At 48.2% G+C, this 277,892-nt stretch overlaps 17 protein-coding genes and 2 pseudogenes across 42 annotated transcripts; 9 read left to right on the top strand and 10 right to left on the bottom strand.

Annotated features, from left to right (window-relative positions):
- Positions 1–16,089: 16,089 nt before the first annotated feature.
- On the bottom strand, positions 16,090–25,731 carry WFDC3 (WAP four-disulfide core domain 3). Its single transcript, XM_081149437.1, has 6 exons — positions 25,578–25,731; positions 24,972–25,100; positions 24,181–24,327; positions 18,204–18,335; positions 16,954–17,139; positions 16,090–16,321 (listed from the first exon to the last, which is right to left on the bottom strand). Exons 1-6 carry the CDS (start codon positions 25,654–25,656, stop codon positions 16,305–16,307), a joined length of 690 nt encoding a protein of 229 aa, XP_081005563.1. The 5' UTR covers positions 25,657–25,731; the 3' UTR covers positions 16,090–16,304.
- A 2,281-nt stretch (positions 25,732–28,012) lies between these two features.
- On the top strand, positions 28,013–44,740 carry DNTTIP1 (deoxynucleotidyltransferase terminal interacting protein 1). 3 transcript variants are annotated; one of them, XM_081148637.1, is made up of 13 exons: positions 28,013–28,184; positions 28,756–28,826; positions 29,769–29,865; positions 33,392–33,490; positions 36,510–36,578; positions 37,060–37,116; positions 37,372–37,430; positions 38,318–38,363; positions 40,703–40,761; positions 40,850–40,910; positions 42,404–42,475; positions 44,212–44,267; positions 44,378–44,740. In XM_081148637.1, the coding sequence occupies exons 1-13, from the start codon at positions 28,080–28,082 to the stop codon at positions 44,514–44,516; spliced, it is 990 nt and encodes a 329-aa protein (XP_081004763.1). In that variant the 5' UTR covers positions 28,013–28,079; the 3' UTR covers positions 44,517–44,740. The 3 variants fall into 3 exon arrangements, with proteins under 3 accessions (XP_081004763.1, XP_081004762.1, XP_081004764.1); XM_081148636.1 differs by having other exon boundaries at positions 37,036–37,116; XM_081148638.1 differs by lacking the exon at positions 28,756–28,826 and having other exon boundaries at positions 28,034–28,184; positions 37,036–37,116.
- LOC308562792 (large ribosomal subunit protein eL33 pseudogene) lies at positions 32,942–33,272 on the bottom strand (annotated as a pseudogene). The gene has a single exon. The product of its transcript is annotated as a large ribosomal subunit protein eL33 pseudogene (transcript).
- Positions 44,741–45,408: 668 nt separating the features above from the next.
- Positions 45,409–48,907, top strand: UBE2C (ubiquitin conjugating enzyme E2 C). Of its 3 annotated transcripts, none has more exons than XM_081148641.1 (6): positions 45,409–45,691; positions 46,201–46,228; positions 46,979–47,065; positions 47,873–48,077; positions 48,175–48,234; positions 48,664–48,907. In XM_081148641.1, exons 1-6 carry the CDS (start codon positions 45,591–45,593, stop codon positions 48,720–48,722), a joined length of 540 nt encoding a protein of 179 aa, XP_081004767.1. In that variant the 5' UTR covers positions 45,409–45,590; the 3' UTR covers positions 48,723–48,907. The 3 variants fall into 3 exon arrangements, with proteins under 3 accessions (XP_081004767.1, XP_081004765.1, XP_081004766.1); XM_081148640.1 differs by having other exon boundaries at positions 45,541–45,706; XM_081148639.1 differs by lacking the exon at positions 46,979–47,065 and having other exon boundaries at positions 45,510–45,691.
- Positions 48,908–54,854: 5,947 nt separating this feature from the next.
- TNNC2 (troponin C2, fast skeletal type) lies at positions 54,855–57,614 on the bottom strand. The gene is made up of 6 exons (XM_081150091.1): positions 57,436–57,614; positions 56,011–56,062; positions 55,738–55,881; positions 55,532–55,646; positions 55,268–55,404; positions 54,855–55,027 (listed from the first exon to the last, which is right to left on the bottom strand). The coding sequence occupies exons 1-6, from the start codon at positions 57,436–57,438 to the stop codon at positions 54,996–54,998; spliced, it is 483 nt and encodes a 160-aa protein (XP_081006217.1). The 5' UTR covers positions 57,439–57,614; the 3' UTR covers positions 54,855–54,995.
- Positions 57,615–61,564: 3,950 nt separating this feature from the next.
- SNX21 (sorting nexin family member 21) lies at positions 61,565–68,219 on the top strand. 3 transcript variants are annotated; one of them, XM_081150085.1, is made up of 3 exons: positions 61,565–62,202; positions 62,656–62,813; positions 66,114–68,219. In XM_081150085.1, exons 1-3 carry the CDS (start codon positions 61,941–61,943, stop codon positions 66,786–66,788), a joined length of 1,095 nt encoding a protein of 364 aa, XP_081006211.1. In that variant the 5' UTR covers positions 61,565–61,940; the 3' UTR covers positions 66,789–68,219. The 3 variants fall into 3 exon arrangements, with proteins under 3 accessions (XP_081006211.1, XP_081006212.1, XP_081006213.1); XM_081150086.1 differs by having other exon boundaries at positions 61,855–62,202; positions 62,656–62,768; XM_081150087.1 differs by lacking the exon at positions 61,565–62,202 and having other exon boundaries at positions 62,698–62,806.
- Positions 67,336–77,960, bottom strand: ACOT8 (acyl-CoA thioesterase 8; the record flags this gene model as incomplete). Of its 2 annotated transcripts, XM_081150089.1 has the most annotated exons (6): positions 77,730–77,960; positions 76,301–76,437; positions 71,859–72,084; positions 69,551–69,708; positions 68,881–69,075; positions 67,336–67,454 (listed from the first exon to the last, which is right to left on the bottom strand). In XM_081150089.1, exons 1-6 carry the CDS (start codon positions 77,846–77,848, stop codon positions 67,336–67,338), a joined length of 954 nt encoding a protein of 317 aa, XP_081006215.1. In that variant the 5' UTR covers positions 77,849–77,960. The 2 variants fall into 2 exon arrangements, with proteins under 2 accessions (XP_081006215.1, XP_081006214.1); XM_081150088.1 differs by lacking the exon at positions 67,336–67,454 and having other exon boundaries at positions 68,599–69,075.
- A 181-nt stretch (positions 77,961–78,141) lies between these two features.
- ZSWIM3 (zinc finger SWIM-type containing 3) lies at positions 78,142–96,128 on the top strand. Its single transcript, XM_081149633.1, has 2 exons — positions 78,142–78,499; positions 92,955–96,128. The coding sequence occupies exons 1-2, from the start codon at positions 78,345–78,347 to the stop codon at positions 94,885–94,887; spliced, it is 2,088 nt and encodes a 695-aa protein (XP_081005759.1). The 5' UTR covers positions 78,142–78,344; the 3' UTR covers positions 94,888–96,128.
- A 1,406-nt stretch (positions 96,129–97,534) lies between these two features.
- On the top strand, positions 97,535–99,116 carry ZSWIM1 (zinc finger SWIM-type containing 1; the record flags this gene model as incomplete). The annotated part of the gene is made up of 1 exon (XM_081149638.1): positions 97,535–99,116. The coding sequence occupies one exon, from the start codon at positions 97,535–97,537 to the stop codon at positions 98,903–98,905; it is 1,371 nt and encodes a 456-aa protein (XP_081005764.1). The 3' UTR covers positions 98,906–99,116.
- Positions 99,117–99,831: 715 nt separating this feature from the next.
- SPATA25 (spermatogenesis associated 25) lies at positions 99,832–101,416 on the bottom strand. Its single transcript, XM_081149640.1, has 2 exons — positions 101,299–101,416; positions 99,832–100,916 (listed from the first exon to the last, which is right to left on the bottom strand). Exons 1-2 carry the CDS (start codon positions 101,351–101,353, stop codon positions 100,285–100,287), a joined length of 687 nt encoding a protein of 228 aa, XP_081005766.1. The 5' UTR covers positions 101,354–101,416; the 3' UTR covers positions 99,832–100,284.
- Positions 101,417–102,796: 1,380 nt separating this feature from the next.
- On the bottom strand, positions 102,797–104,866 carry NEURL2 (neuralized E3 ubiquitin protein ligase 2). Its single transcript, XM_081149639.1, has 2 exons — positions 103,838–104,866; positions 102,797–103,030 (listed from the first exon to the last, which is right to left on the bottom strand). Exons 1-2 carry the CDS (start codon positions 104,577–104,579, stop codon positions 102,915–102,917), a joined length of 858 nt encoding a protein of 285 aa, XP_081005765.1. The 5' UTR covers positions 104,580–104,866; the 3' UTR covers positions 102,797–102,914.
- CTSA (cathepsin A) lies at positions 104,839–112,584 on the top strand. The gene is made up of 15 exons (XM_081149637.1): positions 104,839–105,008; positions 105,196–105,386; positions 105,554–105,665; positions 105,873–105,923; positions 106,014–106,100; positions 106,343–106,498; positions 106,818–106,909; positions 107,277–107,361; positions 107,895–107,986; positions 108,068–108,146; positions 108,230–108,369; positions 109,034–109,109; positions 109,777–109,866; positions 110,027–110,131; positions 110,405–112,584. The coding sequence occupies exons 2-15, from the start codon at positions 105,196–105,198 to the stop codon at positions 110,486–110,488; spliced, it is 1,440 nt and encodes a 479-aa protein (XP_081005763.1). The 5' UTR covers positions 104,839–105,008; the 3' UTR covers positions 110,489–112,584.
- Positions 110,708–120,965, bottom strand: PLTP (phospholipid transfer protein). 3 transcript variants are annotated; one of them, XM_081149635.1, is made up of 16 exons: positions 120,647–120,965; positions 119,962–120,071; positions 119,783–119,882; positions 119,001–119,129; positions 118,554–118,709; positions 117,527–117,590; positions 117,382–117,445; positions 116,601–116,692; positions 115,234–115,407; positions 115,083–115,142; positions 113,731–113,895; positions 113,566–113,633; positions 111,799–111,841; positions 111,632–111,695; positions 111,472–111,548; positions 110,708–111,027 (listed from the first exon to the last, which is right to left on the bottom strand). In XM_081149635.1, the coding sequence occupies exons 2-16, from the start codon at positions 120,059–120,061 to the stop codon at positions 110,896–110,898; spliced, it is 1,488 nt and encodes a 495-aa protein (XP_081005761.1). In that variant the 5' UTR covers positions 120,062–120,071; positions 120,647–120,965; the 3' UTR covers positions 110,708–110,895. The 3 variants fall into 3 exon arrangements, with proteins under 3 accessions (XP_081005761.1, XP_081005760.1, XP_081005762.1); XM_081149634.1 differs by having other exon boundaries at positions 120,657–120,816; XM_081149636.1 differs by lacking the exon at positions 120,647–120,965 and adding an exon at positions 120,164–120,400.
- A 1,792-nt stretch (positions 120,966–122,757) lies between these two features.
- Positions 122,758–123,008, bottom strand: LOC308562238 (large ribosomal subunit protein eL39 pseudogene; annotated as a pseudogene). Its single transcript has one exon. The product of its transcript is annotated as a large ribosomal subunit protein eL39 pseudogene (transcript).
- Positions 123,009–134,614: 11,606 nt separating this feature from the next.
- Positions 134,615–147,064, top strand: PCIF1 (phosphorylated CTD interacting factor 1). Of its 5 annotated transcripts, XM_081149500.1 has the most exons (18): positions 134,986–135,105; positions 136,814–136,982; positions 138,380–138,522; positions 138,614–138,738; positions 139,342–139,396; positions 139,892–140,029; positions 140,195–140,325; positions 140,462–140,616; positions 141,492–141,639; positions 141,733–141,816; positions 142,068–142,167; positions 143,230–143,392; positions 144,054–144,226; positions 144,368–144,454; positions 144,535–144,719; positions 145,395–145,488; positions 145,584–145,759; positions 145,846–147,058. In XM_081149500.1, exons 6-18 carry the CDS (start codon positions 139,940–139,942, stop codon positions 146,072–146,074), a joined length of 1,815 nt encoding a protein of 604 aa, XP_081005626.1. In that variant the 5' UTR covers positions 134,986–135,105; positions 136,814–136,982; positions 138,380–138,522; positions 138,614–138,738; positions 139,342–139,396; positions 139,892–139,939; the 3' UTR covers positions 146,075–147,058. The 5 variants fall into 5 exon arrangements, with proteins under 5 accessions (XP_081005624.1, XP_081005623.1, XP_081005622.1 ...); XM_081149498.1 differs by lacking the exon at positions 139,342–139,396 and having other exon boundaries at positions 134,615–135,248; XM_081149497.1 differs by lacking the exon at positions 139,342–139,396 and having other exon boundaries at positions 134,727–135,105; positions 136,814–137,094.
- Positions 146,952–167,129, bottom strand: ZNF335 (zinc finger protein 335). 5 transcript variants are annotated; one of them, XM_081149491.1, is made up of 28 exons: positions 166,749–166,830; positions 165,825–166,075; positions 164,237–164,477; positions 163,338–163,415; positions 162,783–163,088; positions 162,552–162,686; positions 161,518–161,664; positions 159,592–159,844; positions 159,331–159,508; positions 158,225–158,337; positions 156,984–157,002; positions 156,759–156,875; positions 156,597–156,673; positions 156,352–156,512; positions 155,339–155,571; positions 154,070–154,163; positions 153,850–153,944; positions 151,090–151,349; positions 150,040–150,151; positions 149,592–149,966; positions 148,724–148,866; positions 148,489–148,643; positions 148,246–148,349; positions 148,076–148,153; positions 147,796–147,879; positions 147,642–147,707; positions 147,476–147,557; positions 146,952–147,382 (listed from the first exon to the last, which is right to left on the bottom strand). In XM_081149491.1, the coding sequence occupies exons 2-28, from the start codon at positions 166,023–166,025 to the stop codon at positions 147,255–147,257; spliced, it is 4,035 nt and encodes a 1,344-aa protein (XP_081005617.1). In that variant the 5' UTR covers positions 166,026–166,075; positions 166,749–166,830; the 3' UTR covers positions 146,952–147,254. The 5 variants fall into 5 exon arrangements, with proteins under 5 accessions (XP_081005617.1, XP_081005618.1, XP_081005619.1 ...); XM_081149492.1 differs by having other exon boundaries at positions 162,552–162,680; XM_081149493.1 differs by lacking the exon at positions 156,984–157,002 and having other exon boundaries at positions 158,215–158,337; positions 166,749–167,129.
- Positions 167,130–189,315: 22,186 nt separating this feature from the next.
- Positions 189,316–196,519, top strand: MMP9 (matrix metallopeptidase 9). The gene is made up of 13 exons (XM_081149866.1): positions 189,316–189,594; positions 190,113–190,345; positions 190,477–190,625; positions 190,954–191,082; positions 191,172–191,345; positions 191,575–191,748; positions 192,116–192,292; positions 192,391–192,549; positions 193,285–193,633; positions 193,744–193,883; positions 194,212–194,362; positions 194,452–194,555; positions 196,209–196,519. The coding sequence occupies exons 1-13, from the start codon at positions 189,457–189,459 to the stop codon at positions 196,325–196,327; spliced, it is 2,196 nt and encodes a 731-aa protein (XP_081005992.1). The 5' UTR covers positions 189,316–189,456; the 3' UTR covers positions 196,328–196,519.
- Positions 196,520–199,792: 3,273 nt separating this feature from the next.
- On the top strand, positions 199,793–237,689 carry SLC12A5 (solute carrier family 12 member 5; the record flags this gene model as incomplete). 4 transcript variants are annotated; one of them, XM_081149792.1, is made up of 26 exons in its annotated part: positions 199,877–199,997; positions 213,734–213,828; positions 214,176–214,307; positions 214,640–214,786; positions 215,606–215,660; positions 216,129–216,259; positions 218,204–218,445; positions 219,183–219,394; positions 220,942–221,112; positions 221,414–221,512; positions 221,654–221,711; positions 223,562–223,736; positions 224,368–224,486; positions 224,813–224,911; positions 225,819–225,938; positions 226,262–226,366; positions 227,779–227,947; positions 229,743–229,938; positions 230,786–230,955; positions 231,320–231,451; positions 232,589–232,696; positions 233,747–233,869; positions 233,961–234,160; positions 234,502–234,516; positions 234,767–234,900; positions 235,074–237,683. In XM_081149792.1, 26 exons carry the CDS (start codon positions 199,877–199,879, stop codon positions 235,163–235,165), a joined length of 3,420 nt encoding a protein of 1,139 aa, XP_081005918.1. In that variant the 3' UTR covers positions 235,166–237,683. The 4 variants fall into 4 exon arrangements, with proteins under 4 accessions (XP_081005919.1, XP_081005918.1, XP_081005920.1 ...); XM_081149794.1 differs by lacking the exon at positions 199,877–199,997 and adding an exon at positions 207,517–207,797; XM_081149793.1 differs by lacking the exon at positions 234,502–234,516 and having other exon boundaries at positions 199,793–199,997; positions 233,961–234,166; positions 235,074–237,684.
- Positions 237,690–238,534: 845 nt separating this feature from the next.
- NCOA5 (nuclear receptor coactivator 5) lies at positions 238,535–268,306 on the bottom strand. Of its 4 annotated transcripts, none has more exons than XM_081149798.1 (8): positions 268,199–268,303; positions 256,951–257,017; positions 248,117–248,440; positions 246,165–246,301; positions 244,860–244,986; positions 242,607–242,806; positions 240,917–241,260; positions 238,535–240,479 (listed from the first exon to the last, which is right to left on the bottom strand). In XM_081149798.1, exons 2-8 carry the CDS (start codon positions 256,986–256,988, stop codon positions 240,432–240,434), a joined length of 1,218 nt encoding a protein of 405 aa, XP_081005924.1. In that variant the 5' UTR covers positions 256,989–257,017; positions 268,199–268,303; the 3' UTR covers positions 238,535–240,431. The 4 variants fall into 4 exon arrangements, with proteins under 4 accessions (XP_081005924.1, XP_081005922.1, XP_081005925.1 ...); XM_081149796.1 differs by having other exon boundaries at positions 240,940–241,260; XM_081149799.1 differs by lacking the exon at positions 256,951–257,017 and having other exon boundaries at positions 268,199–268,306.
- Positions 268,307–277,892: the final 9,586 nt, after the last annotated feature.

Below are 277,892 nucleotides of genomic sequence, written 5' to 3'. Positions count from 1 at the left end.
ACTTGGCTATTCTCGGTGCTTCTGGAAAAAGAAACCTCAACTTTAATCCAGTGACTGTGTTTTAGCTACCAAGAGACTGGTTATCTAGATGTTGGCTGCCAAGTCTTCTGAAAATAATACTATAATGTTCAGCATGACCACGATCTTCCCACTTCTAGGATACTCACCTTGACCATTTTGTCTCTGAATTTTTACAGACATCCCTTCCCTGCATCCCTTCTCTATCCATCTTCTTGACAAGGTCCAGTCCTTTACCTGTAAATTATCAGAGGCACTGTGAGATCCCATAATTAGACACACAAGCCTGGTTTCTGTTCAGTCTTAAGAATAAGAAAAACAGCCCAGCTGATGTGGCTCAGTGGTTGAGTGTTGACCCATGAACCAAGAGGTCACCGGTTCAATTCCTAGTCAGGGCACATGCCAGAGTTGCAGGCTCGATCCTCAATAGGGGATGTGCAGGAAGCAGCTGATCAATGTCTCTCTCTCATCGACATTTATCTCCCTATCCCTCTTCCTTCCTCTCCCTCTAAAATCAATAAAAAATAAATTTAAAAAGAGTAAGAAAAACAATTGTCTAAATTGATACAATTTTCTGCAAAAAATCTGATTACTTCAAGATCAGACTCTCATCCAGAGTTTACTCTGAACAGGTAAAGCCCAAATTCTGCTATACTTCAACTTTGGTGAAAACCCTAGAATTATAAATCATCCCTGAATCCCATTAGCTGCAGGAGACATACTGTGAACCCTGAAGTAATAGGGACTAGACTAATCTGACTGATCCACATAAATGGAAGTTCTGAGATTTTCCTGTTGTGAGTCATGAAACTGGTATCCCAGAAGTGGACAGTCTTTCAGGAACAAACTAACATATTCCCATGGTCTGTTTGCTCCCTCTTTCAGCCACCAACTCCCAGAAAAGCCAGAGAAGTAATACACACACACACACACACACACACCCCTATGGATATGAATGACTACAGTCAAGACTAAGAATCCTTTGAAGAAAGAGGGTTGTTGTATGTTGGGTGACAGCTTTTGAGTTGTGTTATTTTTCCCACCACAACAATCTGAGTCTGTCGACAACATTGCCAAAGCAGTAACAGCCACAAGATAACACCAGGGTGATTGAGAGAATATAATGGTGGCTCCAGAGCCCAGGTAGGGTAAGAAGTGCATAAAAACAGGCACAACTGGGCTAGTCAGACACAAAGTTTATTGTTTTCCTTCTTTTTATATACACTGAGATACAGATCACTAAACCTAAGAGAAAGAATTTTTATAGAAAACACATCCAAGGCAGAAATACATATATGTTCCCTGAGTAGGGGGCAAGCAAGGGGAATAGTGCTACTTAGAAAGTAGCAAATGGGTGTAAATAAGCCCAAATTGTATCACTGTGGAGTCTCTAACTGGAATTTTTCCACCACCTACTTTATTTATTTTTTTAAAGAATAGTTTATTGATTTTTAGAAAAACATCAATGTGAGAGCACATTGATCAGCTGCCTCCTGCATGATACTCCCACCTGGTATCAAGCCTGAAACTCAGGCATGTGCCCTTGACTGGAAATTGAACTGTCAACCTCCTGGTGCATGGGACGACACCCAGCCAACTGAGCCACACCAGGCAGGGCTCCACTACCCACTTTAAGTCAACCAAGAGAAGTGCAAGTGAAAAGATTTGGGCTTTGGCCCTTCTCTGCACTGCCTCCTCCCATCCCCATCCATCCACGGCATAACACTATAAGAGCAAAAACAGCATATATTCCTGTGGACAAATGATCACAAACAAAATTTACCATAAACATGTCAACAAAGAGAAACAATAAGCTAAATAACCAATATGAAATAACCCAGAACTTATTAAAGAGATAAATGAAATAGCCCTGGGCTGTGTTGCTGAATGGTTAGAGCTTTGGCAAAGCACCGAAAGATCGTGGGTTCAATTCCCGGTCAAGGGCACGTACCTGGGTTGCAAGTTCAAACCCCGGCTCTGGTTAGGGCTTGTGCAGGAGGCACCCAATCAATGTGTCTCTCTCACATCGATGTTTCTCTCTCCCCCTCACTCTCCTTCCCTCTCTCCCTCCCTTCCACTCTCTCTAAAAAAAAAAATCAATGGAGAAAATGTCCTCTGGTGGGGATTAACAAATTAAAAAAGAGAGAGATAAATGAAATAGGCATAATATTCTCAACTATCTTAGAGTGGATATTGGTCTGTAAAAAAGGGAACATATGTTAACAAAGAAGAACTAATAAAAAATAGTGTTTGGAAAATAGTATAGGTTACCAAAATGACACAGTAACTGAGGTAAATATAAAGGATATAGCCAAAGTATGAATTGGTGATGGTAGAAGATTAGGTTGAGGAGCCCTCAGAAATATCATAAAAGAATAAAAAACACCTAGTTCTGAAAGCCACTTAGGCTTGTAACCACAAGACCCAGAAGACTAAAGCAAAGAAACAGTTGTTAATGGGCTTGCAAGCACTGTGACTGTGCCCCCAGGGCTCAGTGCAGAGGTAAAAGGCAAAACTGCCTCTCCCCAATCTTTCCCTGATAGGGGCCCATCTGCATACTTTGAAAGCTACTGCTTAAACATCAGGCTTCCAATTTAGCAGACACCCAGGAGCTGGCTGTGGTCCTCCCCAGAGATCAGGGAAACCAGTAGGCACTTCCCCCACCATCTCCCTGTAGCCAATGTTATATGTCAATTATATTTCAATTTTTTAAAAATGATGATAGTTGTAAGAGCTCCCAAGGGAAAAGTTTTGATAGGGCCAGGGTCATGAAACACTGCACAAAATCTAGATGCCATTCAAAATACCACTGCGATGCAGGCCAAAATCTGATAGGCGAGGTAATGTAGAGAAAATCTTATTGTCAGCACAAATGCAATGAGAAATTTAATTTTACATAGTCTCAAAGTATATCAGCACAAAATATTTATTAATAACCAAGTAAAAAAGAGCAATTTTACAGTACTCAAACCTGGCAGACACCATCTTGATCAAGTGACTAAAATTACCATCAGTGATCATGGGACAAATTTATGAACCACCTAATATGATGTAATGACAAGGGCACAGAACCTGTAATATTCGGATCCAAATTCTTAACCCAGGTCTAATCATGAAGAAACATTGGAAAAATTCAGTATGAGGGAAATTGTACAAAATGCCTGACCTATATAGTCCCCTTTTCTTTTAACTGAATCCTGCCAGGAAATTCTGCATCCAGTGTATAAAATGGCAAGTTTCTACATCAACCAACCTATCTTACATAAAACAGTAGGTAAAATGGAAAGAGGGAATTTTATTTCATTCTACAACACAAGCAAGGAACAATAGGTAAGATATTTGTGCCACATCTTATAAGGCTGTGGCTAGTTTTAATAACATCCCTACTCCAAATACATTCTATATTCCTCATCTTTGGCCAGAACTTCTGTTTAACTAGTCTCTTTATACATTGGGTAACCTAAATGAACATTCCAGACAGAAGAAATATGAGCTCATGCTGGGACATCCTGGGTAGGTTTTAATCTTTCCATCTTTCATGCTTTTATGCTTTCTAACTTCCATGAAATGTTACCCATTAAGATGGCATGTAATACATGCTCTAGGGCATCTGAGTACCTCCAGTGAAGCAGCAACCATATCCCCCTTCCCGGTCAGGCTCACTCAGTTCAGATCCAATATAACCCCTCCTTTCTGCTTTCCCAAGAGAATTGCCATTGAGGCCATAAGTGTGGCTTAAGGAGTATGCAATAGCACAGGAAAAGGGGCACAACTGGGACTGAAATACACCTACAATAAAACTGCGTGGTCCAAAACAGAATCCTTCTCCTAAAGGGCTGCTATGAAGCACATGGATGCCTCAGGCATTTCTCAAGAACTTTCCATTATTAGTGTTCTACCAGGCAGAGCAAAAACACAACAACAAAAAAATAAAAGGAAAGTTAATGATCCTTATTATTTTCTGCCTCACATCTTTTTCATCTAAAGTTTTACGCTCTCTGCCTTCCACTGAAATAGAAAATCTTACTTTCTCTCCCTCAGAGACATGAGGTACAGAACATTTACTGCCATATTTATATATGACAATAGAGACACTTAATGCAAAGCACCAAGATGTCCAGCATCCTGGGAGATATTTATTCAACTCATCCTAGCCTAGGTCCTCTTTGATTCAGTTCTACTAACATCCATTCTTCTTGTTATTGGGCGCTGGGCTGGTTAGCAGGTTAGACAAAAATGTTGACTCTGTTGGAACCATGGAGCAAGGCACCTCTAGACTCCTTCCCACCTGGCCCAACCATGAGGAGTAAACAAACATCAGAAATAGAAATATTCATAGATAAATCAAATAGAATATCCAGAAATATATCTAAGTATATTTAAGAATATGATGAAGTTCAAATTTCGAATCAAAGGAAATTTCGATATATTTTTCAATAAATGATAATATAACTTGCTGTTTATTTTATATGATAGTCAAATTAGATACCACCCTGGCCAGTTTGGCTCAGTGGTTAGAGCGTCAGCCTGCGGACTGAAGAGGCCCAGGTTGGATTTTGGCCAAGGGCACATACATCGGTTGCAGGCTCGATCCCTGGCCTATGTCCGGGCACTTGCGGGAGGCAACCATTCAGTGTGTCTCTCTCACATCAATGTTTCTCTCTCTCTCCCCCTCCTCCCTTCCACTCTCTCTAGAAATCTAGAAATCTATGGAAGAAATATCCTTGGGTGAGAATTTTTTTAAAATAATAAATTAACAATTTATGCCACAGAAATAATTTTACATAAATATCCATGTACCACAATATTTACTATAGCATTATTTGTAATTATCTATCAAAAACAACCTAATTGACCATTAATACAAAAGAAATTAAGTTATGATACATTGATATAATCCATGCAGCTATTTTAAAAGCTCAGCAAGATCCATCTGCATAGTATGATTTCAATTATGACTTTGTTATTTTTAAACTAAGAGAGAACCTCTCTTAATGAAACCCACTTAATGAATTAATTGGCCTTCCATCTCCTTTATAAAATATACTGACTGAATTGTTCCCACCTTGGGAGACATGAGTAGTAGATGGCTAAAACATAATTTACCATCAAAAGGGTGATTCTAGCATTTAGAGATACAAAGAATACTGATGCCAAGAAATAGGTCTCTAAGTATATGCATTGGGGGTTGGGGGTTTGAAGATTGGGTGGAATGGTCAAGAGAAGTGACTTTACTTACTCTAATTCAATAAAGTGATGGGGCCCTGGCTAGGTGCCTCAGTTGGCTGAGCATTGTCCATGCACCGAAAGGTCACCAGTTCGATTCCCGTCCGGGGCACATCCCTGAGCTGTGTGCTCGATCCCCAGTAGGAGGCGTGCAGTGGGCAGCCAATCGATGGTTCTCTCTCATCGATGTTCCCCTCTCTCTCTCGTCCTGTCTCTTCCTCTCTCCCTCTCTAAAAAAAAAAAATCAATAAAAACATATTTTTTTTAAAAAGAAAGTGATGAAGATAGAAAACTTTGTTTTTTCTCTAATTTTTAAACGATTTTTTTCTAGAAGAGTTTAAGATAGAAAATTGTCAATGAGTGTTTGATAGAACTTACAAGTGTAATCATCTCATCAGTAAAATCAACATTTATTTCATTTTCATGCATGTTTATTAATGAACTCAGGCATTCTGCTGTATATTGAGTTAGTTTGAGTAATTTCATTTTTGGAGATTTTTAACGCTTTTACAAACTACTTCTTAGTAAATTTTTCGTCTCCTGTGTGTTTGAGTTCAACCCTTTCCACATTCCTAATATTGAAGATGTTTATTTCTTTTTTTATTTGTCAATTATAGTTGCTATTTAATATTATTTTATATTAGGTTCAGGTGTACAGCAAGCATAATGGTAGACATTTATATAATTTATGGAGTGATCCCTCCAATAAGTCTAGTACCCAACTGGCACCCTACGTGGTTGTCACAATGTTACTGACTATATTCCCTGTGCTGTACCTTACACCCCAGTAACTATTTTGTAACTACTCATCTGACTTAATCCCTTCACCTTTTTAACCCAGCCCGTCAACCCCCTCCCCCTGGTAACCATTCCTTTGCTCCCTGTATCTGTGAGTCTGTTTCTGTTTCAGAAGATGTTTATTTCTTCTGTTTTGCTTAGCAATTCTTGGCAAAGTTTTGTCTATTTTAATGGTATTTTCAGAGTACAAACTTTTTATTTTATTTAGCAATTTTAGTGTTTATATAATTTATTAATTTCAGCTACTATCTTCATCAATCTCTTCTGCCTGCTTCCTTTATATTTATTTTGCTAGTTTGGTTCCAGTTTCTTAGGTTCTATGTTAACTTACTTTCGAATTTTTACATTTATACAGGATGAGGCAAAAGTGGTTTTACCGTTGTGAGTACATGACACAGAGTTTATTCCTGTACTATTATTTTTTAATTAGTGTTATTTTCCATATGAACAACTGTAAACCTCCTTTTGCCCCACCCTGTATACTAAAGCACTCCTAATAAGCTATTTACAACTGTTCATTATGGAGGTGCTGATATTCTGAGCCATGAGTAGTCGTGATCCACAGATAGAGAGGAGAGAGTGGGAGGCTGAGCTTCAGCAGTGGCGCTCTGATAAACCGTGACCTTGCAGGCTACACGGCCAGACACCCAAGTATGGTGTGTCCTACTCACTCTGCTGACTCTGGACGCACCAGAACCCTGCCCCGACTTGGGCCCTGGGGAAGTGAAATCAGAGAGATGGGTTCAACTCCTCCCAAGAGAAGGAGCTCCACCCCTAAGATATAATTTCAGCCCAGCCCAGGACTCTCCTATCTGCTCCCTGCCACACCATGAAGCCAGAATCGACCCACTTGTTTATGTTGCTCCTCATCTTTTCCATGCCCCGCCACACACTTTCAGGTGCCCTTTTCCCTATGAAGATCAGAAAAGAATTGTGCGAAAGTGGACATCTTGGAGGTAAGGCGCAATAGGAAGGGCAACCCAGGAGGACAGTGTGGAAGAAGAGGCATTCTAGGCAGCTCAGGTGATGTTGCTGCCAATAAGAAGGAATCAAGTTCTCCTTTTATCTCAAACTGTATGGTTCTAGGGCAGCTGATTTCAGGACTTACATTGAGTTCCATCTATTATGAATTGGAGAAGCAGAAAGACAAAAGTAGAACTGACTTAAGTTTTTTCAAGGGATTTCAATGTAAGAGAAGTGGGGATTATGAACATTGGATTGATGTCAGAAGTGTACAGAAAATTCTTTTACTAGTGTGTGTGCGTGCGTGTGTGTGTGCGTGTGTGTGTATTAGATGAGTTTCTATTCTATTTAACACATATATACAGGACCATTGTGTTACACTCCATGGATAAGGTACAGAGCCCATCATTTGCATGCTTAGGATGCTCACATCCAATTTATTTAAATTAATTTGCTCGATTCAAATTATAATGGACATGTATGAAAGATTCAGGGTAAATGGGACAAATTCCCAGTTATGGATAAAGGGCTGTAGTTGAACTTCAAGAAGACTAATACTAACTCTTTCTTTGTCTCCAATATGGTCATCATTGCTCCTGCTCTAACCACCCATCTTCATGGTCTCAGTAAGGCCAGGTGAGTCTGAATGGGTTAGCCCAAAAGGGGGGGGGGGGACAGGAAGATCTTTTGCCAGGTGAAACCTTTTAAGCCTGTCCTTCAAGAGTAGGTGTAGAGGGTCAAAGCCCCTTTTGCATGTGTGCTCATAGAAATTGTGTGGAGGTGAAATTAAGGGCTCTGACCTGTGTCCTTGGGAGAGCAAATGAGATGTTCACTTCCAGTGACATGGGAAAGCATGTGGAGAGTCAGGAAATGGGATATATTTAATACGAAGAAGGGATGCTATGGCACATAAAGGAAGCCTTGGGTCTTTCTTACTTCCATACCCCAGGTAATAGAGCTACCTATTGTCTTCCAGCTGTTTATCTGGGTCATTGACCCAGGCGATAGTCTAGAATCACTGCCCCGTATCACATACCCAGTGCAACTTATTCTCGGGAAGCTCTGCCAGGGGTAACGGACCGGGTACTGGGTGTGCCCGGGCTGCCGAGCGCGTAGTCTGAATCCATGGGGAGAGTGCCGGCTCGGCAGCGGGAAAGAAATCTGACTGGGCATTTCCATGCACAGAATACTGCAACTACCCTCCTGTGTACGGCTCCTGTAAGTTAGTGTTTAATAGATTCTACTACAACACCTTGACGTTTTTGTGTGAGCCCTTCATCTTCTCTGGCTGTTCAGGCAACAGAAACAACTTTAAATTTAAATATATTTGTGAACAATATTGTCTTCCTCAAACGTAAGTCTCTCAAGTCCTCACCCCACCTCCAATGACACCAAATACTAGGAACCATGGGGGGTTTTTTTTGGGGGGGGGGTTGTTGTTTTGTTGTTTTGTTTGTTTGTTTCCAGGAAAAAGCAAGTGCAAGGCCAGAGGATTTTGAGCAAGGAGATAAATTATACCTGTGTTGGGGACAATTAGTGATAGACACAAATTTCAATGTCTTGGGTCATTTAGTCCAACAAAACTCTTTTGAAATTGTGAAGATTGAAGCCCAGAAAGGCTAATGATTTTCCAAATTCACTCAGAAGAAGGACATGGTTCCAGACCCACCCAGCACTTCACTGCCACCATTGTGGCCTCGGGTCTTTGAGATCCTGTCCAACGTCGTATTGTTGCACAGTTAAAAGAGAGGCTGGGGGGGTGGAGGAGAGCAGGGGAAGACAAGTAGCTTGGTTCAGTATGTAGAGTGAACGGTGAAAGCACAGCCTTTTGCTCAAGAGCAGAGACATCACTTTATTCATTTGTATATCATCAGAATTTAGCACTATATTTGCTCACTAATACCTTGTGGATAGACATATGGATCGGGAGGGACATTAGTATTAAAAACAGCTATAAAGTTCTGCTAAGATGTAAAGGACCTACTGAGTCTACCAATGGCCATATCAGTCACTACATTTATTTATTAACAGGGACTGGGGTGATGGAAGACCAAATGCTTAATATGACAGAAGGGAAAAACAAGGAAGAAGGAATCTTCTTTATGAAAAATTATGACAAAATTATTCTGAGGAAATAAACTGGACTATTTCTGAAAGGTTGTTTTTTTTTAAATTTAAAATTCTTGTCCATTTCTTTGCCCATATTTGCCTTTCATGCTGATTACATATATAAAATTTTAACTGAAAAATTCCTGTGTGTTGGCCCTGGTCTAAATTCATTTATCTCTCCCAACCTAGATTCTTCCAACATAAACTATGAAGGACCTCTCTATAAACACAAGCTTAAACATGTAATGAGTCAGTCTGTATAAAGGCAATCGTTATTGCTATCTCCTTGGCATGACCTGCCAAAATTTAATTTGTTTCTGTATTTTGTCACTGACCTCATTGGATTTCCATGTAAGCAGCAATAAAATAATCATCATTAAATTCTTTCATCTGCCCCAAATCAATGAACATTCAATCCCCAACAATGCTCCTAGTCTAGGGAAATGTCTCCAGTTCCCCAGGTGCCAATAACATAGAAATTGTGATTTCACATCTGGGAGCTACAAGTCTGGAATCAAGCTGAACCTCAAGTCAAAGTACAGAGGGTCATTCTCCTTTGCCCTGACGGCCTTATTCCTATTTCTCATCAAGGGCCCAGCCTCACAAATAAGTCCAGTGATGTGAGCAGCCTAGGCCAGTATTCTAGGGCCCATAGATAACAGAAGCCCAGGGTAAGGCCACATGTGAGCATTCTAGCTCAGTCCCAATAATGGCTATCGTGCTTCTGGACTATGAGCACAGCCTTGGAAAAATCTTGGGAACTGATAGAAAGCATAGGTTAGAGATGTCATCCTAGCCCCTCACCCAGAAATTACTCCTGTACAAATAAATAAAGGGCAAGTGAAACAAGAAGGTCACTTCTGGGTATTGAGTCCAAGTCTAGTGTCCCAGACCATTCGGAGTCCATATAAAACTGCTCTAGCCCTGACATCATAGATATAACCTACCTGGTGCTCATTAATGGATTCTGAAGACTTTCCTCTCTCTGACTATTATGAAACACAATGTTACATGCAGAAGTCTAAAGTGTAACTTCCTTGAGAAGTGTTTCAGAACTATATTCTAGTATTCCAAAGAATTACTGTAACATACTCTATGGAGATAAAGAATTGGAGATAATAACTACCCGAAATCCAATTCGCTTCAGGTTTTCAGTTTTCTTATGGGCGCTAGACCGATTGTCCAAGTTTCCTTCTCACTCAGTCCTAAATTTGCCTCTAAGAAAAAAAGAAAAAGCCCGGCCGGGCGTGGCTCAGCAGTTAGGCATCGACCTAGGATCCAGGTGATCAGGGTTCGATTCCCGGTCAGGGCACATGCCTGGGTTGCAGGCTAACTGATCAATGACTCTCTCATCATTGATGTTTCTATCTCTCTCCCTCTCCTTTCCTCTCTCTGAAATCAATAAAGATATATTTTAAAAAGAAAAAAAAGGTACACGTGTGCTGTCTGTGGTGCTGAAGGAAGATATACACTAGTGCACACAAATATCAATAAAAGGCACAGAGCCATATGACATTTGTGGGCCTTTCACAGAATTACACACCCGCCTACAAAAACTTCTACATAAGAGAAGTCACATAGGACATAATCCTATAAGAAACCCAAGTGGGTTCCACATTACATTCGCGTGATACATTTTGAGGGGCGGTCACTGATAAAAGGAGAACAAACATGAAAAGATAAAACAAGGTCTTAGGATACACTCCAAAGACAGAATGAAAATATTATGCTCCTGACTCTGGTTTCTTTCCTAAGTCGTATCTGATTGCTATAGAAACTGAAAGGGAAAATTTTCATTATATATGGCAGAAAAATTAGAAGTAGTTTACGAAGAGTTTAGTTTCTGCTTCCAAGACCCCCAAAGAGAAAAGATTTGGTGCGGCAGATGTTGGAATGCGGGACATGTTTGGCTGTCATTCAAGTGATGCTCAATGCATTTCGCCTTCACATCTGGGTGCAGAGAAGAACCTGAGAGAAGAGGTAGAGAAGAGGAAGTCCCACGACCATCACAAGGACTATGATCTCTTCCCCATCCAACCCTCCCCTTCCATCTCCTGTACGGGAATAAACAGATTAGGAGAACACCTCCAGTCCTTCCTAAGTCTGGCCTTCACTGGGTCTGACAGATCACTCTCTCCTTGTCATTTCCATACTCAGCAGCCTGACACCAGTCCTGTCCTGCCAGGGCGTCCTTGTCAGATTCATTCATGACCTGACTACATCCTAGCTTCTTTAATTCTACCTGCTGTTGCCAGAATAATCATCCTCAAGCACCATGTATAGTTTTCAGGCCCTTGACCCAGGCAGGACATGCAATGTTTGTGGTTAAAATCTTAATTTCACCCAATATTCAAGTCCCCCATGTCTGTCCCATATTATTACTGTTTCCCACCCTGTGCTTTTGTCTCAACTTCACTCATCTTTTTATGAGTATCCTAGGTTTGCGAGGGGAAAGTGACCTAAAAGATCATCTAATCCAGCTCTCACTTATTATGCATCCTGGACCTGAAGATCTGAAATGTGAGATGACTTGACATATGTCTCATAGTATCTCGTAGTTTCATTTATGTCTTAGTACCTTGACACTCAATTGGAAACTTGTTTCCATGAGTGATGCAATTTTTCTTTTTCATTCATTCAGCACATTCATTGAGCACCTACTATAAGCCAGATACCATATGATAAGGCATAGGATAAGGTAATGAGCAAAGAGGTTCATACCCTGTCCCCATGGCATTGACAATCTGGAGAGGAGGCAGGTAACCTAATAACCACTCAAGCATTTGCTGACAAACTGTGATACATGCTCCACAAGAAAGGCATGTCATTAGCAGGTGGTGAGGGGAACTTAGTCTATCCATGGATTCAGAAACACTTTCCAGAGGAAGTAATATTTGAGCTGACATCTGGAGCATAGTTAGGCACAGGGGGACAGGTATTCCCATCAGAGGAAACACTATGTGCAAACCTTGAGCTACAATAGAGCATTACATATTCAAAGAGTTGAATGTGCCCCATAGAGCTGGGGGCCCAGTGAGGATAGAAAGGTTAGCAAGGTCCCAGTCATGTTGGACTTTACATGTCAGGAAAAGAAGTTTGAATGTATTCCAACTGTAATGGATAAGATGGAGGGTTTCAAAAAGGAGAGAAATGTTTTTAAGAGACCATTTTGGAATTCTAGTTCTGATGATGGCAGGATAGTTTATATTCTACAGATAACAATGATCATATCTTGACAAAATGTAAAAAACAACTGTTTTAAGGCACTGGAGAGTGACCAAAATAAAGCAGAAACTGGACTGGTTTTAATCCTTGAAAGAAAAGAACCACATTGGGAAAGATCCATTTCACATGGTTTTTCACTAAGGACAATCCCAAATCCAACTGCATGTGGCAGATGAAGTTCAGGCAGAAAGCCACAGTCTCATGCCCTGAGCAATCAGGAGACAGCATTCAGGATGGACTGCCAAAGGCACTATATATTGAGTGGGAAATCCAGAGAGGAGAGAAATACAAAGGGAAATCTCCAGAATATTTTATAAACTTCCCTCAAATCCTTAACTGACTCCTCAGTCTCTTCTGTGCAGGTGAGATTCCAAGGATTCAAGGTGATTACGTAATACCAGGATGGCTGGAAAGCCAAACAGAGATTTCAACTGGTACCCATCAGAGGTGATGTCCAAGTCTGACCCCTGACATGTGAGAGGGACTTGATAAACACTTTTACGCAGCTTTAAATGGAAAGCCTGAAAGAACCATGACTTAGAAGTAAAGGCAATGTTTCAGGACTAATGCGTGTATCCTAAGGGAATATTCAAACAGGTCTGCCCTAGCGAAGCTGAAAGCCAAATCTTCACAAATTCAAGGTGATCCAGCAATAATTTAACTGCCTGCCAGAAGAAAATACAACACACTTCAGAAGAAGATGACAATCCAAAGCCCCTACAATGTTTCATCCTTATTCATTTTGCCCAGAGATAATAATCAGCAGAAGAGTCTAGATGCAAACCCAGGCCTCGCTCCAAAACCCAAGCTCTTGGCTTCCTGGTAGCCAAGGCAAAAATGAAACATCGGCTCCAGAAAGCGCCTCTCACAGGGCCTGGCAAATTCCATGATGCCTGATAAGTGATTTCCCTGCCCATTCTCGCATAGCTCATCATGAGAGAGAAACTTTTTCCTGAACTTGAGCTCCACAAAGAATTTGCTCTGTGGTTTTGTACAAGATACACTGATACAACATGACGGATAATGTCCCCAAGGTAAACATTACCAAAACAGCAGAAGCATTCCACATCACACGAAAATGGAGGGCATAATGTTAGATCCTAATTTATTAAGTGCAATTAAGTAGGCATCTGGAGTATAAATCCAGCTATGTAATGTTTTCTCAAAGTGGCTTGGAAAAGCTGGGAGGAACTTGGTATATAACTTGGCTTCTAGGAGAATGGTTTTCTCATTTCTCTTGCCTGGAAATGGTCTACTTTTAGACTTCTGCTGCTCTCTGGTGGCTCTGAGAATAAAAGCACCCAGCAAAGACTCTCCACTCAAAACTCCCGACCCATCCATCGGGGTGGAAGGGGAGGAGCAGCTGAGCTCCCCACACACCACTCCAAACAGGTGGACCTCTTGTCAGCCCTCGACCTCTGCCTCCAACAAAATCCCAAGTTCAAGTTCAGCCCTTCAGCACTCTCTCTCTTTCTCTCTCTCTCTTCCTCTCTCTCTCTCTCTCCTGTCATTGCTACCCATAGGCAGGTCTGCAGCAGCTCCAACATGGACAGGGGTAGGCTGCCCCAGGTAAGAAGGAATGATCTAGAAAGGATCCTTCTCCTGGTGCTCAGCCTGAGCTGCCCGGGGCTCACACCTCCCTCTCCAGTACCACCCCCCACCTCAGCAGAAAATCATCCTCCAGTATTTTAGGATCCCAAGGCTGTTGTTTTTCATTGAAAGCTCTTTACTGATATTTTTTTAACTATATGCATGTATTAGTTTGATTTTTTTTTTTTAACAAACAATAAAATGATAAGCAAAACGATGGTAGGGGAAATCTGCCAAAATGTTCTGCAGCCAATCACACTGACACAGCTTCCCAGTTCCCTGCAACACGAGCCTGGAACCATAGGCGTCCCTGGGATGGCCACTGCACGGCTCAGGCCAGCCACTCTTCTCAGATCAGGCGACACTGACATACGTCTACTCTACTCAAAGAGATGAATGTTCTAAACCCAGTAGAAACCAGAATTTCACACTTAAGTGTGAAAACAGAGCCAGAAAAGGGGGCACAAAAACGCATCGGTGATGGGAAATTTTTTTTAGATGTACCTCAACTTCTTCCATTAAAGCATTTTTGCAACATCCAAGGTAAGCATTGTACCTTTTCCTCTCCTGTTTATAAAAATCCTACCTACTTAGCAATTTCTGTCCAGATTTTAATTGCATATGCCCTTTGACCGAGTATGGCATATACAGTGCATTACCTACCGGCCCCCAGAGCATTCTCTCCTTCCTTGCTGATAGAACCTTGATTTTTATATCTAGGTGGGCCTCTCCCTCAGCCTCGGGGATGAAGCAGGATTCATTTGAGACAGTCACATTTTCCCATTTCCGTTTGCAAACCTTTGCTTTTCCTTCATCTCTTGCGACTACAGTTCTGGTCAATAAGATAAGAAGGGAAGTCGGGAGGGGAAGGCTTCTGGGTAAAATGGCCTCAGTCATTAAAAGAAAAGCACTATTTGAGATAACTTCGAGATATTTGACTATTTGAGGTAGGCTTTTTGCCACTGTCTCCTGTACACACTTTCTTCCTGCTGTGACAGCTAGAGCTGCAGCAACCATCCCCCACCTGCAAAAACAAAAGGCAACACGCTGATGGTGGGAAAAGAAGGAGTGTTGAGCTGCTAAGCCAGCCTCACCCCTTCTCTCCAGACTCCAATGTGAGAAAATTCAGTGTCTTCATCGGCTAAGCTACTGTGAGTTGGGTTTCTATTACAAATTCCTAACAGATAGACTTGAGAACTACATTCATTCTTTCGTTCAACAAATACTTATTGAGGGCCTTTTTTCTTTTTTTTTGCCAGGCTCTATTTAAAAAAACTAAAATTCTGCTACTAGGAATTTATTGAGATTTACCTGCAAAAGTTGGCCAAGATTTATAGATACAAGGATATTAATGTCCAACAAGGAATGACTTGTTAAATTAGCTATTTTCATGGAGTTCTATTAAAAGAATGTATGCAATGACATAAGATTTCCAAGATATGGAATATGATCCATTTTGTATACATAAAAATGTAATTTTTAAAAATTATTTTGGTTTTGGCCAGCCAGGCATAGCTCAGCGGTTGAGCATCGACCTAGGATCTAAGAGATTATGGTTCGATTCCCAGTCAGGGCACATGCCTGGGTTGTGGGCTTGATCCCCAGCGGGGGGGGGTGCAGGAGGCAGTCGATCAGTGAGGACTCTCTTATCACTGATGTTTCTCTCTCTCCCTCTCCCTTCCTCTCTGAAATCAATAAAGATATATATATTTTTAATTATCTTGGTTTCAAGAACGTAAAAACACCCCCTCCCTACAGTAACACTACCTGAAGGAGACAAACTGCCTATCTTGGAGCAAAGGCTGGCAGCCAAGGAAGGAGGTCCAAGGTGGAAACATGCAAGTGAGTATAATACTCTAGCCCCTCAGCCAACTTCCATCCCCAACCCACATTCTCTGATAAAAGAAAGGTCAGCAGAACCAAAAAGAGGCCTGACTGTCCTACTATTGAGGTTTAACAGTGACATCTATGGCAGATCACCCCAAGTTTTACCTTCTACCCATCTCTCCCCTAGCCACACCCAACCTGCACCCATTTTCAGTGTTCTCAGAAAGAATGGATTTCCTGTCCTTCCCAAATAAGTCTCATAATCTCACAGCCACGCTCAGACCCCATAGCTGTCTTTCCACATCTTAGTCCTCAATCAGCACAGACAAGAGGATCAGCACCAGCCTTTATTGGGGACAAGAAGCACCACATACCCACTGCCCAACCCCAGGGCTATTTCCTATGCTCAGGGCAGCAGCAGGGACAGAAGCAGAGCGGAGGGCAATGAGAGCCTCTGGGAGTATCACAAGCCCACGACATCACCCTCTCCTGGCTTCCAGGACAAGCCGCTTGGAGTCACCAGAGCAGCTCAGGACAAATCAGGACAGCTAGGGCACCGGGGTCTCTGCAAGAAGAAACGTCAAGTCACAACTGTGCCCTCCTAGCTCCAGGTCCCCAATGTGTTTCCCCTCCACCCTAGAGAAGCTTGGCATATATCGCTCTCAGAAGCCTTAACTGACTGACTCCCTGCTTCCTAGACAATCCAGTCCAAACTGGCATGAAGACTCTTATCATTCAGATGTCAACTTTATATCTCCTGTTATAACAATAGCATGTCTGTTCCTTTGCCCACTCTCACCCCCCACCTCCACCCCGGCTCCCCAAACATGTCATATACATCCCACCTCCTGTGCCTTTACTAACAATCACCAGTCCGCCTGTCCAGCATGTTCTCTGGGCTGTCCTCCCTTTGTCACATTCTGCCTCACCTTGAGGGTCCAGCTCAAATCCTACTTCTAGCAGAAAGGCCTTCCTAAGGAGCCCCACCCAACTCTGGAAGCCTATAAGCCCATACTGTCCATGCAAGGGTTCTGTGATATATGATCTGGAACGTATGATCTTTCTCTCCAACTAGACTCTCCAGGGCAGAAACAAACTTTTTCCTAGCCTTCTGAAGTCCCCTACCCAGCACCTAAGCCAGTGCTTCACATACGGCAGTTAGGTCCATTGTTTTTGAGGATGCTGGACTGCACTCACCTAATTCAGAGTCAGACCTGATGGTCCAGTTGGGATTCATGGCCAGTTGGGGAGGCAGAACTGGTGGGACACAGAAGCGGCCACAGCCTGACTTGCAGCACTTCGCCCCGGCTTGACAGTTCTCATCCACCATGCAGCTGACAATGCACAGGCCCACCAAAATGTTCGGACAATCGCCACCCTGCCCTGTGGGAAAACAGGAACAGGCAAAAGGGATACTTGGCTCCACTGACTGCAAGTTCCCGTCTGGAACTCAGGCATGGGGCCTCCCAGCGAATCCATCACTGAACCAAAGATCTGGCTGGGAAACCTTGAAACTGGATCTGAGAATCTCTAAGGCCCCAAGAGAGCACCTGGACCAACAGTTTTCAAATAGTGTCCCACAGGGAGCTCCTCAAAGGTACCTCAGGGTTTGACACCTCTGTGGGCATGGGGCTGGGGGGCATGCAGAAGAAGCGAGGCTCCCAGAAGGCTGCCCTCTCCCCGACACCTGGGCTTCACAGTGTCACTTCCTCGGGGAGGCTTCTCTGCCACCCTAGACAGATTTTGTGCTGCTCTGTGCTCTTTTCATCCAACTTCACTGTAACTCACTCATTTGTCCACCTTCCCTGATAGGCTACATGCTGCAGAAGGACAAGAGTCTGTCCCCAAGCCTTGGCATTGCCTGGGTACATAAATGAGCTCTAAAGACAATATCTGGGCCAGTGATTCTGAAGTGGAGTTCCACAGTGCCTGGCACAACAGGAACACTCAAAAATACGCATTTGTTTAAAAATATATTGAAGAAACAAAGAAATCAGGTCAGGAACGCTTTCACCTGTTGCATGTGTGGCTTCCAACTAAGAGCTCCTTTTGGAGGCAGGGAAGCTTTATGCTAAGAATCTTAGATCAGAAAATCATGATCTTGGGCAACTCCCTCATTTTATAGATGAAGAAATTGGCTCAAAAGAGGGGTTGGCTCACCCAAGGTCACAGAGCAAATCTACAGCAGAAGCCAGACCGGAAGCCATGCTGCCTTCCAACCTTGGGATTTTCCCTGCTACCCCCGACTCTCCCAGTTATTAATGCCAACAAGGACCCCTGGCCCTAGGAGGAGGGGTTGCTTTGGGTTGAGGGGCCCATGGGGACAGGAAGGATGAACACTCTTCCTCCCAGGAAGGGAAAGATGAGAAGGCCACAGATGACTCCCTCCCAAACTGACTGGGACTCAAGGAGCACTCAAGGATTCCTTCCCCAAAAAGTCAACATACCTCCCTTAATGTCTCCACGGCAGGTGTGGCCACAGCCAGTGCTGCAGCATTTATGCCCCTGGGGACAGGACTCGTCCCCATCACACAGTTCCTCACATGGAAGGGGGTCAGCTGGACATTCACCTTCAAACCCTGCCGTAGAATCAGAGCGTTGGGTCCCAGAGATGCTCCAACCCAATGTTTCCAGCTATTTTTACTGTGATTCTTGAGTACAAAATACATTTTTCATTTATTAATTTTTAAACAGAAGTATGTTTAAAATGTACAGACCTAGGTACATTCACATATATGCAACGCTGATACCATATATTCTATTTCTCCTTTTCTTAATGCAGGCCATAAACGACTAAGTTCATTTCGGGACTTGCAGTTTGAAAAACACTGTTAAGGTCTGACCCACTTTCTGGCTGTGGTAGACATCTATACTGGTGGCTCCCGATGAACCCCACCTTATATAGCCCCCTCCCAGATTGTCTCTGGGCTTGACCATGTAACTTGCTTTGACCAACAAGACATCAAGTGCAATTCATGCAGCAGAGGCTTTGCTAAGCAGTTGCATAGTGAGGCCTGTCCTCTTAAGAAGACTCTCCCTTGGGAACCAGCCACCATGCCATGAGCAGCTTGGGCGAGAATAGACTACGTAATGATGAGGTGCCCCATGAGAGAGAATCTGAATGAAGAGAGGATCCTGGGCATCCCAGCCACAGTCGAGTTCCCCACTGAGCCCCCAGCCACATGTGCCTGTTATGAGTGACCCCAGCTACGCCATGTGGTATAAGAACTGCCCAGCTAACCCACACTAAGTTTGTGGGTGGTTTGTATGAAGCAATAGATAACTGAAACTCTGGTTAACAGAACCGCAGGTTTGTTCTAAGATGCAATGAGCCCAGCCAGCTAAAATAATTTGCTCCCCCCATTCCCCTGTAACTAGGGGTCACCACAAACTGAGATGTAGCTGGCAAACTTTTGCACTTCTGATAATAAAGACTACACCTTTCAAGCTGCCCCTCACTCCCATCTTCTTTCAGTGCAAAGACAAACACAGGGAGGTACAACAGCCTTCTCTGGACCAGGAGGCAACTAGTATAAGGAGAAAGTCAAGGGTTGCAGAGAGGAAGAGAGAAATAGCCTTATCCTTGTTAGCATTATGGAGCTGCACCTACTTTAGGACTTTTTCTTATGCAAGAAAAATGAACCCCTATTGGGTAAATTTTCTGCTGCGTACAGACACATCCCTGATGTGCCCTGTCACCACCCCTATGAAGATAATGGAATTCAGAGAAGAGGCTTGCCCAGAACTACAGTGAGTCAGTGACAAACTGACTCACAGGACAAAACTCAGCCTCCTGGTTTGCTGGGGAGCACTCTTTCTGCTACATCACCCTTAAAGTATGCAGGAGCCGAGCCAGGTCCCCTGGAGCAGGCACGCCCAAAGAAGCCACATCCAACTAGCTCGCCATGACTCATTCAGCTCAGTGTTTATTTCAAGTTTTTTAAAAGGAAAAAAGTGACAAGTAATTAAAGGCTTTGCGGAAAACCAGCGCAGGATTGGCTCAGTGCCTCTGAGTGAGAGCATTTAAGTATGATTGCATGTGGCTGGCTCCGGGAGGTCCACCTTGATAGAAAAGGCAAGTGTTGGCCTCCCAAGAGAGCACACGAAGCTAAAAAATCAAGGTATAATCACCCCGTACTCTAAGGTTTTTCAGAACAGCTCCTATTTCAAATGCTCCGTGCCAGTGTCAGATGGCATCAAAACTATGTGTCCTGATTTTTACTCAGAAAATATGGTCACCTCTCTCATCATTGATGTTTCAGCTCTCTCTCCCTCTCCCTTCCTCTCTCTGAGATCAATAAAGATACATTAAAAAAAGAAAAATGATGGTCATTATAACAACCAGATGTACCTCTCCACACCTCCCCGCCTGCTTTACAAACACTAAAATCCATTTAACAAAGAACAAAGCCTTTTGTTCCACAGTTAAATCTCCCTGGTGGAAAAAAAGCAGCAACGTAAACTTCTCATGGAGTTACAGCATGTGGCCTAGAAAGTGGGTCCTAGAGTAGCATGCTTCCCAGAATTCAGCCTTCTGCTGAGCTTGGCCCTGAAGTGACCAACGCCAGGAGCTCTCTGCTGCTGGAAGAGAGTAGAGGTTTGGTCTCTATGCTGGTCCTGGGGATGAGGGCAATCACTGGCAGAAAAGTGAAATTCCAAGACGTCTCAAGCCAAGAAGGGCCCTCTGAGCTATGGAACCTACTCCTCTTCTCTTGAAAATAGACAGACATCCAGGAAAGGAGAGGGACTGAGATCAATGATGGCAGAATTGGGCCCCGAGCCCCCAGGTCTAGGGGTGCCCTTTAAACCACATCACTATGAGCCCCTACTCCACAAGGATCACCCCCAAACAAATCAACAAGCGCTGGGACTCACTCAGCCCAGTTCTGCCAAAAGAGAAGACCCAGAGATAGACAATTTAAGGGGTTAGGAAAACATAAGCAAACCAGTGTGTCAGGAGGCCCCAAGACCATCTCAATTTGGTGACTCACTAGGACAAACAGGACTTGGCACGCAGTTGTACTCATGGCTCTGATTTACTACAGCAAAGGATACAATGGCCAGCTCCTTCTCGCTCTCCAAGTTAAAACAACACTTTCTCTATACCTCTCTTCTCCTTCATAGCACTCGTTGCAACTTGCGGTTATTATTACTTATTGATTACTTCCTGTCGCTCACACCATGAGAACAAGGACCATGGCTGCCTTGGTCACCAGCAGATGTCCATGTGTTAGGTGGGGGAGACACTGGATACGGAGTGAGTAAATGAAGGAGTGAGTGAGTGAATGCAAGGTCAGACTTCAGGCAGCTGGGAGGGAACTCGAATAGAAAGGTGCTGGCACAACTACGACTGTCGAACATTATTTGACAGTTTTTGTATAAGCTTTTAAAATGCATTTTTTTCTAAACTGCATGATATAGACAGAATGTTTTTGTTCTCAAAAGAATTCATATGTTGGAACCTAATCCCCACTATGAGGGTATTTGGAAATGGGGCCTTTGGGAGGTGATTAGGTCATGACAACAGAGCCCTCATAAATATTTGTGCCCTTACTGCCCTGCCACCATGTGAGGTCACAGCAAAAAGACGGCAGTCTATGAACCAGAAAGCAAGCCTTCCCCAGACACTAAATCTGCCTGCACCTTGACCTTGGACTTCCCAGCTCCCAGAATTGTGAGAAATAAACTTCTGTTGTTTATAATCCCCCCAGTCTATGGTATTCTGGTATAGCAGCCCCAACAAGGACATTGCATTATCACTCTATGAGGTAAATGTCCTTATCTTCATTTTACAGATGACAAAAGCGAGGTTCAGAGAGATGAAAGGACTTGCCCAAGACCACACAGCAGGCAAGCAGAGGAGCCAGGAGTCAGACCCATGCTCAGACCAGAACTGCCTCATTGGAGAATCTGGCCGGTGCCCTAGGCAACCTGATTGTCCCACCACCCTACCAAACAGAGCAGCACAGGCTATGGTCAACCTCTGGCAATATCAGAGCTTAGGGAAAACAGAAGTTGTTCATAGCCCAGAAAGGAGAGCTTCCTGTGGAGTTGGGTGTAGCAACCAGTCCCGCTGAGTGAGTGCCCAGCCCTCCTCTAGGACAGGAACTATAGAAAAGTAGTTAACTACTAACACAATAGCCACTATCACCTCTCACCAGACTAGGCACCCCACTCAGCCAACAGGCTCTGGGAGATCACTATTCTAGCCTGCCTGGCTCAAAGCAGAGAGGAAGCCCCAACTGGGCTGGCCAGGGCCCAGAGCAGCTCACAAAGGTGCCTTGCCAGGGTGCCAGCCTCATCCCCGGCCCCAACAATGCAGCTATCGCTTCAAACACTGGGCAGATTGTACCAGGCCCTACATGCTGGTGATGAGTGACATGCCTGAGACAGATTCCCAGGCTCTGGTTCCAGAGCTGGGCCTCAAGAGTCCTGGCAAGGAGTACAACCCTCTATTCTCTCTTATGGGCAGGCTGCCCAAGAGAGCTGCCTAAGCCAGGCAGAGGCGACTGCACTGGGCGCAGGGAAGGGGCCTGCTACCTGGGGAGGTCTGGCTGGGAGGAAAGAGGTTGTCACATACTGTGGAGGGTCAGGGTCTCAAAGAAGAAATGATCAGGGGAAGAGAAAATGATCCTGCTTCTTGATAAAAGGGACTGATCAGAAACTCACCCTAAGAGGCAAAAGGAAGAGAGCTCATGTATAGTGAGGGCCAAACACTTTAGATACTTTGAATCATTACAACAACCTTCAAGGTTTATTCTTTTCATTTTACAGCGAAGGGAACCAAGGCTCAGAGAAGCAGAAGAGACTTGACCAGGGACCCACTAGCCAGTAACTGGTGAGCCTCAGGCTTGAACCCAGATCTCTGACAACCAAAATCTATGCTTTTTCATTGTAATATGATGTCACATGTATTCAGATGAGAGAATGGTTCCAATTCCTTTAAAAAACATAATGGAAGATATGAGGTCCCATTTGAGATAGCAAAGAAGATAATAAAATAATCTGGGCATTAACTTATCAAGAAATACTTTAAAACTAGGAAACACCTTGAAATGCACCAAATGCACTTGGAAAATGGGAAGACATAAAGATCCAACATTGTAAAAACATCAGTTCTCTCTAAGTTAATTTATACATCTAACACCTCACCAATAAAAGTAGCCTCAGTATTTGGGAGGGGAGGAAGGGGTGATGATAATAAAATATATTTGGAAGTACAAGCAAGCACAAGTAGCCATGACAATCTGAAACCAAGGGAAATGAGAAGGGGGTAGCCATGGGAGACACATTATCAATGTCTAGTGCTTTTGGAGGGCCTCTCAAGGGAATAGGAATGCGCCAAAGAATAGAGCAGACAGTTCTGTCACTTCTACCTCTGAATTCTCTCAGTTGTGTCACCTTTCTCCATCCCCACTGCCACCTGCCTGGTCTAACTGCACCCCATCCTCACCTGGCATCGCTCTGTCCCTCCCTGTCTCTAACCATACCAGCTCTCCTTCAGTTTCTCAAACGCGGCAAGCTCCTCCTCAGCTCCAACACTTCTGCAAGGAATGTTCATCACACCCTTGACCTAACTTCAACTCCAGGTCACAAGTTAAATGTCACTGCCTCAGACTGGCCTCCCTTGACCACCCAGTCTAAAGTGAGTGCCCTGTTATCCTCTCTCAGCACCCTTTAATTTTCCTCCGTGTCCTTGCCACGGTTTGAAATTACATATTTATTTGCATGCTTATCTGTTAAGCCCCTTTCTCCCGCACTAGTCTAGGAGCCCCACGAAGGCAGGGACTGGATCTGCTTTGTTCACCACAATTACCCAGAGCCCATCACTGGATCTGGCAAATAGTAAACACTCAGTAAACATTTGCTACAGAAATGACATGCAAATGGACAAGTAGGTCATGGAGACCCAGTTAGAGGAAGAAGAAATCTCTTTCAAACACCTCCTTACTAGAATCAGAATAAAATAGGTCCCGTTTCCAACAGGAGATGGCCATCCTATGTGTGGACAGAGGGGATGCGAAGTCTCAGAAGCAAGTAAGTGGGGAAATGAGTGCTGCCTTGTATAGGTAGAAGGATTCTTTTTGCTACCTCTCTACAGATTCTCCGGCTAAGATTTTCATAGATAATACTGCAACTGACAACAGGCCTGGAAATTACCTGGCAGCTTTCAAATCTGCCCCAAATACGGATACGCCAAGGTTTCCCTGTAGCAGCCTCCTCTGCCAGCCTAGGCCACGTCCCTCAGACCATCACGGCTTTGGTATCCTTCTTATATCTTTTCTTAGAAAAGATCTCCAAATATAGGAGGTACTTCATTGTTTTTCAGAGTAAAGGAAAACCTATAACAAGATGGCACGTGCATATCTGAGAAAGAAACCAGGAGGCGAAGCAGAGCATGGGGTACGTGGCGAAGTTTCTTACCCAGCTTCTGTTTAGGGATCGGGACGACACAGCTTCTGTTGCAGCCAAACCTGCAGCATTTCTTTACACCGGGACACATCTCATCAGTGACGCACCTTTTAAAACAGGATTGTTTCCGAACAACCCTGGGACAATCTCCTTTCCTCCCTGTAGCAGAAAGGGAGACAGCCACAAAAAGAGATAATGGTGCCTGGTGACACCCACAGGCAGAGCAGATCAGCAAATCAGAGGAAGGAAGCCCTGAGCTTCATTTAGGACTTTCCACCCTGGTGCTAAAGCACACGGTGACAAGGATAATAGCTCATATTTGCTGTATCATTTACTGAGTTTACTTTGTTCCAGAAACCTCTCATCTGAGCCTCACAACAATTCTACAAAGGTACAAACAATTATCCTCATTTTACAGATGAGGAAATTGAGCCTTAAAAAGTTAGCACTTAAAAAGAACTATTTTCGGTTTATTTAAGGCTTAAGAAGGTCTGCCTGGCTGTTTACTCCCTTCATCACGATCTTAAACAGGCTTCTCTTCACAACTTTGCCCTCCAGCCTTCATAAGAACCCCGAGTTCAAAGTAAAACAGGGAGAATCAGTCACATGTTCTTTCCTGATAGAAGACAAACAACTGGGGACACTGAGTATTAAAGGAGAAAAGGCCTCCAAAAGAAGAAAGAAGAGGTGCTCCAGGCAAGTTAGACATCAAGAGCCAATCTGGGAGGCGGGGCGCTCTCGGGTTGCCTAGCCCAGGGGCAAGGTCCGGAAGCTCACTGGGGTCTGCCCTCATACCAACGCACCCTTAGGCAGGCCTCGGCAGACCCTCCCGCAGCCAGTGCTGCAGCACTTCTGCCCCGCTGGGCACGATTCATCCCCCTGGCACAGATCTTTGCACGGGTTCTTGTCAGGAGGGCATTCTCCTTCTTTCACTGCAAGAGATATCAAGCGAGGTTGGGTTAACTAGCCAGGCCTCAAGAAATGGGGAATGGGAGCCAAATGTGCTTCAAGAACTTTCAGCCTCTCCAAACACTCCTCTCTAAATCTCTCTGCAACCATGTTCCCCTCCACCCACACAACACTACCACACACACACACACACACACACACACACACACACCCCACTACCAAAGGAACAGCCATTCTGCAGATAAAGGTTGGGGTGCTCCTGTTCTCATTTAAGAAACTCTAGGGGAAAGCCAGACTGGAAGTCCTATCTCCTTGTCCAGAGAGGGTGAAGAAAGCCAGGGAAACCCACCCTGGCTGTCCCAAAAACCTATGCATCCAGTCCCGTCCTACAGAGATGACCATCTCCAAGAGTGAGGCCCTTCGCTCTGGGAGGCGGCAGGGGACAACTTCTCTAGTCACTTTCTGTTACTGTTAGCCAGGGATCCCAAATGATAGCTCACCGTGCTCGCCTGCAGTCACCCAGAACATGAGGAACCCAAGAACAAGAAGTGCCTTCGGGAGGAAGAAGCAACTCAACATGATGACGATGCTGAGAGTTGAGATGAAAGCTCAGGTCAGGCCAGAGGTGTTCACCTTGCCCAGAGTATCAACGGAGAGAAAGGTAGGACTGGGAGACTGGCCCAAACCCAGCCCCCAAATCTTCCCTTTCGCAATAGTCCCCAAGGATGGCTTCTTCTGACAAGAAGAAAAATGATTGGTTGCTGGTGTGTGGGAAAATTCCTGGCACTACCAAAGGGCACATGTGACTGTGGTGATCAAACTCTAATGCACAATACACAATACACCTGGCCAATGACGACAAACCTGGGAAAATGGAGGGATGGCCACTGGATCAAGGATCAAAGAGAGCCCTAAAGGGCCTTGGAAGGACACAGTGACATGATTAAGAAAATAACCAAAGCTAATAAAATGTTCTGCGGCTCCTGTTTACCCTAGCAACCTAGAAAACAGATACTTATAAACTAAAAAAGCTACAGAAGAACTATATTTGAGTCTGTTCAGAACTAATACAAATGCACCAAAACCTACATCTTGGTACCTCTGGCTCACACAGGCCATCCTTGGACTGTCTGAAGGCTAATTGACAGAACCCCAAAGAATAGTTACTATGGTTCAAGTAGTCTAGACCATATATACTCTTTTTATTTATCTCTTCTTTCTTTTGATTTTTCTTTATCTGCTTATGACTTTGGTCAGCCATGATACCTAATAGTGTCCACTGGCATTGCTTAGCCCAGTGAGGTTAAAGGGCAAGGAACATTCAAGACTCAAAGTAAAAACCTCCTTAATAATGCCAAAGAGCCTGACTGGGCGTGGTTCAGCGGTTGAGCATCAGCCTAGGATCCAGGAGATTGTGGTTCCTATTCCCAGTCAGGGCACATGCCCGGGTTGCGGGCTCAGTCCTCAGTGGGGGGCGTGCAGGAGGCAGCCGATCAATGATGACTCTCTCATCATTGATGTTTCTCTCTCTCCATCTCCCTTCCTCTCTCTGAAATCAATCGTTTAAAAAAAAAAAAAATAGTGCCAAAGAGTTCATTGCCAGGAATTTGCCTTATTTTTTAAGGCTGATATTGGAACATAAAGATTGATGACCTATTATGTGCTTTATATACAATATTTTTTTTAATTCTCACAATAATCTTGCAGAAGTAAGAAAAGAGGCTCAGAGGGGCTGAGAAAAATTTCCCAAGGTCATAAAGCTAGTAAGTGGTGGCTGCTGGAATTTAATAATAGTAATGACAGAATTGTTTTTGAGGGTTTACTTGTATCACAGTTCTAAGCACTTTACATGAATTAACTCACTTAATCCTCACTGCAACCTTATGAGTTTGTTACTATTCCCGTTCTATGGATGGGGAAACAGGCGCCGAAAGAAACATGGGTCACACAGCCAGTATACGGTAAAACAAAATAGGCAGTCCAATTCCGGTTCTTAAGCACCATGTCATACTGGGTGTGAACTCAGGTCTTTCTAACTGCAAAATTGGCCGCTGTGGAGAGTGGTCTGTACACCAGAAGGTGGTGGGTTTGAGTCCCAGACAGGGTACATATATCTAGGTTGTGGGTTCAATCCCTGGTCAGGGTGCCTGCAGGAAGCAACCGACTTCTCTCTCTCTCTCTCTCTCTCTCTCTCTCTCTCTCTCTCTCTCTCTCTCTCTCTCTCTCTCTCAAAAGCAATTTTAAAAAACACACCTCACGTACTTCCTACTACCCTATGTTGTGACCTGGAAAAAGTAACTTTCTCTACCACCCATAAATCAATCCACTTCTATTCAGGGCAGTGTTACCTCTAAGGCAGAGGTAAGAGGCGCTCTGGGCAACTCCTGCTGTTCAGCCCCTGCATCCCCGGCCCAGCCCACAATCTCCAGCCGGGGCTGAGCAGCCCAGCTCCCTGGGGCTGGGGCGACCCACGGCCCAAGTCCCAGCCTTCATGCTGATGCCTTCAGACCCAAGAGGCAGCCCCTGGGGTCGAGGCCTGGGAAGACCCGGTGGGTGAGTGTTAGAGATGACATGGGCTCCCGTTGTCGGGTTTCGGGGTCCGCGTGATAGGCCCCTCCATTTCCGGGGGCTGAGTACCGGGCATATTAAAATCTACAGTTTTCAAAGACTGAACTGCAGGCACTGCTGTACGAAACGCTCCCCCACGTTGCCCAGCTTCAACCCCTGGGAACCTGCTCCCCTTCCTCCGCCCCGCACTCAGACGGAGAACGGTTCCTGACTGCACTCGCCAGTCCACACCCGCGGGAGGAGGCCGCACCCGCCCACCCAGACCCGGTCTCCAAGGCTCTCTGGGGCCGGAGGCGGCGGTTGGTTCCCATGGGAACGCCGCAGTTCGCCGCGTCGCGCTTTCGGGCAGGCGGCGGCGCGTTCCAATGACGTCACGGAGCCACTTTCCGGCCCATTGGTAGAGTCGGGCTGGAGTTGTGAGGGTCCGGGGCGCCATGGGGGCCACTGGCGACGCCGAGCAGCCGCGGGGACCCGGCGGGGCAGAGCGGGGCGGCCTGGAGCTGGGAGACGCGGGCGCAGCGGGGCAGCTGGTTCTCACGGTGAGAGTGCTCCCCGGGAGGCCGGGCGGGCCTGGGCTCGGGCCGGCAGGGCCTCGGGTTCCCGGGACCCTAGCCCGCGGGCGAGAGAACGCGGTGGCTGGAGCTGCCGAGGGGGTTGGCGTTTTTCGCTGTCCGACGACCTGGATTCAAATTCTGGTGCCAGCCTCCTCGCTAGGTGACGTGGGCCGGTCCTGTCAAGCCCCTGAGCTCCAGTTTCCTCTTCTGTAAAACGGAGATGATTAGGTTGTTATGGGCATGGGATATAAATGCGGGTAAAACGCCCAGCACATCATCTGCCGCCAGAGTAGGCTCTCGGTAAACACTGATTCCCTTCCTCCAGCCTTTCCTGAAAAGGTGGGGTCGAGACTTTTGAGGCAGGAAACTCTCCCTGAGGTTCTCTTCTCTGGCAGGGCCTTCCAATCATTGCCCTTTCCCCCCACCCCACCCCAAGGTGGGAGAAGTGATGAAAGCGCCTGAGAAGCAGGGCTGTCTAGGTTTAACTTCATACCCCCCTCCACCTTCACCCCAATGTCACAGACTTCAGTGACATCTGCTCCCTTGGTCCCCACAGAACCCTTGGAACATAATGATAAAGCACCGGCAGGTGCAGCGAAGGGGCCGCCGCTCACAGATGACAACCAGGTAAGGCAGGCTCTGGGTGGGACTTACCTCCCAGGCACTGTCTTGGAAGGCAGCTTTGGGGTCCTAGTTGTAGAGAGCTAAGAAGAGATTTTCAGGCAGTAGAAAAAGCACTGGACTAGAAAAGAGGACACTCAGATTCTGTGGCTGTGTGACCTTGAGTAAACCACTTCCCCTTCTGAACTCCTACAAAATGAGGGGAACAGGTAGATTAAACAATGCCTAAGATCACTAGCACTCACTGGCTCTTGTTTGAGGTCTCTAAAAGAGGCAGAGTAGCATGGAGGTTAAAAAAGTGTGTCTAATAGTATCCACAGGGTACTATTACCCTCTGTTAATAATAAATATTATTATTAAATAAATAATAAAAGAGAGCACAAGATGGGCCTTTGAAATGCCGATTATATATATATATATATATATATTTTTTTTTTTTTTTTTTAAATATATCTTTATTGATTTCAGAGAGAGGAAAGGAGAGGGAGAGAGAGATAGAAACATCAATGATGAGAGAGTCATTGATCGAGCCCACAACCTGGGCGTGTGCCCTGACCGGGAATCGAACCCTGATCGCCTGGATCCTAGGTCAACGCTCAATCGCTGAGCCACGCCTGGCCGGGCAAAACGCCGATTATATTTCTTTACCTGGATAGTGATTAAATGGATGTTCACTAACACTATTTGTTAATGTGTATAGACTTTTCTGTGTAAGTATTACACAGCATTTCATAACACTTTTAAAATAATACTCATTTCATAGAGTTATAAGATGAAATAAAGGCATGCATCTATGTAGTTTACAGAGAACCTGGGCACATAGCTAGTTTTCAGTAAAAGCTGTCTGTTATTGTCATTAAAGGATCCTATGTCAATAATTGGCTGGGCAGACTAAGAAACGATGTGTTTGGGACATGTACCCTAACTGTGTCTCTCTCCTGAATGCAGTTTCACAGATCCCGCCATCTCCATGGACCTCCTCCGGGCTGTGCTGCAGCCTAGCATCAATGAGGAGATCCAGACTGTGTTCAACAAATACATGAAGGTGAGAGGAACACAAAGATAAAACATTAACAGGGAGAAAGACTCATGAGCAGTCCTTGTCTGCATCACAGTCTCCCTGGCTCTCTCTAGTACACACAGATGTCTAAAGTTTTCTAATTCTTTTTTTTTTTTTTAAATATATCTTTATTAATTTCAGAGAGAGGAAAGGAGGAGGAGAGAGAGAGATAGAAACATCAATGATGAGAGAGTCACTGATCGGCTGCAGCCCGCAACCCAGGCATGTGCCCTGACCAGGAATCGAACCTCGATCGCCTGGATCCTAGGTTGATGCTCAACTGCTGAGCCACGCCCGGCCGGGCTAAAGTTTTCTAATTCTGAACCCGAGAAGTTTTTTCCCTCTTTATGGGTAATTTGAACACCTCTTTTGCCAAGCTGTTGTGAGGATGAAATGACTTAAGTGTAATGTGCTCAGAACTGTGCTTGGACCATAACTAGTGTTTTTATTATTTGTTTAATAATATCACCATTATTATTATTTAAAATTATTTTCTAGGACTATAAATAAACTTCTACATGGTTCTACCTGAATGTTTCTCGGATGCTTCAAACCCAGCATATTCAGAACTGAACTCTTTGTTTTTCTTCCTAAACCTCCCTCATCTTTTGTTTACTCATTCATTCAAGAAGTATTTACTGAGCATTTACCATAATGAAGGCACTATTCTAGGCACTGGGGATGTAGCAGTGAACAAAACGGACAATGTCCTTGCCCTCTTTTAGCAAATTTGTACTTTGTTATGGAATGCCAGAGAGAAGGGGAAGAGAGTGACTAGTGGGGAACAGGGGTGCTATTTCATAGATCGTCACTGGGAAAGCCGCCTGATAAAAGGACATTTAAGCAGAGATTTGAATAACCTGAGAAAAAAACAAGCTATACAGATACCTGGGAGAGAAACCATGCCAGCTAAGGCAACAAGGCCAGAGGCCCTGAGGCAGGACTGTACTTGGTATATTCAAAGCACCCAAGTGGCCAGTGTGACTGGAGTAGACTGAGCCAGAGGAGAGTAAGAGAGGTGATCAGAGATATAAGAGGGCCCAGCTCATGCAGAACCTTTGAAGGCATGGTAAGCACTTTGGAGGCTTTTTTGTTTTGTTTTTAATCCTCACCCGAGGATATTTTTTCCCATTGCTTCTCAGAGAGAGTGGAAGGGGGGGAGAGAGAAACATCAATGTGAGAGAGACACATCAATTGGTTGCCTCCTGCACACACCCCAACTGGGGCTGGGGATCGAACCTGCAACCGAGGTACGTGCCCTTGACCAGAATCGAACCAAAGACACTCTAACCACTGAGCCAAACTGGCTAGGGCACAACTTTGGGTGTTATTATGAGTAAAAAAAGACTCTTAGAGAGTTTTAAGCAGAGCATGTAATATGAATGTTTTTTTAAAGAGTTACTCTTACTATTGTATAGAGAATAGACTGCCTCCCTAGCCGGTTTGGTTCATTTGTGAGAGTGTTTCTGGGAGATAAATTCCTAGAAATGGAATTCATAGGTAAAAGGGAAAACACCTTTCTCTTGAGAAAATTTGTCTCCAAAAAGATTGTGCCGTTTTGCATTTCTACCACTAGTGTTTGAGAATGCCTGATTCATCACTGGATTTCATTCTCAGGCTCAGAGGTGTAGCTTATGCTCACCCCAATATATTCATTGCCCTGCCTAACTCATAGGCTGGTTCTAAAGTATCCCAAGTTGTTATAATTAGATTTCATTTAGCCATTAGTTGTCATAGAACACCAGTTTTAATTTAGTTTTGGTTTTAAAGTCAAACTCATCTGCTTATTCCATTTAATTTGGCCTGAAGAATTTTCCTCCTAAGCTCATGAGGTCTCTAATTCAGTGCTTTCACACTCTTTTCCTTGGTTGGATGTTAATATCAAAGGCATTTGACCTTGCTAAATATAAAATACAGTGCCCTGGCCCAGAAGCTCAGTTAGTTAGAGCATCGTCCCAATATACCAAGGTTGTGGGCTCAATCCCTGGTAAGGGCACATACAGGAATCAGCCATGAATGTATAAATAAGTGGAAAACAAATCAATGTTTCTCTCTCTCTCTCTAAAAATCAATAAATATATATATTTCTAATTTATATATATAATGAGAGTACAGTCCACATAGTTATCTCGCACAGTAGGAGCATTGGTTGTAGGTTCCAAAATTTTTCTTTCTGCCAGAGGGAACTAATACTTTTTTCTAGAGACATGACTTGAGCTCTCATTATGAATGTGTTCTCAGTGCCTTGGTCTGGGGCCTCACATCATCTAGTCCTCGGCGTTTTCAGGCTTTAGCTCTCCCTCTTACCCAGTGGTAGAACCTTTTGCCTTCTCTTTCCCCAGTCAGTTGGAGCTGCTGGTATCCTGGGGCCCTGGCCAGGTCTCACTTCTCCCATCCCACAGATGATCCTTTGAGATTGGGCAAAGTCAGATTGAACCAGGACTTTCTACATTCTGAATCTTTTTTGACCTGCCCTGGCCTGTTCACTTCAGGCACTGGTATTCCTTTTTTTTTCTACAGAAGTAATACATGTACACTATAAAAACTGAGAGAATGTAGATAAGAAAAAAACAATCATTCATGATATCACTACTGTTACTTAAATATATATTCTTACAGCTCTTTTTTCTCTGCTTTTTGCTATTTTACATAAATAGGCTCATATGATGCCAAACTATTTTATAACTTGCTTCCTTCACTTAGCAGTATATCATGAATACCTTTCACGTCAAAAATATATTTTCTTATATGTCCTTACTGTGATTTTTAATATTTGCATATTCATGGTATGGCTATGCCTTAATTTATTTAAGTTATACTTGGACATTTAGGTTATTCTTTGATTTTGCACTAGCCAAGAATAGTGGGTCCCTCTATGATTATGCTCCTTAAACTAGGATAGAGTGGGGAAATGCGCCTGGGATATGAGTCTAAATCTGTCTGATCTCAAAGCCATGCTCAGAATCATTTTTCCCTTCTGAATGAGGGTATGATAAAAGCTTCTCTTTTATTTATTTCTATTTAACCCATTTGACAAAAATACAAGAGAACAGATCCACTTTTATTTGCTTTTCAATAAGTTTAAATCCTTGAGCATTACACGGATTGTGTCCAACAGCCTTAGCAGGAAGGTTGCTTCAGAATTTAGCACAAACCCATGCCACTGTCCATGAGCATGAGTTCCTTTCCCCAGATGACTCTGGTTTTGTTCATTTTGCCATCAGGAGTCACTGTGTTGTTCTTTTGCCTTGTACACATAAGCACATCTCTTGCCTAGACAGTATTCAGTTTCATCTTGAGTATAAACCTTCAGTTTTAAGAAGAGCTGTGTGCACCCTCTGGTTCCAGAGACCCCGCTTTTAGCCAGCAAAAATGGCCTTGGACCATAGCCTTCCAGAAATATTTGTTGTTTTAGAAGTCTTGTCCCCAACCTTTTGGTGCACAGGACAACACCAACCAGAGCTAAAAGCTTCTCTTTTATATCCAATTTCCTCTTTGTACTTCTCCCTAGTTCTTCCAGAAGGCGGCACTGAATGTGCGAGACAACGTTGGGGAAGAAGTGGATGCAGAGCAGCTGATCCAGGAAGCCTGTCGGAGCTGCCTGGAGCAGGTGAGACCAAATAGGACAAGAGACATAGGCACAGGGCTTAGCCCTTGTGGCTGTGCTACGAAATGTGATCTCATCATCATTGGGGGATGCCAGAGAAGCCACTTACATCCAGATAGGGCTTGGAGGTGTTGCTGTTAGAAGGGGAGAGAAGGTACTGTGATAGATGTTTTCACATCATTTGTTTATTTACATCTCAGAAGAAACCCTGTACAGAAGACATGTTTTAATCCCTAATTTACAGATGAAGAAATTGTGGCTTAGAACAAGCAAGAGTTAGAATAGCTAAGGTCCATCTCACCTCTGCAAGTACTTGTGACTTGATCCTTCAAGGAATCATGGCCCCTTTGGGTATCTTGGCGACTATCACCCTTTCTGTCTCTCTGCCTCTCAGGGTGTGGTCAGGAGGCATGACATCAGGTCTATAAATGGCTGTGTCCCCAAGATAGTGGTGAGCCTGTTTGCATGTATCAGCTGTTGTTATTAATAGAAATTGTCAGCATCACCCAGACTCTGTGCTTGACTATGAAACCATTAGCTGTCAGAGATGGAAATTTCTTCATAAAGCCACAAGGGCTGAGTTGAGTTCAGATCTATAAGGGTAATTATCATAAGATTGGCTGGCTAGCTACTCAGGCACAGCCTCAGAAAAGAGCAAGACCAGGGCGTGGACCTCAGCTCTGAAAAGGCAAAACTCCATCCCGTCAGTGAGAGCTTACTCCACTTCTTGGTGGCATTTGTCACAGTAGATGATGTCATGGTTCTTAGAATGCTCCTCTCTCGGCTCCAGCCTTATTGGCCACACCCCCTCAGTTTCCTGGGCCAGTTCTTCTCCACCTGATCTCTGACCGTTAGTGCACTCCTGAGTTCAGCCCTCAGATCCCTTCTCTTCTGTGGCTCATTCTCGTTCTAGGTGATTTCATCTAGTCCTGGGCTTTGAAGCCTAAAAGTTTAACTGCTGATGATTCCCAAATGTATGTCTCAGCCCTGAGCTACTTCTACTCTTGCCTTTCTCAAATCCATTCTCACAGTGTCCAGACCCATCTTTTTAAAGATGAATCACATTGTCTCATTCTGCTCTTTAAAACATGTTAGTGACTTTATTTTGCAGGCAGAATAAAACCCTTATGCCTTACCATGACCCACAGAGCCCTACGTGGACTGGCTCCTCCCTCTTTAACTTCATCTCATCCCACCTGCTCCTATTGACTATATTCTCACCACACTGGACTCTTTCTGCTTCTCTAGCACACCAACTCAGGGCCTTTGCATTTGCTGTTCTCACTTCCTGACCTGCTCTACCCTTAACTCTTTACATAACTGGCTCCTTTTTTCCTTCAGATTTAGCTTATAATCACCTCATCAGAGAGGCCAACCCTGGCTACTCAATCTAAAGTAGCCCTCATCTCACTTCCTTCCCCAGTTACTCTCTATCACCTCACTTGTTTATTTCCACCATTTATTTCAACTTGCAATTATTAATACTTTATTTGTTGCCTCCCTCCCACCCACCTCTGCTAAAATCTTGTTTTATGAGAGTTGAGGCCTGATCTTGTTCGCTGCTGCATTCCTGGCCCTAGAATAGGACTCTTAATATTAGTACACTAAGTGTTTTTTGAATGAGTGAGTGAGTGAATGAACAAATGAGAACAAATAGCAAACAAACAAGCACAGTTCCTGCTTTCATAGAACTTACATCCTAGTTAGGCGGACAGGTATGAAATAACAAACATGCATTGGGACTCGTGCACTCTTCACTGAAAAGGGACAGCTTTTGGAGGAGAAGATCATGAAGTCATTTTCGGAAGTAGCATATTTGGTACATCCACACATAGACATGGGCAGACCGTTATACAAATCTGGAGCACAAAGGGGAGGCTACAGCTGAGGATTTAAAAAATTACAGAATAATCAGCTTATAGATGTTAATTGAAGCTGTGATCATAGATGAAAGCAGATAGAATATCTAATGAAAGAGGACAGTGAAAAGAACCAGGTCAGGGAGGATGGGCCAGCAAAGAAGGCTAAGAAAGTGGCTGGAGAAATAGGAGAAAAACCAGAGAAGTGTGGCCACAGGAGCCAGCAGAAAAGTGTTTCCAGAAGGAGGCGGTGCTCAGGGCCTCTCAGGTGCTGCTCTGAGATGTCACGAAAAGTGGCTCCTTGTCCTCCACATCTCAGCTCAGGCTCCCTTCTCAGCAAGGCCTTTCCTGACCACCTGCTTCAAAGAGCCCTCCCTCCCGGCTATTCTCTGTCGATTCTGCCCGTGGATTTTTCTCCAGAACATTTATTATTGTCTAAAGTCACATTGTTTACATGTTTATTCGTTTGCTTACTCACATCGCCTACAGATTATAAGTTTCACAAAGTAAAGGCCTTGCTCGTGTTACTCCTGCCACATCCCCAGCACTTACATGCTAGGCACACAGTGTTATTAAACAAAACCGCAGCTTCCTGAGGAGTCTGTAGTCTATCAATGCATTTCGTTAGAAACCACACACAGTATATATTTACATGGGAAAATGAAGACTCTACATTGAAGTGTTAACAGTACTCTGTGGATACTGAGTTGTCCGGTTTGATTTTCTTATTTACATTTTCTAATTTTTCAACAGTGATCATTATTTTTTGTGTGTGTTTTTTAATCCTCACCCATGGGTATTTTTTTCCATTGATTTTTAGAGTGTGGAGGGTGGGGGAGAGAGAAAAATCGACATGAGAGAGAGACATCAATTGGTTGCCTCCCATATGGTCCCCGACTGGGGCCAGGGATCATACCTGCAACTGAGGTTTGTGCCCTTGACTGGGAATCAAACCCGGGACCCTTCGATCTACAGACTGACACTCTACCCACTGAGCCAAACCAGCCAGGACCTCAAGTTGTTGTTTTTTAATGAGTATCTGCTCATGTGCATATCTTGACCGTGAAACACCTTGTCACCCAGTTGGAAGTATGTCTGTAAAAATGAAGGCAGAGAGACTTCCCACCAAAACAGTGACTGTTAACATGGTCTTTTCCTTTCAGGCTAAACTACTGTTCTCAGATGGAGAAAAAGTTATACCCAGATTGTCCCATGAGCTTCCAGGGATAAAGGTCAGAGTCACTGTCCTGGGTTGTTTTTTGTTTTGTTTTATAAATATGTTTTGACTTCAGAGAGAAGAAGGGAGAGGGAGAGAGAGAGAAACATCAATGGTGAGAGAAAATCATCAAGCAACTGCCTCCCTCACTCCCCCTACTGGGGATCGAGCCCGCAACCCTGGGCACGTGCCCTGACAGGGAATCAAATCCTGACCTCCTGGTTCATGGATTGACGCTCAACCACTGAGCACACCAGCTGGGCTGTCCTGGAGTTTTTGAGGGGGAGACTGATCAGACTGGGAGGCAGGTGAACTCTGTGGGCCCCAGGGCATTCCATGTACTACCCATTTGTAGGACCAGGTCCAAATAGCATCATGCTAGGAGGGTTTCTGAGGCCTGGCTCAGGGAAGGGCTGGAGGGTGTGGTCCAGGGGCCCTGTCCTCTGCAATCTCAGGGAACCTGCGGCCCCCAGGCATTGGCCTTTCCTTTTCTGCAGCGTGGTCGGCAGATAGAAGAGGAAGGTGCCCATCGAGGAAGTCCCATTCCCAAAAAGGTAAGCCATTTCCACGTTTTCTGGCTGGGAAAGGGCTTGTAGCTCCAGGGAGGGTGGTGGGCTTCCTCAGTGCACCTGAGGCCTCTCTAGCATAGAGGCCGGAACCCTGGAAACACTCACTCTCTCTTCACTCTCAAGCACCATTTGGTCTCTTTGGAAAAACAGTCTCCACCAGTAACCCTGGACTGGTCAATGGGGTGGGGTGGGGCGGGGCTTCCACAGGGTCAGGCCTCTGACAGTTGTTCTTTGTGGCAGAGGAAGGGACGGCCTCCTGGACACATCCAGTCAAATGACCGGGCAGCCACCGGCATGGTGTGAGTAGGGACCAATAGAGCCGGAGGGAGGAACGGGGGGGAGTGGGCCTGGAGGAAGAGAGACCAGAGTTCTGCTTCTGTAGAAATCAGATCTGTTTGTTTAAGTCACCGTGGAGGAGGGTTACCCAGGTTTGATGGGTAGGAAAAGAAAGCAGTGAGGAGGTGGTTTTATCCTACTTTTGCACCAGAACAGTTCAGCCCAGCTTGATTAAGCGCCAGGCTTTCTTTGTTGTTAGTATATATTGAATATTTATAATGTGCCATAACTAGTCTAAACACCTTACATATATACCATTTAGTCTTTACAGCCACCCTCTAATGAAGGTACAGTTAATTTTGAGATAAGGAAACAGACTCAGAGATTACTTGCCCAAGGTCATACAGCTAATAAGGAGCAAAACTACTCCATTCCCTCTAGCATGGTCATTTTCTAAGATTTTTAAAGCAACAGAATTTTTTTTTCAAACCAAACTTTACATGGAAGCCCAATACATAAAGCAGATGAAGCCTTGCTGGTCTGGTTTAAAGCAATGAGGATGGCTTGGAGCCCTGACTAGGAGATGGGACAGTAGTCATCATCATACCTAGATTTGTGTCCTACCTGAGCAAGTTCATTCCTCACTAACAACAGCAGTTGCTGCTGATACCTCTTGACAGATGAGAACAACTCAGAGAGGTTCTTGGACTGGCTATCAGAGGTAGTCCTAGGATGGCTTCTAGTCCAGTCCTTCGCTCCCTTTGAGCCTCCTCCAGTGTGTTACCAGGAAGAGGCACACCTGGGGCTAAAATGAGAGTATGGGGACTCCCTCCCACCAGCAGCAGCAAGCTTTCTGCCAGTCCTATACCTGAACTTGGAGAATTCACCTTTCTTTTTTCCTTCCAATCAGGTGGAAACCTAAATCCTGTGAACCAATTCGCCGAGAAGGCCCCAAGGTATGATTATGTGAGCGTGGCCATGACCTCTGTCCCGGGGAGACTCGATCAAGGCTCTGAGGCCCACCATGAGGGAAAGAGGCTGCGGGTGCTAAAGGATGTGTGCATGCCATTCCAGAGTCATCTTGCCCCTTCCCCTTCCCCCAACACTGGCCTCCCAGAAGGCTCCCAAGCAGGGGTTGGCATTAGGGATAAAACAAAGAGAAGACTTGAGTCTGCTGAAGGCTTCTTCCTGTAAAAGCTAGTGGTCACCCTAACCAGTGTGGCTCAGTTGGTTGGGCGTCATCCCATGTACCGAGAGGTTGCTGGTTTGATTCCTGGTCAGGGCACATGCCTGGGTTGCCAGCTTGATCCTCAGTAGGGGGCATGCAGGAGGCAGCCCATGAATGTTTCTCCTCCCTTCCTCTCTAAATATCAATAAACTATTAAAAAAAAAAAAAAACAACTAGTGGTCACTAATACTTATGCAGTACTTACATGGATTCTCTCAATCTTTATAACAACCTTAAGAAATAGATTCTGTTACCCTTCTATAGTTGGGGAGCTTCCTTTCCTGCCAACTTCCTGTGGGCAGAAATTATATTTTATTAATCTTATATGCTTAATACACTAGAGTATATACTAAGGCTTAGGAACTTGCTCATAGTCACATACTAGTATGTGGTAGAACCAAGTCTCAAACACAAGATCCGTTGACCACCAGAGTTTGTGCTCTTAACCATTAGCCTCTGTTGCCTCCAGAACAGTTTTTTGCAAGGTCTTTCAGTAGTAGAATCCTTTCTTTGAGTAAAATCGTATATGGAAGCCCAGTAAGGTAGATAAAAGTTCCATTGTGCCAGTTGAGGCTGTGTCCAGTATAAGTGGTCCACCTCTTGTCATACTGGCCCTCTGCTTTCACACAGTGACCACACCCTCCTTCTAAAACTCTACTCCTTTAAAGTGGATGGTCCTGCATTCTCCTGAGTCTTTCTGGTCACTCTGTTCCTCTCCAAACATCTCTTCTCTTTTTTGTGAGTTCTTCAGTGATCCATATAAATGGGTCTTCCCCAGAATTCTCTCCTTGGTCCACTGCTCCATCTAGTTTCTCTCTGGATGATCTAAATCATTCACTCTTATGGTTTCAGGGACCAATGTGTGCTAAAGTTGCCATACCTCTTGGTTTGTACCACACTCCCTGTCTAGTTTAAAACTTGTATATCCCTGCCTGAACTTTCTGTAACATTTGAAACTCAGATATCCAGAATGGAAAACAGAATCTTTCCTCAGGTCTTCTTTTAAGGTCTCTACTTTAGCTGTCTTTGCCTTTTTCCTACCTCTCCTTGCATCCAGTTAAGTCCTGGATGCTTCCACCTCCTAAATATATCACATTGCTATTCCCTCCTCTTCATCCTTACTGCTATCCTAGCTCAAGCCCTCATCTTATTTCAAAACAATTATGTTACAACAACCTATAAATTGCACCCTCTGCCTATAGTCTGCCACTTCAAATCCATTACCCACATTGCAGAAGAGTGAGCTACCTTTAAAGCAAATCTGGCCTGGCCAGGTGTAGCTCAGCAGTTGAGCATCGATCTACAATCCTGGAGATCGAGGTTCGATTCCTGGTCAGGGCACATGACTAGGTTGCCAGCTCAGTCCCCAGTGAGGGGTGTGCAGGAGGCAGCCGATCAGTGACTCCCATCATTGATATTTCTATCTCTCTCTCTCTCTCCCTCCCTCTCTCTGAAATCAATAAAGATATATTTAAAAAATAAAGTAAATCTTACTCCCCTGTGTAGAGGCCCTCAGTGACTCCCCATAGCCTCCAGAATGAGCAAAATACACTAGGTCCTCCAGCCTCTCTCTGCTTCTCTCTCCAGCCTCATTAATTGCCACACCCTAATTTGTGCTCTATCTCAGCAATACAGAATTGCTGCAGTCTCTCCAGCATGCCAAAGCAGCTTTCACCTGCCTTTGTTCATGCTGCCCCTTCTTCCTCCCCTCTACCCTATCTTGCACTCACCCCTTCAGAATCAACTTGGGAATTATCCCTTTAAGGAAGCCTTCTTGTTAACCCTCCCCTTTGGCACCCCTCACTCTCTGCACCCGCCTGTATCATTGTCCATCTTGTGATGGTATAATTATTTGTATGCATAAGTCTATGGCCCCCTGAAGAACAGAGACTATCTTCCTCATCTCTTTATCCCCAGTGTCTAGCACAGGGCCTAGCATATTGTAAATATTCAGTTTCTTAAATTACCTGTTTTGAATAATGGACAGGAGTGGGGAGGGGGAGGAGTGTTTCTTTACTGCTCATCAGATAAACCTCACTTTCACTAGCTTGCCTCTTTTTTGCATAGTGGGACCCAGCTCGGCTGAATGAATCCACCACCTTTGTGTTAGGATCTCGAGCTAACAAGTAAGTCAAGAGCTTTGGCACTGAGGGAAGGGTCCACCCCTAGGACTACAATTGCTGTAATCCTTACCACTTGTCTGTTACTTTTCAGAGCCCTGGGGATGGGGGGCACCAGAGGGAGAATCTACATCAAGCACCCACACCTCTTTAAGGTAGGTGAGTGCTGGGGGTTAGGCAGGCCATTGCAGGAGAATATATGACATTGAGAACTCTACATGGCACAGAGAAGCTTGGGATAAACCCTGATCTGGGAGTTAGGACATCGGGGTTCTAGTTGCCCTTCTCTTTGCCCTTGACCTTTACCTTTTGTAATTTACACACCACCTCTGTGCCTCAATAATAATAGCTACTTATCTTGTGTGTTTATAGTGTACCAAACATGGTTTTAGGTGCTACACTTACATTATCTCATAGAACTGTCCTTTAAGATAGGTATGATTGAGAAAGGCTAAGTGACTTGCTCATAGTTACTCAGCTAGTAATTAGTGAGTCAGGATTCAAATTCGGATCTGTCCTCAGCAAACCCTGAGCTCTTAACCACTACCTTATTCAGTTGTCTGTAAAGAAATTGGAGCAAGGCAGTAGTTCTGACCCCAAAGAGGGGACTCCTCTCCTGAGAGCAGCTGTGCTTGATCTCCACTGTTTGAGAAAACAATGGATGGGTGGGAGTCATGAATTCATTCACCTTCTTAAATGAATTTGTATTTTATCAGTCACAAAAGCACCTAAACATATTAAGAAAAAAAACTGTGCATGTATATGCAAGATAGGTTTTTTTAGGGGTGTTGCACCTATTCATAAGACTTGGTGCCCTTTGCCAGAACTGCATATTCCCTCTGAGGTCCCAGAATCATAGACTCTGTATGCTATATTCTGTGCACATTCAAGTTCTTCGAAGGGCAGACCTGCTTCCTCTACTTTTTCAGGTTTATATTTGGGGATTCCCAACACCTAGACAATTTGCCTACTGGCTACTTCTTTATATTTTCCTCTCTTAGTGTCTTCACTCCTACTGTTCCCTTTACCTGGATAACCTTCCTCCCCAGCTGTTATCTCTGCCTGACTATTCTTTAAGATCCACATCCTCCAAGACCTTGTTTGCATCATCCCCCAAGTGGATATGCTCTTGGACCTGCTTTGAATTCCTGTGACACAATGGTTAAGAGTATGGTTTCAGTCCTGATTCTGTTACTTAGTAGCTGTGTGACCTTGGGCAAGGGGCTCCACATTTCTGATCCTTTTTGTCATCTATAAAATGGGAATGATACAGACCAACTCCTAGGGTTGGTAGAATTAAGAGAGTGCAGCCTGGTCTGCGTGACTCAATGGTTGAGTGTCAAACCATGAGCCAAGAAGAGGTCACTGGTTCAATTCCTGGTTAGGGCACCTGCCAGGATTTTGGGCTCGATCCCCAGTAGGGGGCATGCAAGAGGCAGCCGATAGATGTTCCTCCCATCGATGTTTCTCTCTATCCCTCTCCCTTCCTCTTGCTCCAAAATCAATGAAAACATTTTAAAAAGAGAGTGCAGTAAAGCACCCAACACGATGCCTGGCATGTAGCAAAGGCTCAATAAACATTAATTATTATTACCCAATTCTTAGACCCACCAAGCTAATGTCTCCCCTGTGACTTCATCCCTCACAGTACGCAGCTGATCCCCAGGACAAGCACTGGCTGGCCGAGCAACATCACATGCGAGCAACAGGGGGGAAGATGGTAAGCAGTGTTCCCTCGTGCTGCTGCCAAAGCCCCAGCCATCCCAGGAGCCAGGGCTCTGGCTATTGGTGGCAGCTTACCTCTAAATCTGAGAGACTCTCAAAGCCTGATGGATGTAGAAGGGGAGGCTTCTAAGGGCAGAGAGGGTCCATTCTTCAAGCTGAACAGCAGGCTGTAATCCCTGGATTCCCTTTTCTGTCCATAGGTCTCCCACACAGCACCCCACCACCACCTCCCCACCTCATCCCTTATATTTAGATTTTATTTGCTGCGCAAAAGAACAGCAGATACAAGACACACTTACTACTTATCCCTCATGCCCATTGACAGATTTCACTCATCGATCACTACACTCTGCACCAGACACCGTTTTCTCAACACAGTGCTCCTAGCAGCACCCCTTGTCAATATGGGTAAAACTTGTTTGCCACACCTGGCAGTCCCTTACAGAATCCCCTTAAGTTTTCAGCTCACATCAAGCCACAACCTTAGGAGAATCATTGTTGCATGAGTTCTAAAAACCACCATGGAGAGCGCTTTATCTATCACATGCAGTGTTCCCCACCCAAGGACTCACTTAGTCCCTCTGCTGGGGCTGCTCCTGTTAGAATCTAATGGCCTTGTAAACCAGTATACCATTTCCTTTCTGGCACTGGAAGCTATCTTTTATTTCGTACTCTATTTATACCTATACCCTGTTTTAAAAAAGATTCCAGGGAGCTTACCATTGTTACACAAATTGCAACATGATAGGCCAGCGTGGCTCAGCAGTTGAGCATTGGCCTATGATCCAGAAGATTGCAGTTTGATTCCCGGTCAGGGCACATGCCCGGGTTGCAGGCTCGATCCCCAGTGGGGGGCGTGCAGGAGGCAGCCAATCAATGACTTTCTCATCATTGATGTTTCTATCTCTCTCTCCCTCTTCTCTCTGAAATCAATAAAGATTTTTTTTTTTAAATTAAACATAACAATAAGAAATAGCAGGGAGAAACACAGGACCTGAATTAGGCCATGAGCAAGACTAGTTTTTTAAAAAAAATTTTTTTAATTGCTAACCTGGGAGACCAGTGCACTTCTGGGTTTTCAGAAATTCAGCTCTAGCCCCCTCTCAAGAACACCCGATCTGTTACTAAGTTCACAGCACTGTTAAGATGAAGACAGTCAATCAAGGGACACACAATTAATTATTCCCGACCCTAAGACTAGAAAGACATGTCTCCTACAGAAGACTCTCATGTGATGAACATCCTTTGTATGGAAAGCTCACAAGAGGGCTGGCTCTCACCCACTACAGCCCATGGCATAGTGCCAGCAGCTTTACAGGCCCCAGGACAATATAGCCCAGTTACTAAACAGTTTTCCCTTCTGCCACAAAGTTCAAAACCAAATAATCTTGGTTTCTAGGGTTAATATAGCTTCCTCCAATTTCCTGTTTCCATGTATATTTTGTTAGCTCTTTTGCCATTTTGTTATTAAGCACCTCAGGGCCCTTTTTTAAAAGAGGACCCTGGTTATAAATAGTTACCAGTCTCTACCCTCCCCCCCCCCCATCGACAAAGTTTCTGTTTGATTGAGTGAAAGTTTCTCTCAAGGAACTGTTCCCCAGACAGTCTCTCCCTATTTACTCACCCCTACTAAATTATAAACTGTCCCCTCCCTTACAGCCCTCACATTAAGCAAAGTGTGTTGAGTTATGAACCAGAATTGATGATTACTCTCCTTTGCTCCTGCCCCAGGCCTACCTCCTCATTGAGGAGGACATCCGGGACCTTGCTGCCAGCGATGATTATAGGTAAATCCAGTAGATCTGTACCCTACCCTCCCCCTCTGCCTTATAGTAGCCCCAGGATGAACCTGGGCCAACATCCTGTCTTCAACATTTTTCCTTAATGTCTCTGCCAGAGGATGCCTGGACCTGAAGTTAGATGAGCTGAAATCCTTTGTCCTACCCTCCTGGATAGTTGAGAAGATGCGAAAGTACATGGAGACGCAACGGACAGAGAATGAGCATCGAGCTGTTGAAGCACCTGCACAGACCTGAAGCCAGGTGGCCTGGCTACACTTGGCAGCCTTCCTTCAAGACCCTCTTTCCCCCATGGCTGAGGCCACTGCTGAGACTGCTCCCAGATGGATGATAGCGGCATTAAGCTGTGCCTGGGCTAGTTTGTAGTGACTCACTACAGAGCACCCCCAGATTGGCATGTAGTTCTATATTTGTAAAGTTGTTAGGATAAGAAACAGTTTGTAATAAACACAGATGGTGGGCCTGCTGTGTGTTCTGCCTTGTGGAGGCTGACAAAACATCAAGGGCTCTAGAAGTGGGTGGAGGATAAGAGGACCAGGTACCCCGCTTCATCCCAGGTTAGACCCAAGAAGGTCCTGCTGCCCCATGCACACACATCATGCTTTATGAGATGAAGCTGGGAACACCTCTCTCACCTGTGTCCCACTATTTCTCCACCTAGCTAAGGTATGGAAGTAGCAGAATGTAATGGGTGGCTTGGTGGGTTGGTGATAGACCAGAAGGAAAATGCAGAGTGGCTTTTATTATCTCTGTTTTATAGGTTAAAACACTAAATTATGTAGAGAGGCAGCAGATGAACCTGTTGTCTAATAGTGCACTGCTAGTCTGCCATCAACCTCAAGTATTTCCCCTCGCGATGGGCCCAGGACCTGATAGGGGGAGAGGCAGGGATTTCCGCACTCAGCGCCGGGCAAGATTGGAGACCCAGCCTTTCCCTGGGTGTTGAGGCGCATAGCCAGGCGTTAGACCTAAGGGGCGTATCACACGTGTACTTTTTCTTAGCCCTTTAATGTTCGCCCTTTTCCAAAGGCCACCAATCCACTGCAGACTCGTTTTAATGGCAGCCTCTCCAGCCAATCGCCCCTCAGAATCAGGATTCCCGCCGCTCCGTAATGGTGGCCGGTGGGTGAGTCGAGCAGTTGCGCCGTGACAGCCCTCTGCAGCGCCCCATTGGCTGGATCAAACCCAAGCGAGCCACTGATTGGCCAGCGTTGCCGGGGGGTTACAATTCAAATACCGGCGGGCGGGCCCGCAGCCCTGCAGTTACAGTCTTGTTCTCCGAGCTCCTGTGTCCCTGCCAGCGCTGCCCGGATGGCCTCTCAGAACCGCGACCCAGCCGCCACCAGCGTCGCCACAGCTCGTAAAGGAGCCGAACCCAGCGGGGGCGCCGCCCGGGGGCCCGTGGGCAAGAGGTGAGTGGTGCGGAGGTAAGGCCAGGCCTGGCACGCCCTGGGCTGTGGGGCCGACAGCGAAGATTTCCGGGGCCCCCTCGCTCTGGAACGGCTGATATATGGGAGATGGGGGACACTCTAGGAGCTCGGGCTGCTCTTAGAGACCCTTCTGAAGGAGGACGGAAGGTGTGGGGATGCTGCCAGGATCCTCCGTAGGTGAGCCGAGATGAAGATGCGCTGGGGAGTCTCGGTGGCTTTGTGGGGACGCCAGAGGGGAGACATTTTGAGGCCTGGAGTAGTGGGGGTTAAGAACACGCTAGAACCGTGCTGAAAGAGCCTGAAAGGAGGGAGAGTGAGGACCCAGTAGGACCCTCCTGTGGAAATGGGAGTGTGCCCCAAGCTGAGTCTCGCCTCAGGGTAGGGGGAATCCATGACAGCTCCTTCAGAGAGATAAGTGTGGGAGGAGATGGGACCATGGGGAGTCCTGGTCCGTCCAGACTCCCAGGTGACTCCAAATGCTCACTTTGCAGGTTACAGCAGGAGCTGATGACCCTCATGGTGAGTGACTACCTGCCCAGATCCTTAGCCGGTTGGTCTGCCCTCCCACTTTGCACTCACTCATCAGTAGCCTCCTTTCCCACATCAGGCTCTTTGCTAGACACAGAGCAAAGGGGTAAAAAGATGAGTCCAGTTTGCTCTCTTCTGGGAAGAAGTTCATATACCCCACCTACACCTTTTCTTCCAGCAGTCTCTACTCCTAATCCCATCTCCCCACAATGAAGTTTTCTCTAAAATATAGTTCCCAGAAGCCATACAAAGCCTTCCCCTGTCCTGCCTGGCCCTATTTCCCTGCCCTAAACTTTAGCCACGCCCAACTCTCCATCCTTCTTAGTATTTCATCCTAGATGACCTTTTCTACATTACTCCTGAATATTCAACTCAAATCCTTCAGTGTCCATGTTGTATATCTCCCTAGTCTGTGAACAGTCTGGGCCTTGTATAGAACCAGCACTCAATAGCACGTTGAATTGAATTCCTAGCAACCAACAAGATTGTGGGTACAGAGAAGCCTTCTGTTTACCTGCATAATCCCTCTGTCCTTAGCCTGGCTTTGAACCTTTATAATCCCAATACTCCTCCTCAGAGGGGCATGTTCAACCCCGAGAATCTAACCACTTTCTCAAAAAAGTCTTTCAATTTGGCCTGATTGCCTTATTTTGGATCAGACTGTGATGGGATTAAGGGGGAGGGGTTCACCCTTTGTTCCCAGGAGTGTTCTAGACAGCCCAGCAAATGTTTCCTCCCCAGATGTCTGGCGACAAAGGAATTTCTGCCTTCCCTGAATCAGACAACCTTTTCAAATGGGTGGGGACCATCCATGGAGCAGCTGGCACTGTAAGTGTAGGGTTGGGGTAGGTGAGTGTGACTTTGCTGGATCTGGGGAGAGGCGGGAGGTGAAATAATTCAAATGCCAGATCTGCTTCCAGCCTTTAGGTGGGCAGGATACTTCCCTGTGCTCTGAGCCTGTGGCCCTGGTCTTCCCTTCTGTACACTAAGGAGATGGGCTTAAAGCAAGGCTGTCCATCTTAGATTCCTCGGGGGGCCAGACAGCAAGGAAAAGAGTGGAGGACAGTGAGGATTTTGGCCAATGAGATGACATGATTCTCAGGGTGGCAGCTTTGCATTGCTGCATATCTGGTTTAAGAGAAGTCAGAACTCCAGATCGGTGCCCCATCTCCCAATTTTTACATGTTAGCAACTAATATTCTAATTGGACTAAAAAGCATAGCTGTAGTAACCCTCAGAGTGCCAATTTACAACCCTTACCAGGAGTGGGGAACCCTTTTTCTGCCAATGGCCATTTGGATAGTTATAACATCATTCGCAGGCCATACAAAATTAGCCTGCTATATTTGGTCAAACAGTTAACTCACCCCTAATGTGATAGCTGGAACTGCTTCTCTTTGGTGAGGCCTTGGCCATTTACGGCCCATGTGCCGGATGTTCCCCACCCCTGCCTTAAACCAAAGGATCCCTGATGTCTCCACCAGGTATGAGAGAAAACATCAGAACCAGTGTGACTTTGTCTTCTGTCAAGTCCTAGAAAAACTCAATAGTTCTAGCAAGGTCCTTATGTGCGGCTTGGGCTGGGATATGCGGTTCAGGGTGGCAAACTTACTCCCCACCTCTCTCCGATGTCAGGTATATGAAGACCTGAGGTATAAGCTCTCCCTAGAGTTCCCCAGTGGCTACCCGTACAACGCACCCACGGTGAAATTCCTCACGCCCTGCTACCACCCCAACGTAGACACCCAGGGTAACATCTGCCTGGACATCCTAAAGGACAAGTGGTCTGCCCTATATGATGTCAGGACCATCCTGCTCTCCATCCAGAGCCTGCTAGGAGGTGACTTCTGAGACTAGCCCCACCCTCTTTCCACAACCTGGGGACGCCCCCAGGCAGCCTCTTTTACCCCCTTGACTGATGTTCTCTTCACCCACAGAACCCAACATCGATAGCCCATTGAACACACATGCTGCGGAGCTCTGGAAAAACCCCACAGGTGGGTCCTTCTGCCACCCGCACTGGGTGATCCCTCCCCAACCTTCAAAGGCTCCCTCAAACAAAAGGGTCTCGGTGATTTGGGAATGTGTCCTAAGAGGGAAGCCTGGCCTACCTCTGCCTTGGTGTTTCTGGTTTGCCTTTTTGGTATAAAATCAGAAAATTAACCCTTTCCACATTAATGTGGGTTGAAGGGCTTTTTAAGTAGAAGGCAAAGCTTTGTGCAAATGACTTGCTCACTAAGGCCCCCAAGTCCCCTCCCCAGTGACACGGGAAGCAGAGCCTATCCAGGAGACCTCACTGGGTGGGCAGCAGAGGGAGAATCTTGTTCTGGGAACTCCCTCCAAACTCCACCCACCTTTGCATCCCTGCTTCCCTCTTGCCCGTGTCCTGTCCCCATCATTCTCCGAGACTGCCTGTTCTCTTCTAGCCTTCAAGAAGTACCTACAAGAAACCTACGCAAAGCAGGTCTCCAGCCAAGAGCCCTGACCCGGGCTGTCCAGCCTCTCTCCTTGTGCTGTCTTTTTATTTTTTCCTTAGATGGTCTGTCCTTGCCTTGATTTCTGTATAGGACTCTGTATCTTCGGCTGTGGTGTCATATTTGTTTTGTTTCTGTTTTTTAAATTAAGTCTGGTTGAGCCCCTGTGATGAATATATTAAATAAATACATTTTGGGTTTCGTTTTTGTTTTTCGTTGCTCCCTAGAGTAGGAAGTGCTGGATTGGGACAGAATCAGGCTCCTAAGATCTGGGCTCACGCCCCTGCTCCTCTCTCCCAGAGAGAAACACTTGTCCTTCAGGATGTCCAAGCTGTAGGGCATAGCAGTGGGATGACAGGATTTGCTCCCTTATGACCTTGGTTATTTTATGACTCTACATCTGTTTCCTTGTCTATAAAATGGGTGTCACAAAATGCCTATTTCTTTGGAGCTGTGACCTGCACCAAGAATGTTAGTGACTATTGGGGGCTCCCCCAGCTGTGTTGCAGATGAGGCTGAACCAGACCATAGGCTGGGGAGTGGAGTGCAAAAGACCAGCCACCTACCTCCTGATGGTAGATGCTCTGGCCCTGAGAAAGGATAGAAAGGCTCAGGTCATCCCACTCAGGCCGAGTATCGGAAGAGACAGCTCTTGATTCACCCCTTGCTCTCTGTCCCCCGCAGATGTCCCCACACTCCAAGGGGGTACATTCACCTCCAGCTGCTGCACCTAGTAGCCCAGCCCCTAGGGCCATCTTTCCGTTGGCCTGCCATAGGCCCTGGGAAGAAACCCCTGTGCTGATCAGCTGGGTCCCGGCAAAGGGAAGAGCAAGCTGAGGTGATGGGCCTGCCCAGGTCTTGCAGGAAAGTCTCCAAGGTGAACAAGCAGCACCCAGGTGCGCTCCAACTTTGCCCAGGTCTCAGCCTCTTCACCCAAATGGGTCAGCTCTGCCTGCAGCTGGTTGTGCAGGCCTGGGGGGAGGGGGAGAAGCAAGAGCACAGCAGGGGCCCCAGCAGGAAGGTTCTCAGCAACCCCTTTTCTTATTCCTGCTATCCCAGCCCTCTTTCCTGCCCTGTAACTCCACCAAGTAGCCACATGTGAGAACTGGAGTTGTCAGGTCTGGTGGAACTTGGCTGTCCTGTTTCCTTATCTCTAATATTGTGCTCTTAGCTCTCTCTTTGGAGCTTGGAATTGTGCTTCCCAATCTAAAGTGCTCATAAATCCACCTGGATCTTGTTCAAATACAAATTTTGACTTAGTTGGTCTGGGGTGGGGCCTGAGCTTCTGCATTTCCCATCAGTTCCCAGATGCTGTCATTGCTGTGGTCTAGCTTGAGGTATAGAGCAGTGTCCTCCAGGTGTCCTAGCAGCACAATTATCACTTGGAATTTGTTAGAAATGCAAATTCTTGACCCCAACAAGCTCTCCTGGTGATTATAATGCTCTCGAACTTGCAAATCACTGGGTTAGACGATATCTGGGAAGAGAGCTCAGAACCAGGCACTAAGTTGGTCCTTAATAAATGCTGGCCAAGGCAGATGTGTTTTTCACCCAAGGACATGCGTAGAGAGAGGAAGGGGGAGAGAGAAACCAATCGGTTGCCTTTTGTTTTAAGTAACCTAAGAATGACCAACTTGTTCTTTTTTGTTGTTGTTGTTAATCCTCACCCAAGGATATTTTTTCCATTGATTTTTTTTTTAGAGAGTGGAAGGGAGGGGGAGAGACAGAAACATGAATGTGAAGGACACATCAATTGGTTCCTCCCACACTGGGCTGGCGATCTGGCCTGCAACCCAGGTATGTGTCCTTCACCGGAATTGAACCTGCGACCCTTCAGTCTGCACTCCTCACTGAGCCAGTCTGGCTAGGGCCGAGCGGTTGCCTTTTCTATGTGCCCCAACCAGGGATTGAACCCACAACCCAGGTATGTGCCGTGATCAGAAATCCAACCAGCAGCCTTGTGGTGCACAGGATGGCGCTCAACCAACTGAGCCACTCTGGCCAGGCAGGGTAGACATATTTTTGCCTGCCTTGGGAAGCCTCCCCATCTGGTTCTTGATCATGGTGTTTGGTCCCCTAGAGGATCACATTGCCTACCTTGTGTCAGTCACAGGGACCCAGCTCTACACTGTAGTTCAGAATCAATCAGTATTCCCTGAAATTAATCACTAGGAGAAAGTGAGGTTATTTTACTAATAGGGTTGTGAAAAGAGGGAGTCAACCTGAGTTGCTGGTGGAGACAGGCACAGATGGAAGAGAGCCAAGTAGAGACAAAAAGCTGAGAGATGGAGAGAGGTAATATTAAGACTAGCCTCCAGCTCATACCTTGGCATCCCAGTTATATGAACCAACAAATCCCTTTTTGGTGTAAATCAGTTTGATTTAGGTTATTTACACTTGTAACAAGAAACCTGGTACAGTTAGTATTAGAAAGTATGTCGCCCTTTTGCTCTCTGAGAAGCACTATGGAAGTCAGTAAGAGCAAGCACTTTATGAAAGGTGGCAAAAACGGAGCCAAGAAGAAAATGGTTGATCAATTTTCTAAGAAAGATTGGTGTGATGTGAAAGCAGCAGCTATGTTCAATATAAGAAATATTGTAAAACCACTATTCAGTCATGAGAACTCAAGGAACCAAAATTGCATCTGATGGTCTCAAGTGTCATGTTCTTGAAGTGAGCCTAGCTGATCTACAGAATGAAGTTGCATTTAGAAAATTAAAGCTAATTACTGAGGGTGTTCAGGGCAAAAACTGCCTGACAAAATGTGCTCCATGGTCAAAAAATGTCAGACCATGATTGAAGCTTGCGCTGGCGTCAAGACTGCTGATGGTTATTTACTCCATCTACTCTGTTGATTTTACTAAAAAATGCAACAATAATATTAGGAAGCCTCTTATGCTCAGCATTAACAGGCCTGTCAAATCCAGATGATGGGAATCATGATCTGAGAGGTGCAGACAAATGACTTGAAAGAAGTAGTCAATAAATTGATTCCAGATAGCATTGGAAAAGACAGATAAGGCTTGCCAATCTGTCTGCTCCATGATGTCTTTGTTAGAAAAGTCAAAATGCTGAAGAAGCCCAAGTTGGAACTGCGAAAACTCATGGAGCTTCATGGTGAAGCAAGCTGACGGATTTGAACCACCAGTCCAAGAAGCTGTTTAAAATTCAGACATTTTATCGCTTCTAGGCCTTTTGGCTAAGATGAAGTGTAAAATTCAGTCATTTAATGGTGACAAATAAAAAATCCTATTTGTAATATTTTTTATAAAAAGGTATGACTTATTTATTCACTTGATGCAGTTGAATGTCTACAAGGTAAAGGCCATATGCTTGGGGATAAAGCAGTGAAAAGAGTACAGTCCTGTGTTCAAAGAGGTTGAAGTTCAGGGGGGAGACAGGTATATCATTAGGGTAGAAAAAGTGCCATACAGAGTGGTGGTTAAGAGCTCAGACCAGGTAGGCAGAAGAACTGTGTTAGAATCCCCGCTCCACCCCCATGTTCCTTGTATATACCTGGGCACTTACACTTAACCTCTTTGTAAAATGGAAATATGAGTAGCTACCTCATAGGATTAAGTGAAAGACCTCAGCACATGGTAAGCACTCAATAAATGTGGAGTACTAGACTCACATGTTATACAAGCTAAGAGGTGGAGCACCTAACAAGGACTAGGAGGGTCAAGGAAGGCTTTCTGGAGAAGGATTGGACCATGAGGCTGGAATAAGAAAGCACACTCCTTGGAAAGTAAGAAGTTGAGGGGGATGGGCAGAGGAGAGGAATAAAGACTGGTAAAGTAGCATGGATGTCGTGTCATCAAGGGCTTGTAAGGCCATATTAAAATGCTTGGGCTTTATCTTGAGGGCAACTGGCAGCTAATGAAGCCTTGAACAGGGCAGTGACATGATCAGATTTGGTTTTAGAAAGATCCCTCTGGCTGCTGTCTGGGGAGTAAATGGCAGGGAGGAGGTTAACTACTGTTATCAACAACCTGGCACACAGTGGCAGCGGCCTGAGTTATGATGCTGAGTGGGCATGGAGAGAAGAAATGGTAAGGAGATAGAAAGTAGCAGGACACAGCAAGTAAAACTGAGGTGGGAAACGGGCTCCAGAATTCCTGACCTGGGCCCCATCCATCCGGATACCACCCCTGAGATAGGGAACACAGGAGGGCAAGATGGAGGGGTAGGAGGACTTACCAGCTTAGGGCAGGGCCAGTCTAAAGTACTCAGGACATCCAGGGAGAACTGCCAGCAGGCGAGTGGCATCACAATTAAGAAGAGCCTGTTCCTGTTTCCACCACAGGGCAATATCATCTAGGCTACCAGCTGTGTGCCTATGTACTTTATCTCACTACGCCTTAGTTTCCTCACCTGTAAAATGGAGATCATTTGCCCTGGCTGGGTAGCTCAGTCGGTTGTGCTGATACACCAAGGTTGTGGGTTCGATCCCCAGTCAGGGCACATACAAGAATCAACCAATGAACGCGTAAGTGGAACAACAAATTGCTATTTCTCTCTCTCTCTCTTTAAAATCAATTTAAAAAAAATAAAATGAAGATCATTAAATCATGTGCCTCTGAGGTTGTATGGATAAATGAGACAATGCCTGCGAGGCACAGGGCAGAGCACACAGTAGGCACTCAATCGTGATGATTACTAACCCCCAGCACTGATCCCGAATGAAAATAAAAAACTGGGAAACATGAATGGGAGTTAAGAACACAAAGGAGTTGGAGAGGGAGGACTGTAGCAATGAAAACCGGTGGAGTTCAACGTTTCAAGAATGATGGGCATTTGAGATCTTGCTTCCTGGCAATGTCATCAATTTGGTTCAAATAAACTCATAAAAACCCTCAAAAAAAAATGATGACAATATGAATAATATTTATTAAATGTTGAAACTATGTGCCAGGTTCTGTTCTAAGCACTTTGCACACATTAACTTGTTCTCACAACCCTGTGAGGTAAGTACCATCATTATCCCATTTTACAGATTAGGAAACTGAAGCACAGAGTGGTTTAATTTGTGACCAGCAGTGAGGATTCAAACTCAGGTAGCCTGACTAAAGCTAAACTACCACTGCACTTGATTAGCTTTGACCTGGCGCCCCTATAATTGGGTTGCTACAAAGAACTAGGGAAGCCAGCTCACAGCCGGTGAGTGCAGGTATCAAGGGAGGAGAGACGGTGTCTGAGCTGGGTCTTGGTGTCTTGGAGATGATATCTGAACTGGGTTGAAGAATTTGCCAGGCTTATTAGAGGAGGAAGAGCATTCCAAGGAAGAAAAACAGCATGTTCAAAGGCCCAAAGGCTTGAAACTGTATCCGCACCATTCGCAGCAGGAATGATAAATTGCCCAGTGCGGCTGGAGCCCAGGACCGGGAAAGGCAGCTGTAGGAAGCGAGGGACGGAAGGAGGGGAAGGAATTTAGATTTGATCCTAGAAGCGATTGGGGAGTCTTGAAGGACTTTCAACAGGGGAGTGGCCAGGCCCGATTTCATTTCAGCTAGATCATGCAGATGGCCCTCAGCTGAACGCACTGGAAGGGGCTGAAGGCAGGGGAACCAGGCGTAGGGTGGAGATGCTGAGGTCAGAAACTTCCTGGCTGAGTGCCCACACCCTCCCCTACCGCGGCCAGGAGGAGACCTATAAGTGCTCAGAACAGACAAAGTGGAAAAGGTCAAGCAGGAATAATGCTGCCTGATGGGCTCCCATTCCCCCATCCCCAGGCCCCTAGCCTGCGCCCGAGACCCAAAGGCTCCAGAAAGAAGGGACAGTGGGGAATGGAAGCTTCCACACCCCACCCCCAGGTCCAGCCTCCTGCCCCGCCTTCACCCCACCCGCCCGCCACCCGCTCGTCCTGACTCAGATCGAAACCCCTGCGGCCTTCCTCCCGGCAGCGGTCCGCCCAGCCGCCCGCGCCCAGCGCCAGCTGCGGGCGGCGGGCCCAGAACTCTCCGGCGGTGCAGCGCGGCCCCGCGCTCGGCTCCCGCGACCTTCGGCGTCCCGCGGCTGCAGTTCCGCCCGTCCGCGCCCGAGGGCGCTCCAGCGGGCCAGCGGGAGGGCGCCCTGAGTGAGCTACGGCCCAGCCGGGCGGCCCCCGACCCCCGCTCCGCGGTCCTCCCCTCACTCAGGCCACGCGCTTTGCAACCTTTGCTTTTATTCCTTCTAGAAGGGGCTCCGGGAAGGGGCCGCGCCACGCTCTCGGGTGGGGAATGACACGGGGGGCAGAGCCCCTACGCCCGGGGCCGGGCGCTCTCGGCCGAGGCGGCGCCCACTCCTTACTGCACGCCCTCCATCATCTTCAGGAACTCTGCGGGGAGAAGAGCGACAGGCGTCAGGGTCCCCTCGGGCGCAGTGTCAGGGGGGGCGAGGCCCGCGGAGGGGGTGCCTCTGCGTTCAGTGATAAATTGCTCCAAAGCGGCCGGCGCTCCTTCCCCGCCCGCGGGGGGGCCGGGACCGCTGCGCCCAGCCCCGCGCCGAGGCCAGGCGCCCCGCCCCGGACTCCCCCGAACGGCGCGGCCCCCGCTCCCCGCGCCCCAGCGGCCCTCACCGTCGAAGTCGATGCGGCCGTCGTTGTTCTTGTCGCCATCTTTCATCAGGGACTCGATCTCCTCCTCCGTCACGTGCTCGCCGGAGGCCCTGAAGATCTCAGCCAGCTCCTCGGCGTCGATGTAGCCGTCGGCGTTCCTGGGGGCGGTAGGCCGGGGCGGGGCTCAGGGCAGGCGGGGGGCGGGGAGCCCCGCCGCGCCGGCCGCCCCCGCCCCGCCCCTCGCCCCGAGGCCCCCGGTGCCCTGCGGGCCGGGCCCCCGCGCACCTGTCGAAGATGCGGAAGCACTCGGCCAGCTCCTCCTCGCTCTTGCCCTTGGCGTCCTCCTTCATCTGGCGCACCATCATCACCAAGAACTCCTCGAAGTCGATGGTGCCGCTGCCTGGGGGGAGCGCGCCGTGGGTGCCGGGCCCGCGCGGGGCCGGCCACCCGCCTCCCCCGCGCCCGCGCGCCCGCCCGGGCCGCCCGCTCACCGTCCTCGTCCACCTCCTCGATGATGGCATCCAGCTCCTCCTTGGTGGGTGTTTGGCCCAGCATCCTCATCACCGTGCCCAGCTCCTTCACGCTGATGTCCCCGCCGCCGTCAGCGTCAAACATGTCAAAGGCGGCCTTGAACTCTGCGGGGGAGGGAGGCACAGGGCTGAAGGGAGCCTGGCCGGGCGCCGGCCTCGCACCCACCCCCCTCGCCCTCCCCGGCGCCAGGCCTGCCCCGCACGCCGCCCCGCCAGCCTGCCCACCCCACTCACCAGCGATCATCTCCTCGCTGAGGTAGGACCGGGCCTCGGCCTGCTGGTCCGTCTGCGGGAGACACAGAGTCAGCGGGCAGAAGGCGCAGCCCAGGGGCGCAGTCTTGCCTCACCCTGGTTCCCCTCAACCCGCTTGGTCCTCCAGAACAACTCCAAACTAGCCACCCCTTCTGCCTGCTCCTACAGCCCCCAACCCCAGTTCGGGGGAGCTAGGGAGGAAACAGATTATGCCCAAGGCCTTCTCGCTTTTCAATTCGAGGTCAAATCAGGACCGCCCCTCCCCAGTAACCTTAGGCAAGTCACTTAATGTCCCCTCATCCCCTCACCTCTTCTCAGCAGCTTTTCTGGAATGAAATGAAATCAGGGCTGTGAATGGACTTTGTAGAGTGGACACAATTCCAGCATGATTTTCCCATCTTCCCTAGCTCCTAACAGTGCCTAGTACTTTAACAGGTGCTTGATAAATGTTCTCAAATAAATAATGCAACGCCAAGTTACTGAGCACCTGCTAAGTACCAGACCGTACACTAGGCACTGGGACCACCAAGCAGGGTCAGACACATCATCCCTGCCCTCAGGGAACTTGCAGAGAGGGACATTTTAAGCTTCTTTCTTATGATGCAGTCACTGGGGTACAAGTCAGTCAGGCAGTCAGAACGTGATGGGGGCCTTGAAGTTTCCAAGGAGCTCTGAAGCTCGCTGGCTGCTGGCCCTCCTCCTTGGCCCCCACCCTCCTTCCCTCCTCCTTGCCCATGCCAGGAGGGCAGGCTAATTTTAGTCTGGTGAGGGCAACAGCAGCTGGTCTCCAGGGTTTAGTTACTCCTTGAAGTGTAGTGGGGAGGGAGGTCTCAAAGGAAGATAACAGCTCCAAATCAGAACCCCTCTCTGGGAGGCTGAGGTCTCTCTAACTTGGGTCTGTCATCTTCTGCCCCTTCTCATCAACTTTGGAGCAATTAGGGTCCTGCGCCTGAGCTGGATCAAGGCTCTGCACACCCCCCATCTTCCAGAGTCTTTCTTCTCTCATTGGCTATAGGAGGGTTTGGCTAGGCTTGTAGCCCATTCCTGCCACCGGTTTGCTGGGTGACTCATTCTGGCCTTCAGGGTCCCCATCTCTACCAAGCTAAGGCAGATACAAGCTGAGGACCCCCACCCCCAAGTTCTGTGACCAGCATTGCTGGAAGTCTCAGAATATCTGCAGGAAATTGGCACACTTTGAGGATCAATGCCTGGAGAGTCAAACCCCAGCCCTGCCCTTCCAAGAGAAGTCCAAGGCTTTCTTCCCAGGCTTCCTCCTGGGTTTCAGGAACCATCACATTCCATCTTCAAATGTCCAAGTTACTGCCCCCCAAAGCACCCAGATCTGGCCTGAAAGAGGCCCAGAAGTGCTCCAGCAAGCAAAGGGATGAAGTCGCTTCTTGTCCTTACCATGGTTGCTAGTTACAGGGACTCCTCTACTGCGGCCACTTCCTCTGCACTCCACCACCCAAAGATGTTCTGGCCTGCTCCAGCCCCTGGGATTTGTAGGGGCACCCTCTCCTCCCACCTCCTTGCTCCCTAGGACTGGATGCCCTAGCCAATCAGATCCTGGGGTCAGAGTCCTGTCTCCCCACCCCACCCCCCTGCGACCTAGCCCATTACCTAATTTAGCCAAGGGCCCTTGCAGAGAAATTGAAGCCTCGGAGCAGGTGGCAGGCCTTGACGTCCTAGATTCTTGTGAGGAGAACCCGCCCTGCTCCACTGCCTTAGCAACCTCCCCATAAGAAGTACACTTGCTCCAAGATGGGTAAGGACAATCAGAATAGAGAAAAGTGAGGGTACATGGTGGAATGAGGAGAACACAAGCCTTGATGTTTGAAACCCAAGATCCATGTGTAACCTTGAACAGGTGGCAGTGCCCCTCTGGGCTTCAGTTTCCTTGTCCATGAGATGGGGATCATCATAACCTCACAGAGAGACTGTGGCATATGAGAGCCCAGGCATAAATCACCTAGCTTGTGCCAGTTACACAGGGTTGGTACTTGGCAAGTGGAATGCCCTGTCTTTGAACCATGGTAAGGGGCGGTGGACAGGAGGAGGGGGAAAGTGACAGCCACAGTTATTGAACCTCTATGATGTCCCTCACAGTGTGCTAAGCATTTTAACCACATGATCTCATCTAGTACTCACTGTACTCACCCTGTGACGCAGCAACTATTATTATTCCCTTTTTATTGGGGAGCTTTGTAAATCACAAAGATCTATAGTCATATTGGTGATTCTTATTAATCCTGACTGAGGGGAAGTTGGGACAGACAGTCCTTGGGGGACCCATCCAGAAGGACAAATGTAAGCAGGGGTCCAGGAAATAGAGTGTGCACTTGGAGGAGAAATGAACATTGAAAGCAGATTCTTCTCTCAAGTTTACCTTCTCCAGGGAAAGGACTTTTGGGATTCACTTTTTTTGGGGGGGAGGGGGACCAGGGGAAGTTTCTCTAAGTAGTTGATGGCGTAAGTGGCCCCTTGCTAGAACTCAGTGAAGTCTGGAGGCTGCTTGGTCAGTGTGGCTCAGTAGGTTAAGCGTCATCCGGTGCACCAAAGGGTCACTGGTTCAATTCCTGGTCAGGGCACATACCTAGGATGTGGGTTTGGTCCCCGGTCGGGGTGTGTATGGGAGGCAACCAATCAATGTTTCTCTCTCACATCGATGCTTCTCTCTCTCCCTCTCCCTTCCTCTCTCTCCAAAATCAACAAAAACATTAAAAAAAAAGAAGTCTGGAGGTGCTCAGCTGATCATCTGGAGAGTGACGGGTGGGCAGATCAAGTCAAGTCCAAAGGGAGCCCTGCCTGAGAATCCATATGGTCCAGGTTGGGCGTTGGGGGGTAGGCAATACTCATGGTCAATGGCCAAGTCAACAGAAAGAGCACTGTGACAACTGAGTGCAGAGTCTGGGGCCAGTGAAAGGGGCTGGAGACCAAGGAAGGCAGACAGACAGTGGCAACTGGGCTGCCCTCTTCCCCTATATATAGACATTCCTAAGGAAAGCTCAGCAGAGCGAAGCCAGGCTAAATAAGGCCTCCCTCAGCCAGGCAGAGGGCCAAGGGGAAACAACACCTAGGGGATTCCAATATGGACACAAACATTGGAACCAGTTGATCCTTTTGGAACAGAGAGTGAAGAACTTTCAGCAACCATTTGTCCATTGATTTGTTCTTTCATTTACTCAGGGAAATAGGTAAGGTCCAAACTCAGTGCAGTCAAGCAAGGTTCTACTTACCCCTTCAATCTCACTCCCCTTCCCTCTCCACCTTTCATGCTGCTCTGCTCTGGTCAGAATAAACCACAGCTCCAAGCATCACCCTTCCTAGCCTCCAGGCCTTTACACATGCTCTTTTTTCCTGCCAGGAATTCCCATCTTCCCTTTCTCCATCTGCCTACTTCTCTACCATCTTTCTCAGCTTTAACATCACTTCCTCCAGGATCCCTCCTCCTCTACACCCAGGCCAAGGGAGTCCAAGGTGGTCTCCAGTGTTTTCTTCAATCATAGCACTGAGCATGCCACATAACCATGACCTGCTCTGAGTTCTACAGACCAGAGATAGTTTCCTGTTCACCATTGCAATCCCCAGCACCCAGCACTTGGCACTTAGCAAGTGTTCAATATTGTGTTCTTTGTAAGAATAACTGAACTGAATGGCATCTGGTTCAATATAAGGAGGAAGTTCTTTTTTTTTTTTAATCTTTTTTTTTTTTTAATATATCTTTATTGATTTCAGAGAGAGGAAAGGAGAGGGAGACAGAGATAGAAACATCAATGATGAGAGAGTCATTGATCGAGCCCGCAACCGGGGCATGTGCCCTGACTGGGAATTGAACACCGATTGCCTGGATCCTAGGTCGATGCTCAACCACTGAGCCACGCCCGGCCGGGCAGGAGGAAGTTTTTAAGAGTCATGGTTGAAAATAACAGGAATGGGCAACCTCAGGAGGTAATGAGCTTCCTGTTACTGAATGCATACAAGCAGGAATTTGATGACCTTCTTTCAGAGGCTGTTGGAAGATATCCATACAGAGTCTAAGAGTAGTGGAGGATACAGGACATCCGGAGATCTTGTTCTGGCCCTGTTTGTATGACCCAGGGAAAGCCCTTTCCCCTCAGTGAGCCTCAGACTACCCATCTGGAAAATGGAAGTACTAGTCCAGATTTTTGAGTGACCCTCCTGCTCTGACAAGCCATGTTTTTATGAACACCTACTTTATATCCAGACTATAAAGCATATGCCAAGTACAAGTTAATATTCAGCCAACACTTGGCAAATGCATGAGTGTTGAATGAATGAATGAATGAATGAATGAATGAGTGAATGAATAAATGAAGTGTGCTTTTTTTGCCACAATACCCTGCTGGTAAGCTGAATAAAGACTACCTAGAGCTTTTAAATTATACAGTCAGGGCCTCAAATCTCAGCTCCTCTATTTCCTAGCTGTGTACTTTGGGAAAGTCAATTTGCCTCAGTTTCTTCATCTTGAAAATGGAACAGTATTGTCTAATAATAAACAACCCCCTCACCCAAGATGTTGTGAGGTGAGATGTGACCTCATGTAAAGTGCCTAGAACAAGATGTACCACACAACAGAACCTCAAGAAAGGAGAGCCCTGCCCCTCTGCACATAGGGAGGGCAGAGTGTGTGTTTTCCACTCAAATCTATTTCCCTAGACCCTCTCTCCTGTGCCATTCAAAATGGGTAGGAACTACTGTCTGATTTTGTTTGATTGTATAACTAGCTATATCGGCCCTGTTAGGGACTGATACCTGGGTCTTCTGATAGGAAGCAATAATAAATTCTTCCCGCCCTGCTGCTGCCCTCTGGATAAGTGATAAAGCAACCCTCCAGAGGAATTGCTGAGGCCACCCTGCTTGCTTCAAGGGAAAAGAACAGGATAGGGAACTCAAGAGACCTGGGCTGCGAAGCCCCACACTCAAAGCTCTTGGCAAGCTGTGTGACTTTGGGCAACTAACTCAGTCTCTGGGTCTCAGTTTTCCCCATTTGCCTACTTTCCATGTGTGAGGCTTACATGAGACTGTTAACACTGCAGAAACAATAATCATGCAACTGATCATTTCGTCAGTCCCTGCTCTGTGCCAGCCACTGGACTAGATGGGGTTCTTACAAGAGCTGCAAAATCAGTACTAGTATTAATTGTTCCTGTTTTGTATTTGAGAAAACCTAGGCTCAGCAAGGTCAGATTCCAACCCAGGTCACGTGTCTTCTCTCGGCCTCGGTTATCTCACAGGAGAGATGGGCTTCCCGCTGCCAAACAATGACTGGAAAGTTAGAGAGGGAACTGGGGGCTAGCCTGGGACCAGCCTGGGTCTCCGAGAAGGGTGGCAGGACTCGCGGAGGGTGTGAGCGCGATTGGACTGGGGACGAGCCGGCCGGAGGCCTGGGCTCGCTTGGGCCTACCCAGGATTCCCAGTCTCTCCCGGAGCGCAGCGCTCGGGATTCCCGGGCGGCTCAGGGCAGCGGGCGGGGCCGGGGGCGGGGCGGCGGCAGGAAGCGACCGCGGCTCGGAGCAGCTCGGCCCGGCGGAGCCCGGCGGAGCCCGGCGGAGCCCTGCCGGCTTCAGTCAACCGCCGGAGGCGGCACCCGGACCCCTGAGGAGCGGCGCGCCCCTGAGTGCACCGCGGGGCTCAGGAGGCAGGGACGCGCCAGGGGGCGAAAGAGACCTGGGGAGAGTCCCGGGTCCCCCCCGGGAGGCGCGCTGTCCCCAGCGGCGCGGGTGAGGGGAGGACGACGCTAGGTGTCCCGGGCTCACGGGACCCCCACGGCAGGGGCGGGGCTCCGCCGCGCCCCTCCCTCCCCGGGCCTGGGCCCCGCCCCTCCGCGGGGGCCCGGGCCGCGCTGCAGCCCCCGCCCGGGGCCTTCTGTCCCGCGCGCCCCCCAGGGTGCCATGGCCTCGCGGCTCCTGCACAGGCTGCGACACGCCCTGGCCGGCGAGGGCCCCGGGGAGGCGGCGAGCGGCCCCGAGGCCGAGCAGTTCCCGGAGAGCTCCGAGCTGGAGGACGACGACGCCGAGGGCCTGTCGTCCCGCCTCAGCGGCACCCTTAGCTTCACCAGCGCGGACGACGAGGACGACGAGGACGATGAGGACGCCGAGGCGGCCGGCCCGGACCCGCTGGCCCCTGCGGACGGGGCGTCGGGAGAAGACGCAGGCGAGTGCAGAGGCGGCGGCGGGAACCGGGGACTCGGTTAGGCCTCCGCCTCAGCGGCGTCCCGAGAGCGTGGGGGCCTCTGAGTTGATCTTGCCCAACTCAGAAATTTAGACACTACTTTAAGTGTCCCTGCCACCTCTAGGCTGTGTGACCTCGAGAAAGCCACACCACCTCTAAGAGCCAAGTTTTCTCTTGTGTCAAAAGTGGGAAATCGCCCCCATCTCGTGGTTGTTGGGGGCATTAAATGTAGAGTCTGGGATACAAATGGTAATTAATGTGCTAGGGAATGTTTCGTGGGTGGAGATATTTGTTTCGCTCCTACTGTCTGCTGGCCCTCAATTTCCATTTATGACAAATGGGGATACAGCTATGTCACCTGTTGAGGGCATGGCACATGGTTTATGTCGACCCTGGCCCAGGCCAATTGATGTGACTGGTCCTGTACTCATGCAGAACGGAACCCCTCACCTGACGGGCAGCGGAGCAGTCAGCTCCTGGCCCGGCAATTGCAGGATTTCTGGAAGAAGTCCCGGAACACCCTGGTACCCCAGCGGCTGCTCTTCGAGGTAACCAGTGCCAACGTGGTCAAGGACCCCCCCTCCAAGTACGTGGTGAGTGTGGGCCCAGGAACCCCTGGCTGTGAGTCTACACGTCTAGCTTAGAGAAAGTAGGGAAGATTTCTACTTCCTTTGGGGGAGGAGGGCTGGCTGTGTAGTTATAAATGGCTGCCCCCATTTTACAGATGGTGAAACTGAGGCCAGAAAGGGGATGTAACTTGAGCAAGTCCTCAGGCAAATGATAGCTTCTCTGAGACTGAGTAAAGATTATGGACCTGTTTCCTATCCTGGTTTGGAAAATAAGACAACTGGTGTGTGTGCCCCCACTCACCTCACCCTCCCTCATCCCAGCCTTTTGCAAAATGTAGCAAGATGCAAGGTACACAGGAAAAAATATCTGGATCAGGCTTGAGACCCAAGTTGCATTGGTTAGTGGCTTTAAGGAAAAAAGGTTTTGGATGCAGAACTTGATTTAAACCCCTCCTGTTTGACATGTGTGAGTTGTGCAACCTTAATGACCCCGTTTCAGCTGAGCAATGGGGACTATGCAGAGAACTGACAGGATTTAAGTGAGACAGTGCACAGAAAGGCCTTAGCACTGCACCTAGCATTATGAAGTGCTTGAGAAACTGTATAATAAAATAAAAAGTAGCTATTATTTTTACTTAGCTTTGGATTGAAAATGTCTGGCATCTAGGGCCTGCCGTGGCCTTCTTACAACCCAGGGGAATCAATTCTCCAGCACCCATCCTGTATAGAATAATCTTGTCCTCAGGGCTCCGTTTAGGGGGTGGGGTGAAGAATAATATGGGGGAGGGCCTGGGAGTCCCTGTTTTCTTCTCTGTGGAAAGGAGAAACTGACATGGAAAATGAGGTCTGCCAGGTCCTGCTCCCCGCCAGGCCTGAAACCCAGCCTGACCTGGCTCCCTGCCTCTCACTTCCCGCCTCCTTACCACCCTCCTCCATTTCTGACTCAGCATGAAGGGGGCCTGGAGCCTAGTCCCACATCTGGGCCTCTCCACCCCTCTCTGCTTGTTAGTAAACAAGGGCTACACCCATGGGCAGACTGCTTCTGAGTAGGGATTGACTGTTAATCAAGTCTTAAGTGGCAAAAGTCCTGGCCAGGCATCATGCACAGGAAGGGGAGCCCAATGGATCAGTTATCAAGCAGCAGCTAGGAACAAAGGAAGAATGGAGGTGACTCTGGGAGAATGACAGGATAGAGCAGGATGGTCAAGTATGCACTGGTTGATGATGTCTGGGGAAACAAATCACTTCCTTTGTCCAGTGGGGACCCTAAATCCCAATTGAACTTCTCCTGGGGAGCTAGAACACAGGCTTTGGAGTTACATCAGCCTGGGTTTGAGTCCCAGCTGGGCTATTTCCCAGCTGTGTGACTTAGGGGACATCTTTGAAGCCTCTGAGCCTGCTTCCTCAGGTCAGAGTGAGGACATTCTCCCTGCAGTGCTTTTGTGATGAAATGAAATAGTAGATGGAAAGTGCTTGGCAACAGTACGAGGCACAGGGTAGGTGCTCAGTTAATGGAGCTACTATCATTATTACCTATCTTGGCAGGACATTACAAGGATCAGATGAGATAATGGATATAAAATGGTTTGGTGCCAAAAAATTTAAAATAAATAAAAATAGCCCGGCCGGTGTGGCTCAGTGGTTGAGTGTATATCGAGGAACCAAGAGGTTACCAGTTCAGTTCCTGCTCAGGGCATATGCCCAGCTTGCGGGTTCGATCCCCAGTAGGGGACAATGCAGGAGGCAGCTGATGCATGATGTTTCTCTCTTTCTATCCCTTTCCCTTCCTCTGTCTCTAAAAGTCAATTAAAAATATATTTAAAAATAAAAGTAAGAGCCAGAGTAACATAAGGGGTCATTATAGACCAGTTCTTCCTGAAGTGTGTTCTACAGAAAATAGGTTTCCTGGAATGTTAATAACTGTTCCTTTAAATAAGAAAAATAGATTTTGCAGTCAGTATGTTTTGAGAATGCAGAGTTGAAGAGTAAAATAAAGTTTCCTTACTGTTTGACTTTTTAATCCTTAATATTAAAGTACACTGTGAATCTTCAAGAAAAGGATAGAGTAGGCAAACCTAATTGATCTAATAATACTGACAGTTTTACAGAACAAATTTGAGAGAAACATCTGGGTTTGGTGTTACTATGCCTTTAACATTAATGCTCGCTAATCCCTTTAAACCTGCTGGCTCAACATTCTTATAGATTAATCCATGTTTGGGTTCTCAGACCTGGGGGAAGTCTCATGGTGATCTCATTCAGTGTTTTTCCCCAAACATTGGTTATTTTAGTACCACCTTAACAATTCTTGTCCCATCTGAATGCTAGTTTTACCATTCTCTGTTTAAAATAAATCTTTTTTTTCTTAAATAAGTTTAAAAGACAACTTTGTAGCACTACTGTATGTGGAAAGCCTCACTTGCCATAAAGAGAAAATATCCATAAAAATAAAAGCAGTGAAAAGGAAAGTGTCATTAAACCCTGCCTGGATGCTGTTGCCTGAAGGCCCTGACCAGAGATCCATTTTCTGGTTCTTTTCTAAAAATGGAGCTGAGAAGTGTTGAAGCACTATTTTAAAACCAAAGAACTTCTCAATTTGCAGTCAGAAAGAGTCACAGAGAATTAGGGGGGGAATCACCTCCTGCCTCTGATTCAGTGTTATTTACTCCAGCACATACCTCCTACATATCTCAGGACCAACATTTGTACACATCCCACACCTGACTAAACACTGACCTGGGCCAATGCATCATTCACTAGAGAAGAAAGCTGACTTGAGGGGGACTGCCTTGCCTGATGTCACACAGTGCGGGAGTAGCTTGAGTCCAAGCCCAGTGTACTTTTCACAGTGATCATTCCTGGGTGTCTGAAGATCTTTCCTCCAGGTCTGGATTGGAAGAACCTGGCTAGGGATGTGGGAGCTCTGTGTTAGAGTAGAACAAAGCTCCTAAAGTTTGGCTCAGAGGCCCAAGAGATTGGCCTGGGTTTCCACACACCCCTGGTTTTCCAAATGGGCTGTTAGAAGAGCTAACTGCCCTAATGGGAAGGGAGTACTTTCTGGAAGGGGCAAAAAGGCAGCAGCTCCAGGCACTGAAGCTCGTCTTTGTCTTTCTCTCCTTGTGCTGTCTTGGGCCTGGGTCATTTCAGACAAGCCTCAGGTAAGACAGACTGGGCTCCCTAGCTGCTACCCCAGCAGCTCCCACCTTCCTGGCTCAGTCTCAGGGGTGAAGGGAAGCGGGGGAAACAGGACTGGAAGTGTGGGTGTGGGGAAGGAAGGGGCCCATGGACAATTTATACCTGCCCTGACCCCCACCCTCCCTGCAGCTCTACACCCTCGCCGTGATGGGGCCAGGGCAACCAGATCGCCAGTCAGCCCAGATCTCTCGCCGCTACTCGGACTTTGAGCGGTTGCACCGAAACCTGCAGCGGCAGTTCCGGGGCCCCATGGCTGCCATCTCCTTTCCCCGTAAGCGCCTGCGCCGGAATTTCACTGCAGAGACCATTGCCCGCCGCAGCCGGGCCTTCGAGCAGTTTTTGAGCCACCTGCAGGCAGTCCCTGAGCTGCGCCAGGCCCCAGACCTGCAGGACTTCTTCCTGCTGCCGGAGCTGAGGAGGGCACAGAGCCTCACCTGCACTGGCCTCTATCGTGAGGCTCTGGCGCTCTGGGCCAATGCCTGGCAGCTGCAGGCCCAGCTGGGCACCCCCTTGGGACCAGATCGCCCTCTGCTGACCCTGGCTGGGCTGGCTGTGTGCCACCAGGAGCTGGAGGACCCTGGGGAGGCTCGGGCATGCTGTGAGAGGGCCCTTCAGCTGCTGGGGGACAAGAGCCCCCACCCTTTGTTGGCACCCTTTCTGGAGGCCCATGTCCGGCTCTCCTGGCGCCTGGGTCTGGACAAACGCCAATCAGAGGCACGGCTCCAGGCCTTGCAGGAGGCAGGCCTGACCCCCACACCACCCCCCAGTCTCAAAGAATTACTTATCAAGGAGGTACTGGACTAATCTTGCCTAGACTTAAGGTCACCCTGGGGAGAGGCACTACCCCAGGATGGCAGCAGTGGGGGATTGATGAGGACCTGAACAGCAGTTGGGAGGCTTTAGGGGGTGCTGGGAACCCCTAGGAGTACCACAAAGAGTTTGTAGCAGACTGAGGAAACATGGTTCTTCTGTTAGGCTGGGCTCAGGAAAAGTTTTGGCTGGGGACGCCTGGGATGGTGCAGGGAGGAAGTCTGATGCACTCTCTTCAGCTTATGCACAGCTGGGGGCTGTACCCCAGGTCAGGGTCAGTGTTTCCCTTTCCTTGGGCCTCCAAGTCAGTGAAGCAGCCTGGTGGAAGGGCCAGGGACTCCGCCTCTGGAGTCTTGGAGTTGATGGCTGGAGGGAGGGCTGCAGTTCTGGCCCAGGGAATTAAAGGCCAGCAGCTCCAGTGGTATCAGTCTTTTTATTGGATGTGAGGGACAGAAGGCCCAGCCCTCAACTGTAACTCCTGCCTCAGAAGTGGGGGGAGAATGGAGATTCTTGAAGCCCCAGGCCAAGTTGGTACCTCTGGCTACAGCTTGCTCTTTGAGACCTGGGGCTTCACTCGGATCACGCCCTCCTGGGCACAGGATACAGCCAGGACCCCGTCCCGACGCCACAGCTGCCCACGGACCAGCCCCCGGGAGCCACCTGTGGGCAAGGAGAAGGGTAAGAACAGCCTTCTTTTTTCAGCACAGCCAAACAGGCTTCTTGAAAAGGGTGCAGTCCAGATTGGGCTGCCCCATACAAGGGCACACTGAGTGCTGTGCCCCTTTATGAGCCTAGTGTGCTCAGTCATGGGGGGGCATGTAACTCCTCTCATGGGAACCCCACTTGACAATTTAAAAGCACTTTCACATATCCTCTGCTTTCTCAAAAATCACAGAGGGGGAGTTCTGAGAACGGTCTTGGTCAGTAGCATGGTTAAGCAGATCCACCCCACTTCTGGCCACCTGTGTTAGGAAACCCATCAATTCCCTTTGTAATAAATCAAATCAGTCCCTCCAGGCTGGTATTATATGAAAAAAAAAAAACACCCCCACCCCCAAGGGGACAAAGGGGCTCAGGAGAGAGGACCTAGGGCCATGAGGTTTGGCCACCCCTCCCTCCCCACCTGCAGATTTTCTCTCCCTTGCTAGCCTTGGGCCTGAGTTTGGTGTTCATGAAGGGAGCTGGTGGTTTCCCTTCCACGTAGTACACAGCTCACTTAGTCCTCACAGCAGCCAAGTGAAGCAGGGCTTGTCCCCTTTTCCAGATGATGAGCCTGAAGTTAAGAGAGGCTCAGGAACTTGGCCTTAAGAATCAGGCCAAACCCAAACCCAAGTATCCTAACTTCAAGGTTATTGATCCTGTGTTGTGATGCTATTGTACTTGACAGTCCCTCTTCCCTGATTATAAAGAGTCCCTTAAGTTTTGTCCCTGTTTTACAAAGCATTCTTCATTTAAAAAGTACTTCTTGGAAAGGAACCCAAGGCTCTGACACTAGACACTGATGAACAAGTCTGGGTTTCTCTACGTCTCTGATGAGGAGTGTCCAAGTAGAGGGGCCCTTAGAAACTGTTGAGTGTCCTGAGCCCCAACCAGGTTATTTGGCAGAATCACGTAGGGAGCTTCTTAAAAATAGTTTCCTGGACCTCTTCCAAGACCTGCAGAGTCAGAATCTTAGAATCTATTTTGAAAAAGCTCCCCCAAGTAGTGGTCTGATGGGCCACCAGGTTTGAATACTACTACTCCAATACAACTATTTACTTAAGTGGAGAAACTGAGGCTCAGGGAGGAGATGAGACTTGCCCAGGATCATACAGAGAATCTAAAGTGGTTCTAGGACTAGAACAGGGGTCTCTGAGATAAAGTGAATCATATTCCCAACATATTACAGAAATTAAGAGCTAAGCACATGTCCCGTCCTCTAGCCTCACCTTGTCATTTTGATGACAAGGATGCCAAAACCTGGTGGGGCAGAAGAGGAAGTGACCTGTACAGTGCCTCATAGGATGTAGGTGGGGAACAGCATGACCCAAGAACACAGGCTCCCTGCCACCCCAAGTGCCCTTGTCCCATGTGGCCCCACACTCACCAGCCCAGGGGCTCTCGCACTCATAGAGCATCCAGTGGTCAGCTCGGAAGGGGGCGTGGAACCACATGGAGTGGTCCAAGGAGACCATGAAGTGCACCTTATGCTTCCAGTGGTGGGGCAGCAGTGCTGTGCCCAGGAAGGCATAGTCCGAGATATAGGCAGCCACACAGCAGTGCATCTTCATGTCGCCCTCCCCTGAAATAGGTCCCGACCCCATCAGCCCTGAGCTTCTGGCCTTTATAGCTCAGGACCTGCAGGGAGGTGGGGGAGAAAGGGGCTGCCGTGCACAGACATGCAGACTGTTCACTGCACAAGGGAACATGGCCCAGGGTGTATGTGTGATGGGGGAGAGGGAGGCGGGGATGGAGCCTTCACTCCCCAAATCTCCCACACAGGCACCTTATGGTTAGCAGTGGACCTGGAGAAGAATCTCAACAAGGTGCCTGCCTTCCCCAGAAAGGGCCTATGTTAGGATTAGAGTCACCTCCCATTCTCCCCATGCAAAGGCCTGGTAGGGCCCTGGGGAGAAGCTGAGCCAACTTCCCCATCACGGGGATGAGGAAACAGACCCAGAGAGGGGAAGTAACACGTCCAAGGCCACACAGGGCAAATGAGGTGCAGGCCTAGACCCCTGGAGAATGTTTTCTTTCAGCTCAGGGGGTCCTCTTACCAATATGGCCCCGCGCTCGCACCCAGAACATCTGTTTGGGCACCATGTTCTGCAGCTGGTTCAGGGTGGGTGGATTTACCAGCTTGATCTCAATGGGCACATCCTGGGCAGCAATTCGGTTCAGGCCCACTTGGTACTTCTCTTGGAGGTTAGGGTCCCTGAAAATAAAGGGAAGAGGGACTGGGGGAGACCCAGGGAGGGGGGAACCTGTCTTCTGAACTGCTTCTTCTGACCTCCCTCATTCCTCCAGAGGGAGTGCAGACTTAGCCTGAAAGTTCCCCTCTCCTCTGGCAGGCAGGAGCATCAAGTGTCTGAAGCCGTTCTTTGCCTCTTATGAGCCATGTGGCCTTGTGCAAGTTAGTAATCTCTCAGCCTATTTTCCCATCTGCAAAATGTGGATAATGACAGTAACCTACCTGATAATAAACATTGTGGAGAAGATGAGATGATGCATTTGGGCCAACACATCATAGCCGTGAGGAGCACCTCCAATATGCACCGTTCTAAGCATTTCACCCACATTGACCCATTCCTCACAACAACCCTGTGAGACAGCTGCAGTGTCGCTCCCCAGTGATACGTGAAATAAGCACAGAATCCAAGAAGCTCACTCAGGAAGTAAAGGCAGGGTTTGGACCCAGGCAGCCTGGCTCTATGGTTCACATTCTTAACCGCTTCACTATTCCAAACACTCAGGAACCAGGCTGAGTTACCTAACCCTAAGCAATTGGGAACACTGTGTCCCCTGGGAGAGGAGCCCATTTCCAGGGAAGCCCCTTCACCACCGTAACAACCACCCCTAGTGCGCACTGGGATTTCTGTTTGCATCCCTATCTCAAGCACTGTCCAAAGGACCTTCAGGGTTGATGGAATGTTCTGTGTCTGCACTGACCACTGTGGGACCACTAGCCACATGTAGCTAGTGAGTGCTTGAAATGTGGTTAGTGTGACTGAGGAACAGAACTATTATTCTATCTAATGATGGTTAATTTAATCCTATGTGGCTAGTGGCTTCCTTATTGGACAGCACAGCTCTAGATTTAGGGACCTTTAAGAACAATGTCCTCCTTTCATTTCAGCAAACATTTTTGAGCTCGGACCACAAACCAGGCTCCGAGCTTATTCCTCTCAGTCAACAGTGTATAACTACAATTTGCTACACTCACTAAGTGCCTTATTATTTCTTACCTCATTTAATCCTCACAGCAGCTTATAAGGTAGGAATTATGATTAACACCATGTTGCAACTGTGAGGGCACAGCCTCAGAGTGGGAAAGCAACTTGCCCAAACTTGCACAGCTAGCAGAGACAGAGTCTAGATTTGAACCTAGACTTCTCCCAGGTTCAAACCCCCATCTGCCCCATCACACCTTGCTGCCTCCCCAGCATGCAGCACAAGACAAAGACATTCTCCTCTGATACAGCTGTGAAGCAGGGCACGGCAGAAACAAACATTTTTTAGATGAAGCAGGGTTCTGAGAGGCTGGGGAACTGGGCAAAGTCACAGAGCAAATGGGTACTAATAGAGCACAGCCCTGGCCAAAATCCATGTGTCTGTCCTGTGTTGGAGCCCAGAGCTCTTTCCCTTGCCGCAGCATTTTCCCAACTTTATCAACTGTGATCCAAGTAAGAAATATGTTTTACCAGGTGACATTTCAAATATTTAACACACACTAAGGCAAAGGCAGCAGGAACCTTCACCCTGCCAGGCATTAACTCTTAGACGGCTGGATCATGTGACCTTGAAGGGTGGAGGGCTGTCACTCAGGGACTGGGGAGGTATTTACCAAGTAGTTATAGAATTATTTTGATATTTTAACAACCAGTAAAACTATACTGTACCTGCACTGGCTGAATCATAAGCCCTGCATTTTACATCATGACCCAGTACACTTATACATGCCCACACACACAACTGAAACTAAACTATTACAAAAGGATTCTTATCCTTACTTACTACATACAGTACACTCCAGTACCTTCTTTTCTAGTCTATATTTTTAAACGGTCAAGATGCACTAAAGCAGGGGTGGGGAACCTTTTTTCTGCTAATGGCCATTTGGATATTTATAAAGTAGTTCGAGGGCGATACAAAATCATCAACTTAAAAATTAGCTATGAAAAAGGCTCCTAGATTTATTTGAATTTCGCATCCCACCTGCAGTTGCCTTGGCAGGGCCAGACCAAATGATTTCACGGGCCATTATACGGCTCTTGACCTGGACGTTCCCCACCCCTGCATTAAAGGATTCCATGACCCATGAACACTGCAGTCTGAACATTGTCCTGGAGCCTCCAGGTATCTCACCTTAAATACTGGTCAATGAGGGTCTCGTAGTCAAGCAGCTCTTCCGGTGGGGGGACAGTGGGCATGGAGAACTGGTGCTGTATGGGGCTGGGCTGGGCCTGCTGGAAGGAGGCCTGACAGATGAAGATGGGCCTGCCATGCTGCACAGCCTTCACAGAACGCACCGAGAAGCTTGCCCCTGTTCGCGTCCGCTCTACCTGGTACAAAACTGGCACCTTCGGGTCTCCTGCAGGGGGCACAAGGGACACGGTGAGCCCAAGTGAGCCCCACAGGCCCTGCCATCACAATGGCTGGACAGGTACCTCTGCTACTCGTTCTCCATTCCTTTTCTGCTTGGCAGCTACTGAGGCAGGCTAAGGCCCATGTACTGCAGATACTGATAGAACACCAAGCCCTGTCATGGGGATGCTCCCAGTGCAAGTGGAACTCTTCTTTCTCAACAGCACAGAATAGAAGGGACATTCACAGATTCCCTCATTCAAATACCAGCTCATTAGCTGTGACTTGGGAAAGTTACTTAACTACTCTGAGTAGTTTACCCATCTACAAAATGAGGATCATCATAGTGTTCATACCTCTCAGGATTTTAATGAGTGAGTTCATAACTGTAAAGTGGTTAGAATAATATCTGGCACACAGTAAGTGCTCTATAAGTGTTTGTTAAATATAATAAACACTCCCAGCTTTTGTCTTGTTCCATCTGTGACTGGGATCTTGTCATGAGTCCAGTACCATTTTTCTACATCAGGGTCAGCAAATCTGGCCTTTACCTGTTTACTTTTTTGTTATTTTTCTTCTTTTCCTTTCCTTCCCTTCTTCCTTGAACAAGCAAAGGCTATTTATTCAGAGTTTAGTATCGTAAAGGAGTCAGCCACCATCACTTATGTTTGGCAGAGACTCAAACAGGCAGAGGAGTGAGAAAGCTTTCTTATGAAAAACGGTATCCCCTGATTGGAGGCTGTTGGCACGGGGAAACTGTAGGCAGGCTAACTAGCAGCAGGGCACCTATGCGATTGGTTAGGGGTGCATGACTGGCTTTCTGCAGTTGGTCCTAAGTTGGAAGGATAGGCAAAAATTAGGGAAACTGGCCCTAGCTGGTTTGGCTCAGTGGATAGAGCGTTGGACCGTGGACTGAAGCGTCCAGGGTTCAATTCCAGCCAAGGGCATGTACCTTGGTTGCAGGCTTGATCCCTGGCCCTGGTCAGGGTGAGTGCAGGAGGCAATCAATCAATGTGTCTCTCTCACATTGATGTTTCTCTTTCTCTCTCTCTCTTTCACATTGATGTTTCTCTCTCTTCTCTCTTTCTCTCCCCTCCTTCCGCTCTCTCTGAAAAGCAATGAAAAAAAATATTCTCTGATGAGGATTAAAAAAAAAAAATTAGGGAAACTGTCAGTTATTAATGAAGTCCTGGCTGTTTGGGGCTGATATGACAGTCACTGTGGTTTGGCTTCCTGAGCTGGTTGCTAGAAATGGTGGTCTGACTTCCTACAAACCTGACATATAGACAGTAGGTTTGCTTCCTGTGCTTGTTGATACCGAATTGTGGATCCGAGTTCTATTTTTACATATGGTCTGGCCATTGTCTGTTTGAATATCCATTCTCTCTCAGGAAAAGCCTGCTGTCAGTCAGTTACTACATCCTTGATGCAAATGGCAGTCACTTGGCCCTTCTTCAGGCCTTCACTATCAGCTCTCAAACAGCAGATCAGGGGGGCTTTTAGGGGGAGAGAGTCTCCCTGGAGTCCCTGAAGTCCTCTACTGTCTCACTGAGCCAGGCCAACCTTGGAGAACCCTGACCTTGGACAGTCCTGACAACTAGGCAACTAGACATCTTGAAAGAAGCAGGTCTAGAGAAGAGTTGCTTCTTCCACCCCAACTCAAATGGGGAGCCAACCAGGTACCACGGGCTCATTCAACAGTAATAAGCATCACTGTGGAGCTCTGAAGCGCAGCTGGTTTGCCAGTGGTCTGATATCTGGCATTGCCAAAGGGGCCCTGCTATCAGAATGGGGACACCTCACGGTCAAAGGCCTTTGAGAAGGGTTTCCCAAGAGTCCTGACACAGGAGATAGCTACATGCGCAGTCTAATTTCAGGGCTAGAAAGGAATTCTCACTCCCCTACCAATAAACTTACAATAAAAATAATAAATAGCTTTCATCCAATCCTTGAGCTAATGCAGTACTTTTAGTTACTAGTGATTTACCTTTCAGTATGAATGAGTTCCAGACCTATTCTTGGAAATTTTTGCTGGAACAGAGCTGGTAGGCTCTGGAGTAGTATATTGAAGGAAGGGAGCTAATGACTATGGAGTGAGTGCTGGGTTCCAGGCAGCATTAGATACTAAGGTATCTTTTCTCAGGTTGGTCTCACAATCACTATGCAGAGTGGGTCTTATTCCCATTATATGGATGAAGAAACTGATGCCATAAGTAACATTTTCTGAGATACAGCCAAGCCCATTTGTGTATACCTATCTATTGTTGCTTTTGCTGGCATAACCTAAAATATTTACTATCTGGCCCAGAATGTTTGCTGACTCCTACTCTAGATTCTCCAAGCTCTCAACCTTATCAATTCCCCTTGCCTTTGTCTCCTAATTGGAACACTATTTGGGCTTCTGCCTGAATCAGTACTTCTGGAATAGCTTTTCTTTTGATCTCAAAGAAATGCTTGTTGCCTCTTACTTTGAAAGGCCTTTTTATTTTTAGGTTAACAGTAGTAAGAGAGCTTCCCTTTCTACCCTAGTGCCAGGAAGCTCAGAACTAAACTTTTGTATAAAACTGCAACAATATGCCTTAGCCTTGTTTTTGTTTTTCACATAATCATTCCCCCAAATCCCCTTTACTACTAGCCTCCTGCCCTTGACTTCTATTGTAATAGTCCTAAAATAGCTCCCAATTATGTTAAGCTGTACTGAAGACATAACAAATTGATGATTATTTTGAAACACTAACATGGGCATGGTTCATTTCATGCTGTCCCTGGATGGAGAATTTCCAAAGAAGATGATCCTTCCCCCAGAACCTGGGATGGACACCCTGGCAGCTCTCCCATGGTTTGGAATTATCTCCCAAGAGTAAAACAGAAAATCACAGAAGGAGGGAAGAGTGTGGAGCTTGGAGTCACACAAATTCAGGTTCAAATCTTCGCTCTGCCACCCTAAGCACTTCAAGAGCTGGTTACCTAACCTCCCTGAGTCCCAGTTTCCTTAGAGAATGATGGCAGGAATCCCCACCCCTTGTGTTTACTTTGAGGACTAAACAAGATAACATATTTCGCTGTGTTCTGTATCATGCAAATTTTAATTGTTCCCATAAGCTCATCATCAAAAAATAATGTTATTTATGGAAAACCAGCAACGTGCCAGTTCTGCTCTAGATACATTAGCTGCAAAGACTCAGAATTCTTTTAGAAACAAGATGAAGAAACCGACAAGCCCAGCCGGTGGCCAGCGTGGCTCAGCAGTTGAGCATCGACCTATGTATGATCCAGGAGGTCCCAGTTTGATTCCTGGTAACAGCACATGCCCGAGTTGTGGGCTAGATCCCCAGCAAGGGGCATGCAGGAGGCAAACGACCAATGGCTCTCTCTCATCACTGATTTTTCTATCTCTCTCTCTTTCTCCCTTACTCCCCCTGAAATAAAAATATATTAAAAAAAAAAAGAAACCGACAAAGTAATGCCCCCACCCCCTCAAAACAAAACAAAACAAAACAAAAAACAAAATTATCTCACTATGCTAGAAGGATTACAATATCAAAAGGCCAGCACTTTTGGAGTTTGCAACCAAATTGAAGAAATAGAGGACACTTTTGCTCCCAATTGGCCTAAATGTAAGAATGTAGGGTAAGTATTCAAATACTTCATAGCAATGACTGTCAGGGAGGGTACAGAAATAAAAGGATGGGGAGTGGGCATGAGGATGTACTATGAAAAAATATATATATTTACTACTATAACTATTTTATATTTGTAAAATGAAGGGGAAAACCCCACTATTGTTTTCATAATATGAATCGCATATTGTTAAGTTCCATATGTTCTCAGCTGATGGGACTATGAAGAAGACATATATGCACAACCCAAGGACATGGACAATGGTGGGGAGAGGGACTGGGGAGACGGATGGGACAGGGTGGAATGGGTCATTGGGGAGAAAAAGGTGTGTAAAGAATGAAGAACAAAAGACCCATGAGGAACAGTTAAGCCAGTGTTGTGTCTTTCGGGGCCAGATAACAAGCACCTAGGTGTGAGGTCTAAGGCTCTTCTTGGTCCCACCCAGGCTTTGTTCCTCTCCAGGCTCCCGGGTGGGTGGAGATCAACTAACTCTCTCCCTCCCCCACTGCTTCCTCTCTCTCCTAAGTCAGCCCCCCAAGGCCAGGAAGAAGTGGCTGCTGGGCCACCAGGGCTGGGTTGGGGGCAGGGAGGGGGTGGCTTACCTGCCCTTACAAAATAGCAGTGCAGGGAGTGCACTTGAACGTCTTCACTCACAGACTTGGCTGCAGCCACCAGGGCCTGTCCCACGATCTGACCCCCAAACAGCCGCTTGGTTGTAGGTATCCAGTAATGCCTTCCTCTGTGGGGAGAAACGGAAAGCAGGAAAGACTTCTAGGTTGGGTGGAATCCTACAACAATTAATGAGCTTCTAGTGCAGATCTCTTAACTTTATTGGAGTTTGGGATCCTTTTGAGAATCTGGTGAAAGCCCTGGTCCCTTTCCCCAGACAAGTATTCTTACATCATTCTACACTACAGCATACATCTTCAAGGCTTTTGGGATTGCATAAGCTTTCTATGGACTTTGGTTTAAGGAACCAACCCCCATATTTTATACTAAGAGAACAGGAATCAGAGAGGGAAGGTGACTTTAGCAAGGACACACAGCTTAAATATTGCTAATCCTTAACAGTATCTAGGTCTTTGGGACCCCCAGTCTAGTATTTCTTCCACTGCCCATACCAGGGTAAGGCAGAAGCCTCTCAAGGCCTTGAGTGGATTAAGATGAACCCCAAGAGCTAGGGTGGACTGTATCAAGGCCTGCCACTTACACCCCTCAACTTTGACACCCAAGAACTAGATTTAGAGCTCAAAGGGCCCTCAGACTTCAAGTTTAACCCCTTCAGTGTGCAGATGAGAAAACTGAGAGCCCAGAGGTGAAAAGGGCTTGCCGAGTACATGAACCTAGTAAAGGGTTTGGGTCTCTGGCTTTCCAAGACCCAACCCAAGCTTAGCATTTTTATATAATGCCTTGTAAATAGCCCTCTAGGAAGTTATCTGTGATTCCTTAAGTAGAAGGAAGAGAAGTTAACACCCAAAATAGCTCCCAATAAGGCAGTAGAAGCCTTGGAGGCGCAAACTGTTAAATCTCCAGCTGCAATCAAGAATTTAAGTGGCATGGGAAATGAAAATGGCTCAGGCCTGATTGAGTACGGAGCTATCACACCTCAACAAGCAGTGATGGGGATAGGGTATGTAAGAGTAAAGGAATAGTGAGTATGAAAGGAGCTGAGGATAAATTTTAAACCTGATTAGCTGTGTGCCCTTGGATTAATCGCAGCCCTCTTTAGGCTGGTTCCCAGAGACACAGGAAGATGCTGAGAAGGATATCTCAGGTCGCCACTTTCTTTGCCCAGACAGCCCGGGCCTCCTAGGGGTGGGGCTGCGCAGACCCGGCGTGGCGAGGAAGTAAGCCGGGCAGCGAGCGCAGCTCTGTCACGAACAAGTTCTCTCCGAACGGCGGCAGAGCCTGCATCCCGCGCAGTGCCCACCCTCTTCCAGGGGACTATGAGCAGAAGGCTACAGGGCCGCGGCAGTCGAGATTAGGAGCCTGTGTCCCAATGCGGGATGCAGGCCAGATGTGGCAGGCTACCTGAAGAGATCTTCGTCCAGCGGCTCTAGGCTGAGCACGCTGGTGACCAGGACGCTGCGGAGGTCCCCGGGGGGATCGCCGCCGCCCTGATCATCCTCCGGGGCCTGCGGGGACGACATGTCGATCCCTTGCTGCCGACCCGAGACACCGCGCTGACTCGGACGCGCGGAGACGCGCGCAGAACTCGCAGATTCCCGCAGAGCGCTCTAGACACCGGAAGTCTGAAAGCCCTGGGAATAAGGGATGCAAATCATGATTTGCAGTGCTCCTGTCAGTCTGCGGGTGCGTGGCTAGCGTTCTCTAGCTATTGGAGAAAATGAGTGCCCGTCTGGGAACCCCGTGTGTGATTGGGTGTGACCGTGAGGGGCGGGTCCCACAGGCTCAATAAAGAGGGATGGGCGTCATTTCCCGCTCTGTCGGAGAGCAAAGACGCCCCCAGCCCGTTTTACCCGCTCAGGCCTAGGGTTCCTCCTGAGCTCCGTAGCTGGCCACCCAATTGGCGCCGACCTTGAAAGCATTCTGGGCCCACGCCAGCCTGCAGTCCCTCACAGTGTGACCTCTGACCCCTGGTATCGATCCTAGGGCCATCCCCTGGCGTGGGCTGAGGGGGCAGCCATGGAGCTGGGCAGCTGCTTCAAGACCTATGAGGACTTCAAGAAGTGCTTCAGCGCCTACAAAAAGGAGAACAGGTGCTCCTTCATTCTCAGGGACCGCGTCTCCGTCCGCTTCCACAACCTCAACCATGGCACCGCCATCCGTGAGGACATCTTGTAAGGGCGGCGTAGGGGTGGGGCAGGAGGGTGGGGGGGAGGCCAGGAGGCCGGACCGTCCCTTGGTGGGCGGCCTGTAGGAGGAGGGCGTGCAGTTGGGCCCTGTTTCTAGAGCATTCAACAGGCACTCATTAAGGACCTGCTGGGTGCCTGGTGAAAGGAGCAAAACCTTCACAGGCATGAGGTTTTGACCACCCACTCCACCTTCCCTCACTCACACTCCTGCATTCACAGCTTTCCTGAAATTCATAACTGCAATTTGTCCCATTCTCTGAGCACCTGCAGTATCCCAAACACAAAGTATAGCCTTCGCAAATGCATAAAAATGCCTTGGTGATAATTTCCTTCATCAGTCTCCTCTTTACAAAGCAATAACTCGGTCAGTTGTTGGTTAGTTCCCTTCGTTCGTTTGTTCATTCATTCATTTGGTTTCTAAATAATTATTGAGTTCTTGAGATTGACAACCGTTTTTCAAACACTTTCAGTGTCGCATCATAAGCAGCATTCTCTAGTCTGTACAATTCTTTACCCCACATACAGAGAATTATAGATAAATGTTATTTCTCCCATTTAGCAGATGAGAAAACAGGCTCAGAGGGTTAGAAACTCAAATGCATTCAGGGCTCAGGTGAAACAACCCAATGGAAGAAAGTTTATTTTTAATTTTACTATAAGGAACAAGAAGGAAGAAATTAAGAACCAACACCAGGTCTCTGTGCTGGGGACAACAGAAGCGTGCAAGGGGCAACATGGAGAGCAGCACTATCTAATCAACTCCAGCCGAGGGTTGCCATGTGGAAATAAAGGTCCAGTGTTGCTAGAATTTGGGGCAAGACAAGTGAATTCAGGCTTTATGTGACTCTGTCCACTTTTTACAAAATGAAAATCAGTTCAGTTTGTAAAAAGGGGACAAACTGAGGGTCAGAGTACATCTGAGACCTCTGTGTTGAAATCTTTGACCAAAGCTTTCACCTAGGAAGGCAGGCTGTGTTCTTTCCGCTGCTCTGAAGCCCAGTGCTATACTGGGTACAGATAACATAAAGATGAGTAAGAAACCAGCCTACCCTCAAAAAGCTTAAGGTGGGATAGCCCTGGCCAGTGTTGCTCAGTTGGTTGAGTGTCATCCTGTGCACAGAAAGGTTTGCTGGTTTGATTCCAGATCGGGGCACATGCCCAGGTAGCCAGTTCAGTGAGTACAGAAGGCAGGGAGGCAGCTGATCAATGTTTATCACTCACATCGATGTTTCTTCCCCCCTTCCTTTCTAAAATCAATAAAAACAGATTTGGGGGGCGGAAAGCTTAACGTGGGATAGAGTTGGACTCCAGTAAACTGACTAGTATGTGGTAAGTGCTTTAAGAGTCGTGCAGAAGAAGTGACAAACACCTGGAAGTAGAGAAAGGCTTTATTCATGCTGGAAGTAATGGTTCCTACTGGGCCATGAATGAATGCAAAGGGCTAGAGTAGGAGTTCAGTGGTTAATTATTGAGTAGCATGGAGGAGTGTGACCAGAAGTTACTGTGCAGGAGTCATGAGGCAAAGGTACAGTTGTGTGACCTCCTAGCACTTATCACAGGCTGTGTTCTTACACTGACTACTGAAAGAGGCAGCAGAGTACCTCCCTCCCCATATGCACCTCCGCCCAGCCCCTTTGCCTGGTCTGTATTGTGAATGGGGGTGGATGGGGTGGAGTGGGGGAGCATGAAGAAAAAAAAAGGTACAGATGTGATGTGAAAGAAGGTGCATATTTGAGAAACAGGGTTGGACGCCATGCTTGGCAGGAGACGAAGTCAGTTGGAGCCTACTGAAGAGTCTTTAGGTGCTATTGTGAGGTGTTTGGACTTTATCCTATGCCAGTAGCATCTTTCTAAGCAGTGAGGCTAGCACACACACATGCCCTGCTCTCAAGATACTTACATTCTAGGGCAGATAAATGCAGTGGCCTCCCATTGCCCTCAGCCTGATGTCCAAGACTTTAGCCAGGCGCACCAGACCGTTGATCATACTCAGCCCTGTCCCAAGCCCAGAGCTTCCTGGTTATCTTTATTATGTCCACCTTGCCCATCCACTTACCTTAGCTCACGTTTTCTCTAATGTCAGTAATTTTGTACACGTCATATCAGTACTATATATCCTGAATTACAATTTACTTAACATTGTTCTTTAAATTCAGTTTTAATATTCAAAGAAACCTGTTTTAGAACCAATCTAAGCAATAATATGTAAGAAGTAACAGTGTAGTGGCCTCCAAATGGGATATATTTATAAACAACTGTTAAAATAAATATTCTTGTGCAAGCTGATGCTATTTTGGACCTCTTGTGGGAAACTAATTGTGACTTTTCCTTCATACTTCAGCATACTTTCCAGGAAGGCTTTAACTCCCTGAAGATTAGGTTAGATGCTCTTCTGTGTTCTGGCAGTACCTGTTGCAGCTGTCCAGCACCTGTTACTCCTGTTACAGCATATTTTTGTTTTGGAATACAGTTTACAGAGGTTTCCATGGGTTGGCTGAGCTCTTCCAGGGAAGGACTATGATTTACATTTTTTGCGTTCTCACTGATTAGCATAGTGCTACTGAATAGGGTCAAATCCAAACACCTCACAGTTGCACATAAGCACCATTCAGGCAGACCATCCCTAGGGTCTAGCACAGGCCTTGGCCCATTGCAGACTTTAAGTAATTGTTTAATGAATGAGTCATCAAGTGCTACACATGATTCAGTGAAATAAGTGCTGTAGGGACTCACTAGAGAGAAAATCAGTTTTCTATTTGGTGCCCTAACAAATTACTACAAATGGAGTGGTTTAAACACAAATTATCTTATAGTTCTGTAGTCAGACACAGGTCTCACTGGGCTAAAATCTAGATGCCAGCAGGGCTTCATTTCTTTCTGGAGATTGTAGAGGAGACTCCATTTCCTCGTCTTCATGGTTCCCTTCCTCCTCCATCTTCAAAGCAGCAATGGCTGGTTCAGTCATCACAACACATCACTTTCTCCTTGTTTTTGTCATCCCATCTCCCTCTCTGGCTCCCCTCTTCTACTTTTAGAACCCTGTGGTTATATTGGGCCTACCCAGACAATCTAGGATAATTTCCCTTTTTAAAAAAGTCAGCTAATTAACAACCTTAATTTCATCTGCAATCCTAATTCCTCTGTCATGTAACCTACCATATTCACAGGTTCTAGAGTTTAGGAAGTGAATGGACATCTTTGGGGGACCATTCTGTCTATCACAGGAGGATTAACTTTGGAGAGAGAAATGGTGTGAGTTCTTACACATGTTAACATCATGTCCTTAAGGCAGTCAGGAGCCCTGCTTAGCTAGAAGGAAGATTTATGCTGGAGCAGTGGAAAAGAAAATTGAAGGGACTCAGATACCCGATTGGAGGGTTGGGATTAGTTTCATTCATTTTTGTTCTTGAAGGTTGAACAGTTTAAAAAATGAATTTGTTGTTGAGTGTTTGATACAGGCTAGGGCCAAAGTAGGTTTACAGTTATGAGTACACAGTTTATTCTTATATTAGTATTTATTAATTATGGTATTATTTTACATACAAACTGTTTTTTCATCTTTAAAGAAAAAAATTTTTTCAAACTGTACTAAAGGGTCTAAAAGTCAGTGTCCCTTCCACTGTGTTATCTAGAGGCAATCACTGTTACCTTCCTGAGATACAGAGCCTGAACATGCATATGCCTCCTTTTTTTCTTTAACAGAAGTGGCTGCATACTTGCTTTTCTCACTTATCAGTGTATTTTGGAGATTATTCCACATCATTTATTCCATTGTATGGGCATTTTAATTCATTGATTTTTAACAATTGTTAACTGAAAACTTACTCCATGCTAGTGCCTGGAGATATAGTGTTGAAAAAGATTTGTCTGTCATCTAATCAGGGAGACAAATATTAAACTTCAATCACAGAAATAATTATTTCCTTAAAATAGTAGCTAGTGCTCCAAAGAAAAAGTCTGGAGTGCTGGATGGGGGATGACAGGGAACATTAATCTGGTGGGTAGGGTGGGAGTGCTGGTTGATACTTGATACCAGTGCTGGCTCTAGATTAGAAGAAAACAGTCATCCTTGACATTTTGCAGAGTTTACAAAGCACATTCACCTTCATTACCTGACTTGGTCCTCAGATTAACCTTCTCAGAAGTAGGTTTTATTATTCCCATTATGAGTTAATACATGTAAAATGCTTACACAGTGCCTAGTACATAGAAAACATTCCATAAATATTAACTGCTATTATGATAATATTATTATGCAGCTGGGGAACAGAGCCAAGAGAAGTTAAGTGTTAAGAGTACTAATAGTTTCTACTCTCTGCTTCACATTAAGGCTCAGAGCTTCTGAGTTCCATTTTCTTGAGCAAAAGGCAGGAGACAGGATAGATATAGTAAAGGGGAGTCAGGAGCAGAGATTAAGGTTTTCAAGAGCTGGAAGAGGAAAATAGTAAGAGAACCTATGGCAAAAAGCACCCCACCTTCAAAATCACCTGGTGTGAGCCAGGGAAGTCTGAATTTGGTACAGTTACAGCCAAAAGAAATGGGAATGGGCAGAAAAGAGGGGACATGGTAGAGCAGGGAGTAGGATAGGATTTCAGGAAACTAGTACCTGTAAGAAAGCACCCAGGTGTTAGAACTGAAAGTCGGACCCAGCCTATTTATTGCCAGAGCTCTTAACAGCTTTGTAATTCCAATTGTTTATTAATTCATTCAACTAACTTTTTTTTTTTAATGTATCTTTATTGATTTCTGAGAGAGGAAGAGGGGGAGAGAGAGAGAAACATCAATGATGAGAGAGTCATTGATCGGCTGCCCCCTGCACACCCCCAACTGGGGATCGAGCCCGCAACCTGGGCATGTGCCCTGACCGGGAATCAAACCCCAATCTCCTGGGATCCTAGGTCGATGCTCAACCGCTGAGCCACGCCGGGCTGGGCTCAACTAACTTCTAGTAAGAGGTAAAATGTTTACCTCCAGGTGTTGAGCTGGGGTATAAAGATGGGTAAATTGTGGTCTCTACCCTTGCGGACAGTAGACTGAGCTAGTTGATGAGGAAGTGAATTCATGAGCAGCCCAGGCCTTTAGCAGGGACAGACTGACTGTTGGAGTGTTGTGAAGAACACCCTAGTACACTGTGTTGGGCTTTTTTTCTTTTTTAAATCCTCACCTGAGGATATTTTCTCGGTTGCTTTTCAGAGACAGTGGAAGGGGTAGAGAGAGAGAGACACATTGATTGAGAGATACATCGATTGGTTGCCTCCCACAAGCACCCCAACCAGGGCTGGGGATCGAGCTTGAAACCGAGGTATGTGCCGTTGGCCAGAATCAAACCCGGGACCCTTCAGTCCACAGGCCGACACTCTAACCATTTAGCCAAACCAGCCAGGGCCATAGCTACCTTTTTTAAACATCTTTTGGGATGCATTCCAAACACTAAGAACTTTACAGTCATTGTTTTATTTAGTCCTCATTACACCCTTTGAACTGAGGGTAAGCCCTGTTATGAGTTTTCATTTTCCATGTATCCATAGTCGCAAGGCTGCGTAGGAAAGCAAAAATAATAACACAAAAATCTTGCTAATATACTGGCCACTTATAAAATGAGTCAGTACTTAATCATTCCTTCCTGCTTATCCCTACCAGCCCCATCAAATTCTTTGGTAGTCAGTTTCTGACTAATGAATAGATGTGGTAAACATCAGGGTGATACAATGCAAATAAAACTGATTGCAGACTGAAATTACACATCTCCCAAGAGCTGTAGGACTTGAAGTCCTTACATCACCCTCAGCCTTATACCAGTTAACAAATGGAGAAGGGAAATCAAGCAAGGATCATGATATGATAAGAGCTTGAAAAGCAAAAGATTTACAAAGCAATGTGGCAAAAAATTAAATTAGGCTTTTAGGAAACGTGATAACGCCCAGGAATATTATGGTAAAACCAAACCAACCTTTACATATTGCAAATGTGAGACAGAAGGGGGAAATATACTCCAGGGGTCGGGGGGAGTTGACACTTTTAAAAATATATGTATTTTATTGATTTTAAAGAGAGAAAGGAAGAAGGAGAGAGAGAAAGAGAGAAACATTGATGTGAGAAACATCAATCGTTTGCCTTCCCCAACGGATCAAACCCTAAGCCTGGGCATGTGCCTCGACCAGGAATCAAACCAGTGACCCCTCGGCACGTGGACTCTCCTCAGCCAACTGAGCCACACCGGTCAGGGCAACAAATGACACTTTAAATCATTCTTTGATTATTCTAAGATTTGCCGTATAGCTGCCATTATCACTTATGTTTTGTTAAATACATTAATTTCATAGTTTTAGTCTCAGTTTTTAAAGATAAAGTTCCATTCAAACCTTTTTTCCTACTATTTACTGTGAAATGTTGTTTCTGGAGATGTTTTTGGCTTCAATTAACTGAAAACCCTGACTCAAAATGCCTTATTTCTTAGAAGCCCAGAGGTGGGCCTTTGAAGGGGATTGTTTCAGTTGCCCAGGCTTTTTGCTCCTTTCCACTCTGCTATCCTCAGGTCTCAGCTTTGCCCTCAGGATGGCTTCCCACAGAGTACAAATGCAGGAGTCACATCCACAAGAAAAAGCCTTCCTTGGTTTCCTGCTGATTTCCTTCCATGTATCTTTGTTCAGAATTGGGTCAGTCTCCATGCCCATTCCTAATAAGATTACTTTAATGGGTTTAGACTAGGCCTGAAGTGGTTAACTATATGGGGGAGGTGAATGGCTTTCTGTTCTGAAGGGAAAAGGGGGCTAAGGGATCTTGGGTGGCAACCAACAGATCCTGTCAAAGCCTTTTAAATGAATTTGCTTTTAGTGGTACTGATTATTCTTGGATCAGGTACTGATTATTTATAGACCAGCACCCTTGTTTTTTTCATGTTTGTAGATTAGGATTTGGAGGCTTCCCCAGAGGAAGTGAAGTGACTTATCCATAAGTTCACACAACTAAGTGTTAAAGATGAAATTTAAATTAGATCTTCTGATTCTGAGTCTTATATAACTTTCATAACTTAACTTATATTGTCTAAAATGGCTTTACTCTGATTATAAAATATTGTGTGCATTGCTTCAGGTGCACTTTATGCACAACAAGGATACAAATCTTTTTCTTTTTTTAAAATATATCTTTATTGATTTCAGAGAGAGGAAAGGAGAGGGGGAGAGAGAGATAGAAACATCAGTGATGAGAGTCATTGATTGGCTGCCTAGTCCTCTCAACCTGGGCCTGTGCCCTGACCAGGAATCGAACCCCAAACGCCTGGATCCTAGGTCGACTCTCAGCCACTGGGCAAGGATACAAATCTTATGTGAAATGAATTAGAAGCTTTAGTTAATCTGTTCCAATCCCCATAGTCAAGATGAATGCTATTCAGTTACAGTCAAACCCCTTGGTTCTGGAATGCCTTCCATCTCAAACAATTTGGTTCTTGACCAAGTTATTAACAAAAAAAAATGTCTCCATTGTCAAACAAAACTTCAGTTCTTGACCGACAACCCTTTCGTTTTAATACCTGTGTGATCAGTCACCCATCTCTCAGGTGACAAAAAAAAAGGAGAGAACATGAGAGTATGAGTAAGTTTACCCTTAAACCTCATGTTGGTAACATCTTAGGAAATTGTGCTGTGAATATTTTTATGCCTTTTTTTGCTTTTATTGCTGTTTATTATTATTAAATATGTATAGTAAGTCATCATGGGTCCTGAGAAGGTTAGTGATAGCAGCAGAGTGAAAAGGAAAGTTGTGAGAACAACGGTAGAGCTTAGACATGTGCTGTGTATAAGAAAGGTTAAAACAAGGAATCATTTGGGGGTCTGGAATAGATTCATTCAATTTACATTATTTCTAATGGGAAAAAATGATTTGATTTTCAAACAAGTCACTTCTCGAACAGCCTTCCAGAACGAATTACATTTGAGAACTGAGTTTCCACTGTATAAGTATATTGCTTGTACCTCTGTTTAATCATTCACCACTTAATCTTGACTTTACTGGCCATCTATTTTATAATTTCTTCTGTTCACTAGACTGAGAATAGAGACTATCTAATTGGTGTATGTAGCCTTCGGAGCAATTAACAGTGTTTAGTACATAGTAGGACTTACTAAATGTTTGAAATTAAACAAAGTACTTGTCCAAAGTTATAGTTAGTAAGACTAATAGTGCTAGTACTAGAAGTCAGGTCATCTGACCAAACTCTCCCAGTGATCTTCCCAGCATTCTACTCATGTTATAGGAAGAACTTTCTGTGTCATACACACTCATTAATGTCATTGAGTATGTGTGTTTACAGCACCTAGTCTGTGCCTGGTGCAGTGCCAGGCACTGGGAGTACACTGGGGACACAGATAGATAAGGGAATACGAACACCTACAGAGTAGATTAGAAAGAATCAGCAAGATTGTCTGACTCCCTTCCTCCAGGTCCTGGTTGAGTGCTCTTAGATATAAGCATGCAAAAGGAGATTTTTAAAAGTACAATCAGCCTTCCATATCCATGGGCTCTGCATCCGTGCATTCAACCAACCACAGATCAAAAATATTTTTGGGGGGAAAAAGGTATGTTGTTGCTGACATGTACTATGTTGTTAGGCCTATGATGGTTGATGGTTGTGTCTGTACTCAACATGTACAGACTTTTTCCTCTTGTTATTCCCTAATCAGTACAGCATAACAACTATTTGCATAGTACATACATTATGTTAGGTATTATAAGTAATCTAGAGATGATTTAAAGTAAACGGGAGGATATGCGTAGGTTATATGCAAACACTGTGCCATTTTATATAAGGGACTTGAGCATATGCAGATTTATTTATTTATTTTTTAGTTAATCGTCACCCAAGGATGTTTTTTCCATTGATTTTTAGAGAGAGTGGAAGGGGGGAGGGGAGAGGAAGAAAGAGAGAAATGTTGATGTGAGAGAGACACATCGATTGGTTGCCTCCCACACGCACCCTGACCAGGGCCAGGGATCAAACCTGCAACCCAGGTAAGTGCCTTTGACCGGGAATCAAACCCACAACCCTTCGGTGTGTGGGCCAGTGCTGTAACCACTGAGCCACATTGGCCAGGGCAAGCATACACGGGCTTTATATTCTTGGTATTCCTGAAACCAATCGCCTGCAGGTACCAAGGGATGACTGTATAAAACCCTATCCCTGTCTTGAAGGGAGTCTTCACTTTAACCTGGGAGACAGAAATAAGTACAGATTAAAATAACTACAGTGCTCAAAGAATCCTTACAAAAGAATGTGTACTTCAATGTATATAAGTTATATCTCGATAAAAAAGCTTAAAGAAAGCAGGAAGAAAATAAAAGCTTCAACCTAGTACCCATCGAGTTTGAAAAGCATGATGCCAGCAAGGACAGTATGTTTAGAGATCTTTAAGGAAGTTATTGAACTTGAACAACCAGTGTGTTGAGGGTCAAGTTGAGTAGGGTAAAAGGAGAATTCAGAGAAAGGAGAAATATTTTGAAAGAAAACAAGCAGCATAATGGTTAACTACGCAGACTGTAGCCAAGCAGGCTTAGTTCAAATCCCATATCATTCAGTTTTAGCTGGAGGGTTAAATCCCAGATTCTCATCCTTGAGAAGAACCTCTTTATGCCTGGTTCCCCATCTGGAAAATTTGGATAATAGAACCTTTTTTCATTGTATAAAATTATGCATGTTAGAGACTTATATGTAGCCTGGCATATAATAATCCTTAATACATGTAGTAGTGGTAGGAAAGAATTTAAGAGACTTGTTGCCCTGGCCAGCATGGCTCAGTGGTTAGAGCATCCGCCTGCACACTGAAGGGTTACAGGTTCTATTCTCGGTCATGGGCACATACCTGGGTTGCAGGTTCAATCCTCAGCTCCAATCGGGGCACAAGTGGAGGCAACCAGTCTCTCACATTGAAGCTTCTCTCTCCCTTTTCCCTCTCTCTCCCTCCTTTCTACTCTCTGAAAATCATTGGAAAAAATATCCTCAAGTGAGTATTTAAAAAAAATAAAAAATAAAAGACTTCTTAACATATTGGATATAGATACATGGAGAAGGAGGAATTAAAAAGAATGCCAGTCCTGGCCAGGTAGCTCAGTTGGTTAGAGCATTATTCCAACACACTGAACCCAGTCAGGGTAGGTACAAGAATCAACAAATGAATGCATAAACAAGTGGAGCAACACATCGATGTTTCTCTCTCTCTCTCCCCCTTCCTCTCTCTCTCTAAAATTTTTTTTTTTTTTAAAAAGGAAGAAAAAGAATACCAAGTCATTCTTTTGGGAGATACAGTCATTACTGGAACCAAAAAAGGCAGAAAGAGCTTTATGGTTGGGACTCATCAACATCTTTCTTTGGACTAGCTTAACAAACGTGCTAAGAGCACATAAAGTCAACATAATTTGATGAACTAGAGCTATGCAAGGATGTTGAGCCATCCAAAGGGCAGGGCCCAACCTAAAGGCATAGGGCCTCCTTGAACATATGTAATAAGGATATACCGAAAATGTAGACAGTTCAGTGATATCCTCATGAAATTTTATTTGTAATAAATTACTTATCTTTGTAGCTGAAAACTCAAATAAGTTAATTAATTAAATAAAGGCTTGGGGAAGTCTTCCCAGAGAAGGTGATGGTTGCAGATGGTCCTGAAGAATGAGTAAGCTTCAAAATGAAGGCAGGTGAGAAGGACATTCCAGACTGAAACAAACACAAGCAAAGGCACAGAGGTGAGACACAGCATAGTGAATGTGGGAGGCTGTAGACAGTTGGACTACACAAAAACAAGATGGTAAGGGGGTGACAAATGAGGCTAGAGACATAGGCAGAGGCCACACCGGAGTCATCCCTCACTGGTTGTGCATACTACAGGGCTCCTCCAGTCCCTTCCTGGCCCCAAGGTGGGCATGGTGTTGCTGGCCCAGCACTGTGCACACAGCAGGTGCATTTTTAGCCCTGGCCCCCTCCACCCTGTTATTGCCATCCTGGCATATCCTGTTTTTCTAAGCTTGCCCTACAGGGTGAGCAAGCAGTACCAGCTGGATTAGAGTGTTTGGAAAGGGGTTGGTGAAATTCCCAGGCTTTGTCATGTCAGGCCAGGACCTGAGATTCCCCCCCCTTCTTGTCTTTGGGCTGGGGCACTCCCTGAGGAGGCAGGGGCATGACCAATTCCACCCACCAGTGGTCTGTGAGTCATTTATCCAGCAGATGTTTGATGAAGGAATAGCGAGTATTGTGTTAGGTGCTTGGAAAACACTGAGGAATAACTCAGTTGTGCCACTTGAAGACAGCCCCATCCAATTGGAATGTATTGCATAAACACCCAGGTGAATGTCACAAAGCATAAGAGCTGTGATAACAGTAGCTGACTTTAATTTAAAATAATAAAAGACCGAACCAGGCTCTGGGCTTAGTATTAGATCTGTGGCTTATTTAATTCTTTATTTGTTTGTTTTATAATTAACATTTATTAATGGGATGGATAAATACAGATTGAGAAACATACTTGACAGTAAGATATCAAACTGATGTTGCATAATATGTATACAGCGTCCTTTTTAAAAAACTTTTACGAAGAGCCCTCACTGTAACAGTCACTTCCATCCTATCAGTCACATAACAGCAGTAGAGACACCAGCAGTAGCATCCAGAACTGAGATGCCCCAAGGAGGACAGAGGCAACAGCAGAATAATATGCTGAGACAGGACTTTTAAGAGCAATACAAGGAAAACAGATAAAAATGTCACCACAAAATTGTACCTGAGTAACACAGATTGGTAGTGTTTTACTTTTTTTTCCCCCCCTTCTTTGCTCTTTGGTCTGTTAAGAAAACAGACAATTTTAGGTGTGTGGAGTAAGGTAGGGGAAAGGTCAGTCTCAAATCCAGAAACCTAGTTTAACACTAAGTTGGGCTGCTGCATTCTTTTCTTTGGGTGCTTAACCCAGCCGGCATCCCCATCTTGTAATCAATTCCAGTGTGATCAAGCACTAATCAGTTCTGTCCTCAGCTTTCAGCTGAAGACTTGCTGATAGCCTGATGGAGACATACTTGCTCTGGCTTCAGCTAGCATACTGGCAAGCATCCCTCTCCACACTTAACATGGCAACAGAAAACCCAAGAGTTTCTCTCTTCTTTCCATTCAACCATGAATACACACACAGTCATAAAGGGGAAGAGTAGACACTGATTTTTAGTAAACATTCTTTTTCTTTCCCTCCCTTTTCCAATGCCAAGTTTGTATTAAAAACTTTAAAAACATTAAAATGGAAGGGTCTCCCACTAAAAAATAATTCTCATTCTAGACCATTCTATCAGGATTATAGTACCATGCTTGTTTCAAACTCACATCCACAGAGGGATAAAAAGATAAAATAAAACTTGACGGTGATACCACGTGAACATTTCTTAAACCATCAGGAGCAAATACTCAGTTAAAAGCTGTGTTAAGCAGCGACGTGAGAAATCTGGGGAGTTATCAAAAGTCACTGAAAGCTTAATGAGTAGGACTGCAGGGGGCTTATTTCTCACCACGCAAAGGGTTGCATAAGCTGCTTAATTTTCAACAAACCCAAGAGAATACTATTTGTATTCCAATTTCAAGATGTTCTAGAATCTCCCTTTTTCTAGTGTTAGTATCAAAATAACTCATCAACAAAAGAATAATTCTTTAAAAAAAGTAATCATTTCCCAAGTTTCCACAGCTCCTATGTTTTTGTGGGAAATAGTTAAAATCCAGCCACATTGGGATAAGACCCCTCTAATTGCCTTTGTCCAGAAGCAAGGTATGAGGGGTGTGCATTTTCATTATGGCGAATTAGGTAGCAGAGGCTAAGGACATCCAGCACTAATGTTATTATGATTTTATTTCTGTCTTAATCCATTGTTGTTTCCAACTGGAGATTTAAAATTTTTTCTGTCAACACTGGTGAAATGTGGCCTATTTAATTCTCATAACCCTAATAAGAGAGTTTCATTTTATGATGAGGAAACTACACACAGAAGTAAAGTGAATTGCCCAAGGTCAAACAGCTTCTGAGTGAGGGAGCTAGGGTTCAAATCCAGCGGTCAGCTCCAGCAAAACACTGCTTAACCACTAGGTATCCTGCTATCCAGAGAATCTGCTAAGCCTTTTATTTAATTTATATTTTTAAGAAATGTTTTTATTGATTTTTAGAGGGAGAGGAAGGAAGAGGGATAAAGAGATAGAAACATTGATGAGAGAGAAACATCATCCATTGTAATCTAAGCCTTTTATTTTAAATAAATGCTATGAATACAGAGAAAGGAGTAATCACTGTGACTTGAGGGATCCACAAAGGCTTCTGGGAAAAGGTGGGACCTTATTTGGGCCTTGAAGTGTGTGTTGAAAGTTGATAGGAAAAGAGAAAAAGCAGATAACCAATTTAATTACCCTTCTCCTTTGAATCATCACGTTCTGCCTAGAATGGGAAAACCAACAGGGACTTTAAAGATTATCTAGCCCAGCGGCTCTCAAAATCTCTTAGGATGTGGACATTTTTCTTTAAATGAAAGGTGAACAGAGATCTTCTTAGAGAAGAGGCCCAGAGATAACCTCACTACTGAAGGCCACTTTTAAAATTTTATTTAATTTTTAATCCTTGCCCGAGGGTATGCTTTTCTTTTAATTGATTTTGTATTCTTTTATTTTTTAAAATATGTTTTTGTTGATGTTAGAGAGAGAAAAACATCGATCAGCTCCCTCCTGCACACCCCCACCTGGGGATCAAGCCCGAAACCCAGGCATGTGCCCTGACCTGGAATCTGGCAACCTCTTGGTACATGGGACATTACTCAACCAACTGATCCAAACAGACCAGGACTTTAATTGATTTTAGAGGGAGAGGAATTGGGGGGGACATCATTCGGTTGCCTCCCATACATGCCCCGACCTGGGATAGAACATGCAACCTAGGTATGTGCCCTGACCAGAAATTGAACCTGCAACTTTTTGGTGTATGGGATGGCACTCAAATCAACTAAACCACCTGCCCAGGGCAGGGCCACTTTTATATTTGTTGTCTGGAGTAGGCAATGGCTCCCAAAAGGCAGGAATGAAGGGGACATTTTAAACAGTAACCAGCTAGGTACTCTATTACCTCTTATCTGTTTTCCGTTGTATCTTGCCTCAGATTGAATTGTTGGCAGCTACAGATGGGCAACAGAGAGTGAATGAAAGGAGTTGGGACTTAGGACTGCTGTAGATGAAAAGGAGGAGTTTTAGTTAGACAGGGTTTTAAAGAAAGAGCTGCATACTTTGAGATTGGAGAATGAATGTAAATCTTCCTTCCCTACATCCTACACTGCATTGTGGTCTCCAGAAAATAGATCAGTCACTGTAAGTCCCAACAGGGCCTTGTCTTAGAAAAGGGGTGGTCAGCACCTTTCTCATTGTTACCTCTACCTTCCCTAGATATGTGCAGGTGAAATTTGTCTGTATTCGGACCCAGTCAAACAGGAAGAGAGCACCAGAGGTGGACATGTGCCCAGCATACTTGCTCCTGCAGTACAGTGAGAGACTGGATAGACTGTTTATCAGTGAACTCAACACCCAGCATATACATGTTGACTCCAAAACTGTGGATCCTGAAGGAGACACTGCTGAAGCTGAAAAGACAATATGCCTGCAGAAACCTGAGCCCGAGCAGCTCACATTCAAAAAAGACCTAAACAGGGCTGAGAGGCTCCCAGCTGAACCATCATTTTGCTTAAATAAGGTCCGAGCAGCCTCAAAGACAGAGCAGGAGGGTATCACTCCTTCTGACCTGGCCAAGATAGCAAAAGTGATGAAGAACTTTCTTAAGGTGGATGAGGGCTCCATGGCCTCCCTCAGTGTAGGCAACAGCCAAGGCCTGGACCGGCTCAGCTTTCAGAGCAGCAAGATGAGCAATCTGTTCGTCCGCTTCCCGGAAAATCTCTTGCTGCACCGGGTGGAGAATGCCCAGGGCCACATCCTCTATGCTTTCTTGGTGGAGAACAAGGAGCGAGAGGGTCGAGTGGTACACTTTGCTGTGCTCAAGGCCGAGACAGCCGCGTCTGTGGCCAAGATGCTGGGTATCTTCACAGAGTTCAACTCAGATTGGCCCAAGATCAAGGTGGTCTTTGTGGACCCGTCCTTCCCTCACCGAGCCATCCTGCAGGAAATCTTCCCTGCTGCCCGCATTCTCCTTTCCATCTACCACACAACCCGACTCTTAGAGAAGAAGTTGCATCGTAGTTCAGCAAATCCATCCTTTAAAAATCTCATGAAGGAAGCCCTGCGGGAAGCTGTGTTTGTCACCTCTGCTGCCAGCCTGCAGAATCTCTGTCAGATGTCCCAGGCCCTACTAGATGAGGAGCTCTTCAGCTTCCTGCAGGCCCACTGGTTCTCCTGTGAACTGCTGTGGTACATGCACGTCAGGAAGGGGCTTCATGCGTGTAACACCTACATGGACAGCCTAGACATCGTCACTAGCAAGGTGTCAAGCCTCTTTCGGGAACAGCAGTCCCTGCTGGACTGCATCCTCCGCTTTGTGGATTACATTGACTTCTTTAATACCAAAGGCGTGAAAAACTTGCCCACAGCTCCTCCCAAGTTAAAGAGAGCCCGGCCAGCAAGCATGTCACCAAAGTCCAAGAAGCCTTTTGAAATCTGTGGAGGGAGCCTCACCAGGCTCCCCATGAAAGAGACAAAGCCATACCCACAGCAGGTGCAGTTGGAGCAGAAGCCACAGGAGCAGCCCTCCCAGGGTGGCATGCTAGACACCTTGCACCAGAGTGGCTTTGAACTAGCCTATAAGCTGTGCTACAATGAATGGGAGGTGGTACAGAACTCTACCCACCTGATGGATATGGCTGGCTCCTCAGTGGACATTAAGCTGCTAGAGGACTCTCACCAGGTTAGCAAAGATGGTTGTAGCTGCAGCTGTTCCTTTCAACAACGGTACCACCTGCCATGCCGACACATTTTGGCCCTGCTGCACACCAGCCAGAAGCCTGTGGGTGAAACCATGGTTTGCCGCAGATGGCAAAAAAGGTACCAGCACCTTCTCGGGCCTAGTGGAGGGCTCCGGGACCCTGTTGTGGTTCCAAACACAGGCCAGCCTGGGAAGCAAAGGCGGAAGGACATGATCCAGGACCTAAGCAGGGAGCTAGCAAACCTGCTAATGCAGAGTGAGGGGCCAGAGCTAGAGGAGCGCTTTTCCACCCTGCGCAAGATTGTGGACATCTGGGCTCACCCTTACCAACCACCTGAGCCCTCTCCACAGCCAGGGGACTTTAAGGATGTGGGCCGCCTCCCTTTTCTCTGGGGAAAGCAGGAGGAAGGGGAGGGATTCCCTCTTGCTGGGGCCACGATTCATGATTGAAGCATTTGCTCTGGTGCATTGGACCACAAACCCCTCTCCTTGGAAGTCCAATAGCTCACAGTGGGCAGGACATGCTAGGGGTCAGTGTTTTAACCAATGTCTTCCTAGGTAGGGCTAAGAAGATTGTTACAGTAGGGAGAAGAGGACTCTGCTTTGTGACAGTCCTTTGAATTTCCCCCTTTTCTGCCCTACCTTTGGCATTCCGCGGGAGCCTCATTCATTATTTAAGGCCAAAGTTGTCTCCATGTTGAAAGGTCATTCCTCTTTCTCCCCTAATCCCTGAGATCAGATCTTACTCACTTTACAGAGATGGACCTGTGACCCAGGAGAGGGGGAGACAAACACCCAGTAAAAGGGCCTGTTTTCAGGGACAAAGGGAGGGAGGGTGATCCTTGACTATTGCTGCTCTTTACAAAGAATCTGTTATTTGTGTCTATTTTTATTCATATTAAAGGTTGTTTTTTTAATAAAATCAAATAAGCAAGGGAAATGTGTGGGAAGGAATCAAGTCTCAAATTCAAAGACTTAATCCACCACTTCCTCCTCTTCCTACCAACCAAACCTTTCAACATTGATTTCAGTCCGCCTCATATTCTAACTGGATGAGGCCAAATAGGGAGGAAAGAAACCTGAATCCTAGAATCAGCTGCCTGCAGCTTGCAGAACGACTGTGGAAAAGTCCCTAATTTCTTTGACCCCGGTTTCCTCACCTGCAAAAATCAGTGTTGGCCTAGTTTCCCCTCTAGATTTATATAAACAGAACATTTTCACCATAGTTATAAGCATAACGCTGACTTTCATCGTTGCTAGTTTGTCATCTTAGTCACCTGGAGCCTGGTAGCCCACCAGCTTCCTGGGAACTGAGGTCAAAAGGTGGCAATCAGCCTTGGTTCTTGCACTAGTTCACCGTGACCTTAACGAGCCACAGCGCCATTTTGCATCTCTCCGCAAAATACTGGGAGGGGTTGGCTGGGCGGCGCCAAGCTGTCTCAAGAAAAATCTGGGTTTTCTCAAACCCAAGGGTTGGGCTCCTGACCCGACCTGGAGGCGGAATTTGAAACCTGGGCCTGTTTCCCCGAGGCAGAAAGACTCAGTACAACTACATATTCACCCTTTCCTACCCACCCCCACCCCCACCCGCACCCCCACCCCCGGCCTTTGGAATTTGACTAGAAAAGAAAAAATTCACGAAACACTGCTATTTATTTTCCATTTCATTTTCGGCCGCTGAGGGAGTTTCCATAGTAACACCCCCTTCCAGTGGGTTCCACAGGAGGTTCCAGAGTTCCGGGCTCCGGGCTCAGACTCGCCTAGATGCAAATATCTTCAGGCTTTCATTGGTTGTCGCCAGCCGAGCCCCTCGTAACCCTGGTGACAGCTCCGCCCATGAACCGCCGGGCTACGATTGGTCCGAGCTCGAAAGACCTAACGTGAGCACCTCAGGCCATTGGCCCGAGGGACGAGAAACTGGCACCGCGGTTGGTGAGCCTAGGGGTCAGTCAGAGCCAGACACTGGGTCAAATAGGGAGACATGGCGACAGAGCCAGGCTGTGGGTGAGTGGTTTCGGAAGGGGTGGAGATGTGAGGCAACTGATGCTTACGGTCAGCCTGGACACAGCTCCCAAGCGGGTGGGAGGTTGACGTCTCTTCTGGCTCCGGCCGGACTCCGTATGAAATAGTCTTGACATCAGCATCCTCCCACCGGGCTAGAGGTGAGAGGTCAGAGGCCGCGTCCTTTCTCGTCCCTGGGTTTTGAAGCTCAGGTACTTTAGAAAGCAGTCAGGATCCCGAGCCAACGACTCAGCATTCAGCTACTTACAGGGTAATGTTGGGCAAATCACTTAACCTATTTGAACCTCAGTTTCTCATCTGTAAAATGGGGACAATAACCTGCTTTGGGGTCAAATAGAGGAAACATTTGACTAGAGCTTTGTTGTTCATGTTGGGATTTACATAGTGGCAGGAGAAGCTATGCACATTTGTTAGCCTTGTTTTATAGCTGAAGAGATGGAGGCTCAGAGGGATCTTGTGACTTGCCCAGGATCACACAGCAAGTTTGGGGCAATTGCATTTCTCTTGTATACACCAAGATCAAATGAAAGAATGGATACCAAGAAGTAATTTGTAAATATAAAGTGCTGTACAAATATTTGAAATGCCATTTTTTAAAGAAGACTATGCAGTACTAACATTCACACCCATTTAGATCTTATGGAACCAAATGGCTAGCTTATTAGTTAGGTCTCAGCTCCAATGTCATCCTTCCCCCAGAGAGAACTACCCTGACCGCCTTAACTAAAGTTTCCCTCCCCAGTTTACTGTTACCCAGTATTGTGGTCTTTGTAACCTTCATTATCTGATATATCCTTGTTTATTTGTTGACATGTTTATTATTTCCCCCAGAACAGTGCTGATACATAGTAAGTGTTCAATAAATATTGTCTGAATAATTGAAGAGCCAAGCCCCTATTATCTCCTTAAACCTCTGTTCCTCTCCATAGGCCCCTCTTTGGAACACGATCTTTGAAATACAGTCCAGCCTCAAGCCTCAACTTAGTTGGAGCTTGAGAGACTGAGAGCCTCCTGTACAGCAGCCTTGCAGAGAAGTATTTTTGACCTTGGCATCTAGACATCTCCCATCTCCCCCATGGCCCTAACAATGCTGAATGAGCTCCTCATTGAGGACCCAAGCCCACCTATACTGCTGTACCAAGTTAGCAAGACTGAAAAGTTAGATACCCTCAACTATCAGAGCTACGTTATGCAGGGCATCTTTGCCCATTTCCCTGAGATCTTATTTATCCACCGGACCTATAACCCAATGGGCAAGGTGTTATATACCTTCCTTGTGGATGGCCCTCGGGTGCAGCTGGAGAGTCATCTTGCCAGGGCAGTCTACTTTGCCATTCCTGCCAAAGAGGATGCCGAAGGCCTGACTCGGTTATTCCAGGTGTTCAAGATGTTTAACCCAGCCTGGGAGAGAATCTGTACTATCCTGGTAGATCCCTACTTCCTCCCTCTGCCCACCCTATCTATGGAGTTCCCCACAGCTGAGGTCCTGCCCTCAGCCTTCCACATCTGTAAGTTTCTCCAGGGCAAGTTCTATCAGCTTTCCCTCGAACAGCCTGTGGAGCAGGTGCTCCTGACCACCCTGCAGAGTACAATGTGCTCAGCCACAGCTGGCAACCTGAGGAAGTTGTATACACTCCTGAGCAACTGCATCCCCCCAGACCAGCTCCCCAAGCTCCACTCATACTGGCTGCTCAATGACCGCATCTGGTTGGCCCACCGTTGGAGAAGCCAAGCCGAGAGCAGCCACTACTTCCAGGGCCTGGAGGTCACCACCCGCATCCTCAGCCAGTTCTTTGGCACCACCCCATCTGTGGAACAAGGCATGACCTCCCTGCTCCGATACATGCAGCAGAACTCTCGAGACAAGGCAAGCTTCAGCCTAGGCCTGAGTCTCCAGAGCAATCGTGCCCCCTTGGATGTCAGCCCCCAAAGCCCCAAAGTGGAACAGTTGGTAGAAGCCTGCATTCAGAACTCCCTCCATACCATCTGCACGGAGCCAGCAGCCCAGCTCTGCCTGTGTGAGCTTGCTGTGGTCCAGAAATCTGTGCAACTCATTGGCTCTGGCTCAGAAAAGGTGAACATACAGATCCTGGAAGACACCCATAAAGTGCAGCCCCAGCCCCCTGCCAGCTGCACCTGCTACTTTAACCAGGCCTTCCACCTGCCCTGCCGCCACATCCTAGCCATGCTTGATGCCCACCACCAGGTGCTCCAGCCCGATATGCTGCCACCTCAGTGGACAGCAGACTGTGCTGCTAGTCTAGATGACATCCTGGACAGCAAATGGAATGAGACCCTGGATAAGCACTTGGCTGTAGCTCTCCTCACTGAGGAGGTGGGTCAGCTCTTACAACACTGCAGCCAGGAGGAGTTTGAACGGCGGTACAGCACCCTGCGGGAACTGGCCGACATCTGGATTGGCCCTTATGAGCAGGTCCAACTGTGATTACCCTGTGCCAAGAGATGCTCATACACAGGTACACACTCACGTCCTCCCCTATTCACACCGTTGTACTTCCATGGACCCTCCCTCCAGGACAAAACAGGGGTTTTCTATTCTACTCTAGACTGCTACCTACAATATGTCTAGTTTCCTGACAGGAGTCATCAGACCTTTTCTGTAAAGAGCCCAAAGGTAAATATTTTCGGTTTTGCTGGCCATATACAGTCTGTTGTATGTTCTTGGTTTGTTTTTTTTGTTGTTTTTTTTTCCAACCTTTTCAAAAGGTAAAAACGATTCTTAGCTCTGGGATCTTATAAAAACAGGTGACCCTGCTCTAAGATAAGAGATATAGACAGTGGGTGGAGATCAAGGTCTGAGATAACAGTTTCCCCAGTCATGAGATAACTTACAGAGGAAGAGGCCCCTTAGAGGAGCTGGTTCAGCCAGGTTCCCAGGCTTTTTACCATCCCCACCCCCTGCCCCATCCTGAGGTCATTAAAGTTGAATGTTGCCTACTCTAGCACTTGTCTAGTTTTTTATCTTGTGGAAGGCACTTTAGGAAATGTCATGGAAAGAATAGAGACTTTGGAGTCTGACACTACATGCAAATCCTGGTTCCTTACCTGCATGATTTTTGAGGCCTGGTCTGCCTTTTACTAGCTATGGGACTTCAGGCAAGTGACCTCTCTAAGCCCCAATTTTTCATCATGGAGATCCTCACAGCACTGGTAAGATTAAAAGAGTGGCCCTATTGGCGTGGCTCAGCAGTTGAGCATCTACCTATGATCCAGATCGCGGTTCGATTCCAGGTTGCAGGCTGGATCCCAATTAGGGGGTGTGCAGGAGGCAGCCGGTCAATGACTCTCTTTCATCATTGATGTTTCTCTCCCTCTCCCTCTTCCTTCCTCTCTCTCTGAAATCAGTAAAAATATATTTAAAAAACATTAAAGGAGTGGGCATATAATGGGCCTGATGGCCAGTGGGTGCTCAGATAAGTGTTCATTTTCCTTCCTTGCCTGTGGTTTCATCACCTGCCCTCAGCAGGCTAGGAAATGTAAGGCAAGAGGAAATTCACATTGCCTAGGACTTTGTACAAGAAATTTTGATCAAGTCCTAAAACAATACAAAAGAGGCCTCCACTTTCCAAGCAGGGTTCCCTACCTCAGATAATTTTCATTGTAATTACTGTGACAAGACTCGTCTCCTGGCTTAGTGGTATCTGACAAAACTTCCTGAGGTCTGGGCCCTGATGAAGGACTGCTATTCATTACAGTGGCTCAAACAATCACCCTATCCCCATCCCTGCCATAGGCACCCCCAACCCTGTCTGCCCAAAAACCATACGGAGAAGCCACCCTATGTGTCTAATGCTATTTCATCAGCTACAAGCAGGAGCCAGGAGGCTGGCCCCTCCTGGATCTCACTAGGGGCATCTGCCCAGAGGCTGTGTGGGCATGTGCCTGCCCCCACTGCACCCCCTCCACAGCCCCCTCTGGCTCCGGATGGGCCATCATGAAAGCTTGAGCCGCCCGGATCAGGTCCTCTTCCCGCAGGCCTGGGACCGGCACGGTGGGGATGCCAGCAATCATCATGGCCAGGGTAAGAATGCAGATGTCAGGCTGGGAGCCGGCCTCCTTACCCCCTGCCTCAGAAGGCTTCGGCACAACCCCTGGTGACAGCCCACATAGTAGTAGGGGCCCAGGCCTGCTGGAGCCACCCAGGTGGGGAGCTCTGCTTCTGGAGCAGCCATCCTCCCAGCCCAAGCTCTCCGGCTGCTTCACATGGGGGAACTTGTGGCAGTATCGGCCGTATTCCTTTTGCCGCAGTGTCTCCCATCTAGGCCCCCCAGGGCAGCCCCTGGCTTCCGGCATTGCCAGGGTTGGGCCCCAGGCCTGGACAGCAGGTACCACCTGCTCAGCTTTCTGGTTCAGTTGGCCTTGTCCACCAGAGGCCACCACCACTGGCTCTATAGGACTATAGGGGCCAAGAGATGAGCCTCTAGAAGCAGTCTCACCTGCAGAGACAGGAATGAGATGGGCTATTATTCTTGGTCTCTTTGGGGAGGAGGCCCTGAGGGGCAGGGCAGAGGAGCAGAGCACTGGGAAAAGGAGGAATTAAGACCAGCCTAAGAGGGTTGTCTAGTGGTTGAAAACTAGGTTTTACTCATATCCACACCCCCGGTCCTCTACACTAAGTGATGGAGAAGTGTTTGTTGAATGAATGAGTGAGCAAGTGGGTAGCTATTGGCAAGCATTTTGGTAATGGCTTTTCTGTGAAAAGAATTGACTCGAGGGCCAGCCCCAAAATGCTCAGCAGAACCTCCACCTCCCCAGAGCCAGGAAGCAATTTCTCAGGGAAAGTTGTACCCACGCCAGTTCTAAGAGCCCCTCTCTCACCTTGGCCAGAAGGCAGAAGACCTAGATGAGTTTGTGGAGACATGAAATAGGACATGGCTACCCCAAAGCCGCTGTTTGTGAAGGAATAGTCATCTGCCTCCTCTCCTACCCTCTCCACCCTTCTAGAATGTCACTTCATAGTCCCTCCCCTCTGTACCTGGAATCCACCTCACAGCATTGATCTGTTCATTCTAGAACCTCTGCAAGACAATGTGATGTGGTTAAAAGAGCACTGGACCAGGATCTGGGCATTCTAGGTTCTTGCCTTTACCTTGGGTTAGTCACCTGGACATTTTATTCCTTGATATCATCACCTGTAAAGTGGGGGTAATGACTGCCCACTACCTCACCAGAAGTGAGAAATTAAATGAGACCATTTGTATGGAAGCAACAACCAGGGATACAAATAATGGAACCTAGTGCTTTGTGCCTGTAGTGTGAGAGAAGGAATATTCTGCATCCATTCATTTGCTATGTGACCTCTGCGCTTCAGTTTCCCATCTACAAAATGAAATAGTTGGTCTAGGGCACTGGTTCTCACACCAGGTTGCACATTAGTTACCCTTGGGAGCTTTTAGAAATTCTGATGTCCAGCCTCATCCCAGACCAATTAAAGCAGAATTCTAGGGTCAGGCCTAGTTAACAGTATTTTTCAAAGTTCCTCAAATGGTTATAATATGTGCCAAAGTTGAGACCTCTGTTCTAGGGGAAACACTTCTCAACTCTGGCTGTACATTAGAATCTCCAGGGGAGCTTTTACAAAAACAATGTCTAGGGCCGGAGTAGGGTGAACAGGGTCGGGGGGGGACACACATCTGTAATACTTTCAACAATAAAGATACTTTTTTTAAAACAAAACAACGTCGAGGCCTAAACCTCCGACAAATCTAAGAATCTCTGGAGATGGAGTCTATCACTGTAATGAGTAGCCAGGCCAGGCTAGGAACCTCTGGTCTAAATAATGTCTAAAATGCTCTCTCTTGCCCTGGCTGGTGTGGCACAGGTGGTTGGAGCGTCATCCTGTGCACCAAAAGATGGCGGGTTCTATTCCCAGTCAGGGCGCATACCTGGGTTGTGGGTTCAGTCCTCTGGCAGGGCGCATTCGGGAGGCAACCAACTGAAGTTTCTCTCTCTCCCTTCCTCTCTAAAATCAATTTAAAAAATAAAATAAAATGCTCTCTCTTGCCCTGGTTGGCTAGCTCAGTTGGTTAGAGAGTCATCCCCATATACCAAGTCATCCCAATTCACCGAGGTTGTAGGTTCAATCCCCAGTCGGGGCAAAACAGGAATCAACCAGTGGGTGCATGAATAGGTAGAACAACAAATTGATGTTTCTCTCTCTCTTTCTCTAAAAAAAAAAAAAATCAATACATGAATTTTAAAAATAAATAAAAATAATAATAAAATGCTCTCTCTTGCTCTGACCTGCTAACCCACAGCCATTCTAAAAGTGCTCCTCACAGGCTTCAGGGGCAAGGAGACCCTCTAACGATGAGCATCAGCATTGGCTGTTTATTTCTGGTCCTGGCTGACAGCAGTATGGCCAGCTTCAGACCAGCCACAGCTCTGGGGCCAGGATGCGACCCTGGACTCTGTTCCAGGGTGGCTGCAGGCCTTCACTCGTACTTGCAGAAATCCTTAAGTCCTTTGGGCAGGTGGAGCCCATCAATGGCCAGCCGGTGCACTACGCTCCTCTGGATCACTAGGCGGCACAAGGTCTGCAGGGACGGCACTGTGTAAAGAAGATGGTCAAAGGCAATCTGAACTGGAGGGTGCATCTAAAGCTGAGTCCCAAAAGATCTAGGTCTTGTGCCCCACTTTGTTATTAAGTTGAGCAATTCCCTTCTGCTCTCTAGGTCCCCCATGACTCATGGAGCTGTACGTGTGTTTGAGATAAGCACCTCTTTTACAACACTTTCACAATGCTGCAGCCCTATTTCTATTATAACACTCAGCACCCTCCCTTCCCCCTCACCTAGCAGCTTCTAGGGGGCAGGGGTAGTGTCTGATTTATCTGTGCAACTCCAGCCTCCAGCACAGGCCTTGCACAGAGTGGGTTCTGGTTCACTGAATAAATAAAAAGTGATCAGAGGTCTAAATAAAGGGTTTACCAGGGCTATAATGAACCAGACCTCAGGATTAAGAAGCTCTCAATCTGGGGTCTGTAATGCCCTTAAACTGGTATGCCCAAATCTAGGAGCATTTGTCTAATAAAAGAGGGCACAATTCTCAAAGAGACTCAGAATCTAAAATCTGTTTAGAATCCCTGCCCTAGGTTAATACAGAAAATATTATCAAAGCCAGAAGGGAACTTGGAGGGCATTCTAATCATTCACAGCCAAGACCAGTAACTGAGGCCCAGAGCCAGGGAGTGACTTATCCAAGATCACAAGCAGAGGCATAATTTGGGGTCAGATTCCCCAACTTCTAAATTTATGCTGGACAGACCAAGGCCTTGCTAGCTGGCTTGGGAGCCTAGGAGGTTTGGGTCCCCACACTGGGCCAGGAGGGGTCGCTCCCCAGGAGGTGGGATACCTACAGCCATACTCAAGCTGAACCAGACGCACGCTCTTGGTGGAGGCAAACACGTCCACCACTGCGTAGAGGGGCTGGGCGGCGGGCAGCCCCCGGGCGCTGGGGCCCATGTCCTCGCCGTTGATGACGATGTGCATGTCGGCCGTGCCATCGGGGCGTGGGCAGAAGAGAACGCCTAGGCGGCTACGGCGCGCGGTCGGAGGCAGCACGTTGAGCTCATAGAGCTGGTCCAAGAGGTGGCTGTAGAGCCCGGGCCTACTGCGGCCCACCAAGCGGTCCCGGGGAATGCGAAACTGCTCAATGCACAGATACGGTTCCACCAGGAGGGCTGGGGGCCGGCTGGGGACCGCTGCCTCCGCAGCCGGGCGGCCCTCCCGGGGCACGCGGTTGTGATGGCGCGTGATGGCGAAGACCCAGGTGTGGCCGAGGCTGACCAAGTCAGGCAGCGAGAACTCGGGCACGGGCGCCAGACTGGCGGGGTCTAGGGCAGTCAGGCCGAGGCGCAGGTGGCCGCACCAGCCCAGCTCCTTCTCCTCGATCTCGACCAGGAATATCTGGCCCGGGGCCAGCGGCTCGCGACTGAAGCACACGCCGTGGGCGAAGCTCTCCACGCGTGTGGCCCGCGTCCCGGAAGGGTCCACACGGATGTTGGCACCGTGCACCGGGTGGAAGCGGGTGGGAGAGGGCTCGGGGCGCGCGGGTCCCCAGGGCGCACCCAATTCCACGGGGTCGGAGACAGCGGCCATCTCCCCGCCATGAGGCAGGCCAGTGGGCGCCCGGGGCTATTTTGGGCAGCTGGCTCGGAAGGTGACCGCGGGGGCGCGTAAGGCATTCCCCCTACTCCCCTCCCCGAGGCCCTGTCCGTGGGGTCCTAGTGCCGCCTTCGCGGCCATCTCGCCTAGGACAGAGCCCCCTGGGAGGCTAGGGGACCCTGGCCGTCCACATCTGAGTCATTCGGTCGCCCGCACCAGGGACACGCGCTGCGAGGCCCGCGGACCCTGACTGGGTGGGGACTGCTGCTGCCCCCGCCCCCGCCCCCTCCACCCCGGGTCAGCCAACCAGGCAAAGCATCCGGAAGCGCCTGTCACCTGACGGCCGAGCACACGTGATTCTGGGTACACGTGACTTCCCATCGCCCGGCCGCTCCTGCAGACTCAGGACCTGGGAGAGCAGAGGTGAGGGACGCGGGAGACTCGAAGGGATCCCGGAGCCCGCGGCGTGCGGGGCGAGGAGGGGAGGCTCGGCGCTGGGAGCTGGGGCGGGGGCCGGAGACCTCCTCGCGGGAGCGCCGCCAACCCCGCCCAGGGCCGGCTGCGGGCAGCCCGGGAGCCAGTAAACAGCCGGCGCCCTCTTCCTTCGCAGATGGTGCGAGCCGCGCTGTCGCCGCGGTTCTTGCCGCCGCTGCTGCTGCTGCTGCTCTTCTGGTCGCCCCGAGGCGAGGCGGCGCCCGATCAGGACGAGATCCAGTGTCTGCCCGGGCTGGCCAAGCAGCCGTCTTTCCGCCAGTACTCCGGCTACCTCAGAGGCTCCGGCTCCAAGCACCTCCACTACTGGTCCGGCTCTCCCTCCCAGGGCGGGGGAAGGGGCCCAGTGATGCCCTTCAGGGGAGGACTGCAGGGTGGGGTGGGGGGTCCTGAAGACCCCTGAGGGAGCCTGGGAGCAGGGAGGGCTGGAAGAGGCCCCTCCACCCGCACCCAGCCAGGCCTGACACCCCTCCCAGGTTTGTGGAGTCCCAGAAGGATCCCAAGAGCAGCCCTGTGGTGCTGTGGCTCAACGGAGGGCCGGGCTGCAGCTCCCTAGACGGCTTCCTCACTGAGCATGGCCCCTTCCTGGTGAGTGGAAAGCAGCTCTCCTCCCAAGAAAAGGAGAGGGAGGGGGCACTTCCCAAAGGAAAAGGCCAGGGAAAAGGGAGAAAAGGACTTCTGTCTTTTTCCCAAAAATGTGCCCTTTTTCTGAGCCTTAGTTTATCTGTACCATCGGCCCTTTGCCTCCACCCAGTTGGTTCTTGGGACTTAATCAGCCGTGTCTTTTCTCCTCAGGTCCAACCAGATGGTGTCACCCTGGAGTACAACCCGTATTCTTGGAACCTGGTATAGGCGGTGCTGTGGGTCCTGCGGGGATGTCTGGGCACTTGGATAGGGTGTGGAGCCCTCTTCAGCTGGTTTCTTCCTCCCCTCTAGATTGCCAACATGTTGTACCTTGAATCCCCAGCTGGGGTGGGCTTCTCCTACTCTAATGACAAGTCTTATGTGACCAATGACACCGAGGTGAGTTCTGCACCTGCCCATGTGCCCCAGTCTCCCTGGTTCTCTAAAGGTGGCATGATACATGGAGAGAAAGATCATGGCTTTGGAGTCTATTTTTGGCTGTTACATGCTTTGTGGTGTGGTCTTGTCACTATCAAGCCAATTTCTCTTGTAGAAACAGGGTGAGTTGGTGTCATTATTTGGAGATTCTTTCCAGCTCAGATACCAAAGTCTCCCGACCCCCTCCATCCTGCCATCCCCAGGTCGCCCAGAGTAATTTTGAGGCCCTTCAAGATTTCTTCCGCCTCTTCCCGGAGTACAAGGACAATGAGCTTTTCCTGACGGGAGAGAGCTATGCCGGCATCTACATCCCCACCCTGGCTGTGTTGGTCATGCAGGACCCCAGCATGAACCTTCAGGTACAGGACAGGGAAGCGAGGAAACTTATGGTCATAGCTTCATGGTTGGGGAGGTCAAACAGGCCAACTTCCCCATCCAACCCAGACTCCATAACATCCTTGCGACGAGCTGGTCTCTCTGCTCGTGTGCCTCCCATGATAAGAAACACTTGTCAGGCTGCCAACTGTTCTCTCTGTTGTGTGGCCTCTGCCCACACTTCCCCCCGACAAACCACCCTGGCTTTCAGTTTTCGTATTGCTGAAGGTCTGGGTGTAGGTCAGGGGAGGCTCCTTGTCACCCCTCCACCCCACTGAGCTGGATGCCCTGACTGTTTCACAGGGGCTGGCTGTGGGCAACGGACTCTCCTCCTATGAGCAGAATGACAACTCTCTCGTCTATTTTGCCTACTACCATGGCCTTCTGGGGAACAGGTATGGGAGGGGGGCAGCCGGGCAATATTCAGAGTGGGACAGGTCACAAAATCTCAAGTCTGTCCTCTAGGAACATAATATCCTGAGCCCTACTCTGGTTTATGAGCAGAAGGTGGGGGCTGGGGTTGCTAGAAGGGTTTGGTGCTAAAAGGCCAGAGACTAGAGATTAGAATTTAAAGGGACCAAGGAGGGCCAGCATGATGGCCCAAGGGCACCTCGGTTGGGGATCTACATACCACACCCTATGATATATTTCCTCCTCCCCTGGGGTCTGGTTACGATGGGAAGTTGGAGGGAGAAGGCAGGGCTCTCGCCTTCTCTGCCCACCATGGGTCTCTAAGCACTTTCACTCTGGTCTCCTGTACAGGCTCTGGTCTTCCCTCCAGACCCACTGCTGCCCTCAAGACAAGTGTAACTTCTACGATAACAAAGACCCAGAATGTGTGAACAGTGTAAGGTCCTGCCCCTACCGTGTGTCACCCCTGATACTCCCAGTCCTGAGAACAGGACCACATCCTCTCCGTGGGGACTCCCTGCCCCCTCCCCCATTGTGGTCCTATCCTGCATCTTTCAGCGATTGGGTGTTCTCTGGGACACATGAATAGATGCAGTCCCACCACTTTCTGTGACTTTCTGGGCAAATCCTGTAACCCCTGTGAGGGGCAAGGCCTTCTCTTATTGACCATCTGCCATGTGCCAGGACTGCTGAACTGTGTCAGTGCACATTTAATCTTCAGTTTCTTCAAGGGAGATCATATTATCCACATTTTCCAGGTGAGGAAACTGAGGCTAAGAATGTTAAAGTCACAGTGCTAGGAAGTAAAAGCACTAGGATTTGGACCTAGGTCTGGCAGAGTCCTTCCACTGAGCCTCAGTTTCCCTACGTGTGAAAAAAGTAGGGAAGCTCTAAATCTTGGGACAAGTTGGTGATGTCATGGGGAGGCCAGGTTTTTGTAAAGCATGGTGGATTGGTGTGTCATTGCAGCTCCAGGAAGTGTCCCACATTGTGGGTAACTCTGGCCTCAACATCTACAACCTCTATGCCCCATGTGCTGGGGGGGTGCCAGGCCATTTAAGGTAAGCACTGCTGGGTGCCCATTGAGCCAACTGCAGCCCTCTCTGGAGGCTCAAGCACCCATCCTCCCACTTCTCTCACAGGTATGAGAAGGATACTGTTGTGGTCCAGGATTTTGGCAACATCTTCACTCGCCTGCCACTCAAGCGGACATGGCATCAGGTGTGCAAAGGCCTGGGCTTCTTCCCAGGGTGGGGCAGGGCAGGGCAGGGAAGCAAAGACCCTGCCCATGTCTTTCCCCTCAGGCACTGCTGCGCTCTGGGAATAGGGTGCACATGGACCCCCCCTGCACCAACACCACAGCCGCCTCCACCTACCTCAACAACCCTTTTGTGCGGAAGGCCCTCCACATCCCTGAGCAGCTGCCCAGCTGGGACCTATGCAAGTGAGGTTCTGTGGCTGCTTATGGCTGGTGGGGGGTGGCATCCTGTTGGGCTCGTGGGCATCAGATAAGTTCCCAGGGATCTTTTGGCACTCGGGACCACAGTGAGTTGTTTTACAAGGGTGTTTAACCCCTAAGTTGATGTTCAGCCAGTTCATTCTTAAATAGCCACATGGTTGTTAAAATATCGAATACCTCCATGGCATTTAGTAAACAGACACACTCCCAACTCCCCTCCCTCACCTCTGCTCCAGTGCCATCCCCAGTGGCTCAGCTCTCCTTTGACCCCCTGCAAGTAAAAAGGTGACAAGAGGCACAGCAGGAACCACTCAGGGCCCTTTGGATTGGTCAGTGTCCATGCCCTACTGTTGTTATATGCTGTGGTTTTCACACCTACAAGCCCCTATGCTCTAAATGCCTTTTGCATCCCAGTCATTGAAACAACCAAAGTGTCCCTATGCATTTCTAAATGGCAGTGGATTGAGGACCTTTGAATTCCAGCCCCGCCATCTAGGCAAGTCCTAGAGAGGTGACACGCCTGAGGAGGGGACTGAGTCCCAGCTGTCTGCCTCCTAGACTAGAGCTTGGGATAGGAGAGGAGGTCTGATCTGTTGACTCTTTCTCCCCATGCCTACTCTTCCCGGGGACTGCCCACCTGCTCCTGCAGCTTCCTTGTGAATATACAGTACCGTCGTCTCTACCAAACCATGCATTCCCAGTACCTTAAGCTGCTTGCCCCACAGGTGAGTAGGGGCATCACAGCTGGTTCCACCAGCAGCATCAGGACCCTGGAGCAGTGTGGCAAGGCAGGGGGGACAGGGGAAGCTGAAACTCCAAGAAGTGAAGTCACTTGCCCAAGGTCCTATAGTTGGCAGGGTTAGAATTTAACCTGGCTTTGGCCCCACCCCATGCTGCTCTGCTGTAGGAGATTGAGGGGTTTGCATTAGCCAAAGAGCCTTTAGGGTGAGAAGAGCTAGTCAGATTGTGTTACAAATAGGCAAATGGAGGTCCAGGGTGGGAGAGGGTCTTGTCCAAGGTCACCTAGGAGACACTAGCAGAGCCAGGTTAGGGCCAGGTCTATAAGTACAGAGGTTAGAGCATGGGCTCTGGATCACATTGCCTGGGTGGGAGTTTCTTTACTAGCCATGTGACCCTGGGCAAGTTTCTCACGTATCTTGAGACTTGGTTTCCCCATCTGTAAAATAGGGTTAATAATGGCATCTCCCTTTCTAGGTAGAGCACCTCATAGAGCATTGGACATATAGGAAAGCAGTCAGAAAATGCAAGCATTTCCTGGCCCATGCTGTTTAGCTGGCCCCTTGAATTCCCGTAGGGGTAGGGCTTGAACCTGGTAAGGGCCGAGGCCTGGGGCTGTTCCAGACCTCCCACTTTCCCCTTGCTCTGCTCCAGAAATACCGGATCCTGCTCTACAATGGAGACGTGGACATGGCCTGCAATTTCTTGGGGGATGAGTGGTTTGTGGATTCCCTCAACCAGAAGGTAAGGCCACAGGGAAAGGCTGGTGCAGGGTTAGGGTGAGCATGCCTGGCACACAAGGCAAACCTAGAGGAGTTCCTGGCCCTAGAGGTCTTGAGGCTTGGTGTCTGTGAGCAGAGATGATGGGTGACTGCAGGCTGCTAAATCTTTCCTGGTGGGGCAGATGGAGGTACAGCGCCGGCCCTGGTTAGTGAACTACAGCGACAGTGGGGAGCAGATTGCTGGCTTCGTGAAGGAGTTCTCTCACATCACCTTTCTCACCATCAAGGTAGGGCCTGGGCCTGGTGAGGGCTAGCTGGGGTAAGGGGGATGGGGCAGGACCCACCCATCCTTTCCTTCCCATTTCCTTTTATGCTGGGTGTCCATCTGGCCCCCCTAAGGGCAAGTTTTTGGCAGGGGGGAAGAGAGGGAGAAGAGTGGAAGGTTTGGGGCAGAGTTGGGGAGGAGGAAGGTCATTGGCTAGGGGGACCCAGTGGGATGAAGGAAGCCCCCGGGGCAGGGGCTATACGGGGAGGGAATCTCACAGAGCTTTGCTCCTCAGGGCGCTGGACACATGGTCCCCACCGACAAGCCCCAGGCTGCCCTCACCATGTTCTCCCGCTTTCTGAATAAGCAGCCATACTGATGACCATGGGCGACAGCCCCTACTGCCTGATCCAGCCCCTCCCAGCCTCTCCTGCTAGAAGGGAGGTCCTCCTTAACGCAAAATGCCCCTGCAGGGCAGTGGGGGTGGAGTTAGCACTTTATTCCTAACTGGGGTAGGGTCTGGTCCCCTCCCTGCTTAAAGAATGCCCTTAATGCACTGATGCCCCCCAGGAACACAATAGAGCTCAGGACGGCCCACTGGGAGGTTGGACAGACTGTAATTGATGGACTGAGTGTGATTATGGAATTAAATTGGGTACAGCTTAAAACCCTGACTTCTCTGTGGCACTGGGGATTAGAGAGGACACTATAAGCTGTGAGGGGGTGAAGGAGGGAATGAGAGGCATTGGTCCTGAATGCAGCTGCCAGGGGGTGGGGGTTGAGGGCTCAGACAGCTGCTGTGGAGGGTGGTGGGGCACTGGGTACCCGGGAGTCCATGGTGTTCGCAGGCCGGTTCTTCTCGATCACCTCTCGCAGCCCTTTGACAAAGTGGAGGTCAGCCCCGATGGTGAGGAAGCCCTGTGCAGCGGGGCAGGGAAGGGAGTCTGTTTATTCCAGTACTGAGGCCAGAGTTTAGAGATAAAGATAAAGAGAGAGTCCATGGCCTTGAAGGGCTTCTCAATCTAGTGGGACAGATGGAACAGCAAAGCAGTTATAACTCGCTGTGAAGGGTGCTGCAATAGAGGCTGCAGGAGCACAGCCTCTGGGGCTCACGGAGGGCTGCCTTGAGGAGGTGACCTCTTAGCTAAGACCTGAAAGATTAGTAGGCTTTGGGAGTGGAATCGGGAAAGTGTTCCAAGGTGAGGACACAGCTTGTGCAAAGGGCTGGAGGAATCTGATGTAAGATTAAAACGGGAGGGAGCAATTGATGAGGGAGGAACTGATAACAGGGTTGGACGGCACTCCTAACCTGCAGAGGGAGAGGAAGGCTCTGCCCTCCTTCCCCCTTGTGCCCCCACTCACCGCATGGTTCGTTACCACCTCACGCACAAAGTCCATCCCCTCAGGTAGTGGGATCTGTACCCCACGCCGGGTCCGCTCTGTGGGTGGGGACAGCTGGCTCAGTCTGGGCGCACCCAGGTCCCCCTCCTTCCCCCCTCCCTTTTCATACCCCGTACCCTACCATTGAGCAGGGGCATCACCCCAATCTGCAGCATGGTCTTCAAAGGAGCCTGCAGTGGGATCAGCTGGGAGGGAAGGGTGGTGGTGTCAGGGTGCGAGGAGTGGGTGGGCTTGCCTTAGCCACTCACCCTGACCCTAGCCTTGGCCCACCCACCATTCCCAACTCACTGCCAGCGACTCGAATGCAGACTGGTTTGAGTAGATTCGGAACCTGTGGGTGAGAAAGAAATGCCTGGTGGGCATGAGCCCAGGAAGCTCCTCCATCAGGCCACCCAGCCGAGCCGCCCGAAGCCTGAGTTTCAGCCTTAGATGTCCCACCTATACACCTTTCCAGGGTGTTCTACCACTCTCCAGGTGTGTTTCCTTGGTGAGCCACTTCTCCCTGTAGGTCTCCTTTTCCCCACACTGGCTGCTTACTTGTCAAGCACTTCCTACATGCCGGACTTCTCCTGATAGCCTTGCATGTGTTGCTTATTATTATTACTTTTGTTAATCCGCATGGAAGGATACTTTTCCATTGATTTTATTTTAGAGAGACTGGGAGGGAGGAGGGGAGAAAGAGAGAGAGAAATCTCAATGTGAGAGAGACGCATTGATTGGTTGCTCCAACCAGGGCCTGGGATCGAACCTGCAACCCAGACATGTGCCCTTGACTGAGAATCCAACCCGTGACACTTCGGTGCATGGGCCAGTGCTCTAACCACTGAGCAACACCAGCTAGAGCTGTGTTGCTTATTATTTAACAAGAAGTACAGTGCTGCCGGACTGCGTGGCTTAGTGCTTGAGTGTTCACCTATGAACCTGGAGGTCACGGTTCAATTCCCCGTCAGGGCACATGCCCGGGTTGCAGGCTTGATCTCCAGTAGGGGGCGTGCAGGAGGCAGCCGATCAATGACTCATCATTGATGTTTCTATCTCTTCGTCTCCCTTCCTCTCTAAAATCAACAAATTATTAAAAAAAAAAAAAAAAGTTAAATATTATTAAAATGTTTTCACATGCCAACTGATTTACTCTTTATAACAACCCTAAGATGTAGGCACTATTATGACTTGCACTTTGTAGATGAGGCCAATGAGGCCTTGAGAAGTTAAGTTACTTGCCTAAGGTCACACAGCTGGAAAATGGCAGAACCTCCCTCCAGAATCTAGGCTTTTAACTACTACCCTACATTCACTCATTCAACTCCTTACAACAGCGCTGTCCAATGTATCTGCACTGCCCACACAGTAGCCACTACCTACATGTGGCTGTGGAAATGTGGTTAGTGCAACTGAGGAACTATTTAATTATAATTAATTTAATTATAAATAACCACATGTGGCTAGTATCTATCATATTGGGCAGCACATCCCTAAAAAGTAGATGCTAATTTTATCTATATTTAACACAGGAAGAAAATAAAGCTTAGAAAGATAAAATGACTTGTCTTAGGATTACAAAGCTACCCTGGCTGGATAGCGCAGTTGGTTAGAGTGTTGTCTCTATACACCAAGGATGTGGGTTCAATCCCCGGTCAGGGCACGTTCCAGAAGCAACAATGAACAAACAACAAAGCAGTGTTTCTCTTCCCCTTTCCTCTCTCTAAAATTAATAAAAAAATTTGAAAAAGATTACAAAGCAAAGTTGTGCTGGGTTTCTGCCAGAACACATGCCCTTAGGCTCAGTTGTGTGACTGGGCATGTCGCTTAACCTTACTGGGCTGGGCTGGTCATCTCCATAATACCTGCTCTGCCTGCCTCCGAGTCATGAGAGGCTGCAGAGAGTTACACTCTAATAAAGCACTTTCTGTGTTAACAAGGACCACAGCTCTCCAGTGACTTGCTGGTGTGGCTGAATTTGGCTCCCCAGTTCTACTAGGCCGATGTGATTATTCTGAAGACACTGAGGCTCAGAGAGGTTAAGGGCTTGCCCGAGATTTTCAGAAATCTGCATACTTGCGCAGGTCCAGCTGTATGCGCAGCGCCTTCCCCCGGAGGGCCATCTTGGCACTGAGACGGGCGTCCTGCGGGAACGTGGGGAGGGGCGGTGTGTTACTAACCAGGCGGGTACCCAGCCCACTTCCCTCCAACCCTTGGCAGCCCTTGCCCTGGTGCCCGCACCATGATCATGCGAGATAGCTGGACCTCAGGCTGGTTGGGTGGGGCTAGGGCAATGGTGACACTGGCAGTGACAGAGATGGTGGTGCCTGAGGGCTTGATGGTACAACGCGGTGGTTCCAAAACACGCAGCTCCAGCTTCAACGGAGAGTCGATCACCGCTGGGCTCTGGGGATAGAGCAGGGAGGGAGGGTCAAGTCCCAGATCTGTTCCCAGGTGAGCCCCCTGGAGGACAGGGTGGCTCAGACTCTGCTCTCTGGGAGCCCAGAGTGACAAAGGTATGGCAAAGGTATGGAATGCCAGTGACTAAGGTATGGAAAAGGTATGGCTAACCAAACTCTGCAGAACTGTGTCCAGCCTCTGTGCCTTTGCTCACACAAATGTCTTGTTCTAAGAAGGTCTCCTTCCTTCTCTCTGCTTTCCTGAGTTCTCAGTATTCATGATCCATCTCCCATCCAGACTCGGAGGCAGTCTCTTTGCATGACGTGTCCCAGCCCCTGCCATACCTCCTTTCTCTAAACTGCTGTGCTGTTTCTTCTAGGGGCAGTGTAGGAATACTATTAGATTTCCACACTGACCAATGTGTACTCTTAACCAAACACTTCATTTAAACCTCACCATAACCATGTGAGGCAGGTATTCATTTTTGAGATGGGGAAATTGAGGCACAGAGAGGTTAAGTAACTTGTCCAAGGTTATATAGTTACTCAGTTGCAAAACTGGGATTCAAACCCAGGCAGTCTGGCCATAGAGGCCATGCTCTTAACAATGCTTGGCCGTAAGTTTGATGATGGTGATGAAGGCAGTAACAGCAGCAGCTAGTGTTCACTGAGCTGTTCCAGGTACTGTTGCACTTGCTGTATGTGTGTTAATTCATTTAACTCTCATGACAACCCTATAAGGTTGTACAGGGTAGTGGAGAATGCCAGTGTGACCTGGAATCACAGTTTCATAATCTAGGTTCAGATCCCAGCTCTATCATTTACAAAATGGAACCAAGGACACTGAAATATTTTTTGTTAAATTTTAAAACTCCCCCTATTCTCCATTAAACAAAGGAAAATAAGCAAAAGGAATAACATATTAGTCGTTAAAGCCCCTACACTTACTTGCAGAGCTTGGGTTCTCAGCCCGTCCTGGTCATGGCCTCATGAAGGACAGAGGGGACAGGAACTAGCGAGCCCTCTTCACAGACTTAGGCCCAGGCTCAGCTAGGTGAGGGAACTCGGCCAGAGGCCAGGCCTTCTGTCTACTCCATGACTGCTACTTGGGGCCTCCACCTGCACATCTCACTGGTCCCGTGGGTGGTGTGCCCACCCACCCTGGCCATGTCCCTACCTCCCACCAACACTCACCAGCAGGACGATGCTCCCAAAGTAGGAGGCCCTCAGCAGCATGTCTAGGTCCTGGGGCACCTGGTCAGGGGAATTGGGGGGTAAGGCAGGGTCATCAGAAGCTCCATCACAGGTCCTGTCTTGCCCAACCCATGAACAGTCCCTGGCATACCTTGTCCCCCACCAGCGAAAGCTGCAGGACCCCCTCCTGGAAGTAGCTTTCCATGGCTGAGTCGAAGAAAAACTCAGAGAAGGCCATGTATACCATCCGTTCCTCCTCCTGCAGCTGGGGCTCCACTGCATGGTTAGGCAGGCTCCAGTTCTGGTTCAGGGGAAAGAAGGCCCCCTGGGGTAGGGGGATCAGGGTCAGGGCCAAGGCAGATGTCTCCTGGCCCAGTGCTAGGCACTGTGTGGGGTGGTGGGGAGTCGGACCCCATTGCTGTCCTTGGTGGACCCTTAAGCACATTTCTTAAAAGGCATTGGAAGGAGGGCAGCTGGAGTGCTGTGAGGGAGCAATGCCATCAGACCTGAGAAGGGAGGCTCAGAAAGGGATTCAAGGGTGAGGTGGCATTTGAGTGGGCCTTGAAAGCTAGGTGGCAGTAAAGATAATAGCTACTGCCCTGGCCGGTGTGACTCAGTGGTTGGAGCATCACCCCGTGCACCATAGGGTCAAAGATTTGATTCCCAGTCAAGGGGATGTACCTGGGTTGCAGGTTTGATCCCCAGCTCTCGTGGAGGAGGCAGCCAATCAATGTGTCTCACACCTCTTTCTCTCTCTCTTTCCCCCTCCCTTCCTCCCTTCCTTCCACTCTCTCTAAAAAAGCAATGGAAAAAATATCCTCAGGTGAGGATTTATTTAAAAAAAGATAATAGCTTACATATTACTACTGCTTACATATATAGGTAGTGATACTTCTGTGATCTGTACATAGACCAACTCCTTTAATCCTCTGAGGTATGTTTTCTTACTGTGTTATTTCCACTTACATATTAGGAAACAGGCACAGAAAGGTAAAACCACTTGCTTAAGATCACACAACTAGTAAGTGGCAGAGCCAGGACTGGAATCTGTGCTCTGAAATTCTGCTACACTCCACTGGAGGAGCAAAGGTGCTGTGTGGCCTTGAGCAAGTGACATCACCTCTGAGCAAGTCTCTACATTCCTAAAATGGGTACCTGACTCCAGGGTTATGAGACAATGAAATGAGATTATGTGCACAGAGCCCTATGTCCAACTCCTTCAGGGGAGATGGGGAAGGGCAGTGCACGAGCAAAGGCCCTGAGGTAGGAAGTGAGGGGCCTATTTGAGAAAGAGTGGCTGCAGAGGAACAGGGTGAAGTTAGAAAGGTGGGCCCAGACAAGAGTAACAAGGCTCCAGTGCCACACCCAGGAGATGCAGCTAATTTTGTAGGCAGCGGGAGCCACGTTAGTCCCAGCAGCGGCGCGGCCTCATCAGAGCTGTGTTTTAGGAAGATAAAACCAGGAACTTTGGGGAGAAGGAGGGAATTTGGTGACAGACACACCAGCTGGGCAGCTCACCCGGAAGTCCATGTCCAGGCTGCTGCTGGAGACCACGGGGTCCTTTAGGAGGGAGTAGTCAATGCCAATGAAACTGTCCACAGGACTGCGTACTGTGGGGAGAGGCTCAAGTCACTCCAAGCTGTGTGAGGCAAGGTGCTTAAGCTTCTCATCCATAAAATGGTCACTATAATACATCCCTCACGGGGTTGTTGTGAGGATCGAATTAGTTTTATGTAGAAAGCACTTAGTGCCTGGCGTGCAATAAGTGCTCAACAACGGCAGCTGCTGCTGCTGCTACTACTATCACTACTACTATTCCAGGGGTTTCATCAGACCACTAAACAAGATGGCAAGGGGTTCCCTTCCCTCATGGTTTCCCCTGCCTCCTCCTTCCCTGTCCGTGCTCCACAGCAGACAGAGGTCACAGCTTAGGAAAAGAGAATTCGCATTAATTAAGCACCTATTAAGTGCCAGGTGATGAACACAAATGGGGTCCACAGTGATCAGCAAGCACATATTGAGGACCTTGACAACCAGCCCTTCAGGTAATCCTCACAGCAACTCCAGGGGGAGGCCTCACCAGCCAAATGAGGAAACCAAGGCCCAGAGAAAAGTGAATACTTACCTTGAGTCACACAGTAAATCCGCAGAGGTCACATTTGAATCCAGGGCCATTCCACAGCAGGGTATGGAAGGGGCTTACTCTGAAGCGCTGTGCACCTATGCACCCGGCCTCCTTCTCACCCCATCCCAGGCCAGGGCCTCGTCCAGAGCTCCCTACCTGCCGGCACCAACTCACCAGGCACAGTGTCCAGAAGGGAGTTGAGCAGCACAATCCCTGCGTGGTGGAGCACTGGGCAGATCTGGGAGGTGGGCGCCAGGGTCAGGGCCTTTGAAAAAGAGAGGTCACCCCCACTGCACCCCAGACCCGCCACTGCCCATACCTGCTGGTTGAGGAGGAATCGCATCCCTGAGGTGATGAACGTGGAGAGGAACCCATACACCATCCTGCGACAAGGGGACAGACCCATGAGCCCAGGCCCTGCCCTTATCCCCATGCAGGTTCAGGAGAGATCACTGATCAGACACATAGGGGCAGGGGGGTTGGACACACCAGCTTTGACCTGAATTACCAGCTCTTTAATAAAGGTTTTCCATGACTCATGCCCAAATCCTCCCCAGCCTTATTCTCAAGACCTCTCCTACCCTAGACCCCCACCAGCCAAAGTAATCTAGCCGGTTCCTCCACGGGATCACTCACACCCTCCCTTCTACCCTCAGTGCCCCCATTCTAGAATTCCCAGGCTGGGCTCAGATGCTTCCTCCTTTAGGCAGTCTTCCCAGACTGCCCTTTTCTGAACCCCCACAGTACTTTCTTAGTCCCTGTCTCAAGGCCCCAGTGACAAATGTTTTTTTCCCTCCAACTAGGCTCAGCTCTTTTCTGAATCCTCAGTGGCTGGCATACACCTTATTGAATAAGTAAAAAATTGACAGCGTACCAATACCAGATGGCGTATTACCTTCTCCTCTCCCCTGTCCTCTTCCAAAACCAGCACAAAGTCCCCTTCTCAGCCCCAAACCTGGGCCTATGTTATTGTTTTCGTTATAACTAGCAAGAGCCACCCATTATTGAGAACCCAGTTCATGCCCAACTGTGCACACATCCTCACGGTTAAGGGGCTAGCCACTTATTATATGCCAGGTACTGTTCTAAATAGTTTTACATATATTAACACAAACAGGCCTCACAACATCTTATAAAATAGGTTCTATTATCATCCTCATATTACCAGTGAGGAAACTGAGGCACAGAGCTTCACGGACTTGCCCAAGGTCACACAGCCAGGACGTGGTGGCGCTGAGATTTGGGCCCAGTTGTTCTGATGCCCAAGCCTGTGCACTTTGCATTACACTAGGCGGATGGGCTGTGGGGCCCAAAGCGGGTGCACTGGGGTCGGGGGTGGGGCTTACTTGTAAGTTCCCTCGAAGGCTGCATGCAGTCTGGAGACAGAGGCCTGGCAGGAGACGTTGGACACTTTGATCCGACCAGTGGGATCTCCCGAGAGCTGCAGAGCGATGCGGATGGATATACCCTCGGCAGAGGCGTTGATATAGCCTCCATCATAGCTGCGGGGAGGGGGGACGGGGTTAATTTCACCCAATCCTGGACCTTAACCGAGTCTTCACTGCCTGCTCCCCACCCCCATACATCGTGATACCTCTTAATAAGGCTTCACTTTTGCAGTTTACCAGCCATTCTACCAAACCCTATCAACCCCTAAGAAGTGGGTGTGACCGTCCCTATTGTACAGACGAAGAAACTGAGACTCAGAAAGGCTAAAGGATTGCCCACATCCCCACATCATCCCCAGCCCCCCTGATCCACTTGCCACTCCCCTGAGGGTGGCAGGTCCTCACAAGAACCAGTAGAGAAGCTGTCTCCGAAAGCGCATCCCCAAGGAGGAATCGTTGATTTGCAGCACCAGCTCCTGCTCTGGCTGGAAATGGAGCTCAGAGGATGTCAGCTGCAGCTCTGTGACCTTCACCCTGCAGGAGGCCTCAGGGTCAGGTGCAAGGCCAAGAGGGGATTCCACCCAACCACGGCAAATTCAGCCCCTCCTCTTCCAGTCCGGGCCGGGGAAACTGGTGTGGGTGGAATGAATTATTCCATTGCTCCTCGAGTGTCCAACCTGGGCTTGGGCGGCTCAACTTGGACTAGGGTGGCTCAGAGATGGGCTTCTCCTGACTCAGGTCGTAAAAGTGAGCGTCACCCCTTCTCCTAGAAGTCCTGTTACTTGCACTCCCTTCCCTCCCACACCCTGGGGTTGCTAGACCTGGTCTTTTAACCGAGCCCTTTGATTTTGTCTCCATCATCTACGATGCGATCCACCTGTCGCCACCGCCCTACACCACAGGCCGCTTTCTGCTCCCAGGACCTCTCCCGTTAGCTCCACCCGGCGCCCCGGGCCCCAGCCTCGTCCACGGGCAGGTTTCCCGACTCCGCTCCCCGGGCCACGCCTCAGTTCACGTAGCCGGTCCTGGTCCCGCTTACATTTCCTAGGCCACTGCCACCTGCCTGACCCCACCTGGGTGGGCAGGCTTAGCCTTCATCCTGTGGCCCCATTTTATTTCTTAAGTCCCGCCTCGTCTACTTGGCCACGCCCCCACCCTCGAAGCCCCGCCCGGGGCCCCCCACTTACTCGGTGATGTTGTAGTAGAAGCGGCCCTCCCCGCCTACCAGGTCCGGGATGGTGATAGTCTCCAGCTCTTGCTCCAGAAAGCGCAGTCCCTCCTGCTTCACTGAGGCAGGACGAGACCCTTAGCTCCCCGCCCACCGTGGGGGTGACCCCACCCTCAACCGCGCGCCCCGGCGCCCTACCCAGCTCCAGCGCCTTGGAGGTGACACGGATCTTGCAGGCGGCGATCTCGGCGTGAGCTCCAGCCAGCAGGGCTAAGAAGAGGGCTCCGAAGAGGGCCATGGCAGCGGGCCTAGGGGGAGGGTGGGCCACAGGAGTCACCGGGCCGCTAAAATTCACTCCTCGGGTGTCCAACCGGGAGACGGGGCTGGCCCGGAACGTTACCCTCGAGATAGCTCTTCGGAGAACTTAGACCAGTAATATTGCCTCCATTTGACAGATGCCGAAAGTGAGGCTTGGAGAGGCGATGCGACTTGCGTTCTGGCTCCCAGAGGATTTGGGGCACGGGGGAGGGGGAGCGGACATCCTCGGTTCCCTGGCGCAACCGCTCCGTGACGAATTTGGACCTCCCGGGACCAGTCCCCAGCCTCCCCAACAACCTCTCCTTGTACTTGGCGGAGGGCGGGCGCGACCGGCACGTTACCATGGGAACGGCTGTACGCGCATTCTTGGGGGATGGCTGACAGTCTCCCAGGCCCCGACCCGGGGGCGGAGAGGGGTCCCGGGCTCCTCTGGGTCCTAAACGCCTGCCATCGGGGGCTCGCCTGGTGACCCTCATCTCAGCGCTTCCTCCGTGGGGTCTCCTCCCTACCCTGGGCTCAGTAGACCGCGCAGCTCGGCAAAGGTCTGGGGGTGGTGGGGACGCACCCCAACTCACTGCAGTGGAGCTGGGGAGGGGAGGTTGGCGCGGTCACGTGGGGCGGCGGGCGGCGCAGGAATCCGGGCCTCGGGGTCTGGCGGGCGGCGCGGGCCCAGCCGCCTTTATAAAGCCGGGCGTCCCGACCCCCCTCTCCTTCCTGCTCTCCTCTCCTCCCCCCAGCGTTGGGAGGGGAAGGGGCGGGTCGCTGACCGCCCGGAGGGTGGAGGAGATGGCACCGAGCCCGGCCGCTGTCAGGACAAGTGGGGGACCCGAGCCGCGTGGAGGACGGGAAATGCAGGGGTGCGCCCGCCCCGCCCCAACGGCCCCTGCTTCGCTGGGGCTTCGGTTCAGATTCCAATTCCCCATCTCTTTTGCGTGATCCTGGGCAAGTCACTTCACTGTGGTCCCTGAGTTTCAGTTACCTCATCCAGCAAAATGTATGTGATGAAAGGAACTACCTCTTAGGCCTTTATTGCAGCCACAAAGTCAATGTCAAAGGCATTTTTTTTCCTTCCCTTCCACCCACAATCATCTCAAGACCCCTCCTTGCCAGGCTTCACTATGAGACCCCCAACTGTCTCTGTCACTAAGTGGGGACCCAAAGGGCAATGGAACCTCTCCCACAGGGGTCCAAGCAAGTCCACACAAGCTGCTGGAATCACCTCGGAGGGAGGTTTGGCCTTTCCCCAGGAACTGTGGATTTTGTGTGTGTGACCCTTTGGAGCTAGGTTCTCTGCACAGTACCCCCCACCCCCACCCCCACAGACCTACTGCATACAGTGTCCCAGCTCTTAGGACAGAGCAGGCGCTTGCTACCTTTTTGCTGTCAAACTGATGAAAGAGTAAAGGAGAAGCAATAATGACTAATGTCCATTGACTATGTATTAAAAAAGAAGCACTCACGCCCAACTTGTCCCGATTTGCTCAGGACTTTCTGGCTTTGAAACGGAATGTCTCCCTTCTTGGAAACCCCTTCAGTCCTGAGCAAACCAGGATAGTTGGTCACCCTAGACCTAGATGAACTAATTTAGCCTTCTTAGTCTGTGAGGTAGGCACTACTATTAACCCTCCTTAAGCAACTAGAGATAAAAGCCACCCTATGGCTGCTGCTGGGGAACCCATGAACTGACTGTTCATGGAAAGGAGGGAGGTGGGTGGTTATAGACCAGTAGCTAAGTGCTTAGAACTCTTGTGTCTGACAGACCAGGGTTCAAATCCTAAGCTGTCAATTCTTAGTACCAATTCTTGGATCCCTTACTGAGGCAGCTCTGAGCCTCAATTTCCTCACTCTAAAAGGAAACCATAAGCTTATTGCAAGAATAAACTAAGTGGGCATAGCACATGTGCTGGGCATGGTACATGGCACACCATTAGCGCCAAATAAATGCTAGCTATTATGATTAGGGGCACAAACCACAAGCAAACAAGGCAGAAAGGGTGTAAGAGAAGATGTTAAAGATATCCAGAGGAGGAAGTGCTGAAAAACAGTTTTGAACTCTAGTAACCCTTGCTCTTCCTGGAGCCTGGCACAAGCAGGAAACTTGGTAGATGTTAGTTTTCTTTCCTCTCATTAAATGCAATGCAAGCTCTTTCTTTATGTCGTTGTTGTCTCTTATAGGGTCTTACCCCTTGCAATTTACTGTCCCCACTGAGTCCCAGTGAGCTATAAGTGTAGCTACGTAACCTTGGACCAGCAGCTTAACCTCTCTGGGCCTCTGTTTCCTCATCTGGATTGCTTGTGAGGATTAAATGAGTTAATGCGTTTAAAGGGCTTAACAAGCACCCAGCCTTGAGTAAGGGCTCAAAAAATATTTTAGCCTCAATCATCAGCATCATTAGCCACCATCCACCCAGTGGCTTTCCATCACACTTGGAATAAACTCCTGCTTCCTTGCCCTGATTTCCTGGCATGTGACAGGGGCTACCTGGTTTCATCTTGCACCATCTCCCTTTTTAATACATACATATGTGTGTGTGTGTGTGTGTGTGTGTGTGTATATATGTTGTTGTTGTTTTTAAAGGTCTCACATTTATTGCTGAACCAACCTACTATTGCTACTATTGCAGGGGAAAAAATCAAGAGAGAAATCATGCTTCCAATAATTTCACAATTAAGATGCTCAGCTTTCCAGACAGTAGTGATCTTTTCAGTCATTTAAAGATGCAGGCAACCTGGATACAGCATAAATGTGAGCCATCTCTCATGTGCGATTCCTTATAGACGCAGTTTGGTTCTTCTCCAGTGTCCCCTCTTGGAGTTGTACCTGATTTTATCACCAGTTTTCATCCGAATCCATTGTGGAATGGGCCGATCCCACTTTGTTTCTTGGCCAGGAACCTCTTGATCCTGAAAGTCTTGTGAGAAGACATGGCACAGGAGAGCCAACCATGTGCACCACAATGGCAGAGAAAGAGCTATATATATATTTTTATTGATTTCAGAGAGAGAGTCATTGATCAGCTGCCTCCTGCATGCCCCTACTGGGGATAGAGCCCACAACCCGGGCATGTGCCCTATGAGGAATACTGGTTCATGGGTTGATGCTCAACCATAAAGCCACACTGGCCAGGCACTATTGCTCTCTTTGATTTTGCTCCAGCCTCACTGGCCTTTTGGTTCCTTGAACATGCAAATGAAATTATTCTTAAACTTTATTTATTTATTTTAAAAAATATGTCTTTATTGGTTTCAGAGAGAGGGAGCGAGAGAGATAGAAACATCAATGATGAGAGTCACTGATCGGCTGCCTCCTGCATGTCCCTTGCTGAGGTTCGAGCCTGCAACCTGAGCATGTGCCCTGACCTGGAATTGAACAGCGATCTCCTGGATCATAGGTAGATGCTCAACCGCTGAGCCACACCAGCCAGGCCAAATTAAATTATTCTTGCTCAGGGCCTTTGCACTTGCTGTTCCTGCTGCCTGGAATGCTTTTCCACCTGGTGGTCCCACAGCTGGCTCCTTGGCCTTTTGGTCTCAGCTTAAATGGCACTGCTTCAGAGAGGTCCTCCTTGCCTATGTAGCAGTTGCTTTCAATCACATCAGCTTGGTTTATTTTCTTTATAGATCTTATTACAATTTAATATTAGTTTATTAATTACTGGTTAATGGAGACATTGTCTGTCTCCAGAGAGCTGGGATCTGATTCCCCATTTATTCCCAGTGTCTAGAACAGTGCCTGGCACAGAGTAGGTACTGAATAAATATTTGCTGAGTGACTGAACTGGTTTGGAGCCCTCAAAGGCCCCTGGGAGCAGGTGATACCTACTCCAGCTTGGCATTCTTTTTCAACTCCTGCACCTTGCCAGTCTCAGTCTCTTAGCTGACTCTAAATACAGCCCTAACCTGGGCTAGGGGACAATGACAGTCACTGACCTTGGTTCCAGGGACTTGCCTGCCTCGGCCTGCCTGTCTCCCTCACATGAGTTTCTCCTTTCTCCCAAAACTTGGCTTGAGGGGTCAGAATCCCCAAATCCCTTTCCATTTTCACTCCTGGCTTTGAAAAGAGAAGGGGTGACTTCCCTCAAAGGAACAGGAAAGAAAGGTCTTTCTAGCCTTTGTTGTACACGCAGCAGGGGGATGTTGCAAACAAATAAACAACTAAAACTGGGACAGCAAAGCAGAGAGGTGCTCCAGAATCAGACAGACCTGGTTCAAGTCCCTCCCGTTTCTGTCACTTTCTAGACAGAGGTCAGCAAGCTCTTCTTGTAAAGAGCCAGAGAGCACATACTTTAGGTTTTACAGGCCCTACAGTCTCTGTCACAGCTGTTCAACTCTACCATTGTAGCATAGGAGCAGCTATAAACAATGTTGAAGTGAACAAGCTACTTACCGGATTTGGCCAATGGGCTGCCGTTTGCCACCCCCTGTTCTAGAACAAATTGAAAAGTAAATCTCTTGCCCTGGCTGGTGTGGTTCATTTGGTCAGAGCACGGTCCTGTACACAGAAAGGTAAAGGGTTCAATTCCTGGTCAGGGCACATACCCAGGTTTTGGGTTTGGTCCCCTGTCGGGGGACATGTGAGAAACAGCCAACGGATGTTTCTCTCTCCCTCTCTAACGTCAACCAACATATCCTTGGGCGAGGGTTAAGAAAAAAATATACTTGGCCTTTTTAAAAAAAGTAAATCTCTTTATGAGCCTCAGGCTCCACATCTGTAAATGGGGATGATCTAGAATCTGCCTCCCTCTCTGGGTGGCAGGGAGATTTTAATGTAATGAAGTGTATAAAGTGCTGAACCTAGTACTTCGCACACCAAAGGGCTCCATAAATGTCTCTGGTTATTAGTATTAACTAGTTTTGTTTTGTTTTGAACCCTCACCCGAGGAAATTTTTTCCATTGCTTTTCAGAGAGAGTGGAAGAGAGAGAGAGAGAGAGAAAGAGAGAGAGGGAGGGAGAGAGAGAGAAACATCAATGTGAGAGAGACATCGATTGGTTGCCTCTGGCTCACTCGCCAACCAGGGCCGCGGCTGAGCCTGAACCCGGGACCCTTCAGTCTGCAGGCCCACTCTAACCACTGAGCCAAACCGGCCAGGGCTTAACTAGTCTTTTAACAACAAAAACTTTCCAAATATATATATATATATATAGTTGTTGTTCAAAATATTACAGAGGTCCCTTTTTCTCCCCATTGACCCATTCCACCCAAACTTTACAAATATTAATTCACTTAAACCTCATAACATCCTATAAGATAGGTATCATCATCCCATCTTATGGACCAGAAAATTGAGACCCAGAGAGGTTAATCAGGTCAAGTCAGTCTGGCTCCAGAGCCCAGGCTCTTAACCACTCCACTCTACTGTCTCTCGTCTTTAATGATCCCATTTAATCATCAGCGCAATCCTCTGAGATAGTTTTAAAGGCCCTTGTTTTGCATTGGGAAACTGAGATAAGGCGGGAGGAAGTAACTGGCCTAAGAAAGTAAACACAGGCTCCACTGACCACGGGATACCAAGCTGGGTTTCTGCCCGAGATGTCGACATGCATGGCCTGGCTCCCCCTCCCTCTCCCTGTCTCCGGCTGTTTTCTTTGGATTTCTGCACGGCTTGGAGAAGCCGCGTCAGTCCATCTCCCCTCTTGACTATTCTCCCACCCCCACCGGCCCCCAAGCTATCCCTCAGGAAGTGACCCCCACCCCCCCAGGCTGCCTGAGCCCATGAGCACTGCAGCGTAGGTGCCTGTGTTGGTCAGCATGGGCAAGCCTGGGAACCTGTGACAGGGGACCCAGCTGGAACGAGGGGAGGAGTGTGTGTGGGGGGGGTTGTGGCAGATGTCAGACCAGGAGACCCTGATTATATCTCCCAAACAGGCAGAATGACTACCTGTTTCCAGAAAGGAGCTGGACAGAACTGCCCCCATTGGGGGCAGACATTTACCAAATGAAAAGACAGAAACAAAGGGCTGGGCTCCTGAGTTAGGCATGGAGCTACTGATGGCTTTCTGTGGCTTCTAAACCTTGGAGACCTGATATTTTGCTTTGTCCTTTCTTTGCCCATTTCCTCCTTGAAGACCAGTTCCTTTTTCTGTCAAAGGAGAAAGGTCCTGCTTTCCGAAGGCCCTTCCAGGGTTGAAACTCAAGAATTCTAATGCTTCTTGCAGGGTGTGGCTTCCCCATCACCTCTTTTCAAGCCCTGTCCCTGACACCTCTACCACTCAGCTCTCACGTTGAGCTCCAGCATCTCTCTGATTTCTTTCTCCTTTGTTTTCTCCATGCTCCACTTTCTTTCCAGTTTCTATGCCTCTTGCAGCATGCTAGCAGACTCATGGGGCCTCTTTCTTGGTGGTCCTTCCTCTAAGCCTCCTCCTGTACCTGCTTTCACGAGTCAGTCACTCAGCATAGGATTCCCAGCCTCTTGTTATTTTGAGGAAGGGGTGGAAGATCTGTGGCAATGCTATCTAGATGTTTATAAGCCAGTAGTAAAATGTCAAAGTAATGGGAAGGGGCAACCAGAGGTAATGACTTTTTCTTTTGATAATAAAGATGAGCTACCATCTTCAGCCTAAGCTTGTCTCATTTTTTTATATGTTTTTATTGATTTCAGAGAGAGAGAGAGAGAGAGAGAGAGAAACATCAATGATGAGTCATTGATCGGTTGCCTCCTGCATGCCCCCAACTAGGGATGGAGCCAGCAACCCAGGCATGTTCCCTGACTGGAAATTAAAACGTGACCTCCTGGTTCATAGGTCGACACTCAACAACTGAGCCAAGCCAGCGGGGCAGCTTATCTTGAATTTTTTCCAGATGCTCTAATACTACACAAATACTGACATAAACAGGCTTTGATATGACAAGGATTGTGAACCCCCCAGCCAGGATCATGAGGACATCATAGCCCTCCAACTTCCCTCCTCTCTTCACCCAGCTAGATCCATAATTTATCACCCCCACCTCCAGTACTAAATTCTGCTCCTCTCTGTCTTCTCCATCTCAGATCATGGCACCATCCTTCACCCAGATGCTCAAGTAAAAAACACAGAAGTCATATTTGACTCCTTTTTTCTTTCTACCCATGTCATCAAATAATTGTGTCTCCAACTCCAAAAGATGTCTCACATCTATACTTTTCCTCCATTTGCACCAAAACTAGTCCAAGCCATTTTCATCTTTTACCTGGACAACTTGCCCCATCTCTCTGCCTCACTATTGCCCCTGTAGTTCTGGTCTTCCTGCACCAACAATAGTCATCTTTAAAAATAGAAACCATAGCATTTTGCTACTCCACTCAAAACCCTCCAGTGCCCTCTCCCTCCCATTGCACACAAACTAAACCTGGACTCTGGCCATGACCCCGAAAGAGTCTAGCTCCTTCCTCTTTACTGCTCCATCTTTTTCCACTGTTTGGAAAACACCAAACTCACTCAGCCTTGAGCTTTCCATGAACTTTTCCCTCCACCAGATACATCTTTGCACAGAAATCTTTGCATAGTTAGCTTTCTTTATTCACTCAGATCTCCACTCAAATGTCGCTGCCACTGAGAGGCCCCCACCATCATTACCTGTCATTCTGTTTAACTCTGTCTTGTCTGTTTCTTCCAGTGGACTGTAAGCTCCATGGGGGTGGGAGCCTGGCATTTATTCCTGGCTCTATCCCCAGTGCCCAGCACAGGGTCCGCTACATGGAACAGGGGTGGTTATTATTATCTGCAGACCCTTTGAAAGGAAGAGATTGTATCCCACACTGTGTGGCCCTGGCCTGATTATCCCCCTGAGCCTCTAAGCTCCCTATAGTTCTTGCTGGCACCACCCATCTCCTGGCATTTCTCTGCGGGTTATCTGCAGCTGGTCTGCAGCCAGGAATGTCATACTTTCCTAATCTTTTCAGGAGCCTGGAAAATCCTAAGGTCCTGGGAGGTACCCCACACCCCTCAGGATCTCAGCTGGCTGTGCAGAAGTTGGGACTCTTGCTGCAACCCCAGGCCCCTTCCCCTGACAGGCCCATCTGCTCTGGGACTGTATATGTGCCTTCTTGGGAAGATCTTGTTTCTCATCCCAAAGCCCATAGGTTTCCTATTGTGGGAGAGGCCACTGGCCCTGTAGGACAGAAATCAGACCTAAAATTAGGTCACGCCCGGCCGGGTATGGCTCAGCGGTTGAACATCAACCTAGGATCCAAGCGATCAGGGTTCAGTTCCCGGTCAGGGCACATGCCCGGGTTGCAAGCTGCAGCCGATCAATGACTCTCTCATCATTGATGTTTCTGTCTCTCTCTCTCCCTCTCCTTTCCTCTCTCTGAAATCAATAAAGATATATTTAAAAAATAAAATAAAATAAAATTAAGTCACTGGTTCTCAACCTTTCTGCACATGAGTAGCTTTTAGGTAAGGAGGTTTGGCTTCGTTCTGTTATGTTTTGAATATCTATGCCTGGGCCCCAAATTCCAAGATTCTGGTTTAATTGGTTTGGGGTGGAGCCCAGGTATCAGTGAGTGTTTTTAAAAAGTTCCTCAGCATGATATAATAAAAAAGACTAACAATAAAAAGTATTGGCAGGGATCCTCATGCTTTACTGCTAGGAATTCTAAAATGGTGCAACGGCTTTGGAAAACATTTGGCAGTTTAGCTTATAAAGCTAAACAAATTTATTCTACAGCAATTGCACTCCGAGGTCCTGTATTGTCCACCCAACAAAAAGGAAAATGTCTGCTCATGCAGACTCTTGGACATGAATGTTCATAGCAGCATTATTCATAATGCCCCAAAGTGCAAACAATCCAAATGTCCATCAGTTGGTAAACAGATAAACAATATGTATTATATCTACACAATGGCATACTGCCGAGCAATTAAAAAAATGAATTCCTGATACATGCTATATACAACATGTACGAATCTCCAATACAGTGGGCAAAATAAAAGAAGCAAGACACAAAGACTACATTTTGTATGATCTCATTCATATGAAAGGTCCGAAAAAGGCAAAATCTATAAAGACAGCAAGCAGATTGGTGGTTAACCTGAGACAGGGGGATGCAGAAAGGGGTTGACTGCAAACAGTCACAAGAGATCTTTTGGGGTGATGGAAATGCTCTAAAACCGAGTCATGGTGATGGTTGCACAACTGTGCAAATTTACTCAAAATCACTGAATTGTCTATTGGAAATAGTGGTATGTAAATCACACCCCAATAAAGCTGTTAAAAAGGTTTTTCCCAGCCAGAGTTGAGATCTCTGGCCTAGAAGGCAGGTGTCCTAGGAACCCCTCAACTGGGACTCAAGCTCAGTTGGTATCCTCCCTCCCAACCCCCACTAGGGCTCTAGGTCAACATTTCCTCTGACCTCAGAATTGCAGGAAGCTGCCAGCTGTCACCCTGGCTTCTTTTTTGGAGAAGTAGGAAATTAATTCTGCTGACACAGTTCATATGGGTGTAAACATCCTGGCTCTTGGCCACTCTGCCCAAAACAGAAACATGGGCATCAAAGGGAATGGGTGGGATGAAGGCGGGGATCACCACAGGTGCCTCCACCCCTATCCTGAGATGTCCCAAACATCAGCTGGGGAGGCTGAGTGCTAATCTGGAACAGAAGCTGAGTTTGGGTGCCAAGGCCCTGGTTCAGCGGGCACCTCCGGGGTCGCTGGCGGTGCTCCAGCTGACTTACTCTCCCAACATACTAGACCTTTCCACACCTCCAGGCTTTGGCGCCTGCGGTATCCTTCCCCTTCCTTGCCCACCTGGAAAACCCTATTCTTCCAGCAAGATTCAGCTCCTGGTCATCTCTTCTGAAGTCTTCTCCTCTGCATGCCCACTCCCTGGACATCCAAACAGAGCCCCTGCAGCCGAAAGTGTATTTATGTGTCTGCCTCCCCCACTCCTCTGTGGGGTCCCTGAGGGCAAAGGTTTGAGGACAGGCCCCAACACGTATGGGGCCCAGCAGAATGAGGAAGTGAAAGGGAGCAGGACACCACATCAGACACTGACAGGGACAGGAAGACCGCGGGAGACGCCCCATTCCTCTCATCTATTCCTGGCCTAAATGGCTTCTCTCATGTGGCCCCAGAATGGCCAGAGAGCCACTCCCTGTGGAAACCACAGTTTGGGGTCGAATCCTCCCTTCCACAGCTTTTCTGCCCGCTGCCCTTGGAAGCTGCCTTTGTGTTATTGAAACTGCAGAATGGGGCCTATGGGTGGTAGCTCAGGCCCGGCCTGCCACAGGGTCCTGCTGGAGCCTCCCTTCCAAACCGTCAGGACCTCAGGGGTTGAAATGTGTGGTTCCCTCTCAGCTGCTTCTTGCCATAGTGGAAAGGAACAAGGGGGTTAAGGTATGTGATCTCGGCTTGTATGTTTATATTTCCGCTTTAACTTCGAGCCTGGGCTTTGTCCTGCATTGAGACTGGCTCCCAGCCAGGACTGGCTATCACTGGAGAAGCCCCGCTTATCCCAACCGTCTCTCCCACCCCAGCCCTGCTGTCCGGAGAGGCTTCTCAGTTCAGAAAAGCTGACGGAGAGCTTGAAAGCCCCAGGATTTTGCTCGACCTGCGCGACCCCATCTCGGGAGCGGAGGACGCAGGCTGCTGGCAGGGACTCTGCCACACTGGGCAGCTCGTGCTTTTCTTGGCATCCCAAAGGGTGCTGCCTTGGTGTTCCCATCACAGACACCAGAGCCTGGAATAGAAATAAGGATACCCGAAAAAGTCACCCAGACTTCAATCCAGTGTAGTCTGCCCACAGTGGACAAATATTTAGAGTGTCAGGCACGGCGCTGGGTGTGGGACCACAGGGGAGAACAAGCCCCGGCCCTGCCCTTAAGCTGTTACAGCCTAGTAGATGAAGAAAATGGAGAGAGCCCTGGCCAGTGTGGCTCAGTTGGTTGGAGTATCGTCCCATGCACTGAAGGGTCTCGGGTTTGATTCCAGGTCAGGGCACATACCTGGTTGGGGCATGTACTGGAGGCAACTGATTGATTTTAGTCTCTCACATTGTTGTTTTTTTCTCTCTCTCCCTAAAAACAAAACAAACAAAAAACCCAAAAACCCACAGATACTGAGCACAGGCTGATATGGAAATACAGAAGAGGGGGCCTGACCTAGCCCTGGGGGAGGTGAGTTCAGGGTAGGCTGCCTGGTGGAGGTGGCATCTAAGCTAAGATTTGAAGGTTGAATTAGGCAGAGGGGAAAAAGAGTGAGAATAAATAGCACATGCAAAGGTCCAGGGTCAAGAGACAGCCTGGTATACCTAGGTAGTTCAAGATGGCTGAGACTAGATGAAAGAGAGATGGTTTGAGGGTCCAGGTTTGAATAACATGTCTGTATATAAAGTGCCTATCGCAAACACTCTGCCATGGTACCTGTCATAATTGTGGTCTTATGAGCCAAGGTAAGAGTTTGGGACTTTATCCTGCAGTCAGTGGTGAGACATTCAAGGGTTTTAAGCCCAAATGACTTGATCAGATTTACAATATGAACAGACTTTATTTTTTTAAAAATATATATCGATTTCAGAGAGAGGAAGGGAGAGTAAGAAACATCAATGATGACAGTCGTCATTGATCGGCTGCCTCCTGCATGACCCTGACTAGGGATCAAGCCCAAAACCCCAGGCACATGCCCTGACTGGGAATCGAACAGGGATCTCCTGGATCCTAGGTTGATGCCCAACCACTGAGCCACGCCCGACCGGGTGAACAGACTTTAAAGAGAGCCCTGTGACTGGAGGGTGGATTATGGACTAGGAAAGAAGCAAGCTAGAGGACAAGAAGACCAGTTTGTAGACTACTATAATTCAGAAAATAGATATGGGGTAGAGAGCTTCAAATATGCTCCAACAGAAGAGTAGATATACATTGGAAGACAGAATACAGCAATGAAAATGAACTATAGCTACATGCAACAACATGGATGGGTCTTGCAAGTGCAATGTTGAGCAAAAGAAGGTACAAAATAGGACTCTATAATTCCATTTATATCAAATTCAAGGAACAGGCAAACAAAATTGTAGTGTTTAGGGATACATGCTTAGGTGGTAAAACTGTAAAAGGAAGTGATTATCACAGTAGTGGGGAGATTGCCTCATTGGGGAATTCTGCTTGACAATAACTTGAGCTGAGTGTTGACCCAGGTGTTCATTCTGTGACAAATACATTAAGTTTTAATTTGTTTTGTGCACATTTGTGTGTGTGCTATTCTTTTTTTTTAGGACATGTTTATTGATTTAGAGAGAGAAACATTGATTGGTTGCCTCTCCCAGGCTCCTTAACTGGGAACCGAATCGACAACCTAGGTACGTGTTCTGACCATGTATAGAACCCAAGATCTGTTTATGTGACAATGCTCTAACCAACTGAGCAACACTGGCCAGGGCTGTATATGTGCTTTTCCTTTTTTCTAAGATTATTTTAAAATTGATTTTTAGAGAGAGGAAGGAGGAACACTGGCGTGAGAGTGGAACATCATTCAGCTGCCTCCTGCAACTGGGGTCTGTGCTCTGACTGGAATCGAACCTGCCACCTTCTTGTATACAGGGCAATGCTCCAAACTGAGTCACACCAGCTGGGGCTGTCTAGCCAGGGCTATTTTTTTTAAAAAAATTTATTGTTGAAAGTATTACAAACATCCCCCGTTTTTCCCCATTGATCCTCTCCACCCTGTACACCTCTCCTCAGAATTCACCACACTATTGTCTGTGTCCACGGGTTATGCATATAAGTTCTTAGGTTAATCTCTCCCCATCCACCCACCCACCCTGCCTTCCCTCTAAGATTCTTCAGTCTATCCCATGCTTCTATGTCTCTGGATCTATTTTGTTCATCAGTTTATTTTGTTCATTAGATTCCACATATGAGTAAGATCAGGCGATACTTGTCTTTCTCTGACTGGCTTATTTCACTTAGCATAATACTCTCCAGGTTCCACCATGCTGTCTTATAGGGTAAGGGGTCCTTCTTTTTTTACAGCTGCATAGTATTCCATGGTGTAAATGTCCAGGATGATGCTTGATATGATTTTAATCTTCTTGAACTTGTAGAGACTTGTTTTGGATCCTAACACGTGGTCTCTCTTTGAGAATGCCCCATGTGCACTTGAGAATGCACGTTCTGCAACTTTGGGGTGAAATGTTCTGTAAATGTCAATTAAATCCATCTGATCTAGTGTGTCATTTAGAGTCAATGTTTCCTTTTTGATTTTTTATCTGGAAGATCTATCCAGTAAAGTCAGTGGAGTTATGGGGTATTAAAGTCCCCAACTATGACTGTATTACTGCAGATCTCTCCTTTAAAATCCTCCAAAAGTTTTTTCAGCCTGTCTTCAGTTCTGAGGTGGGTCTCTTGTAGACAGCATATATTTGGGTCTTGTTTCCTTTTCGTTAATGTCTTGATTTTAGAGAGAGGGAGATAGAAATATCAATGATAAGTCATTATTGGCTGCCTCCTGCATGCCTCCCCCCACTGGGGATTGAGCCTGAAACCTGGGTATGTGCCCTGACTGGTAATGGAACCTTGACCTCCTGGATCATGCCTCTCCTGAACCTGAGCCACACTGGTCAGGCTAGGTCTTGTTTTTTATCCCATTCAGCTACCCTATGTCTTTTTATTGGAACATTTAATCCATTTATATTTAAGGTTATTATTGATAGATACTAATCTATTGCCATTTTATTTCTTTATGCCTGTTTCTCATTCTATTTCAACTTATTACAGCAGTCCTTTTAAGATTTCTTGCAATGCTGGTAAAGTGATAAACTCCTTTAGCCTTTTTTTTTTTGGTCTGGAAAGCTCTTTATTTCATCTATTTTGAATAGCAGTCAGGGCTATTTCTTGAATTTTTTGATACAGAACTCCAGTTCTTATTTACTATTCATACTACTGCCTCCAGTTTTGACACTCCCAGCCTCACCAAGCTGCATGGGGCCAGGAACCACTGACACCAGAAAGGCTGCCCAGGTGGGGGTATCTGCAGCCTCTGGCTCCATCATGGGAAGCTCAAGCAGAACAGCAGGTGGCAGTTTTGTGTTCCTCTCAAGCTACCACCGCCAAGTCTGCTCACTTGGGAGGCCAGAGGAAGGTGGAACTAGTGAGTCTGCAGGCCTCTACCAAACAATTCTGCATGGAGCTGGGCACCAGGTACCTAGCAATTGCTAGTCCCCTGCTGGTCTTTTATGGCTGGTTTGCTTTAGTGAAGGTTTGCATTGCAACTAATGGCCATAAATGCCAGTGCTGAAAAGTCTCTCTGATGCATTTAGTTTGTAATTTCTCAACTTTGCCCAAAGCCATTTTTTTTTTTTTGCAGTGTAAAATTTTTATAATTAGAATTGGCCAAGTGATATTGTGTCTCCCATAGTTGTTCTTTTCAAGAGCACTTATAACCCGTGCAGCTTCATTACAGGCGATTCAGTTTGCAAGCATCCTGGATATAGAAAATGGTTGCAAAGCTCTCTGGACAAGAGGAGCAGAAAAGGCAAAAGACGGGCTGGAAGTGGCAGAGCAGCGAGGGGGCTAGGACCCAGGTCCACGTTACGTTAACAGCCTACGTCACCAGGACTCCGCCCTCCAGTCAACATCTGAGCCGAGTCCCGGCAGGTTTCAAACCCGCCCGCGCCCCCAGTTGCGCACACTCAGTCGGATCCTGCCGGCGCACCGCCCACCCGGGTCCTTCAGCCCCAGGGGGTGTGCTCGAGTGGGAAACTGAGGCAGGGAGCGTGCTTGTGAGTTCGTTCCTTTCTCAGTCTACACCCCAGGGCCCGCAAAACTGCCTCCCCCTTCTCAGACGCGCATGGAAGAGCAGGGAAAGACGCAAGGAAGGGGAGGGGGCCGAAAGCTAGCGGGGTCTGAGTACCCGGCCGGTCCTGCCACACTCAAGATGGCGGCCGGCAGCGGCGCGGTCCCTCAGAGGCGGTACCAGCGCATGCGCAGCGCGGAGTCCCAGCCGGGGGAACAAGATGGCGGGAGCGGCGCTGGGGAGGGAGAGGCGGAGGCGGCAAAACGGGCGGCCGAGCAGAACGTGTAGCCGCATCCCCTCGGGTCCGCTTCGGGCAGGTAAGAGCCCCAGGAAGCCATAGTCCTGCCGCGAGCCGTGCCAGGATCCGGGAGTCCGAAACCGGGCGGCAGTGGCCTCTCCGACGCTTTCCACTCGGGCCGCTTGCTTCGTCTCTGCCGCCGCCGCCATCTTAGGCCTGCGGGTGAGCGGCCAGGCCGGTGGACTGGGTGAGGGAGGTGGGCCCGGAGAGCGCGGGCGGAGAGGCCTCTAGGGCTCCTCCGCTGCCGCCGCCGCCACCGCCTTTGTGTCGGGCTCCGACTCTGAGTCGCCTCAGCCCGGGGGCGGGAGCGCGCGGCGGGGCGGGGGGCGGAGCCCGGGAGATGGGCCGGCGCGCGCGCCCCAAACAGCCCGCCCCCGCTGGGGTGGGGGAGAGGGGAAGGTGTGCGCGCGCTGGGGGTCGCCCCTCCTTCGCGCGCCCCCCGCACCTGCGCACTGAGCAAGTCCTTTGACTCCGCCCTACTGGGCTGGAGTAGTCTGATTGGTTTATTGCTGAGATGGTCCCGCCCCATCTTTCTCCAATCCCGGAATCGTACTCTATGTTCTGGTGGGTTCCTTTGGTTGCGCAGATACAGTTCAGTTGCTTATGCTTAAACTGCTTGGCTGTCAAACTGCGGTATGCTGGGGGCTAGCGAGCTACAGAATAAATAAAAACGTTATCTTAATAATATTATTTATCTCTTACTGAGAGTGTACAACATGCTAGATTCTACGCAGAGACCATAGAGGTTGAGTGTGGCTTATAAATCGGGAAAATGGCAGAACAGTCTGGAACGTGGGTCTGTCCAAACCCAGATGGTACTTTGGTCAACGACCTGCTGCATCCAGATCAACTGGGAAATTAAAACAATTTTTTAATTGTAAAAAATTGGTAAAGATTTGAAATGGTATCAAGCAAAAAGGTTGGTCATCCCAGATGTCTCTCAGTCCCACTCTTGAGGTTCATTTAAAAAAATGCAAATTCTTGTGCACCTCCCCTCCCCATTTATGACTCCTAAGATGTGGAGTGAGGGACAGGAATCTGATTGTTTCTTTACAAGTCCCCTGAGGGTTCTGGTGCATAGCTGGTTTTGGAAACACTGCAGTGTCCCCATTTGGCTTCACTAAGCTGTGCTGCTATGCCTCCTCTGCATAGTTAATCTAACTGGTGCATCAATATCACACAGTATTTCTTGGGGAAATAGTTTTCAATAAAGATGAACACGGTTATATAATGCATTTGCATGTGTGTGTGTTTTTTCAAGACCTCGTTCAAAAAAGTGTTTTTCACCCACTGTGGGTGGCTTTGGACTTGCCCCTGATCTGTGATATATATGGCTGTTCAATTTTCTCTTGTCTTAGCTATACTTTCGTTGGCAGGATGAGCTACACAATTTACAGGGGTCCAGTGTACAAAATGAAAATGTGGGCCCCTTGTTAAAAATTTACTAAAAATTTCAAAGCAGTGACAGCAGAACATTAAATTAGGCTCAGGGCCCTCACCATGGAGCTCTATGCAACTTATAGGCTGCAAGTCAATGAGAATGAACCTGTTGGTTGGAAAGCTTGAGAAGTACTGTTTGCATCCTCCAAACCCCCATCTCTCCCATAGTGTGTCCTGCCCTGTCCTGGAGGTTTCCAATTTGCTTTGTGTCATTGCCCATCTTGCTGTTGTCCCTGCTCTGCAGCGTTTCTTAGGTCTGTGACTCTTTTCTTCTGTTTGCTCTGCAGTTGCTGATGCAAGGAATTCCCTGGGCCCCCGTTCACTCCACTGCTGACCAGCCCTCCCACGTGCTCAGCCTTTCTGCAGGCCTCCCCCTGCCTCTGTGGGACCCTGTGACTTCGGGTCCATCGACTGGAGAAGAAAACCCTCTCATGCTAGTGTTGCAGACCCTGGAGGGTGAGAAAAAGAGGGACCTCGTTCAGCCTTGAGACCTGTGGGCTCAGCCCCAAGGCACCAGGAACCCCTTTTCCCCAGAGACCCAAGGCAGCTACAGCTTTTTCTCCCCTTGGTCAGTGATTCCAAACCTTTTTGTTATCATGGCCCCTTTTTGTTGTATGTATTACCCTCTTGCTCCCTGCATTTTTATTTGCCAAACTGTACCGATGAAGCGACCATTCACTTTTCCCTTTCCAAGTTAACAAAGATGTCTACTACTGAGTGTACAATAAAATCAATGTCCCAGTGATTCCTATGATGTTGTCAACAACCAATCAGAGCTTCTGATCAGCATGAGATAATCAGTGTGACCACAATGAGTTGATAAAATTTCAGCAAGCAAAGATAACTGATGTTTAAATGTGCCTTTGTGGTCTTTCGGTGGGTAAATGTTTGATTTCTTTGGGGTATTGTGACATATTGAAAACACCATTAGGATCACCAATCTGGTCACAGTTGGCCACCTAGGAGTCTTAACAGCCAGGTTGGGAACTACTTTGTTTATTGAGACATGTGCTGGTTGTGTTTTGGGTGTGGATAGTAGGTAATAAACATCTGAAGGAGCTGACCTCCTTCCTGCTATTTAAATAAAATTTCACCTGGGGATTATGAAGGACTGAATTCGATATTCAATCTCAGTTCTGCTGGTTCTTTTAGTAACAGATTGCTTTCTTCCTACCCTGTAGTGTAAAGTGAGGCATCTAGTTAGATGCCATTTCCCTTCCTGGGCTGTGCTTTGTGCCAATTAGATTTTACTGGATAGAAGCAGGAGAGGAATTACAATTCCTTGTGGGAATAGCTTCTCAAAGGCAGACCCTGTTCTGTCTTGTTTGTCACTTGGTACTTTGTAAATATTTGCAGAATAAATAGACTTCCTCCTGGGTCCAGGTACCCTGGTGAGCACTATGGAGAGAGAGAAACTGGTCCTAATTTCTAGTCCTGGGAGTTCTGACAGTCTAATGGTGAGAAAAACCCAGCTGATAGACCACAGACTCTGAATGCTACAATATAGATGTTCATCGCCTGGAGGAGGGGCTCTGACCACCTTGCTTGGGGAGGGAAGAGTCAAGGAAGGCTTCCTGGAGGATGTGAGCCTAGTGGCAGTCTAGACAGAGAATTGGGGAAAGAGTGTATCAGGCAAAAGGAGCAATAGAGAGTGCACCCATTTTACAGTTGAGGGAATTACAACTTAGATTCCTTCCGTGGCACCATGCTGGCCCTCCAGGACAGGACTGGATTGATTTCTCCACATCTGCAGGTGGTCACGGGGGCCTTCTAGGTTGTAATTGCAGGATGGTAGGTGGAAGTGACCTCCATGCCCTGCAGGCCCTGACACTCTTTGGTCCTCTGTGTGGCAGGTCCGGTGTGGGTGCTGAGATGGCCAATGAGAATCACGGCAGCCCCCGGGAGGAAGCGTCCTTGCTGAGTCACTCCCCAGGCACCTCCAATCAGAGCCAGCCCTGTTCTCCAAAGCCCATCCGCTTGGTGCAGGACCTTCCAGGTACTGGCAAGGGACAATGGCAGGGTGGTGGGGTCAGAAGGGTGCCCCAGGAGTACCCCTGACCCAGCCTGGGTTCCATGCTTATTTGCAGAGGAGCTGGTGCATGCAGGCTGGGAGAAGTGCTGGAGCAGGAGGGAGAACCGTCCCTACTACTTTAACAGATTCACCAACCAGTCCCTGTGGGAGATGCCCGTGCTGGGCCAGCATGACATTATTGTAAGTTCCAGCCTTGGCCAAGGGTCTCAAAGCAGCCTCTGGCATCTGGGTCGTCCCCAAATGTACCCTGATCAGCTATTATGTGCCTAGTCCTGGGGTTACTATGACAGCAAAACAGGACTTAGGTACTGCCCTCATGGGACCTAGACTCATATAGAGAGGCTGGCATGTGTAGACAGATGATTAGTGTGTGATACTGAATTTCTATTACATGTTGGGGACTGTGCGTGGGATGCTGTTGTGAACAAGATAGACATGGTCCTGCCCTTGCACTCTTAGGGCGCATGATCTACTGGAGGGGACTAGTAGGATTACAATGTGGCAGTTGCGTGAAGGAGGGTGTTAGAGTACATCAGGGATTGTGACTGGGTCTGGGGTTGGGGTGGGGTTTTCTGAAAGCTTCTCTGAATTAGTGGTTAGGATGAGAAGGTTGGATAATGGAAAGTAGTAAGGGGGGGGCAAGTGTATTCTAGGAACTGCAGTGTCATTGTGGTAGGGCAGGTATGAGAGATCTGGTGGGAGCATGGGCTTCTGGATCTGTCAGTTGGGGCAGACTTTCTTTTCTTGGGAACAATCAAGTCAGTTGGCATCCCTGTTTTTCAGATGAAGACACTGAGGCTCAGAGAAGGGAAATGACTGGCCCAAGACCTCACAGCCAGTAAGAGGCAGAGCAGGACTTGTACATGATATGGTTCCAGGGCTCCACTTCCCACCATCACATTGATACTTTCAGTAACATCAAAGGAGTTCCATCCACAGAGCCTTGTTTTTTAAAAAACAAGCATTTATTGAGTTTTTCTTTCATTCCTGACTTTCATTCTGGTTCTTAAGGAAAATAAAATAACATGTGTTGAGTGCTGACCTCATGCCAGATGTCACATTAAGCTGGTCATACTCATTGACTTGTTTAATCATCATCTCAATGGTGAGATATCATGACTGTTTTGAAGGTGAGAGAATTAGGAAGGGAAGTAACCCCCAAGGTCACACAGTTGCAAGTAGCAGGCAGGAGTGATACCCAGTACTCTTTCTGCATCCCAGCCCACTCTGTTCTCCGCGTAGGAGCAGGGGGTGGGGGTCATCAGGATTCCACAGTACTAGGACCCCTAAGCTTCTGGCCCTAGTTGCAATTCTGCTGGTCTCCCTCCTCCAGTCAGACCCTTTGGGGCTGAATGCGACCCCACTGCCCCAAGACTCAAGCATGGTGGAAACCCCTCCGGCTGAGAACAGGTCCCGAAAGCGGCAGCTCTCGGAAGAGCAGCCAAGCGGCAATGGTGTGAAGAAGCCCAAGGTGAGTGTCTGCAGCTCCCTGGTAGGCAGTTAGCAGCTTCCTGCAAGGGCTGGGCATTGGCAGGTTACTCAGGAGGGGGGCCCAGGCACAGCTCCCCAGGTGCACACAGCGCTGGAGCCATCGGCCAACTCTTCTAACTTGATTCCTTTGATTCTTTTGCTCCAGATCGAAATCCCTGTGACACCTACAGGCCCATCAGTGCCCAGCTCCCCCAGCATCCCAGGAACCCCAACACTGAAGATTTGGGGGACGTCCCCTGAAGATAAACAGCAGGCAGCTCTCCTCCGACCCACTGAGTGAGTGCCTGCTGATTGGCTTGGGGGGCACCCGTTGTTGGTGGCCAGCCTGCCTGGGACTTGGGGTATGGTAATGGACAGGGTGCCCCTCTTTCATTTTCTCTACTCTCCTCATTGCTCCTCTCTGTGCCCCAAGGGTGTACTGGGATCTGGATATCCAGACCAACGCTGTCATCAAGCACCGGGGCCCTTCAGAGGTGCTGCCCCCGCATCCTGAGGTGGAGCTGCTCCGCTCCCAACTCATTCTGAAGCTTCGGCAGCACTACCGTGAGCTGTGCCAGCAGCGAGAGGGTAACTGTCCCGTGGGCCTCGGCATCCTTTGTTTTCATCCACCTTTAGCAGGAGCAGGGGTCGACCAGCCAGGCTTGGGGATGGCACTCTGGAGCCCAGTGGTTGAGCATGCGCTATAGAGGAGACAGAACTGTTGGAGTCCCAGCTCCACTAAGTGCTGGCTCTGTGACCTTGGGCTCAACACTTAGCCTCTCTGCATTTGGGTTTCATCATCTGTAAGATAGGGACAATAACAGTGCCTACAAAAAGGGTGGCTGAGGTAACAAAATAAAAACAGTTATTAACACTTTCAGAGTGCTTACTATTTGCGAGGCACTGTTCAGAGCCTTTCTATGTATCTGTAAAAGTGCATAAAAAAAGAGCACCTGTACTTCACAGGATTGCTGTAAGGAGTAAGTGGAATGGAAAGTTCTCAATAAATGGTAGCTTTAATCAATTAGTAAATAAACCTGCTTAAGTTTGCTGAAATACAGACCCTTCCTTCTTACCCTATGCAACATTTAAATTTTTAAATTTTATTTTTAGAGAGAGAGAGAAAAATATCCATTTGTTGTTCCACTTATTTATGCACTCATTTGTTGCTTATATGTGCCCTGACTGGGGATCGAACCCACAACCTTGATGTATCTGGATGATGCTCTAACCAACTGAACTACCTGGCCAGGGCCTATGTAACACTTAACATACTGTATAAAACTAGTGATTCTCCGAATATACTTTGGAAAATGTTGCTTAGAATGGAAGCTCCTGACATAACAGGGGTCATGTCTTGTTTCCTGTTGCACCTCCAGTGCCCACACGATGCCTCCTGGGTGCTGGGCAGAGCGGAGTCTGCTGACTAAATTCAGACCATCATCAGCTCTCCTGTTCTGCAGGTATAGAGCCCCCTCGGGAATCTTTCAACCGCTGGATGCTGGAGCGAAAGGTCGTGGACAAAGGCTCTGATCCCCTGTTGCCAAGCAACTGTGAACCAGTTGTGTCACCTTCCATGTTTCGAGAAATCATGAATGACATTCCCATCAGGTATAGCCCCACAGCTGAGGCTGACGCAGGGCCATTTAGTTTGTGCCCAGTTCTGTATAAAAGGGCTCTAACTCTGTCTACTTTCTAATCTAGGTTATCCCGAATCAAGTTCCGGGAGGAAGCCAAGCGCCTGCTTTTTAAATATGCAGAGGCCGCAAGGCGGCTCATCGAGTCCAGGTTTGACACTCTCCTGCCCCCCAGCAGCATGGGTCTATGATGGGGGGTGGGTTTCATAGGCCATTGGCTCACACTCAAAGGGCTCTGTCATTGCTCTTGGTGGCAGAAGTGGGGCTAGTTCCCAAAGGCAGAAGAAAGGCTGTGATGTAAGCCTAGGGGTTGATGCCTGAGTACCAGTGGAAGTGGGATGGGAGGAGTAAGGAGAGTGGAGCATACACTTAACCACTGCCTCGCTGTGTGCCCTCTGGCAGGAGTGCATCCCCTGACAGTAGGAAGGTGGTCAAGTGGAATGTGGAGGACACCTTCAGCTGGCTGCGGAAGGACCACTCAGCCTCAAAGGAAGACTACATGGTGAGTGGCCCTGGGTAATGTCAATGGAAAGGCTGTGGCCACTTCCTCCCAGAAGCCCACTTTGCCTGCCCAGGCTGGGCAGGGCCCCACAGCAACCTGTTCCTGTGCAAAACAGCAGACCTTTGACACTCATCAGTCCCCAAACTCATGTGAATGGAGATGGTTGTCTAGACTCCTGGCTTTCTCCCAAAGAACATTTCCATTAAGGTTCTTAATGGAATCCTGTGCTTGGCTGCCATCAGTAGCTGCCTTTTCAACTTAATGAACAATGAACATCTCTTGAGATTTTTGGAAACAGACTGACCAACTGTCTTTTCTTGGGTGTGTGTATTCATACCATGTATAAGAGCTACCACAAGATTCAATTCCCTATTTTAATGTTTCCCAAACATTTTTTTTTCCTGGCCCAAACCCATCACTTCTTTAATTCTCCAACAGGACTAGCAATGGGCTTTCTTTTCAGGACCATTTTTCACAAGAAACAAAGTTTCGCACTTCACAATAGCAACTGTGTACTTGACACATAGAGGTTGACAAAGGTAGGTGTGTGCTCACTAGCCAGAGAGACTCATTTTCACTCATCACTTTCACATGTGTGATTCAGCAGAATTACAAAGGCCCACATTTATTCTTGCAAGTTGATAAAAGATCAAATTTCAAATCTGCAATGATTTAGGAAGGACCCCATTTTGTAATGGTTTCTCTCCCCAGTAGACTGCAAATGCTTTATAAGCAGGGACTATGCCTGGTTATCTGTTTCCCCAGCAAGTATCATGGGATATGGCACAGTGTAACTCCCACATTAAATGATGGCATTTATTGGACACTTACTGTATGCCAGGGGCTTGTTAAGCCCTTAACAGTAATGATCATATTTAGTATTCCACCTAATTACCTGCCTTGCTAGGTAAGTATATCATGTACCCTTAAGATTCAGAGACATCAAGGGGTTTGTCCAAGTGACATAGCTAGTAAGTAGCAGAACCTGTTTCAAAATGAGGACTGCTGCATTCCAGCAGCCCTCCCTTGCCTGCGAGCCCATCAGAGCCCTATCTCCCCCAGGATCGCCTGGAGCATCTGCGGAAACAGTGTGGCCCCCATGTCTCGGCTGCGGCCAAGGACTCCGTGGAGGGCATCTGCAGTAAGATCTACCACATCTCCCTGGAGTATGTCAAACGGATCCGAGAGAAGCACCTTGCCATCCTCAAGGAAAACAACATCCCAGGTAGGAAGCCAGTAGCAGGGAACCAGCTGTGAGGCCATAAATTCTATCCTAGGCTGTGATTGAAGGGACAAGTGAGGTAGCCTCAAGGCACAGACTGGTTTGGGGAGGCCCATTCCTCCTAGCAATGTCTGGGACACGATCTGCTGTGTCCTTTGGCCAGGGGTCTCATGACTCCTCTAGGAAACGGAGAAGTGAGGAGAGAAGGTGGGAGAGAAACACAGGCAGGGGGTAAGTAGTTAGACTTTCATTTATATCCATTCTCTGTCAGCCTGTTTCCTCAAACTGAGGTATGATATCTATAGGATCACATGAGGAGGATTCAGTGGTAACTTAAAAGTGTTTGGCCCCAAAAGATCCTTAAGTGAGGTATTGTAACTATTGTGATGAAGATGATGTAGTTCTGCATAGCATCTGAGCCAAGCTTGCCTGCCAGGCCTTGAGGCATGGCCACCAGTTCTTGCCCCTACTAATCACCTGGCCGTGTCTTTTGCTACCGAACTGTCGGAGCTGCACTTACTCCTCTGTGGGATGGGATGTACCTCCCTTGGTTATTGGGATGAGGTGGGAAGCCCCTGGCACACAATGGACACCCAAGGCTGTCCAGGGTGAGTACTGGCTGAGTAGGGACAGGGTGGCCCCTCACTGCTCTCCCTGTCCACAGAGGAGGTGGAGGCCCCAGAGGTGGAACCCCGCCTGGTATACTGCTATCCAGTACGGCTGGCTGTGTCTGCGCCTCCCATGCCCAGCGTGGAGATGCACATAGAGAATAATGTGGTCTGCATCCGGTATAAGGGAGAGATGGTCAAGGTCAGCCGCAACTACTTCAGTAAACTGGTAAGAGCTGGGGGAAGGGGGAGGCAGGTCTCCACAGGTGGGAGAAACAAGGCTAGATCTTTCTTAACCCAGAATCCTCAGAAGCCAGTGATGAGGGAGGCACCTGTGCTGAATTGAAGCCCACTGCTTTCTTTCCCACAGTGGCTCCTTTATCGCTACAGCTGCATTGATGACTCTGCCTTTGAGAGGTTTCTGCCCCGAGTCTGGTGTCTTCTCCGACGGTACCAGGTATTGGCCTGGGGCAGCAGGGGAGGGCTCCTCTGGAGGGGGAGGCTGAGCATCAGATGCTGACTGTGGCCACTCTGCAGATGATGTTTGGCGTGGGCCTCTACGAGGGGACAGGCCTGCAGGGATCGCTGCCGGTGCACGTGTTCGAGGCCCTCCACCGACTCTTCGGTGTCAGCTTTGAGTGCTTTGCCTCACCCCTCAACTGCTACTTCCGCCAGTACTGCTCTGCCTTCCCCGACACAGATGGCTACTTTGGCTCCCGCGGGTGAGAGCTAGGGGACTACTGGGCCCCTCCTGCCCAGGCCTGGGAAGCTGTCATCCAGAGCACAGATCCCACCTCGGTCAGCTGCTTTCTAATGCTTTGGAGTCAGGCAGTCTTGGGTGTAGTCCCTGCCTTCACCCCACCAGCTATGTGACCTTGGACATATCCCTGAATCTCTGGGAGCCTATGACCCCAAGCCTGTGGGTTTCTCAGTGAATTAGCCCATATTTGGAGTACTAGGAGGAAAGAGAAATGGTGATACACACTCACAGGCCTTACAGACTAACATGGGGGTTGTGGGGGAAGAGGGAGATGAGCATGGAGCAGGAGATGATGCTGTCTCCAGTAGGAAGACAAGGCCAGGCCAGCAACAGGGGAAGTTCAGCAGCTAGGGAATTCCTGGGTATGGCTTGTGCTGTGGTGGCAGTGGGGTCAGAGCTGGATTGAGCTCCAGCTCTTCCACTAATCAGCTGGGTAGACTTGGGTCATCAAGCCTGAGCCTCTCTGTCTTCATCAGTTCAATAGAGGTGGCCACATCTTGTGCCAGGATGAATTAGGGATGAATGTTGGCCTCTGGCCTGATCAGGACCATCTCTTCAATGTGGCTGCCTACGGGTGGGGGAAGCACCTGTTTTTGGCTGAGGGACTGGGACTTAGAATGCTCACCTCTGTCCCTAGGCCCTGCCTGGACTTCTCCCCGCTCAGTGGTTCCTTTGAGGCCAACCCTCCGTTCTGTGAGGAGCTCATGGATGCCATGGTCTCTCACTTCGAGGTGGGTGTGCTGCTTCTGCGGTGGGGGATGGCAAGCAAGATTGCCAGCCACCTGGAGGGCAGTCCCTGACGTCCACTCCGTGCCACCTCCCACAGAAACTGCTCGAGACCTCACCGGAGCCCCTGTCCTTTATTGTGTTCATCCCTGAGTGGCGGGAACCCCCGACACCAGCGCTCACCCGCATGGAGCAGAGCCGCTTTAAACGCCACCAGCTGGTCCTGCCCGCCTTTGAGCATGAGTACCGCAGTGGGTCCCAACACATCTGCAAGAAGTGGGTGCCCGGGGAGGGCAGGGGGAGGAAGGCTGTGTTGATTGGGTCAGCCAAGCCCTACCCTGAGCCGCTGTCTCTGCCCGCAGGGAGGAAATGCACTACAAGGCGGTCCACAACACAGCGGTGCTCTTCCTGCAGAACGACCCTGGCTTTGCCAAGTGGGGGCCAACAGCAGAGAGGCTGCAGGAGCTGAGCACAGCCTACCGGCAGTCAGGCCGCAGCCATGGCTCCAGCTCCTCCTCCTCATCCTCTGAGGCCAAGGACCGGGACTCAGGCCGAGAGCAGGGCCCTAGCCGAGAGTCTCACCCCACTTAACATATCTTGCGGGGAGGAGGAGCCCCAGGGTGCTGGTACGGACTGCTGGGACTCAGGGCTCTCAGGCTGCCAATGACATAGGAAGATTATGGCTCTGCCAAGGCTCCCCCTCCCTGCCCTACCCCCAACTTCCCACATCAAACTCCAAGTCCACTGTAAATAGGCCCCACGCCTTCTCTCCCCCCTCCTGTGCCACCTTGTTTCATTTGTAAAAGGAAATACAAAAACCCTCCGGTAAGAATGAGTGAGGGTCTTGAGGGCAGAGAAAGCTGAGGAACCTGGAGCCACACTCCTGTACATCCAGGCTCACCCCATGAACCCTGGGCCTTAACACCCCACCCCAGGGCTCTAAGTCTAACTTCTTACCCTGCTGTCCCCACAACTGGGACCCTGGTGGCCTTAGCCTGTGCCTAGTAGGTCTGGAGTCCAGAGCCTTGCACCATCTATCTGGTAAGCCCCAAACTCCCACAGCTGAGCCTGTGCCAAGCCTGTGTTAATCCATCTGGGAAGCAGAGGACTGGTGGCTGTGCCCAGGTAGAAACCTAGACACCCGCTGGCCCTGGAACCACCACAGTGAGTGGGCAGCCAGGTGTGTTTTACCATCCGGGGTCTGGAGGAAATAGAGCTCAGAGCCATCACAGGCTGCTCCTCTGGGGCCCAGGGGAGGAAGTTGGGAGCTCTTGCGGGCTGTGCTGGGCATCTGCCCCAAGGGTCTGCCCTGCTGTCCGGCCACTGTACTTACAGAGGCAAGGCTGGATGCACTGTGGGCTAGGCTGCCTCCACCTCACTCCCCGCTTGTGGCTGTAACAGGCTCCACCTTTCCTTCTGCTCCCCAACTCCTTGCCTGCTTCAGGCTATAGCAGCAAGTGGACAAAGTGAGCCGGCCAGGGCTGGACTCTGGTCCCTTTATTGAGACTGAGGCCAGTGGGTCCGTCAAAACAAAAATAAAATTTCTCTCCCAAAGCCTGCCTGCAGGCTGGGGCACCCAGCATGTCCTGGCTGGTGCCCTTGGCTGCCCCCCCAACCCCCATAGCACAGGTCTGGCTCCCTTGGAGCAACAGTATGCTGGCTGTCCAGTATCTGAAGATCCTAGGTACAGCAGGGAGGTGATTCCTGGTGGGTCCTCCCCACCCCTAGCAGGGCTAGCCCCAATATCCATGGTCTGTTGTGCCCCTGAGGCTCAGTCATCGGTCAGGGTGATGACGTCGTACTCGATGCCCTGGTGTTGCAGCTGTTGGATGTGTTCAGGCACTGTCTCCTCTGGGCCAAATAGGCCCTGGGCTTGGGCCATGGCAGCATCAGCCACCGCTGCCAGAGGAGGGGAAAGGATGGTGAGCCTGAGGCCCCAGAAGCTAGGCCTGGGCCCCGGGCCCCATGGTCTTCAGGATCTAAGCACCATACCTGTGACAGCTGAGTGTGCTGCAGCCTCTAGCTGGGCCTGTGTTACGAGCTGCTGGCTTGGGGACACAGGCACATACTGGATCTGGAGGGGAGAAGCCAATGAGATGTGGCCTTAGAAGAGCCCTGCCCATGCCCCAGCTCCACCTGGTCTCCCAAGGGTACTTACCTGGGACTCCTGAAGGAATGGGGCTCCTTGTTCATACTGGATGTGTGTGATTTGGCCCTCCTGTACCTGGAGAGAGGAAGCCAACCTGGTGATCCCAGAAGGAGGTTGTGTATCCCTCTCCTCACATCACACACACATCCCAGGCCTGGCCTACCTGGATGTGATGGCCCTCTGGGACCACAACATATTCCTGGGGGAGCAGGTGCTGAACTCCATCCTGAGAAATGATGTACTGTACCTGAAGGGTGGAGAGGAGGCAGGTGCTGGGGCCCTGCTCAGCAGGAGCTCAGTACGGATAGCAGAGCAGAGGGGCCTGGGGCGCTATTGGCAGTTGCAAGCACACACCCTGGGAGGGGTGGTTTGGAAAGTATTGCTTCCCAAAGTGTGGCCTGGGAGGGGGGCACTCACAGCTGAGGTGTTCAGCAGCAGCTCACCTGGTTGTCGGAGGTCACCAGATGCTGTACTGTCTGGCCATCTGCTGTGGTGATCTCTTGGATGTAGGTGGCTTCCTCCTGCCACAGCGAAGCCAGCTCTAGCCTTAGCTCTCTATGAGCCCCACCCTTTCCCTTGACCTGCCAGCAGGGCCCCCAGTGCAGGCTCTTACCTGATTGGTCACTGTTTGCTCCTGGGCCACGATGATGTGTTCCTGTCCCAGTGCCTGCTGTAGCTGCTCTGGGCCCAGGACCCCGTGGCTGGACTGGAGTGCAGCTGGGCAGAGAGGGGAGCATGCTCATTCAGGGGCTCCAGGAAAATCTGATATGCCCCAGGCCCCACCATGGCCCAAGGGTGCTCTCTGGAGCAGTGGCTCAAGTCCCTCGTCTACCCTGGGTCCCCTGGGGCAGCTCACTGTGCAGTGTAGCCAGTGTCTCGTCATCACTGTTCAGAATGATGGTCTGGGTGGGGGTCCCAGCTGGGGCCCGGGCAGTAGGGGTCCCTGCCTTTCTCCCATCAGGACTATGTAGCCGCTGGATGTGGAACTTGAGGTGCCCGTTCCGGTTGAAACTGCAGGGGAGGGACAAAGGCTCAGGGGTGGCCCTACCATGCATGCCCAGCAGCCCCAGCCTATATGTACCAAGTCTTACCGCTGCCCGCAGAGGTGGCATGAAAAAGGCTTCTCGTTGGTATGGGTCAACATGTGCCGCCGCAGGTCCTTCTTGTTCTTGGAGGCAAAGCTGCACTGGCTGCACTGGTGAGGCCGCAGGCTTGAGTGCTGCACCATGTGGGCCTATAGAGGGGCAGAGTTGGGGGCATCAGCTGGGTCTGGACAGACAACTCCCAAAGAGCTGTTAGGGAACTGTCCTCTGAACTGGATCTGGAAGGAGCTGGGTAAAAAGTACAAACCAGACCAAGATTTGGTGCCATGTCCTTAAGAGAGGGAAAGCCAGAGGCTCTGTCCTTGGTCACTTGGAAAATCCTGTCCCTGCTCAGACTCAGTTTACCCCTAAATGTATAGGTTCAGATGAAGGGACCTCTGACAGTCTCTCCCAGCCCTGACATTCTAGGCTCCTGGGCCCTGCTCCCATTACTGAAGTGCTGTGAGAATTCAGTGTATGGTTGGATCTGAAAACGAAATCCTCGGGTGAAGGGAGGGAGTCCCCCAAACTGGACCATGAACCTGCCCCAGAACCTCCCTTGAACTCTGCCCTCTGTATTCTAAATGACTGGAATTTCCCTAAGCATGCCACATGCCGCCACTTCTCTGTGGCATCTCCCAGCACCCCAAGTCCACAGGACATGTTCCCTGCCTGTGCTCTGCCATGTGCATTGTTTACTCTGGGGACACTGTTGGGCATCAGTCATGTCATCTGGTCTCCCTCTTCACAGACTGAGCTGCCTGGGAGCTTTGCTGAGTCATTTCTGACTAGAGAGGAACAGGGGGCTGGCTTGAGGGAGTGCTCAGTCAAGGTCTGTGACACAAGACAGTGCCAGTAGAGACAGGGTGGCACCTACCCGGACCTCAGGCCACTGGCGGGCGCTGAAGGGGCAATCAGGGCACTTGAAGGCACTCGGTCCAGCATGGGCCCGTTTGTGACTCTCCATTTCAGCTCTGCCATAGAAGGCCTCGGCACAGATCTTGCAGGAAAACTTCTTTGACAATGCAGTGGCTGCAGATGGTGGTGAGGGGGGCACTAGTAGGCCCAAGGCTTTGCTAGTTGTAGGAGGTGGGGAGGCAGAGCCCTGGGGGTCTCCTGTTGGGTGGGTTCTAGCTGGAGTTGGGGGCTCAGGGTCGTCTCTGGGTGGTCCCCCACACTGCAGCAGAGGCCACTTGGCTCCAGAGGCCAAGGCATCGGAACTTGGGAAGGAGATGGAGCCATCTGCAGTCAGCTGTGGAAAGATGGGAGCATGAAGAAGGAAGGATGGGAAGGGAAATGGGGTTTGGTGGGATACCCAGCCTCACCTCGATGTGATGCAGCTGGGTCCCATCAGCTGCCATGATGTAGTGGGTGCCAGCTTCTTTCAGGGTGTCACTCACAACCACAGCCTGGGCTGCCTCCCCTGGGGGCTCCTCGCTGTGGGCACAGAGGAAGAGAGAGGTGAGTCAGCGTTCTAGGAGGGGATAGAGGACCACAGAAGTCCCCTTCCCCAACAAAGCCATCAACTGAGGGGTGATTGCACCACAGGTTAAATCCTGGCTCTGCCCTTTACCAGCTGAACCTCCATTGTCTTCTGTCAATGGTGCCGTGTCCAGAGTATCATCCTGCTCACGAGTGATAATCCCACCCCCTGATGGGCATAGTGGGGAGTGGCAGGGCAAAGGCCCAAGGGTTCCAGCCCAAGTCTGGTCAAGTAGGGGAGACAGGGCTGACAGGGACCTGCAGCTCAAGAGTAGAGGGCAGATGCTGAGACAGGGCTGCCTAGATACGGGGCCAGTGATCCAGACTCCCATCCCAACTACACAGTTTGGTACTTGGATTCAGGGCGTCCTCAGACTGCCCAGGGGTTTGGTCAACATAAAATACATTTCTGCCCAAAATTTGCTCAAGTGTGGAGGAAGCCGAGAGCAGATGCCAGGCCTCCAATGCCACCAACAAACCCCAGTTTGTTCCAAAGGTCAGAACTGGAAAACACCTTCAGGTATCATCCAGAACAAAGCACATGGGCTTTAGAACCAAAGGGAGCAGGGCTAAAATCCTCACCTATATGGCTAACCTTAGGAGAGTTATTTAACCTCCTTAGCCTGTTTCCTCATTTGTAAAATGAGGGAAACGTGGACCTCCTGGGAATGGTTTAGGTGAGCTCACAAATGTCAAGTGCCTGGAACATCTAAGTGGTCAAAAGACAGTAGCTTTTGACCTGAGAAGGATACAACTCCTCTATGGTCCAAACCCTTTATATGTATTAGGATTTTTACCTCCCGACAACTATGCCTGGATGGGAAGGGTCCTTCTGACTCCCTGCAGCATGATTACAACTGGCTGAAGGGAGCCTTGCAGGCGGCAGGCCTTACCTGTAGGGTGTGCCAGGAGCTGATGTCCCCTCTTCCATAGGGGGTGCTGTGATGACACTGTAGCCAGCCCCACCAAATGGAGTGGGTGCCAGGGTGATCTGCTGTAGGTCAGGGGGGCCTAGCTGGCTCTCGGCTGCCACACCGCCCCCTGGCTCTGCCACATGGAGGGTTACCACTTGTGGAGTGGCACTCACTGGGGAGGGCTGCCCACCAGGGGATGCTAACTGTGCTTCCGCATCCTCTGACTTCACCACAGCCACCTGCAACGGCACCAGTGTGCATTTTGAGCAGGGTCTATGACAAAGGAGCTGGTGTTTAAGGCTCTTCTCTATCTCAAGGACTCAAAGCTCACCCAAGCTCTGGCCAGACCCAGTGCTGCCAGCCCTTATTTGCACAACCCCAACTGTGTGTTCTTTCCAAAACACAGCTTGGCTTTCCAGATCCCGTTCAGCTACTGGAAATAAACTTAACAAGAACAGGGTAGAGCAATACTATCCCCTAGGGGCACTGGGCAATGTCTGGAGACATTTTTTTGGTTGTTACAATTGGGAGCGGGGTGCAACCGGCATCTAGCAAGTAGAGGTCAGGGATGCTGCTAAACATCCTAGGATGCACAGAACAGCTCCACAACAAAGAATTATCTGGCGCAAAGTGCCAAGGTTGAGAAATCTTGGAGTAGAGGGACAAATGGCAAAACATTTAAGAAAAAAAAAAGAGTGTGACCTCAGATCTTACTCCAAAGCCTGCTTCAAATGGATTAAAGACTAAATGTAATAATAAAACTCTACATACATGAAGAAAAAATGTGGATAACTTTTTATATCCTTGGGTAGGAAGATTTTTCTAATCATGACAGAAATATGCCACAACCTACAACACAACAAACCATAAAATGAAATCAGAAAACAAAGAAATTGGGGAGAGGAGTTGATTGGGATTTAACAATTCATATGAGAGAGAAAAGGTGGACTTTTTATATAAAGAGCTCTTGCAAAGCAATAATAAAAAGGACTAATTTAAAAGATGATACAGGACACACACAGGTACGTCAGAGAAGAAATAAAATGGTCTATGAACATACAGAAAGAAGTTCAATCTCATTTATGATCACAAAATTATAAATTATGATCATGAAATATGCTTCTATTACATTGAAGAAATTTATAAAGACTGATGATACCCAGTGTCAGCAAGGGTGTAGAGAAACACTCTCTAGTGGTGGTCCTATAAATTGACATATATTTTTATGAGGCTTCATACCTTCAGACCCACCAATTCTACTTTTAGGAGGTTTTTTTGTTATTTTTTTAAATAAAAAAATGTCTATGATCACCTGAAAATATATGTGCACTAAAGCACTGCCTTGAGTTAATGAAAAAACGAAACAACCCAACCAGTGAAGGACTAACGAAGTAAACGTTATGACATCTGATGGAAGGATATGGAGATGTGATGTGGAGATGTTGGGAAGATCTGCATGTACCCACCAGGCTGAGCCCCCCACACTGCTGAGTGAAGAAAAGACAGGTTGTTGATGAGATGACATCCCACTTTTTAAGAAACAAAACGTCTGTCAGTGTGCCCATGAATAAAACTTGAGACATGCTTATTAACCTGCTAACAGTGGTCATCTAAGGGAAGGGAGGAATGTTAAAGACTTTCACCTTATATATAGAACATAATGTTCATTTTGTTTTTTTACAAGCACATACTTTTGTAATAAAAAATGCATGATACTGGCACAAGAAGAGAAGACAGGTCAGAATGTGTGGGAATCTAGAGAATGATAAAGGGGACATTTCCAACCACTAGGAAGATTATTCGATATACTGCACTGGACAACTTTGGAAAAAATATTAAGTTAGTCCCCTAGCTTTTTGCATACACCAAAAATAAGTTGGAGTGAAAATTTAAGTGTAAAAAATAAAACCCTAAGAAGTAAGTACAAATGAATGTTTATATAGTCTTGGGGGGTGAAGGAGGCCTTTCCAGGGATGATACTAAAGGCAAAACGATTAAAGACTGATACGTTTAAGTATCTAAAAATGTAAAACTTTTCTACACCTCCAAACGCCATAAGTTAAATCTTATGAAGATTTCCAGATCCAACACCAGGCTCCCTCTTCCATGGAGTTTTGTCCCAGCCCCCAGCAGCCTGTTACTGCTCCAAGTTCTTGAAATTTATCACCTCAAAAATATACATCTTTTCGAAAGGCTGGGAGACAGGAGGCACACACAAACTTCTCTTAGAGAAGTGCAGGGAGGTACAGGAGGAGAGGAGATGGGGGTGAAGGTGAACCTGGAGCTGGATGGAAGAATAAGAAGTAAAGATGATGAACTTGGGAGAGGGTGTGGGCTTGAGATGCACAGGCAAGAGAGAGGTCTGAGCTAGAGAAAGCCTTGGAGTTCCTCAGGCTGCAGGAGGTGTCATGAATGAGGACATTAAGCTAGATGGAAAGCTAGTCTAGACCCATAGGCACAGGCTGGCCACAGAGCTAGGAAAGCATGAGAAGCAGTGCTCACTGCTCAGCATTGCAGAGGTTGCTAGCGATTCTGGAGAGTGAAGTGGGAGATCCTCTGACCTCCCTGACCTCCTGAAGCCTCCCTGGCACAGCTGGTGCCCCTCCTGTGCCTGTCCCCACTGGGTGTCAGTGTATCTGTCTCACCCACTAACTGGGAGCTCCCCAAGGGTGGGGCATGTCTGCTTCATTGCTCTCCTCTCCTCCCAGTGTTCACTGAAGAGGTCCCCAGGTAGCTCACCTGCAGGGCGGCAGCCCCCAGCTCCCTCTGAGCACTCATGTTCAGCAGCAGATCCAAAGCTGTCTGTGTGGCCATGGCAGTAGACTCCTCAGCTCCTGGGTTGGGTGGGACCTGAGACTTAGAAAGGGCTGGAAAAATGGCACCCAATGCCCTCCCCCTCCTCCAGCACGAGCCCTACCCTTCCCCAGCACCCTGGCTCCCACCCTTCCTCAGAGATCACCTTGCTGGTAGATGATGGTGGCACCACCCAGGGTGTCAGAACAGAGCAGTGGGGGAGTCTCAGGTGACTGGAAAGGTGCTGCCTCTGGGGGGACCTGCAGGGTGGGGATATGGCCAACCCTGAGAGGGCAGCTCAGATTCAAGTGCCAAGCACATACTATGTATTGGGCACTTTATATATGTTGGCTTGTTTCATCTTCACAACCACTTTTAAAGGCATTTACCAGCTCAATGCTACAGATGAACTGGCTGAGGCTCAGAGAGGTGAAGTATCTGGCTTAAGATCTCAAAGCCAGTAAATAGAAGAACTGGGACTTGAACACAAGACTGATTCCAGAGCCTGTGTTCTATCAGCACATCGTGACAGTCCATCTTTTGGCGGGGAAGTGAAGAGGAAACGTGCTCAGCTACAGGACTATATTTCTTAGCCTCTCTTATAGTTAGGTAAAGTGTGGTCATATGGCTGAGCAGGAGCTTCTGGTAAAGTTCACAAGGAAGATACGTGGATAGATGGCAGACATCCTTTTTGCCTTTCCCCCATCCTTTCCTCCTGCTTTGTGCCTAGGATGTGGCTAGGAAGGCTGGAGCTCCTACAGCTATACTGAACCATGAGCAACCACAAAGATGGAAGTGGTATCCCTAAGAGGGCTGGCAAAAAATACAGAGAGAACTTGGTCCCTGATGACTGGCCATGGAGCTGCCACACCAGCGCTGAACTGCTGACGTTTAGACTTTCTTTATATGGGAAAATAATAAACTATTATCACAGTTAAGCTACTGATATTTCCACTCTCTATTACTAGCACTGGAAAGCTACCCCTACTCTGAGTTTAGGGCTGGCATGTCTGTGACCTCAGCTGCGTTTTTTTAATTAAAAAAAATTTTTTTAATCCTCATCTGAGGGTATTTTTTCCATTGCTTTTCAGAGAGAGTGGAAGGAAGGGAGAAAGAGAAACATCGATGTGAGAGAGAAACATCAATCGGTTGCCTCCAGTTCACTCGCCAACCAGGGCCAGGGATGGAGCCTGCAACTAAGGTATGTGCCCTTGGCCAGAATTGAACCTGGGACCCTTCAGTCCACGGGCCAACGCTTTAACCACTGAGACAAACCAGTCGGCACCTCAGCTGCTCTTTACCACGATCCAGAGAGGCAGGGATCACTTTGTTGCACCCAATGTGCAAATGAGGATGCTGGAAGAGGTCACATCACACTGTCATCCTGGCACATGCCCCAGCCCTTTCTGTCTGCTGCCTGCTTGGCTGAGCTTACCTCAGCAGGTCCTGGGGGGCTGGGGGGTGGCCCAGGGGCTGCACTGTGCTGCTGCTTCAGCTCCTCAATCTGTTGCAGAGAGAAAAAGGGGCGACGACGGGAGGGGGGCTCCTCGGGGTGGCGTCGCCCCCATTCCTCAAAGCTGCTTGCATGTCGGCACCGTACGTGCAGGCGTAGATTCTTCTTGTGCCGTGTGCTGAAGTGGCAGTACTCACAAGCAAAGGGTTTGGCCCCTGTAGGCACATGTGGGGGGATGCTTGTGCCTGCTCACCCCCTCACCTGCCCTCTCAGAGAAGCCTTCCATGACCCCAAGGACCTCTCCAAGTGATTCACTCCCAGTGATTCCTTCCTGAGCTCAGGCAAACACACGTGCTGTCCATGGTGGTGGGCCAGGACAGAAGCGAACCAGGTCCACCCTCTGCACTCACAGCCTTCTTGCCAATGCCTACTTTCAAGGTCACATGACCACACACTCCTCTTGTGAATAACAGCCCCCAGGTAGACAGGAATCTGGTGAAGGGAGCCCCTGGCTTCCTTTCTCTAATCTCCCCTAGTGTGCCTGACAGACAGCTGGATACCAAGGAGAAGAAAAAACCAACTGTTGTTGCATGCCTTCCATGGGGCAAGCATAGACTGATGCTGTTTCTGCTGCTTCATCTCCTGAGGGCAGAGCCTATTTAAGTCCCATCTCTAGCCCAGTGCCCAGCACAGATAGGGCTCAGGGAACAAATGGAACTCATTTTTATAACCACCATACGGTAGTTCTATTCCCCCATTTCACAGCTAAGGAAGGCTCAGAGAGGGAAAATGACTGGCCCAGGGCCACCCTGAGAGCAGTAGGCTGAGCTAGAACTGGAGCTGAGATTAGAGTGGCTCCTGCAGAGGGGATTCCCTTTACAACTGAAGGGTTCCAGCTGCTCCTGTGGCTGCAGGGGAGGAGGAGGTCAGAGCTGAGGCTCTGACTGGGAGCAAGGGTGAGGTTAGGGCTGACAGGGAGGAGTGGCTGGCCTGACCTGTGTGCTTGACGGCCACGTGAGACAGGAGGAAGTCCTCTCGGAAGGTACGGTAGGGGCAAAAGCTGCATTTGAAGGGCTTATCGCTGACATGGGACAGCTGGTGGTTCAGCAGTGCCTTCTTGTCCTCACAAACAAACTCGCAAAACTCGCACTTGAATCTGGCGGTGGTCAGAGGGAGGACAGTTCAGCGGTAGGGTGGGGTGGGGATTGCTCCAGCCTCAGGGACCTCTCAAGGGACATACCTGCGGTTGGCGACAGCCTGGATATGGGTGAGCAGGTGCATCTTGAAGGTGTAGCGCTTCTTAAAAGACTTTCCACACTGTAAGGGGTAGGCTGAGTTGGGTGATGGATGACCCAGGGAGGCTTCCTGTCCCCACCCCCACCCAGCCCTTGGCCCCACCTACCTTGTCACACATGTGGGGCTTCTCAGTACTGTGTGTCTTCATGTGTTGTGTGAGTCTCTTCTGCATCGGGTAGACACGGCCACACACGGGACAGGGGAAGGAGCTCAGCTTTGGGGTCTGGAGAGGGATGAGAAGGAGCCAGATGGAGAGACCTCACTTCCCGGCCCCATTCCCACAAGCAGCCCTCAAGCTGGTTCCCTTCCCAGGCCAGGGCCCCAGACTTACAGGATCTGGCCTCTTCTTCCTGGGGGAAAAAGGCATGGGAATTAGAACATCACTTCTCCAAGCCCATTCAAGCCCCTGAGACCCAGTCTCAGCCCTGAGTGTCCCTACTCTCCACCCAAGCCCCTTTCTCTTAGAGTTTGCTGGGGAAAATGCTGAGAGTACTATAAATAAGTTCTGCACTTCACTACATTTGGGAATGGTGTATTCCTTCTCTCAGTCACAAAATACATTTGCATTTTAAAGACTCTGAGAAGTCCCACAGGAAAAAATACTGTTGTACTAGTGGTTCAACCTGATGTCCCCAACATTATTTGGACATAGAAACCCCCTTTCCTTTTTACTTTAGGAAAACCTGTAAGCACCTTGGAGAAATGGCTTTCCCATAAACACAGTCTGAGATCTGAGGACTTACAAGAACTTTTACATCATCATATGTGGCCCAACAGTTGGATTTTTGCATCACAGCCCCACTTGCTGACCACTGAGTCAGCCCACTGCTGAAAAATCCAGTTGCCACCACTGATCAAAAAACAAATGATGTAAGATGTGTAACCTGTTGACTTGATACATTTATATATGGCAATATGAGAAAAGAAAACCAATAATGTAAGTTTACAATCTTGCTTCCCTAGTCTTTTGCAAGTCTTTTGTTCATACTGAGGACTATGTTCTTTGATTTGCAAATCATGTATGAATAAAATTCTCTTTTAATTTCTTTTGGAATTTTTGTTAACAGATCCACCTAGTGGATCCCTGTATCCAACCTCTGCTCACTGCTCCTCCTTCCTGTGGAGCTAACTCGTTCCTGAAGCTGCAGATCTAATTTTAGTTCAGCGAGCTATCACTAAGCTCCTAAGGCTTTTTGTTTTGCCACATACTTGTCCGAAGTCTGCTCTCTCAGTGCCATGAAAGATGAGTGTGGACCAGGAGTCTGGAAATCTTTAGATCATTTACTGGAGCCCCTTTAGGTATACAATTTCCTCTAATCCCCTCAACAATGACAGTTCCCATTCTACAGATGGGAAACTAAAGCTTGTAGCAGGGAAGAGACTAAGTAAGGGACCTCAAGGTCCTGCTACTGCTCTATTTGAGCCAAGTGATCTAGGATAAATCGTCTTCTCTTTCCAATGTCTGTAATGTGTTGTGAATGGGCCTGGCCCTGAGCAGATACTAACTGGAACCATGGTTATCCTGGGCTCCCAGGTTCCCACCCTGTCCCCATCCCACCCACACCCACTGACCGGTCCCGGCTGTGCACGGCTGCATGCCGAATGACATCTTTCCTGTAGACGCTGGTGTAGGTGCATTCATCACACTTGTAGGGCTTACTGCCCACATGGTTGAACATGTGCTCCTGGGAGAGAGGCAAAAGGAGAGTGGGCGGGGGCTCAGACTCCCCTCCTGCCACACCTCACCTAGATTTGCTGTATGAGCAGGATCGCAGAATGAGGGAGTGTTGCCAGCATTGGGGCCTATGAGGGCTGGGGACTCACCCCAACAAGCATAGCTGTGCTGCACCAGGCCCTGTCCCATTGACCATTTGATAGAGGAGGAAACTGAGGCTCAGAGTGAAGTGACTTGCTGAGGTCCCACAGTGACCTTATGAACTTGGAAGTTGAACCCAGGCAGCACAGCTCCACAGCCTACACCCTCCCCACTGCAAGATGGGATAGCCACCCCAGTCCCCCACCATTGAGGTTCCAGAGAACAACTTCCAGGTCACCGGTCCCTGTGTGAGGAAGCACTGTGTGCAGAAAGCACAGGGGCTGTGGCTATTTCTCCTTGAGGATCCCCCACCCCCAGTGATGGCCAACTTGCTGCCTTACTTTGGTCCAGCCAAGTTACAGTTTCCTTGGTCAGTAAAATGGAACTATAGACACCTATAAGAGACCTCCTTGGGCTGCGTGAAGATATGAAATGAGAGTGGCCTACAAGGCCTGGGTACTGGGCTCCTCTCATGAGACACATTACTGCCAACTGCTAGAAAACTTTAATGTACTGAATTAGATAAAACCAGCTTTACTGCCACCTGCTGGCGATGGTGGTGAACAAGCAGACCTATGATGTCCACTACACAAATAGCACCCCTGAAGATGCCACGCCGCTATAGTGTGTGTGACCTGCAAAACCAACCATGGGGGAAAACTACAACCCACTCATGGCAGCCCAGACATGCGCCAGGCAAAGCAGCAGGAGATGGTGCCCAGGAAGGCCCTGTTACCTCCAATTCCCTCTTGGCGCCACCAGTCGGCTTTTGCCTTCTCTCATCCAGCCTCCTTTTCCCTCCATGCCTTGTGCCTTCCCCTTCCCCTTCCCAGCTACTCTCCTTTCCAGCTGCAGCTCGCACCTTGAGTGAGGACCATCGGCGTGAGCGATAGCTGCACTGAAGGCACTTGAAGAGCTGGGGGTCTCCGGCTTCATGGGAGTTTACATGGAAGCGCAGGTCCTCGTGGGACAGGAAGCGGGAGCCACAGATGCGGCACAGGAAGGGCCTCAGAAGTGGTTTGGGTGACTTGTAATAATATCTGCCAGGAGGGTGTTGAGGAGAGGTCTGGCTGGGCTGGGGCCACCCGGCTGCCTCCCTGACCCTCATCTCTGTTCCACTTACTTGCGGTATTTCTTGCCTAGGAAGCGCCTGGAGGGTCGGCCACGGCGGCGAGGTGGGGTGTCGGGCTCCTCCTGGCAGGTGGGTGCTGCGTTCTCTGCATCTGATTGGCTTATATTAGGCTCCACTGGGACCCTATCGGTCTTGCCCAGGGCCACCAGGTGTCCTGGGCCTGAGGAGCTGGGTGCCTCAGGGTCCTGTAGCTCCGGAGGGCTCTGTCCATTCTGGGAACTCACTGGAGGCTCTCTTTCCACACCTGCCACAGACATGCCAGGTCACAAATCAGCCACATCACACCAGAACAGATGTGGACAGGTGTGACACAGGCCAGACAAAATATTTCCCCCACATATAGTCACAGTCCACCAATGGACATGTCAGGTCACAGCATAGATGCAGCCAGGTCGTGGTTAGAGGGCAGCACAGCGTGACTTAAATGTGTGTCTGGAGCAGCAGCCAGAAAGCTAGGGACCTCAGTCAGGAGACCTGCGTGATAAGTTCAGCTCTGCCACTGACTTGCTGTGTGTCCTTAGGCAAAGCTAGTCCTCCTTTGTGTCTCATTTTCCCCATTTGGAAAGGAAGATGATAACTGCTGCTCTAGTGACCTCATGAGAACATTCTAGTCTGGGAAGCAACAGCAGCACTTTAACACTGGTTTCTCTAGGCAGGCTGTGTGGCTGGAGGGCAGATAAGAGTGTTATCTATTCAAGCACATCAATAATATCTCAATATAATGTTTTAAAAGTTAAAAATGATACAGACAGCCAGGCCGGGCGTGGCTCAGCAGTTGAGCATCAACCTAGGATCTAGGAGATCGGGGTTCAGTTCCCAGTCAGGGCACATGCCCAGGTTGTGGGCTGCAGCCGATCAATGACTCTCTCATCATTGATGTTTCTATCTCTCTCTCCCTCTCCCTTCCTCTGTCTGAAATCAATAAAGATATATTAAAAAAAAAAAAAAAAAAAAAAAGGTTACAGACAATGCTGGTAACATCCTGTTTCTTTTCTTTTTAAAGTAAATATTTATTTTTAAAATATATCTTTATTGATTTCAGAGAAGAAGAGAGAGAAAAACATCAATAATGAGAGCGGCGTCATTGATGGGCTGCCTCCTGCACGCCCCCGACTGGGGATTGAGCCCACAACCCGGGCATGTGCCCTGACTGGGAATCGAAAAGGGATATCCTGGATCCTAGGTTGATGCTCAACCGCTAAGCCACGCCTGGCCAGGCAACATCCTGTTTCTTGATTGGGGTGCTAGGTTATACAGATGTGTCCACCTTGTGAAACTGCACTGAGCTATGCACTTAAGACAGGTGTGCTTTTCCATCTCTGGAAAATCTAGGTAAAAAGTTATTTTAAAAAAGGAGACTAAAAAAATGAAACAATTCCCTCCAAACTGCATGTATAAAGACAGCTATCATCTGCCTTTTTGTGAATATTTATGCCTTAAAGCAATCCTAAAAGGCAGGTGCTATCACTTGCATTTATAAAAAGGGGATTCAAGAGGCAAAGTAACATGCTCCAGGTTACACAGCTAGTAAATGGCAGAGCTGGTATGAACGGCCACGAGGAGCCCCAGCCTATAATGCTCCAAGCCTGTGCTCCTTGGACAGTCTCAGGCCTCAGCTTTGTTCTTATTTCAGTAATAATACTTAAAACTTATCTTACTAGTTCAGCTATAAAGACTCAACCTCTCCTGTGCTGTGACAACTTACCACGTAACAGCCTTTCAATAAAGCTAATATATCGTTTCTTAACTCGGGGTTTCTCAAGCCTGGCTCAGAGAGATTTCCCCTTTACAAGGAGGCCAGCAGGCTACCCTGGTTTGAAACATGCTGCTCTGTACAGCACACTCAGTCCCCAGGACTCCACAGAAGCCAGCAGGGAAGGAGGCCATCCCTCGGCCCCACCCACGACCAAGTCTCACCATTTGGGAGGTCCGAGGTCTCCAGGCAAGGCAGCTTCCGGGGCCGGCCAGGTCTCCTTCTGGGTCTCAGTGTACTGGGAGTGGGGCGCTGGGGCCGTAGCTGTCGGCCCCGGGGCTCATCCTCAGCTGGATTGTAGTCGCTGTCCTCTGTGGGGACAGTGAGAGAAGGTGGGGATTCAGTGCTGGATCCACCCTTTCAGCCCTGATCCCTTGCCCCACTTCTCGAAGAAGAGGCCCACTTCCCCATCCCTGTCCACTCTTCCTTCATGCCCACCAGTGATGCCTCCTCCAGACAGCCCTCCTGATGTCCCCGTGGCTGACTGTGCACATCCCTTTCCAGGCTTCTGCAGTCCTTCCTCTGCATTTTTCCTGACACCTGCCATTGGCTTACGCAGCACCTTTATGTGAATTAGAAAAAGGCGCCCCTTCCTCAAGACACTTTATAGACACTGTTAGAAAACAGTTGAAATAAACATTCAAGTCTACAAACTCTATGACTGTGCAAGACACAAAGTCTATGACAACACAGAAGCCATTGGATGAATGTGGCTATTGAGCCCTTGAAATGTGCCTAGCCTAAACTGAGACAGACATAATTAAGTGTAAAATACACACTGGATTCCAAAAATTAGTATAAAAAAAAAAAAGTAAAATAACTCCCTAACAATATTTTATAATGATTGCATGTTGAAATAATACACATATTGGGTAAACTATACAATTAAACTTAATTCCATCCTTTTAAAAAATATGGCTATAAAAAAGAAAAGTACATCTGTGGCTTGCATTCTATTTCTGTTGGACAAATGTGAATGTGTCCCTTAGCTGTGGTTGGTGCTTTTTCAGTGCACAGCCTGCACAACTGCATACAGAGGTCCTAATCCCAGTGCCCCAACTCTTCCATTTTTTACTGAAGGCACCTATGGCTGTTTCTGTGCCAATTCCTTTTACCTGGCTCTCTGTGAGGGCCAGAAAGAGCCCAGTATTTGTTGATGGGGGTGGAGGTAGTATGCCTGGGAGCCACAGTAGCCTACCCTCTAGGTCGTCAATGGCACCGGCATCTACAATATCATCATCATCTTCCTCCTCTGGTGCCTCTTCCTCTTGGGTCTTGGTCGAGGTACCCCATTTCCGTGGACGTCCCTTCTTACCAGCTGCTGCTGCTGCCGCTTGTGGGAAGGGGGTAAGATAAGCTTCTGTGTCTGGCTCTCAGCACCCCATCCCCACCTATGCAGTCCCAGCCAGATAGGCTGCTATCAATGCACCTGGGCGGAAGTGCCGCTCCCGCATGTGGCGTAGTAGTGTGGCCTTGGTGCTGCTCCGGTACTGGCACATCTTGCACTTGAAATGCTGCACCACCACCACCTCCATCATGGCCTCCAGGCTCTGCAGGTCTGGCTCCTCAGTGCCAGAAGCCGGAGGAGGCTGTGCTGGGGAGCTGGACCCACCCTGTGCCTCCTCAGGTGGCTCCAGGCATGTAGATGTAGACGTGGGGCCGTCAGCCAGGGCCTCGATGGCTGCCAGGCTGTGGGCCAGGGTGGAACTGGACATTGGCGATGCTATGGGGGCACCTGGGGGTTGGTGAGGGAATCGGAGGGAAGGGAAGTGGAGGGGGAGGTTGGCCATGAGCTACAGCTGTCCCACTCAGGCAGGCCCAGGAATCCTAGAACCCAACTCCCTACCAGAGTAACAGTGGGGAAACTGAGGCCCAGAGCAGTGGATACTCTGTCAAGATCACACAGTGAGTTTGTTGCTGAGCCTTCCTCTCCTACTCTCACGTCCACTGCAGGGCTTCCTGGGTCTGGACCCTGGAGTCTTACCATCGTCTGGTCCCTGCAGGATCAGGTACCGTGTGGTCTCAGCCCCACCATCCTCAGCACTGGTCACAGTGATGCAGCCTAGTCAGAGATGTGGGGAGGGAATTTTCAGTTGACAATGACAATTGTCATTGCCCACTCATTCTGGCTCACCGGTGTGACTCTGAACCAGCTGCATCGCCCCACTGAACCTCGGATGCCTCTCCACTCCCCACCCACCCAGGGTAGGGCTATTGGGAAGTCTGGTTTGTGTGCCATGATGACCCACAGTCATACAGATGCCATGGCTACCCAAGCTGCCCTGCCTATGACCACTAAACCTGGAGAGTTCCCCTCCTTCCTCTCCAAACTTCCCCAAGGTTAAGGTCCAGCTCCTGCACCAGTTTCTTAGGGTTGGATTTCCAGACCATCCCAGGGTTTTTCCTTTACATGCATCATTAATAGCAGGTACAGTTTGGAAAACCATGAGCTCTGGAGTCAGACCATCTGAGCTCAAGGCCCAACAGTTGCTGGAGACAGTGGGTAAATTATTTTACATCCTCTGTGCCTCCGATTTCTCATTTACACTGTGAGGATAAGAATAGCACCTACCTTTTGGGGTTCCTGGGAGGATTAATGAGCTATTGGATGTAAAGTGTTTAGAACAGACCTCAGTATAAAGTTAGGTGTTACTGTTTATTTATTGAGTGCTTATCATATGCCAGTCACTATGCTAAGAACTTGACTGTACTGGCACATTAAATCCTCACACCATTTGCCACTATGAGGTAGTTATCATCCCCATGTTATACATTTAGAGTGGGAGAGTTACTTTCCTCAGTTTTCACAAGCAGAGATGGTTCTACTGGACTCTGCAGGGAAATCCCAGGGGGCCGACTCTTGCCACCCTCTGCCTGACTTACTCTGGATGAGGTCGGGCCCGATGGTGGACTCGATGATCTTGTCGATGGCTGAGCCCAGGTCTGAGGAAGAAGCTGTGCAGTCGGACACCAGCATGTTGGGGTCTGGGAGTGCGCTGGAGTGCACGAGAGCTGGGGGGCCACCTGCCACCCCTGCCACTGGCCCATGGGACACAGAAGATGAATCAGGGAGGTAGCCATGGGGCAGGGGGTCCGTGCTTGAGCTGCTCTCAGATACTTCCTCCTGCGGGACAGGAAACAGGGAGAGAGGGAGTTTAGGAGCCAGGGATGGGGCAGGGCAGGCTGCCACCCTCTAGATAGAGCTTCTAGGCCCAAGGACATAGTGAGTGGAGACACCCATACCCTCGGCCCCATTGAGTACTAGTGAGAGAAGCCCTCCAGTTGCAGAGCTCCCTAAGAACAAGTCCCAGGGTACCTGGCTCTGGTCAGGTAAAGGCCCCATATCCCCTACACAACAGCCAGGTGTAGCTATTTTTGTTCCACTTTCGAATAAGCTATTCCCTCTGCCTGAAATGCTTCTCAGCATTACATCATGGCTAAATTTTCCCAGCTTTCTTCCCGCCATTTGGCTGGTACCTCTTCTTGGAAGCTGACCATGACCCAAAAGGCCAAATTAGGACTTCCCTTCAGTGCTGCAGTCGCCTGTGTTCCCACATCACAACACTATTTACTGTGTAGTGTAACACCTCCCAGGTCTGACTGTACCCTCCATAAGGGCTGGGACCACATTTGTCTTGTCCCTGCTGTATCTCCAGGATCCAATGCAAGCTGGGCACATGGTAGGTCCATCTCTGCTGAATTAATGAAACCCTGGACCCCAAAGTGGGGGCCATTGTTGTGCACCTCTATAATGTCTTGAAAATGATCACTGTCTTGCCCATAATAACAACAGTAATGGCTAATACTTGAGTGTTTATTATGTGCTGAGCACTGTTTTAATTGCTTTGCTCATATTAATTAATTTAATCCTTACAAAAACCCTATTGGGGCAGGTATGTTCATCATTCCCACTTTATAGGTGAGAAAACTGACAGCTACAAGTTGGGTAGCTTGCTCAAGAGCAAGGGTACTAGGGAAGCGGCAGAGCCAGGAGGAGATGGTTTTACAAAGTGTTTCCAAGAGAATGCCTGGTGGGAGCTCACAACAGAGTATGCTCAGAAGCAGGTATTCCTACTCTGTTTTACAGACAGGAAGACTGAGGCTCAAAGAGGTACTCTGTGAATCAGAGGCAGAGGCAAGACTTGAACCAGGACACCTATCTCCCAAATAGTGATGACAGTGGGTAGTGCAGTGGGTAAGACCACAGCCTAGATCTGAATCCTGGCCCTGTCAGCGCTCCGTGCCTCAGTTTCCTTTTCTGTAAGATGTAGAAAAAAGTGTTATGTGCTTTACAAGGTTTGAGGCTTAAATGAGAAAATCCATGTTAGGGGCTTGGCATGGCGCCTGACTCACGTTAAACAAAAAACAAATACTAGCTACTGGCCAGCCTTACTGGCTGCTTCCCCTTGGCTGCCAGGCGCTGCTGCCTGCGGTCCCCACCTCCACCCACTCCGGCCAGCACGGTCCATACCAGAGAGTTGCTGCCGCGGTCCGAGCTTTGCCCCACTTCCGAGTCGTCGGCCTCCGCCGGCCCCGGGGCTGCCGCTGCGTCGCTGCTGTCGGCGGACACCGCTTCTGAGGTGCCCACACCCAAGTCGCTCTCAGAGGGCTCCTCTGGCTGGCCAGGCCCAGGGGCCGCGTCACTACTGCTCTCCACCTCGTTTTCCTCCATGGGCTCGGGGGGCCGCCTGACAAGGGGGCGCAGGGTCTGGGGCCTTCACTCTGAGAGAAGAGGTGGCGGGTGCTGGTACAGGTGGGCCACCTTACTGGCGCCGGCAACCACGGCCCACCCAGCAACACCCGTGTGCCCATTTTGCTGACGAACAGACTGAGTCTCCGACGGGGTGGGGCTTTCGCGTGTGCAGAGAGGGGAGCTTCGGTAAAACGGGACCGAGAAGCCTTGCCCTTCAGGCCAGGGCCCTTCCCCATCCCCGGGAGTGTGGTCAATGGCCAGTATGACTCCTCTCTCCTCCCCTCCACGATTCCCTCACTGTGGTTCGCTGTAAGGGTCCCGTCAGGGCCCAGTGGTTCAGCCCTTCGGCATTCTGAGTACCCCTGGGTATACAGGGTCGGTGGTACAGCCCACAGGCCCCCTTGGTCAGTGGCTCGCTCCCCCTTCCCCTAGTTCCCTCGCGGAGGGGGCTGACAGCTACGGTCCCGGGGCCTGGCGACCCGGGGCTGTCCCCGGCGCTGCCTGCGCTCCAGGCCCGACGCCATCTTGCGGCGGCGCCGGGTTTCCGCTCAGGCAACTGCGAGAGCGACTAAAGGGCCTGGGACCCCGGGGCCCTGTTCGGACAGCCCCGCCGGCCTGGACCTTGCTGCCGGGTGTTCCCGCAGTGTGGGCCCACTTCACGGCAGGGTGTAGTGGGACGACCTGACTCTACTCGACGCTCACCGGACGCTTCCGTAGCGGCGTTCCTCTCCGACTCCGGCATCGACGAGGTCGCCATCTTCTTTCCCCTGCTGCGGAGGGACCCATCGACCTAGCGTAGGCCGGAACTACTTTCTACGGCGACCTGGAGAAAGAGAGGTTTCCAGTGTGCCGGAAGGTGTCCCCGAGGCCTCAAAACCATAGTGGAGTCTGGAGAGAGGCTAGGATTTTATACGTGCCTTAGTATGGGTGACGGAGTCCGCTATGGTTTAGGGACTACTTTCTCTCATGGCGGAGTGTTACAACGGGAGTTGAACGCCATCTCTGCTGGGCCCCTACCTTGGGCCGCAGGGTTGGGCGCGGCGAAGGCCGCCCTGCTGCTCGGGGCGTGGCTCCCAGTGTCCTGACCACGCCTTTCCCGGAACGACCCAGAAAAGCTTGCAGCGACCGGGAGGATTTGACTTGGAGGTGGAGAAATAAATGTTATCGGTCATTTTTCCTGGCTCTTAACCAATAACTTAATGCTCTCACCGGACTAGTAATAGAATCCTTCTCGATTTCGTTTGTGCCTTGGCAGATGGGGAGTTTACAGATGGGGGAACTGAGGTTGTGGGATGGGATGTGGCTGGTACAAGGTCACATCAAGTAAAAGGATTTGGGAGGCAAGTCGCGCGGTGTGGAGTTGGGGAAATAGGATTCCATACTTGGCCCTTAGTGAATTTTGTGTACATACTGTAGTCCCCCTCTAACCCCAGTTTCTTTCTTTCTGCGGGTTCAGTTACCCAGGGTCAACTGTGGTCTGAAAATATTAAATGGAAAATTCCAGAAATAAACAGTTCACAAGTTTTAAACTGCAGGCTGTTCTGAGTAGTGTGATGGAATCGTGTGCCATCCAGCTCCTTCCTGCCGTGGGGATCATTACCTTGTTCTGAGTATCCACCCTGTATATATAACCATCTTTTCGTCACTTAGTGGCCCTCTCAATTATCAGATCAATAATCAGAGAAGAAGACCATGTTCACATAACTTTTATTACAATATATTGTTATAATAGTTACCATTTTATTATTGTTGTTAATTTCTTTCTGTGCCTAATTTGTAAAATAAGTTACCTTTATCATAGGCATGTGTGTATAGGTAAAACAGTATGTATAGGGTTTGGTTCTGTCTTAGGTTTCAGGCATCCACTGGGAGAGGTCTTGGAACTATTCCCCAGGCTAAGGGGAGCCTACTGTATTTGTTACATTAATAGAGCTGGAGGTCAGGACATCCACAGCTCTGCTCTGCTCAGTGTAGATGGTGTAGATGTATTTAAAGATCTGCAGCCCTTTAGAAAGGTATACCTTCCCTCCTGATGCCTGAAAGGCCATCTTTGGCCTTACTCTCTGTTTCAATCTTTTTAGCATTTTGCAAAGGGGCCTGGTGTCCTGGTTTACCCCTAAATCTCTATGTTGCACAACTTATTATCTTCAGTTGAAAAATACAAACCTTTTTTGTTGGGGGTAGGATCTTAAAAATTCCTTTAAAGAAAACCTATTAAAAAAGACAAAGGATGTTCGGCTCACTGGTTGAGCATTGACCCACAAACCCAGAGTTTACCAGTTCAATTCCTGGTCAGGGCTCGTGCCCGGGTTTCCGGCTCAGTCCCCAATAGGGGGCATACAGGAGGCAGCAGATCAATGTTTCTTTTTCATTGATGTTTCTGTCTCTTTATCTTTCTCCCTTCCTCTCTCTTTAAAAGCAATTAAAAAGCATTAAAAAAAAAAAAAGACAAAGGGTGTTTTCAGCTGTTATAATTTGTGTGCACGTGAGCATGAGGGGGCTTCTCTCGCCCTTTCCTAGGAGCAGGTTTTGGTAGGGGAATAGAGCATGCGGCTTTGGATGGGCTAGGCCTCCTCCTCTCCCCCTCCCCCAATCTGACAGGCCCAGGCCCCCCAGATCAGCCCTGGAGAGCTGGGTCAATAATTGCATAGCGACAGGTTGGTTCTGCACTCAACCAGTAGTTTTCCAATGCCAGCCTAATTCCTCATTTCTGCAGAGCCCCCTCCAGACCTCACCCCAGGCCAGTAGGATGCATCCTGCCTCAAGGGTGCCATGGTATTCAGAAGTAGACCCGCAGTGCCCATTCCTATCCCTAGTCCAACTAAGGCTCTACCCTGACCTTGGCCTTTGCCACCAAATCACAAGATTGCAGAATTTATCATACAGAAGGTTTAACAGCCTCATCATGGAACAGAAAAAGAACCCAAGGTCCAGAGAGGGAAAGCTCATGGCCCAATGTCATGACTCTCTGGAAATAACATATCAGAATTCTTCCATCACAAATACAAGCAAGCCAACCCTGGTTTTCTGGCTGCTAATCCAGGGTTCTTTCCATCAGAACATGCAATTTGTAGTACTGGCCTCTGCTTTGATGGGGAGACTTAGAAGCAGTGAAGGGGCTCTAGGTCAAAAGGACATTAAAGAATACCTTTGAGAAAAATGTTAAGGAGAGGAGCCAAGAGGGACAGAGGAAGGAAATCACCGTGCACATGTGCTTTGCTGCATCATGGCATCTATCTTAAGGAAGCTGGGGTTGTTACCCTCCATTGTAGAGAGGAGAAAGCTGAAGCTCAGAGAGAAGTGATTTATTCAAAGTTACAGCAAGAGGGTAGAGCTGGGATATAAAGCCAGGTCTATCTGATTCCAAAACCCCAAGCAGTGTAGGTACCATGTGAAGTATGCTTAGTAATCATAACACTTAAAATACTCTGTGCCTAGTCATTTTCTAAGCACTTTACCTATATTAATTAATCCTCACAAACACTCTATAAGGTAACTGCAATATTATCTCCATTTTACATATGAAGAAACAGGCACGAAACAGTAAAGGGATTGAAAGGGTGGAGCTGGGATTGAAAAACAAGCAATCTGACTCCATACTCCACACTTAGATTATGGTACCATTGCTCATGTAGTAACAATAATACCTGGTTCTTAGATGATATGTTAACTTTCCTGAGTCAGGCAGGATGGTTACTGTTTTTCCATTTTGCAGATGAGGAAACTGAAGCCCAGCGAGAAAAGCTGACTGGTTCAAGATCCCACCACACGTTTCCTAGTCTGAAGTAGAGGGCTGCGATTCCAGGCTGATCTCCTGCAGCAGATGATAATCATACTAGCAAATGTTGATCATGCTCTCACCAAGTACCAGGGGCTGCAGTAGGTGCTCTACATGCATTTCTAAACTAATCATCACAGCAACCAGAGATCCGCCTAGGTACTCTCAAGATTCCCATGTTACAGTTGTGGAAGCAGAGGCTCAAGAGCAATGAAATGACTTGTCTGAGGTAATGCATTTGTTGGTCAGCAGATCTAGGATTCAAACGCTGGTTTCCTGACTCCCAGTCCAGTGTTCCTTCCACTGTGCTAGATGCCCCAGAGCTGAGAGCAGGCAGTCAGCAGGTGGGTGCTTTGGGACTCATCTCTACCTTCTTACCATGCCACTGCCATCTATGGGTTTAGCTAAACCTGTTCTTAAAAACCTATTTATAGCTTAAAACTGTACCACCACTTGGGATAATGAGCCCCGTTAAGTTGACTCCCCATGGTATAAATTACGGTTTCCTCTTATTTGTCCTAAATCTTTCCCTTTCAGTATTGAAGGGGATAGGGGTGGTGGGGAATGGCCCTAGGATAAGAACAGTTGGATTCAGAAAACAGTCTGTAGTTCAAATAGTGTTCGATTGTGATGGTAATTCCTGAGACCCAAACAGCAGGTGACATTTATGCAAACATCTCATCTGATCATTACAGAGGCATGAGGGGTAAGCGGCACCTGGATTTTCATGTCTTTTAATCTGTCTTGTTTCTTACATTCCCAACACTTAACACAGTTTTAAGGTCACAAGGAAGCTACTAGATACTTATTTGTTGAATGAATGAGCCCTCATTTTATAGACAAGGAAACAGAGACACAATACCAGGGATCTAGCTAGGAAAACAAGACTGCCAGATGATTCTGTAAAGAGGGAGTCTAATATGGTGAATTAGTTACAAAGTTGATGGGCAGAAAGAGCAACCAGGGGAAGTTGAGGCAAATTTGAGATTAGTAACTCAGGAAGCCACAACCTTCCCTGGGGCTGGAACTATAAAGGGAGGGGATGACATTATCAAGACCAGGAACTGGAGCCACCCAGAGAGGAGGAGCTGGTGACACAATGGGCCTTACTAGTAGGAGCTGAAACCACAGAGGAGATACTGTAGCTGCTGAAGCCACCCCCTTCCCCTCAAAATGAGGTAAAATGAAACAAAATGAGTTAAAATTATAGGCTAATTGATATAAACAATAGTTTAAGTTCCTATGGCATCTCATCAACATTATAACGAAACAAAGGTGAACGAAATGACTATTGAAGGAACTGCATATGTGAAATGGATCTTGTCTTGTTTAACACCGTAGCCCAGTTGCCAAGAAGTTACTGGCACATGGTAGGTGCTCAGTTAATCTCTGTTGGGCCATTGAACAATGAATTATAGATGGCACTGTTATTCTGCCTGTGGGCCCAGGGCTTGTATGCCCTTCCCCTCTGCTCCAGGCACCACAGACGACGTGTGTTCTACATCTACCCAACCCTGGCTAGGAAACCTCTCATACAGCTCAAGGGACTATCTTGGAAGGGAAGGTGGGGACTTCTGGGCCTGTGAGGAGGGGGCGTGCACAGCAGGAGATGAGGGCCTGCAGCACAGAACTAGCAAAGGGATCTAACATTTACTTAGCACCTACTGTGTACCAGATGCTGTATACACTTCATTGCATTTTATCCTCACAGGAGCCTGTAAAGCACAGATCATTATCCCTGTATTAGAAGTGATGAACTGGGAGTTCAGGGAGGTGAGGACACTTGACCAGCTGGATTTCAACCCTGGATTGCCTGGCTCCAGCCTCCTGCTCCTTCCGTGGTACCAGCTGCCTCCCCAAGAGGGCAGGGGAATGGAATCCGAGTCCCATGTCATACAGGAAGCTCCAAGAGCCAATGCTGAGGCCAGGCTTCAGCTGAGTGACAGCTTGAGAGCACAACTTTGACAGCTGTGCTGAGGCTGGCCCGGAAGCAAGTGGTGCTAAACTGGGATTCCTGGGAACAGGATCTGTGATTATAAAGACAAAAGATGGCCAGGGGCTGCAGCAGGGCGCCGCAGAGGTGCTGGGCACTGAACAGAATGTCTTTGGACCCTGCCCCCAACAGAAAAAGCTCCCTGCTAACTGGCTCTGTGACCTTGAGCAAGTCATTCAACCATCTCAGTTCAATGCCCTAACTTGTCACACAGAGTCACCATGCCTGCTGGGTTGCCATGGAATTACATAAGATAATACAAGGAGACAGAACTGGGGCAAGTCCAGGCTAGGGCTCCAATTAGTTGTATGATTTGAGGAAAGTCATTTCACCTCTCTGAGCCTCAGTGTACTGTATAATGGGCATAGTATAATGCCTTCAAATTGCCATGAGGATGTAGTGATTAAAAGCATGGTTTCTGGCCCTGGCCAGTGTGGCTTAGTTGGTTGGAGTGTTGTCCTGTGCACCAAAAGTTTGCAGGTTTGATTCCTGGTCAGGGAACATACCTAGGTTTTGGTTTCAATCCTGGGTTGATCCCCAGTAGGGACAAGTACAGGAGGCAACCCGATTGATGTATCTCTCTCATATCGATGTTTCTCTCTCTCTTCTTCCCTCTCAAAAATCAATTAAAAAAAAAGGCATAATTGCCTGGGTTCAAATCACACTCTACTACTGACAAGCTCTGAGCCTTTGAGCAAGTTGCTTGATCTGTCTGTGCCTCAGTTTCCTCCTCTGTAAAATGGAAGTGAGTATAAGCACACTCACTTGATTCAATGATATAATCAACAGAAAGAACACAGAACAGCATTTGGAACAAGTAAGCTCTGGATCACTGTACGAAATCATTAGCCCTGGGGCTGGCATCTAATAGTAACTAGTCCTGGTTGCATGACAGGCACCCCTTTAAACTCTAATATAATCCTCAAAGCAGTCCTATGAGGTAGGTGAGATTACTGTCCCATTTTATTCAAGAGGAACTGAGTTATTCAGAGGTTCAATGACTTGCCTGAGGTCACACAATGATCAGAGGATGGACTAGAATTTCAGCCAGGCAGTTTCTCAACCGCGCACGCTTTTATCCCTAATAAAGGCTCCATAGAAAGTCTGTTATGTGAGAACGCTTTTTGAGAGCAGAGTAGATGGCAATTACTTGTGTCCAAGTGCTACTAAGTGCTGAGGGAAAGGCTGGGTCCCAGCCTGTGGCCAGAGACCCATGGAGGAGGGACCGATCTGCTCAGGTCCCACCTGTCTCCAGCAGGGGGCACCCGCTGCCCCTGCCAGCTCTCCCAGACCTAAAGAAGGCTGCTGGGTTGGTGGGCTGTGCAAAATCTGTCCAGGCAGACCTTGGGGACAAGGAGGGGCAGCAGAAAGTGACAGTGCTAACTTGTGCAAAGTCTGGAGCACTCCAAGAGGAGTTTATTTCCCCATGAGTTTATCTTAAACCGGGCTGCTGAGCTGCATCACACAGAGCTTCCAAAAGATACAGATGCTTCAGCCCATCTGGCCCCTCCTCCCACATGGGAATCTTCTGGGTGAGGGGCCGGGGATCTGAAACTTTTAAAACTTTGAAGGCATGCTATATGGAAGTGAAAATCAGTAAACTGGAGCTATAGATATTAACAAAGATGATGCTAAAAAATGTAATGTTGAAGGGGAAAGCAAGTTGTCAAAATGCACAGAATTTAATGTGTGTATGGGGGAGGGAGGAGTAGAGTCCCAGGCAAGAATACAAAGGCCTATGCCTCATCTGCATCGCACCCCATCCCCCTTTTGTGTGTGGGCACTCCAGCGAAGTTTCAGCTCCACTTACTCTGCACCCTCCCCCTCCCCAAATAGTCACCGCTTGGCCACCTCTTGGCCTAGGAGGGTACACTTAGGTAGATGGCTCACCCTCAGAAAAATGGATTCTGGAGAGAGTCCTACTTAGGCATTGCATAATGTTGGAGGCTGTTTGGAGTTCTGGGGTCCCAGGTACCCTGACTGTGGTTTCCAAGAGGCTCCCAGGCTCCATATGTGCACATTCCTTTGGATTCCTTGCCCCACGGAGAGGGGCACAGACAGAGAAGGGCCAGGAGGAGACCCCTTTAAAGCTCAAGGTCCAAGGCCTGATTTGCCTGGGTCTAAGAACTATGTTGTATAGATGAACACTATTTATATAAAGAATAAAACATGCAAAACAATATGTTGTTTATTGATAGATATGAAAGTTATAAAAGATTTAAAAAATGCATGGGAATAAAAACATGCATGTCAATGTGAAAACACAGCAAGAAGGAGGCTGTCTGCAAGCCAGAAAGAGAGCCCTCACTAAAACCATGCTGGCATCCTCATCTCTGACTTATAGCTTCTGGAACTATAAGAAATAAATTTCTGTTGTTTAGGTCAACAATAACAAAAAACAAACAAATGAACAAAAATGCATGTCTGATAACACCGAATTTGGAATGGTGTTACCTCTAGGGAGGGGGAGGGGAGCGAGGTCACAGAAAGATGTACAGAGGTCTTCAAATTGTGTCTGCTGTGTTAAATTATTTAATATGGGTGTTGGGAATCTGAGTTTGTTTCATTATTTTTTTATTTTTTGTTAATCCTCACCTGAGGATATTTTTCCATTGATTTTTTGAGAGAGAGAGAGTTGGGGGGGGGGGGAGAGAGAAATATCAACGTGAGAGAGACACATCAATTGGTTGCCTCCAGCACATGCCCCTACTGGGCCAGGGATAGAACCTGCAACACAGGCACCTGCGCAGGCCAACACTAACCACTGAGCCACACCAGCCAGGGCTGTTTCACTATTACCTAAACTTTTCCTGTGCCTAAGCTATTTCATAATTTAAAAATTAACCTTAAAAAAAGCAATATGTATAAAAGTAATACATGTTCACGGTTTAAATAAAATTCAAGTAATATGAAAAGGTCTGGAGTTTAGGTAAAAAATTTCTCTCCTTGTCTCCCAACCTCAGTGCGACTTTCTAGAGATAACCACTGTTATTGCCTACTTGTGCACCCTCCAGAAATGTTTTAAGGGTCTGCACATACTAGGTGTTGTGGGCCCTCCCCAAACACACCCTTAATTGTTCTTGTCTTGAATAGTTTTCCATAAGCACACATAGATAGATCTTGTTCTTTTTAATGACTGGGTAGGACCCACTACCCAGAGGATGTACCATGTTTAACCAGTTCCCTAACTGATGAGCATTTAGGTCGTTTGCTATTATACATAGTGCAGTAAAAAATACCTTTGAACCTATATGTTTGCTTGAGTTGCCAGAATAGTACAACAAACACTTGTGTAAGTATATTTGTCAGAGAAGGATCTCAACAGTGAAATTGCTGGGTCAAAAGTTCTGTCCATTTAAATTATTTCCAAATTACATTCCCAAAGCTCATACCAATTTACATTCTTACCAATAATATATGACGTTGTCTGTTCCTCCATGTCCTTACCAACACTGGATTGTTTATCTTTGTCTTATTGATTTGTCAGAACTCTTTGTACATCAGGGAAATGAATTCTTGTCTTCCCCTTGTGTTATAAATTTTTCCCAGTGAGGCACTTAAGGTTTTTTAAAAGTTGATTTTAAAACTTGTATTCCTATTTATTTTTTTATTCAAGTGAAATTCACATAACATAAAATTAATAATTTTAAGGTGTTTTTTCAAGTCCACAACTCAGTAGTATTTAGTACATTCATAATGGTGTGCAATCACCACCTCTAACTAGTTCCAAAACATTTTTATTACCCTAAAAGGAAACCTCATACTCATTAAGCAATCTACCTTCACACACCCCCTCCCATGAAGGCCATTTGTTCTTGTTTTGTTGTTTTTGACCATTTTTTAAAAATATGTTTTTATTGATTTCAGAGAGAGGAAGGGAGAAGGAGAGAGAGAAACATTAATGATGAGGAAGAGTCATTGATTGGCTGCCTCCTGCACATCCCCTGCTGGGGGATGGAGCCAGCAACTTGGGCATGTGCGCTGATCCGGGATCCAACTAACCGTGACCTCCTGGTTCATAGGTCAACACTCAACCACTGAGCCATGCTGGCTGGGCAACCATTTGTTTTTATGTAGTAAAATGTATTAACCTTTTTTCATAACTGCTTTGCGATTTTGTATTGTGCATATAAACATGCTTCCCCCATTCTGAGATGATTAAAAAGCAAAAAAACTTATTCTTAAAGGTCAGTGAAATCCTAAAACTTGGGAACCACTGCTCTAGATCATCCTCACTAGCTTGAGTTCTGGAGGACAAGAACCTCCACTTGTCTCCATCTCTAGCATTAAGAACAAAGTTAGAGAATAAGTATTCAGTAAATGTTTGTTAAAGGCAATTCCTACCTCAAGATTATAGAAGGAAATGCCTTACATTCTCCTGATGTCCTTTTAGGGTGCTTTTTCCCTTAATTAAAAATTTCATCCATCTGGAATTTATTTTGGTGAGTACAGTAAGGTAGAGGTACAGCTTTATTTTTTTCCAAGTGGCTAGCCAATTGAACCAACACCATATTGAATAATCTGTCTTCCCCCACTAAATTGAAATGCCACCTTTAGCATATACTAAATTCCCATATGTATTTGGGTCTATTTCTGGACTCCCTATTTTGTCTTCGTGACCTCTCTGTCTGGGAGTCTGTATTTTTTAAAACTCCCCAGGTGATTCTGATGCAGCCGATCTGCAGCTGGTGCTGAGCTAGAATGGGCTATGTTTGCGGATTCTTAACAAAAGGAAGGAAAAGAGCATCATAAAGTGAAATTTCATTTTAAGGGCCTATCTTTTATTTTGAGATTATATTCTTACTAGGCCTTTTAAAATTTTTAAATGAATGCTGATTACAGATAGTCATTCTGGTTTATTTATTTTTAAGTACATTTTTAAAGGAGTGTAACATACACAGAGAAATGTGTACAAATCATAAACGTACAACTTGATGAACTGCCACGGTGTAAACACCCTGGGGCTGTTGTAACAAAGTACCACAAACCTGGTGGCCTAAAACAATGGAAATTTATTCTCTTAGTTTTGGAGGAGAGAAATCTGAAATCAAGGTGTCAGCGGGACCATGCACCCCCTGGAGGCTCTAGGGGAGAATCCTTCCTTGACTCTTCCAGCTTCTGGGGCTCCAGCAGTTCCTTGGCTTGTGGCTGCATCACTCTGATATCTCTGCCCCCATCTTCACATGGCCTTCTCTGTGTTTCTGGGTCTCAAGTCTTCCTCTGCCTTCTCTTATAAGGACATCAGTGATTGGATTTAGGGCCCACCCTCATACAGAATGACCTCATCTCAGGATCCTTAACTTAATTACAACTACAAAGACCCTTTTTCCAAATAAGGTCATATTCATAGATTCCCAGTGGACATATACTTTTTTGGGGGGAGAGGCACAATTCAACCACTACAAAAGCATGAAACCAACATCCCACATCAAGAACTGGAGTATCAGCACCGCCCAACAAGAGCCATCAGCACAGCCCTATAAGAGCCCTCATGATCTGCTGGGCAGTGGAGTAACCACTGTCTTGACTTCTTATTTCCCCCTTAACTTTCATTTTGAAAAATTCTCAAGCTTCCAGAAAAGTTGCAGGAACAGTACAATGAGCACTCCTGTAAGGTTCACCTAAGTTCATCAGTTGTTAGCATATGGACACATTTGCTCCCCCCATGTATAGATATATCTCTATATATTTATACTTATTTATATAGTGTTTTTTCCCCTGAGACACAAAGGAGTTAGCTGCAGACACCCTCATATTTCACCCCAATCTTGCACCCTTAATCTCCAAAGAACAAGAGCAGTTTCCTCCATAAGCACAGTACATGATCCAGTACACAATCAATAGTAAATATTAAAATTTCTCCAATTGTTCCACAGACATTCCTTATTGTGGTTTTTTTAAATCCCCGATCCAATAAAAACTTTCATATTACTTTTAGTGTTCACGTTCTTTTCTTTTTAAAAAAAATCATTATTACTGCTTTAAATTTTTTCTAGCAAAATGAAGACGTGGCAATCTCATGTGAATTCCCAAATGCTTTTGAATTCAAAATCTGGGAGTTGCTGCTGTGGACTAGCATCATGCATGGTTCACAAGAACTTTCTGTGATGCCACCAATGTTCTATGACTTGCGCTGTTCAGTATAGTTGCCATGTGTGGCTTCTGAACACTTGATATGTAGCTAGTGAGACTGGGGAACTGAATTTTAAATTTTATCTAATTTTCATTAATTTAAATTGAAACATGCACATGGGCCTCATGGCCGTCAGGTTGGACAGCCCAGGTCTAGACCAACCAGTGCACAAAGCTGGGGTCTGAGGCAGAGCCTGGGTCTGAGATCTCTTGTCCACAGCCCATGGTCACAGAAGAGGTGCTGAGTGATGGGGGGACAGAGGGGTAGAGGGAGAAGCTCTGAAGTCTAACGTGGCCCTCCCACCCTGTCAGCCCACCATTCCCATGTCACTCCTTCCCCAGCGGTCCATACATATATTTTGAGTGCCTACCCTGAAAATACAGTGACAAACAGTCTCTGCTGTGGCTTAATCAGTGTGGATTGTAAAAGCCTGCAAATGTATTTGTCTTACACATCAGTTTGTGATCCCTTGAGGCCAGGGACCCTGTTCAGTGTCTGACACTTAGAAAGAGCCTAGTAAAGGTTTTCAGAATGAATGAATGAATGAATGGTATGCATGAAGGTGCCGGGTAGAGTCTTCCAGATCAATTTGAGAGGCCAGGACAGAGAGGACAGGAGAGATGGTGCTGTTAGTGAGAAGAGTGCTTGTCTGACTCAGGAGACCAGAGTTTCCATCCAGCCATTGGCAAGTCCCTTCCTTCCTCCGGGCCTCAGTTATCCCAGCAGTAAAAAGAGGTGGCAGGGCTAGATCAGGGCTCAGGGCCCTCCTAGGGACAGGGTCAGTGGAGATGGGGAGGTGCAGAGCACCTCCTCTTCATCTGTACTTACATACTGGGGTTCCCTTGAGATCCAGTTTCTTAAAAGGGTCTGGAGCTTTAAAAGTTGGGGCCCTCCTGAGCCAGGGGCGGCTCCCAAAGTATGTAAGGTCAGGCTGAGGACAGACTGAGTAGGGTTTTGGGAAACTCTCCACTATCCTCAGAGGCTACAGATCTGCTCTGGGCCTGCACCTGCCCAAAGGGGTGCTTGCTGAGGCTTTCCCTATAAGGAATGGGGGCATGGTTTAGCCTCAAATCAGTGCAAGAGGGGCGGGCAGGGGAGTGTCCTTCTCACCCATGCAGGGACAGGAGGAGCAGAGCTCCAGTGTATATGTAACCTGCCTCACCCCACCAGTGGGTGACTCAGGCTGGAGCTGGATGCCCTCTAGGGCATTCACCCTGTCTAAGCCTCATTGGCCAGTGCTGTCAATTGCTTTCCATTTGCCTGTCAGAAAAATGCTTTTGCACTGAAAGGTAGTGGTTGGAGGTTCTCAAGTCTGCAAAGCCCTGCTCCTTGCCCAGGTGGCAAACTCCTCTTCACTCTTCAAAACCTGGTTCAGGTGTTGTTCCTGATAAAGCCTCCCCTGACCTCTTACCTCTCCCTCATAGGGTTAATCACCCCCTCTTCCAATATGCAGACTCTGGAGCCAGACTATCTGGATTTGAATCCCTACGCTGCTATTTACAAGCTGTGTTATTTTGGGCAATTTCCTTAACTTCTCTGTGCTTCTCTTTCTTCATCTGTGAAATGGGAAAAATAGCACCCACCTCACTGGGAAGTTATGAGGATTAAATGAGTTAATACATATAAATACTTATGTCAATGTCTGGCACATATTATGAGCTAAAAAAAAAAGCTGACTAGTATTACTATTATTCTTCTATGTTTAAGAAATACCTACAAATACAGTGAACACAGCAAATAAGGGTCCTGCTTCATAATGATCTCAGCCTGCAGTGAGAAATAGATGAATAGGCAGGAAATTCACTTTGAATTATGAAAAATGCCACAATAAGGGAAGTGGTTCATTGAGGGGGGCCATGGGAGCCATGAAGAGCCTCCTTCTCAGGTTGGGGTGGTCAGCAGCATTTTTCTGGAAGAAATAACATCTCAACTGAAATCTGAAAGATAAATAAGGTTTAGACAGGCACAGGGCGGGGTGGTGGTGGTGGTGGTGGTGGTGCAGAGAGGGGAGGCGTGGGAAGGGTTTGAGGCAGGGGGAATGGAGAGTGCAAAGGTCCAGAATGGAGGGTTCCAAGATCCAGAGGCCAGAGTGTGACGCGTTCCAAGAACTGAGGTTGGAGGAATGAAGAAATAAAGTGAGAGGGTGGGTTGTCATAAACAATGGCTGTTGAATGCGTGACTTTGTGGACTCTCTCCTTTCCTGTCCTGTGAGCTTTTACAGGACAAAGCTCATGTCCCTTTCATTCCATATGCCCGACACCGGGCCGCAGCCTGACACTCTGTAGGGCCTCAATACACGTTTGCTGAGCGGAAATGAGGAAGGAGAACATTGCCTTTCTCACCAGAGCGCCCTCTCCAGCAACTTTTTCATTTGTTTATACTGGTGAGTTAGGCATTCTTAATAGTCTTGGAAAGACAAGTTCACTTGTTACTTCAGAATTGTCATCTGCTATGCATCCCAGAGTCCTGTGAATTGAATGGTTCCGTTGGGACAAAGTTAAGTTTCTGAGCCAACAAGGTGACCACAGGTCCCACTCCTATGAGTCCTTCTATGCCTGAACTTTCAAACTCCAGGGTGCTCACGGATCACCTGGGGTCAGTGTAGGTGATGCATACTCTGATTCGGCAGGCCTGGGACCTGGCCCGCCTGAGAGTCTGCATTTTTAACCAGCTCCCAGGTGGTGCCCAGGCTATAGGTCTGTGAATTACACTTTGAATAGCAAGACGCTAGACAACATTGCCTTTTTCCCTGGCCCTAATTGCAATGGGGATCGGATCGTGAAAGCAGGTGGGAGCTAGGTTCTGTATGGCCTCGGATGTCAGGCTAGGGAGTTCAGTCTTCATTCTGGAGACAGTAGGGAGTTATGGAAGCTTTCTGAGCGTGGTCAGGGATTGCTGACCAAGGAGATGCATCTGGAGCGTGGGTGCTGGGCACTGGAAGGCTGAGCTGTTTACTACCAGGCGAGAAGTGGTAGGGCTGAAGCTTGAGCAGTGGCAGTGAGAATGCAGAGAATGATGGGTGTTAGGGACTAACCTGGGTCCCCTAAAATTCATATGTTGAAGTCCTAACCCCCAGCACCTCAGAATGTGACTGTATTTGGAGAGAGGGTCTTTAGAGAGGTAATTAAGTTAAAAAGGTCATTAGAGTGGATTCTAATCCAGTATGACTGGTGTCTTTATAAGAAGAAATTAGGACACAGACACACAGAGAGGGAAGACCACGTGAAGGCACAGAGAGGACAACCATCTACTAACCAGGGAGACAGGCCACAGAAGAAACCAACCCCGACTGACACCTTGAACTTAAACTTCCAGCCTTTAGAAGTGTGAGAAAATACATTTCTGTTGTTTAGGCCCCCTAGTCTGTGGTACTTTGTTAAGGCAGCCGTAGCAGACTAATACTGAGAGGATGGATTTAAAAGGATTAACCCGGCTGTCAACAGTTTGGATGATGTGGGGGGAGGGGCACCCTATAGGATTATACACAGATGGTTTGGAAATTAGGAGGACCAGGGAGGAGAGAGTGCCTCGGATAGAAGCAGGAGGGGTTGCCTAGAGCGAGGAGCAGGGCTGACAAGGAGTAGATTTGGATCAGGTTGCACTGGAAGTGCCCTGGGACCTTCAGGAGGCATTTGGAAGAGAGGCTGGTGGTGCTTGCGTTCAAAGCAGACCCTTAGGCGGTTGAAGAGAAGGAACAGAATGGTCCTTGTGTCAACTGAGGCCCTTAGTTGCAAGCAGTCAGAACTGGCTTGGTCTGACTTAAGCAAAAGGGAAGATATTGAGACTGTTTCTGGAGGCTCCCAGCAGTGATGTGAGAGCTCGATGCCAGCTGAGAAAAGTGAGCTGGAGGCAAGAGAAGCTGGGCAGCTGTAAGTGTGGCCAGAGCCATGCTGCAGGGACAGCCCAAGTGCACTCTCAGGGGTGCTCCCGATGCCACATCACTTGCACCCATTAGCAGATTCCTTCCCAGACTTCGAAGATATTCCATTACTGGGAAACCAAATAAAGACATGGCTCCCATCACCAGGTAATGAGCTGATGATTCCCATTATAAAGATGAAGAGACTGAGGTTCAGGGCGAAAGCCATTTACCCTGAACCAACAGATCATACCAGGTCTGCTGGATTTCAGCACCCAGCCCCTTCCACTGCACCAGCTCTTACCTGGTAGGTTCTTCATGGAGCCCATGGCTGGACCTGGGAGAGCCTTCCAAGTCGCCCCCAAGCCAGGCCCCTTCTGAGGCTGAGAAGGAATCTTACCCGTCCCCCTAAAAGGGGGAGCTCCCTCACCCCGTCTACTGGTGCTCCCCATCTTTTCCCACTGGAGAAGTCCCAAATTGCCTCTCATCAGGAGCAGGGCTAAAACTGCTGGTTCCAGAGCTCCGGGGGCTTCGAGTGCATCCTCTCCGCAGTCTTCCCGCAGCATCCATGCAGGGCCTGGGCCCTCTTCCCTTCATTCAGAGCCTGGCTTCAGGTGTATCAGTCTCAGCACTGCATGAGGCTCAAACACATCTCAGCAGGCTTTGTGAATACATTAGTTTTATTGTTCCCTAACATGCCACAGGGGTGGGGAGGTAGGAGGAGGGGGCACTGGGACTCAATATGCAAATGTATGTAGATCGAATCTAAATGAGGGTGTCCCAGGATTAATGGGAAGAAAAGGCAATCAGAGCAGGCCTGAGGCTCTGCAGCGTTTCGCCTGAAAATGGCTCTCCCGGGAGGGTGTCTTGCGCTGTGTTTCAGAGCGTGTTCTTTGAAGCAATGTCTGCAGCACAGGGGAAGGAAGAGCTGCAGAAATTCGTTCTGGGTACTTCCTGGCAAAATGTTCTCAATTGCTTCAACTATGTCGGGGGTGGGCTGGGGGAGGGGTTAGAATCTCTGAGCCCCTGGGACCTCAGGGGCTGTCTCTGTCACTGATTTCTAAACCTGGAGAGCTTGCTAACATCCAGTTCCGGGCCTCACTGATTACTGAATCAGAATCTCTTGAGAATCTGCGTTTTTTAAAGTCCCCAGCCTTGGGAAATACTGATGCAAACAGGGGGTTCTTAATCTCGAGTTTCTTACAGGTTTCAGGGGCCCTGTAGATCAGTGTTTTCAACCCAGCTGCATAAGATTCACATGGGCTTTAGAAAAAGTCCCAGTGCCCAGGCTGTACCCCAGACCAATTAAGTCAGAATTTCGGGGTGGGGGATGAAACCCAGGCATCACTATTCAAAAGAAAACCCTAGTGACTCCAATGTGGCTGCACATGGGAGAAGCACTGCTGCACAGGTAATATTCTCACAGACATGTGTTATACTTGGGTTCTCTTTGGGGCTATATTTAACTCCAGGCCCTCCACCCCGTGATGCAAGTTTTAGAAGCCTCTCCTTCTAGGAAGGGAGCTGTTGTCAGGGCTGATGTTCAGCTGGTACAGAAGACCCAGTTGTTAAATATTGAGATATTTCCCTACCCATTGGTAACAGGTGCTGCTTTGAACCTTCTAAGTGGCCCAGAGCCCTACCTTCTTCCCCCAGGCCCCTAGGACTGTGGATCCAAGAGTAAAAGTGTTCGTGATCCCCTCTCCCCCGCTCTCAGTTCCTTGGACTGAATCGGTTCTGATTACTCAGGGTTCCTGAAGTCCTGGTTGTTAGTATTTGATTGTCAGCTTGAGCTGCAATACTGTGGTGAGCTCTACGCTCAAAAAGGCCTAGATTTGGGTACTAACCATATGATCTTGGGCAAGTGGTTTCATCTCTTTGAGCCTCAGTTTTCTCATCTGGAAATGGTGTCAAAAGCATCCCTCCCTCCCCCCACCTTAGTGTTAGGATGAAGCTTGACTATAGCAGAGGTCTCCAACTTGGCACACCAGCATCACTTGGTAGGCTTGTTAAAACAAAGATAGCTGCCCCCCCCCCCCACCCAGCTGCTAATTCAATAGTTCTGGGGTGGGGACAGGCAAGGAGCTGCATTTCTAATCAGTTCTCAGGAGGTACTGATGCTGCTGGGCCTGGGACTGTACTTGGAGAACCACTAGAACTAGAAAATGCCTGAGAAAGTGTGCAGGCCAAGAATAGGGGTGCGACCCAGGTTTGTAAAATGGGTAAAGAAGTTGCCAGTTGCCCTGTGTGCTGTGTGAACGTCTCCCTGCTGCTCTGACCAGCATGGACTGAGTGGCCACTAAATGTTTAACCTGTGACTTCTGAAGATTAGGGCTCCCCCGCCCCTCTCCATTGTGAACAGGACCAGATTCAGACCTTCAGGGGCTGTGATCACTGAGAATATGGTGCCTTTCCCCATCTGTCATCCAAAGTAAAACAACGCTCTAATGACTATAAAAGGAAGTCCAACAGGGATCTGATTTTTCCCATGCTAGCTACTTTAAGGATTTTTTTCAAATATCAAAAACAATCTTTGTGGTGGCAAGGGATGAACAATCAGAGCAGAGGGGATTTTCAGGGCAGTGAAATCGCTCTGTATGATAGCATAATGATGGATGTGTGTCGTTACGCATTTGTCCAAACCCATAGCATGTACAACGCCAAGAGTGAACCACAAACTATGCACTTGGGGACTACGATGTATCAGTGAAGTTTCATCTGTTGTAACAAATGTACCACTCTGGGGAGGGATGCTGATAACCAGGTAGGCTCTGCATGTGTAGGGGCAGGGGGTACATGGGAAATCTGCACTTTCCTCTTAATTTTGCTTGAACCTAAAACTGCTCTGAAAAAAAGTCTTCATAAAAAAACAACAAAAAATCAAATAATCTTTTAAATGTGTGTTTTGGGGCTGTACCTGCTTTGCTGGGACCCCAAACATAGCCTTATCTGCCAGTGGACAATCTGATGCCAAAGGAACTGGCCCCAGGTTCATCCTCCTTTCCCCTCAATTTGCATGTCTCTCCCTCAAGCACCATCCCTCCTCTGGGGCATGAACCTCTCACCTTAAAGGAAACTCCCCTTGACTGTTCTCTGCCCCTTCCAGCCACCTTAGTCTTTAATTTTTCCTCTTTTATCCACCCAGCCAAATACCACATACCTGTTCTCTCTGTTGGTTCCTGGCTCCCCTCCAGCTTGACTTCTGTGCACCCCCCACTCTTCCAGGCTGCTTCCCCCTCTGACTTCCTTCTTGCCAGATCCAGTGACCTGGTATTAGCACGGGACTCAGAGTCAGAAGGCCTGGGCAGGAGCTCTGTCACTCACCAGCTGTGTGACAGTGAACAAACTGAAGCCCTTCTCTGGGCCTTGGGTCCATCACTTTGAAAATGATTTACAATCTCTGCCTTCCATGAATGCCAAGGAGTTCTAAAGCTCAGATTCAAATATGTTAAGAAGGTCTGCCATTTGGTACAAATCAGATGTGATAAGGTATGTGACAGAGCTGGATAAACTGTCAAGCCCCTCCACAACAACACCTCCCCCCCACACACCCATGTACTGACTATTAGAATGATCAAAGACTGAGGTTGCTGGGGGCACATGCAGAATGTGCTAGAAAGAACAGGGTGCTAGTGTCAGATCTGGGTTGAGTCCCAGGTCTGCCCGTTGCTAGCTGTATAGACTTGGGTAACTCCTCGAGCCTCACAGATTCCTCACCAGTAAAAGAGGTTTATGAATCTGAATTTGTAGAGTTAACTGGGATCACGAGTCCAGAATCATCATAGATAACTTTTTTGCTGTATACCTATTATGTGCTAAAACTTGCAATGTATAATCTCATTTAATCCCCCCACAACCTTTGAGTGAGGACTGTTCCCTCCTCATTTTACAGATGAGGAAATGGGGCCCATAGAGAGCAAAGTGACTTGTTTAAGATCACACAGTCAGAAGGAATAGGAGCTGGAATTTGAACCCAGGAGGTCTGATTCCAAAGTCTATACTCTATGGCTTCCTGTTGAAGGAGCTCAGTACAGATAAGTGGGAGGCATGACAATATTATTATTAGGGCCTCTAAGAGTCAGCCTGGGAATTGCCACCACCCTGGGGCTAGGGAAGGCAGGTATGTTTGTGGGTGGGGGTGAGTACATGAGTGATGCTCTCCCCTGAGGAAATGTCTTGCAATATACACACCTTTCTGCTTCATTTTAGACACAAGTGTCTTCTCAACATCCTGCCAGGGCCTCAGGCCTGGCTGCCCCTCCCCTCTCTGGCAGGTTTGGGAGAAACAGGCTTGGAGTTCCCCCATCCTAGATAGGGGGAGAGGTTCCTCACCTCGTGAGGCTGACCCCGGTCTGGGGGCCTGGAGTTACTAATAGCAGCCTGCAGGACTGTGTCATTCAGCTGGTGACTCAGGGCTCCAGGATCAGCCCCCTCCCCTGATGAGGCCTCCACCTAGGTGAGGGGCTTAGAGTCCAAGCTATGACTCTGGTCAGGCTTAGAGGGTGCCCACCTGGGGGTATATCCTGCTTCCTGCCTCCTCTCCCAGGGCCTTGGCTAAACTGTGTTGTGGTATTGGAAGGAGGGGCTGGGGAAGTGAGGAAGGGGATGTGGTAACCAGAACCACTTCCTGCCATTGCTGTGTTGAAAACCAAGCTCTCCCCAAGTTCCCCTTCATGGGGGTTGGGGAGCCAGGGGATAAAGGAGGAAGTTGGGAAGGAGGGAGGAAAGGAGGCTTCTTGCTTGGACTGACTCCAAGAATCAAGTTCTGGGGTTCCTGGCAAGGTGTTCTTTCCCTGCTCTCCAATTGGTAAAAGCAGCCAGCTGGTCCAGAAGCAATCATAATTGGAGTAGCCCCAAGCACTTCTTGCCATGTGTCAGGCACTTTACATCTGTTAACCCACTTGACCCTTATAACTGCATGAGGTAAGCACTATTATTACACTCATCTTACAGATGGGGAAACTGAGGCACTGACTGGTTATGTCAACTACTCAGATCACTCAGCAGGTCCATGCCTGAGCTGAGCTTTAAACTTTAAGCAGCTTGTCTCTAGAGTGTAAGCTCTTGGCTACTGTTCCTTATTGCCCCCCACTCATTCCCTGGCTTGCTCTGTGACCTAAGAGAGGTAAATCCTCTGCTCTGGGTCTGCCTTAGTTTCTTTCTCTGCCTCCCTCTTGTGATGTTTGTCTCTGGTAATAAATTACTCATTCAATTTCTCCCCTACTGGACTCTCAGCTCCATGAGAATGAGACAATAGCTATCTTGGTCGCTACTGTAGTCCTGATTCTTAACACAATGCCTGGCCTGTAAAAACTCAACCAGTATTTGTTGAGTAAGTCATCTTTAAAGGTTTGAGGACCATCATCAGTGGTTTGAGTATATGATGAAAGTTTCGGGCCCTTTACATAGGAAAATCAACATATACCAGTGGGTGTGACTTGGCCCCTCCCAACCTCCCAGGGGACATTTGGCAATGTTTGGCAACATTTCTGGTTGTCACAACTGGTAGGGGGAGATGCCACTGGCATCTAGTGGGAGGAGGCTGGGGATGCTACTAACATTCTACAACAATCAGGATGGCTCCACAACAAAGAATTATCCAGCCCAAATGTCAATAGTGCTAAATTTGAGAAATGTGACATATATACATAGATACGACATTTTTGTACAATTGGTGGCAAGTTGGGGGTGTTTCATGGATTCTCCTAAAGCCCATGTCTGCCTCCAGATGAAGACCCTCTGGATTGAAGGGTCTATTTGTTTCCATCTCTAAAATCATATTGCTCTGACCTCACATGCTTGAGTCTGGACTATAGTCCCCCTGGGTCCCTTGCCCTAGCCTCTGACTCCCCAAAGGCCTAGGCCTTCTCTCCAATATTCAGTAGGTACAGGGGGTTAGGGGAGAAGGGTCCAGGTTTTAAGTCTCCCCATCCCATTCCCCCACTCCTCTCCAACCCTTAGTTATCTCAGTTCCCTGTAAATGCCATAAACACAAAAACTTCAGAACTAGCCTAGCGAGCGCGAGGCTTGAATCCTGGTTTTGTGTATTAACTCACTGGGTGATTAAGGCAATTTCCTTAACTGCTCTGAGCCTCAGTTTCCTCCTCTGGAAATGGAAATGATACTCATTAAACCTGCCTCCCACATGGTGGTGAGGATGAGATGAGATGTTTATAGGGAACTTATCACAGTACTCCACAGTAAATCTAAAAAAAAACCGCATGATTATTATGGCTCAGAGGTGAAGTGACTTGCCCAAGGTCACATAGCTGAGGAATGGCAGAGCTGGGACTGAAAACCAGGACTGTATGACTCATTAATTAGTGAACCCTAAAGTTTCCACTTTTCTATAAGGGAAGCTAATTGTCTCCATCTCACAGACTCATTTATTAGATAAGCATATAAAGTGTCTGGCACAGAGTAAGCCCTTTAAATACAGCTTATTGAATTTTTATTGTCCTCAAATAATGCCTGGAAGAAGGCAATTGTGGATCCTGCCCCACGCTGGCTGGCTGGGAAGAAGGATGGGAAGGGCGCTGCTGGTTTACTGGCATAAGTGGTGGTCACTAGAGCTGGAGCCTGTGTGGGTGAAGCAGGGCTAGAGAACTGAAAGGGCTCCTGGAGATAATCCTCTCCCCTCTATTTTATAGTTGAAGAGTCTAAAGCTTGGAGAGGGGAAGGCATTTAGTGTAGGTCACACAGCAGATTAGAGCCCAAGACCCCAGTCTCCTGATTCCAAGTTGGAATCATGATCTTGGCTCAGATAATTAAAAGCAATCACGGCCAGTCTGCTGAGGACTTGCAACATACACTATATTAAGCATTTTATGTATTCGATCTCATTTTATTCTCACATCAATTTGGGGACAGAGAGCTCCTTTTTACAGCAGAGGAAACAAATCCAGAGTGGTGAGGACATTTGCCCAAGGCACTGAAGGAAGAGAGGAAAGCCATGTCTGCTTCCAGATGCCACCAACTCCCCCTCCACTACCCCAGAGGAGTCAGCCCCTAAAGATAGGGGCTTGCCCAGGTGGAATTCCCCAGCTCCTGCCTAGCAGAGCCCACTCACTTCGGGCCAGGCGGAGCAGGGAGAGGAAGCTGAGTAAAGGGAGGCTTCCAGGGAAAGAAAAGTGGGCAGAGCCTGGGAGTGTGGGGTGGGGCCCACAGAGAGGGTCTGCCCAGGAAGGGGGAATCACCAGGTTCAGAAAAAGGGCCCATCCCCTTCCCTTAGGCTGACCACTTGGGGCTTTCAGATGGAGGGCTCAGGGAGTCCTCCAGCCTCGTCTCCCTTCCTCTCTTTCATAAAGTTCTCACAAGCGGTGCAGTTTGCAAAACCCAACCTTCCCCTATGGGCCTGTGGTTTCCTGTGGGTCTCTGTGGGTCTGGGGTCCTGCCTGACTCAGGAAAGGGGCCTGTGGGCAGCAGCGAGAGGAAGAGGTGGTGTAAGCCCTTTCTTTTCCTTCTCGTGCTGAGGCTGCCAACACACACACACACACACACACACACACACACACACACACACACACACCATCCCCTGAGTCAGCCCCCGCCTCGCCTGGTGGGAGGGGCGGGGTCGCTGATTCAGTTAACAGTGCCTCTTTAAAGCCCCCACAAAGACAGCTGCAGCCAGACACGGCTACCATCACCATGAGCCCCTGGCTGCCCCTGGTCCTGGCTCTCCTGGTGCTGGGCTGTTGCTCTTCCGCCCCCAGACCACACCAGCCTACTGTTGTGATCTTCCCAGGAGACCTGGGAACAAATCTCAGCGACAAGCAGCTGGCAGAGGTAAGTGAACGCCTCGGTCTAGAGTTGGAATCCCAGGGAGGGCATGGGGGCCTCAGGAAATACGTTGGGCCACACTGGGGGTAACAGGCATGTCTAGAGAACACAGGTGTCTAGGATCAGGCACTGGGAGGGGGATTTCCTGTGGAGAGTCTGGGCAGCGATGGTCAAAAATGGGTTCATGAGGGTTTTCTAGGTGCGCAATGGGACATGGTGTGGGGGGAGCATTGGATGGTTCTGGAGTGCACTTGGGCTGGGAGTTAATAGGGGTATCCTGTTAACTAGGGAACCCTGAAGTAGGCATGACCAGGAGCATCCAGGGCTGGGAAGGAACTAAGGATGCCTACAGGGAGAGAAGGCGCTTGGGTGGGCACAAGTACTGATGTCCAGGGTACCAAGTTCTGGGGACAGTCAATGCCTTGTTGCTAGTCCCTGAGCTTCTGCGGGGGATGGAGTTCTGGCCCAGGAGAGCAGAGAAAGGGAGTCAGCTCTCTGGGATGTCTCTGCGCCTCCATCCACAGGAGTATCTATTCCGCTATGGCTACACCCAAGTCGCCGAGCTGAGCGACGACAAACAGTCCATGAACAGGGCGCTGCGCCTTCTCCAGAGGAGCCTGTCTCTGCCCGAGACTGGAGAGCTGGACAGCACCACCCTGGAGGCCATGCGTGCCCCGCGCTGTGGCGTCCCAGACGTGGGCAGGTTCCAGACCTTTGAGGGCGACCTCAAGTGGCACCACCAAAACATCACGTACTGGTGCGCGCGGGGTCGGAGGGAAGAGGCGGGTCTCCGGGTCTGCGCACGGGGTGGGGGCGGTGCTGAGACAGGTTGTAGCTGCCGCCCAGGCTGCCGCCACTGACTTCTGTCTTCCTGCCTTCCTCCTGCAGGATCCAAAACTACTCGGAGGACTTGCCCCGCGACGTGATCGACGACGCCTTTGCCCGGGCCTTCGCGGTCTGGAGCGCGGTGACGCCGCTCAGCTTCACGCGCGTGTCGGGCGCCGAGGCGGACATAGTCATCCAGTTCGGTGTTCAAGGTGAGAGCGAGGCGGGCGAAGCCGACAGGGCCTTCAGCGGGGCGGGGGAGGAGGGCCACGGGGAGAGTAGAGGGGGCCCGGCCCCCGCGTTCTCGTGCCTGTGCCCGCAGCCTTGGCCTCAACTCGCCCTTAGGGCGCCTCCTCCCGCGCAGCGCGGGGGGGGGGGGGGGGGGGCGGGGGGAGGGCCCCGCCAGGTTTGGGTAGCCGCTCGGAGGCGGGGTTTCAGCCCCCCCCCCCCCCCCCCCCGCGCAGTCCGGCGCCCCATGGGTAGCGCGCAATCTGCACTCCTGCACCCAGACAACGCTCTTCTCCCCATCTGCCTTTTCAGAGCACGGAGATGGGTATCCCTTCGACGGGAAGGACGGGCTCCTGGCACACGCCTTTCCTCCTGGCCCGGGCATTCAGGGAGACGCCCACTTCGACGATGAAGAGTTGTGGTCTCTGGGCAAGGGCGTCGGTGAGATCCTGAGCGGCCGCAGCCCCCATGCCCTTTTCTTTTCACTGCCGTCGCCAGCTGCCCTGACCCTGGTCCCCCTCCCCCTGCAGTGGTTCCGACCCACTTTGGAAACGCCGATGGAGCTCCCTGCCACTTCCCCTTCACCTTCGACGGCCGCTCCTACTCTGCCTGCACCACGGACGGCCGCTCCGACGACAAGCTCTGGTGCAGCACCACGGCCGACTTTGACACGGACCGTCGGTTCGGCTTCTGTCCCAGCGAGAGTGAGTTCGGGGTCGCCGAGAGGGTGGCGGTGGTGAGCGCGCCCGGCAGCCTGGAGGTCCGGAACCCTGGGCTTTAAGCCCGGCTGGGCCACTAGTGCTGCGGGGTCTGCGGGGCTCTTTCTTGTTCTCTGGGCTCAGTTTCCTCACCTGTGAAACAAGGAGCGGAGGGATGCAGTGCACGGGTGGCCCATGGGTCAGTAAATTCGGGGTCTTGTGTGGGCTTCTCCAGGACTCTACACCCAGTACGGCAATTCCGACGGCAAGCCCTGCGTGTTTCCATTCACCTTCGAGGGCCGCTCCTACTCCGCCTGCACCACCGACGGTCGCTCAGACGGCTACCGCTGGTGCGCCACCACAGCCAGCTACGACCAGGACAAGCTCTATGGCTTCTGCCCGACCCGAGGTACCTCTGCGCCGCCTGCCAGATTCAGCATGAGTCCTCAAAACGTGCCTCCTCCACCCAGCAGTTGGTCTCTCCGCCGGTCCCGGGTCCTCGGGGCCTCCGGGGCTCCGCCCGCCCTCACGCAGCCCTGCCCTCCGGCTTCCAGCTGCGGGCCCCTTCACTGGGCTTGGCCTTTTAGCCCAGCCTGCCGCCCCTCCCTCGGTTTCCCCTCCCCTCAGCCTGGGCTTCACCTGGGCTCCGCGGTGCCCCACATCGCCCCCTAGGTTTTAAAAATGGTACCAAGATTCTCTAGCTCCTTCTTTGGCCCGCCCCTGGTTCCTTACGGGACCCACCCACCTGACTCACCCAAGGCCTTGGGTCTCTCCAGTGGACTCCACGGTGACCGGGGGCAACTCGGCGGGGGAGCTGTGTGTCTTCCCCTTCGTCTTCCTGGGCAAGCAGTACTCGACCTGCACCAGGGAGGGCCGCAGTGATGGGCGCCTCTGGTGCGCCACCACGTCGGACTTTGACAGCGACCGGAAGTGGGGTTTCTGCCCAGACCAAGGTGGGCCGGGCTCCGAGGTTCTGGGGCGGGGTAGTGAGGGGGGCTGTTTCTGACGGCACAGCCCAGGGCTCACCCCGCAGGCTCTCTTTCTCCTGCAGGTTACAGCCTGTTCCTCGTGGCTGCACACGAGTTCGGCCACGCGCTGGGCTTAGATCACTCATCCGTGCCCGAGGCGCTCATGTACCCCATGTACAGCTACACGGAGAAGCCCCCCCTGCATGAGGACGACGTGAAGGGCGTCCAGCATCTGTATGGCGGTGAGGCTTTGGGGGGGGAGGGGGGAGGGGGAGAGTGGGGTGGGAGGAGTTGGGACCTCCGCTCTCTCTGCGGAAGAGCCTGGGTCTCGTGTGTGTAACTGCTGTGGGGTCGTTGCTTGGAGATGGTGGTAAAGAGCCCAGACTCTAGAATGAGGCAGAAGTGGGTTCAAAAGGCAGTCCAGCCACTGCCCGGCTAGGTGACCTGAGATATATTACTCCCCCCCCCCCCATGTCCTCATCTGTAAAGTGGGTTGTTAAGCCGTTTAAATGAGTTAGAATGATGCCTGGCGTGTGATAAGCACCATATCAGTGTTTGATATTTTTATTGTTACTATCACTTATCATTAGTATTATTTGGAATCTACTCCATAGGTTGTTTGTTTGTTTGTTTGTTTTTTAGATTACACCAGCTAAGTGTGAGTTTATAAAGCTTTTGGCACTGTTTGGCACTCGGTCTGAGTGCTCAAAACACACTTCTTTCCCATGTGCGGGGCTGGGAGTGGGGGTACTCCCGCCTGTCTTCTGTTCACAGGGCCCAGCGGGCTTGACCCAGGGGTAGGATGAGTGTCACTTGAATGAAGGCGGGTGTAGGAAAGGAGGAGGCTTTCCTGTGGTCTGAAGTGAGGGGAGTGAGTGTGTGTGTGGGGGGGGAAGCTGATAGGCTTTGGGGAGTAGATATTCCGTGGGCACAGAGGTTTGCAGGATAGGGGTGTCTCACCCGGTGTCTCTTTTTAGGCCCTCGCCCTAAACCTGAACCACGGCCTCCTACTACTGCACCTGAAACTCAGCCCACCGCTGCGCCCACGGTCTGCGCCACCGGTCCTCCCACGGCCCGCCCCTCAGAGAGCCCCACTGCTGGCCCCACAGGCCCCCCTTCAGCCAGCTCCACAGGTCCCCCCACTGCTGGCCCCACAGGCCCCCCTTCAACCAGCCCCACGGGTCCCCGCACCGCTGGCCCTTCTGCAGCCCCTACAGCGTCTCTGGCCCCGACAGAGTCCTTAGATCCAGAGAAGAATGTCTGCAACGTGGACATCTTCGACGCCATCGCAGAGATCGGGAGTCACCTGCTTTTCTTCAAGGATGGGTGAGGGGCAGGGGAGTGTGTGGAGGGGAGAGGGGCCTCCCTGCCCCTGCGCGCCCACCGGCCTTTGGTTCAATGTTCAGTGCCCCGTGGTTCCCTTTTCACGTTCCCAGGAAGTACTGGCGATTCTCTGAGGCGCAGGGGCGCCGCGTGCAGGGCCCCTTCCTGATCAGGGACACGTGGCCCGCGCTACCCTCCAGGCTGGATTCCGCCTTCGAGGAGCCGCTCACCAAGAAGATTTTCTTCTTTGCTGGTTAGTTTCCTCCTTCCTCCCTCCCTCCTCGCCTCACTGATCTAGGAGGACCAGGAGACCGAGGATGATCCATAAAACATCCTGGGCGGATTTAAGAAAAAGCGCCCCCCTCCGGGCGGATGCAATTTAGCAAATGTTGCGGGGGCTAAATTTCAGGTCCCCTCGCCGCCGAGCCCTGGCACAGTCGTAGGGAGCGGCTGCTTGCGGGCGCGGAGACCGCGGGCACGGCAGGCTCCGACGGGGCTCCCTGGGCTTTCCCTTTCGACATTCGAGGAGAGTGCGCGCCCTCTCCCTGCCTCCAGGCCCATGCGACCCTTGTCCCCTGCAGGGCGCCAAGTGTGGGTGTACACGGGCGCGTCGGTGCTGGGCCCGAGGCGTCTGGACAAGCTGGGCTTCGGCCCCGAGGTGGCTCGAGTCACCGGGGCCGTCCCGCGCGGCGGGGGCAAGGCGCTGCTCTTCAGCGGGCAGAGCTTCTGGAGGTGAGAGCCGCGGGAGCGCCGGCAGGGGGAGCCCGGGCGCCGCCGGCCGTCCGCGGCTCAGCACCTGCCTCCCCGCCGCCCTCCCGCAGGTTTGACGTGAAGTCGCAGATGGTCGATCCCAAGAGCGCCAGCCCTGTGGACCAGACGTTTCCCGGGGTGCCCTTGAACACGCACGACATCTTCCAGTACCGAGGTGATGGCTGCAGACGGGGCTTGGGGGAGGGTCCTCTCTGAGACACCTCTTGCCCATGCTAGGCTCCCCTGCCTTAGAGATTAGTCAGATTCTGTGTGAGAAAGGAAAAGGCCCTGGAGATTGAGGCAAATGTCCCCAGCACAGTTATTGAGGCAGGGACCTTCCCCAGATCATACAGGGACACACAGGGGCACAACCACAACTAGGATCCAGATTTCCTGCCTCCCCTGCTGAAAGCCCTTTCCCCTACAATACAGGTCATCTGGTTTGCATAAAGGCTCATTGCTTTATTATACAATATTTGTCAGGTGCCTATAACGTGCCAGGCCCTGTGCTGCCACTGGGAATATAGTGATAAATGACACAATTCATAGCTGTGTGTCTTTGGGCAAGTCGCTGCTGCTCTCGGAGCCTCAGTTTCCCCATCTGGAAAATTGGGATACTAGCTGGAGTTCTACTTGCTTTCTCTCTTTCACCACTCACATCCAATCAGTTGACAAATTCTGTTGATCTTACCACAGAAATATTTACTTTCACTATCTCCTTTGCAAACACGCTGCCCTAAGCCATCCTGGTTGTCCAATACCGTTAATATATTCCCTGGGAGTAGGGAGGGGTTAGGAGTGGATGCAATAGTTTTGGGGGTGACTCCAGACCTACTCCAAGGTCAAAGAAACTAACATGATCTGACCCCTCACCCCCTCCCACTGCTTCTGCCATTCCCGCTGCTCACTCCACCCACAACTGGCTTCTGGCTGCTCTTTGAACACATCAAGGTTGGTCCTCGATTAGGGCCTTTGTGCCAGTTGTTCCCTCTGCCTGGAAAGTTTCCCCCCCGCAAATTGTCACCAGGCTGCCTTGCTCTCACACTTCAGGTCTCAGCACTACAGCCACCTTTCCAAAGAGGCCTTCTCTGATCCCCATTATCTATTCACTTACTTGCTTTTGTTTCCACTGTCAAAACCAATCTTATTTATTGACACGTTTGCTTGTTAATCATGTCTTACCCCACTAGAGCAGTGATTTTCAATCTTTTTCATCTCAGGGCACACATAAACTAATTACTAAAATTCTATGGCACACCAAAAATATATTTCTTGCCAATCTGACAAAAAATAGTATAATTTTGGGCTATTCATACTGGACGGCTATTGTTGTGTTGGTTGTTGTCATTTTTAAAAATTTGACAGTCTAAGGGAAATAGGTCAGTGCCCCTGACTAAATAGTCAGGTATTGAATGTTTAAAAAATTTTTGTGGCACACTGGTTGAAAATCACTGGACTAGAGTGTTAGCACCAAAAGAACTGAGATCATGTCTGCAATTTTTCTCTGTTGTACCCCCAGTGCTTCTAACGGTGCTTGGCATGATAAGTATTTGTTGAATGAATAAATGAATGAATGGATTTGTTGAATGAATGAATGTTGAATGAACTGTCCTGAGCACCTACTGTGTGCCAGGCTCTGTGCCAGTGCTTTGGACATTGGGGTCTACGCCCTCCAGCATCTCTGTGGGGGAGATGAAAGTGTCATATGAAAACCTTGAAAATATCTAGAAAGGGCAGGAGGGATGATTGTAAAGATTTTGCTTTTGTTTCTGTATGTATATGTGGGAGGTTTGGACTCACCCCTCTTGTACCTGCCTCTTCTCTGCAGAGAAAGTCTACTTCTGCCAGGACCGTTTCTACTGGCGCATGAGCTTCCAGGATGAGCTGAACCAGGTGGATGAAGTGGGCTACGTGACCTATGATATCCTGCAGTGCCCTGAGACCTAAGGCTCCCCATCCTGCTTTAGCACTGCAGTGTGGGTCCCCGTGGGGACCATCTTGATGAAGAAGGAGCCGGTTTGCTGGATACAAACTGGTGGGTCTGTTCCAAAGGACAAAGGATGAGTGGAGGTGGGCTGGGCCCCCTTGTCCCACCTTCCTTTTTTGTTGGAATGTGTTTAATAAACTTGGATTCTCTAACCTTGAGATTTATTTATGTATGTGTGCATGCATGCAAGCATGTATGTATGTATGCATGTATGTATTTAACCACTAGAGTGCTTACTGTGTGCCAGGCAGTGTTCTAAGCACTTCATAAATATTAGCATATTCAATTCTTCCTATTAGGAAAGTATAATGTGATTATTTCTGTTTCACAGCTGAGGAAATGGCCAATTATTCATCAAACATTTATTGAGGCCCTATATGGAGCCACGCCCTGTGCTGGGCACTGGGGATAGAGAGATGAATTGGGCTATGTTTCTGTCCTCAAGGACCTCTCAGTGGTCCTCAAACTTTAGGGTGCATACAAGTACCATTAGAACTTGTTTAAAGTGCAGACTCCAGGCTCTACCCCAGAGAATCTAACTCAGTCATAAGAGTGATTCTGTGGCCAGTAGGGGTGGAATCACACTTGGAGAGTGTGCAGTGTGTGACCCTTTATCCTAGACTGAAGACATGTGTGTGGGGGGGTGCGCGCACTTGTGTGTGTGTGCATGAGTGTGTGTGTGAGTCTGTGTGTTGTGCTTAAAGTCAGGAAATGTTCCCCAGCCAAGATGACATCTGAACTTGTGCTGAATCTGGAAGGATGAACAGGAGTTTCTTCTTGTAGGAGTGGGACTGTCTTCTGAGAGTTATTTACTGTGAACGTAAACAAGCCTCCTCTCTAATCCTCACACACAGCAACACATAGGAGGATGTGGATTGCAGCATTGTTTGTACTGGCAACAACCTAACTGCCTGGGGGTAAGGTGGTGGGTAAATAAAATATGGACTATATATGCATGATGATAGTGAAACTGACAGTTCACAGTAAACATGTTTAGGTATTAGATCATAGAGCCTAGAGATATAGCTATAGGCTCTAACTAAGTGTTTCAATTGCTTTGGTGACCATGTAGCTTATAGTCAAAGATTAAGAAAATGTGTTATTTATTTTTAGAGGCTTGTCTAAAAAGCAAGTTTCAGGAAAAATGTTTAAAAGTACACTTTGTTTGAGATAATAGACAAATGTAGCCAATTAAGCACAAAACAACAACTTGAACAACGACAAAGGTCACAAGATGTTTAGTTTCTGCCTTTTGCTTTAAAGACAACATCACTGATGCACAATTATGAGATATTTTGCAGAATCTTGGTTCCGCAACCTTGTTAGATCACCTGACAACAGTGACAAAGACACCAGACAAGATGACGTAAGAAACTAAATTAATCAGACTAAGGAAAACCGCTGAGGCTTGCACAAGAACTAGCCAATCAGTTTCACCCTAACCCCTAACCCTGAACCCTCAGCCTTTGCCTTTAAAAACCTTTGGTTTTTTAAAGCCATCAAGGAGTTTGGATTTTGATCAAAAACCATCAAGGTGTTTGGATTTTGAGTTCTAGTTTGCTGTTCTGGCTTGGCACCCAGTCAATAAATTGCTTTAATTTTTCCACTGTAAAACTGGTGTTCAGTGTTTGGCTTTGCTGCGTGTTGAGTGGGCCAACCCTCTTCTGTTTGGTAACAATAGTAGCAACGCCTAGTACAGCCCTGACTATATGCCAGGCACTGTTCCATGTATTTTCTGTGTGTTTACACAGCTAATTTTTAAATCGACCCTTTGAGACAGGTACTGTTCTTACCTTATAGGTACTGTTATTATTGCTATCACTCCCCTATTTTACAAATGAGGAAACTGAGGCACAGCTCACCTGAGTCTCATAGCTGGTGAGTGGTGAATGTGTGCTCTTGGTGCAAATGCTTGGGAGAAGAGAAAAGCAGGCAGTGTTGGGGAACTACAAATGGCTCAGAACTCTAGTGTGTGGTTTTAGCAGGTGGATGAGAGGGGAACAGAGAAGATTCTGGAATGACTGAGATAGGAATGGTGATCTGGACTAGATGAGAGAAAGTCTGACTGCCAGACTGAGGAGTTTGCACTTGACCTCAAAGGATGACAGAGGGACTAGACTGAAGGGTGGGGCAGATGAGTGGAGGTAATGGGCTTGATCAGATTTTATCATCTTCTGGACCTGGAGTTCAAATGGGAGTTTAAGGAGGGGGTCAGAGAACTTCCTCCCAAGCATCCTCTGGGTAGAGCCTCTCTCTCCTAACTCATTCATTTCTTGTTCAAGAATGACCCACTTCCATTGGCATGCACATATTCCTTACTATGGCTTATTTAAAATTCCTCTGGACCCCTGACTCTCTCTAGATACTGTTCCATTTCTCTACTCCCAACCCCATCCGTAGTAGAACTTCCTCAAAGCATGGACTTCTACTCACCATCTCCATTTCCCCAATTCCCATTCTCTCAACTGCTTCACTCTCTTCAAAGCCACTGTGAGCTTCCCGTAGGCAGACGCAACAGGGAGCGTGGGGGGGGGGTACTCCTCTGTGCTCATCCTATCCAACCTCCAGGTTCTTTGACAGTTGGTCATGCCCTTCTTTCTGAAATTCTTCTTCACATGGTCTCTGGGACCCCTCTTACTTCTGCTTCTCCTCTCACCTCACTGGCTGGACCTTCCTCTTTCCAATCTCTAAATAATAGTGTGCCCTTGTGCTCAATCCTTGGACTTCTCCGTGTGCGCTCACCCCCTGTGATCTTGTCTAGCTACACAAGCTTTAAGCAGCAAGTCCAAAATTGCATCCCCAGCCTCGGCCTCTCTCCTGAGCTCCCAGCTTGTATGTTCAACTGCCGACCCTGCAGGATCCTCACGTGACTAATAATAGGCATTGCAACCTAACCGGCCCAGCTGAACTCTTGGGCTCCACCCTCCAAACATGCTTCTCCGTCATGCTTCACCACCTTAGTAAAAGACATTATCTGCCCACAGTCATGCTTAAAACCTGGTCAGTCCCGAGATCTAGGAATCTGTTAAACTCTATTCTAGTACAGAGTTTCTCAACCTCGGCACTACTTCGGGCCAGACAGGGCTTTGTGGGGGGCTGTAAAATGTTTGGTTTGCTCCTCCAGAAGGCAGCAGGATCCACGGACAGGTGCCAGACCCACTCAGCGTCAGTGCTCCTCGTACCGCGGACCTCAACGCGGTGCTGGCGCGGGGGCCGGGGCGATGTGCTGCGCAGGGAGCTGATGGTAAACCTGTGGCTCACGGGCAAGCAGCCTTGGTACAAGCCTAGACGGTGCAAGTTTCTCTACCACCAGGTGCCAGTACTACCCTCTCTCTCGCCGTGACAAAAAAATGTCTGAACAGTGCAGCCCAGCGGGCACTAGGACCCCGCGCGGCGCCGCGCCCGGCAGGGGGTTGGGGGGAATCCGCTCTTTCTAGTCTCCGGGAGCCAGGCTGCGGCCACTTGTGCGATCCCGGCCGCACCGCGGCCGCCCGGCCCCTTTCCGCAGGATGAGCCGCAGGTTCACCGTCACCTCGCTGCCCCCCGCGGGGCCCGCCGGGACCCCCGACCGAGAGTCCCACGGGCATCCGGCCGCAGATTTCCGCCACCTCTCTGGGGAAGACGCCAAAGGTAGAGGCCGCAGGGGGCGGGGCCTGAGGGGTGGGCGGGGCGAGAGAAGGGCGGGGCCACGGTGGGCGGGTCTTCTGCTGTCGGGGGCGGGGGTTCCAACCGGAGGCCTGGGAGCGGAGAGGAGCAGAGACCGGGCGGGGGGTGGGGGGGTGGGGGGGAAGGGGATGGGAAATTGTGAAGGGAGGAGCCAGATTTGAGGTGGGCGTGGCCAAGGGAAGAGATTGGAGCCCGAGGGGAAGGGCTGAGTCTTGTGATGGAGAGGGTAGAGTCCAGGGGGGCTGGGCTGCTGCTGGGCACTAAAGGGGCGGGGTCATCTCGGGTAGGAGGTGGGACCAGGGGGGGAGAAGGTGGAACCAAGGAAGGCGGAGGGCGGTGTGATTAAGGGTTGGGTACAGAGACAATGGGAGGAGGTAGGACTAGCTTGGTTTGGGGACAGAAAAGGGCGGGACCAGAGGGAAAGGGTTTGGGTCAGGAGATAGGGGTGAGGTCAGGGTTGGGGTAGGGTTGGGGGTGGGAGGAAAAATGAGTTCGCGTCGCTGAGGCGGGTGCTGGGTCCATCGGTCATTGGTGCCTGGCAGATCCTCCAGTCTTCGGCCTTCCTGGAGGTGTCGTGGACAGCGCCGGGTAGCCGGGAGAAAGAGAAGTTTGTTTAGACTCCGGTCAGCTAGATCCTGGGAAGATGCTATGAGGACTCCAGTCCTGACGCTCAGGGACCCATTTAGCTCCCTTTGCTCCAGGGCCAGAAGGGTTAGGTGGAGCCAGTTCAGGAGGGTTTGGGGGCGTCTTCTTCGAGGGCCCAGTGCAGCAGTATTGTAATGGAAGTTACAGGCAGTGTACAGAAGAGAGGAGGGGCAAGATCCTTTTAGCCTTCGGTGAAGAATAGACATCCTGTATGCCCACACTCTGCAGGGGCCCTTGTCGGGGGTCTCTTCCCTGACTCTGGCGGCTCAGGTCTGGAAGGAAAGTGGCAAACCCGCCTGGAGTGGCCCCCCTGCGGGAGGAGGCAGTGCCTCCTAGGGCCGCCAGGGGTCGCTGCTGAGCCGCAGGTGAGCTCACCCTGACTCCAGCAAAACTGAGCACCCCAAACCCTAGAGGGGCCCTTCAGGGGTTTCCTTGACGAGTCCCCTCATTATATAGATGACCAAATTGCGACCTAGATTTCCACAAGGTTCCAGCCCATGAACCAACCACTTGCTGGGTATGGCTGCTCGGATTTCTTGGGCTCCTTCCACTCTTCATCTTTTCCATAATCTGTCTGATTGCTTTCTCATTTTTATGAATGTCCTTATCATCCTTCCAGATTCAAAAGTCAGAACTTCAGGAGCCATTCTCAATGCCTCATTTTCTCTCTTCAATGAATGGGTCTTCACGTCTTTACCACTCCACCTCCAAAACTCCTGAGTCTGACCACATCTCCCCTCCTGTCAACATTACCCTGGTCCAAACCTCCATCGTCTGTCACATGGCCACCGCTGCAGCCTCCTCACTGGTCTGCTTACCTCCAATCCCACCCTAACTGTACTCCATACACACTCCCCATTGCTTTAGGATAAAGACCAAACTGTCATTCAAACATTTACTTCCTGGACTCCTGGTATACTTGTCTGTGTTCATCTCCCTACCTCCAGTAGCCAGGGAAACTCCTACTCACTCTCTAAGTTATAGCTCATTTAGCCTCTTCTGAAAAACCTTTTCACTTTCCCTCGCTCTGAGGCAGAGGCAGTCATTCCTTTTCTGCCCATCCACTGCACCATTAGAGCACATGTCCCAATGGATGGAGGTTATTTACTTGTGTGTCCCCTTTTCTAAAAAGTTTGCTTTTTTATTATTTTAATTTATTTACTTATTTATTTTTGAAGTACAGTTGACATACAATATTATGTTAGTTTCAGGCGTACAACATAATGTAACTTATGAAGCGATCACCATGATAAGTCTAGTAACCATCTGTCACCATACAACGTTATTATGATATTATTGACTATATTCCCTGTGTTGTGTATTATATCCCAGCGACTTATTTATTTTGTAACTGGAAGATTGAACCTCTAATCCCCTTCACTTTGTTCACCAATCCTTCCACCCCCTCCTCTCTGGTAACCATCAGTTTGTTCTCTGTATTTATGGGTCTGTTTCTGTCTTGTTTTGTTTGTTCATTTGTTTTATTTTTTTTGGATTTCACATATAAGTGAAACCATACGATATTTATCTTTCTCTGTCTGACTTGTTTCACTTTGCATAATACCCTCTAGTTCCATCCATGTTGTCACAAGTGGCAAGATTTTATTCTTTTTTATGGCCGAGCGGGGACCGTATTCTTTTATCTCTGTGTTCCGAGTCCCAAGCCCACAGCCTGGCGCTTAGCAGGGACTTAATGCTCACAGACGAGGGGAGGGAAGGGCTGCAGGCTCCTCCTTCACCTACCCCTTCCCCTGCCTCTCTCCTCCCATTCCTCACCCCCTGGCCTGAGAATAAGACGGCCCCTCTCTCTCATCTCAGCTTCAGTTTTGGGGGTGCAGGTGTCTGTGCAAACTGTATGTGAATCAGGGAAGCTGTGTGCCTGTGGCAGAGGCAGTGTGCGTGTGTTTGTGTTTCTTGAGGGAGGAGCATCCCACGCTAGCTCTGATGACCTGTGGGGTGGTCAATGAGTCAGTACTTATGTGTGTCACTGTGTGCCGGTGTGTTGATGGGCATGTTGATGTGTGCATTTCTGTGTCTATCTGTGGGGTGGGTACCTGTGTGCTGAATTTATTGGAAGTTCCATCTGGAGAGTGATTTGGTGACCTTTAACCTCTTGAGGACCTGACACAGCCCCCAGTACCTCCTCCTTCGTAGGTTGCTGTGTGGGGAAGTGGATAAGGGCCCCCTAGGGAAACCAAGCATCTGATGCTATCTTTCCCCCAGCTGTTCTTGTATCAGCCCTCTGGCCCCAGGGAGGTACTCTCCCCACCTTTTGTCCTTACCCAGGCCCACAGGGAGAGATGACAGCTTGTGAAGGTGGGGGAAGGCTTGGGAGAGGTTTTGCAGGTCACTTGTATATGAGCATTGCCTTTCATTCTGGACCAAAGGAGTGGAGTTTGTTCCCGGAGGTGCTTCTTGCTGCCAGGGAACACGACTTACGGGGGTGAAAGAAGCAAGTCAGAGGCTGAGCCTTGAATCTACCAGTAACCCTCCACTGCAGCCCCCATGCCTCAGTTGTCTCATCTGCGCCATGGGAAGATTGATGGTGACTTGTCTGGGTTGAAGTGGACCTGACCATTTGTTACAACTCTGAGCTACTCCCCTGTCCCTTTAAACCACTCCCTGCTGTGCCTCAGTTCTCATGGAGGAAGGCAGGGTACTAGAAAGAGCCCTGGGACTGGGTTAAGACTAACATGAGTTGGAATGTGTCCCCACAGAGTGAGAGGGAGCCAACTTACGCTAGGGGAATGGAGCAACATCACAATATAGCTCATCCACACTCTAGCTGGGACTCTGTGTATGGTCTTGCTTCCCCTCTCTGGACCTCAATTCCTTCATCTATAGTATACAGGAGTTGACCAGGAAACTATATGAAGGCCTTTCTAGCCATAACCAGGCTAAGATTCTTTGGTGATCTAGAATGGTGAAGTTCTCTGCCTTTCCTGTACCCAAACCTCATGTTTCAGTCTGTCTATAAATTGGGAAGAATGACACTGGATTATTGGGTAAATGTCTGACCTAGAGGGCTCCTTGGTCCAAGGAGTTCTCCAGCCACCCCATCCTCAAGCCAGGGCTCAAACCTCGCTGCCCAGTACCTCAGCCCAAGGTGAGCCCTGGGAATCTCCATGGCAACAAACTGGTTATGAACGTGGCTGCAGTTGCCATGGTGATAGGCCTCTCTCTCTCTCTCTCTCTCTCATCCCTCTCATCTCCCCTCCCCTCTTCTCAATGAACCAGAGAGATCTGCAGGCCTCAGCTCTCCAGGTGGGGTGGAGGTGCAGGGTGGGTGCAGTGAGAAGGGGGTCCAGATTGAGAAAGAGGGAAGATGGGCTGAATCTGTAGGAAAATGGGGGATTGTTGGGGTGCCATTGTCATGGTGACAGGGCTGCAGCCTGTTAATTAAGCCCCCGGTTGCCACGGAGACGATGGTGGTTGACGTGCTCTGCCGTGAGCCCTGTGTGTGGGGTGTGCTGTGCGCTGGACTCATCAATTCACTGTGAGGGTTTTGGGTCTGGAGAACGGGCATGCAGGTGGGGAGGGAAGAGCAAAGGAGGGGGCTCAGGGCCTTGGCGCCACGAGGTCAGAGCTGGGGGTGGGTGGGTTAGGTCCTGGGGTAATGATATGGAGATAAGGATGGATAGGGACTGAGTCACGAGGAGGGACACTATGCCTGCCTCCCATGGAAGGATGACCCAGTCAGGTGGCACTTCCTCCAAACAGCTCCTCTTTCTGGTTCAGTGGATGGAGCCCCAGGCTGGAGGTCGGGGAGCTGGATTCTAGTCCCCAGTCTGCCACAAGTTCACCCCATGAAGAAAATTTGTATCTTTCTATTTCCAGACTAACTTCCCCATAAATGGGGAGTGATAAAAAAATAATTTATAAAAGTCTCTTCCAGTTCCCAAATTCTGAAACTTAGGAGGCAGCTTTCCTGAACATTTTTCTCTCTGAGAAGTGTAAGGTGGGAGAGTGGATCAGTTTTAGGGACTCAGAGTTCAGAAACAGGACCCTGCTCAGCTCCACATCTTGTGTGCTTTCGTGAGAGGGTTCTCCTCTTCCTAGATCTTCCTAGAGCTCTGGGTGGGGATGGGGTGCTGAGCTGGAGCTCATGTTCTTTGGGCTCAGAGCTGAGGGACACCTTGCTGGTGACCTTACTGTCCAAGGCCAAGGTGGCAGTGCGTGAGGTACCTGCAATGTGTTTTCTGAAAGCCTCACTGCAGAGCATTGGCCTGAGGCTAGAATAGGGACCAGTCTCCTTGAAAGATGGGGGGTGTGAATTGAAGGTCTGGGGCTTACCCTTGGGGCTGCAACTTCACTTGGTCTGGGCTCCTTAGGAAGGGCTCCATGACATTAGTCTGAGATGAATGGGGAGAGTACTAAGAGTTTTCAGGGAGAGAGAGAGGAAGCTCCCTGGATTATGCAGCCTCACCGTTTCATTTTGAAGACGGGGATACTGAATCCCCAAGAGAGGACCTCAGTTTGCCCATGGATATGTAGAGTTTTGGAGCAAAGGACAGGGCGGCAGCGTTATTTTTTGAATCCCAGATGCCTCATGAGATAGGAGCTCTGGTGACGGTGGCAGATGGGATACCCAGGGGAACAGGGGTCACTTCTGCCTTCACCTGTACTCCCTTGGGATCTAGATTTCCCCCGTGGATGGGCTCAGTCCCTGAGCGGTTAAGGCTCTGGGCCACACTTGAAGGGAATACCCCCTGGGAGACCATCCCAGACCTGGCATTGCTGAAAAAAAAAAAAAATCTCAGCATTTAACTTATTTCACAGCATCTCCCAGGCAGGCATACTACCTGTTTTACTATGTTACCTGTCTCTACAGAATAGTGGAAAACCATAATGCCGTTGCTGCTGGTGGTGTGTGTAGTGGAGTGCTTAGAAGTTCTTGAACACTAGTTACCCACCTGCTCTCCTTTTAACCGCTGTCACCATTTACACTTATTTCACTTTTTGGGAAGTATTTTTTTTTCCTCTGGGAAGGGCAAGAGCAATTTTCACACCTGTCTGAATAGCTAGCTCTTTACCCTAGAGTCCTTCCAGCATCCACAGAACCCAGAGGCAATGATACCTCATTGGCGGATCCCTCAGAGGCCCCTTTCAGTTAGTTGCTGAACACTCCGTGGTTGACTCAGTCTAAAGCTAGAGACAAATGTGTGCAGGGGAATCTGAACGGCGGGCCCTGTCCATGGTACTGAAAAGTGACATCCTAGAACCAGGTCTGCAGTCACGTCGATGGCTTTTTAGGACCCCCGAAGTGCTTCTGGGTCCACCTTCAGTTGCAAGGCAAGAGGCGACTCCAGTCTGGTAACTCTGAAACCTCAGCACAAGAAAAGGGAGAAAGCTCAGCTCAGACCCAGTCCCTGTTCCTTTTTCAGTAGCTGAGAATCATAAGTCCTTTCTGTTATAGGCAGGGGCCGTTTAAAAAGGGGTTATGTTGAGGACCAAAGTCCTAAGCTGGAATAAAGCAACCTGGCGGTTAGACCAATTTCTGCCATTCACTGGCATTGTGTCCACACACAGTCATTTATTTCTCCTCTTTGGGCCTTAACTTTCTCATCTGTAAAATGAAAGCTGTGCATTAGATAAGATGGTTGGCACCATCCCTTCCAACCCCAGAACTCTTCTGGATCTTAGAGGACCATTGTTGGGGGCTAGCTAGGGTGAGTCTGAAAATCATTTCCCCTTAATCTGTTCTCACACTTTGATGTTTAGATCTTCCAGAGACTCAAAGGTCCAAACCTCTGATACTGCTTTCTGAGATGTCTCCACCACAGGCTCCAGCCTGGATCTAGGGGTCCTGAGGGGTCCCAGAACAACTAAGCTTCTGGGGGACCTGTGTCAGGTGTGGGAGAGGAACACAGACAGCATGTCAGCTCTGGAATTCTCAGAAAGCAATCCTGGATTAGGGGATTAGACACTCCTGCCCCAGGAGAAAATCTGGTCCCAAACCGACAGGCGACAGGCGGCCTCATTCCCCCCTCCCCCACTCTGCCCCTGCTTGCCTCTGACTGGCCTGCCTCCCCTAGAGCCTGCACAATCCCTGGTGGGGAGTCGGTGCTCCCTGGAGCCTCACTGCTGCTTTCTCTCCTCTTCACCATGTCTCCTTCCCAGTGCCATTCCACAGTCAGTGTCCCTGTCAGTGGACTCCAGGGATTTGTTTTGGGGGTGAGATGCTAGGACTTTTGTCAGTCTAAGCACAGCCAGAGGGTTCATTGCAACTCCTCAGGCTCCACTCCTCCCATTTTAAGACTGGATGAGCCAGATAGACCCTGAACCCCCCCCTCCCCCCATGGGGGGCAGCACAGTACTTCAGTTAAGGACTCTGGCCTCTCCACACCCCAGCACCAACCTTTTGAACAGCGATATGGGAGAGGATTTGGCTCTCCGCCCCTCTTCAGGGCTGCCCCCCTCTGCTCCCCCCCCCCCCCCGCTTTGCAGACAGGCTCTCCAGGGACCTATATTCCCTGGTGCCCCACCCTTGCCGACTCATTTTCCCCCTAGGGGTCGCCCCAGACCCCCAGCCAGGCAGCCGCTGCGGGGCCGCTTCCCCGCGGCCGCGACCTAGTTCCTTGCCGTTATTTTTAGGGCGCGGGATGGCACCTGCCCACGTGCCGGCCCCGCCTGCGCCGAAGAGTGGGGGGCGGGCGGAGCTGTGTCTGCTCCAGGGAGGCGAGGCCCCTCTCCCCTGCAGCACCCTCTCTATCCCACCCGTGCAAGCCTTCAGTTTTAGTGCGAGTGGGCCTCCAAGCCAGCCCCGCCCTCCCCTCGTCCCCTCTTCTTCCTCCTCGCGCGCTCCCCCCCAAAACCCCGCCAGTGGCTCACGCCTCCTGCATACGGGATGAGGTGAGCAGCGCCGCCGCTGCGAGGGGGCGCGCGCGGGTGTGAGCGTGTGTCCGTGTGCGAGTGTGTGTGCGCCGGGCGGGCGGGCACTGCAGCTTCTTCCTCTGTGGAGCGGAGGGCGAGAGAGAGCTAGAGCGAGCGAGAGCGCGGAGAAGGCGGGCAGCGGGGCGCGGGCGAGGCGGCGCAGCCATCCCCGGGCCCGGCGCGGCGCTGCCACCATGCTAAACAACCTGACTGACTGCGAGGACGGTGATGGGGGAGCCAACCCCGGTAAGCAGCGGTCCGGGGGCGGCGAGGGAGGGGGCGGCGAGGAGAGGAGGCAGCTCTGGGGTTAGAGGCAGAGCGGGGGCCGCCTCCTTCAGAGAAGAGGCTGGGAATGACCGGGGCGGGGGGCTCCCGCGGCGGCCTGGAGCCTCGCTCCGATGGAATGCGCCAGGCGCTGTCCGAGGTGCTGGAATGTGCTCCGCCGGGGGCAGGGCTGGGGCCGAGGGGTTGCCGTCGCCCACCGACCCGGAGGCAGATGTAGGTTAACCGAGCGGGGGAGGCTGTGGGAAGGGTATGGAAGAGCTAGAATGGGCTGACGTGGAACTCGACGGACGGAAGGAGGGCTCCTTTCCCCCATAAGGGACCCTGGCGTCCTGGCTCGGAGTGTTGCCTGGTGCCGTTGGGCGGGGGTGGGGTGGGGTGGGGGGCGCAGTCTGCTGCAGTCCCTCGCTCTGAGACTTCCAGCTGAAAGATGGGGGAAAGGTACCTCTGAGGGGTTGGAACCATATGACGGCCCCGTCCGGGCTGCGGTGTCTCCTTAAGAGGACACTTGGTGCAATCCGGGCCCCCTCCCCCAAAGCTGCCCGAGGTCCGACCTCAGAATGAAGCGTACCTCCCCTGGAGATTTTCACTTCTACTTTGGGGAACCTGCCTCTCCCTCTTGCGTCCCCGTGGGTTCCTATTCAGGACGGGAGGCGAGATCACCCTCCTTTCTTCCCTCTTTCCCCTCCCTCTCGGTACCCTGGGATGGCAGTGAGGTTCCCAGGGCGGGGCAAGGGGGAGTCTTTCTAGTCAGTTCTGCTAGCTTCCTCAGTAAGGCCTCAGGAATGGGGTTCCAGCTGCTGAATCCCCGGCGCCGCGGCGGCGCGGACACTGCGGACGCGCTGCGGTGGGTGCGGAGACTCGCTAGGAGCCCATGGGTTTGGAACAAGTCCTTTCGGTGCTTCGGCTCTCCCCCGCCCTCCTCCGCGGTTTCCCTGCTCCGAGGTCTTAGGGACCAGCCACCCCCTCGGGCTCCCAGGCCCCCCGCCGCCCCCCAGCGGTCTCAGCCATCCATCACGGCTGTCAGCCGCCCCCACCCCCCACCCTCCAGCGGCGCTGCGTCCCTTGCGCACTAGCGCGCCTCCCGCTCCGGCTGTCTGCGCTCAGCGCCTTCAAACGCTCCCCCGGGCATTGCTTGACCCTCTGGGCCGAGACTCTTGAACACCTCCCTAGCGGATGGCCAAAGGTCCCAAGGGCTGAAAGAGCGGGGTCTTCCAGGGACTGGCAGTCTTGACTTGAAGTCCTTCAGATCGGAGTCAGAGCCAAGCGGCCGCTTTGGAAGGCTGTGGACACCAGGGTCCCCGATCCTTTGTCTGAGACCCACTCTTCCTCCCTGGGTCTGAGTGGTATACAGGAGTCTTAAGTACTGGCTCGCTATCTCATCTATCTCCCCAGTGACCCTGGGGTTGCCTCATCTCGCAGCCGCCCCCCTCCTCAACAGTCTTAGTCTGTGTGGGGGGGAGGGGTTTGGTTAAGTGGAGTCTGCGGCAGCACCTGGCATCCCAACGCGCTGCGCAGGGAGCGAAGGGGGCTCATTTCCGCCTGGGACCTCCTTCGGATACTTCCGCTCTGAGGACAGGGACTCAGCCTGAGAGATAATATCTCTGTTCCCCCAGACAAGGGGTATGGTCTGATCCCCGAGGTTGGTGCCTTACTGGGCCTGCCTTGCGGTTTCCATGGGGTCTCAGGAGGCCTAGAAAAGAGGCACCTATGTGTGTGGAGTAGGAGCCAAACTAGGAACTCTCCTCAGTTCTACACCCTCCCCACTAGTTTCTAGACTCTGAATGTAGTGGGTTCATCTGGAGACCCTTTCCCTGTCTATAGCGTCCATGACCTGGAACTAGAGTGGTCCGCACTTGGGTCAGGCGTTTTGGGTCCCAGAGAGAGAGGACCTCTCAGAGGCAACTGGAGATGATGGTTGGGGGTTTTAAGAACCTGCTGGAGTTGTGGGAAGAGGGACCCTCAGAGGACAGCCCCTGGCATCTCTGATCTTAAATTCTTGGGGATGTGGGTGGGGAGAACCTGGGTGCTGACCTCGGGGAAATGGGAATGGCCAGAGTAAAAGGGCTCTTCTGGACTAAATAAGAACCCAAGGATATTATCTCTGGCCTCAGCATCTCCTTTCTCCTCGGGGTCTGACGCCCTCCCCCACTGCCCCAATCTCGCTTGGGGATTCCCCCAGGCCTGGCCCCAGGCCCACCGGGAGGAGGCTCCTTAGCCCGCGCTGCCCGCCTGTTTGCTCCCCGGGAGCTCTGGCCGCAGCAGCTTAATTGAAAGCCGATTCGGGCTGAGAGCTCCCAGGGGGCGGGGGCGGAGAGGGCTCAGCCTCAGTCTGGCTCTGCCTCCCTCGCGCGCGCCGCTTGGTGCTCCCCCACCGTCCTGACTCCCGGCTCTGGGGAATTAGGACGAGTTCCCCCTTCGCAGTCCGGCCCCTTTGAGAACTCCTGAAGCACACCCGCCCCACACCGCCCCCAACCAGTGCGCCCGGCGTCCCAGGGAGGGGCAAAATCAGCTCGGGCAGACAAGGCCCGGAGCCTGGCGTCCGGTCCAGTTGGCGGGTAGAAAGCCAGAACCCAGAGCAAGCCTACCGAGCCACCCCCTCCCCAGCCTCAGCTCCTGGCTGCGATCCGGCTGGGAGTCTGGCTCCGCGCTGCGCGTCGCGTTACATAAGCGGCTGCGGGCGCGTGGCCGGCTCTGCGCTGCGCTCTTGGCCCGCGCGGTCGCCTTGGAAACCGGTACCGGGCTACCTGGCTGCAGAGTCTCCAGTCAGGACGCCCCCTTTCCTGCCCGGCACGCGCCCCGGGCCCGCGCGAAGGAAGAGGGGCTCGGGAAGGGGCGTGAAAGGCAGAGAGGAGGGGCTCCCATGTCTGGTTGTCCTGGCCCGAGCGAGCAGCAGACGCTGCGTGGAGAGCAACCCAGTCCCACCGGAGACGGGGCGCCGGGATCCTGAGCTGGGGAAGGGTGTAGAATGCAGAGTTCGGGCTGGGTGGGGCACCACGTATACTAATAATAGTCGTGATTTTAATCTCAGCAGCAATAGTTCCACTATGTACGAGGCATTCACTATAGGCATTATTTCACTTAATCCCAACAGTCCCCTCAGTTAAGCGCGACTCTTATCCCTTTGCAAAGGAGGAAACTGGGGCTTAGAGTTTAAGTGACTTGCCCAACGTGTTAATACAGCCAGTGAAGCTGGGACTGAAACCTAAATTTTGACCCCAGCCTTTTTTCTTAACCACTAAGAGATTTGTTCTTGTCTCATCTCCCCCCTCAACCTCACTAGTTCCTATCCTAATGAGGTGAGAACATGAGGCATCTTGTCAGCATTTTAAAAGGAGTAGGAACTCACCCCGCTTTTATTTCTCCTGTTCTCTGGCCCCAGACAGCTCTTCTGAGACCCTGGAGTCAGGAAGCGAAAATTCACTTACAAAGACTTTTTTCCTGAGCACCTATTATGTGCCAGGCTTCCACTGGGAGGACAGGTCTGCAATTCCTAGGAACTCACTTCTGTGAAAAGAAAGAGCAGGTGTGGCCCCCTGTTTGGGGACCAGGAGTGCCTGGCTTGATGGGTGAGGTGGAGGTGGTGGCAGGAGACAGTGGGTGCTGAGCTCCCTTTGAGCAGGTGTGGCATCACCTCTTTCCCCTTTTACAATTTTGAGTCAGGATGAGATTGGGTTTATAACAGGTCATTCTCTGGGGATGGACTCTGGCTGGGAGACTAAGTAAAGTTTCCAGGAGGTAAGGAGAATGGAAAGAATCTGGTCGGGGAAGAGAGGTGAGGGAGAAAGAGAGGGAGGGGGAGGGAGGGGGAGGGAGGGGGAGAGAGAGGAAGAGAGACACAGAGACACACACACACACAGAGGGGTGGGGGGAGAGATTAACTTCAGGAGATGAGGGACAGATAATTCAGAATATGTAGGGCCTCAGCTTCACTTGGACTTTGGTCACTGGGGTGTTTCTGCAGCGTCCAGAGAGATATCTACTACTGAGGTTCAGCACTGGCACTGAGGAAGTGGGATGGCTGGAGCGAAAGGGCTGTACCTATGTGGGTCCCTTATATCTCTTTGAAAGGACCCTCTCCGAGATGCTGAAGAGACTTTCTCCCTGGGTGATCTCATCCAGGCACAAGGTTTCACACACTTCCTAATACTTTTCTCTTTTCTTCTTTTCTTCTTTTCTTCTTTTCTTTTCTTTTCTTTTCTTTTCTTTTCTTTTCTTTTCTTTTCTTTTCTTTTCCTTTCCTTTCCTTTCCTTCCTTTCTCTCTCTCTTTCGCCCCCTCCCCCTTCCTTCCTTCCTTCCTTCCTTCCTTCCTTCCTTCCTTCCTTCCTTCCTTCCTTCCTTCCTTCTTTCTCTTTCTTTCTTTCTTTCTTTCTTTCTTTCTTTCTTTCTTTCTTTCTTTCTTTCTTTCTTTCTTTCTTCCTTCCTTCCTTCCTTCCTTCCTTCCTTCCTTCCTTTCTTTCTTTCTTTCTTTCTTTCTTTCTTTCTTTCTTTCTTTCTTCCCCATTTCTTTCTCCTGCCCAGCTTCGTTCCTTGGCCTCAGATCTTTATATCTAGGTGGCTTCTAGACTTACTCAGTTGAGTGTCCTACAGTGCCTCATTCTCAATCAAATTCAGCATCTTCCCCACCCCCAACCCTCCCCTGTCCCATTTCTTAAACAGCACCATGACCCACCCATTTGTCCACGCTAGAATCCTCAGGCATTATTCTAGAGTCCTCCGTCCTCCATTCCCAAACTTCTGGCCTCGGGACATGTGCCAGTAATTACTGAGCCTGTCCACTGTCCTGCATTGCTCGGGTCTGGGTCATCAGCCCTTGCCTGGATTACTGAAAGTCCCTAACCAGCATCTGTATTCTTTACCTAAAGGCCAGAGCGATTGCTCTAAAACACAAGTCTGTTCGTGGTACCTTTTTGCCTGAAACTCTCCAATGACTTCCCGTTGTCATCTGGGTGAGGTCCAAATCTTTAATGTGGCCTGCTAATCGTGTAAGGACCCAGCCTGCACTTACCGTACTGGGCTCATCTTTTCACACGCCACTCCCGTCCTTCAGACCGACCCACCCACACGCCCCTTCAGGCTCCAGCCACACCAAACTTCTCGCAGCTCCGCCAGCCCACTCCGTTCACTCTCACCTCTGGGCCACCGAACATGCTGTTCTGTCTGCCTAGAACACCCTCCCGCCTCCCTGCCGGCCTGTCTCTTACTCACCCTTCAGTTCTCTGCTGACACGTCACTTCCTCTGGGAAGCCTTCCCTCACCTCCCAGGCTGGGCCCAATGCCTCTCCTGTGTTCCTACGGTCCCTTATTCGTCTTCTGTCACAGGACTTACCACTCTGGGTTGGAAAATCCTGGTCATTGGTTCATCTCCCCTGCCCTTGGGCTCCCGGAGGGCAGGAGTGGTGTCTTGCCCTGCCTGTTACACCTCCTCTATCCCGGTGCTGATAGTTGGCACATGGCAGACATCCAGCCAATACGTGCTGACTGACGGTGAATGAGGGGCATGGGGGTGCCAAAGGGGGTCAATTTTCTAAGAAGTGGCGTATCCTTGGGGCCTCAGGCTGTAGTTTTCTCTGCCTTTCCCCCAGGAAAGAGCATGCCTCTACCCCCAAACACCAGATGGGCCCAGTTATGGTCAAGGAGGGGACCTGGAGAACCTAGGGTTCCCTGATGAATGAGATGGAACCCCCAAGAGCGAGAAGGTACTCCCCCGTTTATTAAATACTCAGAATGTGCCGAGGAGTGCCCTAGGCTCTTTATACACGCTGTCAACTAAAATTCTTCATGTTTCCAATGTGCAAACTGAAGGTCAGAGAGTTAAAGCGGCCACACAGCTGCATTGGCCCAGGCAGATGGATGACAGCCAGTTGGTGCCAGACCACTGACTCCTCTGCCTTCTCAGGTGATGGCAACCCCAAGGAGAGCAGTCCCTTCATCAACAGCACCGACACGGAGAAGGGGAAGGAGTATGACGGCAAGAACATGGCTCTGTTTGAGGTGGGTTGTCAAGGATGTGGGGTCTCCACCCACAGCCCATGTCCACATTTATCAGGCGTGCCCTCCCCCACCAGGGAACAGTGCCCTCCCTTGTCTCCCTCTCTCCGCCAGGCCCACCTTCTTTGTTGAGCCTCCCCCATCTCCTTCTCCTTCCCTTTACTCCCTCTCTCCCCAACCTACCATCCCCTTTCCCTCTTCTCCTTGCCCATTCCTCCTCCTTTCCCGTAGCACCCCAACCTCGAAGGTTTGCCTTCCTTGCCCCCATATCTCTCTGCCTCCTATCATCTGGCTCACCCCTCCCCTCCCCTAGGCCCCAGCATCCTAACACGGCCCCCCTCCCTCCACAGGAGGAGATGGACACCAGCCCCATGGTGTCCTCCCTGCTCAGTGGCCTGGCCAACTACACCAACCTGCCCCAAGGAAGTAGAGAGCATGAAGAGGCAGAAAACAATGAGGGTGGAAAAAAGAAGCCGGTGCAGGTGAGGGCCTTGGGGAAGGCAGGATGAGGGAGGAAGGCCAGACGGAGGGAGGGAAGCCTGGGGAGGGAAAGTAGATTCAGATGAAGGGCTAGGAGTTGGGGGCAGAGGGAGGGGAAGGTGTGGGATGTGAGGGATGGAGAAGGAAGGAAAGAGGGTGGGGCTGGCTTGAGGGAGGGGGGGTGCAGGCGGGAAGGCTGGGGGGTGGGAGGAGGGAGGAAGGGCTGGGGTGGAGAGAATAGGAAAGTGGGAGGTGAAGGAAAAAGGGAGGAGGAGTGGGCCTGGGGTCGGGTAGTGACTAGGGGCTACAGAAATGACACTGGCCTCCCTGGCAGGCCCCCCGCATGGGCACCTTCATGGGCGTGTACCTACCGTGCCTGCAGAACATCTTTGGTGTCATTCTCTTCCTGCGACTCACTTGGGTGGTGGGCATTGCGGGCATCATGGAGTCCTTCTGCATGGTCTTCATCTGCTGCTCCTGCGTGAGTGACACCCTCCCCTCTCCCAGCCCCTGACAGCTGGGCTGAGCAGGGACCTGGGGTGGGAAGGGAGGGGGGAAGCATGAGACCTGAGCTTTTTATAGGAACCACTGCGTATGAGCTTTGAGAGTAAATTAGGCCTGACTGGTCCTTCCTGCCTCTCACAGGCTCGTCCCTGATGGCTTTTAACCAGGTTTCACCTGGATGTGTGTTGTGCGTGTATGTGTGTAATTACACATGTAATGCAGACTCATTGATGAAAAGATAGGTGTACAGAAAGAGATAAAATTCACCCATTATCACACAATAGTCAACATTTTGGTAGGTCCAGACTCAAAAAATGGGACTATGTGTCACAAACAGTTCTGTAACAGAGTTCTTCCTAGCCTCTCTAAAACATCAAACACTCACTAGATACCTACTTCTCGTCACATTTCCATTTCTTCACACGTGACCCTTGAGTCACTCAGCTCTGCGTGTGAGTTAGCCAGCACTGAAGCTAGTACCCTATTTTGCAGAGGAGGAAACTGAGGCTTAGAGAGTGAAGTGACTTGTCTCAGGCCAGACAGCTGGTCAGAGGCCAGCCTGGGATTTCCAGAGCTCTCTGATGCGATAGCTTGTGCTAGGTCCACTGAATGGCGAATAAGAGCTTTTCTTGACAAGAAGGACTTGGCAGGAGTAGAAGTTGGAATGGGACCAAGGAGAAGCTCAGTAGAGGAGGCCTTGTGGGTTTGGCGATGTTTATGGGGCATAAGGTTTGGCCCCTACCCAGGCCACTGCGGCCCCCACTCCAGCCGCCACTCTGATGATCTCTCCTCACAGACGATGCTCACGGCCATCTCCATGAGTGCGATTGCAACCAATGGTGTTGTTCCTGGTATGTGATTGGGGTTTATTAGTGAGGATGGGGCCTGAATGGTTGGGAGGGGGGCCTGGATGGTCGGAAGAAGGGTTAGTGCCCTGGGCATTGGGGGCCGTCAGGACCCAAGATAGGCCGTAATGCAGAGCTGGGGGCTGGGCTGTGATGTGTGTGGGGCAGGCTGGGACAGTTCTATTAAGTGGACGCAATTAATGGTGTTGGACAGGGCAATGCAAGCTCTCCCTTTGCCTGAGACCCTCTTCTCCACCATCCTCCTGAGAGGGGTAGTTAGCAACATGGTAACCAGTGCTACAAAATCCACTCAGAGTGGTTGGCTGGGCCTCCCACCGGTCCTAGGGCTGCAGCCTGTAAGGCCCATGAGGCCCAGAGCAATCCCCTTCCCACCTCTGTCCCTGAGCCCCCCTCATCCCCAACAGCAGCCCAGTGCCCTTTGAACCTCTCGCTGATACTAGGTTTTTTCTGCAGCTGGCGGCTCCTACTACATGATTTCCAGGTCTCTGGGCCCAGAGTTTGGGGGCGCCGTGGGCCTCTGCTTCTACCTGGGCACTACCTTTGCTGGGGCCATGTACATCCTGGGCACCATCGAAATCCTGCTGGTGAGAGGGGCCAAGGAGGAGGTGTGGGGCCCCAGGCTTTCAGCTAACCAGTGCTCCCTGGACACCTCCTATAGGCACTTAGTGAGGTCAAAGGGAAATCAGATGTGGTTCTGCCTTTAAAGAGTTTATGGTCTAGTTGGGGAGACAAGATGCAATAATTATGTAACATGAACAGCTGCCGTTTATCAGGCACCCACTGTGCTCTCAGCAGAGTTCCAAGTGCTTCACAGTCATTATCTTGAATCCTCATGAAGTTTAAGTATTATTATGCCCATTTTACAAATGAGAAACTCAGAGAGACAAAATGACTTGCTCAAGGTCATTCAGCTACCACGTGGTAGAGGTGGGTGGATAAGAGTAAAATCATGATAGAAATAATAATAGCCATGCCACACAATAGTGACCATTTTGTGGCTGCCGACCACGTGCTAGGGACTGTGCTAAGTCCTCTATGAATGTTCGTTATAGAGGGCTGATGGCTAGCAGATTGCAAAAGGGAAGAAGGTTATGAGGAAGCCAAGTAAAGAGATCTGTTAGGAGTAGTGATGAGAAGTCAGGTTGCTGGGCAATGGTTAAAGGAGGCGGCTGCTGACTTTGGTCTCCATTCTTCCTGCCCCTCCAGGAGGAGTTGGGAGCTGAAGAGGGTTCTTTGGTATATAGAAAGTGGGGTTGACATTTCCCAAACCCCTACTTTATCCAGGCCCCACGGTCTGCAATGTATCATTTTATTTTATCCCTGACTTCTCCCATGAGTTAGAAGATGTCCCCATTTTACAGATGAAGTTAGCAAGGCTCAGAGAATTTAAGGAAGGGATATGAAGGTGTGGAAGGGGTGTGAACCTGTGTCTTTCCGACCCCCAAGCCAGTGATTGTTCACTCTACCACACTGCTTTGGAAGACTAGGGCTAAACGATGTCGCAGCTTCTGGTTTGGGGGCAGAATGGAGGAGTACAATGGATGGGGGAATAAAAGACCTGAGGAGCCACATTATGAGAGCGTAATAATGGGCCTTTATGACTTTTACAAAGCTAAATAATTGGAAAATTATTGTAAAAGCAATTCTGCCCCTTGCATAAAATTGGAAAAACATCAAAGAATGTAAAAAAGGAAATGACAATAGCCCAAAGAAAATCATGAACATTCGGGTGTATTTCCTTCTATTTTTTTCTATGTGATATTGTATTCTGTCTTTGTATAACTGTACAGATTTCCCTAAATAGCTCAAAACTCTCTCTGTAAATATAATTTGCAAATGAAAATAACTTTTGTAAGAATATAAACATATTAATATTTAGTAGAGAGATTATAGAAAATGCAGATGTAAAAAAAAAGATTCTCCGTATTTTTACCATGCAGGGAAAACTGTTAACATTTTGATGTATCTACACCCACACAGACATTATTATGCATATATGTATATTTTCACATACATGTATATTTACAAAAATGAGATCATGAACCCATTTTTTAATAACTTCATTGTTTTTACCTAATATAACATGGATAGCTCTTTGATTCAGTTCATATAAATCCATTTATCCTTTTGAACAGCCCCATAGTCTATATGGGAATATCATAATTTATTCACCCAGTCTCCTAATGATGAATATCTAATATGTTCCTGCCTTTCTATTAGAAATAATAAAACAATATATAATCATTAAGACTTATACTTGATAAAAATAATAGAAATTAAAATTGCTCCCAACATCTTTGCAGTATCGTTTTTAATGACTGTGTAATAGTCCTTGCAGGTTAGTCCATGATTTTCTTAACTGTTCCCCTATCATTGGATGTCATTTCTAGTCTTGCACTGTTGCAAATTTGCTGTCACCAGAATCTTTTCACCAAACCCCTGCTTGCACTTCGGGTTATTTTCTTGGGGTGATTCTCAGTTGGTTCTTACTGGGTTACTTATCTGACCTCCTCACCCCTTTCCCACAGGCTTACCTCTTCCCAGCTATGGCCATTTTTAAGGCAGAAGATGCCAGTGGGGAGGCCTCAGCCATGTTGAACAATATGCGTGTGTATGGCACCTGTGTGCTCACCTGTATGGCCACCGTGGTATTTGTGGGTGTCAAGTATGTCAACAAGTTTGCCCTTGTCTTCCTGGGTTGTGTCATCCTCTCCATCCTGGCCATCTATGCTGGGGTCATCAAATCTGCCTTTGAACCGCCCAACTTCCCGTAAGTGCTGCTGCTCTGAGCCTAAGGCATCATTTTCCTCCTCCCTGGCCCAGTTTCATGGTCTGCACACCAGTCTCTGCCAACCCCTTGTTCCCATCTCTCAGAATCAGAATGGTTGTGGCTTTAGGGCAACCTCCCTTGAGAGGGAAAATATCTCCTAGTTTTGGGGCAGTCTATTTGCAGTGGGATAATGTTTCTGGAGGTGGTGACAGTTTCCCTTGTGAGAGTCAAATGCATGCTCATGAGGATGAACTGAGGAAGAGCCAAGTGGAATATTTCTGGAGGGATAAACACTGTGTTGGGGAAACATTTTGTGGGTAGGGACAACCTCCTGGAATAGGGCAACCACTAAGTGTCAGACACCTTTTCTGTCATGGGAAGGGACACAGAAGGGGAGGTCTAGAAGCTCAGGTCTCTGTTGGTCCCGCCTCTTTCCTAGGATAGGTTCCCCTGCGTCCCACTGCCCAGAAGGGCAGCGCACGGAGTCTGCTGTCCACGGTGCTGAAACATCGCATTGTACTAAAGCAGTGGTTCACCTTCCTGGCTGCTAGAATAATCACTTGAGGGATCTTGGGGGGGAGGGGAAAGCTGATTCTGGGCTCCATCCCAATTAAATCAGAATTTCTGGATATGCGGCCCCGGCGTCTGTGTTTTCTGGGGCTCCCCTGGTGATTCTCCTATGAAGCCGGAGCAAGGTTATGTCCCTCCCCATCTTCTTCCCTTGTTTCTCTCCCTAGGATCTGCCTCCTGGGGAACCGCACACTATCTCGCCATGGCTTTGATGTCTGTGCCAAGCTGGCTTGGGAAGGAAATGAGACGGTGACCACACAGCTTTGGGGCCTTTTCTGTTCCTCTCGCTTTCTCAATGCCACCTGTGATGAGTACTTCACCCAAAACAACGTCACGGAGATCCAGGGCATTCCTGGCGCTGCCAGTGGCCTCATTAAAGGTTTGAGGGAGGGAAGAAGGCTTGTGTCCAGGGAATGCTGCAGGACTTGTGGGTTAAAAAGTTAGGATTAAGGGACTCTACTTGGGATTCAGTTAAATTCAATCAGTTTTCATTGATCACCTACTCTGGGTCATGTTCTGTTCTTGGGACCATGGAGGTGTAGACATGAAAGGAAGCCTTTGAGTATTTCATCACCTAATAGGAAAGAAAGCCAAATACCTACTGTGCTAGGCACTGTGCTAGGCACCAGGAATGCAACATAAATAAGTCACAGGCCTTGTCCTCAAGGAGTCTAATGGCAGACACAGATGTATTAGCAAATAGGCACAGAAGAGATATCCCAGGAGAGGGAGTGGTTGTGTGTATAAGGTGGTGAGACAAGGCTTTCTGGACTCATCTGAGAAAGCTTTTGAAGGACAAATAAGAGATTTTCAGTGATATTCAGGGAATAAAGGAATCATAAGCAGAAGAACAACTTGCCTAAAAGTGTGCAGACACAGAAGTGCATGTTGTGTCCTTAGAACCACGAGTAATTTGGAATGTCTGGGGCATAAAGTAAAAAAGAAGGAAAGGTAAAAAATTATGTTGGAGAGGCCAGCATGGGCCAGATGGTGGCAGGTCTTGGAAGCCATGTTGAAGAGTTTGGACTATGTCCTGAGGGCAATGAAGAACCACCAAATGGTTTTGAATGAGGGTCATGGCCAGCTTGTGATTTCTGAAGGTTCACTCTGGCTGCTAATGTGGATGGGCTAAAATGGGGAGATAACAGAGGCAGGGAGTCCAAGAGGAGGCTACACTGAGTCCAGGTGAGAGAGGATGGTTTTCTGACCTAGAGTGATGTAGTGATGTCAGTGGAATGGAGCAGTGGTTCTCCACAAGGCAGTTCTGCCCACCAGGGAGACATGTGGCAATGTCTGGAGACAGTTCTGGTTGTCACAGCTGGAGGCTTATTATTGGCATCTAGTGTGTAGAGCACAGGATGTTGACAAACATTCTACAATGCTATAGGACAGCCTCCGCAACCAAGAATTACCTGGCCCCAAATGTCAATAGTGCCAAAGTGGAAGAATGCTGGAAAGGAGAGAAGGGATATATTTGAGAAATATTTAGGAGGAGTAATGGACAGGAGTTGGAGATGGGTTTGAAATGGAGATGGGGAGAAAGAGCAGTTGAGGGCAATGCCAAGGTGTCTGAATTGATGCTAGTGCCATTTACTTAGCTAAAGGATCCAGGAAAGGAGCTGGTTTGGGATGGGTGGGTGTGAGATTGGTTTGGGATATTGAGCCAGTCTGAGATAAGTGTGTCTTTTTGCCCCATAGACTGGGCTATTTGAGAGCAAGGACCGAATCTGATTCATGTGCAAAGCCCCTGCATGTGGCCTGGTCCAAAGCAGGAGCTTAGGAAATGTCAGTAGAAATAAAACAGAGCCAAGGCCCATGGGGAGTGAAAGGTGGTTGACCTTGACCCTCCTTTGTGCTCACATCCTGGCCCCAGAGCTGTGACTCTTTGACTTCTCTTCTTTCCTGAGCATCCTGTCTCCCCCACAGAGAACCTCTGGAGCTCCTACCTGACCAAGGGGGTGATTGTGGAGAAGCATGGGGTGCCCTCAGTGGGCCTGCCTGATGGCACCCTTGTCGACATGGATCATCCCTATGTATTCAGCGATATGACCTCCTACTTCACTCTGCTGGTTGGCATCTACTTCCCCTCGGTCACAGGTGAAGGGGAGCTCAGAGAGGGAGGACTGTGCCTGGGAATGGATGTGTAGGAGACAGTCAGTGATAACGTGGGGGAATTTCTTAGTCCAGAAATCCCATCACATAGGCAGAAGCCACAACTCAGTCTCCATTGGATAGATGAGGGAATTAAGACCAGGAAAAGCCAAGTACACTGTCCAAGTCCTCACACAAATCCATAAACCAAGACCTGATCCTAGGCTTCCTGACTCCGAGGCTGGGGTATTTTCTTCCCAGTCTGTCTGGTCTTCTGTGGCTCCTGTCCTACCTGCTCTGTTCACAGGGATCATGGCTGGTTCTAATCGCTCTGGGGACCTGCGGGATGCCCAGAAGTCAATTCCTACTGGCACCATCCTGGCCATTGCCACCACCTCTGCTGTCTGTATCCTGTGCTCCTGGACTGGGACCACCATGGGCAGGGTGGGCTAGAGAGTGGGCAGCTGCTGCTTCTCCCGCTGGCTCAGGAGGGGTAGTGATGAAGGGGGACACCGCACTGGGAATTCTCCTTCATTCTCTGCTGCAGACATCAGCTCCGTTATTCTGTTTGGGGCCTGCATTGAGGGGGTCGTCCTTCGGGACAAGTAAGTAAGGGAATCAGGGCTGATCCTGTTCTGGGGGGTGGGCATAGGGAGCCAAATTCTGGGAAATAGGACTTTCAGGGGTGCTGAACTTGTGCAAGGGGCCTGTGGGAGGGAGGTCAAGGAAAATTGCTGGCCACTTCTGCTTCTTACACTATATTTTATCTTTCTCATGTCACTCCAGCTCAAGAAGCTTGAATGGTGTCTCATTTCCTTTAGGATAATGACACTTTTCTTTTCCTTTAAAACCTATTAATTCATTTAATGTTTCCTGGATGTTTATGTGTTGGTCACTGTCCAGGGTTCTGGGGGTGACAAAGATAAATAACCCATGATTTTTGCCCTGAAGGGCCTCTTTGGGGATGGAAACTGTACTTTTCAACCAACTTGGGATGCAGAGCAGTAGGGGTGGTGATAAAATAAAGCACATGGGCTCTGGAGGCTGCGATCTAGTCCTCAGAGGGCGGGGAGGAGGAGGTGATGCTGGAAATGCCTTATACACATTTTCCCATTTGTCCTTCCCACGTTAAATGCCGGGTGAGATTGCTTAGGTGGCTGGGGGGGGGGAGGGCATCCCAGGCAGTGGGATCAGCATGAATAAAGGTGGAGGAGAGGAACAGCTGCGTGTGTGCGCGTGCGTGTTTGCACACGCGGCTGCCTGTTGCTGTGAGCAGTTAGAGCTTTGGGAGCACACCCTTTTGAAGAGTGCGTGCATACGCACCAGGAGGGCAAGTAGAGATCTTATCCCAGAAGCTGGTTTCTGCATTTCCATCCTGGCTTCTGTAGGGTGGGGAATGGGGGACATGAGGCTGGAGACTTAGGCTGGAACAGTTCCAGAGGCCTGGTTTTTGGTACCAGTAAGTTGGAGCCTTATTTTACAAAAAAAAAAATGGGGAAACTCTGAAGGGTTTTAAGCAGAGGAGTGACCCGGCCAGATGGACAGTTTGCATATATTACACCTATTAGAATTTAGGGCAACTTAACCTCCACTTATCTCATTTTATTTAATCGGAATCCTCCCACAAGATTGCGAGGGATACAGCAGGTCATCCAGTATAACCCATCAGCTGATCCTTGAGGTCCTTCAGCAGCGGCCCGTCTGAGCACACCTCTGCTTGCACACTTCAGGGACAGGGCGCTACCTACCGAGGCAGCATCTTCCATTTTTAGACAATGTAATTTTTCAAAAATGTGTTTCTTTGATTCTCAGATCACATACTATCACCAAATGATGAGTGTAAAACCCCCATTTTTCAGATGGAGATACTGAGGTTCTAACAGGTTGAGAGATTTGCCCAGGATAACACAAAACTACCACATTGCAGGCACTGTGCTGAGCATTTTACATGTGTTATCTCCCTTAATCCTCTCGCCTGTTGTATGAGATGGGTTTATCATGATTCTTGTTTTTTTTTTTTTTAATTAAAAAGATATATATATTTATTGATTTCAGAGAGAGGAAAGGAGGGGGAGAGAGAGAGATAGAAACATCAATGACGAGAAAGTCATTGATCAAGCCTGCAACCGGGCATGTGCACTGACCGGGAATCGAACCCTGATCGCCTGGATCCTAGGTTGATGCTCAACCGCTGGGCCATGCCCAGCCGGGCTATCATGATTCTTGTCTTACAGGCAAGGGAAGTAGGCAAGGAGAGGTTAAGTGATTTGCCCAAGGTCATGCAGACAGAAAGTGCCCAGGACATCCGGGGCTTTGTGGCTCCCTTTGCCCCTACAGAGCCCAACTCTGTGTTGGGAACAGAGCTGGTTCTGAAGTTGGTGTGGGGGACCTGCCCTGGGAATCCAGATGGCATCGCTCTCCCAGCATCTCCTGCCCCTTGACTACTTCATTCCAGGTTCGGTGAAGCTGTGAATGGCAACCTGGTGGTGGGCACACTGGCCTGGCCATCCCCCTGGGTGATCGTCATCGGATCCTTTTTCTCCACCTGTGGGGCTGGGCTGCAGAGCCTCACAGGGGCCCCACGCCTGCTGCAGGCCATCTCCCGGGATGGCATAGTGCCCTTCCTGCAGGTGAGTGGGGGCGGAGTGTGGGGAGAACAGCCCACTCCCTACACCAGCCAGTCAGACCCCTGCCCAGGGAGGCTACACGGTGAGCCAGGGCCACAGCAAGCCTTGAACTGCCTTCTGGGGCCCTCCCTCTCGGTGCTGCCACTAAGAAGAATGGTTGTACCTTATTTGGGATTTGGCCCATGGTCAATGCCATCTTTTTGGGCAGAGTTGTGTGCTCTTGGGGGAAAATAAATGGCCCTCCTCTGGCCTAGTGATCACGCAGGGACTCACGGAGGCAGCCAAAGGGCAAGAAAGGGACATCTCTCTCCATGATGCTAAAAAAAATATTTATGGCACATACAGTCATGGCCTCTTGCTGGCCTCCTGTAGTTCCTCTCCCATCTGTCCCCCTTTTTCCCTTAAGGGAGCATTTGAACTTTATTGCACTTGGGTACCAATGTCAGTGTGGGTGAGATACAACAAAAACCTGGTATCCCCTTGGGTACCACTAAAAGATGAGAAATACAGCATCCTCTCCCTACCTCCTCATTGACTAGGGGCTCCTGCCTCTACTGCACTGGTCCCCAAGACTGGAGGAGACGCAAGGAGTCCTTAAGGTCTCAGGCTCCCATGACAGTTGCTCTGTCCTCAGGTCTTTGGCCACGGCAAAGCCAATGGAGAGCCAACATGGGCCTTGCTCCTGACTGCCTGCATCTGCGAGATTGGCATCCTCATTGCGTCCCTGGATGAGGTCGCCCCCATCCTCTCTATGTGCGTGCTGGCTTCTTGCCCTCCCCACCAGCTCTGGGGTCTCTCTACCCGGATCCAGCAGCTGTGACCCTGGACAGCCCACCTAGACACCTTAACAACCCCAGGAGGTTCCCCCACTGTCATAGAAACCGTCTTTTGTTATATAGAGATTTATCCCCGCATGCGGCAGGGTGTGATGTGAGGGGATTTGGCCTTTGAACCCCTTTCTAAACACCAGAATGTGATTTGGACACCTCCCCAATTTTTTTCCCCCTTCCTCCCATTCCTTCCTTCTGTTTCTGCCTCTCCTTGAATCTCTGTCTCTCCCTGGCCTTTCTCTGTTCTAGGTTCTTCCTGATGTGTTATATGTTCGTGAACCTGGCCTGTGCAGTACAGACGCTGCTGAGGACACCCAACTGGAGGCCACGCTTTCGATATTACCACTGGTGGGTGCCCCGTTCCCCTTCCCCACCCCACAGAGCCCTCTTCTCATCTCCACCCCAATGCCCACCTCACCCTAGCCCCTCCCCTCCAGGTCTGAGGGTCCCAAACTCCAGCTTTTGTAGCCCAACTAGTATGAGAAAGGTCCTAGAGAGGGTTTCCTTATCATCACAAATAATAATAGAACATAGTCATAAGTGGTCTCAGCTATAACCCCTCCCTGTGCATAATGCTTACCAGCTTGCCACCTGGATGAGGAAACCTCAGTTTCCTTAGCTGTGAAATGGGATGACAACTGTTCCCACCTCCACAGTTCTTGTTGCACAGAAGATACTCATTATGAGCAGTCCGAGGTTCTTCTGATTATTTTATTTTAAGGCCCTTCCTCCTTACAAAAGGCCAGTGAGACAGACAGGGCAGGAATGAACATGCTTCTTCTATCAAAAGGAAACAGAGGCTTAAACAGGGGCAGGGACTGGTCCAAGGCCTCTCAGCAAGGCTATGGCGTATCTGGACTGGAACCCAGGCTGCCTGGCTCCTACCTCAGTGCTCCTGCTTTGCCAGTTGCCTCTTCCTGGCAGATCCTGTCTCCAACTCTTCCCCAGAGAACCCTGCCTCAGAGCCTGTCTGGTGAGGTGGTCTGGCAGAGTCTAAGGCACTGGGACAGGGAGGGCCAATGACGCAGGAGTTGAGTGGGGCATGGGGTGGTGGCCTGTCTGTGGCTGCTCATTCATTCAGAAGGTCCTGTATCCCTGTGGTGCTCGTGGGGATGATGGTGTGAGTTCCTTTAGACCTGGTTATAATCTCCAGGTCATGCCCAGGTCCTGCCCCATCTAAGTCTTGCTGTTTGAGCCTTGGCGCCAGTGATAACCCCCCAGGGCTCAGAGGCCGGGTCTCCCTCCCCTTGTCTAGGACGCTCTCCTTCCTGGGCATGAGCCTCTGCCTGGCCCTCATGTTCATCTGCTCCTGGTATTACGCCCTGGTGGCCATGCTCATCGCCGGGCTCATCTACAAGTATATCGAGTACCGTGGGTAAGCGCAGGAGGAGGGGAGGGCTAGAGGCTGAGGGATGAGGGGGTGAGGCGGAGCAAGGGGTGCTGGTGCTAGGGTGGGGACAGGGCAGGAAGTGGGCGGAGGGTGGAGGAGGGCTGACACGGGTGGGATTGGGACATGGGGGACAAGAGCAGAAGGAAGGGCTGAAGCTTTGAGAAATGGAGGTGGCAGGAGCGACATGCATGTCCTTTCTGAGCCTGAGATAGATGGCTCTGCCCTGGGGGCCTGCCACTTCAGTGTGGACCGTCCTCTCTGACACTGTGGCTTTCTGTCCTCCGACGATCCTCCTTCCTGGCCTGCAGGGCGGAGAAGGAGTGGGGCGATGGGATCCGAGGCCTGTCTCTCAGCGCGGCTCGCTATGCGCTCTTGCGCCTGGAGGAAGGGCCCCCGCACACCAAGAACTGGAGGTGAGGAGCGGGAGCACATGCGTGAAGGTTCAAGGGAGGGAGAGGAAGGGAGCAGGCTCTGACCTGCCTCTCCTGCTTTGTTCTGCTGAGTGGTGTTCTCACCACGACGATGATGGTGTGACAGTGTGTTCTCGACTTCTCCTCCCCAGCGCCCTCTCCTCCTCAGCTCCCTCTCCCCCCAGCGCCCTCTCCCCCCAGCTCCCTCTCCCCCCAGCGCCCTCCCCCCCAGTGCCCTCTCCTCCCCAGCTCCCTCTCCCCCCCAGCACCCTCTCCTCCCCAGCACCATCTCCTCCCAGCACCCCCTTGTCTGAAACCTTCCCACCTAGGGCACCGAGGCTGGGCCGAGTTCCAGACATTTGTTCTCTAAAACCTACTCCCGTGCCAGCCTCCTGACCATTTATTCATCCATTCACTTATTCCATTATTTATTTTTAAAACATGTATGAATGCATGTAATGTGCCAAGCCCTCTTCTGGTGTCTGGGGACGTAGTGAGCCCACAGTTCATGGAGAAGGCACACACAGAGACAGATGAACAGCATCATGCTCTGGGAGAGGGGGAATCACCCACTGTGAGAGTTATGGGGCCTTTTAGGAACCTCTAGGTTCATAACAATCCCTTCATTTTGTTCACGTGAAAGTCAGGGACCCGAGAGGGGCTCAGAGGTGACAGAAGGCAGAACCGGAGCCAACGCCTTGGCTTCTGCCTCTGGCCCCCGCCTCTCAGCCCACGGCGCTTTCTACCTGACTGCACCGCAAACCTCACCCTCCATCCACCTGCGGGTTCGCTGCCCCAGAGCAGAGCCCGGAGCTCTGAACTATGCCCCGGGCACCGCTGGCCTGCCCTCGACGATGTCTACTAAACTGAGGCTTCCACAGACCAGCCTTTGCGTCATTTGTCTGAATTCTCAACTGCTTAGCACAGGGCCTGGCCCCGAGGAGGCGCTTAGAGAATGCTATTAAATTGATGGCTGGTTGGATGGAGGAGCTGGCTAAAGGAAACAAGTGGAGAAAGAGATGGGTGGATCGCTAGGGGTATATACACGTGGGAGGGCGGTGGGTGTGCAGACTTGTGAATGGGTGGTGGGAGGTTGTGTGGGTAATTCAGTGAATAATGCGTGCGTAGGGAAATGAATTTGGATATAAGTGGATGACTGAAAGATAAAATAAATGGGTAGGTGGGTAAGTGGATGTATGGATGGGTGGGTAGATGGTTAGATGGGGTGATATTCAAGGAAATGCATGGATGGATGTGTAGGTGGATGGATGGGTGGTGGAGATATAGGTGGATGGGGGTGTAGAGGACAGATGGTTAGTGAACTCACTGGCGTATGGTGTATAGGTGGGTGGGTGTAAGGTGGGTGGTGATGAGGTGGGTGGTGGATGGGTCACGTGACCTTCCACCCTCTTCAGGCCACAGCTGCTGGTGCTGGTGCGTGTGGACCAAGACCAGAATGTGGTACACCCACAGCTGCTCTCGTTGACCTCCCAGCTGAAGGCAGGGAAAGGCCTGACCATTGTGGGCTCTGTCCTTGAAGGCACATTTTTGGACAATCATCCCCAGGCCCAGCGGGCAGAAGAGGTGAGTGGAGGCCCTGGTGGGGAGGGAGGAAGGACAGGGCATTCAGGAAGAGAGCCCTTACCCTTCACACTTTCCTTCCTTCCACCTTTGGGATCCGTGGGGGCTCAGACTTTGCTGTCCTCTCCCTTAGAAGAGGGGTCTAAGGGCTCAGAGAGTGAGTTCCTTAGAATCCAACTCACAGAACCAAAGATCATCTGAGCCAGAAGGGCCCATTTTATGGATAAGGAAACCAAGGCATAGAGAAATCAGATCACTGATCTAAAGACAGAAAACAGAGACTCAAATTAGAACTGCTTGACTCCTACTCAGACTCCTTCCTGCCTAAGTTAAACCTTTCCAAGTGTTTTCACATCCATAGATTCTTTCTATCCCCTCACTGAGTGGAGTCAGCAGGGTGAGTACCCACATATGGAACAGGAATAAACTGGTGCAAAAAGGGAAAGCGACTTGTTGAAAGTCACAAAGCTGGCTGGAAACACAGTCAGGACTTGAACCCGGGTCCCTGGCCCCATGCTACTTGCTCTTGCCCCCATCCACTGGCCTGTGCCCACGGAGGAGCGTACAGGGCCAGTGTGGGCATTAAGAGGCACCAACAGGTGTTGGAACCTGGTGGGCAGCAGAGGAAGTCAGTTCTGTTTGTGATTCGGGCCTCTCTCCCCTTGGGCTGTGACCAGTTGTGGAGAGAGCAAAGGGAGCCAGGAGGCCAGGTGAGCTGGGGCGGGGCACCCCAGTGGCTGTGGCAGCTGCTGTTTCTGCCTCACTGGGCTGTTCACACGGATCTGTCAGGGCCCAGGGCTGGAGGCCTCCACTGGTCAGTTTTATTCAGCGCACAGTGGCTGCGAATGTGCTGTGCTAGGCCCTGGGCTAGGCACGGGGGAGATGGAGATGTATAAGACCAACCCCGGCCCTCAAGGTGGTCAAAGGCTGCTGGGGACGATGGAACATTTACAGAAAGCGCTCACCCCGCCTGATGTTAATAGGTGCTATGCTAGAGTTAATAACAAGAGTAACAGAAAATGCTGAGGCATCTGTCAGGCAGTATACACACGGCATGTCATGCCATTCTCCTTATTCCTAAATGAGGTAGCTGTCATGATCCCCATTTGACAGATAAGAAAACTGAGGCTCATAGAGGTTAGGCGATTTGCCCAAGGTCACACAGCAGGAGGTGGCAGGGTTAGGAACTGAAGCGTCTCTGTTTGACATCGGGGTGGTGGTAAGAGTGTGGGGGATGAGGTCAGACCCTGGAGCTGAACCCCTATGATAGCATCTGTTAGCTCTGTGGCCTAAAGCAAGTCTTAGTGTCTCTAAGCCTCAACTTCCTCATCTGTGAAATGAGAGTAATAAAACTTTCTTCACAGTGCAGATTAAATGTGCATTTAAGCTGCATGTCCTTATGGTAACTTTTAAAAATTGTTGAACAAATTGGCTGCGCAGAGTAGCCCAGTTTCACTCTGGTCTGGGTGGGGGGTGGTATCTGAAGAAAGTGACAGTTGACTTGGGCCGGGCAGTGGGGAGGGGATCTGGGTGGGAGAGCTTGCAGGGGGGACTGTATGAGCAATGGCTGGGGGGTGGGGGGTGGGGGGTTCCATCATGAAGAGCTTTGATTGATCAACAAGGAGTGGAGGCCATAGGTGATGGAGAACCACGCACAATGCTGCCACCAGAGGCTGACATGCCCAGAGCTGAGCCTCAGGAAGATCGGGACCATGGAGGAAGGGAGGCTGCCAGGAGCCAGGCGGGGCCAGGGAGGCCTGAGGTTGGTTCCTATCTGATGTCCCCTCTCCACCCCCAGTCCATCCGGCGTCTGATGGAGGCAGAGAAAGTGAAAGGCTTCTGCCAGGTAGTGATTTCCTCCAACCTGCGTGATGGCGTGTCCCATCTAATTCAGTCCGGGGGCCTCGGGGGGCTGCAGCACAACACTGTGCTCGTGGGCTGGCCCCGCAACTGGCGGCAGAAGGAAGATCATCAGACGTGGAGGAACTTCATCGGTAAAGCAGTGGTGGGTTGGTGGAAGGCTGTGGGTTCTCTCTCCTTCCTTGGACCCAGGGTAGTTTTCCAGGCATAACAAATGTGGGTTCTGCATATGCAGGTGACAGTGTTCAAAGCTGGCAATGTGCCAGGTGCCTCCCCTGCGGGGCACTCAGTCTCGATTCCTGCAGGGCTCACAGCCCTGGGAGAAAGACAGTGCAGCGCAGTGGTAAGAGCTACAGCTTTGAAGCCACAGAAGCCCAGGTCTAAGTCTCACCCCTGGTCCTTCTCACCTGTGTGATTGTTCACAAGTGACTCACCCTCTCTGAGCATGAGTGCTTGGTAGTAATATAATAACTAACATTTATAGACTGTGCTCTGTGTGCCTGACAAGTTGAGGCTTTCTCGAAGTCTGTTTTTCTCAGCAGTCCTGTGAGGGCTAGGCACTGCTGTCTCCATTTTTTGGGTGTGAAACTGAGGCACGGAGGGATTAAGGCGTTTGCTCCAGGTCACACAGCTGGTAAACCAAGAGGCTGCACTGTTAACACCAAGCTGTTCTGTTTCCTTGGTAGTTAGATCGTAGTTCTGCAAGGTGGCCGGGAGGACTGAGGCCATGCGTGGTAGAGTTCGTACTAATCAGAAAGGGCAGGTGGGGACACTGAGGCCCGGAGAGGCTGAAAGGCTTTCCCAAATTCAAACAGCGAATAAGCGATGAGGCCCGGGTCGTTGATGGTTTTCTGACCCCTCAGCCCAAGGCCAAGGTGGGGCGGGGTGCTGGGTGCTGGGAGCCCCTGTGGCTGCTGCCGGGGGCAGGAGGGCGCCAGGGTCGCCGTTTTCCCATCTGGCCCTCCCCTTCGCCTTCCCCAGAGCTGGTCCGGGAAACCACTGCTGCTCACCTGGCCTTGCTGGTCACCAAGAACGTTTCCATGTTCCCGGGGAACCCCGAGCGCTTCTCCGAGGGCAGCATCGACGTCTGGTGGATCGTGCATGACGGGGGCATGCTCATGCTGCTGCCCTTCCTGCTGCGGCACCACAAGGTGCGCGCCCGGGGGCGAGGCCATGGGCTCTGGCCGGGCCAGCCTCCATGCGAGCTCCTGGGAAAGACACACGATCGCCGCCGTCCTTCTGAGATGTTAGGAGCCGACCGTCCCCCTTGCAGTGGTCCTTGCATTGTAAACGCGGGCAGTGCTTCACCCAAGCAAGCGATACTTTAGTGGGGGACCCTCGCCGAAGCGGAGGAGTGTTTGTAGGGAGCGGCTGCTGAGATAGAGGATTGGGGTCTGCATGGATGTTGGCAAAGTGGGTGGGAAGGGTGAGGGACAAGGTCCTCTCTAGGTTGCAGCCCTGCGTCTCCTCCCTACCTCTGGGCCGGACCTTTCTGGGTCCCCTTCATCCCTCCAGGTCTGGCGGAAGTGCAAGATGCGCATCTTCACTGTGGCCCAGATGGATGACAACAGCATCCAGATGAAGAAGGACCTGACCACATTTCTGTACCATTTACGTATCACTGCAGAGGTCGAGGTGGTGGAGATGGTGAGTCCCCAGGAATCACCCCTGAAGTTTTGGAGTCCTACCCACTGGGCCCTCTTTCTTCTTGGCCCCAGTACCAGTTAGGGCAACCCCAGCAACAATCAACTTACGATGCTGGATCCCTTCCCCCCATCCACTTCTTAACCTCTCACATATTCACCCAAGAGCCCGTCCGTCCATCCGTCCATCCATCCATCCATCCATCCATCCACCCATCCATCCATCCATCCCTCTCTTCTTTATAAGAATAGCCATGTCTAATAGTGCTCATGATATGTGAGGCACTGTTCTAAGTACTTTACATATATTAGTTCTCATAGCAACCAAAGAAATAGATACACTTATCAGCATTTCCATTTTATGGATTAGGGAGTAAAGGCACAGAACCATTACATAATTTGCCCAAAAATGCTCACTAAGTGGCAGAGCCAGGCAGGCTGGCTCTAGGATTACACAATACAGCCTCTCATCTATCCATCTCCTCAGTTTATTTATCCATCTACCCAGCCTTCTGTGCATTCATTAACCCACCCATATATTCATTAATGTGTTCATTCACTCACCCATCCATTCATGTATGTATTCATTCATCCCAGAAGATACTTTTTCTGTTGATTTCTAGAGAGAGTGGAAGGGGGAGGGAAGGAGAGAGAGAGAAACATCGATGTGAGAGAGCCACATTGATTGGTTGCCTCCCGCACACGCCCTGACCGGGGACATGTGCGCTGAGGTTCTGAGATGCAAGGGAACCTGCCCTTGACCAGGAATCGAACCCATGACCCTTTGGTCTGCAGGCTGACGCTCTAACCAATGAGCCAGGGCTTCATTCATCCTTTTGTTTCTTTTTTATTTCTTCCCCTTTTTCATTCACCTGGGTAATTAATTAATCCACTCATTCATTCATTCACCGATTCACATGCCTGGTCCTGTGCTGGACTGAGGAGGGAATGAGCTGCATTGCCTTCAGAGAGCATCGTTCTTGCCTCCCACAACTGTTGATGAAACTAGGTCATTGGCTAGGGGAGCCCTAGGCTGGCAGAAGGAAGGGGGCCTGCCTCTCTTCCCTTGGCCTTGCACCTGAGCTCACAGCTCATGCTTTTCCCCTCCACCCCCCCGTGCCCCCACCCTGCCTGCCCACAGCACGAGAGCGACATCTCGGCTTACACCTACGAGAAGACTTTGGTGATGGAGCAGCGTTCCCAGATCCTCAAACAGATGCATTTAACCAAGAACGAGCGGGAGCGGGAGGTGAGGTGGCCCTGGCTGGGCTCACAGAGCCTCCAGCCGCTGCCAGCTCTGGGTCTGCATAGGTTTGGGATGGCCCAGGGCTGGCACACTTCACTCAGAGCATTACTCATCGCCCTTGTTCTTCCCGTCACTGGCTCCCCCCACACTGCAGCTGCACCCACCAAGCCTTTCGGCCAGGATGCAGAGGGGCTGTGGCATGGGTCACAGACTTTCCCCTCTGTATGTGACTTCTGGGGCCCAAGGGAGAGTAGTGCATCCTAAATATGTATGGATGATGGATAAGCTGCCAGTGTGGGGGACAAGGGGTCATGTGATAGCCCCTCAGACAGTGGGTAACAGACAGATATTTAGAGTGTGGTGGATGGGTCCTGAGGGGGTAATGATGGTGAGCCTCCTATGGCGTGTGGGTGTTGAGATCTCCTAGGTGGGGGTAATGTGGGACCACTAGTCCCTTGGAGTTTGGATGAAAGCCCCACCCCAGGGAGTAGGATTCTTGGGGAAACGAATGATGGTACCTGGGAGCTGGGGACAGGTAAGCTCTCAGAGGTGAGTGACGAGTTGCCTGGGGAATGGGTGGCAGGTCCTATAAATAAGGGTGACAGACCATGGTTGATGGGTCTCCCAGGTGTGGATAATATATTTCTCAGAGAGTGGTTGAAGGATCCTCAGTGGAATGAGTGATGAGTACACATTTGAGCTGGGAAGGATAGACCTTCCAAGAATGTTAACGGGTGATAGTAAAAATTAAACATGTGCACTGACCAATCAGAGCCAACACTGGAGTGCTAACACAGGGCTAAGGTGGAGCCCTGCTGGGCCAGGTGTTATCCCTTTAGTTGCTGGATGGTGGGCCATAGGGGCTGTGGAGAGGAGTTGGAGTGGCCAGGTCAGTGGGGCAATAGCTATTTGGTATATGGAAGTAGTATTTTAACACTGGTACAGTTCCTGAAAGTGTGCACCCTAGCTGAACATCAACTCTGGTGGTAGCTTTTTGCAGGGCATGGGTGGTAACTCACAGCAGAGCTGGCACCAACTTTTGTTGCTCCCTAGATCCAGAGTATCACGGATGAATCTCGTGGCTCAATCCGGAGAAAGAATCCAGCGAACACTCGGCTCCGCCTCAATGTCCCAGAAGAGACGGCTGGTGACAGTGAGGAGAAGCCAGAAGAGGAGGTAGGCAGCTGGGGTGGTTTGGCCCCAGCCAGTGGGAGCAGAACTTTGGCCTCCAAAGGCATCATGTGCTGTCCCTTTGTTCATCCCTCAGGTGCAGCTGATCCATGACCAGAGTGCTCCCAGCTGCCCCAGCAGCTCACCATCACCAGGGGAGGAGCCCGAGGGGGAGGGGGAGGCAGATCCTGAGAAGGTGCATCTCACCTGGACCAAGGACAAGTCTGTGGCAGAGAAGAATAAGGGCCCCAGTCCTGTCTCCTCCGAGGGCATCAAGGACTTCTTCAGCATGAAGCCGTATGGGTCTGGGGGTTAAGGATTGGGATCTTGGGTGAACCTACAGGGTCTTTGCTCCCCTTGGCAGACCAAACGTGCAGAATGGGTCCTGGGCTGGCACTTGGAAGACCCAGTCCACACCTTGTCTTGGTTTCTCCATCTGAGTACTTGGGGGTCGGGCCTGATTGCTAAGGGTCAGAACTCCCAGGTGCGGGCAATGGAAAGGTGACAGGCTGGGAGTCTGGGAGAGCAGGACCAGTGTGCAGTCAGGGTGGATGACGGTGGCTCAAGTCCCTGGCCTCGCCTGCTTTTTCTGACCCCTCTCTTTTCTTCCTCTTTTGCTTCTCTTGTGTTTCCTGAAGGGAGTGGGAGAACTTGTAAGTGCTTCAGAATTTTTTATTCTCTTTTCTGGGTTGGCCAGAGTCCCTACTCTCCTCACTCTATCACGACCCCTGGATTCATGCCCCTGACCTCTGGGGTCTCTGAAGAGCCCATTTTGGAGAGGTCTGGGTTTGGTGGTTCCTGGCTCGCAAGAACTGGGTCCCAGCGGCCCAGTGCGCCTGGCGCCGACTCACCCCTCCTCAGGCTCACCGCGCCCTCCTCCCTCCTCCCTCCTCCCTCCCGCAGGAACCAGTCCAACGTGCGGCGCATGCACACGGCCGTGCGGCTGAACGAGGTCATTGTGAAGAAATCCCGGGATGCCAAGCTTGTTTTGCTCAACATGCCTGGGCCTCCCCGCAACCGCAACGGTGACGAAAACTGTATCCTGGACTTGAAATTGGAGGGAGGAGGGAGGTGGACGTCAGCGGACCTGGGCCCTGGCCCCGGGACAAGAGCTGAGCCGGGCCTGCGTTAGGATCAGCACCTCGGACAGGGGCGCCCCCAGTTCCATTCAGGGGGAGGGGGACGGCCTTTCTCCTTGACCCGCGTTCAGACATGGAGTTCCTCGAGGTCCTCACCGAGCACCTGGACCGGGTGATGCTGGTCCGCGGCGGCGGCCGCGAAGTCATCACCATCTACTCCTGAGAGCCAGGACCTGCCACCCGGGCCGAGCGCGCCCGGCCCGCGGCCCCGGAGCCCTCGCCGCGCCCCCCGCCGCTGTCACCGTTTACATACAGACCCTGTGCCCGAGCCCCGGCCCCTTTCCCCGCTGCCTGAAGTCCAGGAGGCCACGTCCGTTGGGGTTGACTCGGAGGGGACCGCCCCCACGTGGAGCCCGGAGCCCGGCAAGCGGGCCACTCTGTCGCCCCGGCTGCGCTGCCCTTTTTTCTAAGCCGGGCCTTGCCCCACCGTAGGAGGAGGCGCTGCAATAAAGGTCGGGAGGAGGCGCGGAGAGGAGCTGGGGCTCTGAGGACCCCCAGGTAGTCCGCGTGGCCCCTTCTTCTCTCCCCGCGCCCCGTCCCGGTCAGTCCCGCTCTGTGCTCCGCCGGCGCCGCTCCTGGCTCCGGGCGGGCGCGGGGTAGGCGGCCGCGCTCGGCCTTGGCCGCCGCCCCTTCCTGCGGAGCCTCTGGCGTGGGCCGGCCGAGCCTATACATAGTGTACAGGAGACATCGCGTGTATTTTTAACGTCCCCATATTTCCGTGACTAGAAGCGCAACGGACTTCTCTCGCTACTGCCGAGCTCCCCTGCTGGGGGCGCCCGGGGGCGGCGGAGGCCTGGGGAGGCTGGATGTTCCCGACGTCCGAGAGTTTGAGAGCAAAAGTGCTTTAGGCCCAGGCGGGAGTCCTGGTCCCGGTCCCTCGACACCCCGGCCCCGCTCTCGCCTCCTCGCCCTTTCCGCGCGCCCTTGGCTCCCGACCCTCCCCTCTAGTTCTTTTCGGAGATGAGGTGAGACGTGTCCAGCCTCTCTTGGATTCGCCTCCCAGCGGATGTGAGCTTCCACGGCGGCTGCAGACACGCGTGCAGCCTCTTCGCGGCTCTTATGCAAGCTGGGGCCAGGATGGGGGTGTGAGGGCGCTTCTCAGGGGGAGAAAGGGAGAAAGGCCTCGCCCCACCCAGGAAGCCCCGTCCCGGTGCCTTCGCTGGGGGAGCAGGCGCCTCTCCTCAGTCGGCTGCTCCCCCTATTCCCATGGCTCCTCGCCAAAGACTGAAGTCAGGGAGCCGGAGGGCGTTCCCTCCCCGGAGTTTCCTTTCCGGGACTGGTGAGGGAGGAGGGGGGCGACCTCGGTGTAGGTGCAGTACCCACTGGGGAGGCCCCAGCGCTGCCCCTGATGTTCCCTCCCCTAATCCTATTAGGCAGCTCCAGCCTCCGGGACCCAGTCACTTTCTCCGAGTCCCAGGGTGGGCCCTTGCTGTTTAGCAGCGGCCTCTAGCTGTGTCTCCCAGGCGCTTGGGCCTGGGGGAGGGCTGGAGTCGCCATGTGCTTTGTTCTTAGCGCCTCTCTGCCCTCCTCCAGCTAGGACTCAAGGCCTTTGGCTACTCCAACTCGTCCTTGGCGCTTCTGCTACTTCAGTCCGGTCAGAGGTGCCCTCTAACCCCTAGAGAAGGCGCAATGGCCGGGTTCCCTTCCCCCAGGGCACACTACTAAGGGGGACAGGCACTGCATGCTCCTTCCAGTGTCCTCTGGGACTGACTGGGTACAGTACCTCCAGCCCCAGGGCCCTGACCTTCACACCTAGTTAGATATCCTGCCCACCTCCCAGAGCTGGGGCTACTAGGTACTCCTGACCTCACCACCTCCCTTCCTTTGAGCCGTAGGCAGAGAACTGGAGCTGGTGCCACCTAGACTGGGTCAGGTGTGGCTGGAGGTAGGTCTGGATTTCTACCAGTTAGGCTGAGGCCCATCTGAGACTTGATGAGGGGGATGGACAGATTCTTCCAGGTAGTAATAAGAAAGTTGGAGATATTAAGACACCAGCCCCTTGCCCTGTCCCTTCAAAAGACCTCTGAGAATCACAACCTGGTCCAGCCTTCTGGGAACCTGAGCATTCGGACTTAAGTGGTGGGCTGGGCAGAAGGGGGAGGGGGCTGTATCACCACCAATTAGGGAACCAAAGTTGCACTATCTGGGTGGGCCCAGACTGGTTGGCAAGAGCAGTTTCCGTTGAAGAAAACAAACATCCCACAACAAAAACCCAAGTTTTCTGTGCTACATGTGCAATATTTGTTATGAATGTTATCATGTCATTCATCAAATTATCTTTATAATCATTGTAGCTAGATGTTTCATGTCCATCCAAGTGACTTTTATTCTGAGTGCAATATTTCAATAGCTTTGTAGTGATAACTAGTGTTGCTTTTGTTTTAGACGATCTACGTGCAGGGCAATGCAATGAAGTTGAAACCCTTGTAAATAGGAGAGGTTGCAAACCAAATCAAGAGTATTTATTACTATTAGGCCTGCCTTTAATTTTCAGTGTTTCAGTATTCCGCATTCTGCCTCAGTATTGATCTTGTGTTTTTTGTGCCAATATTAAAAGGAGAGGGTTGGTTCTTTCCTTTATTGTTGAATGCTCCCATTTAATGCTTTACAGCTTTTACTGTATTAATTTTTTAGACTCCCGTCTGCACAAAATGCAATAAAAATAATTTTATTATACCCTTCACGGCCTTAGGTGTGCTGTGTGGAGACACAAGGGGAAGACTTAGTAGGTGGGAAGAGGGTTACTTAATGTGGCTCTAGAGAAGGAGCCTAGACTCCTATTAGAAACACTGACCTTCAATCAGAGAAGAGGGATGGGCTGGTCCTCCAGGTCTGATTGCCCCATTAGTGTACTGAGTTTTGGGGCCCTGTCTTAGAGGAACAAAGGAACTAGTAGCAGGGGCTAGTAGAGAACACTGAACTAACATCATCCCCTGTACGGTAGGGAGAATGGACTAGTCAGGTTCAGTGCTATCTGCATTTTGGTCCCTAACCCACCAGGGGCCTTGTGCCAGTCACTTCACCACACCCTGATTGGGCTGGCTATTATTAAATGCACCCAAAGGCTCCTACAGGTTCTGTGACTATGGTTATGCCAACTCCCTGCATAATGGGCAGAAGAGAGGGTGGCAACTGAGATGAAATCAAAACGGGAGAGTATCCCACTCTACTGGCCAGTGGCCAGAGATAGCCTCCTGATGGTCCTGTTTTTCTTTCCTAGAATAAGAGGATGAGCCTGCTGACATACACTGAAAATCTACCACAAACAAGGATGTTTAACACAGTATTATAATTAGCAAACAGTCTTCTGCTCTGAACTGTTATTAAAGCTAACTAGGTGAGCTGAAGAGAAAGCTAGGCTTAAAAGAGGCTTCGAGGCCTGAGCATAGGTTGAGGACAAGAGGGGGCAGGCCTCACAGCACACTGAAACTAGTCAGTGCTCAGTCAGGGACCCTCACCTTCCAACCCTGAGAGGAAATGCCCTGAAAAGAGGTCCTGCAGATACAGTCACACCCAAAAAAGACAACACAGCTCTTCCTTTTTCATTTTAATTAAAAAGTAATCATCTCATCTTATTAACAACACAAGTTCCAAAGAGGGAAAAACACTATATAACACAAACAGGTCAGAACATAAAATGCTGCCATATGGGGACCTTGAGTTTTTTAAACCATTGTTTTCTTAGCCACTAGCAGGGACTCAGCTTAAGTCACCGCTCTCCATCATCCCTGCCTGGGGCCCCTTGAGACTGTGATCCACGGGGCTCTAATGAGCACCATCCCTAGGGAGAGGGCAGCTTCCTTTGGCTCCATTTAGAGCAGCAGCCAGAAGTTCTCCCTCTAATAATTTCACTCTGGCTCAAAAGTTATGAATAGCCGCTTGTATCAAGAACATGTCCAGCTACCAAAAGTCTGACATCAAAATGGTCCCTACCTCCTGCTACTGAGAAAACAGAACAAGAGTCCAGATGAAAACAAGAGATTGATTTTTAAGCCCAAAACTCAAATCAATCACTGAAAAAATGGGTGTTCAATGCCAGAGTCTAGAGTTGCCTTCTCAGAACTGATTCCATCAAACTACCACTGGAGAAAGGCTGACAGAAATATTAAGGGCGGGGGGGTTAAGAGTGGTTGCAGCCCAGATTCAAAGTTTTTGTTAAACTGCTGGTGACTGGAAAGGTTTACTCCATTGGAGATCCTCCAATGAAATGAAAGCAAAAGAAGAGAAAAATGAGAAAACCCAAAACCAATAATACTGGGTCAGGCAGAAAAACATCTGCTTGTGTGGTTGCCATGGACATTCCTAAACTCCAGAGTAGCTGAACTATAAATGCTCAAGCAGACCCCTTAACATGGGGCATGGGGCACAATGACACCATGCCTGCTAAACCCAGTCTGCTATGCAACTCTGGGCAGGAGCTGCAGACAGGAGCTGGAGCTCTGGTTGGCCTGTGAGGATGAAAAATAGACAAAGGCAGTGGCTATTGACATGAAAATGTCATTCCAAACTCAGCCGATTGGGGCTTGGCTTTTTCTCCCCCTCCCCACACTCCAAATCGAGGTGACAGAAAGACCAGAGAAACCCATGTTTGAAACCCATAAAATATAAACTGAGCCCAGACACCTATACTGCCACCCAAGCAACCCCAGAAATATTTTCTACAAAAAACCAAAAACAACAAAAAAAGATACACCCACAAATGCAGTATAAACTCTGACTCTGGAAGGAAAAAGCAACACAGTCTTGGGCAGGAGAGAGCAGGTGGTAGAAACTGAGGACATCTGATGTGACCTGGACAGGCGAAGAGAACATCTTCCAAATAACTAGTTAGAACGCAATAGGTGGGAGGCGGCCAGGGACGAGGGGGCTGGTAGTAGTTGAGATTGAGCCTCAGTAATGCCTCTGGTAAGATCCCATGGGCGCCTGTGGCCGCCCCACCTGTGCTGTAGTTTGGCTAACCAGGTGGGAAAGAGCAGGGCCACTCTGGATCAGGGTGTCCAGAGCCTTCTGTACACTTGGATTGTCAAAGTTGATACCTGTGGAAGACACGGGCCTCTGGCTAGCTATGTTGCTGGCAGGTGCCAGGCGACTGGAAGGCTGACCAAAGAGCCCTTGGGAAGAAGCCCCAGGCCTGGGGCCCATGTTCCGAGCAGATCCTGCCTGTCCCAAAATGTTTGGAGGCTGATTGCCAGAGGCCTGTGATCTTTGCTGAGGCTGGCTGTTCACTGCTGTGGAAAAATTCTGGTTCTGGGTGTTTCCGGCAGCGACTGAGGGAGATGCAGAGCTATTGGCCACAACCGTGCCACTATTGAAGAGGCTGAGGATTTTGGCCTGAAGCTCTTGCTGGGAGGTGGGGGGCGCAGCTGGAGTGGGTGTAGCAGAAGGGAGCACTTGGCCGCTCTGGAGCGGTTGGGAGCTTGGTTGTGTCTTCAGCGAGGCAGCCGAGGTCGCCCCGAGTGGTTGGCGGGAAATCGGGCCTATGAGACAGAAGAAGGAAGTATCTGGTTGAAAGTACCCTCCAAGGGCAGGAGGCTTAGCAGCCCAGGGAAGAACGACAATCACTGATCACATCAATCACACAGTACACAGACTATAACATCAATTTCCCAGAGGGGCCACTCCATGGTATGAGCTGTCTCCAGAAGACAGCCTAGGTTCCCCCAGAGAACTAAGAAAAAAGGGGATCCACATTGGTTACCAGGGAATTAGCAATACTAGTCTACCCATCACCAGATTAACTACAGGGATCAGAATTCCTTGCCCAAATCTTTTAAGTTATCATTATATCAGTATGATGGCCCACGGGCAAACACAAGGGGCGGGCTCATTTCCCTTACCCACCCCAAAGAGCCCTGGGCCTCCCACCCTCCCAACAGAGCCTGGGAATTAGAGAAATGCAGAGTCAGAACTTCACCTCGGCCCTGCCACGTAGCTCACCAGGCAGAGAGTCGGTGCTGCTCCTCATAAGCCGCTCCTTCCTCTCTCGCAGGTAGTTGATGATCTTGTCAGTCTCTTCGGCAGTGAGGTACCTGTTGTCTGCCAGCAGGTTGATGAGGCTTTGGATGGCTGGAGGATGGCCCCCGCGCACTCCTTCATCAGGGCCTCCTCGCTCTCTTTCCTGGAGAATGGCTTCATTGGCCATCTTGGCTGCTTGTCTGGCAATCTCCTCGCGTTCCTTTTCCCGGCACTCATTCTTGTAGCGCTCATAATTTCTGGCCACCAGCACCATGGCGTCTGCCTGGGGCATGTTGCGGTGCTCTGTAGGAGGGAATGACCTGAGTTATTTTCTCCCAAGACAGATTTCAGTGCCCATCTGCTGAATTCTATTAACCAAGCCTTTCTTAACCTCAAACCAGCAAGAAAACCAATTCAGTAACAAAAAGCCTTGGGATGGGGGATGGGGAGGGCAGGGGAAGGAGATGAGACTGGGAAGATAGGTGAATGGATTTCTTTGGTGGGGAATGCACACCTTTGTACAGAGCTGTCTCTTTGTGGGACTCCTAGATCACAGACTTGTAGTAAAAACCAAAGAAACATGACAGTCTCCCACAGATTCAAAAAGACCTTATGGGGAATAACCATGGAAGGCAGGCTGCAGGGGGTCAAAAAACCCTCTGTAAAGCCTGGCTCTCTTCTATGCTTCTTGGGATAGAGCTGGCCTACTGTTTTTGAATTCGTAAGTCATGGATTAAGGCCAAATTGTGACCCTAAATAACCTCCTCTCCTCACCCTTGGGCAACATAATTTACAGGTGGTGAGAAGACTTCTCAAAACTTTATATAAATGAACTCACACATCTAAAGGACTACTACTCAGAGACAAATGACCCAGTGGAGAGCCTTATGCATTTTATGGTGTAACCAGTCAGACAAATAGAGATTTTGAGTGTGGTGGGAAGAGGGAAAAGTCTGTGTTGAAAGAGCAATGAGCAAGGCATCAATTACCTGAGTCCCAACATTCTGGGCGCAAAGTACTAAAAGTCACTTCAGGGAAGGACTTCAAGGAACCTACCCTGGGCCTCTAGGAGGTCAGGGCTCCCTCCCTGTTCTCACAGTCCCTCTGCTCAGTACACTTACAAATAGTATCCCCGCTGCCTGTTGTAGTCTCTGTCTCCCATTGGAAAGCTTGGTGAAGGCAAGGATTCTATCGCACTCAGTATAGTATGCACCAGAGGTGTGCTGGAACTTCCTACTGGCAACAGCCGACTGCGCATCTCTTCCCAACTCTCCCTGAAGTGACTTCACATTGGTGGTTTGAACTATGAAATGGTGAGAGCATTTGCACTACAACAATCAGCAAATGCTACAAACCACATTTTTCCACCCAGGATTGGTTGTTAAACATTTGGCAGCACACCACTGTATATACCTATGGGCTAAATATAACATTTTATATATAGTAGGCCCAGAACTGTATCCACTAAGAGTATCAAATGAATAGATGACCATGTAAATCTCCTCTGGTGCACTTACCCAAGGGCTCTACCATATTTGAGCTGAAATATGAGTCATTTGTCCAAAACCTGCTTTTTCTGAGTAAGGCATGAAAGAATTAATGGACTAGTGACTTAACTCCGGAATTCTGACCCACTTGGGCCTCCATACCTTGTGGGGTTCCAAACATGATGTTGACTGTACAGGAACGGTGAATCTGGTGTTGTTGGGTGATGACAATAGCAAAAGGAGACCCTCCCTTGCTAACATCCTCCAAGGCTTGTGAAAGTGAAACCTCTGTGTTGAGGAAGATCAAGTCCACTACCATGCCTAGGTCTCGTACCTTCCGCCCCACCGATTCAGCATAATCTCTGTAGAAACAAACAGGATCCAGGTGAGCACTTCCTGACCATCTGCACATTGCTGTACCTCAGCTAGCTGTGTGCTCCTTTGTAGAGTTCAAATCCTAGCCCATCCAGTGTCTCCCCAGTGCTCTCTTCAGGCTCCAAGGATCTAGACAATTTTCTTCTCTTTAAACTGGCTCAGAATGGTTACATATTAAGTTGCGGGTAGCATAGTATTTAGTAGTCAGGTCCTTCTTTTAATTCTCTAGTATTGCAGTCCTTTCTTAACAACACTATCTCATTGCCTAAGACATACCTGTCTTTGGAGAGGCTGCATAACAGTGGGGAACGCATGGGCTTTCATGCTAGAAAGATGGGTTTGGATCCTAGACCTAACATTTACTTGCAAAGTTGTGAAGCTTTAGCAGATCCCTTTACCTCTTACAAATCTCAGTTTATCAATAAAACAGAAACAATATGGCTCCTCTATGTCATCTCCTTGACCTTCTCTCCAAACTAAATTAGGTCCTTGATGTATTTCTTCTCATATGCCCTATTGCCAATACATCTGCCCAACCAGGGTGTTAGCTCTATAAGAGGAAGGGGCTATGTGTGTTTGCTTATTACCATTACAGCTCCAGTACCTAGCATCTGCCATACATACAAAAAAACTGCTGAATGAATACTCACGTTCCATGATTATTATGAAGATTAAAAATACTTTATGTAAAAAGTGCCCAGCATGGGGGTAGTACAGAGTAGGTGCTCAGAAAATGATAGCTATTATCATGTGTTAAATGAACAAACAAAAAAACCTTATTTCTACAGTTAAAGCAGCATCTATTTCTAAACAGGGGGCCCAGAGCTTGTGAACTCTGCCCGCTGCTTGGTGTCTCAACACCCATTTCCCTAGCCTCTGCCTTGAAATTAGCTCTTTAACCCCAAACTGCTAGAAATACATGAAGTTATTTACTAATCACCTAGGGAAAGAACACATAGCTACTGCCAAGCCTGCAAACTGCTATACTCCCTTCTGCTTCTCTGCTCTGCTTCTTAAAGGAAAGAATGTGAAACAGAGGTGGAGTAAAACCATGCTATGAACTCTGGACTGACTAGCATGGTTACCTAACAGTTCTGCAAGGCCATGCACTTCACCAAAAAGGCTTGGTACTCAGTTGACAAATGCAGAGATGTACCTCCTGAAGTCTTGGGGATTCAAGGTTGTCCCATGAAGGTGGGCATCTACTGCTTTGCCTGACCAGCATATAGTCTCACTTCAATTATCCTCTGGGAAGGCATCTCTCTCAGTTTACATGGCTCCACAGGACTAATCCCACCTTAAGCTCTAGGTATGGGCATATAACCTAGCCTTGGCCAATTAGGGCATCCCAGCACTGCTGGCCAAAGTGATTAGTCCAGCAATGGGAGAGCCAGGTCAGTCCAATGACAAACAATTACAGGACTATAGGTGGAAGCACTGGAAAGGAGACGTTCTCTTTCCACTGCATTTGCTAAGCCAGGAAGATACATGCCTAGGGCCAGCACCATTCTGCCTTTTCAAGTAAAATGCCTGTCTGAGAATGAAGGCAACACAGAGACCAAACCCTGGATGTGGCCATACCTGAACTTCTTAGCTAAGCAAACTAAAACTAAAAATTTCCCTTTGAGGCCTAAGCTATTTAAAAAAAAATATATATCTTTATTGATTTGAGAGAGAGGAAAGGAGAGGGGGAGAGAGAGAGAGAAACATCAATGATGAGAGAGTCATTGATCGGCTGCCTCCTGCACGCCCCCGACTGGGGATCAAGCCCACAACCCGGGCATGTGCCCTGACTGGGAATTGAACCCCGATCACCTGGATCCTAGGTTGATGCTCAACCGCTGAGCCATGCCCGGCCGGGCCCTAAGCTAGTTTTTAATGGTTTTTTTGTCACTGAAAACTGAAAGAACTCTGGCTCAGACAGCATAGCAATGCCAGAATACACAGACCAAGTTCAGTGGGTAAGACTGCCAAGAGGGAGCCTGAATTTCAATTCTGACCCTTCCCCTTACTCAGGAGAAATATCCAAAGGATTCTTACTTAGTCTGCTTGTTGACCACAATCACAGAACAATCAACAGGCCTCTCAGCATCAAAGCGTCTCTGGATTTCTTCAAAATATTGACGATAAAGTTCTTCTCTACGTCGTTCTTCACGTTTCAAACGCTCTGTAAGATAACACCAGGGAAAACTAAAATATGAACTGTGCTTTCTATAAAAATAAGTCACAGGCCTTACTTTGAATCCTGAAGTACCTGTAGGTGAAGGTCATTAACACATACACTCTCTCTCTGTATTAATCCTCTAGACTATCTCCTAAAAATAACCATCAGTATTATTTTTTTACGATAATAAATTCATTGAAATGAAATAGTTGGGTTAAAGAGCATGGTCATTCTAATGCTTCATCTGATATATACTGCCACATTGACCTCTAGACAGGCTCTTACTAATTTATTCCCTACAGGGGTGAATCACCTAGTGCTATTACTCTACATCGGGTTTTGCCATTTAAAAAAATTCCCACTGGCTTGACAGGTAAAGGATGGTATTTCATTATTATTGTAATTTGCATTTCTGGGACAACTATTTAAGACCCTTTACTGACAGGTACTTGTAATTTGCTTTTTTTGGAAAAAGAAAAATAGTAAGTTTTATTACGAATTAAAAATGAGGTTCTTAACTCGACTAGGTATGAAGCAACTTAAAAATCTTTAAAGATGTACTGAGAAAACCAGGCTTTTAAAAAACATGCTTGTCTTTACCTAAAAAAAAAAGAGATGCTGTTAGGTAAAAATTATAAATAAGACAAACAAAAAACCCTCCAAGCCCCAAGCCGCACAGATAATACAAGATAGTTATAGTTATTTGTTCAATGGGCAAAAAGCAAGCAACCTCTTTAGCTCCAATCTTTTATTCTTATTGCTGGAATTCCATATTTATTTTTTTCTTAGATGACTAAGCCAGATGATACTAATTTGCATTTAAAAATGCTCTTGCCCAGCAGTTGAGCACTGACCTATGATACAGGAGATCAAGGTTTGATTCCTGGTCAGGGCACATGCCTGGGTTGCAGGCTTGGTCCCCAATCCCCGGTGGGGGCTGTGCAGGAGGCAGCTGATAAAAGACTCTTTCATCACTGATGTTTCTCTCTCTCTGACATCAATAGACATATTTTTTTTTTTTAAAAAAAGCTCTTTACATATCAATGGGCTATTTGTATTTCTTCTTCTTTCTGTGAATTGTTTGGCCAAGTCATTAGCCCCTTCCAGTTGGTTATTAGTTTCCTCTTTCTTTTGTAAAGTATTCTATCAGTAATAGAAATAAACTGTTCTTGCTATTTTACCTTTTGCTCGAGACTGACTTTCTGGACCTGGAGGACCTCGTCCATCAAAGCTATCCCTGTAACGGTCAAAGTAAGAGTCATCCTTTCTCCTGCCATAGTCATCCATTCGCAGGTATCGGTCATAAGAGCTTTCTCTCCTGTAAAATTAAAGAAATTAGCACAAAATTAAAATTGTCCTATCCTGCAAAAATCAGATACAGAGAATTCTTCAAGACCCAGTCCCCTGTGAGGAAGTAAACATAGTAAGGCATAGGACTCTGGGATTAGACAAACAAAGTGTGTATAGGAAAATACTGCATGTTCGGTTCCAGAGGTGCAATAAAGCAAGTATCACAATAAAGTGAGCTGTAATCTTTTTGCTGGAGGAGGGTCTTGCCTTCAATTTGTGAAGCACAATAAAATGAAGTATGCTTGTATCTGGGACTCACTGCTCATTAGCTCTGTGGCTGCGAATGAGTTAACCTGCCTTGCAAAATAACTGGATATACAGAAAATGTTCAGCATAATTCCTGATATAAAGCAAACACAAAATAACTGGTAGTAATTATTATTTTTTGTTAATCCTCACCAGAGGATATTTTTTCCATTGATTTTTAGAGAGAGTGGAAGGGAGGGAAGAAGAGAGAAAGAGAGAGAAAGAGAAAGAAAGAGAAAGAGAGAGAAAGAGAGAGAGAGAGAGAGAGAGAGAAAATGTCGATGTGAGAAAGACACATTGATAGGTTGCCTCTTGCACTGGCAAGGCCAGGGCTGAGGATCGAATCTGCAATCCAGGTATGTATCCTTAACCAGAATCGAACCTTCAACCCTTGGGTGTGTAGGTCGATGCTCTAACTACTGAGCCACACAGGCCAAGGCCTGGTAGTAATTATTGGTATTAGTTTTGAGGAACCATTCCATGCCCACCCTTCTCCTCTCTCTTTCCCTGTGCTTTTTAAAATTGGTGGTTAAAAAATAAAGTTCGTGTATATGTATACACATACTTTATTTTATACACACACATATGTATGTATATACATATACATACAATAATTTTTCATCACCCTGATCAGACACTCTGAACAGAAACTCTGTACCCATTAAGAAGTATCTCTTCATGCCCTATTCCTATAACCTCTAATCTACTTTCTGTCTCTATGAATTTGCCTTTTCTAGATACTTCATGTAAGTGGAATTATATGATATTTGTCTTCTATGTCTGCTTGGCTTATTTCACTTAGCATAATGTTTTCAAGGTCCATCCATGTTGTAGCAGGTGTCAGCATTATCTTCCTTTTGATGGTTGAATACTATTCTATTGCATAGATATACTACCTTATGGTTATTGTGAATAGTGCTGCTGTGCACATTCATGTACAAGTGTCTGCTTGTCTCTTTCCAATTTTTTTGGGTATACTCAGGAGTAGAACTGATAGATCAGAGTAATTCTACTACATTTATAACTTTTTGAGGAACTGCTAAACTGTTTTCCATAGTGGCCACATTTTTACATTCTTATCACCAATGTAAAATAGTGTTCCAATTTCTCCACACCTCACCAGCATTTGCTATTTTTGTGGTTTTTTGGTCTTTCAAATAAATGATTATAGCCATGCTAGTAGGTATAAAGTGGTAGCATTGTGGCTTTGATTTGCATTTCCCTGATGACTAAGGATGTCAGGCATCTTTTCTCATATTTATTGGTCATTTGTGTATCTTCCCTGTGCTTTTGCACTGCTAAAACAATTTGCACTTCATCTTTTTTCCATTTGTACAATGTTGTTTTTAATAGGCCATGGGGAGAGACCCAAATTTGTTCGTTAAAATACTTACTGAGCAGCATATCTGCCATATGAGAGACACTGGAGATATAAGGCTGATAAAATCACAGTCCTTCAGGGCTTTCAATTAGTTTAGCAGAACACACATTAAAAATACTATTACAAAAAAACCAAGCAGAAGAGCTGTACATGTACCTGTACATGGGATCTCGGGAGTCTCTCATATCTCTGTATCTGTCGTACATGGGGTCTCGGTGATCTCGAAAATCCCTAGAGTCTCTTAGATCACGGAAGTCTCTAATATCTCTCATGTCCCGAGCATCACGCATACTTCTGCTGTCTCTGTGATCCCGAATGTCTCTCTCTCTATGGTCCCGCAAGTCTCGGGGGTCTCGCATGTCTCTGCTATCCCGGGCATCTCGACCATTTCTGCCATCCCTGGGCTCTCTCCTTGGACTTCCTCGAATTGGGGATCGATCACGTCTTGTATCTCGACTGTCTCCAAAGCCATATGGATCTCTGTGGGAGGTAGCAAGAAGATGTTAAGACAAAGAAATTAAAGGTAGCTAACCCTTCAGCTCTTTATTAGAGGAAGCCCCCACCCTCCAAGCGTTTTTTTCTATGAAACATGGTAGCAAAACAGTGAGAACATGACTAAAATTTTAAGGGCAGTCATCCATCTGTTCAGTAAACAAAGACTAGTAGGTTCTACAATCTCAAAAGATTAGGGCAAAGAAAGAATGTATGACCCAAAGCCCAAAGTTTTGATTGGGGCCATAGTACTTATCAGGCTTCAGGGAGTAAGAAATTCAGCATTCCTTATGCATGCCAATCTACCATCTCAATCTCAACAGGTTTTCAAGGTAAAAGTGTCTTTTCCCCAGAACCTATTTTCTCCCACCAGACCTGTTTGAAAGAGATTTTAAAAGGGGGAAAAATTGGGGACAGTCAGGGGCAAGACTCATGGAGAAAAGAAGAGCAAATACACAATTTCATACAAAGCAACAGTGATCAAAAGAGTTGTCCTTGAAGTGCAGAAAAACTTCACTTAAAGTATCTAGCAGGATAATCAAATTAAGGGAAAAGAGAAAAAGTACAAAGATACACACAGTAAAGACATTCAGTTTGTCTCTCAACATAATTAGTGGTCTCTCTCAATTTGAGGTTTATAAGAATCTAGTAACTTTTTTGCCAAGGTTTGTTTGTTTGAATCCTCACCCAAGGATATTTTCTCCATTGTTTTTTCAGAGAAAGTAAAAGGGTTGCCTCCTGCACATGCCCCGACTGGGGATCGAGCTTGCAACCAAACCGAGGTACATGCCCTTGGATGGAATCAAACCCGGGACCCTTCAGTCCGTGGGCTGACGCTCTAATCACTGAGCCAAACAGGCTAAGACAAGGTTTGTTTGTTTTTTAAACAATGTTTGAAGTCACAGATATGTTTGGCCCTCTCTGATTCAATATTCTTCATGAGACAGGCTACGCCACTGGAAACTTAATCTCAACATAGCTAAAATTAAACTTCTTACTCAACCCACTCAGTCCCATTCCTGACATTTTCACTTCTGCCAAAAATCATCTTCCCAGTTACCAAGGTTTAAGTTAACTTTGATTCTTCCTTCCTTATCTCCATTAAGTCACTTTAATACTGTTTGTTCTTCCTCTTCACTGGTTTTATAAATTCAATTCAAACCCTTAGGCTGGCAACAATAAATTTCCAAAAAACAAAACAGAAACCAACCTTCCAGACTTCACAATTCATTCAACACATAGACAAGATTAACCACCCAAATTACGACATTGCCCATCACAGCTTGACTATCGTATTTTTGGGCACCCCTCCCTAACAAATCTGGCCCCTTCCAACTGTTACTTTTCCTCCATTTCCTAATTCAATTTCCTCAGTTTCACTTAAGCTGTTCATAAGACTTATCTCACACCAAATACCATAATATTTCTGTTCATACTGTTTGTTGACCTGGAATATTTTTGCTGCACTAATCCAAGTATCACCCAATCCTCACGGGCAAGTTCACGTCCCATGTCTCCCAAGAAGTCTTTAATCTCCCTAGAAACTGCTGATGATCTCCTCCTGCTCAACTCTTAGAGCACTTACTATTTCTATTATTCATCTTGATCTAGTATTTACTCTTTTCCAACAATATCTTTTGTTTTGGCCCACATTTAAGTATTACCTCTTCCATAAAAACGGAACTTGATCTTGCCCAAACAAATATGTTCCTCCTTTAGTCCTATCCACCTCAATAAATGCTATATCCACCTACTCAGTTACTCAAGCCAGGAAACTGGATGTCATCCACTCTTCTAATCACATTTCCAAATTTCATTCATTCTTTTTCTGAAATTGATATCCATTCTGTCCACATTTCTTTACTTCCACTGGTACCACTGAAGGTCAACCCATAATCCTCCCTCCCTAAAATCACAGCAAAGGCCTTCTAAAGTAGTTTTCCCATGTCTACTCTTGCCTCTTTTCTAGTCTTTCTTCAGATTCTAGTGATTTAAAAAATATGTAAAATCCTTCAGTGGTTCCCCACAGTATTTAGAATTCAATCCCAGATCTCTAGTTCTAATGAGATCCTGCATGGTCCTTGGTTCCTGTATTCTCCTACCTCATTTCATCCTATCCCCAGTTTACCGCTCTCTTGCCATACTGGCCTTCCAGCTACTAGCCAAGGTTTTTCCTGATGCCTTTATTTGAGCAGCAGGCATGAATGCATACTCATTTTCTAGGTCTCAGCGTAAAAATCTTATTCCCTCAATTTGTTAGTTTAAAAGTTGATCTTCTGCCCCTAAATCCTGGCCACACACATCCTCTCATAGCACTTTGTTTTTACTTGTCTGTACACTCTACTAGACTAAGTCCAAGAGGGCAAGGGCTATCAGTGACTCTCCACTATACTTGGAATGCAGATGCTCCATGAACACACTGAATCTTGCTCCAGCACATATTTCTATTACTGTACTTATCACACTGTTCTGTAACTATTTGTTTACTGGCTTCCCCACTAAATAGTAGGAGGCTTTGTATCTCTAGGACACAGCACAAAGTTTAGGAAATGTTTAATTAATTGTTCAACTAAACTGTAAGCCCCTCAAGAGCAGAAGCCATGTTTTGTTGATATTTTTGTCATCTACCACGATTACACGTTAAGCATTCATCACGATGCCATCAGCTTGGTAGAAAACCCCAATTTCATTTCATCTACAGGCATAGCAAAAACAATTTAAACAACAACTTTGCTTGTATGAAAAGTCCTTGTCATATATTTTAAGGTTCACAAGAACTCCTGATTTGTGGGCGCAAACATATGGGAGACCAGGGGATTTAAATGAGGACAGCTAAACATTTTTTCTATTAGAATTAGAGACTAACCAAGATTCTTACTTCAATTTATCTTGTCATATAATCCTCCTAATATGTATAACATCTGATATAGTGTATAATGTGGGCAAACAGAATCCAATGGGAAGGGACAACTATAAAGTATTTTTGGATTAATGATGAGCAGATAAACCTGCCTTGGGGAGCAGTTAGAAGTAGTCATTAGAGGTGGAATCAGATTTCAAGTGTTCTTGGCAATCAGGGCTGAGAGAGATCATGAGCTTGACAGACCACAGACCACACACAAAGCCTTGGGCTGGTGGGAATGGGGGTGGGGATGCAGATAAGAACACCGTATTATTCAGTCTCAGGATAATTATAAATGCCATATTTGGTTCTCATGCTTTTGAACCCACTGAAATACCTTACCTGTCAGAGTCCATTCCTGGAGGTTGACCATAATCCTAAATTCCCAAAGCCTGGGTTCATGCTTCCAGTTTGAGAAGGCAAGCACTCCCCCCTTCCCTCAATGAACCTGAAGTCCATGTGCAACACAACTACTAATTCCCTCTCAACTGCTTTCTGGTAAAAATGTAGAAGAAATGATATTTATTCACGAGGGGGAAAAGAACCAAAGTGGTGGAAGTAGGGATAGAGGATAGTAATTCTCTAAAATGAAAAGGCAAAAAGATGAGTAGCATGGCAGACTGCTGTTCTTCTGAAGACAAAAACAAAAAACCCTTTAGGGTGACTTCAGGACCCAAACAAAGAACTTCCCCAGGACAAAAGGGCTCCCAGGGCTCCTGCTGCTGCCCCCATCTTTCTCAAAGCAAGAACCAGCTATCAAAAGGGTGGTATAGTGTGCAGAATTCAGAGTGCCGCAAGGAGGAAGCCTGCTGAATGAGATGCATGACCTCAGATAACAAGCGGGTTACAAGCAAGTTTCTGGAGCACAATAAGGTTCAAAATATCATCCCATGGCACCAGAGGTGTTTAACTGGAGACCAAATGCAGTGTACCCTCATGTACCAGGTCACTAGAGGCTAAAAAGAAACTAAAAAGTGGTTAAATAACTTTCAGCACTGGAGTCCACAAACTGAAGGCAGGTGATAAATGTTACTAAAATTCTATTATATGTTCTTCACCTATTTAGCAGGGGAAAAATAGTCAAGTTCTCTTTGCCTCGAGAAATAGAGCCATCATTTGGAAACATTTGAGAGGTAAGAAAGGGATGGGTGAAGGAAAAAGCCATGTATGGCTCAGATGGCAAGTGATGTGCTTCTGGTAGAATTACTTTTCTTCCTGGGGACTAAAGGAGTAGTGTAGAACACTATTCATTTGAGAGTCTACAGAGTGAGAACTGATCGTTGATCATCTTGAAGACTGAGAGGGGCTCTGAACTTGTCTTCGGCTGGAGACTGAAGCTTTAAGCGCAGGATGTTTTCCTTTCGCCTTGGCTGTACTGAGGAATCAGGGAGGAAGGCCTTTGTCCTCTTCTTTGTCAACATCTTTTTGTTCACTGTAATATTTTCCTTGGGAGGTCCAGCCTTTTTCCCCCCCTGAAGACAAATCCTTCATCAGCTCTTCATACTTCTGTTCTGTCACAGATACTGTCCACAAATATAATTATCTAAATGGCTGGATGCTGTGTGATGTTGATCACCCACCATGATGGCTTCATGCTACTGTCATAAACGAAGACAACAGACTTGTGCAGAATTTTGCTGGTAGGTGCACAGAGGATATGGGGCGCAATGAAACATACCTCACAGATCCAAATTTTATAAGTGCCCGTCTTTCTCCCCAGGAAGCACTCTGATGATTTTCTCAAGCACAAATATGACTTTTCTGGTGGTAGAGATGGCACGCGCTGAGAACTGATGGCTCTTCTTAAGTGTTAGTACAGAGATAATTGCAGCCTGGAGTCTTTGTGAGTCCCACCTAAAGCTAGGGCTGTTGCATACCCAAGGAGCAAGCAGTTATCAAATGAATTAACACTGTGGATAGGTAGAAACCATTTCAGGCCATATAAGAAACTTGTCTACAGCTAGGTTATTTCGGATGAACCTAGTCCTTGATGACTTTCACTGAAGAGGCACCAGTTCTAAAATCCTTAACAAAAATATGAGGAAAACTCTGCAGAATTTTTGATGTAGATTAATTAATTCTATTTGCTCTTCTTCAGGTCATATGGGAAGGATGAAGAAATACAAAGTCTCACTTGGAAGCCACATCTGTGTAGGAGTATGCTTCAAGACTTGGATTATCAAGGTGTTGAGCTTCAGATGGAAACCGAGGACATGTGAGGTACAACCAGAATCACGGTCCAGTCTTTGAAGAAGGCCTAATGCCTAGCACCAGTGCTAGGCTACTTGCAGTGGTAACTATGTAATATACTCAAAGGAGTCAAATGAAGTGATCCAAGGGTTAAATGATGAGAATTCAGGATGAAATTTGATCCAGAGCAGGGATGTCTGATGCAAAGTTCTGTGCCTGGTTGGGCCGATATTGTTAGAATTACACACTGACAGTTGGAGTCATTAGGGAGGCACATTACTGAACCGAGAGCAACGCCAGCAGAACTGTGCCTTACACAGATATTTGAAGAGGTGATAATCCTGTAAAAACTCCCAAAGATACCTAGGTGCTTTGACACTCAAGGTTAAAGTCCAGCAAAACAAGGTGTTACAAAGGTCTTGCCAGCATGCTTAGACAATTTAAAAGTAGCAGCACTGAACACAAAAAGGTACAACTTAAGGGAAATGTTTCTCATAGGTACAGTGATTCCCCTGCCATGTGAATAATGCATTCCCCATGGCTGGGAGCACATGAGAAAATTAGGGTTGTCAAATGAAGGTAGTATGTTTCTTGTCAACATACTGGTACATTTGCAATTCAAGGCGTTGACTATAGGCATGTACCTAGAGTAATGTGATATACACTGTTCACCCTCAGAGAAATGATCACCCCCTTCCAGGCTAACTACTCACACATCTTGCCTACTTACTGCATTTTATTTCTGCCCTACTGGTATATCTTAGGAGATAATGCATGGCAAGATCAGGGCAATGATCAAAATGTTAATGTTCTATTTTAAATACAATGTTTACAATTTGTTTGGTTGTAGGTTTAAAAAATGTTTAAAGATAAAAAACTGGGACTCTGCTCAGGTTTTAGATGCAGCTCAGAAAAGATTTTATTAAATGTGAACATCCCTCTTCCCTGAACCTTATTAAACATGACTGTGTGAAACTTGAGCATGTTAAATAACATGCTGAGAAACCTACTTAGGGACATATCACCAAGGGGAAGACTGATTCTTAGTGGAATTTAAATTAGCCTAGTTGTCCCATCTATGGACTGTAAATAAAGCAAAAAGCCACTGCCCTATCCACACCCTAAACCACCACATTTTAAAATTTATTCCTGAGGAAGGTGATATTTTAAAAGGTATATAAAAATCACATTTATTTATATACCTGGTAAGGAGAACATTTTTAAAGGTCCCCTACAATGTTGTCTGTATGTTGGTTTTTTGTTTTTTTTTGAGGGGGGAATATTATTTTTTTAAAAAAGCATAAAGCTATTTCTTCCATTAAAGATAAAATTATGGATCTGCATTTTAGCTTGGTATAAAATTAATCTTTTAAATTTAATGCCCTGGCAATGGCTATATTGGATTCCAACAAGGGGAGTTGGTTATTTCCCCAACATTGCCACTGTTTGTTGCAAGTTACAATCAAGTGGTAATGTTTAAATCACTTGGTTAAGTATCGTAAGTAGGAAGACATAAAATATTCTCAATTCATAGCACAAATAGAAGCTACACTGTATTCTGCAATGTACCCCTCACCCCTTTTCTGTCTGCAGAAACACAGACATTGATCCAGAGATCATAAACATCACGGGGAAAACAGAATGGGGGAGGATTTTACTAGTGAAGTCAGTGTCTTTATATTTACCAATGCCACACTCCTTCTGGTAAGCTACCTAGTTAAGCAAAACACACATTAGAGCTCCTTGGAAAGTGGATACACACAACGTCTCCTTTCAAGCCATATGGCAACCACAGCTTCCAATGGGAGTCCCATAGTTCTGACCATTAGATGATGCAAGTTCTTAGCCACCTGTATTCCATGTTTACTGGGGCAAGAGATGCAACACAGATGGGACTGCCCCAAATCTGCAGCATGGTTAGATGCAGCATAATGGAAGCAATTATATGGAACTGTTGAAGTTCTGTAGATTTGTTTATTTTCTTTAGGATACTTACACATACTCACAAAGTCAATCAACAAAGTGTTTACCTACAAGCTGCAGGTATTCCTGATGGTGCTAGAGAGAACAGAGAGAATACCAATGTATATGCTCACTTCTGTAGTGAGACCAGGGCATCCACCTGACAGCGGTAGTTGTTATATCAGATTCAACTCCTCCGCTCAGGCAGAGTGCTCAAAGAATCCGAATGAAATTGGCAGCATTACCCTGCCCCTAGGGTCTGCCTGAACTCTGTAGCAGACGTGTAATCTATCCCTGGTAGCTTAGAAAATACCCACCCTTCATATCCAAGTGGATGCATAAACACCAAACATACAGCAGCCATTCTTTCTATAAGTTGGCAACAGAATATAAGTATTTCTGTCCCAAAGCAGGATAGTTGTGTTATGCTCAGTTGAGTATGTCCCCAGGTGACCTGTGGAGCTACCAGTACAAATTAGGATTCATTGTACTCAGCAGGGTTCAGTTCATTGTAGGAAATATAGTTTACCGTGGTACGTACGTAGTTTCGGTATATAATTTACTATGGAAAGTTGGCATTTACTTAGGGACAAAAGCAAAATCCACAAAGTATCCACTTGGGCCATGAAGAGACACGAGATATGAAATACATATCTGCCTGCATTCCACACAAAACTGCATATACTGCCATCCACTTGTGGGCTGTTATGGGGTGACACTTTTGAATACAATATACTCATCTTTGGTGTAAATGGTAATATTAACAAGGCTCTTCTTTGCAAAAAGTGGCCATTTAATGCCTATCTCCAGGGTACACATCAGGACGATTTCTTTTGTATGTGCTGGAAGACAGACTACTGGGGGAAATGCCTTTTATTTCCAGGAAAGCTAAGAAAAAGGGAGACTTTTGAGAGGTGGAGTGTTTATGCCCTTTTTATTTCCCCTCAGGTGGGTAACCCAAGCATGGGATCAAACATGGGATCTGCAGCACAGGCGCAGCAGCAATCTCTCAAGCAGCACTTTCCGTAAACCTGGGTTAAAATCTGGACCGGCAGACATTTGGAATGAAGTGTTGAATCTCTGCTGCCCGCTGCAGCAGCATGGCACACACCAACGACCCTGGGGCACTCCTCCTGCTGTGGAGGCTCCCACTGACACGTGAGCTGGGGACGAACAGAGGTTTATCCTCTTCCAATCGCCTGCAGCTCATGTTGCAAGCTGAACTTGCTGAGTTTGCCACCGAAAACACAAAGCTTCCTCTGCATCTCCTGATGCATGTTTTAAAAAAGCAGCAAGGCCCTTCACACATGGTTCATGTTCTTATTGTTTGCTTGAGTGTTTCTGATTTGTTGGGGGGAAGAAAAGACCCTTGATGTATGAAGTTGGGCTTAACTCCCCAGAGCCCAACTCTCCCAAGGTAACTCACTGCTTCAGGGTACTTTACCTTCGTGTGGGACTGGGTCTTGATGGAGCCGTATTCATATTTCTTCTTTCCGCTGCCTTATTAATATCTGAAAAGAATAATCAACCCATCTGTTCAATGCTACGGAATAAAAACAAGATCATCAGCATATTTCAAATGAAAGCAACAACAAAAGAACTACAATGACAACCAGATGGTGTAAGAAAATCCATTCAGCAGACACACTGACACTTGGGCAGTTTTTATTAAGTTATGGCAGTACAATGTCATGGCTTGGTAAGGAATGTCCTCAGATTTCTAGCTAACACATAATTTGTGTAAAACTATGTCAATGCTTCAACACTTTGCCAAGCCCTAAACCTAATGCTTGCCCCCTCCTCCAAAGGGGGAGATTGTTTTTTGAGGGGAGAAAAATAAGGAGAGTGTTAAAAAAAGAAAAAAAAGAGCAAAGGCAAATAATTCCATTTTATGTTACAAAGAAGAAAGAGCTGGACTCCATTGTCTTGAAACTTCTAATATTCCATGAAGCAGGGCCTCCTTTTAGTATGCCTTGTACTGTATTCCATTGGATAGACTCTTCCAGAATGAGATGTGGGAAAGAAATGGATTAATTTTTTTCTAAAGAAAGTATCTGACATGTTGACATCTATGACCCTCATAGATAAGTACCTGAGAGTAAGAACTGGCACTTGGCATAGTAGGGTTAGGTAATAAAACACTCCTTATAAGAAGTTTTCATTATAGAGAAGCTTGGCATATACAACTAGGGTTGGGGAGAGAATCATATAAACGTGCAGAAAAGTCAATTTCTGCAGTTAAAGCCTGGTTGCTAAAAAACAAAACAAACTAGCTTTGTAAAAATGGAAATAAATAATAAAAACACCATGTACAAATAAGAACTAATGAAGTATCTAAAGAAATGTACCAATTTATGCCTAAACGATAACATGACAATTTTATGACTTAAATATATATAAATGAATTAAAAATTTCATACTTTAGTTGAGAGAGAAATAAAACTGCTTGCTGCTGCAGTGTAGTTTTATTGCCCTTGTTCCATATTAAGCAATTGATATTGTAGCTAATGACATTAAATGGTATTAAGCACTCACATAATTAGAGTGCTTAAAAATAGTAATTATGTATTTAAAAAATTCCAGAGTCCTATCACATGAAAGACCACAATAGTAACAAAACAAAACAAACAAGAACTTAAGAGGGCTGGTATAGACTTTACCCGGCTATACTGACAACTTCTGAGCTCCTATTCTAGTGATAACAATCTTTATTTCATTTTAAATCAGAACTCTCTTTCCATTATGCCTAGAAGAATGGCTTTTGACAAAACTGAAGGCAACATAAATCTAAATAGCCAAAGAAGCATATTCTAAATTGCCTCTTACCTTTTCAATTATGCAGACACAAGCTATAATCCCTGTTTTCTCAATTTTTCATCTTTTAAAAAATGTTTTTATTGATATTTTTGAGAGAAAGGAAGTGAGAGGGAAAGAGAAAGAGAAACATTATTGATGAGAGAGAAACACTGATCCACTGCCTCCTGCACACCCCCTAATGGGGGTTGAGCCCGAAACCCGGGCAAGTGCCCTAACCAGGAATCAAACAGGTAACCTCTTGGTTCATGGGGTCAACACTAAACCACTGAGAACACCAGCTGGGCTATAATCCCTCTGTTTTTTAAAAATCAGAAAATATTTTCCACGTAGGAAATGGCCAATAAACTATGGCTTTGGTACTGCATGTGGCACTTTCACAATTTACAGGTTCATTAACATCTTAATTACACATAACAAATGACAGTCGTTATAGAAAATACCTAGTTCTTTTATATGTAATTGTAAAGAATATCATTTCAGGTTTAGAAGGGCCTACTGACCTAGTGTGATCACTTACTTTGTACTGCTTTCTAATATAGGGTGACTATGATTCAGAGAGAAATGTGATGTCTTTGATTTGGAGTTGTTTTCAAAGTGTCTCTGGACTACACTGGGGGTGGGGGGTGGTGATGTAAAGGTTTCTTTTAAATAAGTACCATATTTCCTAGCAGAGTTCCAAATATTATGAACACTCATCTAAACTCTGACTTGATGTGGCTAACATTTAGGTGAGAATACAAAACGTGGTATTACTTTAATTGGTAAGTTTCTATTAATGCTGTATAATTTGCCCTCATCATATGAAAAGGAACTATTACACTGTATAATTATATCCAGTTCTGTGAGTGCCTACATATAAGACTGGGGAGACAAAGTAGTAATGCATTATGTACCTTTGGGGCAAAACTGGTTCCAGTTAGAACAAAGGAGGTAAGTATCTTACTTTGAAGTTGGTGAAATTTTGGGGAAATTATATGCACTATTATTTAAAAATTCAAGATTATAGCTTTAAACCATTTTGATTGTAATTTGCCTCCTAGTATCTATTTTCACTGAGTAGTCCAGAGCAATTATACTTGGATGGTGTGGCTTATGTTTCTTCTGTAAAAAAGAGCTCTCTCAGACGATTTTCTTAAGTTTAGGAGTATTTAGTGTGGTGTGCCAAGTGTTTGTTTATCATCCCTATTTAAGAGTTCCTTAAAGCTCCATCTTGGGTGAGACATGGAGAAAATGAGACATGGGAATTTTTTATAATCTCATTGCCATCTAAGAGGACTACTTGGTTTAGGATAGGGCTTGGGGATTTTCAGTGAGGAAAACTAAACTGTCAATACCACCAATCTTCACACACAAAAAATCTTAACTTATGTGCACACAGAACTTTTGGAAAACCTGTGAGTTCAAAAATACAGGAAGAAGAGACGCTATCAAAAGTACAAATAACTTCAGGGAGCTTGATCACAGTATAGCAAAGATTTAGAGTCAAGAAAAAATACCTTGCCCCACCCCAATTTTTTGTCACACAATTTGAAAACTCATCCATGGAGACTGGAAGTTCATTTGAACAAGTTTTCTCTCTGAAAATGCAAATATTGGAACTGGTAAAGGGGGCTTTTGTGTTAATTATTGAATAAGATTATTTTCCCCCTAAATCTTTATAGGTATACATATATAAGCTACACCAAAGAAACAGAAAAAATATTAACGTAAAGGAGAAGGAAACTTTCTAAACATTAGGTGGGGAGCCATAATTGTAGGGAATTTAATCAAGAAGTTAGTGGCAATGTAGGAATTTCCAAGGATAGGTGGAATGCCTCTTCCTCACGAAAAAGGGAAGAAATGGTGCTCCCTTCTCCTGCTATATTTTATCTCAGCCAAATATCCTTAAGACCAAAAGTCAGTCTCTCAGTCTCTCCTCCACCTCAGCTTGGTTGGTACTTCTATATTTTGTTAGTTGTATCAGCAATGTGTATGCCATTCAAAAATACCATTACCACGAGGTGCTTAACCTTGGCCAGAGTATATGTAATTTCCAACTGGTCTTCTGAAAACAATTAAAAGCACTTCTCAAATAAGAATTTTTAGACAAGAGAAAGAGTATCAACTGAACTGATTTACATAAAAGAAAAAAAACCCCCCGAAAATAATTAAGAATACATGATGTTATACAGGAAGTGGCAGAGCTGTTTTAAAGCACAAAAGAATGGGGTAAAGAACTCCCAATGAAAGACACAATACCTAATCTACAATTTTATTTTAGACTAATATGCCAAACAGGTTCACACAATGGTCTTTGGATAATGTTATAAATAAATATGCATGTTTCATTCACAGTACCAAGAACTGCTTTGCTCTATTTTAAAATTGTGCCATCATAAAATAACTTTTTACCTTAAAACCAATTTTTATACTCCATGCCACTGCAATGGAAAACAATGTAAACTACTCTGAACAAGTGCAGTATGAACCACAGCACTTAGTGATAGTATTACCATTGGCCGTTGAACAAAGCCTATATAATTTCAATAAGTGATTATAAATGAAACAAAACTCCCCAAAAGACTTAGTTGAAAACCAGGTATTACTAAATTGATAAAGATAATAATGCCACTTGAAAAACCATACTGACAAGATAATGGATATCATATATTAAACTCCCCAAATTGGGAGTGGAAAGAACAGTACTTCTCTATATGAAGTATGAAGTATATGAAGTACTTAAGCTATATGAAGGTTACTTTGATGGTATATTGTAACATCAGGGATATTATAATGAATTATGTTGTAACTATCAGGGATAAGAGAACTGCTCTGCTTTAACCTTTACCTACTTTGAAAATTATGCTTTCCCTCATCTTTGATTATCTTTCATTCTCTATTTAAAATAATTATATCTTTAACTGTATTAGAATATTATTCCTGGGAACAGAAATGGGGAAAATGATAACATATTTACAGAATGCTTACTCTGTCCCAGGGCCTTTACTAAGAACATTATGTGCATTATCTCATTCAATCCTTTCAACAACTCTTGGAGTTAAGTCCTATTATGATCTCTACTTTGCAAATGAGAAAATCTGAGGTTTAGAGAAATCAGGTAACTTATATGAAGTCACATGATATTCAGGAGGCAGAGTTAGGACTCAAATCCAGGTCTGTCTGAAACCAGAATGCTTAAACATTATGCTATGCTGCCTCCAACAAAGAGTAGAGGACATGGTTTCCATTTTGAAATCTTGCTAGGACTCCCTGATCAAATGCTGATGGAATCTGGAAAAGGCCCAATGTTTAAGTGACCCAGACACCCAATAGAGTAGGACCTACTTATTCAATTACCACTTCAATTTGTATCATCTCAAACTACAATGTTTCCGGCTTTTGTTACTGACATTCTAGTCACTTCAACTCTTTAGACAAAAAAATCTCTACCAAAATTTAATTTCCTGCCCTTTTTACTTCTTTTGAGGAAAAAACACTTGGCTAGGATCACAAAATACGAGTTCTGGTCCTACTTTGGGGCATGAGGGTGGGATTTGGTCAAGTTACTTGATTTCTCTGAACCTGATAAAATGTATATTCTACCTATGTTAGTTATGTTGACTTAAGGAGAATATCAGCTAAGAGAAAAAAACTCAATAATTTGGATTCACAAAGGTGAGCTAATCTAAACTAGTAAAAAAATCTGAGCTACAAAAAATGTAAAATACAGGTTTATTTAAAACAGGTAAAATTTCAACTAAACTATACAAGTGGAGATCCTTAAGAGAACTAAATTAATGAACCTGAAAAGGATAGTTTATAATCAGTACATCAAATGCTTCTATGCCTACTGTGTCACACTCAGTATTAGGCCTTAGATATATGGAAATGAAAAGGCTAAAGTCTCTGCCTTAAAGGAACTCACTGTTTAATAAAGGAGAGAGGAACATGTACATAGATAATGAAGGACTAACTGTGTGTATGGCAGAGGAGAGGAGCAGGGCAAAGAGGACACTGGGAAGAATAGGGGGCGGACTCAGTAGGGAGGTGAAGGAGGCAGGGAAGTCCTAAAAGTAACATCTAAACTGGGTCCTGAAGGATGAGTAGGAGTTTATCAGGAAGATAGAAGTCATTCCAGCACATGACAAGGTGAAGGAATGGCTTGAAGGACATAGTAAGTTATAAATACTATACAAATTTTAATGCAGAGAATGGAGGATAGAAAGAGAAAAACAGAGAGGAACTATACATGCAAACCATAGTTAGCCTAGATCACAAAAAAATCTTTGCTGTGGAAAAAGAAGAAACTGGGCAAGAGGGCGTGTTAGGAGGCTATGAACTGAATGAACTAACACAGAAGTCTTAGTGAAGCTAAACAATGAAGGCTTACTATATGCATGTTATCTAAAAAATCCGAAAAAGGGAGGAGGATCTATTTAAACCTAAGACATTTAAAATATTGCCCACTATAATGCTCTTCAAGGATCACGGGTTTGACACTGAAGAGAACAGGTGGGAGAAAATATTTAAAAGGTTATGATTTTACCTTCAATAAAGGGATATAAAATGAACTGATGGCCAGAGAAGTCATGAATAGCCAACAACCTATTAGTTTAACCCACTGTTCAAGAAGAAATAAAACAACAAACCACCTTACCTTATTTTTTTCTAATATACTTAAAAATATATAGTTGTGGTAAAAAATATAACATTCAATCTATCATCTGAAGCATTTTTAAACATACAGTTCAGTAGGGTTAAGTATACTCACACTGTTGTACAACAGATCTCCAGAACTTTTTCATCTTGCAAAACTAAAACACTCTATACCCATTAGACAATTTCCCATTACCCATCCTTATTTATATACATATTATTTTCATTCTCCACATTACATTTAATGAAGATGTATCAGCACTACCTGATAAGATGATTAAAAATCACATCCTCAGACTCTGTCTCAAATTTTTAGAATCTCACAATAAAGCCTAGAAATCTGTATTCTAACAAGTTTCTCAGGTGATACTTGGCAGGTATTTGGGAACTACTACTCTATTACCTATTTATCCCTTTAGTGCATACTAATAATATAATATACTTAGGTCCTCCATTCAGAAATTTCTCTAAACTCTTGTGTTCAAGGGGAAATAACTCATAATCTGTTCCCAAAAAGTATCATGACAATGGCCAAAATCTGTAAAAGTATAATCTCTGAAAACAGTACAGAAAACATAGCCACACAGCTTCCGCCAAAGGATATGGAATCATGAGCCCAAGTTTCCATAGTACTAAAGGTAATAATAACATCCAATTATGTAAGGTCAGTTGCCCCCCCCAAGGAAGCATGTGCAGCCCACCACTTCTCTTCAATTACATCTGATCATTTAAAAGGTAACCTAACAATTTAAGCTTCTTTTTCCAATTACCTAGTTGTAAAACGGCAGAAAAAATATTAGCCACCGAGCTTGCCACTTTTTGATAACATGTTATACACTTCTTTGGTTAATAAAGGGCAAACTGCCAACTAAAGTTCTCTCTAAATTCTGCAAACTAGAGCTGTCAGTATTGTTTTGCTGGCAGGGGCTAGAACATCTACTTCTTCGGCGGCATTTTTTAAAATATCTAAATGTAGCTCTTTGCAAAAAAAAGAAAACCAGCCACACATACAATTTCAGATCCATGCCACTAAGAGAAAAGTGGAGCAAATCTAAAGTTAATAAGCAGACCATGAACTCTTGGTAGGTCAGCTTTCTTTGTTCTCAAGAAGGCAAAAGCATCCAACTAAGTAGAAGGAATTAAAAATATAAAAAACTCAACAGAAATTCTAACTATTTTCTTATTACCTCTAGCTCAAACTATGAAACATTTTACAGTTAAACTAAGATCTGCCTGAAATGAATCCATTAATGTAAACCCAACCATAAACCAGAGTTATCATTTCTTATTAGTAACTGGGATATGAATAGATTCATACTAGAACCTGCTTCAATCTTCTATTTCCAGGGAAGACCAATTTTCTGAAGTCCTAAATCAGGGGTTCTTAAACTTTAATATACACAAAAAACCCACAGGGGTGGCTTCTGAAAGACAGATTCCCACCTCCACAGACCAGTAAGGTAAGGAGCTGTATCCAAGGATCTGTATTTCCATCAAAGTGTTCTAGAGATTGATGCTATCCTAATGTAAGTTTCCCAAAGGCTGCAAAAGGTTCAGTTACACGGTTATAATCCTAAATTTTAAAACTGAACAAAAATCATGTTTTTCCTATTTTTTTCTTCTGGATATAAAAAATAACTTTACGAGAGATTAAAAATAAACTTGTATCAGCTCTGATCCTAAATACATATTATTAGTACCTCAATCTCCAATTGCACAATTAAGTATATTCACTTAAAACCAAATTACTTATTATTTTTAATTAATTTCAGAGAGAGGGGAAGGGAGAGGGAGAGAGAAACATAGATAGGCCGCCTCCCACACACCCTCTACTGGGGATCAAGCCCACAACCCAGGCACATGCCCTGGACGAATCACACTGTCGACCTTTTGGTGCACGGAACAACACTCAACCAACTGAGCCACACTGGCCAGGGCAAAAACCAAATTACTTTAATGTAAAGTTCTCCAAAGCTCACCTACTTGCTGTAGGATCAATCATATCTTCAATAACTCAATCGTCCCAGATGCAAATCAGGGGACCACTCAAGATATTTTATTAAGTTATAACACTCTGCTCTCCAATGCAACTTAAGTTGCTCTGTTCCTTGCCCAGTCATCTACCTTTATAAAGGTCAACAATAATGTTGTTTTGAGCATGAAATAGAGAGAAAAAGAGTATTATGGACTGAAAAAGTTCTGATTCTTTGAGGGGAATTACTTTCTTAACATAAAACTGGCCCAGTTGATTATTATCTCTATTTTTTTAGTGATAGGATGAAGAATTAAAATGACCATCCCTATAAATATTCATATCTGGTAGTAATAAAACCACCATTTAAAAAGCAGCAGGCATGCTGGTATTATATATTTAGCTGTCAGTGTACTTCATATTTCCCTAATGTGCTGCTGCTTCAGATAGTGGCCTTACCCTGATCCTTTTGTTAATGTCTCTCATTAATGAGACTAACATGGGGGTAACTTTCTATTGGTACTACCCTTCTAATTTCTTAAATGTTTAACTCTGCTTAATAGTCTAAAAGCGTATTCTGTTCACAGAACTAATCTTTTGGCACAAAACAGCTAACTGAGCTTTAAAAACTCTTGTCTCAGACACACAGTAATCATTAGTAAACCACAAGTATGGAGAGGAAATGAAGTGTAGCAGAAAGAGTATAAGTTTTGGGAAACATTGGTATTTCAAGATGTTCTTGGGAGGATAGTGAGAGATAGGCATCATGGTATCTTCCTCCCTTGGACATCCACATTGCATATGCTTAGCATGTGAAAAGCCTCTGAGAAGTTCTGGAGTAAAGACACGGCTTTACCTCAACATGTCCCAATTTTGCTTGATCATGAAATCTTTTGTCTTCAATACATGATTTGAGCAAGAAAACTAACCTGAGACATTATTTCCTCCTATGCAAAAAAGATATAATGATACCAGTCTAGCTATCTCACAAATGATTGAAAGCAAATGAGTTGGTATTTGCAAACCATATGCACTGCTAGTTATGTTATCATTACTACTAAGTGAGTTCAGAAATAATAATTTCATTCTTCATGGGAGTCAAAAACAAAAATTGCTAAGGGGAATAAAATAGTAAATATATTTCCTCCAAAGGTTTCCCATTCTTAAAAGTACAACTGAATTTGAGTAATTCTCACATTAGTAATAAGCCATACAAAGGTACTGCCATCTGCAGGCCATAGAGATGGAATGCTTGCAATCGTTATTTAAAATGAAATCATCAGGCACTTTCTCATCAGACTTCTAAAGCCTTTCCAAAAGATGTTTATTCTTAGCTTTTGAGGACTTGTAGCTCCATTTGCTGAAGTCCTGAAACTGACTCTTGAGTAAAATCAAATTCTACACAGGGCTGTTGCTTAGAAATGTGAAGAAAATTACCTTAGCCTTAATTTCTATATTGTGCTCATACCAAAGCAATCCCAAGAAATATGGATATATATATATTTTTAACACAGCATGAGGAAAAAAATCCTTGAATAGCCTGAGCTGACTTTTCAGAATAACCTTCAATGAATTAAAGTGAATATGGTCTCTCACACACAAGAACAGAGATTATGAACAGACTACAAATAGAACAGACTGTTAGCTTATAAATAAGTTAATTTGTCAATGCCCTCTTTAAACGTGTGTTTACAGGCATGGGACACTGAGTAACCTGCACCTAGAAAAATTCCTTCTACTGGGCCTTGCAATATGGTTTCTCCAGCACATTCTACAAGGAATTGCTGTTTCTATGTTCTAGGTTAAAATATTTTTGTCAGAGGTTTCAGACTATCTGGAGTTAAAAGAAAGGCAAAGAAATCAGAACGAAGGAAGAAACTGATTAGCAAATAGCCAAGTGATCTCCAATACCCACAATACAATGTTTGGGCTTTACTGGTTTGAAAAAGACAACACAAAGTTAGTTTTCACACCCAGACTGTTTCATCAGAAAATGCTAAATCTCGAGTTGTCAAAACCCCAAACTGCTCCATTAGCGTCTGCAGAAACATCTTTTTATGAACTGTAAAGTGACTACCACGACACAATGCTACAAGGAAACCGAGGTGGCACACTGGGTGCACTTGAGCGGACAGTTCCCCCAGACTATCACTTTTAAGTCAATAATGAGAACACTTTACAACCAGAACGCTTATAATATTAATTACTATCCCCAAAGATCCTGGGGCATTTCACACTCTGCTATGCCTCAGGGAAAAATTCTGTGCACAGAGGGAAGGCCAGAACAATTAACCCCATACTCCTAGGGCAGCGTTTCCCAAAGTGTGGAATGCAGAATAATTTCAGCAGGAACAAGGACACACTTTATTTTAATAAATAGGTATTTATTTTTTAATGAGCATTCGAAAAACAACCAATTTCCATTATACGGTTGTGATGTACGTTTCCACCTTAAACAAATATATGTAAGGAGGGGAAAAAAGGAGAGTCAGTTTAAAGGGAAAAATTAACATTTGGCAAAATAAACAGCAGTACAGACGGTACGCGAACGTAAAGGTGCAACGCGAGAGCCTGGAATTTGGGGAACGCCGTCCTAAAAAAAGCCCCTGGCGGGCTGTCCCGGAGTGAAAAGTGCCATGGGTCACCAGACAGGAGAGCTAGCAAGTTGGGGTGCTGGCTCTGTCGCTAACCTCGGCACAGTTTCTTTCCCCTTCCTCTGGGCCCGGGGTCCGCGTTATAAAATAGATTGGGGTGTCACATGACAAGGAGACGCCTAGAGGATGCTGTCAAGGGCCCGCGAGGCGGCGGCGATCCAGGACAGCGCTCGGTTCGCCGCACGGCGCTGTACGCCACGAAGAACGCCGGGTGAGGCGGACAGGCGCGCCCCGGGTTCGAATCCCGACTGCGCCACCGACTCGCCGAGGACCTGCAGGCGAGCGACTTCACCATTTTGAGAAGGGGGCGAGATGTGCAGCCCTACCCTACAGAGAAGCCTGAGCGGGCTATTGTCGGCGATTCGCGCACAGGCGGCTGCAGTGAGGCGCAGTGGGACCAGAGCCCACCACCGGCCTCCCGGAATGGCCGGGCCTGAGCCGCACGAGAGCAAGAGGCCGCGCCCCGCACCAGGCATGCGCAGCCCCGCGCGCACCCGGAGGGGGCCGCGGTGGCGCGTCAAGCGGGCCCTCCCGGCTCAGCCTCCCTATCCGGCCCGGGTCCCCCTCAACCGCCTGCTCGTCAGCCCGGACGGCCACCGCTTCCCGGCACTCACCGCTACCGGCACGGCGGGCTCCCGGACGCTCCTTCGCCTCAGGCCCGCAGCCTCCACCTCCGCCTCAGCCCACCTGCTCGCCGTAGGACAAAGGCGCCACCAACCGACGGGCGCGGGCACGAGGCAATGGCGGTTGGGGCGGAGAGTGGGGGCAGAGGGCGCGCACGCAGCGACAGGCGCGACAGTGTCGCAAAAGCGCGCGGGTTTACGGCAGGGCTGAGTTGGGGCGTTGATTTCCTTAGCAATGAGGGCGGGGAAGTGGCTCCCCGGAGGCGGTTGAGAACGCTAGGGGTTGCCTAGTAACGGCGTCCCTGGCTGGGTCTCCCCAAAGGGCTTCGCCTTTCTTCTAATTTTCAGAGAGCCAGATTTCCTCTGTGAAAATAGATCCTATAAACCCTAAAGTACTTTGATTTAGTCTCGCGTAAAACTAAACAAAACCCCAAACACCTTAGAAGTGTGTATTGGAGAATATATATATATATATATATATATATATATATATATATATGTACACACACACACACATACATATATTCCTGTAACCTCCGGATCACAAGGAACAAAGCAGAGAGGTAGAAAAAATGTTTTATTTGGATTTACATTTAAATAGGCTGTGTATGTACCCTATTCGTTTCACTGACAGGAGGCAAAAGACTTCAGTGATATAGTCACAGATTCTTCTTGAATTATTTATTTTTCTTGGAATATTTAATGCCAAGAATAAATTTCCCAGAATGTAAATGTTGACTGTGAAGCATGTATAATGTTGTATTGTTTATTTAATCTATAGAATATATTTGTCACAGGAAATGGAATTCGTTGTAAATACACGCAGTTCATCACATCTATCACTATATGAGTCAGGTAAGCTGTTTTATTAGTCAGGAAATGCCTCCAACCCCACGGGGTCTAGTTTTTCTCCTTGTGCCAAGTAAAAACGGTAGCTGTGGAATTTGAACACCAGGGGAAGTCAGATTTCTTTCTTTTGTTTATTTTTTTAATCCTCACCCAAGGATATTTTTCCCCAGTGCTTTTCAGAGAGAGTGGAAGGGGTGGGGGAGGAACATTGATGAGAGAGACGCATCCTCTGGTCGCCTCGGGCAGGAGCCCTGTGCACGGAGCCTGCAACCACGGTGTGTGCCCTCGGCTGGACTCGAACCCGGGAGCCTTCAGTCTGTGGTGGGCCAGCGCGCTAGCAACTGAGCCAAACCAGCCAGGGCTTCCCCAGGTGGTTTTGTTCACTCACTCTAGGTGAGAATTGTCAGGATTTTGTGGATTCACCTGCTTTCCTGGTATACTCGTGTGGGGCAGGTTAAGTACCACACTCGAATCAGTTCAGAATCTTCTTTTTCCTTCCTTGGTTACCCCTATTTGGATTCCTGTGCCATAAAGTTGTGCCCTTTTTGTCATTTGGTTGAACTGATTAGTTCTCTTAATTTTCTGATACCTTTTAACTTTTAAATTATTTTTTGGTTAGATATACAGGGATAGAGATTCTGTGACCCAGTTTCATCTTGCTATCTTTTTTTTCTTTCTTCTTTTGAAATATATATTTATTGATTTCAGAGAGAGGAAGGGAGAGGGAGACAGAGAGATAGAAACATCAATGATGAGAGTCGTCATTGGTCGGCCGCCTCCTGCACGCCCCCCACCAGGGATGGAGTCTGCAACCCGGGCACGTGCCCCCACTGGGAATTGAACCTCGATCTCCTGGATCCTAGGTCGATGCTCAACTGCTGAGCCACGCCTGGCCGGGCTTATCTTGGTATCTTTATCCATCTAGAAGTTTCACATGATGTTATTTACTCTCACAGCAACCCCATGAGATAGATACTATATAACTTAAACTTTTAAAATTTCTTAAAATTTTAAACATACATTAAAGTACATCAAATATTATATGTACCTTTATTACTCACCACTAAGACTCTCCTCTCAGTTCCTTCCCCTCCCTTCCCAGAGATAATCACTCTCCTGAAATACATTCTTATGTGTATTTTGTACTTTTATTATAAAGGTATATATCTCTCCCCAATTGTTTAATGTGTTTAGATATATTTTATGTATCCTTTCACATTTTGCTTTTATATTTTTAACTGTACTAAGTTTTCAAGATTTAACTGTGTTGAAACATATAACTAGTTTAGTGGTTCTCAAAGTATGGTCCCTGGACCAGCAAGCAACATCAGTAATACCTGAGAACTTGTTAGAAATGTAAAGTTTCAGCCCCATCCAAGACCCACTGAATCAGAAACTCCAGGGGTAGGATTCAGCAAAAAAAAAATTTTTTTTTTTTTTTTTAACCGAGACCTCCTGTCGATTCTGATTGCACCATAAAATTTGAGAACTACTGCTCTAATCTATTAATTTTAATTGCTGTATAGTATTTTATTGTACAAATAAGCCACAATTTATATATCTGTACTGGAGAATCGATTTTTTTTTTTTTTACAAAGAGTGTTGCATTGAGCACATTAGTACATATCTACTTGGGTACAGGAGTGGAATTGCTGACTTTGTAGTATATCACATCTTGAATTTAAGGAGGTTTTAGTCAGATTGTTCTCCAAAGATGTATTAATGTATATCCTGCCAACAATGTTTAAGTACCAATTCTACTATCTTTGCCAACTTTGGATATTTCCAGACTTTATTTATTTATGTATTTTTGCTGATGACAATATCTTCGTTGTTTTAGTTTTAATTTTCCTGAATTAGTGAGCTTCTTTTCTGCAGGCTTTTCAGGTTTCTTCCTTTATGCATTGCCCGTTGATATTTCCTGACCACTTTTCTGTTGGGTTTATTTATGTTTTTCTTATTGATCCGTAGAACTTGTTTACATATTCTGGATACTGGATACTAGAGGTAGGTCTTCTCTTTGTGGTTTATTGTTTTACTTTATTAATGATGTCTTGTCATTCAAACGTTTTAAATTTTAATGTAGTCATATGTTTCAACCTTTCCCTTTTTGGTTGTAGTGTTCTGTGTCTTGTTTAAGAATTCCTTCCCTTTTCTAATGTCATATAGATATTCTCCTTGGTAAATACTATTACTACGTCCATTTTACAGGTGACTCAGTTGAGGCACAGAGAGCTTATATGATTTGCCAAAGGTCACAGAACACTGGAGGTGAGTGACCTGGACTCTTGACCCTTGGCTTGCATTGCACTGCACAGTTTAGGAACCTCTTGCTGTCCTGTTCTGCTAGTTTTTCATGAGGACACTTCTCGGCCTTTTTTCCTGGAGATGTGAAGGGTGTGTAGAGCTCAGATAGGCCACAGGTTCTGTGCAATTCTCATTTCCTACATAATGAAGCACTCTGGGTTCTTAAAAATTTCTTTAAAATTTTCAAATAATTTCAGATTTAAAGAAGTTGCAAAAATAGCACAAAGGATTCCTGAATGTTCTGCACCCATTTCCCCTGATGCTGAGCATTTACCTTGCTTGCTTTATAACTCTGTCTCTCTGTCTATTTCTTTCTCTGTATTATCCAATCTACAGGCCTTATTTGAATTTCACCAATTGCCTCACTAATCTTCTTTAGAGCAAAAGAAACAATTTTATCCTGGTCCAGGATCCAGTTTAGGGTTACATGTTGCCTTTAGTTTTCAAGTCTCTTTGGTCTCCTTTAATCTGCAACAGTTCTTCCCTTTTCTTTGTCTTTTATGATCTTGACATTTCTGAAGAGTATAGGCCGTTTATTTTACAGATTGTCCCTTATTGGGCTTATCTGATGTTTCTTCATTGTTAGATTCAGGTTATGCATTTTTGGCAGGAATACATAGAAGTGATGCTGTGTCCTTCTCAGCCAGTAATTATTTTTGCCAAGAATCCTCTACAATATTATGTACACAAATGCATTTTCCAGGCAAAGGGATTGATATCTCTTATTTCCAATTCCCAAAGGGTTCACATGACCTAGTAAAGGCCAAGAAATTCTTTATATATCTATGCTGGTCTTAGTGGGAATCCTTGGTCAATAGGACCATCTGAGAGAGGTAAGGAGGGAGGCACTGAGAGTGTAGACAGACAGGCCTGCAGCTTAACCTCACAGGCTTCACAAAATTCCCATCCCCCCACCGCCAAGACCTACCTGTGCCATTCTGAGGATTTACCCAGTGCATCATGTAAACAGACCTCTGATGCTCCAACTTTCTTGGCTCAAGTCTACTAGGGAATTTACCATTTTTGAAGTCTTGGTGGATCGGAACACAGGCTGTGGAATCAGACTGGCCTAGTTCACAACTCTACTCCCCACTTCTAGCTGGACAAACTTGAGCTTATTCTTTAACCTCCCCGTGCCTCATTTTCTTCATCTGTAAAATGGGGACAAGAATAGTATGTACTTCCCAAGGTCAATATAAAGTAAGTTAAATTAAATGAGTAGTGCACATCATGCTTAAAGTTCTTAGAATCATGCCTGTCTCATCCTGTGGGCTCATTAGCTCATACGTCTTAGATTCTCTAAGTTCATTTTATGGCACCATGGTTTGTTTGTTTCTGTAAATTTGCTTGTGCCAACAGTTAGACCATCCCTAGAACACAGAGGCCCTTGGGTTTTCACAGACTACTCTGTTCACAGGTGGAATAAGTGGAATAAATGTAACTGGCAGCTGATCAGTGAGTCTTAGTTCTCTAGGACATTGGGGGTGGGGGTGGAGGGAACCTTGTTGTGATGATATTGAGTTTGAGCTAATAGTGCCTCAAAGTAAGATTCTGCCAACAAAGTGGATCAGAATAGAACTGCCCCTACTTGGCAAGTTCTGTTGTATGTTGAGAGAAGTAGCTCAGGGAACTGCAGAATGGTCACACTAAAGTCCCTTCTAGCCATCAGGGAGCCCAGCCTTATGACACATCCACTTAGGTCCATATACATAACTTTAGCAGTTAGAATAATGGTCCCCCAAAGATGTCCATGTTCTATCCTCTGGGACCTGTGAATATATTACCTTATATGGTGACAGGGACTTTGCAGATGTCATTAGGTTAAGGATCTTGAGATGGTGGTAATTCTGGATTATCTAGGTAGGCCCAATGTAATCACAAGGGTCCTTATAAGAGGGAGGTAGGAGTGTCAGAGTCAGAGGAGATGTGAAGATGGAAGCAAGTTGGGGGGGAGGTAATATATCCATTTATGGGGGGGAGAAGGGAGAGATTATAAGATGTTACTACACTGCTGGATTTGAAGATGGAGGATGGGGCTATAAACCAAGGAAGGCAGGAGGCCTCTAGAAGCTGAAAAAAGCAAAAAAAAACAGATTTTCCCTTAGGGCCTCCAGAATGAACACAGCCTTGGCGATCCATTTTTTACTTTCCTCCCTCCAGAAAATTTAATAAATATATATCTTCCTTTTCTAATTTTACTATGGTTTACTTTTCCCCTTTTAATAACTAAATATTTAATCCAAAATTGATTTTGATATATAAGATCACAGGTAGGTATAATAGATTCCCTCTTCCTCCAAGCTAGCTCAACACCAAGTAACATCCCTCCCTAAAATTCCCTCTGCTTAAAATCCTCTCCCACCCTCCTTTCTACATCTCTACCCTCTCTCCTCCCTTCTCTGTTACCTGTTTAATTAACTTCTATTTATCCCAAAGGTTTCAGTTAAAATCTCAGTTCCCCCCCCCCACACTCTGAGAGATGGTATAACATGGTAGCTAGGAGCACAGACTATGGATTCAGACTACTTAGGTTCAGGCCTTGGCTCTACCATTTACTAAACTGTGTGACCTTGGGCATGTTAGCTAAGGGTTCTGTGCTTCATTTTCCTTCTTTGTAAAACAGTATCTCAAAGGGTTACTGTGAATGGAGCTGAGTTAATATATGTAAAACACTTAGAACAGTGCCTTCCACGTACTGCTCGATAAGCAGTAGTTTGTCAGCCTATTACACACTCTTGTAGGAGCGTGCACTTCTGTTTTGAAATTACTTTTCCAATCAGAGGCCGTGTAGTGGGATGTAATGGGATGTGAGCAGAATTTCCAGGTTACCTCTTAAGCTGTGACAGCTGAGCAGAAAGAGATGCTAAATATATTATAAACCTGGGGTTCATGAACTTGGATGGGAAAAAGCTACTTCCTTATTTTCATTTACCTGTAACTGAAATTAAGCCTTTCTCTCAATTATGAACGTAGGCAGCAAACAGTAGTATTAGCAGAGCCTGCTACATTGTCTCCAACAGAAAGCACAGATATTTCATATCACATTACAGTCATTGCAGATGTCTTGAATTACTGTTTGCACTCATCATTACTTTGGAATTATGGAAATTTTAGACTTGCCACTAGATCTTATTATTTAATCCATTAATAAGGAAGCCCACACAGTGCTATATCACACATTTGTCTTTTTAATATTTTGATGACTGTATTTCAATATAATTGGTTTTCTTTGTAACTCTAGCATATTTTATGCATTTACAAGCATTTTTCTAAGCAGGGCCCATAGGCTTCTCCAGATGCTCAGAAGAGTTATAACAATATTAAAAAGCAAGGATTCTGTTCTAAACAGAGCAGCCAACAGCTGGGATGAGAAAGTCTCCTCAGGGCATGCTAAAAGGTGTGTGCTTTCTTTGAGTCAGTCGTGTTCTGAGTTTATATATGTCCTTATTGAATCCTCCCAACACCCTAAGAGGTAGGTATTACTACTATACTCATTTTATAGGTGAGAAAAGTGAGACTCAGAGAGGTGGGCAAGTTACCCACGGTCACAGAGCAGTATACTAGTGGTGGAATCCATGCTTTTTAATGACTTCAATATCCTGCTTCCCATATAAATTCTCGTAGTCCTTCCACTATCCTGCAAAGTAAACATCGGTATCCCATTTCTCCACTTCACAGATGAGGAAACTGAGACTCAAAGAGGATGTTATATATTTTTTTCACAGTTAAGCAACATAGTCAGGATTCAAACACCATGTCTGCCAGGCTCCAAAGCCCATGCATCTACCATGGAAATGTAACCTGGGAGAGCTGATGGTTGATCAGATATGTGACTCAGGCAGATCTTTCCATGCCATCCATCAGGATTAGAAGATTTGGAAAGAAATCACTACTTTTACTGCTTTTGCTGTGGGGTTACAGAGCAGTGCAGGGAGCATCTTCATGGATGTGAAACACACACCGGCATTTGGAAAACTCCATTCGCCACTAGTGTCTAGACAGAGAGTTAAAAGCAGGAAACAGGAGATAAAAGAATACAGAAGTAGGAAGTTTTGTATGGGGCTCATGCTGAAATGGAAAGAGCCATTATTTGAAAGCATTAATGATGAACTTGGTAAGGATCAAAGTAGTCTTGTGACCTGTGAATCTAATGAAATGAAAATGAGGTAATGGTATGTTCTATAACTACTGAGGATCTGAGAAGCTGGAAATTATCTCAGCATGAATACTATAAAGGGACAGGGGACAAAGGAAGCCATCTAAAAAAGAATCTATTCAGCTTTATTTATAGCAGATATTCATCTTATGTTTCAACACAGGCATCACAAAGGAGTTTGTTTCACCTTGCTTGGTGTATAAAAATACAAGGGTTGTCACAGTCCCTGGTGCTTCCTTCCACAGAACCAAGCTGGTACAAAGGAGGGAAAAGAGAGTGCCATGAAGTAGGGACTGAATAGCTGGGGCTGGGAGAGGTGACAGGAGGAAAGAGAGAACAAGGGGTGAAGAAAAGAATGAAGAGATTCTCCCCTCCATCATTCAACCCCCATTCTTTAGACCTGAGCTGTCTAACATGGCAGCCACTAGGTAGATGTGACTATTTACATTTATTATGAGTAAATAAAATAAAAAACCTACTTCCTCCATTGCACTAACTACATTGCAAGTGTTTAATGGATGACCATATTGGATGGTCATCATCACAGACAGTTGTGTTGGACAGCGCTGAGAACTGTCCAAGTCCACCTGTAAGTCCGAGAGTGTTTGGAGTGCAGGACAAGTGGACCCCTATGGCTGTAATATCCTTGGCCCATGGAAAGACAGGAGAGTAGAGTCTTCTGCAATGGGACATAAGAATCCCAGGTTCCCATATGACCTTATGTGAGCTACTTGTGCTCTCTAGGACTCAGTTTTCTAATATGAATGATTAATATCACCTTTTACTGGGTACTATAGAAAATTGCATAATTAATTTTATCCCTATATAATAATGATGTGAGTTATTAGGCCCTTGCTGCAGAGGAGGAACCAGAGATTGAGAACATATGTGCTCACCCGGTCAGCATGGCTCAGCAGTTGAGCATGGATCTAGGATCCAGGAGATGGAAGTTCGATTCCTGGTCAGGGCCCATGCCCGGATTGCAGGCTCAATCCCTAGTACTGGGGGCTTGAGGAGGCAACCGATCAATGACTCTCTCTCATCATTGATGTTTCAATCTCTCTCTCCCTCTCCCTTCCACTCTCTGAAATCAATAAAAACATATTAAAAAAAAAAAAAAGGGTGTATGTGCTCAAGGCCACGCAGGAGCAGAACCGAGCTTTAGACTCAGACTTCTGACTGTAGAGGCCACACTCTTACTCACGAAGCTTCACTGCCTCCTGCTGCTAGTTCCTCATCTCTAAGTCAAGGTGTCTTAGTTGGAATGTCCCAGAAACAGAAACTGAGACAGGATTTGAGTGCAACTAGTTTATTTGGGAGGTGACCCCAGGAAGTACTGAAAAGGGAGTGGGGAAGTGAAACAGGGAGGGGAAGGAAGCCATTACAGGGTGGGTTAATGAGCAGGTTACACTGTGGGCAACCAGGGCTTAATCTTGACTGGGGAGACAGTGTAGTACACACAACTTTGAGTTAATCCATCTAAGAGATGAGGGAACTGGGGTTTTCAGCAACTCCTAGTCTGTCATTGGTAGAAGGCTACTCCCAAGAGCATTAACTCTGGCACTTCTGTCCTGACTCCTGAAGAACTAAACATGCTCTTGTGGCCATAAAAGCGCCCCCACCAGAAGGTCACAGGTACTGTACTTAAAATAGGGACAGGAACAGTGAATTATGAAAGGAATGGGAGTGGGGTCCCAACAAGGCGCTACACAGGAGATTGGACTAAGTGCTCTTTCTCCTCTAACAAACTAATGGCTAGTGGCACTTAGTATTAGGTCTTTTTACATCATAAAATCTGAAACCATAATTATTAACAATCTGCCAGAAAATGTGGTCTGGAAAGCCTGGAGGTACACAATTGACATCTGAGCTGATTTTCAACATGGGTGACAAAGTAAATGGTTAATATCATGATCATACAAAGAGCTCTTCATTAGGGCTAGGACTTTGTCTAGTCAGTGGTAAAATGCCAACATGTGACACATAGTAAGTGCTCAATGAATGTTTGTTGAATAAATGACATTGATAAGAAAATGACAGTTCAGTAGAAAAATGGGCAATGTTACTTCATGGAAGAGGAAATCTAAATGGTTAATAAACATTTGGTAGGTTGTTCAATTTCACGAATAATTGGGAAAATGTAAGTTAAAGCCACAATAAACTATGTCTCTTCATCAAACTGTCAAATATTAAAATGAATGATAGCATCTAGTGATGGAAAGAATGCAAAGTAAAGGTCCTTTTATATATGAGTATTTCCCAAGTTTTTTTGTGGAAAGTATTTTGAAAATATCTGTTAGCATTTACAAAATACATACTCACAAATTCCACTTTTAGAAATCTACAAACTAAAAGCACAAATGCCTAAGGATT

Source organism: Miniopterus schreibersii (assembly GCF_964146895.1).
Source record: "Miniopterus schreibersii genome assembly, chromosome: 10".
NCBI lineage: Eukaryota > Metazoa > Chordata > Mammalia > Chiroptera > Miniopteridae > Miniopterus > Miniopterus schreibersii.
Note: the sequence above shows the minus strand (reverse complement) of the source record. Positions and strands in the feature narration are given on the sequence as shown.

Excerpts from the sequence above, each read along its gene's own strand:
- WFDC3 (XM_081149437.1), bottom strand. The coding sequence starts at position 25,656 with ATGTTGAGTTGCTTCTTCCTCCCGAAGGCACTTCTTGTTCTTGGGTTC. Across the intron at positions 25,101-25,577 it reads GGTGACTGCAGGCGAGCACG|TGAAAGAAGGAGAATGCCCT; the intron begins GTGAGCTATCAT and ends TATCTCTTGCAG. Across the intron at positions 18,336-24,180 it reads GATCCCTAAACAGAAGCTGG|GGTTTGAAGGTGAATGTCCA; the intron begins GTAAGAAACTTC and ends ATTCTACGGCAG.
- DNTTIP1 (XM_081148636.1), top strand. The coding sequence starts at position 28,080 with ATGGGGGCCACTGGCGACGCCGAGCAGCCGCGGGGACCCGGCGGGGCA. Across the intron at positions 28,185-28,755 it reads CGGGGCAGCTGGTTCTCACG|AACCCTTGGAACATAATGAT; the intron begins GTGAGAGTGCTC and ends TGGTCCCCACAG. Across the intron at positions 40,762-40,849 it reads TTAGGATCTCGAGCTAACAA|AGCCCTGGGGATGGGGGGCA; the intron begins GTAAGTCAAGAG and ends GTTACTTTTCAG.
- UBE2C (XM_081148641.1), top strand. The coding sequence starts at position 45,591 with ATGGCCTCTCAGAACCGCGACCCAGCCGCCACCAGCGTCGCCACAGCT. Across the intron at positions 45,692-46,200 it reads CGGGGGCCCGTGGGCAAGAG|GTTACAGCAGGAGCTGATGA; the intron begins GTGAGTGGTGCG and ends CTCACTTTGCAG. Across the intron at positions 46,229-46,978 it reads AGGAGCTGATGACCCTCATG|ATGTCTGGCGACAAAGGAAT; the intron begins GTGAGTGACTAC and ends TTTCCTCCCCAG.
- TNNC2 (XM_081150091.1), bottom strand. Across the intron at positions 55,882-56,010 it reads CAGCGAGGAGATGATCGCTG|AGTTCAAGGCCGCCTTTGAC; the intron begins GTGAGTGGGGTG and ends CCTCCCCCGCAG. Across the intron at positions 55,405-55,531 it reads TGCTTCCGCATCTTCGACAG|GAACGCCGACGGCTACATCG; the intron begins GTGCGCGGGGGC and ends TACCGCCCCCAG.
- SNX21 (XM_081150085.1), top strand. The coding sequence starts at position 61,941 with ATGGCCTCGCGGCTCCTGCACAGGCTGCGACACGCCCTGGCCGGCGAG. Across the intron at positions 62,203-62,655 it reads GGCGTCGGGAGAAGACGCAG|AACGGAACCCCTCACCTGAC; the intron begins GCGAGTGCAGAG and ends GTACTCATGCAG. Across the intron at positions 62,814-66,113 it reads ACCCCCCCTCCAAGTACGTG|CTCTACACCCTCGCCGTGAT; the intron begins GTGAGTGTGGGC and ends CCCTCCCTGCAG.
- ZSWIM3 (XM_081149633.1), top strand. The coding sequence starts at position 78,345 with ATGGAGCTGGGCAGCTGCTTCAAGACCTATGAGGACTTCAAGAAGTGC. Across the intron at positions 78,500-92,954 it reads GCCATCCGTGAGGACATCTT|ATATGTGCAGGTGAAATTTG; the intron begins GTAAGGGCGGCG and ends TACCTTCCCTAG.
- SPATA25 (XM_081149640.1), bottom strand. The coding sequence starts at position 101,353 with ATGTCCTATTTCATGTCTCCACAAACTCATCTAGGTCTTCTGCCTTCT. Across the intron at positions 100,917-101,298 it reads TCTTCTGCCTTCTGGCCAAG|GTGAGACTGCTTCTAGAGGC; the intron begins GTGAGAGAGGGG and ends CTGTCTCTGCAG.
- NEURL2 (XM_081149639.1), bottom strand. The coding sequence starts at position 104,579 with ATGGCCGCTGTCTCCGACCCCGTGGAATTGGGTGCGCCCTGGGGACCC. Across the intron at positions 103,031-103,837 it reads GGTTCAGCTTGAGTATGGCT|TGCCGTCCCTGCAGACCTTG; the intron begins GTAGGTATCCCA and ends TTCTTTACACAG.
- CTSA (XM_081149637.1), top strand. The coding sequence starts at position 105,196 with ATGGTGCGAGCCGCGCTGTCGCCGCGGTTCTTGCCGCCGCTGCTGCTG. Across the intron at positions 105,387-105,553 it reads TCCAAGCACCTCCACTACTG|GTTTGTGGAGTCCCAGAAGG; the intron begins GTCCGGCTCTCC and ends CACCCCTCCCAG. Across the intron at positions 108,370-109,033 it reads CCCAGCTGGGACCTATGCAA|CTTCCTTGTGAATATACAGT; the intron begins GTGAGGTTCTGT and ends CTGCTCCTGCAG.
- PLTP (XM_081149635.1), bottom strand. The coding sequence starts at position 120,061 with ATGGCCCTCTTCGGAGCCCTCTTCTTAGCCCTGCTGGCTGGAGCTCAC. Across the intron at positions 111,696-111,798 it reads CTGCATTCGAGTCGCTGGCA|CTGATCCCACTGCAGGCTCC; the intron begins GTGAGTTGGGAA and ends CTTCCCTCCCAG. Across the intron at positions 111,549-111,631 it reads GGTGATGCCCCTGCTCAATG|AGCGGACCCGGCGTGGGGTA; the intron begins GTAGGGTACGGG and ends CCCCACCCACAG.
- PCIF1 (XM_081149496.1), top strand. The coding sequence starts at position 138,399 with ATGGCCAATGAGAATCACGGCAGCCCCCGGGAGGAAGCGTCCTTGCTG. Across the intron at positions 138,739-139,891 it reads TGGGCCAGCATGACATTATT|TCAGACCCTTTGGGGCTGAA; the intron begins GTAAGTTCCAGC and ends TCCCTCCTCCAG. Across the intron at positions 145,760-145,845 it reads TCCCAACACATCTGCAAGAA|GGAGGAAATGCACTACAAGG; the intron begins GTGGGTGCCCGG and ends CTCTGCCCGCAG.
- ZNF335 (XM_081149491.1), bottom strand. The coding sequence starts at position 166,025 with ATGGAGGAAAACGAGGTGGAGAGCAGTAGTGACGCGGCCCCTGGGCCT. Across the intron at positions 155,572-156,351 it reads CGTGGCCGTCAAGCACACAG|GGGCCAAACCCTTTGCTTGT; the intron begins GTCAGGCCAGCC and ends ATGTGCCTACAG. Across the intron at positions 150,152-151,089 it reads GCTCCTGGCACACCCTACAG|CGAGGAGCCCCCAGGGGAGG; the intron begins GTAAGGCCTGCC and ends CTGTGCCCACAG.
- MMP9 (XM_081149866.1), top strand. The coding sequence starts at position 189,457 with ATGAGCCCCTGGCTGCCCCTGGTCCTGGCTCTCCTGGTGCTGGGCTGT. Across the intron at positions 191,083-191,171 it reads GTCTCTGGGCAAGGGCGTCG|TGGTTCCGACCCACTTTGGA; the intron begins GTGAGATCCTGA and ends CTCCCCCTGCAG. Across the intron at positions 193,884-194,211 it reads GAAGATTTTCTTCTTTGCTG|GGCGCCAAGTGTGGGTGTAC; the intron begins GTTAGTTTCCTC and ends TGTCCCCTGCAG.
- NCOA5 (XM_081149796.1), bottom strand. The coding sequence starts at position 256,988 with ATGAATACGGCTCCATCAAGACCCAGTCCCACACGAAG. Across the intron at positions 246,302-248,116 it reads TCCCGAGATCCCATGTACAG|GAGAGAAAGCTCTTATGACC; the intron begins GTACATGTACAG and ends TTAATTTTACAG. Across the intron at positions 240,480-240,939 it reads CAGCACCGACTCTCTGCCTG|GCCCGATTTCCCGCCAACCA; the intron begins GTGAGCTACGTG and ends TCTGTCTCATAG.